The sequence below is a fragment of the Gambusia affinis genome, linkage group LG15, assembly GCF_019740435.1.
Source record: "Gambusia affinis linkage group LG15, SWU_Gaff_1.0, whole genome shotgun sequence".
NCBI classification, from domain to species: domain Eukaryota; kingdom Metazoa; phylum Chordata; class Actinopteri; order Cyprinodontiformes; family Poeciliidae; genus Gambusia; species Gambusia affinis.
The window spans coordinates 3204618-3435712 of NC_057882.1; the positions used below are offsets into that span (position 1 = coordinate 3204618).

Consider the following 231095-nt stretch of genomic DNA (forward strand, 5'->3'; position numbering starts at 1 on the left):
TTTTTTTTACCTTTATTTAAGTTGTACAAGAGTGATTTCTTATTTACGAGATGTGCAAACCATTCACACACTCTGATATGAACAGTGGACCAATGAACTCTGTGAAACAGAATACCCTGAACACATTTACTAAATTTTCTAAAGCAGCACCTTGGTTTAGTTCTTGTCCACGTTAAATATTTTTGCTGAACTGATATTTTTGCCTATTTCAGTCACAGACAAACTAAACTAAACTCTTGCTGCCTTCACATGAATAAGACATAAAAGTGTCACTGCTCCCAACACACTCAATAATTCTTTACATCCCTTTTGACATTTTCAATTGTTTCCTCATTTCTTTTAAATAATCTGTTGTTTTTATGATCAAATATACTGCAAGAGCATATTGTGACTTTTTTTAATTATCCCTTTCAGTGGCCACGTTTCTGTGAAACTGAGTATGCTATTTTTAATCATGTGACAGTATTTTTCTTTTCTTATAAGAAAAGTTTCTTTTCTTGTAAGTTTGTCCTTGGTGTGTTTTGAAATTCATTGCTGCTGCTACACCAACATTTCTCAACAAACAGGGAAAAATAGTTACTTATAATCTATTCTCCTTATTGTGCTTAGACAAATTCTACCTTACTGACCCGAATCTGACTGTATGGAGATGCACCTTTGCTTTGTGTTGCATTGTGTTGAATAAAATTAATCTGTTGTTTCTGAATCAATTAAATGAGTGATGATGGGATGAATTAGATTTGTTTTAACTACCCTGGAATAAAAATTGTCAGGTGGTTTTGCCATAAAACAAACTCATCTCAACCTGTATGTGTTTTGTATAACTCAGGACTAACGATTTTATAAGTTCATGTATGAAAATGATAAAAAAATCTGGAATGCAAAAAAGTAACAAAAAAATGCATAAAATAAAAAATGCATCATGTTCTTGGCCTGGAGCATTTCATCCTTTAATACACTTGTTGTGACTGATACTGTAGTCTTGATTACATCAGATTTCTTTTATTCACACAATGTTTTCCCCTGATAGACAATAAATATTTTACTTTAATGCTGTTTTCATTTATATTTTATGATCAAATGTTAAGAAATGAGTATCACTTCCACTTTGATATCTACAGGGTAAACTATATCATGTCAGTTGCAGATCAAAGCCAAAAACAAAACATAGGTAATAAATTCAAATGAGCAAAATATTAAAGATTAAAAAAATGCTTTTGTGACTAAAGAAACAACATAATCTGAAACTGGTACTGGGATTGAAACAGAGCCAGAAGTTCACCAGCACAGAAACAGCCAGAGGATTTTTGAAGTGTAAAAAGATAAACACAGAAACAGCAAAAAACTGGGTCATTTTTACAGCAAGGAAGTCCAATCAGCTTTGCTTTGGTTCCTGAGAGCAAAACTAAAAATAAATGAGATTGAGTCACTTACAATTCACCATACATAAAGTTGAAATAAGATTTTTCATAAATTGTGTAGAAAGATGCATAACCTGTTAATCAGGCTAATCAGAATCACCCAAATTATTTCTAGTTGCTAAATGCCAGAATTGAGAGAAAAATGTTGAGATGAATCTCCTTAGAGAGAGTCAGTAAGACCAGGCCTGGACAAACCTGAGCTGGACAGCAACTCGAAGAGGAAGAAGCCATTTCCCTAAATGCAAGATAAAAATCCATTATACAAACCAAAGTGTTTGGCTACATTTGGAAGGAAAGGATGGAGTCCATCCTAGTAGTGAAGTACGGAGGCAGAAGCATCATGTTGTGGGGGACCAGTGTCCTTTTATTTAATTGATAAATCATGAGGAAAAAAACCTCATGTGTTCAGACTCTAACTTACGCAGGGAACAATGTTCACATATGAAGTGCTTCACATATTTTGTTTGAATTTCATCTTTTGTTTTTTCCATTCAGCAAGCTAAGAGGTTCCAGTTTGGTTATATTTTATAAATATGTCTAGGTATGATAATATGAGAAAACCACAATTTTCTGTTTATTATCAGTATTTAATATTGCTGACACAAAGTTATGTTAAAATTTGTTGAGTTGTTTTTAATTCAGCATATTATGAAAAATGCAACACTTCATGTTATAAAGATGGTTGGTCAACCTTGTTGCTACTAGAGAAAACTCAGGTTTTTAAGAAAGTAGAAACTTACCAATTTGTCAATCAATAAAGTAGTTCTTGGTTAACTCCATAATCAATAACTTGCATTATTAAAAGCAGCATAAACCTAAATAAACTTGAAGAAAACAAATCAAATATCTTGAATAAAAATCTCTCCCACTATTCTGGCATTTAGCAAACAGACATAATTTAAGTGTCTCTTTTCTTCAGTATGTAAGAGTCTGAACTGTAAGGGATAAACTGAGCACATATATGGGAGATCAAATGAAACCAACGCTGAGGACTGGAGATTAAACCAACCGATACAAGTGGCTCGAAGTGTTTTCCTTCATGTGAAGTCATTCTCTCTGCCTACTGGGAGGCTCTGGTGGTATTCCAATACCTCTGAGAAAACCTCATCTATATTACATCATCTTTACCATGAGCTCTGATCGCCCTGCAGAGACGCAAAGGAACATCGAGACAAGAGCTGGACTCAAACGCAAGGAGGAGAGACGACAACAGAGGAAAACCATGGAACATAAAGGAATGGAAATAAATCAGAGTGAAAGCAAATATAAATAACTCTGGAGAGGGAGAAGAGAAGAAGACCGGGTCCTCCAGTGGAATCCGGGGACAAGTCATGAAAAAGAAACTATAAGAAAAGGAAACATAAAGAAAAAAACAGCAACATTGAAACAAGATGATGGGATGCTCAAAAATAGAAGAAAGTGAGATGCTTTTATGTTAAACGACACACCCAACTCTTGAGTCATCTCTGGCCCGCTCCACACTCACACACAAAGACTCACACAGAGAGACACACTCCCATCAGCCTCCTGTCCCTCTGCATTAGGAGCCGCCTCGGGGCATGCGAGGCTCAGACATACTGAGGCAGCCGGGCAGAGACAGCAGAGTGGAAGTAGGGGGAGATCAGTCTGCTAAGAGCTGTCGTTTAAATAAAAGTTAGCTCTGGGAGCGGGCGCTAGCACACACTGTGGGGGGCACAGTGGGTTGAGGGTCTACGGCTACGTTTCCATTACAACTTGATGCAAAACCTTGTAGATATTCAACAGAAAAAAATTATCATATTTGTAATGGAAATACAGCTAGTATTGTATTTCTATTAAATAAGAAACATCATTAAAATCACTAGAATACATTTGTCCACGTGATAAATCACTGAAAAACATGCTGCACAATCACCCTCTGACTACTTCCTGTTGTCTTGTTCTTCATGCTCTGCACCAGTCTCAACATCTGGTTGAGACTTTACTTGAAGGTGTTTGTCTAATGTGAAACACCTTCAAGTAAAGTGTTTCAATTACAGCTTTGAGAAAAAACCCATTTTGATATAGTAAAAAAAAATCACTTCATCCTAGCAGCAAAACATTTTATTTTCAAAGCGTAAAATTGTGCAATTAGAAGATCAATGGAAACACAGCTGATGGCTAGTGCTGGCTAAACATAGCAAAGATCATTTGTGTTTTGTGTGAAATCTAAAAGTATACCAGAGGAGTTTGAACTAAACTCCCCTGGAGAGGGAGAAGAGAAGAAGACGACCGGGTCAAATGAAGCTCAGAGGTCAAATGTAGCTCTCCTTCTCCAAGACACTTCAAAAACACAAAATGTTACCAAGTACTTTTGATCTAGATTCTAGTGAAAACATCCTAGTTCATCTGTCCTGAAAAAGTAAAGTACCTTGCTTTAGGTCCTTAATCTTAAAAGAGTCAATCATTTCTTAATATTGGTTTATAAAATATTAGTTCACTGGCAGGTTATTTCACTTATAAGATGAGAAAATGTTTTATACATGAAAACAAGCTTTTATATCTTTACTTTGGAGTCAGCTTAGTTTTATTTCAAGTGTACTAAAATATTGGCACCAGAAAGCAGACCAAAAATACCTGGTAAGATCTTGTGTTTTTGATTATTGGGGCATTTGTTTGACAATTTAACAACAACCATCTGAATGTGGTTTTTGTTAAATGAAAATGGAATCTTCCTTTTATTGCCGCTGTCACAACTTAAAATTGTACAAACAACCTACAGCACAGAGGAAGCCAACAGTGAACCTCCAAACACTGGAGAGCCCTCGTAAAAATATATATAATTTCCAATTTTGATTCTTCAAACACCAAATATTAATAAGCATACTGTCACAACCCGGGTCATGTGATCATGAAAAATAAGACACACCAATTTTAAAGCAGATTTATTCATGTTTATTCTACAACCTTCAGCTTTAAGAAATAAAAAACTAGCTAAATTAAAGATTATCTACTGCAGGTATGACAATAACTACTCATAAATGCATCAGAGAACCATGTTAAAAAAAATAAATTATTCCTTCATAATTATTGTTTTTTTATATTTTTTATGATTTTCTGAGTTATATTTGACTTTGGGATAGTTTTCTGGTTTATTGTTGTTTCAAATGCACAGCTCTGGTTCGAATATTTTAAATTTACACAATGAATTATTTCATTAAATAGACATAATTCAATTTATCAAGTAAAAGTGAAGATTTATGAAATTCAGGATTTTTTTTATTTGAAACATAAAATGAAGGGGGAAAAAAGTGCAGAAGAGATCAAAGAGGAAATTTTTGTTGCCTGCAACCATAAATGTGAAGAGACCAGATCTGATCATCTCAACAAAAACACACAAAGCAACTTTTCGTCCAGAGTTTGATCACTTTGATCACTAGCTCAGTCATTAGTACTGCAGATTTTAATCAAACTAAAGTTCTTCAAACTTGTATTGATATCAAACAAATGACTTTCTTGTTTCTGAAATTGAGCTGAATTTGCATGGGCGAGAGAATAAGAGTGAGGGAGGGGAAGTGGGAGGGATGATGGGTTCTTTAGTGGTTGTGTGATCGCAGCCACCAGTTCCACAGCTGGTGCACCAGCAGGCAGCCCAGCCTGGCCATATGTTGCCTGGGCTGTTCCCATTGCTCCCATTATCCTCGGAGTGTAGCCTCGACCCCCCCAACCTCCCCCCGTACCCTCACTCACAACTTCCCAATCCCAAACCACCAGCATTACAATGCTCTTACACTCCCCCTCCACCCTGACCCAGAGCCACTTTCAGCTCCCACCACAGATATTATGGCTTCAGAAAAGACTTCTACAGTATCCAATCTGAGGCTGGTTGGCCACAAAGCCATTTTTAAACTGGGATTACAGTGGACCTTTAGGGAACCTAATGCTACGGATAAATGATCATTTGCATCAAAGACAACGTTTTGTTGGTTTATTGTTGGTCTGTTTATGAACAGAAGCAGAGAGGATGATTATAGACTCTAAATAGCTTCACATTTCAATTCATCATGAGGTAAACAACAACTAAACTACAACAATTATTATATAGATCAATAGAAATAGCCCTTATTGTTCCTCAAAGGGGACAATAAGCAGCAACAAATATAAATGTTCATGCAAAAAGTTATTTGAAGTGTCAAAAACAACATATATACAAAAATAGGATTGAGAATAATAACATAGAAAAGTTCTGTACAAAACTACAACAGAAAATGCTGTGCCGTTATTAGAAATAGGCCTATGTGACTGACATCCAACTGAATCTAACAACATTTTACAAGATAAATAGACTAAGTTCATGATTGTGGGTCCAAAATATCAGATCCAGTAATAACAATTCACATTCAATCAATTCAATCAATCAAAATCAATCAATCAAATTTTATTTGTATAACACATTTCATCATCAAGGTATTTCAAAGTGCTTGACATCACATCAAACACAGAAACACAATGTGACATAGAATAATTCATTTCAAATTATTTCAGGACAATCATTTAGCCAGATTCAAATAATAGAATAGAATAAAAACTTCCTTCAGTTTCCCACACTGGGGAAATGTATATGTTAGATGTAATCATAATGATTGTTACATCTAACAGTCTTTATTTGTTACATGTAATAAATAATGACTGTGTATATTATTTGTGTCGATCAATATCTCAATGATGCTGTTACATCTACATTTTTCCATTATGGGAAAATGAAGGAAATTTCTTTTATTTTCCAATCAAACCTTTTACTGAAGAGAACAAGATTAACCATAATAAACCAAACTACATAGAACATACATGTACTATCTAACCTACAGTCTGATGTGATAATATTTATAGCGCAGTGCAATCAGTCGGTTGATCATTAATAGCACTCAGTAAAATGTTTCCCAACTAAAGAAACCCAATGATTATGTTGAGTTGAAATACAGAATTCAGGATGTATGTAAAAGAAAAGTGATTTAGAATACATTTAAGTTCAAAATTATTCATATCCCTGGCATATGTTCATTTAAAGTATTTTTTTGTTGTTGTTGTCAGGCCTTTCCGTCTCCCAGGCTTAGAGCTCATCTCCAAAGATAAATCATCAAAATACTAGTTTCATATTCAAATTCAAAAATACTTTATTGATCCCAAAGGGAAATTAAATGTTGTTGTAACTCATATTAATTCAAAATTTCAAAGAGTTATAGTAGATAGTGGTGGCTGTTGGCAGGAAAGATCACTTGTATTACAACAAATTTGAAGAAACTTCAAACTGAATACGTACACTCTGTTTTCCCAAGACTTTCTGGAAATTAATAAAGCCTGCAGAAATCTGATCAGCAATTGTAAGAGAGGTTTGATTTCTCTAATAAAAATACATTTTCCTAGAGAGGTTATACATATTGTCTAATATGCCATTTCTTAATGTACCAAGCCAATGCTGCTTTTATGTTTTTTAATTATCATTAACTGCATATTTTCCATCTCCCTTCCCGTCATAAACAAATTACTGTCTGTTAAATTTGAATCCAACTGTAGGTCCAAATTTAACAGATGTACAATTTACATTCAGACAGTCTTAGACTAAATCAATCTTTGTGACTCAGTGAGTTTGAATGAGCCTGTGGTCTTCAGTGTGACAGGTTCACTGACAGCCACTTCTGAGTTCTCACAAGCACCTACTGTACACCTACACCTTAAGTGTGAATATTGATACCTTAAAAACTTCTAACATCAATACTTGGGTACTCTTCAAATCTTTGTTAGATGTTTGTGATTTTTAAGTCTCAATCAGAGGGCTCTGTGCCATTACCTAGCAACCCCAGTGAAGCCCAGCCCCGTTGCTTAGCAACCCAACAGCAGCTCCAGCACATTTGGTCAGCTGATTTTACTGCTGTATGTGCTGTACAATGGCTACTGAAAGGGAAGTGTTTTGTTGTTGACTTACCATCCGGGACGCTACATGCTGCATTCTTGTTGGCTGTGCAGGAGGCTCCACCTCTGCTTTTCAAAAAAAGAAATTGCATATCTATTTGCAGCCATTTTTGCATGCAAGTGTAATCAGCAGCTTATTTGCATTTAAATCAGTGTTTCTCAACCATTTTGGCCCAGGTCCCTCACCGCCCCCATCAAAGAATTTGTAAACTACTTTGCACTGAATATTATTGTATTATCAATATTATTATCACTATTGTGGATGTTTTTATTTTTATGGTTGTTTCTGTATTTATCACCAAAAATAATTTCCCAGAGAACAAAAAAGCCATGTGAATAGAAACTATTTTTACAGGCGTCTACGAAAAATGCAATGAATGAACATTCAAGTTAAAATTAGTAGGGCTACCAACAGCCAATCAGAGAGAACAAAAAAATTCTTGGTCTGTGCAATTTTCTGATGTTAGTTGCTAAATATTGCACAAAATGACGAGATAAAAGATCTACAACACTACCAGTTTAAACTCTTATCTATTTGCAAAATGACAGTAAATCAACAATGTTATATGAATCATAACTCTTCTTCTCTTCAGTGTTTCTGTCCGTTTCTGGTGGTGCAGCTCTGTGAGGCCTTCAGGAGACTGGGACATTTAAATTTTATCATTCATAAAATTTCACCCTCATGGCATTTACTGTTCAAATCAGAGCATTCAGTGGAAAACCAAAACTTCCAGATCCTTAATGACATACAAATATGGGGCAGAAAGGTGGATTATATCTTTATATAGACCTCACTATTGATTTATAGATTAATAGTTTTACTGGACAGAAATTACAGAGAACACCTTTAGAGTTAGTATACAGAGTATAACATTACGGTTGTTACTCTCTTAAACTGAAACAGTCTGAAACATTAAAATCAAATATTTAGCAGTAAACATGCAAGATAAGCTCAATTTCTTTCAGTTATTTACTTTTTGGATTATTCTCTGCAAGGATAGAAAAAACTCCTCCATCATGGTTTCCTCACCACCCGGGCCCTCGTCCTGTGTGGGCCCCTGGCAGAGATTCAGGGTCATCTACAGTTTCACAAGTCCTGCTCTCACTGCTGTCACTTAGCCGCCCCCCTGCTTACACACACCAAGCCACATAATCACATCATCAGTGCTGGCTTTTAATCTGCTCCACCACCCCTGCCTTTTTTTCCATTAATCAGTTCTTAATAGCTTATTACATATTTATAATATGCATTATGACTTTATTTAATAGAAATATAAGCACAATTAGAAATTTTGGGATTTATGAATTATTTAGTATTTTAGATGCAACAGCTGATCAAAACTCCTGATGGCTTCAAGGGTCAAAGGTGAGCTTCATTTGAAGTAAATCTTATTAATATTAGTCAGTTATGCTTCTGATTAACTGAATTATTTTACTATCAAGGCAAATTATAGTGTATAATGTAATCCAAAATAAAAATTCAAATTTAAACAAATTCGTTCCTTTTTTTCATAATTTTTTTATTGTTTCCTCTTAAAAACAAAAAGAAAAGTCTTGGTAGGAAACACCCCATCCCCAGGAATGTTTGAAAATAATGAATTTATAAGATTAAAACTCATCAATGGAAAGTTAAAATCAACTAACATTTTTATTCAATTAAAAAAAAAAGGAAAAAAGATCCAACTGAAGCCCAGGAATATAGACAAATGTGATGGACGGATGAGCTGTTTTCTCCTTGCAAAGCCTGCAAACAGCAGAAAAAATGTAGCAACGGACTCGCAGTTAATCTTCATTATATATTGATACAACAGATCATACAGTAAAGTGTGTATTTAATATTAAGCACATTAAAACCCCCACTTCTTCTCCAAAATTTGTGAGCCAAATCTGTGAAGCTTTAATGTTTTATTTACTGTGAGTTGGTGAGCAGCAGTATGATAATTATTTGCCTCTGCTGTGGGGTTTGGAGGATTCCTGAGTCACATTCCTCACTGTGACAGTTTGATGTTATGGCACTCCCATGCACTCACACACACACACGCCTACGCACGCACACACACAAACTGAAAAACAAATTATAAACATGGTCTTAGACACACATAAAATGCAGTGCATCTATAAAGTTTTACATGTGAGTGTGTTTGAGCTATTTGGGGTCCAAAAGCAGAAATATTGTGGAAGAGACAAGATCCTGCAGTGTAACAAAATATCTGTTTTTCTCAGGCTCAGCCATGATGAACAAATTTTTAAAGCACTGGGGAATTTCCAGAATTTTACAGTGAGTGACAAACTTCTCCGTCACTGACTGGCTCTTGATAGTTTGGATTTGGCCCTGGCTATTAATATAAAGAAGACTTGTGTCATTTTTCATGTCCTTTAAATCCCACATTAAACTTAGAATATATCTGCCACAATATAGCCAGAATTATAAACATCCTGCCCCAGAAACATACATGTCCACAATGCGAAAACACAAAATCTTATCAAGTATTTTTGGTCGAGTTTCTAGTGCAAATATCTCAGCTCACTTAGAAGACGATAAAACTAACTTGCAAGCATCTCTGCAGTAAGATGTAAGAGCTTGTCAAGTCAATAATTCCTCAATATAAATTTTTTAAGAAGTGTCAGATTGTGTCACTTACAACAACACATTTTTCCACAAGTTAGAAGTGAAATGATCTAGTATTTTTTTCATCAATAATAAGAAGTTTTTGACTAAAAACAAGTTTATGTGCCTTGCTCAACAGTTAGTTTTAGGTTTCAGGTTCCCCAGACCTTTTGGAAAGGATCCACCATTCAACTTCATTTAGCAACGACCTTTTGAAGCATATCGTCCTTCCAGAGGGGACCAGTGACTGTCTCCATGATTGTGTCGGCCATTACATAACATTTCTGTGTTATAAAGGATTTATATTATATAATAGTGTAGTTGTTCTGATGTGATTCCAACATTAATTGATTCAGCTGTGTTTACTTCCTAGACAAAGCCAAAGCTTCCATTAAATGTGTGTAAACTGTTTATGTTTCCTATAGAATGTACTCCTGTCCTAATGCATTGGGGTTTTTTTGTGTGTGTGTCTGTTTTGTCGTCTCAGCTTCCAATCGGCTCCTATACCAATTAGCTTTAAATGTTTGCATTGATTTTATTATTAACTATATATTAACAGATCAGGCTGGTTTTGTATGGAGCACTCTAAGTTTATTTTCTTTTTTGTTACCTTGCAAAAGCATTACATTCTCTTATAATAAATTTGCAAAGACACCCTGGTCTATTTTGAGCGCAGTCACAATGATATCAAATGCCAATTCAAAATAGCACATATGTACATTGTTAGAAATTGTGTTTATAACTTTTAACTTAACTCTTTGGTCCAGAAAACCGGTTGAAAAATAATCTAATAACTGCATGTTATTGTTTGGGTCTTTTGTTGCAGTCTTCATAGAGACTGTCTTCTATTCACCATTCAGATCAACAGACACACAAAAAACTGTTAAAACTTGTTATTTACCCAACAAAAACAATCCAAAAAGACTGCAAATAGTTTGGATGTATTTTCTCTGTCTTTCTGTCCTTCTTTCAGGAAGTTTCTGCCATGTTCATGCTTTAGAAAGGCACGTTAGGCCAATGAAATAGAAAAAAGGAGTAAATTTCCACAATGAATTGAGAACATTTTAGATTAACTTCAGACATTTTCTAGAAAAAAAAAAACAAGAAATTTGTGAGTTCGAAAAGTCCAAAACGTTCAACTTTCTAAACCCAGAAAATTTTCAAAAGTCAAAAATTTCCAAATTTATATCAATGCTTCAAAATTTCTGAGATTTTTGGCAGAAATTTATTTTTTTCCTTCTAAAACAATAACCCTAATATGCCATCATAGCATAAAAGCCCATGTTTGAACTATTTTACTTTGACATTTTGCACATAGGTTTTGAGTGAATTTATTCCAAATAAAATATACATCACATTAACATACATGGAATTACAACTTTTGTTTTGAACAATGACATAATAACTCTAATGGCATAAGTTGTGAAATCATATTAAACAGAATCAGATGTTCCTTGTCTGTAATCTATTTGTTTCTTCTTTCCTCCAGCATCTACATCCTCAGAGGAAACAGCTGAACTCGTCATCAGGACTCCTCCCACTGTCTGTGGGTCCATCATCATCTTGACCAGGAACTTTCTGCAGGAGTCAAACAAGAAAATTGTAATGTGCTGATCGTTTTAAAACAGCTGGTACTCCAACTTGTTGAGCGTTCAACAAGATTCTGAAACAAAAATAAATAGAGTTTCTACATACAGTATGTGCCAAGGTAACACCTGATCCTGGATCTGCATGAAGCCAGTATTATTAGTTGATCAGCCGATTAGTTCCCTCAGTCCTTGACTTGAACACTGAGCACCAACTTAACTCTCACGTCGTCCTCATCATCACGACACCTGTCCTTTTTATGGATGTTTTAAAAACAGGATCATCAGAAAACATATTTTGGAAGTTTTACACTTAATTTATTTAAAGATTGTTTGTGGTGTAATACTTCATCTGTTGTCTTGATTTATGCTCTGAAGCCTCCTTATGAAATCAGAATAAAACAATAACAGGGTAAAAAAAAGAAAGAAAAAAAGGTATTCACAAATGTTATTTATGTTCACATTTTTATGACCAGAGAGAATGCTTTAGAGCTTAAGGACCAAATTTCTTCAACAGTTATGCTCATCTTTATTTCAACACAGACACTGCACATGTCCTGGATTTTTTTTTTCACAAGATCACACACACAAACAGCCAACTGAACACCATCAATGTGTCTGTGTGCACCTGATATTGCAGGCTGCGGTTTGTGGGCCCGCTCTCCCTTCTCCTCTCGGCTTGACACAGGATGCAGCAGTGGTCAACGTCTGTTTGGTCAAAGCTGCAGAACCGCAAGGTCAAATTTCAGAGACGGGAGAAAAAAAGCTGGACATGGAAGACACAGAAGAAGACAAAGAAAGCTGAGAAGGGAAGAAACCCCCATGCGACACCTTTTTTCAGCATCCCTCAGAATCTGAGATCCAGCACGCACACACGATAACACACACACCTTTGTTTACTAAACTTTCCGCCTTTGAAATATTTATTAGCGTAGGGAGTCTCAGCGAACCTGCGTGTGTTCGGGTGTCTGCGTGTGTGTGTGTGTGTAAAGCAGTTGGATGTTGCCCATGAGACAGACATCTATCAGGGGAAGAGGTGATAAGTGTGTGTGAGTGGAGAGAGCAAGAGATTGGGTCATACTCATGTGACTGAGAATATAAATGAGCATCAGTTTACACACACACACACACGCACACACGTGAGGTTTAACAAACTGTCCGAACTGATGGAAAACAAGGCCTCAGGCTTCTGACCACCTGAAAACATACAGACCTGTCAACATTTTCTCAAGGCTCTTTATTTAATGTCCTCTTTGTCTCTCATAGTGTACCGACTTAGAATATATAAATATTTCAACTTCAGAGGAAAATGAATAATGATAAAAGAACAATATGCACAACCAGTATTATAATACAGAAACATAGACTTTATAATATAGAAAAATTTACTTTTGGATTAACAAAAACGTTGGTAAATTTAACATGAAAAACTGCAAAATTATGTAAAAATTAGTCTTATTTTAATGTTGACAGAAATGTTCATACAGTTAGGGGGGGGGGGGGGGGATGCCCTGGTACAAAATTACCAGAATGTTTTTGAGGGTTTTTTCACATAAGGTTTTTATGCAGTGTCTTAATATTGTTATTTATTTTCTTGTCTTTTATGTATTTTTTTAAATAGCAGGTTGTAATAGAGTAGAGATCAACTCTCAGCCTGTCAGTTGTTCATTGTGTTCATCATAGGAACAGCCTGAGGGAAGAAACTGCCTCTATGGCGACTGATCTCTGCAAATAACGCTCTGTAGCGCCAACCACAGGTAAAAGTTTAAACAGGTTCTGGTTCAAGCTCTGCAGAGATGCCAGCTGCCTTTTCCCTGACCCTAGACCTGTCCAGGTCCTGGACGGAGGGAAGGTCAGCCCTGGCCGTCCTTTCTGTGGACCTGATTGTTTGTTACGGTTTGGACCTGTCCTGTTCTGTGGTTGAGCCAAACCACAGGGCGATGGACAAGCATGGGGCAACCTGAAGCCTAGAGGTAGAAGATGACCAGCAGGTTGTACTTCTTTTGCTATGACACATCTGCCGGGCTTTCTTCAGTTTCTTATTTCAGAAACTCACTGTTACCTCAAATGACTGCAGTGGCTCAGTTAAAGTTAAAGTGAGTTTGGTTTGTCGAGAAACTGAACACACGAAAAGTTTTGACACGAGAGCGACTTTAATAGCTCTTAATCCAATTAGATCACAAGTCCAACATGAGTAGAAGCTAGTGAAAAATTTAATCTCAATATTATTACTTAGGTTTTGACAGCCAGTTTGTTGTTAGACAGCAGCATTCATCCTTTCCAGCAGCCTGGATGCAGCTGCCTGACTCTGAAAAACACTCCCTCCCTCTTTAATCGCATTTTGTTTCATTGTTTTAATTTGCCAGCCCTTCCATTTCCCTTCTCTCTCCTGATTCTCATTGGACAATGAAATCTGGAGTAAAGTGGGACCGATCCTCATAAATCATTAAGCAAGGTTTGTTTTGCCTGGTGAATGTAATTAATACATAATTAATATTTAAAGATTGACTCATTTATCAAATTTAATTTCTCCACCGCAACACATACTGAACCGAAGAAAACAAACAAACAGAAGAAAGTGTTATTTGTGTTGTGTTTTTTTTTTCTGACGGGATGCAGAGAGCAAAGAAAGGGAAGCAAACAAAAGGCTGAGGGAGGAGAAGACAAATGAGGGCTAATGAGGAAGCTTCTTAATTAGACAGGTAGCAGTTCAGTCCCAGAGGTGGGAGGAGTTAACTCGGCATATTTGCTTCCATAAATCTGTCTCCTTTTCTCCCCTTCTCTGTTTTTTTTATTTATTTAATATCTTCAATGTAATCCTCAGTTGTAAACACAGAATTAAATAAATAAAACAGAAACTTTTCATATTCTGTTGTCACCTTTTCCAAAACTGACATGTAACCATACTGTTGATTATTTGCCAGTAACCCTCATGATTTTAGGTTTTAGTGATCTAATTATGGATATTTTATTTGTCCTTTGGGGTTCCATTTTAACATGTAATTATGATCTTCAAAAAAATAGAAGTAAACATTTTGTGCAAAAAAAATTTCTAATTTATTAACCATTCATTTTAACTTCATACAAAAGGAAAATAGTAAACTAGTAAATTAGAAACTATTGTACATGTTGTTTTTCTAAGACTTGTTTTGTTCATTTCATCTTTAGTTTACGAAGATGCAGATAAAACAGATGAAGGGCAAAATATTTTCCGTATCAATGTTTTAAATAAAAAAAGTTTCTCTTCCACTGATGTTCACAAGTCATTTCTTCAAGTTTCATGTATTTCAGAAGCAGGTCCTGGTCTTGTGAATAAAGATTTTCTTATAATTCTTTCTCAGGCAACGCAGTTTCACCTGCTGCATTGCTATTGGTCAGGAGTTTAAATCTTTGGATGTATTTTGCTCTAATTTAACACATTACCATTTAACAAGTACCTTTAAATGTTTTCAGCTTTATCACCAATTAACGTTTAATGTTTTTTAATGTAATTTAACATGCAGAACTGTTAAGAGCAAAGTAGAGTTTCCCTCTATGTTGGGCTGCAGAGTGCTGTATTTTATGTAATACGGATGAGTTCACAGTATTTCAACTTTTATATCTTTTTTATTGGCGAAACCTTAGTAAGGCAGCAACCTTGAAAGAAACAGAGCATTAGTAAATTTTCATTTAAATAAAAAAATAATTATTTTCAAATGAAGCATTAAATAATCCATCAAAACTCTGTGCAGCCTGCTTTGATTCCTCTTTTGTTGGCTGTTTCTGGCTCATGCTCTCCTCCTCTTCGTCCTCCTCTCCCCGTCTCGTCCTTTTCCCCTGGAGGCTGCCATGAGAGCGGGATGCTCTGCCCGTTAAGTAGGACCACTTTATGTTGTCAATACCTTCAACAGAGCACTATTGACTTCAGCTTTGAGGGCAAGTCGCCCTGTGACAAAGGAGGAAGATGTGAAAACTGCTCACTAATCCAGCAGAAAATAATCATTCTAACTCGTTTCTGCCTTTCAAGGACAAGTTCTATATTCTGATGAATATTATGCTGTAGATAATACTAACTAATGTGTACTGCTGCATGCAAACTCTGACATGTCCCTGTTTTTTATTATTTATTTAGCCCCTTTAAGCCTTTTCATTTAAAATCAGCTTTAATTGTAAAGAACCCATAAAGTACTAAACACATTTCAGTTATTGGAGGGCCAGTGGACATTATCTGCAAACACTGAACATCTATAAACATCTACAAACATTTCTTTAATTAGTCAGGAGACAAAATAAAATTGAAAAAACTTATTGAGACACTTTTAAATAAATTCTTCCCACATGAAACCATCATACATCCCATATACATATTTTCCTTTTATAGTTGACATCTAAGAATATAAAATGGAACTAATATAGATATTAGTATGATCATACATAAAACACAACATTTAGAAGAGTTTAGGGGGGTGAATCCTTCAGCAACATTAGTTATTTTTTTGGAACGAATGCAAAGCTCTTGTTTTTAAAGCTTCATAAATATTCCTATTATGTTCATGGTCTGAAATGTACATGATTCTAGACTGATTAATAGAGTAAGACTCTCCTGAACACACAAAAACGTCTGAGAGGATAAATATGGGTTTGGATTTTATTTCTGTTTTGGTCTGAGACAAATTCAATTTTGAAACATTTTGTCCTTCTCACCACATCTTTGCACATTCTTAATTTTTGAGGCAAAATCATTTTCAGCAATTAAAATATTTAACGAATCATAAGAGAATTTTTTTTATTGTATCGTAACTAGAAGGATAGTGTTTGATAAGATCATCTTATATAATATATAGTTATTTTTACTCTGCTGTTGGTAACAAAACATCAACGTATCGGAGTTCTTTCCTGACAAATGTCATCTGTGTCCAGCAGTGGGCCCAGAGTTTGATTAAATTATTATTTAGTTCATTCAAATCTTTTGTAAAAATGTGTTTTCTTTGTGGAGCAAAACTATTAAATGCCAGCAGCATGCATTTTTAAAACTAACAGACACTTGCTAACAATGAGGCAAAGGAAAACTCAGATCAGACTCAAAAACGTGAGAGAAATAACACAGGAGCAAACATTTGAGTCCAATCATCCACCCAGGTCCCTGAATAATGACATCTGCATGTGATGATGGGACAGTGCGCCTGCCTGAGTGAATGTCAGAAGAGAGAGAGCATTTTACACACACACGCACACACACACCCCCGTCCGCACACACACACTTCCTGAGTCCGCCGTTCTGATGAAAGCAATTCCAAGCTAATGGGTTAATTTCATTCCGCTGCTTTCTGCCATGTTGAGGACAATTAGCTTGAAATGGAGCTGTGAATATTTAATGACCGCCATTGCAAGGTAAGATGGGAAGTGGAGGGGGGGGGGGGGGGGCAGGAAAAGAGAGAGGGAAACCTGGGAGGAAGGAGTGAGAGAAAAAAAGGACAAAATGAAGGATGTCAGCAGCTGAGAGAGAAAGGATGAAGGATTTCTCAGAGAAAACCGTTTGCAACACCATGATGATTTTAAAGGGACACAAAGTTTGAACTGATTGTCTTTATAACAGTCATGATCATTTTTAAATGCTCATGTAGCAAACAACGAGGACTCAAAGATGATGAATCATTGTACGATGCAGCTGATGGGGATTTATACTTATATTTACGTATCAAAACTGTGAACCTTTCCAGATTGTTTAATCTAATTTCTATTAAAACTCAATCTGGAGCTTTAGAATTTCACTTAATCCGTGCTTACTTTATGAAAAGGAATGCAATAAATGTGTATTATAAGCAGATCTGCATTAGATCTGAGGAAAAGTTTAGAGGCAAGCATAAGAAAGAAGAACCCAAAGAGATGAAAGCCTCTGAGGTTCTGCTGCAAGAGAGAAGCCTTCATGATTTAATGGGATGATAATCAGGAAGTAAAACTTTATTCACAGAAACCTTCTCAACATAAAGGTGTATAAGACCTCTTGTTTGTACACATGCTGTCTTGTTGTATTGTTATTTTCTATCAGCTGAGGCATTTGGAGGTCCACTGAATACACAGTAACCAGTAACATAACTGTTGAAACACTAACATAAGCACTGGTTTCATAACACTTATGTTTAAAACAATTATTTGGAAAAATATTTATCCTGCCTGAATTTGTTCAATGTTATTTAATTGCACATAAATTAAAAGTTTCTGTCTGTCCGATGAAATTATTTTTAAATGTTAAATCAGATGATCTTGAGTTACTTGAGTAACCATTTTACCAAACTTTTTTTTTACTCTTACTTGACTAATTAAATTCATTTTTCAAGATAAATTCTAATGTGCTAACTTGGCTGTTTAAAGTTGGACATGTGTGTTAAAGTTTTGGTCATCGACTAAAGAAATCTTAAAGTAGATTGAAGTTGATATCAATGCTTTTATTTTGAAGTGGTTGAAGACCATTTATATAACAGTTCCACTTCCTCTCCTCTTTTTTTTCCTAAGAACATTAGAACAAGAAATGTAAAAGAACAAAATAAACCTGAACATTAGGAAAAGAGATAAACAAGAATACAAAATCTTTATTATGCAACATGTAAATTATGTCAAAATGAAATTGGTGCATGAGTATTGTAGTTTTCAAGGACAGGTAGAATTTTAGCACTTTAGTATTAACTTCTACTAACATTAATGGAATCTACAGTTCCATTAGTGTTAGTGGAACTAATGTTTAGGATTAGTGCTTTAAGGTTATCACAACCAAATTTTAGTTAGCTGTGGCCACTACTGATTACATTAACCAGGAACTGACAATACACAGGCATGGAGAGCATCGGGTCTTTATCATACAATGTTTTGTCAAAGTGGCTGCTTCTGATTCTTCTTAATTATTTTTTGAAAACTTCTTAACTTCAACTTGAATAATCATAAATCCATTCAGAAACTTTGCAAGTCCTTTAGACCTTGGATTAACATTGGTGTGAAAGGGTTTTACACTGGCTAGACAGATATTTCTTGTAAGTTATTCTTGCTCCAATAAAAACTTGCAACTTGTAGCATTATAACTTGAGCTGAACTTTCAGCCTTTGTAGCAAAGGAGCAGAAGAGAATGAAGAAACTGAGTTGTTTACCTATTGGCCACCATTGGCCTCCATGCTCCTTTTTGTTTTGTTTTTTTTGTTTTTTAACAAATGTAACTTTTGTCACTTGAGGATTCAGCTGAAGCAAATTCACAATTACTGTGAATACCAGAGATGATGTTCGCGCAGGCCTCCCATCAGATGGGCCGATATGCTTTTTTGCCCTGAGGTGACAAACCGTGATGGCTGCGCTGTGGTCTGTCAGTCAAAATCCCCTCCAGTATCTCAGGGTTCACAAAGAACAACTGCAATCAGTGGAGAAGACCAGCAGTGAGAGTGTGGCTGAGAGGAGGAGGAACAAGCAGAAGGTTACAGGCATGAAGACATGACGATTCATTTGGGGTCAGTGATAGTGTCTCCCTGTGAAGGAATCTGTTTTTGCAATTTGTAACTTTTATAAACAAGTTTGTACATTTGTTTTTACATAATTTCAGAAATTGAAAGCTTTCTGTTCTATTAAGTCTTCTTTTATTGACCTGACAGAAAACAAATAAACTGCAAAAAAGAAAAATCAATTTGATCCTTTCATGCTTTGCCACTTATCTGATCTCAGGTCACTGAGTCTTTTAAAGGAACTCCAGTATGTTTGTCTGGAAAGTCTGCTTCATTTGGAGAGATGTGAATGCGTATCCAAACTCTGATGCTGAGCAATAAAGTGAACTCTGCTCCGCCTGCAAACCTAGGTCACAGTTTGGTTGAAGTTGTGGGGTCTTCCGTCAGTCTTCTCTTGATGTTGATGTGGTGATGTTGCAGAAAAAAGACTCTCGATGCTTCAGACTTTGGTTGAAAAGCAATGTTTTACTACAATACTGCAGCCTAAGTCAGCATGACCGAATTGTGAGGAAATTCTGACACAATTGTAGTGAAATTCCCTCAATCATTGGACAGCAACCTGTTAAAAGGGTTCTGATCAACACATCCTCTCCTCAAAGTTTTCATGATATGGTCTTCCTGATATGGGCGTGTTCAGGTCACAGTGGCGGTAAGTCTGCAAAAGTCCACAAAAGTCCTCATGTGTGATCAGACACTACAAAGTGAACTTGGATGCATATGTGAACGCCAACCGGACCAGAGACCACTCCAAAAGCAGGAAGCAAACTACAGTACAGGGCATTCTGGGTAAATTTAATCAAACCAAAATTGTGAATTTGGCATTAGCAGGAGAAATGGCATCAAAAAGACAAAAGAGAAATCCTACAACCTCTTAGTTTACATTTTGCAAAGAAGGAAGTTGTGCTCATGTCTCCTCCATAGTTTGTCATGTTGTTTCCTTCAGTGGTCCTTGGTACAGCACCACCACAAGCAAGTGGGGGAACAGGTTTTTTTAAAGGGTTTGGTTCGATTGACACAGTGCAGTGTGAAAGAGAACCATACCAGCTGAAAATGTAACAAATGTATCATGAATAAAATATCTTCAGGAATTACTACATGCACATAGCCCAGTGCATCAGTTCCATGTGTCAAAATTAACTAGAAGTCAAACCAAAGTAGCGCTGGAGACTCTACAGATGTGAATCAGTGTAAGAAACTTATTATTTAATCTGTGACATAAACATAACATGATGTAGATTTACAGATTCTTCAAAATGGGACTAGAGAACAATCTTATGATTCAGGAAAAGGCCACAAGAAATGTTTACTCAACTGAACAGTGACTCTGAAAAGTATGCAGTGTTTGATACTACATCCCCATACTGTCATGATCCTGAGTTATTCTGTGTGTGTCTTGGTTTAGTTATTCTCCATGTCTCTTGTCTTGCCCCATTATTGGTTTCAGCTGTCCCTGGTTCCTGATTGTTCCCCGTGTGTATTGAAGTTCACCTGTGTGTTTTATTGGTTGATGGACTCTCTGTTTGGACTCCTGTTCTCTACCCTGTTGAGCTTCACTTGCATTTTGTCTCAGTTGCTGTGTTCCTGAGGTTTTTGCACCTCTTTTGATCCCATTAAACTTTTTTTACCTCTCCGCTGTTGTCTTCTCGTAATTATCCTCATCATCAAACCACCGACTCTGTTTTACAGTGAACTTGTATACATTTTTAAAAAGTTGTTCAAATCATTGTGGGTGGTGTAAAATTCAAATAAGTGACCTAATTAACAATGACTTAAGTTACGAGGTGTTACAGCTGGCTTAATCCAATATCATCTTTATTTTCCCTAATTAAAACATTTTTGGCCATCTTTTGCTCAACTCTGATCATCTTAAATACAAAGCCTAGAAATAAGGATCTCCACATAGAGCAGCTTTTCTAGTTAAGCTCAACCTGGAGCTGGGATAACATATGGCACATGGGCCAAAGGATCAGCTTTGCAGAGCGCTAAATGCTATCCTGTTTCTCTGTGGTGACATACAGTTGGTTGTTGTTCCCCGACAGCTGCAGTTCATGAATGCTCCCCCTTGTGCCACGGCTGGCCTCTGAAGCAGGAGCAACATGTACATTTTAAATAAAAAGACCCCAGGATGTGTTCAATGTGACTGAGCAAAGACAAAGACAAAACTTCTCAAAGTTAAAGTTGCATAGAAGGAAGGTAAAATGAATAGCATCTACTGTATGTCACAACCAAACAATCAATTTTGTTTCCCATTTATATTACAAGATAATGTGATGCTTGTGATTCAAGCTCATTGTTATCCTCTACACTGTGTTACTCCATCACATAAATTCTGAATAAGTATGTCAAAGTTTTGCAGTTTTAAAGTGACAAAGTGTTAAAACATTCATGGTGTGCACAGAATTCTGTAAGGCTAAAATCTATCCATCTAATTCCTGTTTGTCTTTACAGGGCTGCAGGAGGCTAGTGCCCATCACAGCTCTGCAGACATTAATGGAAAAAAATAACGACTTTCTGAAATCTCAGAAATATTTCTAAATAATTGATTAAGTTTAAGTTTGTATTAAGTAAATTATTTCTTGAATTTTTTTTTTTTTTTAAACTAGTATTTCCACTGGCAGACTATTTTAATTATGAGAAGAATTTCCCCATGTTATAAGTGAAATAATCTGCTAGTGTTACTAGTACTTTCATCAATATTAAGGAATTATTGGTTTAAAACTAGCTTCTGTGTCTTGCTAAAACGTACAGATGAAGAAATAATGAGGAAGGTTTCTGTTAGACAAATTTATGGGATTAAGAGAGCAGCCTCTGGAGCCTCAAGGTGGAGGATCCTCCAGAGGCTTGTGGTGCATCAACCTACTATTGGGCCCCTAACCAGAGCTCACAAGCAGAAAGTCTCTGACCTCTGACCTCAACCCTATTGAGAAACTTTAGAGTTTCCTCAACCAAAAGATCTCTGGGTCTAATGCAGTTCATATCAAACCAGAAGCTCTGGGAAGATTTTCTGACATCCTGCAAAGAAATTCCAGCAGAAACTTTCCACAAGTTCAATGGATCAAGAATTGTGCTGTGATATCAAAGAAGGTTCTATGTTAACATGGAACTCTTAACATCTGTTAAGATGTTTTTGATTGAAATAGCCTTTTGATTTTAATACATGAGAATACTTAATGCTGCAAATTCAAAGAATGACTGTTTGCAGTTCTTTATAATCCATAAAACGTTTAGAAAATCTGCTCTGCATAATAATTTGGAACAGTGCATTTTGAGATTTTTTATTTTTGAAAAAAATCTTGTTCTCTTTGGGAGCTTCGTTCAGTAAAATTTGATTTGTACTGTAATAGTTCATGACTTGAAAATTATCCTGACCATCATTTGCATTGACCATTTAAGAAAATCTGAGAAAATATCACTTGCATAATAATTTGGAACATGGAGGATTGGAACATAGAGGAACAGTACTTGGTAAAATGTTGTGTTTCTTGTAGCGTTCTTACTGTTCTTGAATCAATATAGATTCCTTTTTCACAAGCCAGAGTCCGAAACTGTTTTGGTCAGTTTTCTATCATGCACTCAAGCAATTTTCTTTACTAATTCCCACATGCATCTCGATAAAATTAAGTGCAAGAGCATAATGCACCATATTGATATCTGACTTGTCAAAACACAGCAAATTACCATCTCATCTTAGACAACCTGAACTCAGCTAGATAACATCCTCCCATCAGTTCCTGTCAGTCACCTGTCCATGACGGTGCGTTCAAGTGCTCGATTCTCTAATCTTTCATCTACATCCACGTCTCCTCTTCCCAACAGTCATGAGGTCATCAGGACTAATCATGATTGATTAATCATGATCAATGAATGGATGGATGCATTAATGGAAAGCGGAACACTTGGCTTAATTTATTATATTAATCAATCATCCATCAATCAGTCATCCATCCATCCATGATCGATCAATCATCCATCCATATATTCATTAAAATATTAATTGATATTTGATTATGTTGTTCGTAGATTTTAGATGAGATTTTTACTACAGTCTGTTAGTTATTATGTCTTAGTCTATAATTTGTACTAATAATAAAACATTTTAATGTGTAAGATCATTCATAAAACCGTTACATATAACAATTACTTCTCAATGAACAATCTTACCCACCAAATACAAGCATTTGACTTTGTAGTTTTCTACATTTTTTCAGCGTGAGCTGATGTTGCAGCAAAATAAAAAAATAAATAAATAAAAATAATAAATCATTTTAAGCCTTTTGGCTTTCAGCAGCCAGTATGTGTGAAGGTTGAAGGTTTTTCCAATGTCAGTCTTATATTTATTTCCTCCATCATCACTCAGTCCGGTCCTGTTGGCCTTTCTTTTCTCTCTTTTGCCTCTGAATCTGCACTCATTCTGCACAGATATTCCCCGGTGTGTGCGCTGAAATTAACAGCACAGACATAATGTACTGTATTGACATCTGCACATGTCAAAGCACAACAAATTATCTTCCCATTGTCTTGCCGAGAGACTCGCTTAGATTTGATCCATAGATCATCTGCACTCGGTGCTCATCAAGCTGTCTCACTCATGGGGGCATTAATGCATTTTGATGATATCAGCGTTTCAGGAGCCATTAGGAGGAGCAGAGAGCACTGATAGAAAAACAACAGAAAGCACAGAAAGATACAGACCTACCTGATGGGGAGTCCTTCGTATTTTGATTGATTGTGTTTTCCATAAGGGTTTGTTTATCTCTCATATTTTCAATAAAAGCCGCGCAATAACTTAATGGAACATTTGCTCTGAGAGAAATGGAATCATAACGGAGAATGCCAGTGCATCTCTTCAGGTTTATTGTTCTAATTCATGGGAATCCTTTGGGCCAAACCTGCCCGTCACTCTCTTTGGCAGGAAGTCTCGTTCTGATGCAACAAGTGAACAGAAACACACACTGGAACTCAGACAGCTACTGGAGCAATCACACGGAGAATCTGTGGACAACAGGCATGTTTACAGACAGACAAACACAGCAGACAGATTAATAAATGATGTCTGTGATGTATTATGAATGCCTCTTGTTCATTAGACATTCCCACGTTCAACAGGCCACTCCGCAGGCCACAGCGCTGTCCTCACGTCCAGCCCTTTATGTGGCAGATCAGAGTTACTCAAATATTGATTAAGACTAATCTGAGCGGTAGAAGCACATGACCGCAAATTTTGTTTGATGGGAGCTAAAAGAACGTTGCAAAAGATCTTCCCCCAATAAACGGTTCAGGATTAACTTTAATTTTTATCAGACATTATGCAACAAAAATGATATTACAATTATTAGGAAACATTAGCACAAAGTCTCTAAGGAGCTTTTTATGTTTGTGTCATGGATTCACTTTCTTGTAAATTAGTTTTCTTTTCTTATTTCAAGTGTACTAAGATATTTGCACTAGAAAGATCAAAACTACTTCGCAAGATTTTGTGTGTTTGCAGTTTTGGACATGGATGTTAATTTACATTTATTAGTAGAAAGAAATTCAGAAAGAAAATCAGAAACAAAGAAAGGAAAAGAAAAAGAAAAGAAGAAAAGAAGAAAATGAAGGCTCTACATTACACTCATGTAACATTTTGTTTGCCCACAAAGTGATTGGTGCTAAAATGATTTCATAGTGTTATTAAGGTCAACCCAAGTACAACCTATGGCACTGATACCACTATTCAAGAACCTTAGGTTTGAACTATTAGTTTTTTTCTGTTAACTCATCATCACCATCCACATTACTACCATGTTGCATTTCCTTTCTGCTCCTATTGGCTGATTTCCATCTTGCCTCTCAGCAGACACTCCGACCTAAAAGAGCAGCAGACTGAGGATTAAACAGCAGCTCAAAGATCACTGAGAGGATTAAAGGGAAGAATGAGGATGGGGCAGTCACAAGACACCCTGAGAGATGAGAGGGGAGGAGCAGGAAAGGGGCTGATAACTACTTTGGTTTTTAGGCTCCACCATGGATACATCTGGGTTCTGCCCCTGCTGCTTCAGCCTCTCTGGGATTTCCTTCAGGCACAAACAGATGCGGGCAAGCTTGTCGGCACCTATGATAAGATAGATGTGTAAAAAAAACCTTTGACATAAAGATTTCTTCAGCTACAGAAACAAAATCTGACATTGAAATTTTTATACATTTTCGACCTTTAATTTGTGACAGAGTTGTTGCTCTTGTTGTCCCGCTAAATGTAGGGGACAGCATTTAGTGGGACAGCATCCAAAATTTACTTCTAGTTATTTTTGGATGCACTGATCCACTTTTTCACTTCCAATACCGATACAGATATCTGAGGTTTGGTAGTGGCTGATACTGATACGATCAAGAAAAAACAGCTGAATTGACTTAAAACTCTTCGTTTTTAATCACAGACATAAATGAAGTGAATTACAGCACACAGTACAGCACAATATCGTCACAAGCTTGATCAAACGTAAAAATGACACAACTTTAATTTTTAACAGTAAGTGTAAAATAAATGATACAGAAAATAAAATAAAACTCCTTTCAAATGGTTCAGAAAGTGAAATTATGCATTTTAAATATAGTGTAAAATAAATAAGAAAGCACTCAGAGCTCAAACATAGATTTGGACTGAATAGATCGGACGACATCCACCCACAAACAGCAGAAATCTGCAAATACTCGAGCTTCTCTCTGGAAATGCTTATCACCACCTAGTTCAAATGTTCCCAGATATGCATTAATAAACAGAACAGAAACCATCTTGGCGCTACCATAAAATCTAACTTATATCTGCGCTTTCACAAAAAATCCTTGTTTTTTTACTGTCTGCTTTAACCATTTCAAAGCTCAGTCTGTGTAACATTCTACTCATTTTAGAAAACTCATAAAACTCTTACCATCATAACTTACCTTTTCCTGGTCTCACAGTCCAGACCACATTTCCATCAGGTCACCAGGAGCAGGACATTTAAAGGCAGGGGGTATTTAATTGCGGTCATTTAGAAAACAAGGTCCTTTTTTGTTTTTAAAGGTCCCATTGACCTTTGACCTCCACAGCCTGGCCTCTCCGTTGGAGCTGATGGCTGCCAAACAAAAGGACCTGCAGGCCATCATGTCGCTCGACAAGTGTCGGAGCGCCAGGGGTCGACCGTGTCGCCATCCGTCCACGTCTAGACCCGTTAGCACCGGCTCCACTGCACACACACAATGGCAAAATCATTTCAGGAGCTAATTGGGGGGAATAATTGGATTTTTATTGCATTTGCTGAACCAGTTTTCACTTAACAGCTGTTTAATTGATTGCAATGAAAAGACTTGAAAGGCGACATAGTTTGTGTTTTGTTATAAAGGGAAATGTAGTTCTTTTGAATCAATCAAGGCAGAAATGGCAGCTTGAATGGAAACTTTTTATTTACTTCTAATTGAAATTGACTCAATCTGTGTTCAACAGAAACATTCCAAATGTCTGAATATATTTACACAACCTTTCTAGAAGCTTTACATACAATCATAAACTCACCGTTGTTCTGCTTGATTACTGGAAAACACTCTTTTTTCGAGGTTTTCCGTTAACCCCTCATCTCCCACCTGCAGCTTTTCTATCAGCTCAAATCATCTCTCAGAATCCAAACAACAGCTTTTATTTTGCTTTCAAGAGACTTTTTAAACAATCCTTTATTCTTCTCCTTGTCTATTATTGTTTCCAAGACAACAGCTGTCACGGTGACTCAAACTGACACTTATCTCTGATGTCCACTCAGTGTTTTGTGAGGTGAGGTGGTCCTCTTTGTTAGACAGTCAGTGTTTTGTTTCTGAGAGTGCGTGTATCACTTCAGGCCCCTGTATTAGGTGACCTGCTGGCGGGATATTCAAAAGTCTTACAGCTCATCCACTGTGATTGTGCACTGGCAGATTTATTTGATTTAATTCTTGTTCAAAATCACAGATTTTAATAAGACGCGGTAAAAGTAAAGTCAAAATAATGTTCCTATAAGCTTCAGCTGTCGGTAAAGAATCACGCTGGTTCTGACTGACAAATGGTCTTAAACAAAAAATAAAATATATTTCTTTAAAAGCTGAAAGGGTTCAAGTACTCTCATACACCAGCATGTGAAAACTTGAGTACTAACAACTCATGTGGCAACTCCTATAAAAGCTACAATAAATAAAAAATACAAACACAAAACAAGACCAAAACACAAGATAATCCCCTTGTTGGATTGTCACAGCTGTAGCTTCTTAAGGTCTTTCTTTTAGTTCCCACTAAACCCATCACTCCTCATCTCTCCTACATATCTGAGAATTATGTGTGTCTCAATACCTTTTATATCCTGCATGGTGGACGTTTGGCCTGAGGCCTGTTAGAAAACACAGTGTGAGCCTATAACATCTGTCTCTGACAAACGTCCAGCTGCTGCCGTTATCACCACTGCTCTCTGCTTGGTGTCTGTCGCCGTCTGGAGTCCAGCTGACCAACAGAGGCAGAGCAGCAGTTAAACACACAGGATGTTCTTCCTAACAGCCTGATGCTCACTGGATAACAATCAAGTTCCAGTTTAGAAACCAGCAAAGTTGTTAAAGAAATATCCCTCAGCCATTAAACTAAACTGTAACGATTTGGGAAAAAAAATTTGTCCTATGGCCTAGTTAAATAAAATCTTTGCTCTTCATGCTCTGAATTTGCAGTTTAATTGTAAGTAAGTCTGTTGTGTCTACCACTAGGTGGTGTACAAGAATAGATGAGAGAGGAGAAGGAAAGGAGAAGAAGAGATAAGATGGAGGAAAGGAATGCTGATGTTACTGTACTGCTGAGCAAGTTATGAATAAAAGCTGTTAAGAGTTCTTTGTCTACTTGAGCTTCTACCTCGTCCTGGCTTCCAAACATAACAATTGGCGACGATGACGTCTGTACCCATGCCTGCACCGTTCCTGCCCTGCAGTGGAGAATCTACGATTCCGTTTTCCACGTGGCGTAAGATGTTCGAGAACTACTTAACGGCTATTCATGCTACTGGAAATTCCTGGTCCGATGCTAGACGTCGTGCTCTTCTAATTCATGCACTTGGCTTCGAGGGACAACGTTTATTTTACACCTTGCCTAACGTCGGGACTTCATATAATGAGGCAATGACGGCGTTGGAACTACAGTTTGCACCGAAGGTGAACGTTGTTGTGGCAAGACATCAATTCCGACAGAGGACGCAGATGGCGGATGAGACTGTGCCTCAATACATGGCTGCTTTACGTGAGTTGGCTATCACATGTGCTTATGGAACCATGGAAGATGAGATGCTACGGGATCAGCTTATTGAAAAGGCTTATGCACCGGAGGTGAGAAACAGACTTTTATTGGAATTTTCACTTACATTGGATACTGCTATCACGCTGGCGTGTCAAGTGGAACATTCTCTTAAGTCGTCCAAACTCCTCAGTGGAGCTACTGCTGTCCACACGGTTGCCCAGCGCGGACTTACTCAACGCAAAGATAGGGGCCAGAAAGCCGTTTCTAAAAATAGCCACACCCGCACTTTGCGGCAGACAGCGAGAGCCTGTTATCGCTGTGGATCTACAAATCACCTGGCGAATGCACGAGACTGCCCTGCAGCCGCAGCGAAATGCAACAGCTGTGGTAAGACTGGACATTTTTCTAAAGTTTGCCGCTCCGCTAAACAAGTTAGGGAAGTAATGCCTGAAGTGGTTGTGCTCATGTTGACCGCAAAAGAAGTTAACGCTGCTGATAGGCTACTTTGCAAAGTGAACATTAAAGCTGCGTCAGGAGAGTCTACTGATTGTGAATTACTGATTGATACGGGATCATCAGTTTCTATCATACCAGAGACCTTGTACAACAGACATTTTTCTGAGAGCACACTAACTGCACCTCATGTGAAACTAGTAACTTACTTGAAAGAGGACATCCCTGTAATAGGATGTTTGGAAGCCACAGTTACCCTTGACAACAACACTGCTCCTGCTTCCTTGTATGTGGTTCAAGGAGGATCTGCATTACTCGGAATGGACCTAATAAAAGCACTGAAATGGACATTTAGCCATGATTCAATCAATGTCCCATCTCCTGAACATGCTTCTTCTGCTGCACCTGTGTTGCTAACAAAAACAGATGCTGCTTCTATTGGCTGTGTTGCTGGGTTTGTGCACAAAGTTAAAGTTCGTGAGGATGCAGTCCCAGTTCAGCAAAAACTCAGACGCCTTCCATTTGCAGTACGAGAAGCTGTGTCAGAGGAACTGGATCTGCTTCTGAAGGAGGGCATTATCGAACACATTGATGCTTCTCCCTGGATTTCTCCAATTGTGGTCACAACAAGAAAAGAAGGCAGACCAAGACTATGTGTTGACTTGAGAGAACCTAATAAAGCTATTGTTGCCGACAGTCATCCTTTGCCCCACATGGATGAGCTTTTAAGCGAGCTTAGAGGTGCCTGTGTTTTCTCCACCATAGATTTGGCATCTGCATACCACCAACTTCTACTACATGAGAGCAGTCGGGACCTCACGGCTTTTATCACACACAAAGGACTTTTCCGTTACTGCCGTGTCCCCTACGGGTTGGCCTCTGCTCCATCTGCATTCCAAAAGATGATGGAAACTGTGCTTAAAGGGCTACCTGGTGTGCACAATTACTTGGATGATGTAATTGTTGCAGGATCTTCTCTACAGGAACATGACAGACGCCTACGTGCTGTGCTCCAGCGTCTTACAGATGCAGGTCTGACACTCAACATGCAAAAATGTACATTTAGACAGTCCAGCCTCAGATTTCTTGGCCACATCATTTCCAAAGATGGCATCCTTCCTGATCCAGACCATAGTGCAGCTGTCCGTGATGCCCCACCACCACATGATGTACCATCTTTGCGCTCCTTCCTGGGTTTAATCTCCTGGTACAGTAAATTCCTTCCCAATTTTGCAACAGTAGTGGAACCAATGCGGGCTGTACTGAGAGACACTGTTGACTCTGGTTTCATATGGACTGAAGGGGCTGATCAAAGCTTTAAGAAACTAAAAGAGCTTTTACTGAACAGTCCTGTTCTGGCTCTTTTTGACCCATCTCTCCCAACCATTGTCACCACAGACGCTTCAGACTACGGACTGGGTGGTGTGTTGACCCAGATACACCCAGATAATACTGAACGTACTGTGGCATTTGCATCTCGCACGCTGACCCCTACAGAACGAAAATACTCTACAGTGGAAAAGGAGGCTCTTGCTTGTGTTTGGGCCGTGGAAAAATGGAGGTCTTATGTCTGGGGCCGACGTTTCACACTAAGAACTGATCATCAGGCACTGACGACACTACTTGCTACCAAAGGCATTGGGCGTGCTGGAATGAGAGTCGCACGCTGGTCTGCACGTTTACTATGCTTCACCTATGATTTGGAATACAGACCTGGATCACAAAACCAGGCTGCAGACTGTTTGTCACGGTTGCCACTCCCCATAGATTCTACTTCCGTAGATGAACCTGACATGGTTGCATCGATTGTGTCAGCTCTTTCTGTCGCTGAGTTCACTTCTGCTTCCTCTCAATGCCATGAACTCGCACTCCTCCGTGGACAAATGGAGAAGGGCTGGCCGAAGTGCAAGAAGGATGTGGACCCTGTCTTAATGCCATACTTCCACATCAGGAATGAACTTTCTGCATCTCAGGATCTGGTAATGAGAGGTGAACATCGATACATCGTTCCTGTTGCTTTACGTGGTACTGTCATTCATCTGGCACATGAAACACATCAAGGTGTTGTTCGCACAAAACAGAGACTTCGTGACCTCTACTGGTGGCCTCAGATGGACAAAATGGTTCAGTCTGTTATTTCTTCATGTACGACCTGCCAAATGAACGACAAATCTGCTAAAACTGCTCCTGCTCCTCTCCAACCCATTGAACTGCCGAACAGACCGTGGGAGAAAGTAGCTCTGGACATTGTGGGTCCCTTTGAAACTGCTGCTTCTTCATGTAGATTCGCTATAACATTAGTGGACTATTACAGTAAATGGCCAGAGGTGGCATTTTCTCACACTGTAACTACTGATGTTGTTCTCACATTTCTGCGCTCTATTTTCAGCAGAGAGGGGAACCCTGACTACATAGTCACTGATAATGGGCCACAGTTTCTTTCCAGCTCTTTTGCAGATTTTCTCAGAGAAAGGGGAATATCTCACCTGCGTACAAGTGTATACCATCCACAGTGCAATGGTGCTGTTGAAAGATGGAATAGAGTTCTTAAGGAGACAATCCTAACTGCTGAACACATGCAGAAAGACTGGAAAACTACAGTGACTGATTTCCTACAAAATTACAGAGCAACACCACATAACACAACTGGAGTATCTCCATCAGAATTACTGCACAACAGGAGGATGAAAACAAAAGTGAACATCTTTCCAAGTTCAGAGAAAAGCAGAAAATGCACTACAGTCAAAGAAACAGTTAGAGAGAAACAAGAGAAGTCGAAACAGTATACTGACAAGCGCCGGGGAGCAAAGACACCAACATTCAAACCTGGAGACATGGTGAGGGTAAAAAGACCTGATCATGTTCACAAAGGCTCATCAAGATTTACTCCACCATTGTCTGTTGAAAAGCAGATTGGAGGAAGTACTTACGTACTCAGTGACAATAAAAGGTGGAATGCTGCTAGACTTTCACGCTATTCTGCAGGTTTTCCATGTAAAACAACAAAACCAGAAAAGCATGACCCTGTGATTCAAAGGAAAAGTGCTAGAACAACTGCTAGACCTGTGTGGTTCAAAGACTTTCAACCAGGTTAAAAAAAAAAAAAAAAAAGATTAATAATGAATACATAAAGGATTTGTGTTACATGTTTAGAGTTCAAGTGAACTAATTCGCATGGTACAAATTGGTTACACATACCTGGATTTTATGTTTACAGTAGTTACATTTGGTAATTATGTTCCATAGTAATTTCAAGTGCTTGAGTGTTAAAAGTACAGGGTTGCTGAATATATTTGTTTGGTTTTGTGTACTTAAGTAACTACCTACTTTGATTACAGCTAACGTTATATTGTGACATACAAACCGTTAAATGAGGTTGATGTTCAGTCATATGCTAAATGGATACATGCAATCTTTTCAAGTAAGGGGGGAATGTTGTGTCTACCACTAGGTGGTGTACAAGAATAGATGAGAGAGGAGAAGGAAAGGAGAAGAAGAGATAAGATGGAGGAAAGGAATGCTGATGTTACTGTACTGCTGAGCAAGTTATGAATAAAAGCTGTTAAGAGTTCTTTGTCTACTTGAGCTTCTACCTCGTCCTGGCTTCCAAACATAACAAAGTCCAAATGCAAAGTTGGATGAAAAGAGGACAAGAAGACACGTTGTTTCCCCTCACTTTGGTATTTTGCAGTTGACTGGATTCAAAAGTGCAGGGCCATTATTCTTCCAATCTGCTGGACTTTTCAGTGGCTTCAGGACACAATCACTGCAGACATTTTTCTACTGGTCAATCGATAGTGGTCGCAAGTAATCTGCACCCCACATTTTAGCATGCAGCTCCCTTATTGGCATCCATTTCAAAAGCAGCATTTGATTATGGGTGTTGACATTCAGAGCGATCAGCCTGGAACCTGATAATTAGTAACACTGTGTTGATTCAAATGATCCATCATGGCAGTGTCTCAGAGATAAAGCCAGTGATTTATCATCATGTGGAATAACACATTTAGAGACAGAAACCTGCAGATGTTGCTGTGCTTTAATCAATGATTTCAATTTACATCAAACTTAGGACATTTTAGCTCTAAAAATGAGGAATTTTTGCCACCAATTTGATCAATTTCCCAGTAATTTCTCTGAAGAAACTATTTTGACACTATTTTTGGTGCTATTTTCCCCACTACCTCTCAACAGATACCATCACCATCTTCTACATATATGGGCTTATTGGTAAAAATATGTAAAAAGCTCTAAGCTAAATCCATCTTCAATCACGGCAGCATGATCTCACTTTGTGCCACGGTTCTCCAGCAGTGAGTTTCTGAAAGCTTGTTTTTATCTCTCCTCCTCACTGTGAGTGGTATTAGGCTAAATATGACTGTAGAAATGGACAAGTTTAGATGAATTGCTATTTTCTTGAAGCCATTTAATAATTTAAGAAGTTCAACAATCCTGGCTTACTTAGACTGCCATGCAAAAATGGGGATACAGCTAGTATTTTTATCAAATTTTGGGATGCACAATTAATTGTAATGGACTTTAATAAAGGAATATTTATTTCCAATGTAAAATTAACACAGTAAAAATAATGTTGGCTGCTTAGTTTTCATACATTTCCATAAAATATTGTCACATGGATGTCATTATGTTTTTTTGTGATGCAATGCATTCTAGGTAGGTAACCTATGCTTGGCGCTACAGCATGTAACAATCAAGGCTTTTAATTGAACTGGAGACTATTGAAGTAAAAGGCAATGCAGAAACGACAGGAAGGACTGAAGATGAGGAGAACTGGACAGATGAAGAGTTGAGTTGAAAAAGATGGTGCTTGGAAATGCTAACCTTAAAGGAGAGTGTGTGCAAAGAGCTCCAGTCTCTAATTGAAGATGTTTACAGTTTGCATCAGGATCAAAACGTTTTCTCCAGTATATTAGAGTGGTGTGTTACAAAGACCTAAAGATGATTCATTGTCACTTTAAACAGCCATTCTTTCATTGAGCTAACTCCTGCTAATGGTGTAAGCTCCTGCTAATTGTGTTAGCTCTAGCTACAATAGTAAACAGTAGATCAATAGTGGATAACATTTGTTTGATTCAACAGACATCTCATGTGAAAACTCTGACGCAGTCTTCCTCAATCCAGACATTTTATGAGCTGCTCATGCTAGCCTCCATGACTTTGTGTTTTGTTTATAGGCTCAAATATTCTTCAAACAACCAACGTAATCCGCCCGGCATGAATTAAGCAGGTAAAAAAAAATTTACAACCTCTGATGTGGAAAAATAATTTCAGTTTTTGAGTATCACGAGCAAGTTTTAAATGAACATGAAAATTACAACATATTTATGCCACATTGCTCAACTAATTGTGGATCCCTTCAAGGTTTTAGTTTTATCCCAGATAAACAGAATCTAGCTCCTCATAAATTTTAATCTCTACATCTGTTACTGCATCCTGAGAATCAGCATTTTTCCTCCTGTTTCTGTCTGTCTGTGCTCGCCGTGGGAGGCTTGTCACCCGGTTGTAGCGACCAGCCTGCAAACACAACGCAGAGCGTCGTCCGGCCGATCAATAAACAGGAGACAGGACGAACGAGTTCACGGAGAGGGAGAAGATGGATAGAGAGCGTTTGCTCTAGTTTCTTCACTCTCTGCTCTGCATTACCTGGATCACAGAGCACACACTCCCTGTGGGGGAACACTCACACAAACAGCACAGGGACAGAGACAGGGAGGCGCACACGTTCACGTTTACATATACAGAGGCACAGCCAGGGCAATCAATTTACACCACTTAGCTGCTCGTTTGGAGATCATAACTTGTTTTCGTCATTAGCCTGCATTGATCCAAAACCAGGAGAGGCAGAGAGAGACACCAGAAAAGAAAGAACCCAGCAGAGTTCAGATCAGCTGTTCATTACTCCCAATTCCAGTTTAGTCAGCACAAGCATCACTCCTCTCAGTTTGGATTTGAATGAGTTACAAAAAGTTTCTGTTCAGCTCATTAAGCTATTTTTTTAATACACATCTATGATCAAAAGTGTGTATAACAGTTTGTACATGAATTGGTTTGATCATTTATTCCAAAACCTTTAATGTGATTTATATCTTGTACAACTTTCCTCAAAAATGCAAAAAGTAAAAAGAGTGCACTGACCTGTTCTTATAAGTTTGTACAGAATTATTTCAGAATGTCTTTATTTCATAGCACCCTTGCTGGAAAGCTTTTTAAATTTAAAATTTTTGCCAATTAAAACATTACAGGGTAACAGTTTATTTATTTACTTATTCATAAGTAAATACATACTTATGAATATTTATTCATAAGTATTTATGAATACTTATGAATAAGTATTCATAAATACTTATTTATGAATATAAATAAGTATTTATGAATACTTATTTCATAAATACATTTCTGCTAGAAGTTTAAAATTAACTTCTAGCAGAAATGCTGTTGCTTCTACTGAAACCAAGCTGGGACTTTTGTGACAAAATCAAGGTATGTTTGGCACTAAAATACTCCAAATTTCCAAAACAAACAAACAAACAAATAAAAACACACCTTCAGTCAAGCATAGCAGCAGCAGCATCATGCTGTTAGATTTTTGATTAGGTATGAGGGAGTTGAAATTATGAATCGTTCAGAACAGTTTTAGCTTCTTCAAACATCTGCTGAAAGGCTAAAGTTGACAATTAATTTTATTATTTGTCAGCTTCAAAGTGAGTGGGTGCAGACATATCTTTAAATCACCCAAACAACAATGGCCTAGCTAAAGTCCAGACAACCTGTAGGGTCTAAAAATGGTTGTGGGTCAGAGAATTCCTCAGAAGCAGATCTGGAGAACCTTTGCAGCATAAAGTATGTGAAGTTTGTCAAGTAAAGATTTTTTTCAATCACTAAAACCTGCCATGGTAACGGGTGTGTGTAGAATTTTATATCACTTCTACAGACCTTGTAGAGGTTTTATCAGACATCCTGCTGCTTTCATAAAATGGGCTGCAGTTGTAGCCATGCAGCTTCCCAGAACCAAAACAGATGAAATCTATTGTGACTCCCACATTCCCAGTAATTTCCAGGTAAGATGTTTATACTGTACATGATGGTGCTTCATATTACCCAGCGAGGTGTTTTCATTAGGGATGTGTTTCTGTTTGTTCTTATCTCGGCTGGGTCCGGTCTGCTGTGCTTACGTCAGAACTGCACCTTGCAGAAAAAACCTGGCGCCACATGAGCGGAGAAAAGAGGAACTGATGGAAAGTTGGCAGGACTGGGACAGCTGCAGAGCTTTTGGGGTAGATGCTCCAGATGACTCACTGAATTTGTTTGCAATGGCAGTAAATAACCTGTCCCTGCATCTGTATTTGCTTTTATTTCTCTTTCAAGGACACGTTTTATACATTGTTTTAAATCCCACCCAGATAGAGCTTAAACATTATTATTTTGATGGTTCTGGTTGTACAACTGACCCTCTGACATGTTAGTTCATGTGAAATAAAGCTGTCACACGTATGGAAACTTCTCAGGAAACTGGCCACCACTGATGTTGTTCACATTTCCAGGTCACCATGTCAAAATGCTGATATAATCTCATAGCAGTTGGTATGTAAATGTAAATTCCCCCAAGTTAAAAGATGACAATCTTTAAACTAAGAGGGCGTCTTATCTGTCCATGTATTTCTTGGGTAGCACCAACGTATTTTGGATGGCAGCAGGTTGCTTTATGTAACAGTTTGTCCGTACAAACCTCAGAGGAATAATAACCAGAAACTACTCTGGACTGAAAACACTTAAACGTTTTGATGCCCATCATTCTATCAAGTGAGAGCAAGTCGTGATGATTGGTGGCATTTAACAATTTTAGTTCATATCTCAAACGCTGTGAAACTCTTAGTCATTAGCATGTGAAAAAAAAACTTAAAAGAAAAACTCGCCTAGTATAATTTGTGTGTGAGGGTTCTTATTACATTTTACTTTTCGCAAAATGTCTTGTAAACAAACCAAAAACCTGACCAAACTCACCAACACTTGAATAAGACACAGAGAGGTCTCCTCTGATAGCTGAAATATAAATATGTATCATGTAACTGTTGCATTTGATTTTTTAATGACTTATTGCATGAACAATCTTATTCATGTGTAATTTTAATGTCAAGCCTTATTTAATGGCAACAGCGCAATTGTGAAACAGTCCTTACAACTATGCCCTGGATTATTATGTTCTGTCACAAAAAATAGGATTTAAACTTGCAGAAGTTTGTAGTTGTGACCAAACAGAAACTTTAGCTTGATGCTGGATAGTCAAAGGCTCCTCTGGTTTTCAGTCACAGTTAGCAGCATCGACCATCAGGGATGTTTTTGGGAGAACACATTATAAGTACTGCAGTTCCCCGAGTGTAAACTGTGCTCCTCACAGTGATTGTTTCACAAAAAGAAACTTTGAACTGCTGATCAGACGTTTTCAAACAACCCCAGTTTGTTAATCCTGTTTTATGTGTGAGTTAAAGGTGAATGAATTGGGCGTTGAGCCGTCTGTCCATCAGCCTCTCTCTTTCATTCCTCAGCAGCGCTGCAGACCTCATCATGTCTGTGTGTATTTCTGCCCTGCACCTCCTGTGTGTGCCAGTGTTTGTAGTCTGTAACAGTACGATGCATCATTCATCAGCATCATCTTTCTTTCATGCCAGAGGGGAGTTTGAGCGGTCCGCTTGCTCCTGCTCGTATTTGTTTGTTCATACGTGTGGACGGAACGCAGGTCCGGGGTTGAAACATCTGGACAGAGGGAGATCCCCAGAAGGCCTCAGCTCAACTTGTTCCCACTTTAATCTCCGGTGAGTGACACCTCTTTTGATTATGACATCTCCCGCCTTGAGAGCGCTGCTGGCCCAAGGTCCGGGGTTCAGTTGGCTGAAACGGCAGCAGCGAATTGCCTCGAGGCTGCAGGCCTGAGGATGGAGACAAGGGAGGACCACGGCTCCCTCAGCTCCACTTCCTCCTCTGTTCCCTCCTTCTAATCTCTGACCTACGACCTTAAAGGGCCCGACCTCTCTCATATCGGTCTGCTGCATATTTTCAGGTGGGTCAGAGCGGTGCAACTTTAATATTTAATCCCTTTTTTCCCACTTTGAGTAATCCAGCTGCAATTCTATCTGCTCTGTTGCCCCTAAGCAATGCCTGACAGGTACACAGCGAAAACGTACCAGTGACGGTTCTTGCACCGACTCACATACATACAATACATGCTCAGCAGTGACTTCACAATGCAAAGCGTCTGTCTCCACAAAAAAATTAAATAACCAGAGTTGGGTAGCTACATTTACCTGAGTAACAAAAAACTTTGCTGAATAAATTAAGAACAAGCTTGTTTTAACCAAAGATTCACCAGACGGAGACAAAGTGAAAGTTTTACAGTGAAAGAGATTGATCTGGTAAAACGTTTCTTTTGTCTAACAAGTTGAATTATCTTTGGTCTAACCAAAATACCAAAATTTCCACTTAACTTTATGTTTTGGTCTGTCTGATGATGTAATTTTTAACTATTAAATAATTGAAGTTTTGATCAGTTACTTGAGTAGCCTTCTTACTAAATACTTTTTTACTCTTAGTTAAGTAATTTCTTATGTTTTATCTTTACTTGTTGTAGTAGTGCTGTTGTTGTTGTTTGAGTAAGAATTTTGGAAATAATTACACTAAAGTCACACATTTTTGTTCCTAGATGTGTTTTCCATCCCACTCCTTCCACTAACATGCAAGGATTTGATTGAATTCAGGGTTAATTTCGAAAATACGTTGAGTCTGTTTACAGTAACATCAGTTCAGGCTCTTCATGATGTGACACAAAGCAACAGAGCAAAAGTAAAAAAAAAACAATGAATAAAAAAAATCATCCATGTATCACAAAGGATTACAGAGTGGCATGATGTCACCATGTTATTTCTAGGAGAGAAAAATCCCAGTTGGAAACAAAATGAAACAGAAATTTTAGAAAGTTGCAAAATATCTATATTTTTTTACTTCCTGGTATTTTTTTTCCTTTTCATCTCTGTCTGCTGATTCACAGCAAAGCTGATGTTATTTTTCATGTGTTTATTTGTAGACAGATGTTCAGCGTTTCCATTGCACATGTGTGTGAAAAAGGAAGCTTTTTGGCATTTTTGATCTAATTAAAAGCAACAATATGTTTTTATAATGGTGTGGTAAATGGTTTCTTTGAGCCAACAAGAACAGATTCTATATGAAGAAATATCACATCGTATTACAATCACAGCCTTTAACATTTTCCACTGGAGTTTTTATGTGTTTAAGTCTCATATACCAACAACTAGTGCACTCATAGAAGTAACCTTTTTACAGAAATACGTTGGAACAGAGTGCTGTGTGTTTACATTAAGCCCCTGTCAGTCTTCACTTTACAGGACTGTTTTTCTGAGGTTCTCTATCAGCTGTGCACATCTGGAGTCTAAAGCATCTTCATAGTCTACAAACATTATTTTCTACATTTCTCAATTGAACTTAAGTTTGGACTTTGACTAGGCTATGTATCTCTGGATTCATGTTCAGATTTGTTGCTCTGCTGGAAGGTGAATCTCTCCTCCAGTCGCAAACCAAGACGGTCCTGTATTTAACTGCACACATGGTCCAATAAACCCCGACCAAACACATCCTCACTGTATGATGCTGCCACCGCCATGACGGTGTGCCTAGGATGAGGTACAATGTTACTTTTCCTTAACCTGGTGATTTGCATGTCATCTGCACTAGATTTTATTTAGAAATATTAGAGTAAATGGGGCTGAATATGTATGTGTGACGCTTTTTGTGTTTTATTTGTCAATAAATGCTCAATCCTAAAACCCAAGTCATATTTTCCTTCCAGTTCACACTTTTGTGCCAATTTGTGTTCATCTGTCATGATGAAATCTTACTGAAGATTGTAGTTTTATCATAAGAAAAATGCAGAAATGTTAAGTGGTATGAATACTTCTTCAAGGCACTGCTGAAAAAATGAAATCAGGGTGATGATATTTTGCATTAGATGCATCTGTAGAAGTCTGTTATGCCTTGCCTTGAAGCATGTGTGGAAGTGTCTCAGTGGTGTTGTAAAGACAAGGAGTGTTAGTCTGAGGGCAGAAAAAAAGCAGACTAATGGATATTATACTAATGGAAACAGTATTACTATTCAAGCAATTAGAACAGGAAAGCGAGTCAGAGAAGATTGGTGATGATGGAGGTGGAGTGACTCCTTCCACTCAGACCTCAGGCAACTAATCATCAGCTGGGCATTAAAAAGTAGATTTCACTCCACCTTAACACAGAAGTTACAATAAACAGAAAATCTGGAAACAGTTAGAGTACTCGTCTGTTGCTGTTTTTGTGTTCCATTGTGGGCGAATCTTTGGTGCAGTTGTGCATAAACATTCAATTTGTTTCCATTATTTTCACTGCACTGAAAAAAATAACTCTTTGGATGAACATGAAAAAATCATGGAAAGGATTTCCACCTGATTACTTTTCTTTATTTCAGCACCATGTAATTCTGTTACTTCTATATAAAGCAAATGTGTTGGGTCAACTTAATATATTATGGTTATTCCAATTTAAAACAAAAGTGTTGGCTCAATTTAATTTATTAAGGTTGATTCAACTAATTTACTATAGTTGGACCCAATGTAATTTAAAAGAGCCAGCCCAAACAATTTATGCAAATTTAGTTGAAACCAATGTTTGTTTGTTTTTTTTTTTTCTCCACACAGTTTTTGCAGCACTAGTGGCTAATAATTTTTTGAGACAGTAGGCAGACAGGAAAGACGGCGAGGACATGCGGCAAAGGTCGCCGAGACCAGGAGTCGAACCAACGACATCCACGTCAAGGACTCAGGCCTCCAAACATGCAGTGTGCTGAACCCCTGCGCCACCACAGCACACCTGAGAAACTAACTCAGGTTACAGTGACACCTTCACACTACTTATTAAGTTGATCCAACTCATGAAAATTAAGTTAGCTCAACAAACATGTTTCATGCTGAAAGAAAACTTTTTAATCGTGTGAAAATCCTTTCCATGATTTAATTATGTTAATTCAAAGACATTTTTTCAAGTTACATCACATTAAGTGTTTAAAGAAAGGACTGGGTGAAAGGGTAGAAAGAACACTCAACTAGTAGAAAAGGTACAACAGAACTGTATTTTCAAAACCCAGCCACCTTACTGTATTTTCATGCTGTGGTTTTTACAGCCATTTGTTACAGTGCAGTTCTTAAATGCCAATAGTCCCCTGCAGAGAAAAACAAATATCTATAGTTTAATGTGTAACAAAACCGCTTTGAAGTTTTCCCAGGCGCAAAACAAATACATAAATAGATACATAAACAATAGATCTATTCTCTAACAAGATTTTTTTACAAATACATGTCATCCATTTAAAAAGGAAAAAGAAGAAAAATGTTTTTCTTGAAATGTTTACATGCTCAACTGATTTATCAAAAAAAATAAAAAATAAAATATATAAAGCCTCCGAGGAGGCTGGAAAGTGAGCTGGCTTTGCTGTTGCCTAGCAACATTGCATACTTAGATTATTGTAAAAAAAATTCTCAGGCGCAAAACAGTTATGTCACGTGATCTTCCATAATCTCGTGTGATCCCCTGATCTCGCTAGATATATCAGATGAACCTGACTAAATTGAATCACGTCATCGCAAAACGATTGTCTCGCGTGAACCCGCGTGATATCCCGTGATCTCACTCGTCGTCTTCAGCACAAGATCTGTCTGACTATAAAGAATCATGTTATCTCAATATGATTAAATTTCATAAACGTTAAGTTGTTGAATTTCTTGTTTATCCAACATGATTGTATCACGTTTTGAAACAAGAAATCATTTAGTTAAAAGTATATGATATTCTTTTGTAACCCCCTGAGTTCATTTTTTTGTTGTGTAAGAAAAATAGCAAAGACAGCACAGTTAGAGTTTATAGCTAGAATGTTTTCTTTCAGCTTCTCTTTCAGTTATACCAGTGTTTTGTTTGCCTTGGAAGAATGAATTTAGATATGGAGAATCCATCAAACTAAATTAAAACTTCAAGGCAGAAAACACTTACAGAAGCACAGGGCCAGGCATACTTTCTATGGAGAGAAACTGCAGGAAAACACAATTTTAAGAGTTGTATTCAGTAAAGTCCCACTGTCCCAGGCATACCGTCTACAAGAAGATAAGATGGAGAGAGAAAGTGGGCTTGCAGGCAGCAACACTGCAAATATTGCATAAATGTTGACTAGTAGCACAAGTTAGCTAAATGTTTTGGATATTTGTATGGAAATTAACCAACTCAGATTTATAAAAGAAAAAGCCTGAAGAACAATTAATGGAGACAACTTTATAAGATTACTAAAGAGTGACATCTTGTATTCAGACTGCAAAAAAGGAAAAAGAAATGTAGTTGAACAGTTTTGCACATAACTCAGTATTATAAGATTTTAAAGTCATAAATGACTTCTGTGCCTCTGCTCTGCTTTACTTTTGCTAGTCCAGGACACATTAGCTACTTCTAACCTGATATAAACCTCAGCAGCATTACAAAAAAAACAAAAACAGACTAACAAAAAAATAAACATTATCTGCATTTTCTGTTGAAGCTCCAACAGTGAAAGACTGCAACAGTATTGCTGTGGTGGACTTTCTGCTAGTACAGCTTCACTTGTTTCTGATTACCTACAGAGTTCTGGTGATGAAATAGTAAAAGTATCGTTGATGAAACATCTAAAGTTGTTGAACAATAAGATATTCACAGCTGATCCTGTTAAAAGTATATAAAAAAGACTCATCTTTGAGCTGAGAGCTCACAATTTGAACCACATGCAGCTCCAGAAGTGCAACACTAGCTTAGTTTAGGTTTTGAAACCCACACTAACTTTCATTACAGGCACTGAAAGGCTGAATGCAATTTTAATGAAGCCTTTTCATAAATCTTTCTCTTAATAAACCACAGAGTAAGTTAGGTTAACATTGCATATTCACACTGCAGGGCTGAAACACGAACAGAAGAAATTTGGGAGTGTTGTGTTCAGGGGCAATCAGAGCAGAAAGTAGGTGGTAGACTGTGGTGTTATTACATTTTGCCAAAACTATTTCAGTGTTTTGTATTTATAGAACAACTTATGTATGGATCAATAAAAAAACATACCTGTTACTAAGCCTGTCACAATAAGCAATAAATCAATTAATTGCATAATAAATTAAAATGAACTCAGTCTTTTCCATTCTGATGATTAAGACCTTTTGGGGGGAAATATTTGTTCTCTTTATTTTTGGTTTCTGTGGTTTGTGTTTTGATTTCCATTTTATTTTTTTTTCCTTTTTTGTTATGGTTGTTTTATTTTGGATACTTAAAATGTATTCCAGTTTCAGTGTTCTTTACAAAATTAAACAACATTGGTCTTCAATAGGGTGAATTTGCATTACTTTGCCATTATCAACATTAATGGTTTCACAACATCAATAATATTGATGTTATTACGGTAAATGACAATATTGACTCAATATTGTCATTTACCGTGATAATTACTGGGACTATTTATTGCCCAACAATAAATGTGTTATTGTGACATGCCTACTTTTTTTGTTTGTTTGTTTTTATTTTTTATTTTTTATTTTTTTGTCATAGTTTCTCTAAGGAATCTTTGTTATTAATTAAGTTGCTATAAAAATACTCTTTTACACTTTATCCCCTGTAACGATTGCAAATAAAGACACTGAACTCTATTAAAATAAAACTTTTTAGAAGTTGTTCACAGGCATTTTAAAACTCCGACTTTCCACCAGTAGTACAAAGATCCTCCACCAGAGGGCAAGTACAGGATTTGATCCAGCAGGTGACTCAGAAAAGCACAAAGTCTCAAAAATTATACATTTGATAATTTAGGATCAGATATGCATTATCCTCCCAAATGTGCAGCCTTCACACATGTATGAATTTCAGTGACATCAAATTCTTAATCTATATAATAATATCAGTCCATTCTCTACATATCCAAAAAAAACTTTAAAGTGACTTTAATTTCACTTTTTAAATTTGACATAACTTGTATGCTCCTTAAGACTCTGGAATATTATCTACTACAGTAACTCTGAAAATTGTAATTTTGAACTTGTATGTAAATTTTTAATTTTTTATTCAGAAACAAAAGTTTGACAACCCAATTATATTAGTCATTTCCTGTCTGACTGAATCCCTTAAATTGAATAATAATAAAAATAGCAACATGGGTTCTTTCTAATTACAAATACATGTCCCTGAAACCCGGTTGGTTTAAGGATTTGCATGTTTATGCTGCCACATTTTGTTCGTTGCTTGTTTTTCATTTGCTGTGCATTGTGTAAATCTGGAAAACTTTTGAAATTATGGATCGTAAGCTGAAGATCAGCAATTGTTGGCCAAACAAATGAAACTGTGCAAGACTTAGAATGAATTTAGCACTACACCCAAATAAAAAAATAAAAGATGATTTCTTTAATGTGACAGAGAAGACGGTCACATTTTAACAAGCTATGCTCATTTTAAGCTTTAAAGAGAAGTAATCAAAAGTAAGTAATCACTATCGGTGAGGGAGTATTAATTAGACCTCCAGGCCTCTGAGTGACAGACCCTCAAGTTAATTTGCTGACGGATGTTTTGATTAGAACAGGTTGTTGAGCTCATTAGCGTTTTGTGTGTTTTTCTGTGCGCTGCTTAAATGCTCTAGTCTTAATTACCGGGAGGTTTCCCTGCTACATCATGTCAAGAGATTTGCCTCGTCCTCCCTGATTCCCCTCTGCCCCTCCTCCGTCTGTTTCTGTCTTCATTAAGTGAACATCAGGTGCAAATTAGCCGAGAATAACTTGTGCTTAATATAAATGTGGCTCTCTGCCAAGAAGAGGAAACTGTTGACAAGGGGATGAGCAGAAAAATCTGACATCTGTCGCCCCCTGCTGTCGGGTTTGGATGCTTTCACCTTCAGAGCGGCATCCGACAGGGAGCAGCCCACCTCTGCTCTCTGCTGGCAGCTGATCTACATTGAAGCTGATGGTTGCCTAAGGTAACGTTGAGGCTGATCACATCCGGATTGCGAGAGCGTGAAACACATCTGAAAGGCCTTGTTAGAAACAGACTCAGGTTTTCGGTTTGTTTTAACATTTTAGTCGAGGTGTACTGCCACAGGGTGGAAAACCAGAGTACAATCGTAATGCCTGTTGTCAGAATCACCTGTCAGGTGTGCAGCTTCATGTCTTAAACCCAAACCTCTGCCTTTCATCTGCTCCATCAGAGAGCCGCTGAAGATGTAAAGCTCACTTCAAAGCATTTGACTGGATTTACAAGGTTTGTTTCTTTCATCAGAGCTGCAGCTTATCTTTGCTTCTGACATTTAACAAACACAAGAAATAAATCCAGACTTCCATGTCTACATGGGATTTGTCAAAGTTGATAGATCAATCAACTGCTATATATGAAACCAAATATAAGGTCCTCCATCCTTCGGTTTCATCATATGTGTGTGTAGCTTCTCAGATCCCTTTGTCATACCATTATATAAAAGCATTCATCACTGGTTTAAACCAATTGTTTTGAATAATTTGAAACATTTTTCAACTTTTTTTCAGCACTCTCCATAACCACATTGGTAAAAAGTTGTAAAAACCCTCAAAGTAAATGTACATTTTATTCCAAGTTGTGTAATTTCACAATGGAAAACGTTGAAAATTCAGCTTTTATTCTGACAACATTTCTGCACTGAAAAGCTTTTTATTTTTACAACATGAAAGTCAGCAACTCTGTCGACAACGCATGAAGAAAAACAGATCCAGTTAATAATAATAAGAGCACTGAATCAGAAATACTTATCACGACACAGAAGGACAATAAGAATGCACAAAGTTGGAGTCAGCAATAATTAAAGATTACATCTGAGAAAGAGACACAAGATTTCAGACACTTACTTTCTACTAGAGAAAGAGGAAAAAACACAAAGAGTGCAGGAACACACTTTGGAGAAACTGGCCAGGAGAACTTTCAATGGAAAGAAAAACAAACTGAAACACTTCTACATTTGTTTCCCTATAGAAATAGTTTCTACATCCATGAATGTTTACACGGGAGTTTGTCTTTCATAGCTTCAAAATTTCAGTGTATTCTGAAGATATTTTGTCTTAATGGACCCGGCGTGTTTTTTGTAGTTTGCATCCTACAACCTTTTAGAACTAATTGTCTATTTTGCAGGACCAGTCACTATCAAACTCATAGAATGGAAATCAATTGGACTTGTCTGAATTCAGACACACAAACACACACGCACCTATACACACACACACGTCTGTTATCAAGCTTCCTTTGACCCCACAGTCCACGTCAGACCAGAACCAAGTGAACCCCGGTGTGTGGGGGGTGTGTCAAGGGTTTTGGCAATAATCAGACCTGCGTAATGACATCTCAAGAGAGACTTCAGCTAATCCCATGCACCTTTGGGACACACACACGTAGACAAACAGAAACGCACACTCTCCTACATTGATCTTCTTCAGTCAGATCGCCTCTGTTTACTGGAGGACCCTGTTGCTAGAGGAAACCAGACACCTCCTCACCTTGACGTACGAACACAGCAGGCTCTTTGTTTGGAGATGTGCGTAAACATTTGCGTGTGGGCTGGCATTGCCATGAATCATCTTTAAAATCACAAAAGATTATAAAAGGATCAACCCACCGTGACGTAACGATGAGGTGGAACCAGTGCAGATCTGCCCGTTGGTGTGTGGGTTGTCAATTGTTGTCAAACTTCATCAGGGGTAAAAATAAGGTATTTTTGATTTTCATCCCAAATCATACCTATTGTAATTCATTTTATTAATTTAATTGATTTGATTTTACACCTACACCATAAAAAGTATATATGAATTGTACTGCAGTCTGAATTTTCTTTGCACAAATGCTACTTTAAACTGTTGAATGAACAGTGTCTGAAAGTCTCATCTTTAAGAAACATTAAAGACCTGATGGAAGACTTCATCCCTCAGTCCATCATCGACTGCAAGCTATAAAATGATATTTCGTATGATTCCAGTTTTTCTAATGTGTCTAATGTGTATTTTCCAAGTCACATGCTGAATAACAAAATAAAGAATGGAAAAATAGATGTAACATCCATCCATCTAGTTTGCTATGTGTCTTTACATCCATTTGTGGACAGATTCAGACATTCATCCATCAATCCATTCACGTTTCAGATTTTGTTTGTAAAACAAATATAGTATGTCATGGTCTATCTGAAAGAATCTCAAATGGGATTTCTTGTGTGTTTTTGGTTTTGATACTTTCCTTACTCAGTTTATTTCATAGTTTTAAAATTCCAAGTTCTTCTGTTCTTTGCTTTAAATAATTTAATTGTTTGAGATTCTGCTGCATGTTGTCTCTTTTTCTTCAGTTCTCCACAACAAAAAAAGCTTGTATTTTAAGCTGAGTTAAAATTTTTTGCAGGATTTATCTTAATTACTTCATATGAAAATTTCTTGACTAAATTTATATTTAAAAAATGATCTCACACTTATTTCTGAATAAAGCTGTTTAGGTCCGTCTTCTGCCTGTAAATAGTACATTTTATCCAGCAGAGGGCGCTCTGACTCATCCTTAAAGGATGACAGGGCTACTGTTTCCTCCACGGTTAAATACCGAACATTGCGGTGATATTCCACTCATAAGTAGATTTTGTAATCTGCTCTCATAGATTTTGTGATCTGCACTGATTACACACATACAATCAGTGTGTTCACTGGTTAAATATTTTAGGCATTTTAGGCATGAATTAAGAAAAAAAACTTATTCATAAACTGAAGTAGAATCAATGAGGAAAATATCAAAATATAACTTAAAAAAAATTCATTTTACAATATTAGGTGTGTTTTGTTGATTCTAACTAGCTAGTTTCAGATTATGTCCTGCAATACTGGATCATGTATTACAGTATTGCATGTGTACATTTTTAGAAAGACAACTGTATGTCATCATGAATGACATAACATGAATAAATAAAATAAATTGCTAATCTTACTCAACCGATGGGCAGAGAGTTGTGAGTTTATGTGTAACCATGTCCTTCACACTGATTTCTAACATCATGAAGTGTATCATAGACAAGATCTGGCAGGAACAGTTACGGTCTGCAAACACAAACCGATGAGGAAAGTTTAAAACCAAAAATCCCTTTAATCCAGGTAACCTTTTCATCAGTCTGCTCCCATCAGTTGGCAGTTCTAGAAACTTCAGGAGGAATTACGCTGACTGAGACACTCAAGTCCTTTTATAAAGTCTACTGCTACCAAATTATGATCTACGTTTGTTCAGACATGTCTCATTCTGCTTTCTAAAGTTGTCCGATGAATCCAGTATGTGTTACACAAATCCAACTCTTTATGCTTGTGGTATTAGAGGTGAGGACGTTCCACGCAGGGATGCAGCTCAACAAGTTTTTGACAGAGGATAAACAACCAGCAACTTAAAATAAACGTTCTTCTTACTTAGCCAAAGACAGCAATGTAAAAATGAGGGAGCTGTCAAGGCTAAAGATTAGGTTTTTAGCATGGTGTGCTAATGAATATACCTAGCTAAAAATGATACATTCTAGCCTCAAAATATAAAACTCTTTCACTGATATTGTGAAGATGTCTGTATGAACTACATTGCCTAACACTCATGTATATATATGCACATGTTTCAAGTCATTTGCATATAATGTTGCTGAACTTTGACCTGATTAATTGCAGAAACCCCAGATCATAGCGCTGCCACAGCAGGGACTAGGAATGATGGGTGCATCACCCAATTGGCCTCTTCTGCCCTGAAGTGTCCATCGCTCTGAAAGAGGGTGAATCTAGACTCATCAGAATACATAACCTTCTACATCATCACACCTTTTATGCTCTCTTGTAGATTGAAACCTTCTTTACCCCCTTGACTAATGGTTTTCTTGTTGTTCAGTCCCAATTTCTTGACTTCTTATTTCCACTAATAAAGAGCATTCAGCTCTACTGCTATTTTTTTTTTTTTGCTTGTTTGCTTTTTTTTTATCTCACCTGCCGTTTCATTCATAATTTTCTTTTCTCAAATTTCTTCCTTGAAGATGAGTTTTTAATCATGTGTTGGACTTTTTCAATGCAATTTCAACATTTCTGCATGTCCTTAGATGTTTTCTCTACAAGTTAACTATCTGCACCAAGACAGATAGTTAACTTGCTAGCTAGCTAGCTAGCTAATGAGTCTTTGTAAGTTAAAAAAGCCCAGACTGCCTTTTGTTTCCTTTAGTCCTGATTTATTTAAAATATGACATCAATACAGACACATTAAAAAGCTGAGCTATGCCTCAGCTTTGACTTGAAGCACGTGGAAATCTCTGACTGTAATTGAAGCTGTTTGGAGAGTCACATGGTCAAAACATCAATCCTGTCAGTTACATGAGATATCACAATAAACCTGGTCAAAGGTCACAACAAATCAAAGGCTTTGTTGTTATAATCTGAGAGAAAACAAGCTAAACTTAGCAAAGACAAACCAAACATTCACACACCCATCTTTTACACCACATTGTTAAAAATACAGGAAAAAGAAAACAACTAAAACATTTCTCACGCTTATTCACTGGTCTTTTCATTATCTTGCTCATTAACTGCATTTTTACCCTTTTGGAGTAATCTGTAAACAATGGCAGTCCTAAAGCCGTCGGCAGAGGCGTGTCATCATGTCAATCCGGCTGCAATTTCACCATGACAGCTGGGACATGATTAATGTGAGAATCTATTGGTTGAAAACTAAAAGCATAAAAGCAAACGGTGTTTCTGTTAATTAAGATTAAGCATTTGATAACTGTTTCAAGATCAAATTCAAAAAGGTTTTGCTGGGAAATAATATCAGTGTTGGAGAAAGTCTTGAAAGTTCTAGCAATAGTAAGAATTTTGTCCAACACAACCGAAGCTGAGGGAGTTTATTCGGTCAGACGGCTGTGTTTGCAGAAAGGTGTCTCTGTAGAGACAGGGTGTGGCTAATCTTAAAGTAATTCATTTGATGTTGATTTGAATCTGGATTCCATCTTAGAAATTACTCTCAGAAGAGGTATGCAGTCTGTCACTTCACTGGCGATTTCATTTGAACGTGTGTTTGGATTTACACAGCACTGCTCTGCAAACACTGGAGTGAAAGATGTCTGCCCTGCCCTTTTCTCATACAATAGAATACCGACAAGTAAAACGTGACTGCAGCTGAAGGACTGTGACTAAATGTCTTCTTACATAAATGTTGAATAATATGACATTTGTGTAATGTCATAATATTTGACGCCGGAACTGAAACTCATAATGGAAGAGAATTTAATTAAATCTGATTAAATTAAATCAATTACATTGCATTACAATAGAGTAGATTAAAGTGAATTAAATTTAATTACTCTTCAATATTTTACAATAAACTGAACAACATTAATTTACACATGTCCCTTTATGACACTAAGTGTCAGATAAAAATTTAATTAATTAAACATTATGAAGTGGCATAAAATTAAGTTAATTCATTTTCAATCAAAATGAAGTCAATTAAGTTGCATATAAATACATTCACTTACACAATGTCAGATTTAATGAGCTGAAATAAATTTAAAAAGTATGATTTTTATAAATGCGAGGAATTTATCATTTTCTGTCGATGACTGATAATCATTTCAAGACGCAGTTGCAGCAAGTTTATTCTGACCCAACTTTCCACTTTACTCCTTAGATTTCTCTCAAGTTCTTTCCTAACTGAGAATACAGTGGCAGCTTTAACGTTAACTGTGTATATTACTGTGTGTGTTGCACCTCAATGGCTTTCAAAAGCTCTCAGTAGGAAGGATCATTGTGTTTGTAGAGCCATCCTCCTGCTGCCAGAGCGCTTCCAACCTCTCAGTTACGACTTAAGTTAATCTGCTGAGATTTCGTTTCGTTGTTCTTCCCAATGCGTGATTACAACTGATTTTTAAGGAGAGCATTGTCTAGAGGCGTGGGTGAGCACAAAGCTGTGCGTGAGTCAGTTCAGTTACGGAAGCCGGCACACGTCAGTGATGAGGTGTTAAGCAGCAGCCCAATGAACGGACGCAGAAATGTACTGACTGAGCCTGAACTAGTGTGAGTGGAAAACTCCTCGGGCATCCGGCAGCATATACTCTCTGGTTGCACAGCAGCGGAGGATGAAATACAAAAACATCAACCACGCCATCAATCCCTCACAATTAGTGGCTGACAGACAGCAGTTTCAACTGTTTCCGCTTTGGGAAGGAAGAAAAACTTGAACTTTTCCACTCAGCGCCTAGAAACACCATAAAATCTACAGAGGTTTTGTTCTATCACACTTTTAAAGAGAATGCATTTATGCTAATAAGCTTACATGAATTAAAATTTCTGTCAGTCATTGTGTTAGCATTTTTTCAAATCACAAACAATCCAAATGATTCTGGTCTAAAGTTTATGCAATATGGACTAATAGCATCAATGAGTTTAAAGGCCGGTAAAGGTGATCATCCTCACCTGTTTGTGTAAAGACTACAGAGTTTCATCTGCTGCTCTGCTGCTGCTACTAAATCTTGAGCCAAAGCAATTGTCAGAGAAGAATGTAGCTAACCTTTACGCATCAGGAAAAGAAATGTGAAAAGGTCATCTGTCTTCAAACTCTGATCAGGAAGTAGAAAATAGGATCAGCAGGAAGACATAGAACGAGATTAGTGACATCTGTTAGGAAACTTGTGGAGGATGCAAAGAAAAACCAACAAATAACTTTAACCAAAATAATTGACTCTGACAATAACAGTTTAGCAGGTGTGAATGTGCAATCAAACTCTGATGGGGACCAAAAAAGCGAACTCTGATCCACCATCACACTGAGGTTTGGGTTCTGTTGCAGTGAACTCTGATGTGATTCAAATGCATTCGTGAACGTCAAGTGAACCAGAGACCACTACAAAAGCAGAAAAAGAGAAACACTGAAACCACAAAATCTGACGGCAGGCTATTTTTGTTTGCATTTTGTGAAGAAGGAAGTGTACTCAATGTCTTTTTCTGATGTTTTCATGTCATTTCCTTCAATGGTTCTTAGTGCAGCGCCACCACAGGTGAGGAGGGGAATATGCTTTCAAGGTTTGAATCATTTGGATCGACAGTGCAGTGTGAAAGAAAACCGCACCAGTTTAAATTGTAACAAAGGTTACAATTTTTGTCCCTAATTCAACTGACTCAGCTGAACTACTGTGTGTCAAAACACCCTAAAAAAACTCAATTATCTGTCAACCTGATATGATTATTGTCATATTCCAAACAAATGGCAAAAAAAAGGAATCTCTGTTAGTGTGAGCAAATTTATGAGCAAAACTATAACATTCATCTAAGATAAGAAGGAATAGGATTTTTTTCCTATTATTTATTTGGAGGGTACAGTTGCTGCTTGTTCCAGAAAAGGGAGATTCAAACACAAATTCTCCAGTTGAAATACAGCAGAAACAAAATGATTCTTATCAAAAGCTCTGCAAGCAAACAATCCATTAACTTTCTTTGCTTTCATCCCATTGGATGTAGGATCTTAAATGAAATATTTCCATTTTCTATTAACTAACCTTGAATTGTTAAAAAAGGTGGGATTCAGATTATAGCTACAAGTTAAAGGACAAATTCACAAGTCAGAGTATGTAAGCATTGTGCAGATATTTGACAGAAAGGTCCGCCACTAACAAGCCTGCAGTCACACACACTGACACTTTATAGGACAGCCATGTTTCAATAAGTCTCCGCAATGTTACACTTTATTTCCTTCCAGAGTTGCCTTAAATATTTACCAAAATCTCATAGAAATAGTGGAAGAGTCAAACTGTTGCATAAATCCTTAATTTAAGCAACAGTTTGCATAAACTGTTGCAAACTCAAAAAAGATCGATCATGTTCCTTGAAGCACTCTTTCATAGCGTTGTCATTTTGGAAAAGGGGTGGAATATATTTCCTGGTGAAATGACTCAATCATTCATCATCTTCATGCATGCGCTGCTTGGCTCTACAAACTCACTTCCTGTCAGGGGATATGATGACTTGGTATTCATCTACTTGTGAAAGTTGATTTTGATGTCATAACACAATCCCTCAATTACATGGAGAAGTATTTGCTTAACTGATTTGTTGATTTTTCTGCATCCAAGATGAAATTAAGGTTGTTTTCCACTCCAAGAAATGTTATATGAACGGCCAAATAAACTGTTTGAAACTTCACTTTTTGCTGATTGGATTTCCTGCCAAACAGAAAATTTTATATAAATAAGGTTTATATACATTACACAATTAAAATAATTGTCAGCACTAATTCAGCCTAAATAATGTAGGCAGACCCCACTCTGCCTTCCTGCTCTGTAATTTACCATTTTTACCATTTATTTCAGTAAATGCTGCATTTATCTGGGAATCTCTAGTCATGACATGTGCTAAAAGATAAACCATGAAATACACCAATAAATGCTTCAAAGCACATGAAATAAATGTTGTTAGAAAAACTTTTCCTGAAGTTGTTTTGCAATCAACAGAGATGATTTCCATCATCAACTCACTTTCATTCTACTTGCCGAGTTTGCATAAGAACAGGCCGTATTATCTTCTCTGTTATCTCCTTAATGTCATGCCTGAACCCGCCTCAAAGCCTTAGAGGCTCTAACATTTTTTTTTCTGCCCTCCTTTCTCTCTGTCTTCCGACAGGAAGGAAGTTAGCTCCATAAAAGGATAACCTAACTTGGAGTAACGTATGAATGAACCGTTTCCTGTTCTGAGGAGATAATTCAGATCTGGAGCAGATTTTGATTTAAATGAGGACGTATCCTACTGGAATCTACAGTCTAGCCTGATGTCATTTAGCTTCTAACATAACGCATTTTACCAACAGTACAAGAACAGTTTGATTCAGTGAGTGGCTCGGAGGCCTGGAATGCCGCTTGTGACGCAACGCACACAGCATGTTGCGTGTCGACTATGAGGAATTGGATAAAAGACTCTTCGAGCCAAGCTCAAACATGTCGCTGTATTGTTATCAGGATAGGACTAATTGTTAGCTTTTTTTTGTCTGTTTGAAACAAACAGAAATGAAGCATGAAAGAAGACGTCCACGTCTGCAGGACTCAACACAACACCTGATGAAAAATTGTGCTAATTCTTTTTTAACAAATAGAATGAGAACACTGCGAATGGGGTTAATATAATCTATAATTAGTTAATCATGTTTTATTGAAAGCTGTATGTTGAAAAAATATGCAAAATTTTCAATTTTAAAACTCTTTTTGCTGCTAAATTATTGAAGAGACTTATGAGCTCAAAGAAAGTTTATTTATTGTTCTCATTCTGCCATTTAGGTTATTTAGCACAACTTGAACACAACAATAGTTTTTTTCCAGTGTACCATGTATTTGATTTTGGGAGAAAAAATGAACCTCCAGTGACTGTAGGTTGAGGTTATCACTTGTGCAGCAGATTTAAGCTCACGGAAGCTAACAGAAACATGTGAAATCAAAGATTCTGGCTTTGTTGAGACTAATTGTGCTAAAATTTCTATACTTTAGGGCATAAACATGTAGTTGATTAATCAAAATTAACCCAAAAGTAGTCCAAGTAGTCTTATTAAGTCCTTAATAATTGTCCTGTTATAAACAATAAACATTCAACAAGCTAACAGAAGAATGTTAGTTAAAATCAAATTTAAAAAAACAATATTAGTGAAAGAGTTTTATATTTTGAGGCTAGAATGTATCATTTTTAGCTAGGTATATTCATTAGCACACCATGTTAAAAACCTATTCTTTAGCCTTGACAGCTTTCTCATTTTTACATTGCTGTCTTTGGCTAAGTAAGGAGAGCATTTATTTTACATTCTTTTGGTCTGAGCATTGCACAGTCTGACCTGGGGTAAAGAAACCAGAGCCTTCGTTCCTCAGAATGAAGGCTCTGGTTTCTACTGGTAAGAAGAAAACACTTCTACTAACCAGTAGATACTCTACTGGTAAATACTCATCAAATGCACTTTTCCCAGACTGATATTGAGCGATTATTTTTTTGTTTTCAGTCACATAAATGACTCAGAAATATAAGCGCTCTCGCTAAACGACATGTTACTGTCAAAACTGTATATTTTATGTAAACACTTTCCATCAAGTTTAGGACGTACTAAAACAGTTTCTTGTCTCAACACTCTTCAACCATTTGTTTTAGAAAACTTGTGAAAATTTCCGAGGCTCATTGAAAATTATTGTTAACATTTTCTGTGTAAATAAGATGTTTGTAATTTTCCCTCATTTATTATCGGCAGTCTGAAGAGTCCTCCATTTTATCATGCAGGTCACAAGTTGTCGCTCATCTGTGGAGGGTGAAGTAAAAATGGAAAATTAAAATTGCAATTAAAATCAAATTTAAAAAAACAAATATCCAACTAACTACGCAGTTTTACAGTGTAACATGGCAATAAAGAGGCATAATGTACTAGAGCTACTGACACCACACACTACGTTACTTAAGGACAGTACCAGGAAATCTTGGCACATAATGTAGGTGAACTGAACCTACTCATTAAGTTTAAGAGTTTGACATACCTACGCTTGCAATTAGAAATTCTCAGAATGTATCTCAGATGAAAAGAGCTCCCAGATCTGTGACTGAGAAGATCTGCCAAATTAAATCAACGTCATTGTCAGCAGGTAGTTTGTAACAGAAAAGAGGTGCCATTATAACAGTGTAAAATGATTACGGCTTGAATGACAGCACAAGGAGGTTATTTTCTGACGGCACCTGACCTGAAATGACGCAGTGATGGACGGAACATCATAAAAACAGTTGGCAGCACTTTGTGCCTTTTTGGGGACTTGAGGCTGCATTCCTTTAATTGTTGACCTATTTTTTTAGTTGCCCCACTGATCCATGTCATGATGTCAGTGTATTAAATTCATTTTTGAAAAATAATGGATTTGAATATTAATGCTTAAAACTGAAAGAAGAAGATTCCAAGGTTTAAGGAGAGGCGATTTAATTTTAATTTTATGTGGATTAATTGTATTACAAACAGGCTGAATCCCAAGAATACATCCATCGACATCTTCTCAAAGGTAATGCTGCATGACTTTTAACCCAGCAAAACTAGAAGCCTTTGTGTTCTTATATGTGGTCATTTTTTGCCAAATTTAGTTTCAATCAGGCTTGAGTCAAATTTGCGACTGGGGAAGACAAATACCTTCTTTAGAGCACTTTATGCTCACACAAGACTAAAACTGAGATGTTTCCCACAGTTAAGTATGTTTAAATAAGTCAAGTTGAAGTTTTTAGACTTCAAGAGTTAGTAATTGTTGAGTAACTTTAGATCAGTTCTGCTGGTTAATTGCAGAAAGTAGTTGGAACAAAATGATCATAAGGTTCCAATTGAATCATGTTGCACATGGTGGAGCTGTGGAAGGTGGTGCAGGGTGTTATTTTCTCAGAGTACAAGGAGCATTTTAATAAAATGCAGCACCAGCTGTGATAAAAGGGCAGCTTTCATGAGGTATGGACATTTGTCTTTTCATTTTTCACTTCATTGTGTCTACCGTTCTCTAACGCTTGGCTGACTGTGACTCAGTGGGAAGAATTGTTCTTTTGCAATTGCGACATGGGTTTGATTCCTGCTTACTGTCACTAGGAGTTTAATCACACTCTGCTCACCAATCTGAGTATCAATGTGGGTCTGACTGAGTGAACGTCATTCTAGTGTGCAGCGCATATTGACATAAACTCTGGAGGTTGACAATGTTTTAGGGACATAACAGGACTACTTTTCCATTCATTTGAAAAAATTTCTGATCCAGTGAATAATTTTAGACAGACTTAATGTGATTTTGACTCTGCACAATAATGCATATTCAGGTATATTTGAACTATTAAAATAGACAGTTGTAAGGCTAAATCTCTGGCTAAATCTGGTTTATTTATATGATGAACTTATGTTACATAATGTGCATTGTTCATATTTTATATAAAAAAAGTAAAACAAGATAGAATCATCATCATCATCATCATCACCCAAAAAAGATTGAAACTATGGTTTCATGTTCTCATAAAATTCAATCCAAATCAATAAAAACATCTTAAAGCACATCCAGACATTTTAATATAAGTAGCAAAAGTAAATTCTGTTAAACGCTGCCCTTCCTTCTGAGTTTAGTGCTATGAGCTAGTGTAGCGCAATTCCACTGAATCACCGTTCAATGGTAATAAAAGGGATCTTGATTGGTAAATCTTATCATAATTGGATTGCTCAAGAAGATAAATGGGTTTTACAACAAGCAACAACTCAGGGAAGCAAATCAAGAGACAAAGGTGACATTTTAGATTGCTTTAAGGCTTAAAACGCATTTCAGGACATTTTACACTTTTTACACACCAACAATGAAGAGCTAATAATACCCCAGACCTCCACTTTCTGTCATTTCAACTAGCTGTTGTCTCTGTAAGGCCCTTCCACTCCACAGTTTACCTTTGAAACAGGATGAGGGGTAATCTGATATAGTGAGAATGTTCTTTCCTCATAGGTTAAAATCACCAATCACCCACTTAGAGGGTCAAATACCACAGCATAACATTTTGCAGTGAATTCAAACGTGGTGTGATAAAGGACTCTGGTATGGATGATATATGACTTTACTAGGCAAACCAGTCAGATAATCAGCAGAGTAGAACGTGTACGCTACTTCAAGATTGCAGCGACTGGCAGCTTTCCAGCATCCTGAATCCATCATTGAACGTCCTGCATGGTGATCACTAACTTACTCAGACTCCACCTGAAGGAATTCCAGGACTTCCTGAAAGCCAAATATGGTCAAGCATCCGAAAGAGCAGCAAAAACATTTCCTGTTGTTACGGGTACAAAGAAGAGAAACCAGAGTTTATTTAAATGTATTTACCTTAAAGGAAAATCAAAACTTTCTTTTTGTGGTGGTATAGTTAACTTTTAGAGTAAAAAGAAAGTCTTTTTGTTGTGAACAAGGACAAGCAATCTTTAAACCTTTAGCCTGTTGTGTAACTTACAACTGAGAATGTGTGTAGTTACACCAATTTCTGGCCATAAACCACTTGAGTTCCTGTCTGTCTTTATCAAAGAGTGCAACTAGTGTTTCTCTAGTAGCAGGTTTACAATTTGTGTGCTTAGAAATCATAAAAACAATGAACAAGAATATAGAAAATTCTCTTGTCGCAGCCAAACCTGATTTTTTCTGTGTAGAATCCAATACAGAAAACAAAGGGAACTGAATGAGGGAGATTTCAGTCTCTTTGAAGTGTGTCTCTTTGTTGGTCACGTACATCCTTCCAAAGGTTTTTTAATAATGACTAATGTGTAATTGCACATTATAGTATTCAGTGTGGAATTTAGCTAGATAGGGTCAAAGCTATAAACAGCATGACTTGTCTTAAAACTGTCACGCAAAAGAGAGATAAGGGCTCTAAAAAAGATGATTTCACGTCACAGGAAGTGAGGTTGAAAAGACATTTTATTTTGTTTGATCTTGTCAGGATTCAGGTTGGAGTGAGGGTTCTTTTCAGAGACGAGCTACGCGGAGGAGTTTGACAGCTTGACGCACCTGCTGGGGATTCCGGTAATCTGCGGCTGCCTTCTTAAGAAGCGGAGGAACCACCAGCCATCGCTCGATGGTTACCACTTGTTGGTCAGACTCAGCCTCAAGTATTGTCAGTTATTCATGTCCTTTATCTCTGTTACCTCACAGACCGCGATCACGTTCCGGGAGCCAAGCCTGGATCTTCACTGGTTGGGCGCGTCTCGCTGGTTGAATCCACCAAGCCGTTCCGAACCGCTGCTGTTTCGGACTCCGGACCTACCTGGACCCTCGTTCCCCTTCAGAAGCCCTTCCTTTTCCTGAACAGTCTTAACTGATTAAAGACTATCATTTTACAGAAAAGTCTAATCCTTTGTGCGCGCCTGCATGTGGGCAAGGAAACTAAAATCCAGCATGACAGATCTAGTCAAAACGATTACATCAATGTTTTAAATAAAATATATTTTTTCTGGTTATTTAGATGAGCAATAAGTTCTGAAGACCAGTGTTGCTCTGATCCACTGTGGTTACTGGCTAAAAGAGGTTAAAAGGGTTATAGAAGTGTGCCTTTGCATTTACAGTTATAAATTAATCTGGGAAATTTAGGAAATGCTGCAAATTATGGCGATGGGGAATAAAAATAATACATGAATTTCAGCATTTATCAATGTTCTTTCAAATAAATATCCAAAATGTTTGTACTTAGACCTTGTATTTATACCTCTGAGTCAATAGAGCCACACATTTTTGGTGGGGTTATGTCTGTATAACCTTCACCATCTGCAGACGGACAGTTCTTCCCGTTCTTCTTGACAAAACATCTTTCTGCAAACATCGGTTTCCAATGATTGCCACAGATTCTAAGGCTACAAACAGAGGAGGCAAACGAAGCCCAAACCTGATTTTCTTAGCAATATGCAACCCATATCTGACTTTTCCCCCACAATCTGAACAATTCCGATCTTTTCACCTCCCCCCCAAAAAATTATATTTGTCCATATATGGAACTAAATAGGACATGTATCCAATATTTTTCTAAGTGTTTCAGGTCTGGATGGTTATGTCTTATTTTTTCCAACTTTTACATCACTGATGTCATCATAATTATGCACCAGGAGAAGCTAGACACAGTAATTTAGGCCTGAACAATGGCAGAAAATTATAATTTTGGAAATTATGAAAGAAGTCTGTCAGTGAAGCACATCACATCACAATCCCACCACTCTTGGTTTCAACTACACATTTGTAAAAACTATAAAGGTCTTTGCTGTTAGTTGTACTGGTTTTTTATCGGCTTTTTGTTTCATCTTGTTATGATCTTGTCAGCTGCCGCTGATGGATAAGTTTGACGTCGATCCATAGACAGAGGAATTTACTGTTACTTCCATAAACAGTGCAGTGCTTTCTTTGTTCTAGTGTGATTGCAGTTGCATTTAATTAGTAGTATGAACAAATCTACAAAGAAAATCAGAATTGAGCATGAAGACCTGCTGTCTGAACGTAGCCTAATTTGGACTAAGTCTGCACTTTGACTAGATTATTCTAACTCATAACCATAGTTTGATTTTAATCACTCCACTGTATCTGACTGCATATTTATGGTCAAAGATGGTCCAATTTCTTTCAGAGATGATTTCTAAACTAAATCAGAGTTGGGAAATAAAGCTGACTGATGAACATCATAATCACCACCTATTTGGACATTTGGGTGGATAACACATCAGAGTTATTTGAAGGACCCTACCATTGACTAGTTCAGTGTTTCCCAACCCTGGTCCTCAAGGCACACTGCCCTGCATGTTTTAGGTATTTCCTTGCTTCAGTGCAGCTGATTTCAATTGATGACTGATTAACAGGCGTTTGTTGAACTGCAATCAGTTGAATCAGGCACATTAAAGCAGGGAAACCTCTAAAACATGTAGGACAGTGTGCCTTGAGGACCAGGGTTGGGAAACACTGGACTAGTTGGATCATTTGGGTCTTGTGTGCAAAGACTCATCCTATTTGGTATCTGCTTTTTCTTTCTCAACAGTTTTAGAAGTAAAATGGTAGAATATTGTTATGCAAGTGGATTAGAGCTTCTGCTCTACGAGTTCTGTTGCCACGTGGGTGTGCGCTTGGTCTTCTACAATCCTCAGGCCGGTCTAAGTGTCAAAGTAAGATGACATGAATAACAAGTCTGAATTTCTACTTTCTCTGAGAAGGTTGCACTCAATGAGAATCTATCTTCCTTTGCCTCCTTTTGTATGAACTCCTCTTCCCACCGACTTGAACTTGAAAAGGTCTGACCTTCGTACACACTGCTCATAACTGACATAATGAAGCACAGCAGCTCTGAGTTTGCTCAGATCAATTCCTGAGCTCTTACATTAAAGAAAGGTAAACACTCTTCTACTGAAGTCATCCTTCTTCAGAACAATCAGTGACTTGTTCCCAGGTTCCTCCTTCAGTCAATAGGAAGCCTCAAACATCCAATCAGAGGCTTTGTTTCATCACACCTTATTCACTGTGAGGGGTGAGGTAACTACTTGCTTCACTGCCATCCCCATCAATGTTCGTCATCGTTGTCATAACAACGGGATTGTTGTTGCTCTTTTTTCCAATTTTACACTTGAGGAAATGTACTGCTTAATAAAACATTTGCTAAACAATCAAAACTGGTTCAGAAAAAAAAAGTTAATGGTCTGTAATGTTGAAACTTTTGTACACAATTTCCTGACCAAAGTCAACATTAATTTTAACATATTCTAAATGTTTGTAGATGAAGACCTATCCTGTCCTCATCTACACTAGAGGACAGGATAGGTGATAAAGTAGAAAAGTAATCACACCTCTAATCTGAGCTGAAGAAAGAAAGTCGTTTTTCAAGGAAACAATATTGTAATGACAGTTCAGGACAAAAAAAATAAATTATATGACAAACAACAGTTTCCCTGTCGCAGGGAATTTCCCTCTCACAGAGTTTCCTGGTAGTGCACTACAACTAAGCTGAGATTTTATCTTTAAGAGCACAAAACCTATAAATATTGCCCATCAAATGGTAGAATATATCTTGAATAATTGGTTTTGGAATTAAGAAACTAACAAGAGCACAAACTACTTAAATACTGAAATGTATGAGTAAAAACTAAAAATTTACAGTTACAGTTAGCGTGCTAACATTCACACTGAACTGATATTAGCATGCTAACTAAAACCTATTACTGCTTTTTATTTACCTTGAAAGTAGGAACTTGGAGCTGTGAATAACATCACAATCAGCTAAACAGTTTCAATTAACATCTAAGAAAAGCTGAGATTCTAATATGGCAACACCAAAGCAGCCATTGCTCATAGTACCTCTGAGGAGCATTGTTTAAGCTATAGCTACGGTACTTTCCATAGTCAAACAGCATTTTTGTTTTCCAGTTTAAAATTGTATGCACTACATGCAACAGTGATGTTAGTTACATTATATCCTGTGTGTCCTGTAAAATAAACATGTTTTCACAGTAGCTTAACATTGTTGGAGCTACCATATCAAGTAAGTTAGGCAACTGCAGTTAGGCAACTGTGACTGTATGGTAGAGTAATCGTCTTGCAATCGGAAGGTTGTAGGTTTGATTCCAGCTTCCTCCTGCCACATGTCGATGTGCCTTTAGGCAAGGCACTTAACCCCAAATAGCCTACTGATCTGCATATTGGTGTGTGTTTGTGAGTGCGAATGGGTGAATGTGACTCTAGTGGTCAAAATGACTGGTTCAGTCCATTTACCATTTAAGTTCTGACAACAAATAGCATGCAGCATATGTATGCTAATATTAGCATTAGCGTGCTAACAGAGCTGATGTCATGTTGCATTATATCAGCTCAAGGTTTGAATATTTTTATTCCAGCAGTGAAAAACCACTTTGAAATGCAACATTTTTATCATACAGCCTTTTATGTGTTTCATGTACTACAGTTAATCAGGCATAACATTATAACCACCTCAGTAATAGTGTGTTGACTGTTATGACATACAGGAACCAACTCAATGTAGATTTAAAAAAGATTGAAACTAAACTCATGTAACATCTTTTAGATCCTGAATATTCAGTTTGAACTCCAATCTCACAAGATGGGAAACAATTTTTTTTTAAAGGAAACCACATTGTATTTATGCAGCATTTTAGCAAGTATGATTACACAGCATGAAGAACTGTAATAATTGGCTCCTTATGTTAATAGTTACCAATGAAGGCATTTCCCTGTTCCAACCCTCAAGCATGGCTTGACTATCCTAACCACTGTTTTTATCTTCATCTTAAACCCACTTTTACTGACATGCTTAGAGCTAGAGTATATAATCCAGGGTTTTCCAACATGATTTATGACTCGCCCCCGTCTCTGTCATAATATATTTGGGATGGCACTCATGAAGCTTTATGTGTCCACAGCACAATGGATTTATGACTCAGTTTAAACCCTCTAGAAGGAAATACTCAGCCTATAAAAGCCAAATGTCATAAATTTCAAAAGAGCTCCTATTCAAAAAGTCCCATTTACATCCTTGCTCAAATGTCCAGTAATGCAGCAGGAACTACCAGGGACCTGTCAGCAGTGGATGATAAATAGTAAATGTTTCACGTTGAGTGTGATGAGAGGAGTCTACAAGAAGAAAACTTGAATTTCGTAACAAAGGAGTCGCCTTTTCCTCAAACAGAAAGAGATCAAACGACAATAGTGTTTCTAGATTTAACTGTTTTATTTGGACACAGAAGAAATGGTCGAATTGCACTACGATAATTGGCACCTTGAAGTAAAATCTTTTGGACAAAACTTTTCAATAAATGCTTATTTTGTTCCCAGTTTTTTTTTTTTACAGCCATTCTAAGTTATTATTTTAAAACATTACTGAAATGTTTGTCCATTCTTCAGAGGAAAGTAACTCAAGAACAGTCAGATTGGCTGGAGACCATCTTTGAGCCCCAATTTTCAGATTCTTAACTGAATTTTGATCTGCACTTTGAGTAGGACATTAATACACTAATATTCTTTGATTTGAACCATTTCTTTTAGCTCTGGCTGTTTGTTTAGTATTTGAAGGCAGACCACGTCCCCAGGTCAAGTCTTTTGGAGCCTCACAGTTTTTTCCTCAAGCTTGTTCTATATTAATCTCCATCCTTACGCCCATCCAACTGTAACAGGCATTTCTCCCGCACTGTCCCATAGAATGATACTGCCACCGCCAAATGTCATGATGGGGAGTTTGAGTTTTCTGCCATATTGTGCTTTTCAAAAATCACAAAAATCTTCATCTGGAGTATTTTCTTTACAAATTTCATTTTGCATTGTCAGACTAATTTGGGCTGCAAAAACACACACACCACACATTTAAGATTTTTTTTATTAGTTCAGAGTTTTAAAGGCATGCTATTTTCATTTCACGTCACAATTACTAACTATCTGGAGTCCTTCAATCTTCAATACCACCTCTAAACATGCACACACACACTAGAAACATTTTGTTTTTAGTGTGGTGCAAAATATATAGATAAATAATCAATCTGTGAATTGTAAATCAAAATCCCAGAAAAGTTTTCAAAATGGTGTAAAGGTATATCATATTTGTCTTATTTTCAACATGTACACTGTCAGAAATCCTGTTTTACTACATGTTAGTATTACATTACTACACAGGGAGGACTGGAATAAATCAACGAGAAATGAAAGCAGTGAAGGGTGGATGCCTGAACTGTTGATTAATAAGTAAAGAAAATTATGGAAGATAATCATTGAGTTGTCAATCACAGAGAACCCATATTTAGATAAAGCTTGCAGAGTTCAACTAGAAGTTTTCAAGTTATGAATTAAGTGCACCGCACCTTTTCTTCCCTCAACCCTGAAAAAAAAATTTACGTTGTGTAAGAAGCTTGAATCGTGGCCAAAGGACAGCTGCCCACGCTATAGTTTGCACACAGTTAAGTTACACACAGAATTTCTTTTTAGCTTCCTCAGATTTCATTGTCATCTCTACTGGGAGACAGAAGGTGAGAGGTCAGCAGTTTCTGTTACTTTCTAAAATGTTTGTCAAAGCATCTGATTCCATCATGAATTAACGGGAAGAGAAATGTCCCCATCCATTTTTCTCTTTATTATCACAAGGAACAACTTCTGTTCTTGTCAGTTTACATCTGAACAGTGCATTGCTGAAATTTACCAACACTGTACACAAATTCCTATCACTCTCCCTGCTCACTCCCACTTAAGCTTTGCTGTTATCTTTTGGTAGTTTGGCAACAATTGTTAGTCCTCTTTTCTGAAAGATTTTCATTGTAAGTCATCCAAAACACAGCCAGCGGCTCTGCTTGTTGCAACTTCTAAAGAAAATGTTTGAAAATGTGCATGAATCTGTTTGTTCAGACAGAGTTAAAGAGGGATGCTCATGGATGTTCTTGACAGAAAAGCTCAGCATTTCCCCTGGATCTACAGAGAAGCTTGCTGTGACTTGAAGCGAACTCATAATTGAACTTAAGTGTTAAATTACATTCTCCCTTTGAAGGTAAATGGGAGTTAACCAACAAATGGATGCCGTGTCCTCCGATGCCCTTAACCTGCTGCTAAAGACAGAAAAGAAACAGGAAGGAATGCGGCGCGTCCAGTTTCTAATAATTGAAGGAGGTGTCGTTAGTGATTGGGCTGGTGAAGCAACAAGTGAATATATTAGGCATTACATCTTTCTTTGTTGTTTTTGGAGATGGATTAATCCTCAACATGAATGGGTTTTCATTTAAAGTAACTGAAAGTAAAACAAGACAGATTGATTTCATTTGAACCTCTGTTTAGTTTTTGTTCTGCCTTTTATGTTGCAGCTGCACAACTGAATGATTACCCAACCTATCAACCCACTGTTAGCAAAAAATCCTTTAAAAAACAAAGCAGATCTGATTTATTTAGCTTTTTTGAATGATTTTAAGTTCCAAGTGCATGTTTTACTTTAAGCGATGCTACTTGCTAGATGTTGTGCAACAGTAAGTTTGGTTTGGTAACGAATTTGATAATTCAGATCAAAACAACCAAAGAATTGACAAGTCGGTGAACCAACTGATTATTAGGAATTAATAGCCAAACAACTTGTCATTTTGCTGTTTTATATAAACCTGCCTGGTGAGGTGTGGTAACATTGAATAACAACATGAACAAAAAGTTCAGTCCTTTCTGTTCCTCCCGTTTTATTCACCTTCTATTGTCTTTTACATTCAAAGAGTGATACAAAAATATCAAATGAATGCATTGACAGGTTTTGTCACAGGATTCATACTGGCAGAGGGATTTGGCAGTTTTTCTTTGGACTATAAGTTATACAAGCACATCCGCACCGGCATGCTTCTCTTAGTCACAAAAGTAATATTTAAAGACATTATTTTAGTTAAATCGATGGGGGAAGAGCAAAGACACCAGCTTGACAGCCTAAGAATCAAAATGTAGTTATTTGCTGTAACGATGAACAACAAGTGGTGTGGATTCTTCACCACATGTGCGGACGAGAAGAATCTGCAAAAAGGTGTGAACTTTGTCACGGGTTGCCGTCACCCAGGCGCCTGTAATTTAAAGAGCAATAAACCTGCACAATAAGAAATTAAAAGCAGTTATGGTATGTTTCGACAGTTAACGTGAGAGAACATTCTAGTAACATTGCTGTGATGCATCACAACAGCAGTTTAGCTGGCTCATCACTTCTGAGGAAGAACAACTTGTTTTATGTTAATTTGTGATGTGATTCAGCCCCAGAGTGTGACGCTTAGCTCCTCCTCTGATAAACTCTCTCTCTACCCAACCTTTAAGGATGGAAAACCATGTCTTCATAGGATTGTTGTTGTGAAATACTCTTTCTATTTGAGGATGATGGATTGATCAGAGCTCTGCAAAATGTTCCAAGTTTATTCTCTCTCTGCTTTAAACTTCTCCTCAACTTCCTCCCTGACCGCTCTGCTGGGTTCCCTGGACTTAATGCTGATCATGACGTTCTCTAATGAACCACTGAGGCTTTTGAGAAAACTGTATTGAGATGGACTCTGTTAACCAATTAAGAGACTTCTAAAAGCAAATGACTGCATTTGATTTTTAAGTCTACTACTTGCATGCAATTTTGTACAGTTTCTTTGTGTCATTTTTAGAGATTTGAAGAAGAAGAAGATGAAGATGTAATGAGACCTCAGCAAATGCCAACGAGATTATTGTACACTTTACACAATTCATAAAAGCTAAGGACGATTCTTGCTGCCCTTGCTAACTGCCTTGCATTATTATGCAAACCCAAGAATATTTTTACATTTTGTCACTTTACCAAGACCAACTTCAATTTATTTTATTGGGACATTAGGTGATCAACACAAAGTGATGCATATAAGAGATAAATACAGAACAAAACAAAATAAGGTCAGTCAGATTGGACAGAGAGCATCTGTGATCTCCAATATTCAAGTTTTGCCACAAAGTTTCAATTGGATTTAGGTCTAGACTTTGACTAGAAAATTACAAGAAGTAATATAAAAATGTGTTGATCTGAATTCTTCCATTGTAGTTCAAGCTTTAGTCTCATTTGACTAAAGCATTTTTCCAGAATTTTGCAATTGTTTTCAAAATTGCAAAAATCTGTAATTTTTATTGTAAAAAATTTTCTCTTACAATAAAAATCACAAATTTTGTTATGCTACTTCTGAAATATTTGCGAGGAAATTTCCTCAGTGAGAAAAAAGATGATAAAAATGTAACAAGCAGGGAGATAATCTAAGAAAATTAAACAGATCAATTTTCATACTTGCCCTGCAGATTACAGAGTGTGACCTGACATCAATGAAGGTTGAGGTTGAAGTGTAGTATTAGTAAGAATCCTGCCAGTACAGGTGGGAGTTAGCAGTCTTAAACACAATATTCTTTTACCATCTGTATGGAAAATGTATAATAAACTTACAACTATGCTGGAATCTGTTGATTTTGCATGGACTTCCACAATCGCAGAATCACAAAACACTGGAGGGATTGTTATGTGCGGCCACTAATTGTACAGCTACAAAATCTGTATTTGCGAGCATAAATATGTAGACACCATAATGACATCCAGAAAATCACAAAAAATGTTTCATATTGTTTTTTATCGCATTTTTTAGTCATTTGATCTAGTTCAGGAATTTAAATAACTGGCTTAAGGCTGCAAGATATGAGAAAATTCTGCAATGGCAATATTATTGATATATGTATGGATGATGATACAATTTATGATACATGCATATTTTCTTTGCAACATCATTTGTGTCAGGTGTGAGCATCTGACACCTTGTAACATTTTTGTCATCTTTTTTCTCACTGAGGAAATTTCCTCGCAAATATTTCAGATGCTCATACCTGATCAGCAGAAAAAATGCAAGTTTGTAAGTCTTGGAATATTTTAGCCAACAATTAAAAGACTCCAACCAGGTATTTCTAATTGCTAGGCTTTTCTTTTCTCTCTTCTCTCTTCATTCTACGTTTCAACTTTTGAACAAGTGTGAGAAGAAGAGGAAAAGATTTTGAATATTGTTTGGTTATCACCGTAAGATTCCCAGGGACCCATGAATCAAAGTATCAACCACTTCAAAGTTCCCTCCGCATTCATGCGAATGCAGCTTTTCTCAGGGAAAACGCTAGACAAAACGCTGTCTGAGAACGCTAGACAAGTACTTCACATTGTTATTTCAAATAATGTGGCTCTTGAAGCTCCTTCATGTAAAAGAGGTTTTGATTTGATTTACTTTTCTGTGGCTACAGTATTGACTAAACAAGTCATAAAGGCAGAAACACACCTATAAAGCTGTTGCATTTGTGGTTCCCCTTTTGTTCTGCAGTGACGTCAAACCTCTGATATTCAAGGCAAATCACAAAACTGGATTTTTAGCTTTTTAACTACAGTTTAAAAAATACATACATTTCAAGGTGTGAACTTCTATGAGTCAGAGGGTCAACACTGACAAACTGAGATAAAGATGTAATTAAATAGTAAAATATCCAGTTTTGTCACTGTGTCAACATGTTTGGCTGACGTCAATGCAATATAAAATGGAAAAACTTCAACAGAAAGTCTTCTTTAGAATGAGTTTCTTTTGACATCTTGCCAAAGAAAATGAATGAGCAAAAATAAAAAAAATAAAATAAAAAAAACTTGAGCAAATAAAGATGTTTGGTATCGCCTATAGCATTAGGATAGAAAAGATAGAACATATAAAACCAAATCTTCTCTTGTTTTAATTTCTTATTTTTTTACGCATTCACACAGACTACAAACTATTAGTTGCTACAACATGTGTGAAAGGTTGTGTTTGTAAACTGCTAAAAGTCTTAGGAAATTTTAGCCTTTTGGAGTTTTTCAAAAGGACATTAAAAAAAGTTGAAACTGTTATTTGCTTGCTTCTTCTTACATATGACCTAGGGTTAGCACTAGCCACCACATGATACTTTTAACTGTATAGCAAAATTAATGAAATATTTTATGATCAGTTTATTTTCTTGATGGAGGAAAAAAATGTTTTCCTCAGTAGTTCATATAAAATCCAGTCTGCTATTGTCGCACAGTTAGCCCCTGCAAGATGTTTAATATTTTGCATATAATATCTCGCAGTTGTGAAAGTTTTTTTAGTGAAATACGTTTTTTTATGCCTGTAAAGGACAGAAATAAAAATAACAATTAAAAATGGATCTCAAGCCACCATTAATTGATCCTCATTAAGTTTTCCTTCAAAAATTATGCAATCATGTTAAATCCAGGTTGTCCAAACTGTTTTGTCACGTGCGCCAAAATTGTTAAGTCAAACATTCTTGCGGGTCCAGAAAAAAAAAAAAGGAAAATTGAGCAAATAAAGATATCGAATTTTTATTGCTGCACATTGTTGATCCAAAACATGAAAGGATTTTGCACTTTAGATTTTCAAATAGAAAGACATCTAGTTTTCAAATTCTTCTGGATTTAACTGAATAAATGTATTTCTATTTGTAAAAACAGGATTTGGATCATTTTCTTTCTAAACGCTTGCTATATTCATTGTTAAAAACATTTTTATAAAACTGATTTAGGTGCAGCAAAGTTGGCTTGTCAGCTGGATAAACATGGCTCTACACATTATTACAGCTTTGTTATAAAAAAAAAAACATGAATACTTTGTTTGGTGCTTAGCATTTCATATTGTAAGAAAATTGTGTCTGCAATAAATTGACCCTGATTTTAAAACAAAAAGTTTCCATCTGCATCAGCTGTCTGTGCTGGGCAGGCCAAAGTTGTATTATTCTTGAACTGTGGTTGGGGAGTCACAGAAAATCAGTCCAAAGACCACAAATGGGCTGCACTTTTAACTCCCATGTGTTAAATAAATTTGAATTCCTGAGAAAGAGATGGGTGGTTAATAAAGGTTTCTAAAAATATTTTTGGCAGTGTGCATCTGCTGATTGAAATTTCCAGCTTAGCCCTGTAAATTGTATCTAGCAGCAATACTTCACTGCCAGCTGCAACGGAATTTACTCAAAGTAAGGACACATTTTACACAGTTTAGAGGAAAACCCCTCTATCAACATATTTATTTGGAAACGTTTTTCCAGACAAGTTAAATTAATTTAGGAGACTCTCTCTCTCTTTCTTTCTTTATTTTTCTCTCCATCTCTCTCTTTCTCCCTCCTACAGTTCCTCATGTGAACCCCACCTTCTTCCGTTAAGCCAGCCGTACTCTGATTGGCTGAAATTTGTGACAGTCATGCCCTCCAGGTCTATACTTGAGCTCAGGTAAAGGCTACCTGAGACTTCACAATTATCAAGAGGACTGTGGATTACACCGTCTGTCTTCAGCCGCAGTTAAAGCCAGTAATCATAAAGGCCCTGGCGCAGACAAAACCCCAGTCTGTTAATACGAATAGGTTCCGGTTTTTATGGCAGCGGGAGTAGAATTGGCCATGAATCCGCCGCATATGACAGAGGAAAGGGCGGTTTTCACGCAGCTGAAGCCCGTGAGGATGTCGGGAGCGGACGGAGCTGAGGACACGTCCGTGTTTGAGGACGTCAAACCGCCGGTGAGAATCTCTGCCGACCCGCTGGACTCCAGTCTCGGCCTTTCTGTGTTTTTAATACCTTCTACTTATATTCTCAGGTCTTATAAACAGTCTGATGCTGTAAAGTGGTTCAACCTTCGATTCTTGTTTAATTATATTTTGTTTAACGGGCTGCACAAAACGCGGCTTACCTGTAAAGGCAGGTTAAAGTCCTAAACTGACACCTGACAGGGTAGAAACGCACTAATAAGCCTCAGCTATACGCAACACGATTTATATGATAATTCCACTGTTATGGAGATAGGTAGAGTTCTTTTAAACTTCATTTGCAAAAATGTAGATTAAAAATAGCCATGCAAAACACCACATTTAAAACAACTCTCTGGATTCATAGAGGCCCTTTTATGATAAACAGGGTTTTTAGAAATGTGATGATGTTAAAGTTGTTTCAACTTAAATATTTTGCAAACTATATACAAAGATCGGTCAGAGAGAAGCTGTTTGCACACCTTCAGGCCTGGTTTCCTCAAGTTCTCGTCACCACAAGAATCCCTTCATCCAGGAGGATGTTTGAGCTCATCCTGAGAGCAGCTTCAATTGAGCTACTATTTTTATCACATCCTATATAGTAATCTCATGCTTGCAGTGTGACATGTGTTCCTGAACATTTCAGGAAGTAACTCATTGGCTTATTGCTCACAGCCCATCACCGTGAGATTCAGAAGCCCCTTTTGGCCTGCGTCGTGTCGTAAACAAGGACAGCCGGTGACAGCACAAACATGCAGCTGCATTAAAGTTACATGGCTTTACAAAGGCCCTGCGTGATCGCAACACCGCACAAACTGAAACCGAACCCCTTTCGTTGTGCTGCAGAGTTTGGTCACCTGCCATTGGCTTTTGGTAAACAGGTGGGGAATCCGAACACCTAAGGCTAAAAAAAAACAAAACACTTCCCATGTGGGCAGCAGTACACAACTGGTGGTTGGCAATTACATTTTCAAAATGTAACATCCAGAGTGCATCTAGTACCCGCGAGGGTGTGCAAATCCTCAATTTCACGTGATTTCTTTTACCTTCATGCAGCACGTTCAGGTCTTAAGTATCATCGACAGAATGACCTAGATGGGCTTTTTTTGTAAACAGGGAACACGAGAAGCTGAACGCTGTAGCTGTTTATAAAAAGCAAGAGAGCATTTCCTGTCTTTTTTTTTTCTTTCTGTCACCGATAACGCAACTACGCAAACATTTCATCCGTCTTTAGGTATGTGGTTGTCTTCTTTAGGAAAGCTATCTTTTTGCAGATTACTGCGGGACTCTATGGGAGCCATAAACATGAACCACTTTACAGCCCTGACCTGTTTTTGTGCTCATAGGATTCCATGAATCATAATGTTGTACTGCTGAATACCTGAACCTTAGTGGCCCAATGCAGTATTTTTCCTGTCAATAATTGACTCAATTATCATAAGACATCATTTTGACTTGAAGGGCTCAAGGGGTTGTTGGCGCTACATAGTAGGTTGCAGCAAATGGTGTCTTTTGATACTTTTGAGGTCACTGTGGAGCGTTGTTTGGGCTGAAATAGCTTGGATACGTGTTTGTCTTTTCTTGTTTCATTGCTAGAACCTTCGACGGGCTTTATGCAAAAACATTACGTCAAGTACTCAGAAGTCTGGCTAGGTGAAATTGTAACCCCTCAGGCAAATTTTTGCAGGCGGCTGCTTTGAGGAGGTTTACCTTATATGCTCTTTGTTCACAAGAGGTTCATCCGGTTTGTTTCTCAAATTGGTCGCTTTCTGTAAGAGTTAAGGGAAAAAAAGCTCTTCCTTTCTTTTGTTTTGCTCATTTGACTCAAACGGTATAACAGTTAAGTTAATGGAGAGGGGGAAGGGGAAATAAAACGTCAAATCCCTCCCTTTTCTTGTTTTTCAACTTTCTTTTTCCCACTCTCAGACAGGTCTTTGTGTAATTGTGTCGATGTTTTTTAAACAGCGCTTAAGTCGGCTGTGTCGTGACAGCCGTATGTTGCTCAACCTGTCTGTGCAGCGCCCGCATCTCCGCCATCCTCCCTGAGGCCAGAGAGAGCACGAGGCAGGCCGACCTCATGAGACAGTCACAGTCATGATGAGACCCTCATGAGTCCAATTCCTGTCACAAACAGCACTTTGATCAGCTGCCAGGGTATCGTCTTCACAACTCCAATGAAATATTTAATCATAGTTGGGGTTTTTTGGGGGGGGGGGGTTTGCACAAATATTTATGTTTTGTTTAAATTCTTTATATATTCTATTTTAGTGTGCAGAGAGGCCTCAAATGATGAAATTTCCTAAAAGGAAAGTGGCCATAATCCACAGTTAATTGAATTTTTTTGCTCAGTGTAGCATTATGCCATGCTGAGAATCAAGGGAAATCATTAGCATGGTCCAAAGGAAACCCAACTCCTTCCTTTGTGTGGCCTCCCTCAATTACTGAAGCAAATATTTAGTAATGTCTAATTAGTGTCCAACATTAGTCACCAGCTTGTCATCAACCTCAACATCAGAATACCCTCAGATTCACATGCAAACACCAGCAGAACCAACTGGGAGCATTGGAAAATACAAAATGAAAGAACTTCAGGTTTTGTTCTGGTTCACTGCAACATGTCAAAGCTTGACACAGTTTTGCACCCAACGTATATAATTCTTGCTAATCATTGCCATCTCGAGTAACCTGTAAAGAAATATGAAGACAAACAGAATTCCAGTTATGATTGGAATATGTCAGATTCTGTCATTTGCTTTAGCTTTGGAGAAGCAAAGAGGGAAATAAAAAGTTCCAACAGTTTTTTTAATACCACTTTGGGCAATTTTGGATTTAGACATAATGGGAGTTGAAGGATTTTGTTGGATGTAAACCCATAAGTTGGCAGGTGTATTCATCAATATCACTATAAACGTATATTTTTACAGCTTTACCACTCTCTTAATTGACTAAACCTGGAAAAAGAGGGAAAAGTCCAATATTTATGGCTCATTCTCCTTTCAATGACTTAAAAACATATTTTTTATTTTTATTTTTCAAGGTTATAAGTGTAACAGTAACTTTGTCTTGTCTTGTAATTTTGTAGTGTGGCTTGAAATAAAAGAATAACTTGTAATGCACACGACTCTTTGTACTAGTGTAAATATAAATCTCTTTCTCAATGAAGCATATAGCTTCTTTTAAAACATTTGTCATTAGAAGAATGCAGAACGTAAAAGAAAAACAAACCACAATGCTCTATTATTTACGTCCTTCTTAACCTTGAGGCATTGTAAGTTATTTTCCCTGGGAGCCTTTTTTTAAAGTTTAGAGGAGTATTGTGCTACTCTGGTTCTGTTTAGGTCTGCTTGGATCGGTAAGAAATCCACTGTCTGAAACTTGAGAATATCAGAGCATATCATTGAGTTCAAGTCAAATTTGTTTTGGAAGCATGTTTGAAATGTAAAGTAAACCAGATAAAATGATCAAATGAAACAGTTTTGCATAAAATGAGAATAACCCAAGGATGAATGAATAAAAATGATTTTCTAAAACACACATCCAACCTTTTTTAAGGACCCTTGATCTGTTGCCCCTCAATACAGGGACGTGTTAGAAACCTCTCAGTCTTTTGTCTTTTATGTGTCTAAGTACATTAGTACTTAACAGATACTAATGTGTTAAGTATCTGTTAAGTAGAAACTTCCTGTTTCTACTTAAAAGAAAGTTATATAAACAACAATTGTAATATTAGTTTTTATAAACAGCTAAAAACAATGTCAGGTGTCAAACCCATCAGTATTATATAGTAATTGTAAAACCTAGTATCCTTTTTTTCCAACTGTTTATGTTCTTTGTACAAATTAACATTAGTGACACAAAACTGTTCTTTGTCGCTGTGGATGGTTCTTCTTTAATCTCTCTGCAGGTGTAGAAGCTGATTTCTAGGTTGTTCTCTTGTCTTCTTCTTATCCTTCTACCTCTCCTCTATTCTTAACTGCTTCTTTCCCTCTTAACCTTTTGCCCCACTGTTCTCCATTCTCTTTTCTCTTTTTCCCTTTCTTTTCCATCTCTGTGTCCATTGTATTTGAAATGAACCCAAAGCAATTTCTAATACATTTTTATGTCAAGTGGGGCATTATAGCAAAAGATTTTCTTACTAATGAAAGTAAATCTGTTGGGCTTGTCTAAGGCACTCAGACAGCAATTTTGATTGCTGCACTCCTGAATAGGATGTAAAAATGAAAAACACCACAAAACTGAAAAAAGTAGCACTTAAAATATTGCTAACATAGAGAAGGACAGAATATAAAAAATGTACACAGCTAAAATCAAATCTCTTCCTTTTCTGTTACTTCTGTACATCTACACACCAGCATTAGCTTTACAGCTAAGCTAGTTGATAAGAAAAAGTAAAATGTTTTTGGTTTTATTTATCAATACATTTTTGGATTATTTGAATTTATAAGTTGAAATCAAATCATTAGTTGACTCTGCTTTGGATCAAGCAATTGCTAGCATAGCACAGCTAGCTTCAACATGTGGTTTGAAAGTAGCAAATTAAAAAGAGGCATAAGCCATGGGTTTCAAAATGTTGTCAGTTTTGTTCTTTGCATATTTAAAGATAATCTCACCATGTACCGTACATGGTTACATTGTTTTCTTTACTTAGAAGTCAGAAACTGGATCTGAGAATGACGTCGTAGCCAGTTTAGCTAGTTGTTTGTCGGAAAAATTGAATGGTTGCTAAGTAAATACTACTTCTGACTTTGAACTCAGAAATTAACACAAATAGAATGGCTTTAATGTTACCGAAAAACAATATCATCCTAAAATAGATAAGGAACTACTGTCTTACTATCACTGAAGTAGAACCTAAGTTTCCAAATTATCTGCACTCCACACTGGAAAACCTTTCCTAACACTTTTTCTATTTAACGTGCCACAAATCCACCATGAACAAATACTTTCATTATATTAGTGTAAGACATTGATATGAAAAAGCCAGTAGGAATAAATAAAAATTTTTTTTAGATGTTTCTGCACAACAATATATAATGGCTGCCTTTATTTGAAAGAAGGCAATTATATGCTTTTGTGTGTATATATATATATATATATATATATATATATATATATATATATATATATATATATATATATATAATTTTTTTTTTGTTTGTTTTGTTTTGAAAGACTGCAAAGATTGCGTTCATGATGAGATTTACACGTTGCAAAAAAAAGTCCCAATTAAAAGTCGCGTCCAAATTACGCCAACCTGGTGGATTTGATGTTTACAGACTTCTAAATGGATAATCATTATCCATTTTCTTCAAAGCATGGTGCTTTAACTTCCCGTATTAGGAGCTCTTTACGGTCAGATCAATCCATTTTTCTTACCAGGATTATGGGAAATAAGTGAAGGGAATAAAACCTCTTCCTAGATTCTTGTGTCATTATGTCACCTGTGAGTTTCCTGTAAGACTGACTGCAGACGACAGGATAAGTTACAGAGTAACTTCATAGAGCACAGATCAAGAGCATGTTGCCAGTCACGCCCACTGATTCCTGAAGATCAATACTTCAGATAACATCCAAGTGTGTTTTAAAATTTTTTTATTACCCTGGATTTTTACCGGATATTTCTTTTGGTTCTGTCCTCCAAGGCCCATCCGTCTGTGTGTTATCAAACTGAACAGCCTGGTTTTCCACGCAACTTACTGCCAACAGACGTTCTCCCTGCAGCCGAGGTTTGACATGGTTGTGGTTTGACTAATGATTTGACTTTCAGGACAACACATGCAGGTGATTTGAATACAAGTGAGAGCCTCTGCCGTGTGCGTGTTGCAGCTCGTTGGTATCCTCGCAGCAGAGGTTGAGGTGGAAGCGTGTCTGAGGAAACATTTGTATTTTTTTTTTTTCAGTCATCTAGGTAGATTTTATTTTTTTTCCTTTCCATTTTTACGTGGATGTAAGGTCTTTTCTGTAGATTTTGGTATCGTCATGATCATCTCAATCAAACAGCAGACCTGTTTTAAAAATGTGAAATATTTTATTTCCAAGAAACATAAACGTGAGTTATCTCTAATCCCTTGGCACAGTATGTTCCTTCCACATGTTTCACTCGTGTGATTCATGGTGTGTTCGGTAATCTGTGTCCATCCTGCCCAGCCACGTCTCCCTCTGTCTTCAAACAGTCATATTCTGTTTTCTATTGGCTCGTCAAGAACAACAGTTGCTCCAAGGGCTGCAAACAAAAGTCTTGAAAGTCTGAACTTGTTATTGTATACAGATCCCTTCAGTTTCCTCAAACAGTAATGACCACTGCAGGCCTAAAGGAAGGGGAGCTTAATTATTTTTGTTTTCATTTAGAACAAAAACAGAAGAGGCACAATAAAGTATAGTTGAAATATTCAAAAAGGAGAAAATGTATGCAAAAAAGAGGAAGGCTTTCTAGGTACTTGAATATAATTCCCCAAATAACACAATTAAAAGCATTAAAGAGAAATAAATTAATAAATAGAAAACACACACAAAAAAAACAAATTATAAAAGGAAAAAGGATTAAATGTTACATTAATTATGACAAGAAAACAAATTGGGATGAAACCAAAATATAAATGGTGCAACCAAAAAAAAAAAATAACCATTTGAGGCAGAAATAATGAAAGATGAAGGTAATTCTATAATAATAAAAGGAAGAAAATAATTATGGTCCAAAAATGAGTGTAAATAATGCAAAAAAATAAAAATAATAATAATACAATGTTGCAATAAGCAGCACTATATATGCTACACTCAGCATATAAACCTTATGATAATAAAATGTGCCAGATGGTGTTTGCAGGGTCAGATGGAGGGTTTGAGTGATCATCAAACGTTTCATGATTCAAACGGTTTATTGTTGCTCTGGTGTGTCAAAGTGGTGGTAGAGTGATGTGCTAACACGGTGCTATCCTGTTAGCACGTGGCTGCATCCTGTTTAGAGAGGGAACAGGAGATGGAAGGATCGTCACCGGAACGGGTTGGACACACAGAGCTTTATGGTGATTAGGAAAAGAACATAAATTCTCTTTAGGCTCTGTTAACTGTCAGGTTTAATTTTTTTTATTTTTTTTTTTTATGTAGTAAAATCATTTTTACTTTCTTTGAAAGCTAAACAGATTTCTCCTAATTTTCTTTCCCATCAGAAACCATAAAACCACATCACAGTTTCAAAAGGTTTGATTTTTAGCTCCAATGACCTCAACACAGTTTCTCCTCTGAACAGACCTGCTGGCCCCAGTGCAAATATCTAATTTTTTTTCTTTTTCTGTTTTTATGACAATCCAAAGGCAAATAACCTTTTGCATTCCTGAAGGCCATAAAGCAGAAGTGGTGTGCAGCCAGTCATTCTGCAGTTTGCTTTACCCGGGGGGTTGCTTTTGGTAAATGGACAGAAAGTTGATTTTGGAATTTTCAAACAATATCAGTTGCATCCACCGACAGTAAGAAATCCACAACGAAATAAATAAGTTTAAAAAGTCTTCTCTGCGGTTGGTTTTTCAGCAGAAAGCTTTAGTGGAGACAGATGCAACAGAGCAAATCTAAAACTTCTGGAATAATCTTTCTGTTGCACTTGGAGCTAAATTCTGCAAAACTTCTTTAAGGATGGAGGTAAAGGTGGGTGGAAGTGGGAAACTCCCACTCCGTCCCATAAAGCAGCTGATAAGAGACTGTTGTTATCAGGCTGAAAGATTCATAGCGCGGCAGTTATACATTTCTCTAATTATTAACTGACTCACCGCCCAAAAATATTCTCCATGTTTAACGCATGAAACAATAGAGACGCATTCTGAACTGAAGTCCATCGACTAGTCCTGCTTCAGGCGTCCCTTTAGCTTAATGAATCAAAGACTTAAACCAAACAGCATGAAGAAATCTGGAGAAGTTTGTTAGCTTTGGGAAAAGTTATAGCAATCACCAACTAACCAAGACCAAGGTCACCTTAGGGTTACCGCTGCCAGCATCCACTGTAACAGAACCTGGTTCTGTGCAGTTCTGAGAAGGACACAAGCTCTCTCTCTTTTTGGAAAGAAACAAAGCGACTGCTTTTGTTTTCCACTCAGAAAATACAGAAGTCTTTTCTTCTCAGCGGCTTTCTCAGATTGCACTGATCACACAGCGGAGGGAGTTCACCTGTGACTAATGATGGACATCTGACCTGGCATGGCAGGGAAAAGGCTGCAGGATTCATGCATAGATTCATGTAAAAACAAGAAAACACACAAACAGCAGCGTGTAGAGAAGGGTTCAGGATGGGTGGATTTCTTTATTTGGGAAAACCAAGAACTTTCCATGATTTAGCAGCTTCTAGGGTAAATCTGACATTGTTGTGGAGGGATGCATTAGTTTGCTTCCAGAGTTTAATTTCTGCATTTAAGTTAGGTTAAGTTCTGGACTTTGACTGGGCCATTTGCAATACATTGAGTGCTTTCTTTTTCAGCCATTTTTATGGCTGTTGTAGCGTTGAGACTAATTGTTCTGTTGGTGAACTAGCTTGGGCATAGATTCAGCTGTCACAAAAGGTTTTTTCACATTTGACTTGATGAATAGTTTGAAACCAAGACCTGCAGGTCCTCTGGCTGCAGAACAAGCCCACATCATGACGTCTCCACCACTGTGCTTGACTATTGTTCTTCATTTCATCTGTCCTGTTTGACCCTTTTGCTGCATTCAGATGCAACTTTGCAGACCATTGCCAAAAATCATGCTACCATTTTGTTTTAGAGAGAACCACTGGCGATACTTTTCAAACAAGCCAGACTTTGTCTGTTGTCTTCTGTCACAAACTTTAATAGTTAGTGTGTGACATGAGGACTGAAGAGTCTAATGTTGTTCTCTGAATTGATCACCAACTGATTTTGGGGGGATGACAGTGTATTAGGGCTATTTTTGTTAGAAATTTACCCCTCTATTGTTTTTCTGCCTGAAAACAAATTTTGGACTTTTAAAGTTCAGAAATTTCCATGTTTTTAGTTAAAAAGAAAAAAAACTCTAGCAAATGTTTGACTTTTCAAGCTCAGAAATGTCCAGCAGACAGCTGAGCGCATACATGTGCAGTGCAGACATTTACCTTGACCTCCATCAGCATCATTGAAAGATGAGTTCATTAAGTCCATTTTCCCACTGATCAACGTTCTGCTTTGCAGAACTCAAATATGTGAAGTAATTGCATGTCCAAGAGCAACAGTTAGTTTGCGGTTTAAAGCTCTAATCTTCATATTTCTGATCAGCAGGTTTCTGTCATCACTTTCAGTTTATGCTGATGTCCCTGCCAGATTAGTTGTCCTCCTTTGTGCATCACACATATCACACATTTCTCTTGCTTATTTTAGCTCTCTGATGCTGTCTGTTGTGTGTCTCACTGGCGTGTTTTTGCACGCTGATCCCAGTCGTCCTCCTCCCCTCGTGTCCGTCGTCTTTTGTAAGGATGGGATTTGTCTGGCAGGTTTATTTTTACCCCTCAGTGTTTAGGTTTTGCACTGTCTTTCTCATGCGTTCAGCCTTTGTTTTGGTTTGTCTGAGAGCTTTTTTTTTTTTTTTTTTTTTTTAACACTGATTGTCTCCTTCATGCATCAACCCCCAGGCCACGCCCAGGGAGGGATCTCGCCCGTCTGAGTGTGCAGGTGTATTGTGTGTGTGAACAGTCTGGTCCTCTTAGAATCTGTGCATGTTTTTAAACTTTATGCGCGTGTGTGCATGTGAGTGTGTGTGGGGGTGTGTGTGGTCCTGTGCTGCACAGACTCTTTACTCAACAGCTCGTGCACTGCCTGCTTCATGGACTCTGAATGACACACACCAGTTAATTAGGGATGAAGATCAGATAATGGCTCCCAGTCAAACACAGGAAAATACCTGTCGTTTATTTTACTGAGCGCTGAGCATGTCCAGTCCTGCTGTGCAGAAAAATGCCTCTGTGTTTGCAGCAGATCCTCCAGCTTTAAGGCTGAAAGAAGAGTTACCAGAAATGGACAAAAGCAACATTTTGCAAAAGTCGTATAAAAAGCACAAACGTTTTTCATTTAGCGCTGTAGGAATTTTGCCTTCTCTGAAAACATTTACTGCACTTAGCTGGATGAATATTTTTAGATAAATACTAAAGCTCTAATTTGCTTGCCTGTTTTGAAAACGTCTGGTTGAATAATGTTTGACATCTGTGTTAAAGTTTTAATTGTTGACTGTTCGGAATTCAAGTAGTTATACGTTCATGTCCAGGCACTTCAGTAATTTTCCTTAGTGTTTATAAGTCGTTTCATAAAGTGTATGATAATCTTTTTGGCACTTGTTGTGGACTGATTGCATCTTTGTTGTCTTATCTTTAAAGAAACTGAAACTTAAATCATGTCACCACCTGCCTTCCTGTGATTTTTATTATTTTTTTTATTCTTATAATTTTTTTATTTATTTCCATTTTCCAAGGAAGCACCATGAACATGCACAGGAAAATACTTGCAGATGCTCAAAGTGTTACAGAACAGAAAACTTCCTGTTAAAAAGCAATGATTTAAAAAGCTCAAAGTTGCTCCCTAAAGTTTAACTTCTGCTATTTTCATTTCAGATTCAGCTAGAACTGGATAAGTACCTTCCGCAGGTCAACAGCCCCCTGCTGACCTCCTCCACAGACATCGAAAAGAAGTACAGACGAGAGAGCGCGTCCGTGGTCGACGAGTACTTCTCAGAAGACAAAACTCCCACCCCTTACAGCCTCAACATCAACCTCATCCTCCCCAGCACCACCCACCTCCGCACAGGCCTCTACAGGCCCAGTAACCCCAAAACGCTGACGCCGCAGCAGATCAAGACAGAACCGGGCCTGGAGGTTCCCTGCTCCCTCCCTGCCACCACCCAGGCGCTGCCAGACTTCACCTCGGTCTTCAGCGTGCCGCCGGTGGTCAACAACGTTTTCATCAAGCCGGATATGAGCTCCACCGGTGGGGTGACGGTGTCCACTGCAGCTCAGCAGCAGCAGCAGCAGCCGCATTTAGACACAGAGCTGCAGATCGGGCCGCCGCCGCCTCAGCCGCAGGTCTACCACCTGCCCATCGCCAGCTCAGACCTCAGCCTGCCACACAGCGGCGCGGCGGCGCAGGGCTCCGCCGGCGGCAGAACCATGCTGAACCTCAGCACCGCCGCTTTGCCAACAAACAACGGCGGCTACATGATGCACGCTGAGCACCAGCTGCAGCAGCAGCAGCATCACGGTTACTACCAGGTGTCAACCCAGCCCACGGCGCCACACAGCCTGCCGCCCTCACCACCGAACTCACAGCCAGGCAGTCCGGACGGCCAGCCAGAGCTGCTCAGCCTGGGGACGCCGCCTCCGTACCAGCACCGCCTGGGGGGCCTGAAGGTGACGGGACTCTCTGCCCACGCACTTCTAATGACGCACGGCCAGGGCGTTCTGACGGGGCCCAAATACAACCGACGGAACAATCCAGAACTGGAGAAGAGGCGAATCCACTTCTGTGACTATCAAGGTGTGTGTGGGTGTGTGTGTGTGAGTGTGTGAGAGAGAGAGAGAGAGCTAAACATAGACACAGCTGCATGATTGTGAAGTAGAATATCATCCATGATTTTTTATATCATTATTATTCTGGGCTCAATTGGAAAAAAAACCCAACAGATTTTGTCAATAAAACCATTACCCAGGTCAGTGTTCGATTGAAACCACCTGCTGTATTTAACCAAGTTTTAATGCAACAATTAGAAGCAGATTAGGATGCATCAAGGTGTAAATTAGAGTATAAGTCAATGAGTGTAGATGTGATTCTATTCACCATGGAAAGCTTTGTGTTGCATCTAACATTTTACTAATAGATTTTAACTTCAAAGTTTGAGTTATTTTCTAATTCATTTCATTTCTGTTTGCATTCTGGTCATAAAGCTGCTTGCAGGGCAGTTCTCCAGTCAGCATCCTGCATGCAACCAGATTTAACAGCTTGATAAACAAATTGTTGGCAACAGCAAGTTTCAGGTCAACCACTCCAACAAGTTTATCCAATTTGCAGCCAGTCGCTGCTGGGTAAACAAACTGAAATCCAAAAGCAAAAGCGTACAAACACGCAAGACCGTTCAGGAAGGATTTTCCCATCGCCAGCATCCTATTAATAACGCAACAGAAAAAGGAAGCATGCAGGCCAGCAGATTAGGGCTGATTTTAACTCGATAAGAAAGGTTTCTCAGCAGATTTTAAGAATTTAGTCTTGGTTTGCAACACTGCTTATTAGGGATCAAATGGAACAAGAAGTTTAAAGTATACAGCAGCTTGTTTGACCTCCTGAACAGGTTTTATCTTTTTGTTTTTCGCCTCGTAAGAAACTGAGAAAAATTAAGTTTTGCTGCAAGATTGTAGTTTTTCTGGATGTGGATCTTACACTGTTTGACCTTAGTGGATGTTATAGTTCTTCAGGAATACTTGTTGCTATGTGGCGTTTGTTGAGGACGTCTCTGCTTCCTGCCTTGCTCATCAGCTTCTCCATCGTTTCTTCACAGGTTGTACCAAAGTTTACACAAAGAGTTCCCATCTGAAGGCGCACCAGAGGACACACACAGGTGAGAAAACTAACCAACTGTCAGACTCGGACTCTGACATGGCAGGAAATAGGTGTATTTGTTTGCCATCACTTCCTCATTTCCTGTCTGGTCACCGTCCGTTTATAGAGGAACCTTTCATTTGTTAATTTATTAACCCAGAGTTCTCACACAATCTGCAAAATGTTCTTTCCAGCCTTGCTTCCTTTCCTTCTCCTTTTGTTTCATTTTATCCTTTCTTCTCATCTTCTTTCCTGCCTTCCTTCTTTCCTTCCCTCTGTTTGTCCCTTCTCACTTGCCTTCTTTTTATCCTTCCTTCCTCTTGTCTCCCCGTTGTTTCTTCTTCATCACTCTGTCTGCTCGCTATTCTCCTTGCTGCTTTCTGTGTTTCTTATTCAAACTTTTTTCTCTTTTTTCCATCAGTCTGTTTCAGTTTTTCACGGTTAAAATATCTATGACGATGATAATAATAATAATAATAATAATAATAATAATAATAATAATAATAATAATAATAATAATAATAATAATATTTTGTATTTGCTCTTAAATACCAAAAACTGACAGAAAACCCAAAAAAAGAAAGAATGTATTTTGGTGATGAGAAATTTATAGGAATACTGAAAGTCACTTTAAAAATGGATGATTTGAGCACCTTCTCCAAAAAGCAGTATTTGATTGTATCTTACTGATCTCATCAGTGCAAATCCATGACTACACTGATGGCTGCTGTGCATCACCATCTTCTTCCCTCATCAAAAGGTTTAGAGTAAAATAAAAAGTTTGGTTTGCATCCCTGTCTTTGTGCACCCTCTGACCACTTTTACAATGAATTCAACTAAATAAAAGTCAAGCTAGCAACTGTTTGATTTTTGACAAGCTGTACATGAGCTAACGCATGTTTAGGTTTTCCTGACGTCCATCATGGTGACGGGGTTGTTTTCTAAAGGCGTGTCACGTGCTGAGGGTCACTAGCGAAAGGGAAGTTTTAGGAGATGATAGGAAAACCTGCTGTGGTTTACAATTTGGAGATGGCAGCACTGACATTAAGACCACTTTAAAAAATCCAAGGACCTCTGGCTGCTTGGAAATGAAACCATGAGGCCTGGTTCAGGAGTGATTTATGGGCTCAGCGGCTGCAGATCACTGGATTTTCTGGTTTTATCAGTCACAAGATGTCTCTCAAAGCTGCAAAACAACTTGAAGATATGCTCCATGATAACGTTTTAAGACTCAACAGTCTTGTTTTTGCATTATGCGTCAACTTTAAGCATGCAATGTCAGCTTTTTGCAGACCTGCTTGTTCTTCTGTCCCAACTTTTTCCATGTCTACTTGCAAAATTGCAAACATCCACTCAGTCATACTGGAGCTGTTGTCCTTCTGATGGAGCCACTATAAGCTTATTTATTCAAATGTTGCATGTTTGTCACTTAGGCAGTTTCGATACGCCCTCAAACAATAATAGAGGTGAAGAACAAGAGGGTAATTAAAATGAAAATGACATTCAGGCGATTTTAGTGTTTGTTTTTTTGTTTTCTTTTTGTTTTTTGTCTTCAGCACATGTGTTCATGCTCATACTTGTCTGCTAAATTTCCCAAGAGAGAGAGAACAAAGAAGGGAGGGAGGAGATCAAAATGAAGAAAAGAGAGAAAAAAAAAGAGGGAAGACGTGCAATTAAATGAAGACCAAACCAGTTCCTCCTGCTTTTCAGTTCCTTTTCAGCGTAAGCAGATGTAGGAAGGTAAAAGGGGCTTCGCCTGCAGAATGGGGGCAGGCTGGTTTCGACGTTTCCCTTTGGTAAGGCGAAACCTGCCGAATCCCAGCGGCCTCGGCTCAACCTGTGTTTTAGAGATTTACTCATGCGATTAAAAAGCTGCGCGGCTCCTTCAGCGCAGAGCTTTGAACCCGCAGCGAATGCGACGAGCAAACAGAAACAGACCGTAAGCGGATGAGATGAGACTTTATGGATGTCAGCGGGAAAGTTTGGCTGTTAAAGCAGCAGGACATGGCAGCACAGTGTAAACAGACTATATGTAATATAGTAACATGTAATGAGAATAGTAAACAAATAACAGACAAATATATGAAAAGATTGACCTCTGTGTAGATCAGGCATCTGTAGCCTTTACAACCTAAATGAGACGTTTAGAGCTGCAAATGTTTGAATCTTTTGAAATAAAAAAAGAAATTGGGATGTTGAAATTTATTTTCTATGATTACAGAAATTATATCTTTAATTTTGTTAAAATAAATAAGAAAATTTACTGAAAATGCCCTCTTTCTAGCAGCACTATTCCCATTTTTCTGACTTTCATCAAAATCTATAAAGTGACCTTAATCCACACTTAACCAGATGTTTTGGATTATATGATCTGTTTACACCTCTGACCTGTGAATTATTCACACATAAAAAGGCTTCTAAACTAAAACTATCTATTACTCAAATGAATAAATTAAAGCATAAATCATGTGTTTATGAATAATGTTGCTTTGTTTGTTTGTTGCTACCACTGATGGTAATAAAGGCCACAATCCAGTACAATGACATGTTGAATTAATATTTATATACAGTAGACCCTCCATCTTTACGTCCCTGAATTTCATTACGTTTACTTCTCATGTATTTCCGCTCTGATTCATCCCATTGTTGTTGTTTCAACATTTTATCTCCGGATGTTTTAACAAGATTTTTCTAGTTTTTCATACCCGTTTATGTTTCCTGGTCAATTATCAATCGACTTCCTGATGAAGTTCTAGTTTAAACGAGTTACCCGGAGCATAAAACTTGTGTGACGTTTATGACGATGCTTTGCGATTTATTTATTTTTTTCTTGCTAACTAATTGCGGAGATCAGCAACTTTCACATCTGACCCATTTTCTAATCAGATTAGAAAATAATCTGCTTCTTTTTATTGCAGCTCTTTTAGGTCTGTTTCAAATTCCTGGAAGAAAAAGTTGATTCTTCCTTCCAGAGTTGATTTTGTGAAGTTGTGTGCTTGTGTATGTGTGTTTATATAAAAACAATATTGAAATTTTCTTACTCAAGTGCAATCCATTGTTTCAATGCTTGCTTGAGATTTCACCAACAAACCAGGCTGCATCACCTGCAGGTTGCCAGCCTGTGGAGGACAGGAGCAGATTATCTTTGTTCGATATTTGTCTCGTTTTAGTCTTCAAGTAGATAAAGGACGTCACCTGATGTAAGAGTACAGAGTGAAACTTCTTGATCGAGGCTTTTGTTAGAAGCTGAAAATCATTTTTGTACTTTGCTTGGAAACTTCAGGTTATTATCTTGGACTGATTGAGATTAAAAACAGCGTTCAGCAGTGAAAGTTGCCCCATATTCAGTTCCTGTATTAATGATAGTGAGGTGACCTGCATTAAAAATCCAGAAATCTGTCCGGTTTTTTTACATTCCCTTACCTTTAGAATTGAATATCATGCCACGTTATATCTTGTTACAAAGCTAGCAGCTGCTAACCAATCACAGGGAAGAAGCAGAATTCATGCTGGTGAATCCATGCAATTGTGATCTTATCATTACGCCTCAAAGAACATTTCAGATTTTTTTCTCCACTAGAAATAACAAGCAAAGAAGTCAGTGGAGGTGATTCAGAGATCTGATTGGGACTCCTGCTGGACGTCTCCCTCAGGAGATTTTTTTTTTTTTTTTTTACCCAGCATGCAACTGCTATGAAATATTTGTGTCTCTCGCCACTTCTTAAGTCATAAAATAGTCCAGGTTTAATAGCACTTTGTTTTTAGAGCTTTTGTTTTGACAGAATCATAGTTAATAATTACACTAGCAGCCATTTCACTCATGAGTCAGAGTTAGAATGTTAATAATGTCCGCCGTTAAGCATTGGATTCAGCAGTAAAAGTCTGTTTCTGTGGAAGTGAATCACCAGAGAAATTTACCGGAGAACTCGGCCCCTCCCAGGAGCTCCGAGAAGGGAGGGGGGTTTAAGGGCAGCCTTGGCCATGGCCGCCTCAACTCTTCACTTTGACTTTAAGTTGTGTGTCAATACCTGAAGAATGCAATCAGCCCGATTTGGTAACCCTCCAGCCCTCTTCACAAACACTAACCAAGCTGATAAAACTTGAGTTTATGGGCGTCCTGAAGAGCCTGAAAGTGTTTGCTCTTTGACTCCATTAAAAAAAAAAAACAGACAGAGACGTTGTAAAAAGAATTGATTGTACTTCATTCGTATTACACCAGACAGTGTGTACAAGTCTTTTACGGCAAAAAACTGAAAGCCTGTAATCTTAAATTCAGCAACTGACGAACTGTAAAGCCGACGAAGTGCAAGGAATGGTGAAAAGTTCCCAATAGAAACACTGAAAATATTTATTTCTAAATCTAAATGTAACTTTAGGCTTCAAATGTTGAAATACTTATAAAAACTCAAAAGTTGTAGAATTTTTCAAAAGCTCTAAGTTCTTAGTAAAGTCGTTTCTGTATGAGAGAAAAGTCTGACATTTGTGTGGAAACGTTTAAAATTTTTAATTCCTAGTTCTGTTGCCATGGTAATCCATAAGGTCTAAGCTGGCCAGTTTAAAAACTCATTTCAAATTTTTTGCTTCGCCTGCCGACAATTTTCATCCAATCAGAGATTTTGTGCAAGACACTGAGGATCACAAGCAGGTTTTTTTATTTTGCTAAAGTTAAAAATGTGGCAAATAGTTTAAAAACTGATGAATCTCCTCTTTCTTAAAATTCTGCTCACTTTTTTTTATATCGTTGTCAGTTCATGTGTTAATCTCCTGACTGAGGTTGTAGCTCTGATATAGTTGGTGGTGCTGCTTTAACACTGTCTCAAAGAGAACACATTTCTCTTTGGTTTGCTGTATAAGTTGTACACAAAGTCTGAGAAAGAAGACTTTATTTAGAAAGGTTTGGGTGAAAACTGGTTCACAACTACAGGGAGTGATGAAAGCCCACAGACTTCTGTACTAAAATTGGTAATTTGCAGAAAAAAAATACCTAAAACATAAACTGCAATTTTGAGTTCATAGAGCATAGCAAAAAAATATTTAAGAATAAATTTAAACAAAGAAAATTCACACAATTATTGTTTTTGATAAAACCTTAAAGGTTCTTTTTTTACTATTTAGTAATAAATAATAAAAGTACAAGAAATGTATTTAAATTTTTTTTAAAAAGAAGAGAAGAGCATTGTTTCTGATCCAAGTGCTTTCAACTATTTTAAGGGTATCTGTCATGTAAAGTCCCCGTCAGGCTGAATAAAAGCCTCTCTTTGTTTGGATTGATTGATGCACTCTCGCTGCTCGCAGTGTGTTTTGTTGTGATTGCGTGGGTGAGACTGTGCGTTCATCCATCATGGCTTATGATGTGGTCAGAGTTCGTGAACCCATTAACACACGTAAGCAGTACTGTAGTTTGACCGTTTTTCTAATCGGCCACCTGATCAAACAGCTGCTGGCTTCCATTTACCAACGTCTGCAAAGGCCTTTTAAGAGCTGATTCCCTTTGTCTTTATCGCCAATTTTCTTCTTTTTTTTTTTTTTTTTTTTTTATTTAGCTTGATGCAGTTTCCAGCTTTGAAATATCGTATAAATTGTGTTGCTAATCTGCAGGATTTTTCTTGGGGTTGAAGACAAATGCAGGCAGGTGTAGATGGATGACTTTTCACCTGCCCTTTTGGCAGCTTGTCGAAGAACATATAGCAGTCAAGTATGTTTGTTCTGCTCTCCTATGTGTCGTATTTCACCGGCTCTCAGGGATAATAGTCTTAGAGAGCCGACTGTGCTTCTTTTGACCTCGGCGGTGCAGCGAAAGAGCAAAACCAAACACACCTGTGGCATTGAGGGGCCTGAGCTTTTCATATTTGTATTTAAACTCCTCTTACATACACCAGGCATTACGATGTTCCCATATAAGGAGACCCTTGTGCCGTTCGAGAGTTTCGGTGAGAGATTTTAGGGGATTTTGGGAACAGACCAACATTATTGGTAAAACGTGATTACACCAAAATTCTTTAAAACCTTCTTTTGTTTTCCTCGCCGCCCACTGTTTGCTCTTTGGACTCATAATGGCTGTCACTTCGTTACTGATGGAGGCTATCTAATCAGAGCTAACAGAGTCCATGCTAATAACGAGAACATAAACGACCCACCAGACAAAACAGAGTCAACTCTTCACCTTTTTTGATAGAATAGGAAAAGTTTTTGTTTTTGGGGTTTGGTCATTTTAACTCTGTTCCCTCTGATTTATTTCCCAGACATTATTTTGCACCTCAGCGATCAACTGCTGCATGTTGTCCTCTCTGTCATGTACATAGCAGCTTTTTTTCTTCGTCTTCTCTTTGTTGATGATTAGCTCAGGTGTTTGGCTTTGGCACGTCGCGGCACAGCGGAGAAATGTCAGCCTTTGGGTGGGGTGGGATAACTGTCGAGTTAGATTTACTCGGCTTGTTTTTCCGCTCTGCTTTGAACCCATTTTTCACAGGTTCTTTGTCGTCAAACCTCCTTGCCCTTAATGGCCCTTTTATTGTAAAACCAGTGGAACGTGTCTTGTTTCATAGAATCAACATTACAGGTACAAAAAGATGTTGCAACAATATTGTTTCAAATGATCTCTGTGCTGCACGCTACACGTGATTTTTGGATTTTTTTTTCTTAAACAATAAGAAATTGTTTTTGGAATATTATTTATTATTGGCTGGATATTTGACCATCTCTTGTGAAATTGCATAGTTTGTCAATATTAAACAGGCTGAGGTTAATGTCAGCCTGCCTTATTTTCTTGGATGTTGTCGTCGTCATTTCTGGAAAGCCCGGTTCAGTCCAAACTTCATTGAGTTTTTTTGGCCAAATTGACAAGAAGTATTATGACAGAGTTGAGCTAAAACCACCAAGATGAAAATGTCACAGGTTTGTTGAACAAATTATTCAATCTCACCTCACATAGACGGATAGGTGGAATTTAGACTCTACTTCAGGAAGCTGATCTCCAACACAAATCAAAACGGTTAGTTTTTTTTTATGGATAAAACATTTTAAAATTGTAGATTGGTTTCCAAAAAACCCCAAACTCAAATGACAAATCTTTCAAACACGAACTACTTCGATATCTAAGTTTAAATGTTTTTTTTTGGGACAAACAATAAACTATACTCACAGTTTTACCAGCATTAAACACTGTGTTTTACTCTGGTAAATGCATTAAAACTATGGATTTAATGTAAATAAATCTTGGTTTTCTAAATATTATTTCACTTATTCAAATACTTACATGAACAAGTGCTTTCTGTAATGATAAAATATGTAAGTGTAAATAAAGGAGTGACTACAACTTTACCCTTTAAGAGCAAAAGTAAACTGCACTTACTCAAAAACACACATTCATTTTCAAGAAAACTAAACTTCAACTTAAAGGCAACATTTATTTGGCTCATGTTTGTGTTATTTTTTTAGAAATACTTCAGCAGCATCTTAATGTGATCTTCTGATATTTGATTATTTTTTTTACTTGCCATCCACAGCCCTGCTGTGGACAACAATTCTGTTAACCAAATGAAGCCTGGTGATGTTGGTGTGACTCATTTAGTGCAGTGTGCCACAGCAAAGGGAAACTGATGCAGTAAAACCATTAAATAAGACTCAAAACCACTCGCATGTTTCTTTTTTCTCACTCTCTGTGTGGGGTTTTTGCAACATGCAGGCCTGTGGGAAAGGTCCGCTATGGATATGAGCTTTGGTTTATTTGCAGGTCTATCACTGGTCTGTACGAGGTATAATCATGATGTCGAAGCATCCTGCAGTGTGCTAATGACAACATGTTGTCCTGTTTTCACCTCCAGGTGAGAAACCGTACCGCTGCACGTGGGAGAACTGCGACTGGCGCTTTGCCCGATCGGACGAGCTCACCCGGCACTACCGGAAGCACACCGGCGCCAAACCCTTCAAGTGCGTGGCCTGCAGCCGCTGCTTCTCCCGCTCGGACCACCTGGCTCTGCACATGAAACGCCACCAGAACTAGAGCCTGGCTGCCTGTGGAACCAAACCAAAACAGTCAAATAAAGAGAGCAGTATCCACATATCGCAGCCACTTGTCTGGACTCTGGTACCTCTTGACTCAAACACTCCAAAGAAAACCTAGGGGTGCACTAAAGGACCTGATTTGAACATGCAGGTTAATCACTTTGTAGGTAGATCTTTACTGCAGATCGCTTCCAGGTTTCAAGAAAGGACTCCAAAACTCCTGATTATCTTGGAAAACGTATTTTTCTTTCCTCTACAAAATGACTATTTTCATCTTCCAGCTCTCTGAGGTATGAACTTTGGACGAGACATGTCCTGCCTGTGTACATACATGCGCAGATGTGGGTGCGTGTATGTGTGTGTCTGTGTTTTTGAGAATACAGCGAATGTATTGAGCATTATACTTGATGCCTTTTCTTTTTCACTGAACGCGATCCTGAGTACTATTCTGTGTTTTGTGACTTCCTTGTGATAAAACTAAAAACCTCCAGCTGAGGGCCTGAATGGGGAAAAGAGGCAAAAAAAACCCAAACAAACCAGAACCAGCAGATGAGATGACGCAGCCCTCCATGGAGGGGTTAATCATGAGCTCGTTAGGCCTGTTCCAGCTCAGGTAGTACCTGTCGAACCCTTTGTTTGTATCTGTCTTCCCTGTTGCTATGGCGACCAGAATATCACTCGATTTTTTTTTTTTTTTTTTCCCAATGTTTTTTGCTCTGCAGTCTATTTTTGTGTGTTTTGCTTCAATTCTCGCCATATTTGTTTAACGCTTTAGCTGTGGAAAGGCAGACGCTGGTAATCAGGTTTGTCTTCCTGATTGTTTTAATGCATCACATAGCAGGAAAATGACTCTCAGGCAGGTTAGCATTCACTGCGTTGTGTAAGTGACTGACTGATGAGGGCTGTGCAGCGTCAGGGCCACACCTTTTACATTGTGGATTTGACTTTAGAGTTCCTGTGCTGTCTGGAGAAATACGGGAAAACCCGATTCCTCTAAGAAAAGAATTTATACTATTCATTTCAAATTCAGGTGAAAAGTGCTTTATTTATCCCAAATGAAAATTTGATGTTGCAACTCGTCTTCAAGTATCTCCAAAGTTTTGGATTGTGAAGGATCTCCAGTAGCAGCCAGTCTTACAACGAATCTGAAGATGTCTCTGACTGAAGACTGGTGCTGTATGATGGACTCATGACTGTCATTACAACTCAATATCTGGGCAGCAGAGACAGTTTTCCACTGTAAGACGTCCTGGATGATATTTTGGCAAGTTCTGCTAATCCACTTCATTTGCTTTTGCCTCACCTCTTTAAACCTCCATCTGGTTGTTTGCTTGGAATTCGACCAGAGAGACGTTGGACTTCATCCTTACCCGTTACACTGCAAAACCACCAAATCTTACCAAGTGTTTCTGGTGTTTTTAATGCAAATATCTTAGAATGCCTGAAATAAAGCAAAACTCACTGACAAGTAACTTTTCAGCAAGACATAGGAGCTTGTTTTAAATCCTTAGTTGATATTGATGAGAAAGAACTCATTCCATTGGTAGATTATTACACTTATAAAATCTTTCCCCTGGTTTAAGTGAAATAATTTTACTTGAGAACCAGTACTTTTGATGAATGTTAAGGAATTAATGACTCAAAACAAGATTTATATCTTGCTGAAAGTTACTTGTAAGTTCTGTTTTATGTCAAGTGTAGTAAAATAGTTGAGGTAAAAATACCTTCTAATAGTTTGTGTATGTATGATTGGTGGACGAGTTCATTGTATCTCCCTCCTTCTCTCTCTAATTTACTTTCTGTACCTAAAAGACAAACACTTTTGCTGTTTGGCTTCTGATCTTGACCCAAATTAAATTAGTGGCTCAAAACCTGAGTAGTTCTGGAAATGTTTGCGACTGCCCTGACTGATCTCAGTGAAAGATTTCACTCCATGGAGGCTGGCTCTATGATTTGTTGATTTAAGTGAAAACCTTCCTGTTATTTCAACAGTATGATTGTTCTACTTTTTTTTTTCTTATTTTGTCACCAAGGAAGAAAGTTCTCCTGTCTCTCTCTAAGAGGGAGTGCTGATCAACCCACTGTGTACATAACTGCAGTCTTAACCGAAGTCTCTGTAAATATTTGTTTTATTTACTATTATAATATTAATATTTTTTTTGTTTCCTTTTTTAAACTAATGGGATTTTAGATTGGTTGCTTGTGAGAGTTTGTTTAATTTTGTTTTGATACCTAATGTGTGTAAGAGAATTATCAAATTGTTGATGTACAAATTATAAAGAACAATGGTTTGTTTGTGTGTCTTTCTGTTTGTGCAGCAGTGATGTTGCAACAGAATAATAAAAGATTTTTGGAAAATATTTAAAATTCTTCGTGTTGCTTATTTTGAACTGTGTTCAAAATTTGATTGGTGAAGTAAAGTGGAAAAAAAAAAAAACACTAATTAAAATGTCCTGCGTGCCTCAGGCACACACTGAGTGCAGTTTAGCGAGACTAGCTAACCGGACAGTCCTGTCTCTAGAGATGAGATGGAGATTTCTGACATGGCTGATTTTGAACCATTTCTGTATTGACTTGGCGATGTGTTTTGAATCATTAGAAACCTAAAAATTCCATTGATGACCCCTTTCTTTTTTTTTTTCTTTTTTTTATTATCATTTTATTTTACTTTCCACATCGTGTCAACCACATTGTCTTCACAGGAAGATGTAAGTTTGATTCTGAGTTAATTACTCCTTTGTGTCAACTCCTCTGCTCCATTTCCGGCTCTTCAAGTCGCAGAGACTTTTTTGCAACTTGCATGATATGAAAGTTGATGTCACTAGCAAAGCGGCGGTGCAAGACATAAAGGTGCATGATGTTCCGACGGAACAATTAAATACAAAGACTAATTCAGTGCATGAAGATCTAAACGTACTCTGTCATTAGCTTTGTGCCAAGATAATTTCAGTCTGGAGCCTCAGAGACCAGACATCCAGATCATTTGGAATGTGTTTCTTATGCAGTGGAAAACAAATATTTACACACATGGAATAAAAAGACACAAACAGATTATTTTTTCTCACTGTCTGAAGTTAAATCACACCAAACGTTTCTTGTTTTAACTTTGTTAGAATTACTTAAAAATTTTTCTATTTGGTAAATTAGAAAAGCATTACAAGAACATTTTTTTTGTAACTCAAAATTGACTTGTGACGCCAACTAACTTAAATATATCACTTAATCTATCACACCCAAAAGTTTTGACCCAAGTCATATATTTTAAAAAACAGTCTTCCTTGATACTGGCTGGCTGTATGTAAAATTTTGAATTTGAGAAAGTTACAAAAAAATGTCTAAAAATTGTTCTTGCCAATTTTCTGGATATTTCCGAAATATAAATAATTTTGGTTAATCTCGCTGATCTAAACCAAGAAAAGTTTGGTATGACTAAACTCCAGACATTGAGAAAAAACATTGTTTGTGTCCTTTTATTCAGTGCATGTAAATATCGGGTTTCTACTGTACATGTACAAGACAAAATGGAGGGAAACCACGACTACCAGTATATTCAGCATTTTTAAACCATAAAGTTCATCCTGAGACTTCCTCAATCCTGCCTGAGTCTCCATCAAAAACCAAACAGGACACTTCTCAACTCTTACTGTGGAAGGTAAATTCTATTAGCTCAGGGGCCGGCTGAATACAAACACACATCACACTTTTCAGATTATTGTCAGTGAAACATTAAAAAACAACATGCATCATCCCTTTATACTCTGTAGACTTCACCTACTTCGTGTTGGTCTGTGGTTTGCTTCTCCACCTGCATCCAAAGTGCACAAAGGAGTGTTATCATAGATCTTTCCTCCTAAAAACTAGAAACTCTTAAGTGTTTTCATCACCGCTGGTATTTGTGCACTTTACTCTTTTTAAATAATATTTGTAGCTGGTATTTGCACATCTCGGTTTCTGCAGTTCTACTAGCACTTATAGTCAATAATGTGTTATTTTTTAAAACACAAATATGCACATTTTGTAAATTTTTTTATGTATTCTACTCAGTTGCACATTTCCTTGGATCAGCTATTTTCTTAACTGTGCAATGTTTTATGTTGTAACTTTGCTCTTGATGTACAGTAGTATGGTATTGTTAATTCTATTTTAGATATTTTATTTAGTTATTATTTGACTGTCATTTTGTGGTCGTTGCACTGGAATTGCTCCACTGTGGGACACCAAAAGGTTTTTAATCTTCTCATTTCTTCCAAATTATGATCAAATTTAAGGTTTATGAAGACTTTTTCAAACCATTGTACAGTTTTGACAGTGCTATCATTTAGTGTCATTATATATTCTAGTTTCAGTAAATGTTGTTTTTTTTATGTGTGTGTGTGTGTGTGTGTGTGTGTGTGTGTGTGTGTGTGTGTGTGGGCGTGTGTGTGTGTGTGTGTGTGTGTGTGTGTGTGTGTGTTTTTTTACTTTTTATTGCATATTTGCAAACCAGCAGATTGTTGGGGAGGACTGGCACCAGCAGAACTTTGGCTACAGTCACATGGATGACTCACCTGTTTATCTACAACCATCAGTCGCTCGTCCATTTTCTGCTCAGTTACTTTTTTTTTTTGTGGTGAAGCTGACAGCAGAGCACATGGCTCATTCCACAAAACGTTCCTGTTAAAACTTGTTCAACTGCTTGAAGTTAACTGTCTCTCAGAGGAACAGAAAGTACAGTATAAATACATTTTTTAAAACATGGAGGATATTTCCCACAGGCATTCACTACCTCCATCAGTCTGTCATGTTGTTGCTTTGGATGAGTACTGATAATTTATTATTACTATGTTTATTATTATTAAAACATAAGAATTTATTAAACTTGACCATGTTATTTTGAAACACTATTTCTTTGGGTTTATTTAGTAGTGACAGACACACTAAATACATCGGCTACTTAACAGTCCATCTATCTGTATCTAGCTGGTAGCTAGCAGTTTATTGAGCTATTTAGTGCTGAAAGGTTTTTATCAACTTTCCCCTAAAATTGATCTGAATTATTTTGTAAACATTCATAAGTAAGTTGAAGCTTTGGACTGTTAAGAACTCCTCAAGTACTTAGACGTTTATATTTACGTTAGCAGTTTAGCTTTTGCTAAATGCCACATTAGTGTAGTGCTTAAACATTGGCTCAAATAATGTTTATGATCAGTGCTTTAGGTTAGCTGCACTGCTAGCTCTCTTAAAGTCAAGGTTCAGAAGTTTTCATCCATCCATCCATCCATCCATCCATCCATCCATCCATCCATCCATCCATCCATCCATCCATCCATCCATCCATCCATCCATCCATCCATCCATCCATCCATCCATCCATCCATCCATCCATCCATCCATCCATCCATCCATTTTCTAACACCCTTGTCCCTAGCGGGGTCAGGAAGTGTTGCTGTTTCTCTCCAGCTAATGTTTCGGGCGAGAGGCAGGGTCACCCAGGACAGGCTGCCAGTCTGTCGCAGTGCAACACAGAAACAGACAGGACACACAACCATGGACACACACAAACTAAGGAGAAACCATTTAACCATTTAACCTAACAGTCATGTTTTTGGACCTAGGGATGAAGTCGGAGAAATTAATATTAAGTACTTAATACTAAATATTTGTTTCTTATTTTGATCGGCAATAATCCTTTTCCAGTTCATAAGTTTGACTTAATGATATCCTTAAATGTAATACAGTGGAAGTGTAGAACTGACAGGAGGGGTTTTTTGTGGCACTAGTGGCTCGTATTTTTTGCGGCAGTAGGCAGACAGGAAGGTGGGTGAGGAGAGGGGGGAAGACATGCAGCAAGGGTCGCTGGGACTGGGAGTCGAACCCGCGACGTCTGCGTCGAGGACCAAGGCCTCCAAGCGTGGAGCGTGTAAACCCCCTGCGCCACCACAGCACGCCACCACTGACAGGAGGTTTGATTAAACTTTTCCTCTCCGATTTTTTGCCACAATAACTGACAAAACACATCTGCTCAACAGTCCCAGACGTGAGTGACTTGTTCCAACAAAAGCCAGCACTGATCACTCAGGAAGTTCACAGTGAAATTCCCTGAATTGCTTTATCAGAAATCTGAGAGACGCTTCTCCTCTCTTCTCAGAACACTTGAAATGTTAGAGATGCTGAAGTGGGACACCCCGGCCAGTGGCCCTGCCTGCCAAACCTTCAGGGTTGAGGATGCCTCAACGGCCTGAGCATCTGTTCCACACAGGGACACAGCTCCTGCTTCTGCATCCCACTGTTTGTTTTAAACACTCTGACACTGTTTCATTTGGAAACTGCTCTCCAAGCCATGCCTGCATGACATGTGAGATGGTGGAAATAGGGAAAGCAGCCAAAAAAAAAAGATGTCAAAACAGCCCTCAGCGCCTGCAGAATGTGACTTCTCGCTCTGACACGCAGGGCTCAGCTGCATTGTTCACTTAAATCCACCGTTTGGCAAAGAACTGCCTTGTGCCTTGGAATAAAAGAGCCACCAAATTCACAGAGCGTTACATGATGTAATGGTCGACTAACTGGTCTGTTTGGCTGCGTTGCACCGACATGTTCCAGGACACCATCAATACGTTGGTTATGCTGCTGGGACAACAATTCCTTCTCAGGAAGCTTCAGGAATCAGATTGGACTGGTGGCCGATTGTAACGATGAGCTGTGGAAAAGCTGCTTCCAAGAAACCCTGTGATGTGAAGTTTTCAGATCTGAGGGTGGCTGCAAGCGAAATGCCTGCTGCCGGAAGATCTCTATCAGATATGGAAAATGGAAGGCCTCTGAAAAGCATCTTCTCATGAAGTTTGTTCTTATTTTGCTCAGGAAAGCGTTCATCAGAGGATCCCAACCCGAACGTTTTCAGAAACTTTAAAGTCCAAAAGTTTCCAAAACAACTTCATTGTCTTCCAAAAGGACAGAAAGAGTCACAAAAAAACTAAAAATCTGCTGAAACAATCAATGAATGTTACAAAAAGCATTTCATGCCATGTTCAGGACTTAGTGTTGAGGAGGTGTGATGCTGTGGGATCCGAGGTACTTGTTGTCTCATGAGCTCATTTTGGCACCAGGAGATTTTATTTCATTTATTCATTGATTTTTTTTTGTTGGAACTCTTTGTTTAGGTTTACACAATTCAAAAGAAAACATAACCAGAGACCAGATTGAACACAAAATAAATGAACAACAAACAAAGAAACATGTTCTTCTCTTGGAGCTTCTTTCCAAAACCATTTGGAAATACTTTAAAAACAAAGGTATACTTAAACTATCCAGTTGATTTTTTTTCCCCATCTTATAAACTTTTTTTTAGTCTATAAAGCTGCTTTACAGATTTTGAGATAATCAGAGAGATATGAAAACATTGAATTCTTTCCACTGCTGACTATTGGTTCATTTGTGACCACAAAGTTTAACCCACAGTTCTGCTATTGCATTAAAGTCTAATTCATGTTTGTTTGTTTTTTCCCGACTTTGATCATATCTGTTTAAAGTCGTTGGTAGAGACGAGAGGCGGGTTTCAGGACCTTTTAAATAGAAAATCTGATGAAGATAATGGATTATGGATCATAGCTAAAACAACAAGATCTCAGATACAAGGAGTAGAAATAAAATCACTTTACAAAGAAAATAATAAATATATATGCAAATATTTTCTTAATATTTTTAAAGAATGTATTAAATACTTATGAGAAAACTATCCACAAAATAATTTGACAAGTACATCATTTTAGATAAAGTATTTATCAATCTGATCCAAATAGTAACTCATCGCTCTCATCAGGCATTTTCCCCAGGCTTTGAAAACGGCAGTAATCAAACCACTGATAAAATAGACCAATCTAGACAAATCACTACTGCAGAATTACAGGCCGACCTCTGACCTCCCATTCATCAGTAAAGTTAGTGAAAAAGTTGTGTGTAAACAGTTAAATAGCTTCCTAATATAACCAACTGCTTTGACTCCTTCCAGTTTGGTTTCTGGTCTCACCATAGCACAGAGACTGGCCTAGTCAAAGTGTTCAATGACATCCATATAAATACGGACTGTGGGAGAACCACAGTGCTGGTTCTGTTGGACCTCAGTGCAGCTTTTGACACTGTTGACCATGAAATATTACTTTAAATCTTACATACAGAACAGGGATTTCTTTGTTTCAATTGAAAACTTCTCATCAAGGAGGTCAAAGGTCATATGTTGGGTACCCCAAGGTTCAATCCTAGGACCCCTCTTATTCAATATCTATATGCTCCCACTGGCTCAGGTTATAACAGGAAATAATATCAGCTACCAGAACTATGCAGATGACACACACAGCTCTATATTACGACGTCACCAGGTGACCTTTGACCCCATCCAATCACTGAACAGATGCTTAGAACAGATAAATGTGTGGATGTGCCAAAACTTTCTCCAGCTGAACAAAAACAAAACTGAAGTTATTATTTTTGGACCTAAAGAGGAACGATCTAGAGTTATAGATCCAGAGTTATAGATCTAGAGTTATAGATCTAGAGTCAGTGCACAGCTTCAGTTATTACAACTAAAAACAAGCAATCAGGACCGAAACCTGGGAGTAGTGATGGACTCTGACCTGAACATTCAGAGCCACAAAAAGACAGTTACAAAGTCGGCCTTCTATCGCCTGAAGAACATTTCCAGGATTAAAGGACTAATGTCTCAGCCAGATCTAGAGAAACTCATCCATGCGTTTATCTTCAGTCGTATTGATTATTGTAACGGCGTCTTCACAGGTCTGTCCAACAAATCAATCAAACAGCTGCAGCTGATCCAGAATGCTGCTGCTCGCGTTCTCACTAAAACCAGGAAGATGGAGCACATAACACCAGTTTTAAAGTCTCTCCACTGGCTCCCTGTAGCTCAAAGAATAGATTTTAAAATACTGTTGTTAGTTTATAAATCACTGAATGGTTTAGCACCACAATACATTAAAAACCTGCTGTTGTTGTATCAACCTTCCAGACCTCTCAGGTCTTCTGGTTCTGGTTCTGGTCTGCATCCCCACAACCAGAACCAAATAAGGAGAAGCAGCATTCAGCATCTATGCACCACAAATCTGGAACAAACTTCCAGAAAACTGTAAAACGGCTGAAACACTGACTTCCTTTAAATCTCAACTAAAAACCCACTTTGGTAGAGTTGTATTTGAAACGTAATCAATTACAAATTTATTGATGGTACTTGACTTGATGTTGTGTTTTGATTGTTGATTCTATGTTGTAATTGCTCAAAAAATCTGTGAGGGACGGTGGAGTCCCAGAGTGAAATTCTGTGAACGAGGTGTACGGATCCTCTTGTCGGAAGCCCGTTGAAAGGCTGCTTATATCGTTTTGAACTGCGTGATTGTGAGCGTGAGTGGGAATAAAGATAGCAACAGGTATTTTGTTCCATATAACACAGTAGGAGTGTAACAGTTAAACCTTTATGGATGCAAAAGCAAGAACCCCCTCTTGATGACTTTGTGTTTCTGTGTTTGATTTGATGTAAAGAACTTTGAAATGCCTGAACTGTGCTATACAAATACAATTTGATTGATTGATTGATTGATTGATTGATTGATTGATTGATTGATTGATTGATTGATTGATTGATTGATTGGTTGATTGATTGATTGATTGATTGATTGATTGATTGATTGATTGATTGATTGATTGATTGATTGTTTGATTGATTGATTGATTGATTGATTGATTGATTGATTGATTGATTGATTGATTGATTGATTGATTGATTGATTGATTGATTGATTGATTGATTGATTGATTGATTGATTGATTGATTGACATGTATGAATATTCATATATAGTTTTGCTATTATCTTTAGCATACGACACAAAATTAAACACAATTAAAGAAAAAAAATGTTTTGATTTTATCACAAAGTGAAATTATAATTACATTAATTTGATTTGCTATTTTATAAACAAATAATGGTATAAACTTTATTTATTTGAGTTTTATCTAAATCAGCAGTGGGTAACTCCAGGCCTCGAGGGCCGGTCTCCTGTAACTTTTAGATGTATCTCTACTTCAACACACCTGAGTCAAATAATGAGGTCATTAGCAGAACTCTGGAGAACCTGATTCAAGTAACTCAGTGACCTCAATCAGTTAGGAGGTAACAAGAGTTGCAGGACAGTGGCCCTCAAGGACCAGGATTGCCCACCCTTGAAATAATAAAAACCTGATGTATTTCTTTTATTCTATTCTAATGTGGGAGTTTTGTCTTTTGATTAAAAGTGCTCTTCAGTCAGAGACACACTGCAGTGACCTGACATTAGAATGCATGTCAACAAGCCTTCAAGCAGCAAAGATTTCTCTTTTTATTGTATTTATATGGCTCATAAATGTCTCACTTTCCATCTGCAAGAATCCAGTGACTGCCATTATGTGTGTGTGTGGGTGTGCGTGGGTGTGTGTGTGTGCGTGTGCGTGCGTGTGTGCGTGGGTTTGCGGGTGTGTGTGTGTGTTAATGAATGACCCGATCAGGACTAATTGGAGCCAATAAACCTGTTTGTGTTAGAAAATAAAGCGAGGAGCCTCTTCACTTCTTTTAGACAACTTTCTGTTGTTGTTGACATCCATTATGTCTTTCTGTCTTTTTGTATTTATTAGATTGTTGTGGTGGATATATTGTTTGCCCTGCTGCTAATGAACTAAATATATTATTTTTCAATTCTTTAAGTAAAGGTCAGGATGTTTTTTGAAAACACACATTATTTTTGTTTAACAACAAATCACAACACAGAAAGATTTGAAGACAGACAGGTGTTTGGTTCTTGGCTTTTCTACTCTTATGTTTTTACGTGGCGCCCTCTTGTGGACGCATTCTCAACATCTGATTGTTTTTGTGTCTTTCATAACTAATGATCTTCGGTCTCACGCTAACATGGCAGGAAAAACTGTCCTGCTTCACATTATTAATACTGTTCAAATGCCAAATTTAAATAAAATAAAATAAAATTCTGGGACTACGTATGAATTTACATAACCCCAAATCTGATACTTTTACTTGTTGGCCTTTTTGTACATTGTCACATTTTAGTGTATTGTACATGTCCCCTGGACACATTGGATACAAATCTGAAAAAAAATAGTATTTTTATAATAAATTTGTTATAATATGAGCATAAAGTAGCAATAATTCAAGAATAACATTATTATCAAGTAAGAATAAAGTCTTAATATTAGATGAATCATTTAGAGAAAAAATAACTCCTACATTAAAAATAATTTGGGCATCTTGTCAAGTAATAATTTAGGACTGTCTTTTTACAGATCAGAAAATACTTATTCCTTTATAGTAAATCTGTATCAAATTATGATCAGCAAGCAGAACTTGAAGCAATTGTGCAAACGATTGTGTTCATTTCAAAGAAAGAACTGCATAGACTAGTCAATTTGGTCACATCAGACCTAACTATGTCAAAGCTTTTTTTTCGGATATTTTACCTCTTCTAGTAATGTTGCATCTTAATTCTGATAAAATTATGACTTTATTCTTGTAATATATTTAAGATATCCTCTTTGTCTGGCCCTAATGCTTTGTTGTGGAATTGCATATTAGCAAGAAGTACTTTTATATTTCTTCAAAATGTCATCAGTGTACCATACTGTACATTTTAGGAATGAATTAACACTGTGCAATCTAAAAAATAACTTTAAAATTGTGCTGAGTAACAGTTCAAGGAAAACTTACTTCATTCATTACCAGTACAACCTGAAGCACCAGTAACTGGTGTTACCCTCTCAGCTGCTGGTTATGATAGAAATCCAGTTACTTAGTTAGTTGGGGATTTTTTTTTCCACTTGATTTTGACTCAATTGTTTTTCAATTGAGTCAAAATATGAGAAACAACACAGAGACAGCAGGCATGAAATCGCACCAAAAAACATTTTTTATTCTATAAAAGAAGAAGAAAGGGGAGAAAGGAGGTCAAAATAATCACAACTGTACAGGGAGAAAGCGACTTTTAAACACCATGAGTCACAGTATCAAAAAGCTCACGTTTTCCGCACTGATCTTTACACTTTTGTTCTGTACAAATAAAAAAAAGAAATCAAGAGAAACTAAGAGATAATTGTATTATTATGATAACTGCATTGCACTGAGTAAATACACTACTGGCCCATAAGTTACTGCATTCAAATAGAAAATACCTAAAAGTTCTGGGTTTTGCGGGAGAAGTGATTCACGGAGGGTCGAGGCACGCGCACACAGACGGACACGGGCAGTGACGTCTCAGCAGGGGTCAAACTCTTAAAATATGTTTCACAGATGAACATTCCCGTTTGTGTACATACAAAAATGACAAAAAAAATCCTCTGAAGGAATACTGAACAACAAAAGTTTTGATTAACAAAAAAAAAATAGTTAAGTATATAGAAACAGGATAAAGTATTTGCTCTCTTACAGTTTTATTTTGGTTTAGCTTTAAAGGTTTTATATCATTAAATGCATTTTAATATCCTGAAAGAAGTTGTTCCATACTTTTTGTAACAAGATAATCAGTAATTTTTGGAAAGGTCAATTTCAATTTTCAATTTGATGTGATCAAATCAGACCTGGAGAATCAAGGAATTACTTAAAAAGAACCCATCAGACAACATGAAGTAGGCTAAACGTTCTCAAAAAGCAACATGTCATGCACTAAATTATACTTAAAAGGACAACAATTTTCACAGTCTCATAAAAGGCTCATCGCCGAGTATTGCAAAAACAAGGAGACAATTATTTGATTTAGGGAGCGATTCCTTTCTCACACAGTGCCTATCTCAAATTAAGTCACCTAAAAACAGCATTTTAAATTTCCTGTGGTCATTTTTGTCTGATAATTAAACTGGTTTGCTGATGTGAAATATTTAGTTTGCCAAAACCCGACAAAATTTGCAAGGGAGCAAATACTCTTTCACATTGTTTCACACTAGACATTTTACCCTCCAAATCCCACACTAACACACTTTGTCCGAGTCGTTATGACCAGGTGTTTACATCCCGGCTGACTCTCCTCAGTGTGACTCTACAGGTGTAAAGTGTTTTTGCTCACAAAAGCTTCTGTGATTACTTGTGCTTGTTAAGTATTTTCCCAAAACTTGCTCCTAAAGTGCTACTCTCTAAAGTGAAGGGACTTAAGATCTGGGGTGACGGATAAAAACACATAAAAACAAGTTATAAACATAACTTCCTTGCTTTCTAACAGAATTTGGTTCTAGTTTGCTAAAAAGTTTTGTTTTATCTGACTGTGATACGTTTGCCTTAGCCAAAACATATTGGATTTAAAATGTTTCTACAAACATTTAATCTGGATGCTCTACGATGCTGCTGAAATAATAATCATAATAGTTTCAAGTATCCATTTTGGATGGCTTTACTAAGTAATAAACCAGATTTGGTGGGGTCACAACAGTATAAAATACATCTCCCTGGAGAGTCTATAAAATGCTTAAGTCATTATCCAAATTCTTAAAGAAATTTACAGTCTGAGGAAACCCTGGTGAAAACTCAAAAATTGTATTATTCTCTTAAAGAAAAGTCTATTTGTTTCTCAGAAGCTGGGAGTCAGAGCTAGAAATGACATATGCTTGTTGGAAGCATTCAGTTTGCAAAGTAATACGCCTCACTGGTACAGTACAGTACAATTTTATGCCTTGAAAACAGGACAACAGAACGTACTCTGATTAATTTAAGTGCTGCTGATTCAACCAGTTACAAAATAACTAAATTCACCTATGATCAGTCTGGAGCAATCAGGTTGCTTTATGTGGTTTGGCCTTTTGATGGTTCACCTCATTTTCCAAGTCCGGGTTCCAACTTTCAGATTATTTTACAGCTCTGTAGAAATGTTCAACAGAAAACAAGAAAAGTTTCAGCTTCTTGGCTCAGACATAAATCACTCACTAAGCTAAGTTTCACCTGTTCAGTTCAAGAAAATGTGAGTCTTCAGTAAACTTATGTCCAAACAAGATGTTGTATCATCAATTTGGGTTTTTAATATCTACCCCGGGAATGGTTTTGAAAACACTTAAAAAGAAAGAAAACAACTTTTAAATTGGCATAATTCATTCTTGCTAGTATGCTAACATTATGCAGCATCTTCAAAGAAGTTCAAAGACGTTGTTAACCTCAGGAAATCCACATCTCTCAAAAAATACAGATTGTTTTGTTTGACTTTTTGGTTTGTGAGGCAAATGTCTATTGACTTCTTTTGCTCCAATGAGATTTTTGTTTTTGTTTTTTTGTTTTTGATTAGGCAAGCAAGTGAAAAATGTTAAGCTATCTTGCTTTTAAGTATTTCCCATTTCTTTTAGATAATGAAAAATTAGGGTTTTTAAGCATCAATTCTATCTCTTCAGCATCATCCTCAATGTTAGGGTATTTCTTCATTAAAAAAGATTTAAATTCAAGTACAACAATTAAATATCAAGTGCTTGTAACTATCTGAAAATTAAGTAGCTTAGCTTTAGCAGTCAGTGCTGGGGATGTCTTCACATTCTTCTATAAATAATGCCCAAATTTAGAGGATTTTTCACTTTAACGTAGAAGGAAAACCCTCAAAAAATGTGAATTCAGAAGCCAAAATGTTAAAGCACCTCACATTTGTTCCATAAAAGCTAGCATTGCTAGCATTACTCCATTAGCTTCTAGAAATCTTTAGATGTGCTTTCTCATTACTTCTTTGAGTTTTAGCTCCATGACATCAAAAGAAATTGGTTGACAAATTTCATATAAAACCAGAAAAAAATAACGCTTGTTATCCTAACTCACTTATAACTGCAATTAGCTAGTATGTTTGTATATTATGTACCTTCTTAATGAATTAGCTCCATCCTAAGTTTGCTGGTCAGGGCTGGTAATATCCTTTAAACTTTCTCAAACAGATTTTCAGTTTATTTTCTTTTTTAAAAAGGTAATATTTGAATTTACAATCTGAAATGTTAAAGCACCATAAGTCTGTCCTGTACACGCTAGTTTTGCAACAACAGCTTCGGAGAATCTTTAGTAAATTTTGTTCTCATAGACATTGCTTCTTAGTCAAGAGTGTCTCTCACATTTAGATCATGGCATTTGTATCTCCAACTGTAGCTAATAAATTGAAAAAACTTCCAATAAAAAAGAAAATTAACATTTGATTTCTTATTTCACCATAAATGCTAGCATCTAGTACACTAAAGTTAGATAGCATTTGTGTTAACTAGCTAGTGGGTAGATTTATTGGTCAGGGATTGTAATAATTCTCCCACTTAAAACATAATTTATAATTTTAGAGGATTTGTATAGTTTAGCTTTATTTATTTATTAATGAATTGATAAAGCACTGAAAAAGTCAGCTTTTGTGCCTTTGTAAATCTGTTTCTTCAAGATTTAGCTTCTTTAGTTTGACTTTTCATTTTTTATGCATTTCAGCATTGGGATCAACAGCTACATGAAGTTTGAAAAACACCTCTAAAGCAAGAAAATTTGATATTTTTTTTTCAGGTCAACCTTTGATATTACCAACTAGTGTTGCATTTGAGTGAATTAGCTATAATTAGCATTTAGAGCTCTCTAAATGCTAATTATAGAACTAATCTCTTCAACGTCTCTAGATAAAACTATATGTTTAATGGTATTTTTTAAACTAAAAGAAAAATAAAATGTAAAAATGTGAAATTAAAAGCTGAATAGTTATAAGCATCACAAACTAGTGTCACTCCATTTGCCTCAACAGAATATTTAGCCATGATATGATTGATATTTCTCGTAAGAATTTTGTCTTTTGTTTGAGTTTTATGGTGACATTAATAACTAAAACTAGACTGAAAAAACATGTTCTAAAGAAAAATTGTTCACAATTGTTATTTCAACCCTCCTTAAACGCTAGTGAGCTAAGTTTATGTAGCATCTAAGTTAAAGATCGTTTTGCTTGTATGGCAGAAATCTTTTTGTGGTAATGTATTTTGTTTGCATAAAATTGAATGTATTAGTATGTTAGAATCTCTTATGTATTATTTTGGGAACTTAATTATTCAAACTTTCTACAGAGGTAAACATGTGAAGCTAGCTTCTGATTTAATTCCCAATAAGTCTGTTTCTTTTGACCACACCTGAATCTTAGCTGACCTTACCAACAACATCTGAGTGCTTTTTGTGTGAAAGAATTCAAATCAGGTCCACTGATAAAATATTAAGCTCTCTTACTATTTAAAAATAAAAACCCTGTTCGTCTTTTTTAATAAAAATCCTCACTCCGCCCAAACTGTCTCACACGCACTTACATGCTCACCAACGTCACTATAAGAAAAACAAAGCTATTCTCCATGCAACACAAGTGTTCACAACACAAGTGGGACCACTTTTTAAGAAACTACGAAACAAATGTATTAGATTTTGGGGGGACAACACACATGATGAAACACATTTTCATCAAACCAACAAAGGAAGAAAAAGAAAAAGTTTTTTTTTTCACATTATCTAGTCAGTGTTAAAAATAGAAATTCACCCGTTACATTTACTCTGCACTTTCTGATTATATACAGTTATGTACATGGATTTCTTTTAATTATTTGTCCTTAATGTCTTATCAACAGTTTACAAAAGAAAGAAAATTGCAATCAAATGCATAAACTCTTCTAAAAAGATGTGCTTAGTAACTTTTTCTTTTTTTTACTTGAAGCAAGGGGGGATAATAAGGAAACTGGGACTTTTGTGTTGGTCTGCTCAAGTAAAAAGAACAATGTCCCTCCAAACGAGTGACTGAACTGAGTTAGGATTTTAAACATTTGTTTGTATGTGAAGAATTTTTCATATTTCTTTTAACTAGCTTCCACTGATTTACAGAAAAACAAATTAAAATCCAGAATCAGACCCAGTGACTGTATTTGGATAGATCTTCTTTTGCAGTTTGCAGATCAAGCAACAACCCGCCCTCATCTCAGCATGCACTCAGCTCACAGGAAACCTGCATGTCCATTTCATTCTCACATTCAATTTTTTTTAAAATGATGACAAAAATCTGTATGGTCTATAAACAGAATGTCTTTTTTTTTTTTTTTTGCACATGAACAGACCAGAACTATAAAAGAGGTTCTTTCAATCGCCAACGAAGCCTCCATAAAAACGTAGAATCTGTTGGCTTTGCTCAACAACACGGGCTTCTATCGTGACGTTCCCCCATTTTTAAGGTTCTTGTGAGTTCAAACTACCAAGCTAGTGCTCTACTTACTGAGTTGAACAGAACAGCGCATGGAGCGAGGTCTGCGTTTTGTTGCATAATCAAGTTCAGCCCAGGTCAGGGGCTGGAAACCAGCCTGTTTAAGACATGTACACAGGATCAGTTCTGCTCCGAAACACCAACAGTTTGATTTATGTGCTGAACAGCACTAAAAAACAAAAACAAACCAACAAAAACCCCATCAGATCCAGATTTGCTCAGTATTTTATGGAGCGTACTGTGTATTTACTGAGAGGATTGACCCCCTTTGGGGTAGAAATGCTATGCTAGTGAGGAGAGCACTTTAGTTTCCCTGTTGTCTGAACCCAAAGGCGTGATGGACCCTGACAGCCCGGCACAGTGCCTGTAATTTCATTCAGGACCTCTGACAGACGACCTACAGCCAAAACCTGACGTACACCACTGGATGTTTCAACAAAGACGAACATGAGTCGCAAAATGGAGCGATTTCTGGTGCTACAAATTCATATAATTAATTTTGAGACTAATCTAGTGGAGATCCTCACATTTTCTCCCCTGTCTTTAAGGTCTTGAACACACGTAGCCGGGTCTTTATTAAAACAAGTATCTCTGCCACATTATTTGAAAAATTAACATTGTGTCCACGGTATCTGTTTAAGAAAGGTCTTCAACACGAACTCGCTAAATTACACCACTCACTGTTGTTTTAAACATGCCAAACCCATAGGGGGCAGTGTAGGGCAAAGCTGAAATCTATGTCAGCCAATTACATCCTTCGAAACAACCACGACTTCCTGTAAGGAATAAAACATGGCACTAGGATTTGTGTGGACGGAGAAGTTGAGCAGCTTTAAGAATTAATAAGCGAAAATAAATGTAACTTTATCTCATAAGCAGAGCCCTTTTTTATATTGTTTATTTTATTTTCATTGTAACAGACCCTTTATATGTATTTGATTTCTCTTACACATTTAAGAAAATAGTAGTATTTGTACAGACTAAAAGGTGCACACTATTTTATTTTACTCATTTATGTATCTATTGAACTTTTTTTGCTTGATTTATTTTACATGGTATATTTATAGACATTAACAGCAATGTTGCCAATGACTGTGGTTAATTTATAGTATTTATATGTCATTATTCCTCTTTATTGTGTTGAAAATCTTTCGATGTCATGTGTTTGGAATAAAAAATATTTATTGAAAAATAAAAGACAAAGGTTGAGCTACTTTTAGTAACTGCTAGAATATAGGGTCAATGAAACACAAATTGATTTTAGTGATATTAAACTGAGTTTATGTGTGGATGACATCCGGCTACGTGTGGAATAGGCCTAAGAAAACCTCCAAAAGCTGCAGGATTTATGATGTATTTGATTTATTACGTCACGGTTTGGACTGCGAACTTCGTCTCAGTGGTTCTGGTTTCGCCCTTACAGATTGACTTCAGTTATTAAGGCTCAACGGGCAAGAGGTAAAAGAACGTTGACAAATGCCCGCAAAAAACACTCGTAAAAATGTTCATTTCTGATTATTTCTAGTTTTTTGTTTTTTTCTTCTCAAAACTCACCCACAGTCACACAAACGCAGGCAACTAACACAATCTGAAAAGTCCCCCCATTAAATTTCCCTGCATGAAGAGTTTGTCTTATTAAACAACTTGTGTTGCTCCGTCTTTTTCACAGCCTCAGAAAATCAACAAAAAAAGATCTGACTTATTTACTTTTTTGTTGTCGTTACTGTTCAGATTGGTAAACCTGGAGGAAAAAGAAAACAAACTGTTCACCGAAGGCCTAGCTTTCCTTCTTGTTTTTTTTGTAAAACACCAACAAGAACGCATACAAAGCAAATACTGTTGCGAAGAAGGATTGGAAAGGTATGTGTGCACGCCCGAGGGAGAGGTGGAGGGAGGACATAAACAACGTGACTGATACACTGGAAAAAACAAATCAGTCTTTAAAAATTTCACAGTCTTGCAGCTCCATGTACCGAGGAGAGGCAGGAAGGTGGGTTGGTTTGAGGACCAGGACGCCGGAGATGTCACTTCAGCTGCTGCAGGTGGGTTTGCAACATGGAGTCGGGTAAAGTATTTTATCCATAAATATTGGTGGCTGTGTTTGCAAGGAACCCCAGGAGGTCAGTTAAATTTCCTCCATTCATTCAAAATCTTGAGTAAACATTTAGTATGATGTGATTTAAAACATGAGAGAAACCAGACCAATGAAGGCGAGCTAAAGGTCATTTATAAAGCACCTATGTGCCACGCTGCATTGATGCAGTAATCCATGTAAAACAACTCCCGACCAACAACTCTATAGTGCGTACTTTTCAATAAGCCCACATTTCTCTATTCAAATCATTTTTATTGGTCAGATGTAATAGTCATAATGCTGCTAATCATCAAAATAAATGCTAAAATTATGCTATTCTTATTTAAAAAAAATTCAATGCAGTACAGGAATTTTCCTTTTCAACTACAATAAATTCACATTTTTCTTGGTGCAGTTTATTGAGATGCACCAGCAGAAAGTCACTGGTATCCCTAATTTTTCAGCATTTGTGTTGCTTATTTGTATGAACAGAAGGAATTCAACTCAAACACTGCTTGCCCTGCTTCACGTCAGTAATAAATTTACTAGGATGTTAGATGGCATTCTTCATTGTGAATTGTTGTTTGACCACACAGCTAAATCTCATGTGATAGCACAGGGCTTAAACACAAAGTCAACATTCCTGAAAAGGTTCCTGGACTCTTTGAGGAGCGACAGAACAACTCTTCACCAACTCCAGAGTTAAACTGAATTCAGAATAAAAAAACGAAAGAAAGAAAGAAAAGAGCAACTGAAGTGACATCCAGGTTACATTAGGTTTTTAAAAACACTGAACAACCTCTTTGTATCCCCTACTCTTCCTCCTCTCCCTTGGATGGACTAAGGGATGGATGGATGGATGAATGAGTGAGTTTCAGTCCCATCTTCTTTTTCCAATTATTTCAAAACTGAGTTCTGGATTGTAGAGATAGGACTGAGCTGGGGTGCACAATGAAGATAATTAATAAATCCACCATGCATAAACACATATGCACAGACACACTCCCAGTTGTCCTGTAATTTCAACATGGAGAGAAGGAGGAAGTGTTCTTGATCCCCCTCTGCAGGTTGTGTTTAGAAATCCTGGACGCAAAACGTGGAACATCATGGAGGCTCTTGTCTACGCGGGTGGACTCTAGGAACCCAAGAGGGTCAGAGGTCGGTTCGATGGGCTGGTTTTGGATGGGAGTTCACATCATCACGTGGCGGCGGCGGTGAAGGGACAAATGGTCAGACCGGGAGAAGGAGCGGTCGCATTCCGTGCAGCGGAAAGGTTTGATTCCTGTGTGCTTGCGGAAGTGTCGGGTGAGCTCGTCGGAGCGGGCAAAGCGCCAGGTGCAGCCCTCCCAAGTACAGTGGTACGGCTTCTCTCCTAGAAATAAACACAAAAATCATTGTTACATAAGCAGGCGCATCAGGGATCTAAACTATGTATAGTTCATACATGGACATCACACCCCAGGGGAATGTGGTTAAGCATACAAATTTGCTTACTTTTTGTATTTCCTGTAGTTTTTCAACGAGTTACTATGCAACATATGAAAATATTTAATAGTTTTACATTTGATTTTTTTTCAGATAAATCCAGTCAAAGTAGCTCAACCACTTTTTCACTTGATTTAAATCATTCACACAGAAGTCTGATTGTGTCGCATTTAATTATTTGTGAGAACGAGCATGCAAAAAAAAAAAAAAAAAAACTTTTACCTGTGTGTATCCTCCTGTGGGCTTTGAGGTGAGAGCTCTTGGTATAAACTTTTTTACAGCCTTCATAGTCACACATGTGGATCCGCCGCCGCTTTAGGTCTAGTGTATCAGGATCGACAGGTTCCAAGTCTATAACTGACCTGGGACAGAAAGATGCAAATAGGAGTTAGTGATGCTGGACAGTACAATACAATACCTTTTTTTTTATGTCAGTTTGTCTAACCTCTTTTTAAAATAAAAAAATCATATCAATGGGTTTATGGAAGTCAAAACATCCCATAAACCCCGTCTTCTACCTTAGCAATACCACCACTTAGTGATTTTCTTCAAGTTAAAAAGAAAGCTAATCAAAACTGTCTGTGACTGGTTGACTTTAATAATGTCAGAAAGTGTAGGATGTATTGTTATTGTATTGGATTTTAGACCACAAATGAAAGGGAAAATCAATTTTAGCCCATTTCCCACCTTCACTTGTCTTTCACTGGAAAGTAGCCAGGGTATCCTTGGCTCAGCATTTTCTTTGTGAGACTTATCAGTTTAAACATGTAGCTTATTCACTGGAAGAATGTTGGAGTACCAGCACATCGGGACCAGATGGTACAACAGAACAGGAAAGATTGAGTTTGTTTATGCTAACATTTATATTTATATGCAAACACCATTGTATTTTATATATAAAGTTGTCTGTTGTGTTTATCCCAGTTACAATTGCAGTGCTATTTCTGAAACAGTAAAGTTCTTCAGTGACAGCAGTTTCCAAAGTTAAAACTAGTTTCATTAGTGGTCATAGAATAAACTACTGCTACAGCTTTGCCTGTGAAAATATAACATGAGCTAGAGCATCATTAAACAAGAACCTCTTCTGCTAATTGTGCTAATAATCCTTTAAATAATGATAGCATATACACTGTTGTCAACATAAGAGATTTGGCTGGCATAAGCTAACACTTTAGTGTTAGCTAACATGTTAATGTTTGTGTGTTAGTTAATGGTTGCACATGAACTGATTTGAACTTAACTAAATGTTAGCAACCATGATAGAGCTGCTCATTTTAGCATTTCAGCTAGTTATAATATATAAGCTGCTGTTAGCATGGTAAACAGTTAGCTAACAAGCATTCAGTTCAATTCAAAAATATTCTAATAATCCAAAAATGAAATTGTATGTTGTTATAACTCATATAATCCGAAATTAAGCACAGCTAAGCATAGGAAGCCAGTCTGAGTTGTCAGATATATAGTTTGACAACTAATCAATGTAGATAAGGAAAGAGTCGACTAAGGTACATTTAGGCATAAGTGCATGAAAGTAATAAATTTATTAACTGTTATAGGCCTGTGAACACAAGGGTCCTAAGAACAGTGAAAGTACAACCCTTTGACTATCAATGGATTTCACTTTGACTATCAATGGATTTCACTTTGAATATCAATGGATTTCACTTTGAATATCAATGGATTTCACTTTGATTTCATTCAGTTTTTCAGCCATCAGCTCTCATGTTAGTCTGCTGATCAGGTTCAGATATCCACTTTAGCTCAAGCTTTGATTGTTCAGTATATTTCTACGTCTCTGTGAAGGTTTTTCTTTGAATATTTATGGCAGTTTTGTTTTTTAACAAAACTACCATAAATGGATCTCCAAGTCCATTTTACAAAAAGGTGTGATGGCAAATTGCATTACATAACCCTTGAAGTTCTTTCTTCAGTTGAGCTCATAGTTTGACTTAGAAAATTCACTTTGAGCTTTCTCCAAAAATGCTGATTTTTCTAGTTAAGAGGAAAGTCCTGAAAAGATTTTTGTTGTTGTTTTTCTAAAATACATAGTTTCATCTCTGCCCAGCAGGTGGCGTCACACATTCACTCTCCAACAGCTTCTCAAGACAACCTACTGTATTTTACCATTAACCTTTCTCTCTTTGTCATGTATTCATATTATCCCGTTTATTCTTTTCTGTCTTCCTCAAATGAACAAGGCCGGTGCAGAAACAGAAACTATCTCCTCTTAATTTCACTCTGATCTACTTTTCTCTTTTCTGCTGAAGTATCGAATTTATAAAGCTTTCAGTAATTTAAAATGTCTCAGAAGATTTTTTGGGGGCGGTTAATGAATGGTATGGAGGAACAAAAAAAAATAAATCACTGATCTCCAAGTCCATTTTACAAAGACGTGTGACGGCAAACTGCTTACGTAACCCTTGTTTACACCCCAGTTCTGGGACAGCCCTGCCCAGCAACACACAGTCACACAAGCAATCTCTTTTTTTCCCTCTCACACAGACACACAAACGCACAACTGTCCAAATGATCTTCCTTATAAATATAAAATACCCCACAAATGTGCTGGGTTTTTACAAGACAGTCTCTCCGTCATGCACACACATGTAGATTACAGAACTTAACAAACCATCAGCGTCCGCACCCTGGAAATACAGTTAAGTAACAGCGCCGCGCCCATGAGGGTGTGGCAGAAACCCTGTGCTGATCTTCTAATGAACCCACTGGACACTAACACACACACACACACACACACAGAGAGAAGTGTTTCTGCAACATCTTAGACTTCTTTTTATGAAGCATACCGGCTGCACCTCCAGTCTCTCTGCACACTTTGTCTTCCTGTGTTGCAGCCTGGGCGTCTCCAGTGTGTTCAGCTGGATGGTGGGTTATATAAGGTTATATAAGCATCCAGTCATGGCTTCGCTGCAGTAATGTAATTAGTCAGGAACCTGCAGGCGAAGGAGGTGACCCACGCAAAGACCGAATTTCTCATAAACCCTGCTGCACATTGCACTCTCTTTCTGACCCTGCTGACTTGTAGTATGGCTTGTAGAGTCAGCTGACGTCGCATTAATGGCATATCAACAGCTTCAGCCACTTACAAAGACATACTGCACCTTGCACAGTTAATCATGTTGGAATGGTTATCTTCGTTGCTGATAATTAGGGGAAAAAATCATTAGTTGGTTAAGGAGTGCGGAAAAACTTACATTTGACCATTTGGTGTTTATTTCAGCACAGAGAATCAGGTTTGTTAAAGAAGTTATCTTGAAAATCAAGACGAAAGCAAAAAAATAAAATGGGCTTAAAGATCCTTTTGAGAATGATTTGCAAAAAGACAGTATTGTGAAAACTTCCACTTCTCATTAATGTTGCGAAAAAGCATTGTGAATATGTTAAGTGCAAAGCTAACCAGCAGGAAGCGACTCCAATAACTGCAAACCTATGCTAATTGATAGACTTGGACTTTATTTTTGTTTTTCTTTGTCTAAATCCTAGTTAAACACAGCCGTCAGGTGGGATGACCTGACATTTTTCTCAGTATATGATGGTCAACAGTAGAGCTTATGGTAGGCCCATAGCATGACCCCTCCACCACCATGCTTGACAGAATGACATGTTTCTGCTGATGTGCCTTGAGTGCGTTTCTTCAAACAAGGAGCAGTACATTATGATCAGACATTTCTGCTACGGTCTGATATAGCAGAAATGGAACTGGACACTGTTCTATTAGTCTCTTGATTCACTTAAATGCAACTTTGCAACTTTGCAAATCTTTTCAAACAAAATAAAACCAGAGTTCTATCATCTTCTAGTAATTGTAATGAACTTTAACATTTAACAGGATAAGTGGGACGAGAGAGAGATGTTGTTTTGCTTTCTATGTCTGATACTGAGGTAAGTTTGTTGAGGTTGGTTGGACAGATGGACGGACGGACTGATGCGCTTACCCTGCGTCGATGCTCTGGGCGCTGAGGGAGGCTGATCCAGACTCTGTACCGCTCTCTGCGTCGCTGTCACTCTGATACTCCACTGGAGACGTCGAACCCGGCTTGATGCGAACTGCAGGAGAGGAGAGGATGATAGAAAACATAAATCAGTTGTTTAAACAGATGAATGGAACCGAGGAGATGGTGGAAGGTGGAAAAGCAGTGGGGATGGTTGGAAAGCAGAGAATTGAACAGCAGGGGGTTAATTGGAGAATTACAATGTCAGGATTTAGGCAACTTGGCAATACAAAGACTGAGTCTGAGTGCGTATCAGAGGGTGTGGTCTGTTAAGCTGCAGCATTAATGCAAAACCTCATATTGGAATTCCCTGCATCTTACATTTTACAGTTTATTTTCAAATGCATTAGAGTTAAAGGGAACTCTTCCTGAAGCATCCTCTTTACTCCCAGAAGCTAATTAGTAATTGAGTGAACGATAAATCTCTGTGTTGGGTTTCCTGGAGCCTTGGCAAACTGCTAAACTCCTCACAGATGCCTGTTTATGGTGAAGTCAGGAGGCTGTTTGTTTTTCAGCTGTGATCTCCTGATAGTCCAGAGGCATGGCGAGACTTGTTCAGTTTCTCTGCATTCACGGACATGAAAATTATGTCAGAATCGGTTCTTCTGTGTGAAAATAATGGCCTCTCGTTTCTTAGGTTTTAAAGTTTTTTAAAGTTTTAAAGTGAAATGTTAGCGCGGTTAATGCTAAAGCACTAATCATAGACATTACTTCTGCTAAAACTAGATAACTACAGCAACACTATTCATTGGAAGCAATGCTGAACTGCTAACTTCCATTCACTTTAATTTGATCTTATAATTTACATGTTTTATAATACCCCTAGACACTTTATTTACATTTATGTCTTGATCTCTACCATCCATGCTTTATTTTTTTTATTTGTTTCAGTTATGAGAAATAAAGAGCAAGAACGCTGAGTGAACGCTCTTCAAACACTTCAAAATAAGAGCATGAATATAAACATTTAAGTAGTCGAAGAAATCTTAACAGGTGAAAAACACAGGTGTTGTACTTTATTCGGCTGAAAGTTCACAAACAGCCAAGTAAATCAGTGCATTAGAATATATCTGGGAAATCTAATTTAGGGGAAGCTAACTGTGCTAAATATTTTCAACATTAGCAAAGGGGCTAAACAAAACATAACTTGATAATTAGCCACTAGAAATATTCTTTTGTGGCTTATTGACCTTCAAACAAATGTCTGTGATTGTCTGCTGGAAAACGTTCAAGTCAGCAGCCTTCATCATGATTACGTAGGTTATAATTACTGTTTTAAAAACCAGTTATTTAGTGTTTTTTTGCAATATTAAAAAATTTTAGTTTCCAAGTTTCACTTTTCAACACTGACACTGAAAACACATTTTTAATGTGATTTTTAATATGATAATAATATTGCCATTTACTGAGACATTCTTGTTTGTGGGTCAGGCTTTTTGTCTGAGACTCCTTTGGAGGATTTAAAAACACCCAATCATCAGAAACAGTTGGACACATTGTTTGCAGGTTTCTGTCCAGTCGCAATCAGTTCAAATTAAATAAAACATCTAGTACCCATTAAGGTCCCATTAACTGCCCGGATTTGTCCTGAAATAATTATTTTTGCAATTACGTAACACGGAGACAATCCTATCTGGCGCCCATATGTAAATGTTGGCTGGTTTCTTATCCATCACACAATACCTTCATCTAGCTGTCTTATATGAGCATTTAGGAATGTGTTGTTGTGTTTTACTTTTATGGACCTTGTTGTGCAGAATTATCTGATGTATTTAACAGCTTCAAGAGCTGCATTGCTTTGCTTAGAGTTATTTGTTTTATTCAGTCTTAACACTTTTGAATAGATCAAGCAGCAACACCAGGAATGAGGAAAGTAAACACTTCTTTTTACGCAAGATTGTCACTTTATATCTGGTAATACAGTGAATGGAGACAGAAGTGACCTCCCCCTCGTCTGCTATCTGCAGGAATGTGGAACCCAACAGCTCAAAGTCCACCAGCCTGAAGAGAGCTGTAAGGGGTGGGGAGGTTTGAGGGGTGATGCAAGGAATTTGGGTGGAGTATATGCATAGGTGGGGAGGGTGACACACACCAAGAAAAGACTTGCTTTTTGTCTCTTGAGACCATCAGGCTCCCCACCCACCCACTCCTCTGGTTGCTTCAGCTTTTCTTTTTCAAAGGCAGAGAAAGAAACGACCCATCTTGTCTCCCGTCCAGCCCCCTGAGCCGCTCCCCTCTCCTTCACATCCTTCCTGCCGGACCCTCCCAACTCAAAGAGTCACGGAGCCCACTTTCTCTCTGCGCCCTTCCAGTCGGCTTTAAATCTCGTTTGCCTCCCACACACCACCGCGGCGCACGAAGCGTCATCTGCCTCCAGCTTGCTCGCCTTGCAGCCACACAAGGCTGAACAAAACGTCAAAAAGTTTTATCTGTGCGCTGCACATTTTACTTCCAGTGCTGCCAAAAAATGTGGACAGAAATAAAAATATGCAACACAAGGACTTCAGAATCCACCTTGCCTGATGAACCACACTAACGCTGGAAGGAAAAAATAAGCGGGGGCCTTTTAAAATTCTTAAAATCTACCTAAATGAATGGAGAATCAGGGGAAATCATCAAAAATTTAACTTGCGTTTGTCCTTACAGCAAAAACTGTAATTTTGAATAATGCTACAGGTATCTGGAAAGGTGCTTTTGTAGAGCATTATTAGGGTTTTCAAGTTGCTAATCTGATCTAATCTGGCACAAAGGGGATGAAGTCTTTAAGTCATCTGATTAGCTTCTACCGATGGTGTTAGCTCTAGCTAACATAGTAGTGGAACAAGCCGATAACGTTCATTGATTTCAACAGATATCAGGTATATCAAGGTTTATAGAGTGTATTCTTCCAAAACATGCCCACCTCATCATTACAGCACGCATTGCTCAGATGAAAAAATGTCAACCTCCATAGGCAAAAAATATAATAAAGTTGTAGGTTTTTTTTGGACTAACTTTGAGTTTTTACATTTCACAAAACAACTTTTAGTTGTTTAGTCTATTAGAAAAAGGACAACATATTTAAGCCAATAAATTCACATTGGCTTAAATATGGCTCTCATTAAAGACAATGTTTCCCCCTATCAATCAACCTGACTCTCTTCACTCTGAAATGTTTCTTTTTTTAGTAGATTAATTGATTAATTGTCAGAATTATAATAATTGATTGCTAAAATAATTATTAGTTATAGCCCTACTTTTGTATGAATGGTTCTGTATTAACAAGATTGCCTTCCCATAACGTCTACTAAACACAGAGCTTCAAACAGAAGCTCTGTTTCTCACAAGTGAAAAACAGTTTTAACCACTTGAGAAATCCTGACCTGACATTTTTAAAAGTCGCTGCTGGGAACTGGGGGGGAAGTAAGAGAGCTGGTTTGAGACGTGGATATAAAAAAATAGGAAGAACGAAAAAAGATGATAAATTCGAACGCTGCAGCTCCTGGCATGTACCGAACGTCACAAGCTGCTGAGGACAAACAGTCCGAGAGCATCTTCAGGCCAGTCAGAGCGCCGCAGAGTCTTGTGGAAATTTTCCAGAGTTATTGCCTCTGTCGTTTACATTCCTGAGTCAAGGCCATGCTGGTTTGAATTAGAAACCAAGGTGAAGCAAACAGGGACTTTAATAAGTTAGTCAAAGAGGTGAAGGCAGGTCTACGCCCAGAGTTTACCCAAGGATGGGCGACACGTCATTCAACCTCATCCTTGGTCCAGTTTGATGAAATCAGTGGCACATCAGCAGTGTGCACACATGACATCATTACAGTCCGACTACTTTGAAAGTGGTTATATCTTGAATTTCAGACAATGAAAGATTTGCAAAAAACAAAAACAAAACAACAACATAGGTTTAGTCATCCGTTACCAATGAAGATCTTAACGCCAGCTTTCAGGACATGTAAGGGAGGGTGAAGAACTATCTCTATATGCTTCATACCAGTGGTCCCCAACCACCGGTCCGTGGACCAATTGGTACCGAGCCGCGCAAGAAATAATTAAATATGTCCGTTCTATGTATTGAGTCTGGACGAGCTTTTATTTTGAAAATCCTAAACCGGATGCTGTCGGTTACGTCTTGCGCGCCAACATGTAGCAGAATGAGTAAGAAACAACGGCATCGGCCCCGGTCCTCACAGCGGGCGTGCACCCCCTCACCCCTGGTCCGCAGAAAATTTAGGAAGGGTTGACCGGTCCGCTGTACTAAAAAGGTTGGGGATCACTGCTTTATACAGCCAAATTCATGCAACTTCCTCTGGTATCTCAGTAAAATAACTTAAAGCATTGGAAAGGTAACAGCACTACATTTTCAGCCCATAGCTAGTAAGCATTACTCCATCTTTGCATCAGTAGTCCAGTCTTTTGGCACCCGAAGCAGGCATCCATCTACTATCAAGGGGTGCATTCACACCAGTTGTATTTAATCTAGTCTAACTGAACTCTCGTTCTTTGCCTAGAAAGTCTGGTTTGTTAGGGGAGGTGTGAATGAGCAATCAAACTCTGATGCGGACTAAAAACACAAACTCTGGTGCACCGCCAGACCTAGGTCTCAGCTCGGTTGAATTGAACTGTGGTGTGGTTGGAATGCATATGAGAATACCAATCGCATCAGAGACTGTTCCAAAAGCAGAAAGTGGACCAATCCACAGGGCATTCTGTAGCGCTAGTGGTAGAAATGGGTGTTTTTGCCAAGGGCAAAAGAGAAATCCTACAACCTCTAAAATCTGACGCCATTCCATTTTCGGTTACATTTCATAAAGAAGTGCCGTCTTCAGAGGTTTTCGTGTCGTTTCCTTCAATGGTTTTCGGTGCAGTGCCACTAAAGGCAGGTGGAGGGGGGGACATCTTTTCAAAGGGTTCAGTTTGTTTGCAGTTTTGGTCCGCAATCAATTCGAGTCAATCAGGTGTGAAACAAACAGCGTTTTATCAGCAGTCGCTAACAGTGTTTCAGACAGTCTTAGAAGAGAGAGATGAAGTCAAAACATCCCAGCTATTGCCACAAACCAGGACACTGTAATGTATTTATCTTCATGGATTTTTGTGGTTTAACCCAACCTTAAGACCAAGGTCAATTAAAACTTTGAGGTTTGGGAGGAGTCTCTAACAGCACAACACCCCGCTCACCTGATCCTTCTGAGCGCCCGTCGCTGCCTATCAGTGGCACTGTGATGGCTGCCGTTGCAACGCCGTCTGTGGGCATGGTGGTGTAAACTACAGGAAGCGACTGCACCACCACAGGGATGGTCTGGAGTTGGCCCACCTTGCTCGGCATGCTGACCGACGGGATTGTATGGATGACGTGGAGAATCTGCTGCCCCCCGGCTCCTTGTGTTGCTAGGATGGAACCTGGAGAGAGGACCTGGCAGGAGAACACGATGGAGTCAGAAACCATGCTGTGTGTCTTACTATGAATAAACGGAGGAGGAAGGAGTTTGTGTTTACCATGGAGCCTATGGATTGTACCGTGGAGGGAACGGGCGTGGCTGACAGGCCGGGCTGGGACATGGCGCTGCTGGGCGCCGGGTTGACCGTGGAGCTTGTTGTGGAAGCAGAGCGAGGCTTGTTGAGCGACAGGTCGACGGGTTCGGTCTGGTCCTCAGCGGGACTCGAGTGAGGCGAAGACGGCTCCACCTTGAACTCTGACTTCATCTTCAGGTCCGTGGGTTGGGAGCAGTCATCACCTACATCCGCCTGCCGGGGGAAAAAAGGAGGGGAAGAGCTACATTAGACTAAAACAAGACGCTGTTTACACATTACACATCTCATATGACATACAGCATTAAATAATAGATTATATTACTAATGTGAATCACGACAAATCAATACAATAATGACGACAGAAGTTTTCAAATAATCTTTTGTAGCTTTTTTTCCCCAAGAAAATGTGGGCTTTCTCTTACTGTAAAAGGTTTTTGTTTTCCTTTGTTTTAAAACCAGAAATGCTGAGAAATTAAAGCCTAGTTCTTAAATTTTCCATGAAATAACCAAGTTTTATACAGTAAGCCTTTACAAAACCTAAGTTTGTTATCCAGCGTCAAGTTCTGTCTTGATAAAAAGGCCTTTTACCTTAGAAAATAATCTTAACAGAAAGAAGCAAACATAACACATTGAACAAATAAACAAAACAGACAATAGAGCGGCAAAATAAGACAATTACATTTATAGTCCAGACTAGAATGTATACATTTTCCGATCATTAATTAAAAGCAACTCTAAACAATTTGGATTTTAGTCTTGATTTATAGAACTCATTGATTCAGCAATTTTGGAGTTTTCTGAAAAGTTTGTTCCAGAATTGTGAAGCATAGAAGCTGAATGCTGCTTTTCAATGTCTGGGTCTGGTTCTGGGGATGCAGAACAGACCAGAACCAGAAGACCTGGAGGTCTGGAAGGTTAATACAACAACAAACTATTTCCACTGGCAGATTTTTTCACTCATAGCAATACATTTCCCCTGTTCTAAGTGAAAAATCTACCAGGAGAACTTGTGCTTTTTTATCAATATCCAATAATTATTTTTGATGAAAAGTTTCTTGTTCAGTATTATTACATTGCATAGATATTTACACTACAGACTGGACAAAAAAATACTTGGTAAGATTTTGTGTTTTAGCAGTGAAACAGAATGAGATTCAGAATAAAGGAAATTTTACTAAAGCAGACTATTTAAACTGGAAAATGGTGTAGAAATTATGTCATCAGACGAGCGATATGCCTCCATAAACATGCGTCATTTAATATTCAGCCTTTTTCCAAGCAGTGGAAGTGGGAATGCCGGCGTTGGGGATCCAATAAGCCCTCGTTCTCTGAGCCTCCTTAGAGGAATGGAGCGCCGATTCTCCTCTCCAACCACCCAGGGCTCAGCTGCCATGCAGCCCCAAAGTACAGCGAACAATGGCTGCTGTGTGGAACGCTGGGAAGAGGGGGAGGTGGATGAGAAAGTGAGACGGACAGAGACAGAAGGCTGCATGGGTATGGAGAGAGACTGGTACAGGCTGAGAGAGAGAGAGAGAGAGAGACAGAGAAAGAGAGAGGAGAAGTGGAAGAGGGAACAGCAGTGAGCCTCCAGTCCAGGAATTGGCCTCCATCCAGTTGAGCTGAGCATAGTTTGGCTCTGGGCGAGGAGGAGAGGGTGGAGGCTCTGCTACACCCTTTTATCAGCTCATGCATTCAGCTGGAAGCTGGGTTTATAAAGGTGAACGGATTAACAAACACGTAAACATCAGCTATCCACCTGGATGTCTATGCAAATAACTAGAGTGTAATAAGAAAACTATTTGTTCTGCATGTTTGGTTGAATTTGTTATAGATTAACTTCTTTTAAAGGGATGAGTCGGTCTTCTCTTCCAGATCCAAAACTAAATTTACGAATGGAGATTTAAAAGAGCTAATGACCTGCTCTTTGTGTCGGATATATTATCTGTTTTCTCCGCGGATTAACTGAGCAGGAGAGAACAGAAAGGAACAGAGAAGAGGAAAGAAAAATAAAAGTAAAAGAGGAAAGGAAAGCAAAGCAGAGGCCAACAGGTATATCTGAAGTGAATTCAAAATCTAAAACTGTTCAAAACTTGGCAAAGGTCTCCTGAACAGAATAGAGAAAAAGAAAATAAGAAAAGGATGATCATAAGCCAAAGAAAAAGGAAAGCCATAACGCGATTATAGTGAGACGGTCAAAGGGAAGGAAGAACGGAAACAAAATCCTGAAAAGAAAATCAAGTGTGAAAGAAGTGAGTGAGGCAGGGAAGAGAGAACGAAACAAGAGAAAGAAAGACAGAAAGGAAGGAAGGAAGACGGAGTGGGTGGGAAAGGCCCTGCCGTTTCCATGGAAACTGAGAGCCATCAGCTGACTCCATGTTTTCCGCTCGTTCCACCCACCACCAACTCCCTTCCTTTTCCCTCCCAGCCCGTTCACCTTTCCATCTTTCATCCCTCCATCTCCCCCCCTTCACTCTCTCTTTCAGGACCACACCTCTGACACCTTTCTCTCCCACACCTCCGCCTCTCCCTCCTCAGCATCCCTCACTCTTTACACCAACCACACCCTCAGTGCCTCACCCTCTCATCCCCACGGCAGCTTTTCTTTCTACCCACTCGCTCATGTACTTTTTTTCTCCTGTTTTTCCCCTCTCCTCACGGCTGCTCAGATGATTCTGAGCAGAAATCCACAAACAAAGAGTCCGAAAGGATCCGTCTCTAACAAAGAGCAGAGGATCATTTCTGGACTCGAGACGAGATAGAAATTGGAAAAAGAAAAAGATTTTGTAGTTTTTACATGGGTTAGTTCAAGGGAATCATGTGGAGATATGAACTGAGTTTGTGCACTTCAAATAAATGACATCGCCTTGACAAAATATTTAAGCAACTTAAACTTTGTCACATTTTGTTATTCAATTCAGTTCAAAAATCCTTTTTTTATCCATAGATGGAAAGTAAATATAACTAATATCATCCAAGTATCTTCAAAGACCTCCTGCTGTGGGCAGGAAGAATGTCCTGTAGAAGACAGTCTTGCAACAATTCTGAAGACGCCTCTGACTGAAGACTGTTTCTATGACATTATAGTTTCATTTCCAGAGACATTATTCCACAGAAAGCGTGATGCTGCTCCCTCCTGGGTTTTTGCTGACCGACATTCTTCTTTTTTTGCTTTTCAATATTTGCCTAAATCCCATAATTACTGTGTGTTCTTCTCTCAGTGCATCTATAAGCCATCAGGTATGTCGCAATAAGCGATAAATCAATTCATTGCATGATAAATTTCTACCAAAAACTGGATGACAAAAGTCTTCATTCTGGCGCTTTGGTCAATTTTGTGTAAAGAGACTTCATAATTCATTTTATTTATTGTTTTGTTTATTTATTTTGGATATTTAAAATGTCTTCCAGTTCCAGTGTTAAATGTTCATTAGAATTTAAAGTTTATTGATCTTTGAGAATGTGTTTTGCCATTACCATTAGATCACTTGAATATTATTGTTTACTGCAATAACTTCTGGGACAATTTATCATCCAGCAAAATGTGTTATTGCAAGAGGTCGATAAGTCATAAATAAATGGGATTCCACCAGACAGCCTTTGGGCTTTTAACTGCAATTAAATAAACAAATTCAACTTTTGCTAAGAACTTACCAAAGTCAAAGAGACTCGAATCAAACTGACTTTGTTTAAGTCACAATAAACTTCCCACATCGGGATGCTCTGAGCTGAAACCCTTGACTGAGCGTGATGTGTTGCTCCTCTTCATCCGCCTGCATTCCTCAGTTCAACAGCTCCGCCGTAAAATGGGTCACCCGGTCCTCATCTTGCAATTAATTCATGCGATCCCGAACTCCGTCTGATGCGGCCGGCAGCTGTGACTGCGGCGGCGGAGGAACACACTCCCTCTTTAATCATCTTGTACTTGGGGCCGCACGTTTGGTACCGGTAATGAGTGATTTACGGGTGGGCAATAAAGCTCAGCTGTCAGCTGGCCCACAGAGGACGGCTGACACATGTAAGACGTATGACTGCGTTTAATGCATGTGAACAAGGATGAGGTATTCAGAGCTGGCAGTGGCTTTAAATGACGTTTTAACCGTGTGTGTGTGTGTGTGTGGGTGGGTGTGTGTGTGTGTGTGTGTGTGTGTGTGTGTGTGTGTGTGTTTAGTTTTAGTGATGTGACTGTAAGCATTTAACAGAGAGAAAGTGGTCGGGTTAGAGGAGGTCAACTAACAGATGGTGAACGGTTTGTGTAGCTTACTGGTATATCTGTGGGACTATTAAGTGTCATTTTAAGGTAACAAATGAATACATGATTATGTCATTTTGGAGCACTTGGGTAAACAGAAATAATTATTGAGCCAACTGACCACAGAATGATTCCCACAAACCAGATAAAGGCAGCTTGATTATTTATACGACTAAACTTCTGATGCTGCTGCTGTTGTTGTTGTTGTTGTGCTCTTTGTTGGACGACATGGAATCAAGATGACGGTCCAGCAGAGACCCATCCATAAATACATCCATCCAAACCGGCCAGGTCAAGCGCCCATCCATCAATCAATCAATTTATCCATCTCTCCATCCGGCTGTCGCCCACTTTTCTGGGATCATGTCTAGCAGGTAAACAAAGCTTTCCTCCTCACCAGTGAGATTCCAACATCCTGCTGTCCCAGTGAGACAGGGCAGAAAAACCTCCAAACGGAGGCATTCAGGAGGAATCCTCAAGACAGATTCCCCCTGAATGCCTCCATGTGTAGGTGCACTGGTTTTACCGCTGCTTTTACATTTGATCCTGAGGCCAGAGAGGGACAGACCAATACAGACATGAAGAAGGAGAGAAAAGAAACAACAGCTGACAACATTCACACATTTGAAGCTCCATCTAATCCAACACCAATTAACTACAACCAGTGTTTAGGTGAGAGCATTGTGCTCTCATTTCCTGCCCAGCTGGATCCACCTATTCGCAGACTGATCCCAGCCACCAGGCCAGACTTTTTCCTGTTGCTCACTAGACACAAAAAATGGAGGTTCGCTTCGGTCTGGAGTGATTTGACAGGAAAACTCTGGCAGTGGGCAGGAAAAACTGGCTGCCAACGAATGGATTTTTAGACAGTTAATGTAGTGTGGTAGACTCTGTTTGACTGGGAACCAAGGTTGCAACATTTGTTATATTTTCAGCTGCTGCGGTTCGTTGCACTGTGTCAAACAAACCAAACCCTTTGAAAAACCTGCTCCCCTCCTCACCTGCTGCACCAAGAACTACTGAAGAAACCGACACAAAAATCCCTGAAGGAGACACTGAGCGCAAATTTCTTCTTCAGGAAATGTAAACAAAAAAGGAGCGGGAGTGGTCTACATCAGAACTCCTTTAGTCATTCACAGCTGACCAAATGAATCGGACTTTCTAGGTAAACTAACTAGTTTGATGAAAGTGGAGTAAACAGTTTCAATAGAACAATCTATTCAAAAGGCAGCAAAAGGCTGAAACTTTTGCTGTTCAATGAGTCATTTTTTAAATTTTTTAACATTTGCATAACTATATACAATTAGTATTGTGTAAAAATTGTTCCTGAATTGTTCGCACAAGCTTGCCACACTATGAGAGTGAAGAGGTCAACAGTGAGGCCTCACTCATCACTCGTCACTCCACTCCGTGTTTCACACCTCAGTGACGGGTAAAGTGTCACCAGAGGGTTTTTCAAGTTATAACTCACAGTCACAGCGTACCCTCTTCATAAACTGCAAAAATATTCCTGTTCTCTTTCTTCCTTGTTCCGAGGTAACAACTAACAGGAAAGACGAGTTCTGGGAGATACGTTACATCCACCTGCAGTAACAGACAGCAGAGCAGTTCCAGAGCCACAACAATCTGAGTTCAAACAGCAAACATGTAGCTTCTGCACAGCTGGAGAAGCAAGAACTCGTCTTTTCACTCTGATAAAAACCCAAAACAACTCTGCAACAAGCGCTTTCAGCCGCCTCCTGCTCTGTATTCATCACTTTCATGATTAAAATATCTTGATTCAATCATGGTGCACGGTAAATCTTTCAACACTTCATTAGAGGAGGAGCTGGCACAGACGAGTCCTCCGTTTAACCAGAGGAAACAGACTGTTTCTGTTGGATCACCACTGGTAGCTATTGTTCTCCTTCAGTTTATAGGCTAATATAGAAACAATAAAACTAGAATCCTGGTTTTATGGGTGGTCCTTGATGAAGACTCAGCATCACAGCAGCTTTTGTCCATCGCCGAACATCCCACTATAGATATATCTACAAAATAACTGCCTTATTAAAACATTAAGTCAAAAAGTGTCATGATTGGTTGTTGTGTTTGAGCTTAAATAACATTTTTCGTTCCATGTTTCCAGAAACATTTTATGCGTCTATATATTTGCCTTCAAATTGTAGCTCAGTTTAACTAAAGCAGAAAACTTTTCAAAATTAGTTTAATTTGGTAAATAGAGGAAAAAACATATACGATTATAATATATTCATATTATATCATGATGTATATTTTATTATTTAAATGTACCCTAAAATTTTTTGTATCAAAACTATACATACATTTCCTAAATTTGAGCTGTTAATAGTTGAAATTATTTATTTTGTGATTTCGAGAACAATTTATTAATCTACAATTTAATATTTTGTATTATTCTAAGTAACAGAAAAGAAGATAAATTCTATATCTTTGTTGTTATTCATTTTCCTATTGTTCTTATTGTTTTTAATACTCAAAATATACTTTACAAACTAAAAATGATATATATTCAGCATGCTGTTATTTTTTACAAAATATTTTATACTAAAGGAAAATTTTTAAAAGCGTCCTAATTGTGCCTTTTTTGCTAATTTATTTGTTTAAAAAATATATATTCATATTAAATTATTGAATAAATAAAAAAATCAATTACCTATCTGTTAATATAGTTAATTACACTTTTTTGAGATTTAAAAATCCATGTTTTATTTTTGGTTCAGTAGAACCAGTAGAAATTTGTCTTTCTGTGCAAAAATTAATATATTACAAAACTTTCAGTATAGAACATCCACATTTTCTCAACAATTTAGGTAATAATTTTTTTCTTATGTTCTGGATGTTACAAGCAATGCAAACGAGAAAACACAAAAACATGTAGCCTGAGTGGCTTGGTGCAACAAGCCCCACATTTATTGCGAGAGATATGAACCATTTTTGCCCCAAATTGCTTGAATTTCCTCAGCAGATGACAGTTGAAACCGGCAGCTCAGTTCCCCACAGCTGTCTGCCGGGGCAATTAAAGCAGCAGGGTGTGCGTTTGTCGCTGCTGCCAAGGATCAAAGGCGAACTGAGCATTTCTCAGCCTCTCCAGTTGTTCTGCACCGAACCCTCGCATTTCAGAAAACAAAACAGCACGTACAGTACGCAAACTGTTTCCTGTCTCAATCAGGGCTGCTGCTTCTACTTCCTGGAAGCTTCGTGGCGTAGGAAAAGCGAGCTGCCAGCAATGACATCATCATCACCATCATCATCCTCATCATCCTGCAGCAGCAGCAGGAGAAAAGCTGCATCCATCCAGTATCTGCACTGCAAAGCCCCAACTCCCCTGAAACGTCGCCGCTCTTTCAGAGTCTGGATGTGAAATCCTCTGAATGGGGTGAAAGCTCGGAAACAAGCACACACTAACTAACTCACACAGGGTAAACGCTCAGCAAATAGACCTCGAAGCTCTCACACATGCAAACACACACACACGCACAGGCCTTCACTGTTTGCTTGTGTGTATTTGTGCTTATGAGAACCACAGATTAGATCCATTCACTGTGTTTGGCTGGCAGGTATTCACTGTGACTGTGTGTGTTGGAAAAAGAGAGAGAAAAGGTGGAGGAGGAAGAGGAGGAGCGATGGGGTGGGTTTTGGGGGTGGGGATGTTGGTGGGATGGGGGGCTATGGTGGGGTCAGGCTATACAGTCTTTTGGCAACTCCCGCCAGAGCGGTGGTTGCCATGGTGACTGGGTGAGCGGAAGCAGAGCCTCCCCCGACATATCCTATTAGGGTGAGGTAGCGAGGCCGACCAAGAGAGAGAGAGAGGGGAGGAATAAAAGGGGGGAAAGAGAAGAAGAGGAGGACTTATGTGAGAAAGTTTGTGAGAGAAAGTAGAAGAAGAAGAATGATGGAGGGATAGGTGAAGGTGAGCTAAAGGTGTGTCCAAATAATTTTCTCTTTGCTACTGCAGTGCCACAGCTGATGAGCTGAACGACCCTTGACCCCGTTCCTTCGCACTGACGAACACTGATTAACCTGCATGAAACAGACTTGTTGTTTAATCATCAACACTTTCTCTGCTGGTGACCCAACGTCGCAATGTTTGTTTCATCAACATATCAACCAGAAACACCTGTTATCAATTTGTCATCTCTCCATCCATCCATCCATTTGTGACTCCATCATCCATCCATCCCTCCCTCTATGAATCATCAACGAATCCACCCTTCCCCTTTCCCTTTCCCTCTTAAGTGCTAAATTACCTAACTGTATGTAAACTTGCAGTTGAACAAAGTTTAGCATCTTTGTAGAAGTTTGGGTTATTGAATTTTTCAAGTACTTACAAGTTTATACTCGTGCTCTTATTTTGAAGTGGGTGAAGACTGTTCACACAGCAGTTCCATTTCCTCTCTTTGTTTTTAATCCTAATAAGGTTAGTTCAAACAAGGAACACGGAGGAACAAAATAAAACAAGGACAGCAGGGAACCGGATAGAATCATCTAATAGTCTTTCAAGGACAGATATAACTTCACTTAAAGTGAGTGTTTTAGTGTTAGCCTCAGCTAAATACCATGTTGGTGAAGTGCTTTAGCATTAGTGGAACAAATGTTTATAATTAGTGCTTTAGAGTTAGCACAATTAGCTTTTTTCTTAGTGATGTCTACCGCTGCATAATGCTGACCTGTGTTCAGATCTCTCCCATATAGCTACTAGTTGAGCCTCACCTGAGCTAATAATGCTAATAGGTCGATCATATGCCAAGTTTAGTGACATATTTTACTTCATTTCCTGATAAATTTTAAACAACAGTTTGAAATTACTTGAAAAAGTAAATGAGGTTACGGCATTTCCTTCATATATGTGAGAAATATCTGCTGAATAAAGTTGAGAATGTGTCAAAGCAGTCATTAAAACAGTTCAAAGTTCACCACAGCCGAGATGTTTTAGCTCTAATTTAGCTGCAAAGCAAATATAAGCAGATAACAGCAGGCCCGCTGGATGCATGATGGCATCTGAACGGCATTGTCTTTGAGTTAATGAATGTTATTTTTATAACTTTATGGCATTTTTAAATAAAATAATTAACCCAGTATTTATTGTATAGTTGAATAGAGCTAATCATTAATTGTTTTACAACTTTTTGCCATTTCTCTGGTGAGATCAGGACCCTGAGAGGAGCTCTCAACGTCTCCTGCTGAGAAGCAAAGTGGGACGCTTATTGTTTGCATGCCTCTGACATGTGGGAAGCCACTGGTGCATGTAGCAGCTGTATGGTGGTGTTATTCACTTTCAAGCAGTTACCCAAGGGCACAGACTTTCAGAGTAAACATATAACAGCGATAATAATGATGGTTCTGATGGTTTTTAGGTATTAAGTAGGATGTTTTTAGGTTTTGAACTCCAGGAGGGTCCACTTCCTGGAGACTTTATCTGCGGACAGGAAAGTCCACTCCCCTGTGTTAGAGTCAGCCGCAGAGGTGTGGTCAACACACACACACACACACACACCCTCTGCTTAATGATCCCTTACGCAATACTACTCCACCCAGCCCCCACCCATCACTAACCCAAACCACACCACAACACAAGGGGCTCCACCAGAACCCTCCCCCATTCCTCAACACTTTCAGCCTCATGTGAACAGAAATTGCTCAAAGTTTTTCCAATCAGAAATTTGCTTCCGATCCGTCGGACCTTCTGTCGTTTCTGAATGTCATCCTTATTGCTCTCGGTGGCCAGAAGATAACAGTTTGACAAAAATTCATGTAGTCAAATTCTAAGTTTGGATGCAACTATTTTAAGTCCATCTGCAGCTACAGTGGAATAACAGAGTTCATGAATGAATAACTCTGGTACTGTTGGCATGAACTTGGTATTTCATTGCTAGAAATTAGAGGATTTTGTGATAAAACGCCATGTTCTGAGTGTCTAGATATTAGGGTTACATTAACCCTACTAATAACAGGTTTCTTTAGGACACAAGTTACATAAAGTGGTGTGATATTTATCATTAAACTCCATAAAATAACTGGATTTACTAAGAAATTTGAATTTTTTGATATTGAAGTGGAGTGGAGAAAATATTAAAAGTAACAATCATGACAAAAATCAGTTTTTGAGGGTTTTCAGACAAAAAAAAAAAAAAAATGAGACAATAAAAGTACAGGATGGGCTAGATCTCAGTCCAAGCTTGTTTTGCACCAACATTACTAGAAGACATTGTAATCTCAAGGAGGAGCAGATTTACGACCTTCGTTTCGAACAGATCCTTGTCTATGATTAAGGGAAACTGTCATAAATGCTGAGAACCCTGACCTATGGTGCAGCTGATCCAGGTGTGACATTGCTTTATGTTGGTTTCATCAAAATTATAGTGGTCAGTAACTGGTAACACATAAGAAAGCAACACCAGCACAAAATAATGTGGAAGTAGAAAAAATGTACATCTTTCAGACTAATACATACAAACTATCCAGAAATATCAAAATGCAAACTGTTGCAAATTTAATCCCCCTTTATTGCTTCATTGCATGTTTTTTTAAAAAAATCAAACAGCTGCTAAAACAAATCCTTTAAAAACTCAGCTTCGTATCAGATGGAACATGCTGAAGGCATTTAAATGCATGCAATTTTCTGCATGTAGCAAATGTGCAGCACAAGGTCTCTATGTGTCAGCTTGAGTCTGGTCATTTAATACATTCAGGATTTTTCAGCTCGGGCTAAACGGAGACAAACCATGACATTTACAGAAGCAGTGCAACCAAACAGGAAATGATGCGTCACTGAAACTTTTTGTAAGTTGTTTATTTTATGATGGTAGAGTTAGTTAAAGCTCAGTCACCTTCAAATTTGCGATTTTTGCACAAAGCTGCTAGATTTATACACATAATTTCAAGAGTCATCCTGCAAATCATCACAACGGCAAGACAGAGAGACAAAAACCTTAGAGATGTAATTATTACCTCATATCAGCCTGGGAAGGCCCATAGCCACGTCCAAACTACTTGAAGTCCAAGAAAACATGTAAACATCAATCCCAACACATATACAGATTGTGCAACACAAAAAGCTCCATCCCAGACTCACATGAAAATTCAAGGTTACATCAGCCTAATTAGACAAAGACACGCTAGTGGTAGGGTGATGGTTACCACTATTGAGGCAGCATGAGCCTCTCCAAACACAAATGTACTCTAGAGTCAAACAATCATCCCAGACAAAGCAGCACATCTGCATCAGAATTTCCCAGGAAATAAAAGAACTGTCTTTCCATAATGCTGGACAAAAACTGGAAGAAGCTTCAATAACATAAAAGCTGAGCAACTTTTTAACAATAGGAACTTTTAAAGCTGTCTGAAACGTGCACACGCTTCAACTAAGATATATAATGTCATTTTTAATCTGTGTCTTTGGCTCAGTATTTTTTATACTGTTTATGACCTCAACTATGTTGTTAATGTTTGTTGTTTACTGAAAAAATGTGCATTTTGATCTTCCAACATGTTCTTCCCTCCCTGCCAGGTGGTTAGTGTTTGTTCTTAATCACTCACCTGGTTAAAAAAAAAAGGTTAAATAAAAAGGAAAACAATGACTGCTGTAGTCAAAGTTCAGACTTTCTTAAACTAATGAGTTATTGACAGGTTCACTGCCTCAACATTCAGGCCTTATTCTGATTAACAAAAGTAACAAAGCGTTACTTATTACCAGGTCACTCTGACAAGGTTTTCCAAAGATTATTGCGATATTTTCAACAAATATAATAGTAACAGTCACATGCCAATGAAAGTATGCAAACTCAAAGTTTGATTAAAAAATATTAATCATTTAGATTAGACAGAGAGAACAGGCAAAAGTAAAAGGTGGTGCAAACCAAAAATGTTGGCAGGATTTTTCAATGATATTCAAGGGGAACATCTCTTTAATGATTATTGTCCAACGGGAAATCAAGCTCATTTTAATTGATCAGGCAGTAAACTGATTTATGATATTATATGTTGTGCATTATACAACAGTAAGCATCTCTGGTGGATTCTCTTTTAAAAAACAAAGCATCTTCATCTTGCAACATGGAGGACAAAATGGACAGCAGCCTGCTCTTATCTGACTGTCCACACCCTCTCCACCTCCACCCTATCTCCTCTCTCCATCTGAAACCTATCCCCGTCTGTCTCCTGCTGCTCTTTTCCACTTCCTCCAACATATTCTGCGCTCATCCAGCCTTTCTCTGGACGGCGGGGCTGAGGTAATGGCTGCTGTTGCGTGCCTGCAACTGACAAACATCGCCTTATCATTAATCCTCACGCCCTGCATCATATATGCTCTGATAATAACAGGTTATGGTCCTAAAACCTATCAACTTCAAAATGCGGTTAGAAACGTTAATGTGCAGCAACTTGCCTGCGCCAGCTAAAAGACGTTCTCATGCAGGGTGATGTACAGACAGTACTTACGATTAGATTTAATTAGCACATGAGGGTGCAAGATGTTAACAGGCGAGCAGATAGAATGACAACAAGAAGGGGGAATTTTAAGATGGTGTAAGAAATAAAATGTTTCTGAGCTCTCCAGACAACTCAGTGGGACAACTCTCCACTGAGTTGTCCCAAAGTTGTTCCTTTGGGACAACTCAAATGTCTTTTAAAAGTGACCTATTACGCTTCCTTCAACAGGGAGGGTAGGTCTCGGGGCTACACAAAACATTATTGGTTATATTGTTTTGAGCAAAATCAATCTTAGCTGATGAGATTTTAGTCTGATCAGTTCTGCCGATTCTGAGCTCCTTTCAGATCGAGGTGTTTTGGGGCCTCTTGTCACTTTAAATCCAAAGGAGCTGCAGCTGGCCACGCCCTCCAACTCAACGTTTACACTCGCATGTAAAAATGGATGCAAACAGATGCGCAATTATGCAACCATACAAGTTTGAAAAGGAGAAGTAGAGCCTCCTGCACAACGAAGAAGAATGCAGAAAGTAGTTTCTGGATGGTAAGTCAACAACAAAACACTTGTCTGTTTCAGCAGCCATTGTACAGCGCATAGAGCAGTAAAACTAGCTGATTAAACACGCTGGAGTTCAGCTTGGGTTGCTAAGTAACGGGTTGGGCTTTGCTGATAATTTGTGAAGTATTTTTCCTTATGTTTTTGAAATGGTTCATTTTCCAGACACCAAAAAAAAACTTCTTTGCAAAAAATGTTTAAGTGTTTTTTTAAGAACTTGTGCTGGTTTTAGAAGCAGTAGAATCCAAATAGAAGTACAAATTAAAATGCAAAATCAAATAGTTTGTTTTATGTTTTCTATGTTCTGATCGAGGCTGAATGTTCCAGGTGGTTAAAACTCAAGTTAAAGGGGGGAAAACAAGTTACCATGGTGTTTTTAAACTTGTTGTGACTTAATGAGTTCATGAAAGTATTTGGGTCAATTTCTTTAGAGGTTTTCTGGGGTTTTTAGTGGGACTTTACAGAACATCTTTACCTGGTTTGACTCTCTGAGGGCAGAAAGCAGTTTGAAACTCAACATACTCTGTAGAGCTCTTACCACAGTTTACAGTGGTGAACTCTATCAAGTGTTAAAAAAAACTGACTCAAATTTTAAACTTTGCAAACAAATGATGTGGTTAGGGTGTGTTTCTTTCACACATGGCCCCTGGCCAAAGCCAAAATGTTTTTAAATTGTAATGATCTTGTAAAGGCTGTCCACACTTTTATAACTTTGAGACTGGGCTTAACACAATATCCTTTATTTTGGCATAAATTAGTCTCTACTAAGTCACCTCCAAACCGTACAGAATGCTACTAACAAACTCTAAGAAGCACAATCAGTTTAGCATTGATTTTAAACTTTAGACTCTGGAATAAACTTCCGCTAGAAATAAGACTGACCTCTGACCTAGGACTCTTCAAGACTCTGACATTTTTTTATTATTCGACTGTCACTTCTGTTTTATTTTACTGTACTTATTGTAAAGCTGTGTTTCAATTGGTGTTTATTGTAAAGAGTAATACAAATAAAAGCATTATTATTATTATGATTATTATTATTATTATTATTATTATTATTATTATTATTATTATTATTATTATTATTATTATTATTATGATTATTATGCATAAAATAGCAGCCCCTCTATGACTTAGTTGCGATTCAGTATTTGCAGATATTTCTGTGGAAGGTAACTCCAGATAATAAATTTGCCTGTTCACAGATTTTCTTTCCATTGAGCATATCTAAAATATTAAAAAGGAAAAAACTTCCTTCACTGCTATGAATACTTAATGTCTACTCTATTGATTTTTTGAGTTCATTTTTATTTTCTCTAATTTTTTTAAATTAATAGTAAAAAATAAGGAATTGTAACCCACATAATATCAGATAATTAGTGGGTCCAGGTCTGTATTGTGGTCACTGAGTTTAATTAATTACACAGATTGTAACACATTAAACATTCTATTTAATCACAATTTGTTTTTTTACATGCAAAAGTTCTTAGCAGAACCTTTTTATTACGTTTCTGGTGTGCCTATAAATCTGATGCACAAGAGACATTCTCTTGGCTCACTGGAGATTAACTTTGTTTCAAAAAACGATTTGAAGGGATGTTGGAAAGACTATCATTGTGTTGAAGTTGTGCTGAAAGGACTTATCCAATCAGCAACATTATCCATCCATCCTTCATCCTACACACTTATCCCTAGTCGGGTAGGAGGAGTGCTGGAGCCCATCTCCAGCGGCAGGGTACATCCTGGACAGGTTGACAGTTCAGCAAAGTTATTCAAGCCTAAAATAGCATCTCAATGCTAAACATGATGCAGCAGCACAGGCGTCCCCAATGCTGAAAACGATCAGGGGTTCCTGAAACACGGGAAAGCTGAATGGGCGTAATAGGACTTTGCAGCAATGTGATAGAGTAATAACCTAAATAACATGTTAAAAGCAATAAATATCTTTGTTGTTGAGCTCATTTGTCTATTTATTCAATAATTTAGCAGCAAAATGGGTTTTTAAATTGAAACCGTTGCTCATTCTGTCAAAAAATGAATTACAGACTCAGCAATTAACTCGATTTAGAATCTTAATGCCATCCCACCACTAATAATTATCACACCAAACGTATGCCCTACCGTCATCTTGATAATGACACCCTTCGATGTGGAAGTATGTAGTGCAGCAAGAAGACTCAAAAGAAGCAGAAATAAGAGTAAAACTCTAAAAGCTTCAAAGGATCAGAATAAAGGAGAATCTGGTCTATGATGAGGATTCACTATGTTGAATTTATGAGTAAATGGTCAGAAATCAACTGAGAAAAAATGGGGTACTGTTTCTCTGAACCTTCTGGTTTCGTATAAAAGCCACTCATGGAATAAACTTTCTGAATTTCTGAATGTTTTGCTAATTTAAATTTAGGCAAAAAGTAAACCTAACTGCTTTCACTCAGAGTTTTGTAGATCTGATAGATCTTTACGCTTTCTATTTGGACTTTTTATTTTTTGACTGATTTCTAAAGTCAGGAACTTCCAAAGATATATATATATATAAAAAATAAAAAAAATCACAAAATATTGCTAAACTGAGAGCAATAAACCAGAATCTTATCTTAAATCCTGTGAGGCCTCAACGGGTTCCAACGTGTCAGAACTTGCAGCCACACCCGCTGACGCCTACCTACACCCAACTGATTCTCCTCCATCACTTCTTCTATCCACCAATCATCTCCACCCAAAACACCACCTCTCCTTCCTCCCTCCTCCTCTTCCTCACCGTGCACTCCATCTCCTCTGGCTCTGGTTTGATCTGTACTGAGGGCATGTCTCTCCGGCCTTGGGCCTCCTTCTCCTCTTCCGTTTCCTCCTGCTTCACCCTGACGGTGAGCTTCCCCACCTCCTTCGGCTTCTCCTCTTCCTTGTGCGGCGGCCGAGGCCCAGTCGCCAGCTCCTCCTCCTCCTCCTGCTCTCGTCGGGCGGCGGGGGGCGGAGGTGAGGACGGTGGCTGCCGGGTCACGGCGCTCTGCTTGGCCGGGCTCCTCTGCTTCTTTCGGGCACCGGCGGCACTCTTCCTCTGCTTTGGAGTCGACTGGCACTGAGGAAGAGGAGGAGAGGCAGACAATTAGTTAGACAGAGGAAGGTACAAATCATGCAGAAGATACAGAGGACAGGAAGGTGGAGAGAGGGGAGGAGGCGATAAGGAGGAGGGGGAGGGGGGAGGGGTCAGAAGAAGGTAAAGAAAAAAGTTTGAAACCAGAGAAAGGGGGTGAAAAATGGGAGAAAACCAAGAAAAAGGGAAAAGGTAGAAAGGAATCTGTAAGCTGGAGTTTAAAGGCAAAAGAGTTGATAACAAGCTTTACCTCTTCTCTAAAAATCAGCCAGAAGAGGGCTCACACACACTCACAGTTTTTAAAAAAAGAGGGGAAATTTAAAGCTAGAGTAAAAGAAGAGAGCAGAGAAGAAGAGGCAGAGAAACAAAGGCCTAAATCCTGAGGCTGACACTGAGGGAATGAGAACGAAAGAGAAATAACAGGCAGAGCAGGGAGGAGTAGCCGTGAACTGACCCCTCCCTCCCTTTCAGTGGCAGGCAGGCAGACACACCCTTTTCTGGAAGCCGAGCTGCAACACACACACACACATACACACACATTCAGAGAGCGACTGGGGAGTGCCAAGGCAGAGGGACGCAAGCACACACACACATTCAGGAGGAGAAGCAACACACTCCATCTCCTCTAGCTTACTCTGCTGTCCATTTCCTCTTCCTTTATAGGTTAAACTATCAGACAATCATCAGCTCTCCCAGAAATTATCAGGGAACAGAAACTTTTGACGAGTAAAACCCAAAAAGATCAACTTCAAGGGTTTTGAGATGAATATGTCTACAGGTTTAGGAAATAGTTGGAGTTTAAACAGCTTGCTTTTACTTCTACTTCAATAAAGTAAAGTTTCCACTTTTATTCTGTATTTCTCAACTATATCACATGAGTACAGGACAAGATGCAGATAGTTGAAGTTTCTCCTGAACAGGCTGGGAAAATCGCAGCACGGAAAGGAGAAAAGGAAAGAACAAAAAAAACAAGAACAACCTTTTAAAGTCAGAAGACAATTTATGCCAAAAAAAACCAACTGTGATCTGAAAGAGTATTCATACCCTTTAAACTTTTCCTCTTACATCTAAAATCTTGTTGAAAGAAAGTCATAGGAAGGCCTGTTTGCCACAAGCTTTAGAGGAGAAACAGCAAACTTGTTAAAGGAGGACTTTTGATCAGATGAGAACAGAATGAAGCTTTTTTGGGGGGTCTACAAAATGCTGGCAAACGAACACTTCATCTGCTTTAATCTAAGTCCAGTTCATTTGTCTAGAAAGTCCGATTCGTTTGGGGAGTTGTGAATTTGTAATTGAACTCTGATGGGGACCAAAAAAGCGAAAGGAAGTCTTGATTCAGTTAAAGTGAACTCTGGTACGGTTTGAATTAAAATGTGAACTCCAAGTGGACTGGAGAGCGCTCCAAAAGCAGGAAATGGACTAAAGCACAGGGCGTTCTGGGTAAATAAAACCAAATCAAACACACAAACTTGGCACTAACAGAAGAAATGGCTCATGGTGTTAAATTATAACCAATAAATTCTGACGCTGCTCCATTTTTCTTTACATTTCGTGAAGGAGGAAGTGTTTATGTCGTGATTCTTGGTACAGAGAGGAACAGGTTTCTCAAAGGGTTTGGTTCGTTTGACACAGTGTGCTGTGAAAGTGAACAACAGCAGCTGAAAATATAACAAATGGTGCAATTTTGGTTCCCAATCGAACACTGAACATCATCACAGAGAAACACAATGTCGGCAGCATCATGCTATGGGGATGCTTTAGAGGGGCTGCAAAATACTCGAAACCTTAAACATACAGCTGGAGATCTAAAGTGATGTCTCAACAGCAGAAGGAGATGCTAGAAATTATTGACTGAGGTGGGAAAAATACAAAAGCACACCACACTTTTCAGAATTGTAATCATTTAAAAAATATAAACTAAATCAATCTTTTCCTTCCACTTCACAAATACACACAATTTTGTGCTGATTAATCAATTAAAAGGTCCAAGCAGTGTGAATACTAAAAGTACTGTAACAACATCCATTAGAATTGCTCACAGCTTTAATCAGTATTGTAAAAACATTGAGCCATTTTAGTTGGTGCTGCAGGTCACGACCCCTGCTTGGACTTTTAAAACATCCTGACTTGTCTACTTTCTGTTTCCCTTCCCTATAATTTCAGCTGATGCTGGTGTGAATACAGGCCTGGTTTCTGAGTATTAAATGAATAATCTAATGTTGTAAGGTCAGCATGTAAACACACATACGCTTTATACAAAAAACATTGCGTTGGTGCAGTCAGACCATCCGTACTATAAAGCATCTTTTGATTAAGCACAAGCAAGGCTAGGCTGGTTGCATCTAAAGCAAAAATGTTGATTCTGAGTGATTTGTAAAAGCCTCCTAACTGTATAAATAGATGCTTATTTGCAAACTAACTTTTCTGGTTGACCAGTTTGCTGTGTTTTTTCTTGTTCCTGTGAGCCTGAACCATGGTGCTGAGTTTATGCTGGTATGCTACCCAGCCCCAGCAGATTCTACAGTGAGGTGGGGCCTTAAGTTAATCAGGTTGGGTGTGGCTGTAAGCACCGCCCCTATCACACTCATGCAGAGGACACACACACACACACACCCACACACACAAGTACCCCTCCCCAGGTCCATTGTGACCAGACAGAGCCCCCTCTGTGTCTCTAAACAAAGGTAAATGCAGCTTGATGCTTCCCCTTCCCCCCCCAAACCAACAACACAACCCACAAATGGATAATGTCTGATATTTCACTGGACTCCCATAGATGAAAGCATGTTTTTGGTGTGAAAAACAAATAACTTCTGGGGCAAAATGTGTTGGCCTTTTGTCCTAGAATTAAACGTGACACAGAAAAAGTTATTTCTAAGAAAGTAAAGCAAGCTTCTACAGCAACACAACAACCATGATGTGCATATCACTGCACCACAATGACATGACTTCATCTATACTGGTATGTGTTTCAGTTCTGCTTTCAGGAAGTTTGAACATAAAGGCAAAAAAGGCTTTGATTATTTGTGATCAGATTTTTTTACCCTTTATAATTTGTTTGGAGCGTTTGAACCAATATTTTCTCAAAAATGACAAGATTTCCATTGTAATTTTTTAGTGACTGGTGACATCTCATCCACCATTCATCATGCCCCAGTATGTCCAGTCCTACCTGTGGCAGATGACAAGATAAAGCTCTAGCTAGATAATCAAACTAGACTCTATGAGATAAGATCATCAGCAGGTTGAAAAGTAAACTGTCTACTCCATTAAAACTACAGTATGTGAACTTTTTCCAGGCTAAACTGGATTTTTTTAAGCAGAAAATGTGTTTTAAAAAACTCTTCAATGTACTTTAAGTAAAGCAACACAAGTTACCTGTAAAGGCTCAGTATTTAGGTAAATTTTGTTTAAAGAAAGGATAAAACTTGTATCAGAAATTTGACAATATCTACTTTAAATGTTAAAATCTCATTATATTACCCTCATTTTATCCCAGAGAACTTATAGACTGTAGAATCCAGCAGGATTGTTTCTTCAGATGTAACTACATCTGAAGAAACAGATGTACTAAGAGTATTTGTCTCATGCTAATGCCTCCTGTCTGACTAATGTTAAACTGCTAACTGCTGCTTAAACGATCTGTGAAACAAGAGTCATTGTCTTTCAAACTAATGCTAAGGCTATGTGTTTAATGCCATCCCTTAAAATAATCTGCCTGGCATCAAAATTGGAAGAAAATATTGTAACTTGTCAAGTTTATTTTTGGATTTAAAAGGTTAGATTAGACATATACAAGTCATTACTGGTTATATCGCTTGCTGTGAAAGCTGTGTTGGTGAATATTAATCTACGAGAGGCCATTGCTATATTCGGTGCTGTTTTGTTATATTTCATTTCAATATGATTAAAAACATAATCTGTAAAAAATTAAATAATGAAGTAACTAATTTTACAAAACATCAAAAAGCACATGAAGTAGTGGAAGAGTAGAATGTGTGTATTTTGATTTTCATCACACTGTCATTTTGCTTTCTTAACAAGCAAATCTTTTTATTATTCCCCCCCCCCCCTCCCCTCCACCCACCCTCACACACACACACACACACACACACCCACATGTCCACGCACACACACAACTGAGCCTGCTTTGGCAAATAAAATTTAAAGACAGACAGGAGACTTGGATTGAGGTTTATCTGCAGTCATTTACAAGACACTGAGGGCAACACACAAGTGTCACTATTCATGTGTAATGAAAACAGTTTAGGGCTGATCAGGGCAACCCATGCACAATAAAAAGGATCAATTGAAAAGAAACAAGAGCACCTCTCAATATTAGTCATTTCAAAAAATATTTTGGATTTAAAATCTGCATAGTGTAAACATAACAGGATCAAATCTGATTAGCCAATAATTCTTGAGTGTTTAACTTAAGTCTGTCTGGCTTTCTAGATGGATGGGGTTAAGTGTTAAATGTGAACATTAAAAGACGAGATTTCAAGTCAGCTGGACGGCGTTTCAGCTTGTAGATCACACGCATGTTCTCACTGCAAACAGATCGAAGCAAACACTGGGAATCTTCAGCAAATCCAACTTGATCCACATCTGCCCTCCGACAAGGCAGTAGAGGGGTTGGAGCGCACCGAGGGGGGGCAAGAGCTGTGTGTGTGTGAGTGTGAAGAGCAGCACTAACAAGTAGCGATAGTGAGAGTCTGTAGTAAGCCTATGCGCATGTTGTGTGTATAAATGAGGACTGACAAGATGCTTGTGTGTGAAACCCCCACCCAGGAGAAGGGGGTCCCACTGTGGAGTTCCAGGAATAAAAAAGGGTGGGGTGGGTGTGACCCTGTCAGCCTCTGATCCCACCACAGGAAGTTGGGATGGGGGTAGCTGGGATGAGGAGGATTGTAAGAGAAAAACAGAGAAGGCTGCAGATTTTCTTCACTTCTTCATCTGCCACTTCTTGGCTAAAAAGGTTTTTGCCCACTTACAACTATCTTCTCACTGCATGAAAAAAGGGATTTCCAACAGCTATTGACCCCTAGAGCTGCCATACGCTTAGAGATTGAGGGCTATCGGCAAGAGTTTTTAGTCAGAATGGGAAATTGTAGGGAACTGCAAAGAATTGTCAAAAATTGTGTGTGTCTGTGTTGCCCTATCAGCCCTGTCTCCTTGGGCTTATAGGTGAGGCTTTCATATTTAAAAGAAGTTTCTGGGAGCCAGGCAAATGGAAATTATCTCTTGAGTACCGGCCTTTCTGACTCCCGTTTCTGTTGTAGTTCACCCATTTTACCTTCTGTGCACCACCCAGGTCTGTTAACCAGTTCCAGGGCCCGACCGAAACCCCTCAGTGTTATTACCATGAGAAATAATGAGATTTGTTTAAGTATAAAACAGGCATTAATGCCAAAAATGTTCTGATGTTACAAGTCATACAAATACAGAGTGACATTCACCAGCTCTTGGCCACACTTATCTCACCTTAGGGATGTAACCAAGTGTACATTGCTAAGTACAATTTTCAGGGTAAATCTGATCATGCATTGTCAACATTGCATGTCTGTCAAGCTCATCCAAGATTGTGTGGCCAGAGTCACCACTGTACACATTTCCAAGAGAAGTGTTTCTGCCGACATGAAAACACTGCGCTTTACATAACGCTCATCAATTATGTCATCATTTGACAAAGTTCCAATCATTTGCACATGTAAAATATGGGGTTTTATAGTACCATAGGTACATGCTCATGGCATGCTAAATTGTTGACTCTTTCTGTTTGCTGCAGCGAGGTGTACTTGGATTAAGCCGGTATCCATTATGTTCATTAAGCCTGGAATACAGCAGCCTTTCTTCTGCTGGAGCTGCTGCCTTGTGGCTGGATCAGACAGAACACAGTGGGCTGTGAGTTAGTGTAGCTAGACAAAAATACATTTCCCATCATTCTTGTCACAACAAACAGGGGGTGTTGCGCATCATGGCGGTACATATGTGTTTCTGTGTGTGATGATCCTTCATCACACACAGCCTGTCGCTAACTTGGGACACAAAAGCTATAAATGGCTGGACAAAGTGAGAGTCTATCTATTAAAGTAACTGAAGATGAATACATAAACTAAAACAGGAGTATAGACATTCTTTTCATAAGTGTCTTTGTGGACCTACTGCTTTATTATTAAATCGATTATAATTTCAGATTTTTGTACAATTGTTTTCCAGTTTGACTGTGAGCTATTATTGTTACTGGTTAGTTACAAGTACAGAAAAGTAAATGTTAGGGAAGCACAAATTTGAAAATTTGTGCCAATATTGATATATAGTATTAATACTTCTGTATTAACCAATATTTTGCCAAGATACTTATAAAATATTCCATAGGCCTGTTTTTAATTTATATTGTCATATTCAGTCAACTTAACAGATCGACTCTCACTTTGCCCAGGACTTTATAGCTTTTTGTCCATGTGATGACGGGATTTGGCTCCGACGTCATACACAGAAACACATCTGCCAGCCATGTACACTCCGGTCTGTTGTGAGCAGAATGGTAGTAAATTTATTTTCCAGTTTGTCCATAAAGTTACCTTTACGCTGAGCACAGCAGTCCACTGTGCTCTCTCTATCTGCTCCACGTTCACAAGTACAGATGGAGCCACCAGTTTGCTGCTGTTCGCTCTGGACGGCAGAACGAACACTAGGCAGTAGCTCAAGGAGGAAAAAGTTGTCGTAGTCTTTGTATCGCACATTTTTTAATCGTTCATTTTAATAATCCCTATTGATAAATTAAATCCCTATCTACACTACAGGAGAGACGTCGGAGCTTTCCTGAACGCAGCACAATGTTGGACATGTTTGGACAAAAAAAACCCGCAAATGGTCAAGAAGTGTACAAGCATTTATGTCTTATTTTGTGAAAAAATTAAATTAAATTAAATTTTAAAAAATTGTCTAATTTATGTTCCTCATATATGAACATATTGCATTTAAGCAATATCATATGAATATATTTTAATACAGCAATGACTGTATAAAAAAGGGCAAAAAGTATATATGTATTGTTTATATAGATTTTAATACAGCATTAAAAATATTGATTGGGGCGGGGTTTATATATAAAGACGTGTGCTGTCCAATTGGGACACGTCAACCAACCAATCACATGTCAGTGATGAATTGTGACGTTATTTGTTTTTAACCCAAGTTCAGCGGCTGCACAGTTCCACCCCAGTGCATACTAATTGCTGCTAGCTAGTCTGAAGGAGCTACTTAACATTTGCCAAAAAGAAAAGAAATTGTCTGGATGATCCCAAAGAACTTTGAGAAAAATATTTTTAGGTTAACAATATCAAAAGCAGATTTCTTTTGGAAGTGTGTGTCCCGTCACATCTGGCATAAAATTAGCAATGCATTTCAGAAAAGGGTTACAACAAACATGGTGAAGGTAGTCCAGCTGCTTTGCTTCATAAATGTCTGATTACCCAAAGAGAAGTTGGAATATACGTCAGAACAATGATCCAAAGCACACCAGCAGATTAGGTATTGAAATGGCCTACTCAAAGTCTAGACTTATACCCAGTTGATAAACTGGTCATTCCTGCTTCCACAAACATTTTATGACAGTCGTTTCCACAAAATGTGGCAGAGCCAGTTATTTAGGGGGGCAATTACTTTTTCACAGGTTGGTGTGAATAAACATATCCGTTAATAACCAACATCATCCTTTAAGAACCAGTTTTTGTTTTATTTAGATTATGTGTTTTTTGTTTGATGATCTGAAAGATAATCTGAAACATTTAAGTGGTACAGAAAAGCAAACACAGAACATTGCTAAAATTCAAACTCTTACCAAGTTTTAGTCTAGTTTCTAGTGCAATTATCTTAGAACAGTTTAAATAAGACAAAGCTAACCTACAAGAAAATTTTAAGCAAGATATTGGAGTTTAATCTAAATCAACAATTTCTTAATATTGATCAAAAAAGAACTGGCAGATTATTTCACTTGAAAAAATACATTTCCCATGCTAAGAATTTTAAGGAATTGTCAACTTAAGGTCTTTCATCTTGCTCAAAATTTATTTGTAAGTTAGTTTTGTCTTATTTCAAATGTATTAAGATATTTGCACTAGAAACTAAACCAAACATTTGGTTAAATTGTGCATTTTCAAGGAAGAAATAAATTAAAGAGCAAGTAAAGATTTAAATGAATTAGTAATTTAGTTCACAACATTCTCACTCAACAAATATTTGGTATTATTCCCACAAGTGTATGGGTATAGTTTTTTATGCCACCTATTGCGACATATAAACAATCCAGGTTCATTTTGCTTGTAGTAAAACTGTTTCCAATGGGTTAAATTGTTGAATATGGCCCCAGAGTTTTAGATTACAGTATCTAAAAACATCAAAAACAAGTCAAAGATGGTTAAAAACAAAAACATGTTCATTCAGTATTAAACATTTGCAGATGTCAACCAGATCCTGCATCTTAGATATGTCAAGAAACAAGCCTAATCCAGAGAGGCTCCTCAACCCGGACTTAAAGAGTCCTGACAACATCCTGGTGCCAGACACCACAGGACTTCCCCCGAGGTTCCAACTCCATGCCCCAATGGATCAGGGCTGATTTGGCAGCACAACGGGGGCACATATGTTAAAGACAATGCATGTTGACTCTGATCTTTGCAGCCTCAAGCAAATGCTGCTTTCTCATTCAGTTTTATGAATGGAGACTGATGAAAGACAGGCAAAAGCCAAAAACAAAATCACCACTCAAAGCTTCGGGGATTGAATTTTGTCAAAAAGTGGGAAATATAAATAGTGTAAAACCCTCCTGGTTTGATAATATAACACTACAACTCACACAGACAGGTTGTTATTAACCAGTACCAGTCTGTCAGAACTTTGGTCTGTGGCTAGCTAGCTACTACTTGCTCAACGGTAACATTAAGTAAGAACAGATAAAACCAACAGGCGGCCATTTTTTCTTTCATTTGCTATTGAGAAACATTAGAGAATCCATATGTAATGAGACTCAAGTCTCAGACCTCAAGTACAAGTCAAGTCTGGAGTCTTTAGAGTGTAAGGCAACTACAAGGTATTTGTGACTTAAGTGTGTCTCAAGTCTACAACTAACAGTAGATTAGCAAAGCAGATTGTCTGTATGAGTAACATACATACTGTATGTGACCCATTTTTCACCTCAGTCTGAACAGCCAACTTCTAAATCTTTCACTCACCCATAAATCTGATTTTCCATATGTGGTACTAACCAAATATCTAATAGTTTGTAAAGGTCATGTCACAGCCAACGTTTTTGTTATTGACATGAGACATGTTTTGTAATTCTGCTTCACAAAAACCCAGACGCAGTAAACTGGGAAGTAAACAATGGCTGAATATTATAATTAGGAAAATTATGAAAGAAGTGTGTGTCAATGAAGCGAATCACATCACAATCTCACCACTCTTGGTTCCGACTACGCATCCAAACAGACTTCTCTACAGAACTTGCATTATTAGCTTCGTTTGTCTTGTCATCATCTTGTGACAATTATGTTGACTCCTTTCCAGAATAACTTTAAAAATCAATCCACAGTCGGCAGAATCCATAGTTACTTCTGAAAGCAATGAACTGCTGTGTGGCGTCTACAGAATTAAGCATCAAGGCTTCTTGTGTGAACGTAGCCTAGGCTTAGACTGAATCCCAAACTCTGGGCTTGCATACATTTTATCGGATAAATAATTCCTACTCATGGGCAGAGTAAATATTACATATTGTATGGGGGATGAGCGTTTTAGTGCTTTCAGGTTGACATTAAACCTTTAAGTCCTTAAAGGAGTGCTGGCAATTCAACCAAATTAGCAGTACCATAATTCCGCCACACTTTGTGCTGTATGAAAATGTCCTAACGGTTTTTGATATCGGCTGGAAAGTGAAATTATCACGGTAATTTCCCCCACGGTGTAGCAAGAAGTGAAATGAATCTGACAGGCAATCTTTTAATAGATGGTAAATTGCGAAAACAATTTGCTAGATATTGAAAGTTCCAGTTGTAACGGATAAATGCCAAATATATTAACTCACAGGACATTTAAAGAACAGCATACAATTAAAATAAGCAAAAATATAAAATTTAGGACATAAAGGGTTAAATTAGCATGTTGAATATAAATAAAAACTGCAAAGAACATTTTTTCTAGAAATAGCTCCACCTGGTGGAAACCAAAAACACTACAACTTTTAATTTTTAACATCCGTTTTTGTTTTGTTTTTTTCTATAGTAACAAAAACAAACTTAATAGGGATGAAGTTACACTGACCCTGCAGCTGCAATAGCACAACCAAAATGGGCAAGACTAGCAGTTGTAAAATAAATTACATGCAATAATCATAGCAAATAATGAAGTGATTATAATAAACTACTCTTTAGCGACTAATTTTAGCTGTCACAACTCAATGTAAGTCGACAGTGTGTCAAAAATGACATGGAGCACTGGCTGTGTCTGGGCTTCATAACAGGCCAATCTCCACATTTTTTAAAACCTATTTTTATCCTCTGAAGGCTGGCTGAGCGTGAACTGAACGCTCTGCTTCATCCTCATACGATCCCACACATTCACACCCGCTCAGAACAACCAGTCTGTTGCTGCAAAGCTGCAAAGATCTGATGAGAGCCCAGAGTCATGCTGTAAGTTTGTGACAGAAGTTTTTTCCATTTCCGTTCTGTGCTCTGTAGTCTGGGTTTCAACCCTTTGTTCAACTCTGTTCTCGTGAATAATTTTTAGCGTCAGGCAGAGCAGTTGGTAATGAAATAAACTGCATGTTTAAGCCTCATTTGATGAATTTTGCAGATGAAGAGGAAGGATACTACTGCAAAAAGACACTTTTTTTTTTTGCAGTGCGCGAGCCAGAGAGGGTGGGACTGGGAGACTATCTGGGTCAGCGCTCCCTTCGTGTCGCTGCTGCCTCTCTACAAACCCCCTCCAGCTTTGTGTGTGTATGTGTGTGTGTGTGCATGCACGTGTGGGTTGGGAGGGGGGAGGGTGGGACTACCCCAGTCAGCCGCTGCGTTCATGCCCTCACTTCGTTCCCATGCATGCTCGCATATGCGCACATCTTTCACTTGTGGTTATGGGTTTCTTGAAGAAGTTCTCAAGAAGAAACCCATTCACAGGCACCTGGACAGAATATCTGCACAGAAAATAACTAGGTTTCCATTTTTCTTTCTGTATTCAACTGCTGCTGCGGATTCCTGTCATTTTACAATACTAAAAGAGGAAAATAAATAACCAAACGAGACAAAAGGATTTGCCCAAGCCTAATAACGGCTTTTTTTTCATTCCACTGGGGGTTCAATATAAGTTCACAGCACTGCTAAACATCCTGCAATACAATTCACAGATGAAACAATGTCACAGTTTATCATCAACCTAAACGTTTATGCAGCCAAATCTCATAGTCAGTAAGATTTTATCATCCTCTGGTTTGCTTATCCACAAATCAAAAGAGGCAGAAGTGAACAGGTGGAACTAGAGTTCCAGGTTGATTATTCATTGACTAGTAATGGGGAGTGTTGGTGTAAAAAAATGCTTCTCTTTCACAAATGCCCTTTGCTGGTTTGGTTGGCTTATATTTTTGTTCACGGTGCTCCAAGATAGTGTGACTTTAATTTGAATGAAAAGCCTCAGCACCTCTCAGTTTAAGAACAAAATTCAAACTGGAGACGGTGAAGCTGGCAATGTCGCAAGAGATGTTGGATTTCTTCAAGCTATTGGAGGTATGTTTGCTAGAAAATAATGAATAGGTCAGGTCTGGGCTATGATGAACAGAAATTAAGTCAAAACTTTCAGAAACATAACAAAAAACTACAGCGTGCTCAAATCCAGCTATTACCTATCCAGTCTGCCATTTTGTGGTGTTTATTAAAATTTCATTCTTCGAAAACTGTCCTGTGGTACAACAGGTCATTGTATCTGTAACTTTAACATAAAAAAACACAAACATTAAACAAATTTAAAAAATCTGACTTTTGGAACATCATTTCTGCAGATAAGTTCCAATCGACATGTTTCAGTTAAAATCCAATCATTTCATGCTAATTGTTATTTTCTCCCCATACTTGTTAAAAACTGCAGCAGTTGTTCTCCCGGCATCTCAGTTGTTAGAAAACAATTTTTGCATACATCAATGTTGGTATTCTAGAGCTCACTTCAGTTTCTAAAGTTAGCATGCTAACAGCAACAAAATGTTGTTGCTGCAAACACTGAAAAGCTAATTTTTATGTATATTTTGTACAGTCTAAACTTCCATAAGATATGGAAGTCTCATATCAGTCACTACTCAAACAGTAAAAAAACACCTTTAGGTGGTGATAATTGTATTCTAGGTAGTCCACATGTCAAACTGAACCAGATTTGATCAGAATTTCCGATAAAAGAAATTGTCTGGAAACAACATGGGCCTCCAGATATTTGGGATTACATACTGATATGTTTGTTGAACCTTATTTAAATTGAATAAAGTGTCGCATTTAAAGGATTGTTGTATTTGTTTATTCTTTAAAGTCACTATATAATTGTTGAGTTGTGACAACAAGGTTCAGTTTTCTGAACGGGCCGTACTTTGGATAGAAGAGGACGTGCACCAGATTAGTCTGCTGGGAGGACAGGGAGGTCAGTTTCCATTGGTTTCCAGCTGAGGGTCCAAACATTGCACAACTCCTGTAACTGGAGTCCCTAACACCCAGACACACACACACACCAATCACACACATCCATGCCCCTCCCTGCGTGGCCTCAGCCCTGAGACGCAAAAGGACAAACCTCTTCGTACAAGACCAAGGGTGTGAAGAAAAATCTAGCTAAACTCACAGCCTGTGCTAGCTATCATGGTCACAAGGTTTTGGCTTGAGAGACCTTCAACTGAAAAACTTAACATACAAATTTACAGAAGGTCATTACTTTAGCTCAGCAAATCCTTTCCCTCCCCGTCTCAATTTTCTTCCTCCTCTTGCCCTCCCTCACATTGTGCTGTGTGTGTGCGTGCGTGTGTGTGTGTGTGTTTGCCAGGGTGGGGTTTGGTTAATAAGTGACATGGAAGAGATGGGCAGATGGGTGGTGGCTGGTAGGCTGCAAAAGTACAAAAAATACCTCACAACAATACCAAAACCTCAATGTAGTCCCAAATATTTGATCTTTTTGGAAGCTAAGTCTCTTGGAATTTCCAAAAGATCTTGAAGACTTCATCTAGATTTATGTTGTTCTGTCAGGCATTCAGGGAAAAATTACAAGCATTTCAGCCTCTAACTCGCAGACTGAAGGTTGTTCATTACATGTGAGACGACTGGATACAGCAATCAAAGTAAATGAAGAATATAACCTACAGGTCAATATGCTCTAGAATTATATGCTTATGGGATATGCAAGGACTAAAAAATTATTCTTGGAATATTAACTTTAACCAGTTCTTCCCCAGCCAGATTTGCCTCCATGTGCAGTACTTCGTCTTTTGGTACAAGCCACACGTATCCAGGTATTGCGCGCAAAGGATTTGATTGACAACAGAGTTCATTTGTTGATCGGCCAATAGACTGTATGAGCAAAGGCAATACTTCCTTAAAAACATCTCAACCACCATTTTCAACCCAGATGAGGACATGATATGAGGTGCAAATAGATTAATTCCACAGTCAACTTTTAATCTATCAATTGTGGCAGAAGAGAGCATAGCATCAACTGGATGGGGCAACCCGCATCCAACAAGAGAAACTGGCTGCTGAAGGGTACACGCAAAATGACATCATCGGAGAATCAACCACAGTTCCTGCACGCTCATGGTCCACCCAAGTTCCCACATTCCCACCAACATAGTGAGGAACTCACTGCCAACGGAGACACACCCAACTCAGTTACAACCAAACCAGACATTAACCGGCTAGAGAGAGACGTGACAATGGAGAAGGGGCTTTGAAAAGTATGTGTATGCTGACCTCACAAGAGTTTGTTGGGATTGAAATCAGAACAACAGGCAGGTTGGGCATAGAATTGGTGTAAATTTTTTAGAAAAGCTTTAAAATAAAGAACTACAGGCACATTGTTCTACAGTCCTCTCCCAAACTCTGGAGGTAGTCTCTTTTGAACCCTGCTTGCTGTGAGTGAGCATCATCATCTTGGACGATGCTCACTCCTCCAATCTCTATCTTGGAGGATAAAGATTGGTCCCAAGTGGAGGGATGGAATTTCCACTGGTTGTTGGAGCTAATCTTGATTGGTAGAGAGGACGTTGTGATTTTATCATGCTGCTGTTCAACACAAAAATACATTTTCCTTATGAATGCCCACTAAACCATCACTGTATAATTGCAGGATTGTTGAGGGGGCTGGTCCCCATCTCCAGTGATCATTGGGCAAGAGACACAAACAAGACAAATAACCGTACACACACTCATACATAAGGTGAATTTAGAGACTAATTATGGTAACTTAACAATCATGTTTTTAGCTGTGGGAGGAAGCCAGAATACCTAGCGAGAACTCAAGCATGCACATTGGGAACAAACAAACTATATACCGTACAAATGTGACATCATTTAAAGTTTGTAAGTAGATTCTAATGCCAGGCCCCAGAAAGCTGGTTTAAGAATGGGATGAAGAGTGTGTGACCAGGCAAAGGAGAGAAGAAGCCAGGCTGTTGAAGCTGTGGACAGTTCTCCAACTTTTGAGAACCCTGTTTGTTGAATGAATTAACTGTTGAATCACCAATATGTGTTGTTTCTCCAACCGCAAGCATCCAATCCAATAAACAAGGTCAAACAAGCGTCAATAGTGAAATAAGTTATGATAAATACACATTGCAGCTGAAAAAATGCATCATTATGGTCTTTCACATTGTTTATGTTTTGGTGCTGTTGTAGTCAAACCACCAAAATATGGGATAGGTCATATGCCAGTTTTCACTTTCAGAATTTTAATAATGTGAAGCAGCAAGAATGTCTATAAAAAATACAACCAGTTTTTTTTTTTTTTTTTAAGTTTATTCACTTTTCAAGTGAAGTTTGCTTTCAGACGCAGAACTACAATAACCCAGAGATAAACAGGAAGGAAGTGGTTCCTTAATAATGCTGTATATCTAAAAAAAAAAGGCTTCAAACCAAACGATTGTCTTGTATTTTTATGCTCTTAATCTAACGCATATTCCACATTTCTGTTGTAGAAAACTCTTATTGGCAGGTTCTGAACAACATTGCTTCCATATTTTATTTTAGTAAGGTTTCTACTTTAATGTGGGTATCAGATCTTTCTGTATTTTTGTACATGTACACAATACAGAAATAAAAAAATAAACATGCCTAAGAATTGTTCTGTTAATTAAACATTTATTTTTACATTTTATTTATTATGTATTTCTACTCACACATTGCTTTGCTTCTTATACTCAGAAATTTTACTGCAAAGGGACAAATAAATGAATATTATATTTAATTCTGATCAGAACACATCATGATTAACCTTGTTTTCATAAGATTCTTGCAATTATGAAGTATTTTTAAAGTATAAGATTGCTGTGCTAGATTTATTCATTTATTTATTTATTTCACCAAAGGATCTAAAATTTAGAAAAATAGAGTTCAGAGATGTTTTTCTTGTAACTGAGCACTCGTCAACGTTGGTGTGAGACTAACAAATTCTGTAAATCTTTTGAAATTGACCTGCTGTAAATGGGCTAGTTGTTCTGCATGATGAATGCGAATTGATTTGGATTCCATTTCTTCAGTAGCGCACATGATTTTTTATTTGCAGGCACCTGTTACTGAAACTTTATCAATGTCTACTGCTAGAGTATGAATGTAAAAATCTCTAAGCAACTTCTTTGATTATGATTTTTTTTCTGTATAACTTCATACTTAATTTAGATGAGAAACAATTTCTAACATCAGCTCCTGCAATATGCAGCAGAAAAAAGGTGAGCAGACATTCATTCCGGTTACATCACCAGGCTGATAAAGTCCCAAATACCACAGGCGCAACAACAGGACTACTTCTGCTTCACATCGAGCCACACAGAACCAACTTATCTTGGTTCTTCAGCCACTCCCTGACAGTTTCACTCCCTCCACCCCTGCATCAGCTGAGAACAGCGCGACAACGCCCCTTAAAGGGCCACGGCCCCCTTCAGAGGGGGCTTACGTCCCAGGAAGCGAAAGGTTTGAGATGATCCGATGGTCTGAGAGGAAACAAGATACTTCTCTGCACCATGAGCATGAGGTGTTGAAACATGGAATATGTTATGACTTCAGCAAAATTTGCTTCACAGATTCACATGTAGAGGTACTTTGAGGTTAAAACTGTATTAAAAAGTTAGATTATGCATGTGACATAATTAAAAAGATGTCAGAAAGCGTGTGTATTTATTTTTGCCTTCAAAGTAGTCAGATGTTCTTGTAATTCTTAAAATCATCTTCGTCAAAAATTCTCTAAACTTTTTGAATGTTTTTTAGTGTTTTTCATTTGGATTTCAGCTGTGGTTTGTTTGGCTACCAAACTCTGACAACAAACTATTTGTCAGACAGAAAATTTAGCAACAATAAAATGTCAGACCTTTAGAGGAATGTTTTCAATCCCCGTTTCCTAAAATGACTTTAAAGTACTCTCTGTCAGCTTAAGGGTGTTGTTTTTTTCATGAAAGATGTTTCTTCTTTTGTTTAACATGTGTCCTGTTTTCTCTTTTCTAATCAAAGCCTATTGTGAGAATATTCTATCAAGGTCAGGAACACAGACTCACAATAAAACGAGTAAAGTTTGATAGATAAATTACTGCCTTGAAGGAGAATATCTATAAATAAGGATTAGTTTAAGACATACAGTTGGGCAAATGTTTACAACCATAAACACAAACTTTTAACTAACAGAACAAAAATAAAGACAGATTGATGGCCAACTAAATATTTATAGCAGGATAGCTGCATACTGCTAACTAGCTAGCTGAATGTATGTAGCTACCTAGAAAGCTAGATACAGTTGAGAGCATTATTATTTGATGTTTCCTCCCTGAGACTAACATAATAAAAATTCTTGTAAAACATACCAACATCCTAGAGCTAGAACTACTCTGTCAGGAGGAAATTTCTTAAAGTTTAAAGACTGACCAGTAGTTACTGGTAAAATATGGTGGTGAGAGTTTCATGCTCTTAGTAGAAAAATCTAGTTGGGATGTTTATCATATAAAGCTTAAGAAAAAATATTCAATCTGGAAATGTTGAGAAAAATATTTTTTTTAAAATATGTTCATTAAAACATTACCTTTTTATTTTGGGACTATCTATAAAATCTAGATTTCCTTCTAGCACTGAACATAAAGAAGTGCTCATTGCAGCGGAAACCAAATCACCACTGTTAGGCATTCACAGATCTATCCGCTGATTACATGATACCTCTGACTAAGATGTGTTTGACATTCCTCGGCAAGAACTGTCATGCATGTTCTTCGACGTCCTACAGGACAAAGAAAACATGCTTCAAGGGAAATTTCTCTGCAGTTGGGAATCTGATGAAAACAAGGTCAGAGTCACTGAGGGATCTTCACATGCAGACATGTAGGAACCGACAGCGACAAATAACCAGAAAGGACGCAGTGATGACATCACTAAATGCAAACAAGAGGGCACAGGGGCGTCATTTATTTTAGGTGTTTATTAAATTAGTGGCCAGAGGCAGTCTCATAGAGTAAAATGAGACTGTATGTAATTATTTTTTTTTTTCAATCTTTCCTTCCATTAACCTATCAGTCCATTTATTTGTCCATTTCATTCTTTCCATACATCCAACTATCACCCTATATCAATCTATCTATCCATCCATTACCTTCTGTCTATCTACATATCCATCTATTTCTATCCGGGCATCATTACTATTCATCCAACCATTACCTTCTTCCCATCTGTCCAACTATGGAACTTTCCATAGTTCCATTTCTTTATTCATCCATACATCTGTCCATCCACCCAACCATCAACCTTTCAGTACATCCGAAAGCTACGGACGTACCTTTCGGTACGTATGTACATACGTATATACCTGATTTTCTATTTTTAAAAAAGAGGAAATAAAACACCAGATTGTAGCTTGTAAATGATCTAAGGGACAATAACTTTTTTTTTTTTTTTTTTTATTTTACAGAATTTTATTTGTTCAATATCAGAAGCAAGGAAAGGAAAAACTGTAAATCCACCTTCAGCAGTGGTTGTATGCATGACTATCTGTCTAGCACATCATGGTCGAAAGCTTTTGGCCCTCTCTTTCTCTACGACATTGCTTCAGTTGATTGAGATTTTGCAATGCCTTGGAGAACTGCAGGGGTTCACCTCAAGATGAACCTGCTGAGACATCGACACCTGGGAGGAATTCTCTCTGTAAATTTACAGACTTGCAACACTTCTCTGTTTGACAAGCAGCTACTGTTGCTTCCATGGGATCATTTCCTAAAGACTTTTCTACTCGCAGGCGATCAGTTCATCAATACCCTTGATCAGCACCTGCTGCTACTTACCCTCTTAATTCTCCTCAATCAGGAAGGATGTGTTTTGATTTTCACACACAGTGCTGATGACTTTCTTAAAAAGACTGCAGGGTGTGTTTTTCTCCCTGAGACATTTAATACTAGGCTTAAAGTGACTGTGGCTTAGCTGCTATAGGCATAGTCTGATTAAAGACTAATAACCACATACTACCACTTTCCCATTTTCACCATAATCTCAATTTATGCATTATTTGCAATCATTGTAGGGACAAAATAAGTAACGAGCCTGAATCTGCTAAGGTTTCTATTGTTTAAGGTGAGTAGTTCCTTTCCACTCTCACCAAATGCTTGCTCAGAATGAGGGATTGCTTCAATGCCTCGTTGACTCCACTGACCCAGTGACTCAATGGAGTCTTCTTGGCTTCCCTCCATAAAGGGAATTTTTCACATTTGGCAATAAATTGTCAACGGAATTTGCTCAATTTAATTTAACGTTTAGATTAATTTAGCACAGAATCTGACTGATAACTGGTCTTTATTGCTAAAAAACTACATCTAAAAATTCTATTGATTTCAACTGAATTTAATTCCTGGATACGCAACCAGTGATCATTAAGATATTTCTGTCATTGCAGCTCAGATTATTTGGTCTCTTTCGGATATTTTGCTTCACTGACTGCTTTTTTTTTTATGACCAACAGATGCTGTAAATTGGAATTGAGCCAAACACGGCCCGTCTCCAGGGACCTCTCATCCTTTAAGTTGGTTTCTATAATTGAGTCGCCAGAAAAACAAAAGCTGTGCCATAGAGTAACATATTCATGCCTTGCGGTCGCCTGAATGTTGGGTCAGAAATAATAATACAAAAACAACAACAGAACCACAAACACAGACGGTGAATGTGAGGAGCTAAACTGGGTGTGTCTCCATCTGGCAGGCAAAAAGCTCTCAGAGAGAGAGAGAAGCTGTCTGTTATCTCACCACACCCTGCTGACGCAAAGCCGGCCACCAGTTCCCTATACACCCTCTTCCCATTACACACACACACACACACACGCACACACACACATCTTCAACAAAAAGTTAGTGCACATTTTTCCTGTCCAAGAGTCAAGGCTGTGTGGTCAATGTACCTCTCCAAATGTCACACCTAATTCAGAAAGACCAGCAGTGAGAATATATTTGTGTGTTCTCGCAAATATATTTATTCCAAGCCGTAAAACACTATCTACACTTGTAGCGCATGTTTCAATTCAAACACAAAGTGATTTTCATCTGCTGAAACCAGCAGACGAGAGGAGAAAAAGAGAGAACAAGCAGTAAAACTAAATACTAACCAATAATTATTGATATCGACTGAAATGAAATATTTATATCGTGATACATCTTTCAGCCATATTGTCCAGTTTTCCAGTCATTATACCCAGATCTCATGACCACAGATGAGAGTAGGATCAGTAGCTTAACCAGCAAATCGAGAACTTTCGTCTTTTGCCTCAGCTCTCTCTTCACTACAACAGATCGTTACAGCGCCTGCATCACTGCAGACGAACCACCACTCTGCCTATTAATGTCCTGCTCCATTTTTTTCCTCCTTTGTGAAGAAGACTCTGAGTTGACTCATCCACTCTTTTTTGGTTCAGGACCATGGTGTCAGATTTAGAGGCATTTAAAAAAAGAAAAAAAAAAAAAAAACACAAGAATGGATTTGGTGGCATTTCTTTAGACCAGCAGTAGAAAGGTGGCAGTATGTGCCACCTTTCAAAGAGAAACATTTCAATTTCTTATTTCAACAGCTGATTTCCCCCCAGCAGGTACACAGTGTGGTAAAGTAAATCATCATGGTTCAGTTTCACATTTGAAGTGCTCCATTAGGTTGATGCAAACCTCTCTTTCCTGATACTTTGTTTGTAGTTGTGACATTGTGAGCTCTACATCTGCTCTTTGACGGTCACTGAATTAAAAATTGGATGTTTTTGGTCAGGAATGGTGCGTTTCTTCAGACGACAATAGTAGCTCAGGGAGAAGGTGGAGGATCTCAATCTTTTCACAGATTTTCTGTCTCAAATTACACTGTCATAACGTAGTGACAGTTTAACAAATATGTAAAAAAAATATATATATATTTTGATCATGAAGATTTAAAGTATTCATTTTTCTTCACATTTCTTTTTCAAGAAGCAAGATTCTCTTGCAATATTTTTGAAGTAATATTGATAATGGCCATCAAGGCTTTCCAAAGGTATTCAAAAAGTCTTTCTATAGACTTTCGATGCTCTTTTGTCTCATAGGGATCAAAACCCCGTGAAACGATTACAAGAAAGTGTCTGCTTGGGATGAAGAAATGCTTCCTCTTAAAACTCTCACCGTTCTCAGTTCAAACCACAGCTGTTGTCAGTGAGGGAGAGAGAAAGTGTGCTCCTGTTTTATGACTCTTTTATTTACAGGAATCTAACGGTTGAAACAGACTTCAGAGTTTTATCAAGTCAAGTGGAGTAACGGTTTCAGACAACCACCAGCTGAGACTCCAGTTCAAAAGCCCGACCTCACAACGATGAAGTCACAGGGAAAAAGGTGAGGGGAAACCATGGCGTACAGATGACCTGGGTCTGATTTGGTTTCATTTCTATTTTCTGCTGAATCCCTTATCATTTTTATGAGAAAGCCTGCATGTGTGTAGCTTTTACCCAGAAGAAAAAACAAGCAAAAAAAAAAAACTGATTATCTTCCTCCTCTCTTGGAACTGACACACCCACCATCCTCTCTCCTCTTCCTCTCGCCCCTTTCTTTCCCCTCTTTTCACTTTTTCTTTGTGGCCGCCTTGGCAGCGCCGCCGCGGTTGCCACAGAGACAGGATTCTTCACCCCCCCGGTGAATGACTGTGCCGCGGTTGGTGGGCACGGGGGGAGTCGCTCTGCTCCACCACCAACATCATCACCATCACCAGCCCTGCATCCAGGCTTAATCTAAGGTGACACGGCCACTGTCCTCACGCAAACACACAAGGCACACACACACACACACACACACACACACACCCGCAAGCGTGACAACACCGGCATGCAGCAAACACTCGCAGCAAGAGGAAAGTGTGTCCCGTACATTTAACAAACCCCTTCTGTCCGCCACTACCGCGCTCATTCACGTAACTTACATCCCACGTCTCCACTGGAAGCGGATCACATTCAGACCTACTCAGGCCTCCGTAGTGAACACACTTACTCACTTCCTTTCCTTTGAACATCTAGTGCCAACGTGTCTCCGCTCCCTTTTCAAAACCAAACTTTAAAGTCAGAGCTCTAAATCCTTGTTCTCTTCGACTGTAAATCAGAAGTTATGTTTACTGACATCATTTCATTAAACAAATTAAAGAAGACAGTTAGGTGATTAAAGAGATTAGGAAAAGAAGCAAAATAGTTTAGAACCAAGACCTTAGTATGAAACCTGTAGTCTAACAATTTTAAACAATTTAATCAGAATTTATTTTCATTATTTCATTCATTTGAGGATTGTCTGCTGTGTTTTGGATCACTACTCTGCTGTGATTCAGTTCAGGTCAAGTTTCTTGTACAGAGGAGTCCGTGGTCAACTAATAGAGCTGCCATCTATATTTTTAATGTGTATTTTGAAGAATCACATTACAAAAGGTTGATGGGAGACAAAACATTTGAAATAAATTATTTAATTTTGCAAAATTAAAATAAAAAGAAAAGGCTTTGGCTCTCACTTCAGGTAGTTTTGGACTCGTTAATCATTTTCTGGTCTGGTCATGACCTTAAAAAGTTACCAGGAAAACCGAAAGCTGTAGAGTCTGACACGGTGTCCTTGTTTTGTTTAAAGGTAAATTTCCTGGGAAGTCCAATTATGAGAATATTGACAGTTTTTTAAAATATTTTTGACCTGCAAGAAAGTAACTCAGTTTTCACATATAGTTTTTCAGCTTTTGCTTTGTTTTTCTTTAATACCTGATTATGTTTTGAAATATTTAGTGGTCAATTTAAGATTTCATGGAAATGCTAAGTGTTGTACTGCAACCAAAATCTAGACATCCACTTTTAGAACAGCTTCATTAGAAACAAACAAATTAAAAGTCAAATCTTCTTTTATGATATTTTTGAACATAACACTGTTTGATCGGATTTTACGGCCACACATTTTGAGACAGTCTCATTCCCATAGATTTCCAATCCATCTTTACGCTGATATCATCTCCAGAGTCAGGATGTGAACGTGTGTGTGTGTTTATACACAAGTAAACACACACACTTCATCAGCCTTGTGATGCCTCTGAGTCCTCTGGAAGTACAACATGCTGGTAGTAAACCTCCAGCCTTCTGGCATGCGTTCACTTGCACTAAGTGGCATTTATGATTAAAATATTCTGTGTTTAGAGTTTATGATTTCAACTGAAAGGCAAAACAGAACAGAACAAGATATAATCAATGAAGAAAACGACGTGCTGCAATATTTTTAGCCAGACATTATACACAAAAGGATATAAGCCACTAAAATATTTGAATGACAGCTTATTAATTTGACCCCCAGTGAGACAGTGAACAGCAGCAAATAAAAAGATGGACGCAAAACTCATTAAGAAAAAAGATAAGAGTGGAAAATAAAAAGTAGAGCAATTCAAACATGAATAGGTGTATTATTACAGCTATGAGCTTTCAGGAGCAGAAGCCCACATGACAAATCCTCTTGACCTTTCATGAACTTCACACGAACTTCAACTCTACTTCCTGCGATTTGCTGACATCAGAAGAGACTGGGCGTGTTTTCCAAACGGCCACCACCACGCCTGCGTACACGAACAACGCTGACAGATGCCTCCATCAGGCACATGGGAAAAGTTTTCCAAGAGGTGCCGTGAGCAAATACAGATCTGATCTTCTCTCTAAATAGACCTGGAGTAAAAACATCCTTAATCAAAGCCTGGAGCATTTTTATTACTGTGGTTTGTTAGATAAATTCATGTTACAGTATAGATTTTACAACCCCAGTATAGAAGACTATTAAACACACAAACTACGATAGTTATCTCTCTAAGTGATCCGTAAATGGCAAAAAAATGTCCTTGTTTGAAGAAACACTTCATGGCAGTATAAACTTGTGCATTTCAAACTTCCTGTGTTGCAATGCGAACACTGGCTTGGACATAAACAGGAACAAGAGAGACTTAACTTCAACTATTATTGTTTTTCCTTATTTATAACAAAAAAAAAGCCAAATGGATCCTAAAGGGTCTCAAAACAAAAAAACAAAAAAAGTTTTGAACTGTTACTTTTTGAAATTCCTGTAGTAGAACAGTAGTCCTAATATTATGGCTTGGCCAATAGAGATTTAGTTTCTAGTAAGTATGTGTTTTTGGGGGTGCCTTTTTTATTACTGAAAAAAACAGATGGATCATTAAGTAATGTTTGGGAAACGACTCATTGGATCTTTAAACGAATGCTGTGGTAACTTTGAGTAGCAGGAGTGCTTACATTAGCTTGGAAATAAAACGAGAGATTTAGTTTCAAATTAGATTGTTGTTATTTTGGGCTTTCATTAATAGTAAAAAAAAAAAAAAAAAAAAAAATCAACAAATGAATAGTTATATAACCTTTTAAATAATGCCTTACCAAAGCTTTGAACTGATACTAGTCTGTGTATAGCAGCTAACTGCGCTGCAGCGCTAACGTTGACTTGTTCAAAAAGAAATTTGGTTATAGTTTGGACATTTTGGACATCTGTGATTCTATATTACGGCACTCCAAAAGCTGACACTTTTGTTCACAATATACCACTTACTATAGCAATAATCAATGTTAAGTTAGTAAGCTAACGACAAAAAAAATTCCTACAAAATTTCTACATTTTGTAAAGTCCTGTAAAAATAATTTTTCTTTTCAATCCACAACAAACGATTTGTAAAACAAGGATTTAAATGACAGTTAAAGGAAAACTTGAAGTCTCATTTTGTTTACACCATCTCATAAGACAATGAACAATAACCTAGGTAGACTTTCTGTCATCTCATCGTCTGGCTAATACTTCTTTCACAACCACAATTGCTTTGCTTTTTTTTATTGCTACCAGAATGGACGTCAGTAACTTTAATTAAATATCATTGTCTGCTACTGTTTTTCAGACTGGAGCTTTTCCATTACCTTTTTTGGCTCTTTTAAACCATTATATGTTTTATCAAAACATTAAAACAGATTTACAGATACAACTGTTGACATTTTGTATTCATATGCACGCTTATATTGATTTTTTGAAACCTCATAAACATAACTTTTTTATTTCTATGTTTAACATGCATAGGATGGATGGAATGGCACATAGTTCAGATTGTTTCGCAATATTTGCCCTCAGGGTATAAAGCTGCTCCAACGCAACCAATTCCAGGGAATAAATTGTCTCGGTAGTTTCTGCGGAAGCCTGTTAAAAGCCTATAAAAGTTTAAACTAAGTGCTGGTTTTACTGCAAGGTACCACAACTAAAAAAAAAGTATATTCATGATGAGACCAATTTTTATGCAATATGATTCATAGTGCGACTCCGGCGGGGTCTTAAGATCTTGTTTGTGTTTTGTTTCTTTTCCTGCTGGTTGGAGAGAGTGGCTTTATGGACTACTCATTCCCCCCAGAAACCCAGAAATGGAGGGAATTGCTATAGCAACCACTAATGCAACATCTGTCATCAAGTAAGTTCTAACTTCTTTAAAAGGGCGAACTGAAGAAATATCCAAAATGTTTTCCAAATAACACTTTAAAAATGTGACACCACCTATTATTTTCTATGCATTTTTTATGTAAACACACATTATATCAGGTAGCTCCACTGGGAAGTTTGCATCTTTTCTGTAGAATCAACAGACTGTAAATGTTATGATGCCAAAATCATAAAATATACAAGGATGATTAGCACATCAAGGCAGACTGAGTTAAACTGTCACTTAAACATGCAGTCAACACAGATGGCCACTGGGCAGGCCAAGCTGTTCCCAGGGAAATTGGTTAGGTGTGTGTTGGTGTGTGTATGGGTTCTTACACACACACGCTTCAGGGTTTTTTGTTTTTTTCCTAATTTCTGTTCCTCCAATTCTCCAGATTTCTACCATTGACTACTTCTTCAATTGTTTATTGTGGACAGAGCAGTTAAAGATGAAGAAAAGAAAGGAAAGTTTTTGACTCAACATCTGTGAAAATTTACCACCAAGATAGAACAGAGTTATTATTGAGATGAAATCAGAGAAAATTAACTAATGTTCTTAATATGTTGGGGGGATTCAGCAAATGGCCATTCTTAGAGTTTGTAACGATTAGAAAAACTAAACTAAATTAGCTGCTGACTATTTCAATCTGATCATCATGATTAATCATTTGACAAGCATCTACAATTTCCACAAACTCAGATAAGACAGGTGGCTGAAGGTTTACTCACACTTTACCTTAATTATGTACAGATCATATGAGATTTTATAAGATCGCATAATCAAACTACTTTGTCTTATGAAGTACTTTGTTAGTACCTTTAAATCGAATGGGGGGTGTTATGTTTTGACCTGACAACGAAGACTTCAAGAAGTCATTTTCTAACATTACTTGCCAAGGTCACTTTGACAATTATGTAACAGATCTATTCCAAAGTCAGAGTGATACAAAACTTAACCAATGAGTGTTAAATCAGCCGTTCTGCAACAACTATGCAAACCAATTCTCCTCCAACACCTAATTTTTTTTATTTTATTTTATTTTTTTTCTGCAGGATATTTTGGCTAACATTGTCATCTTTTGTACCTTGATTAATGATTAGTCAACCAATGAAAGCAAGCTTGCATTTAGTGGAAATTCGATTCATCTCAGTGTCACCTCCAGATGGTGTGAATGTGGAGAATGTACTAGTGGTGGAAAACATGGAGGAGGAGGAGGAGGAGGAGGAGGTGAAGGAAAAAGAAGAGGAGGAATGACAAAGCTGCAGTAAGCTCCTCATCCTTGTACTGCGGCAGCCTGAGCCTCCTGTAACAGAGTCAGATCACGACATAAAGGGGAGTCCCTGATCCCTTCATAACTGGTTACAAGTCCAACCAGTGTGAAACCAGTTTCTCTGCCAGATCATGACTTTAAATCTACCTTTAAGTCTCTCTTCCACTCTCCATCCCAGGCTCAAATCTACTTTAAGTTGGTATAGAGTTTGGAAATCTCTGCAGATCAGCAGCTCTGTGTGAATCTTGGGTCTACAGCAGCTCTGCTGGTGTCTCAAACATTTCAATCCTGAGCCTGGACCTGGTGAGTGAGCTTCAATTTTTGGTATCATGACGAAAGAATTGGTCTCCTCTGCTCTGCTCTGCCTTCGTCATATAAACAGAGATGTGTCTCTATAAATAGAGCTAAAGCCCCGAAGCAGTCCGGCCTGAGCAAGACAACCCAGTGAACAGAGGGGAAAAAAGCAATAGAGAGAAACCAACAACTCTACTTTGCTTTACCGACTGAGTCTAAGGCAAAACAAAAAGGTAAAGTTTCTACCTGAATTCTGCACGTTTTGACATTTTTTTCTTTATGATATAGAGAAGTCCCTTCTACCTTTCTCAGGAACTCACACTAGAAACCACAATCATAGCAGTCTGTTTTCAAAATAATACATCACGGCTGGGTGAACGGAGATAGAATCAGAGGTAACAGATTCAGCTACAGGTTTTTTGTAGATGGGGGGTGTTATGTTTTGACCTGACACCCCCCCATGTTGACGTCTTGTTCAAACGTCAACACACAAAAAACTTGAAATTATCGGTAGACTGTTTGAAAAATTACAAAAAACAAAAACTATTAAACAGAGCTGAAATTTGGATCACAGATAGCTCCAACTGTCACATTTTCAGTCATTTTTTTGAGTCAGTAGCATTTTTAACGTCCATTAGGGAACTTGAGATGAGCGTGTAAAACCAACTCATGTCCATGTTCTCTGGGATTTTCAGAAAGCTCTGTTGCGAATGCAAAAGAACACAAAGGTATTTTTTGAATTAGGAGAGAAAATTTTAAATAAAACCAGAACCCTGAATAATTTCTGCTTTTTTTTTTTTTTTGCTTATTTTGATGTTTAAATAAAAGTAAAAAACTTTTTAGAATAACCTCGAGTTATTCCCAACTCCAGCAGTCAATAGCTACTATCCTTCATTTTTTCAAATGCATCTTTGCTCTAACACACCTGAATTACCTCTTCAGCATGTCATCAAACTCTGCAGAGGCCTCGTAACGAGCCATTCATTTGATCCCTGCTTCAGCCTTCCTTGACACAGAAAACAATAAATCAACAAATCCAAGTTCAGTGTTTTCAAGTATTAACCGATTTCAAACCCCATGTCACTATGGGCCAGTCTTCTTTGATTTAAAGTAGTAACATGTTGGGTGCATCTCCATCCAGTTTTGTTTATCCCTGCTGACATTTCCCATGTTTCCTCCTCAGACCTGCTCTGCATCACTTCTGTGATTCAGCCACCAAACGGCACAACCAAAAAAACAACAACAACAACAACATCTACCGAGGCGATTGCTCAGATGCAAACACTCTGTTTCCCACATCATTTTTCTCTTCTTTTTTTTTTTTTTTTTTTTTTTTAACTCACTCTCATTTATCTCCTCTGACCCCCAAACGCAACCAGACAAGCAGCCATCTGGCCAAAAGACCAGTCATCCACTCACTCATCTGGGTTGGTTCACCATCAGATGTGATTCGAGCAATGAAACAAGTCTGTGCACGAGGACGCCGAGCAGGAACCGGAGAGAACTTGAAGCACATTGCTCCGAACTGCTGCTCATGCTGATGATTAAGGAACTGAAACTGGCTGTACACGACAGCACCACTGGAAACAGAAAAATCCAACAAGCCCAAATATTCCCTCACCACCTGGAGAACATATACATTTTTTTTAGGGAACTCCGACATCCTACATTCATTCAGATTAAAATGTGAATCATCAAGCGTCTCTTCAAGTAACGCCATCTTTAAAAGTATTTAAAAATTCACTAACCAAACCAGCTAAGCATGCCAGTTTGGCTGCAATTTGATCCAAATGCCGACCAGCAGTGGGTCCATCCAGGATTTGATCAATTACATCAAAGACCTGGCATGCCTAGAGTAGCTGCAGCATCTGATAGGCAGTCAAAAAAAATATCAGCAGATTTATAAGCACCATCAGCAGCAGTGTTTAAAAGCTGAAAATAGCAACTTTGAACACAGCCATGAGCTACATCTACCACATGGTGAGCAGAAACAACAAAACCTTAGTGAAAAATAATAAAAAAGTTACTGATAACCTTTATATTAAATAAAAACTCCTTTGAAAAAGCCTTTTGCAGTTTATTAAGGACAATAAAAGGAAAATCATGCCAGGTTTTCCTCCCAGTTTGGACAAAAGTATTTCTTCTTGGCACCAAAATGAACATTTTGTTTTGAAGCAAGATCTTTGACAGTTTAAGCAGAACCAACAGAGTTCCTATCTGACTCCAGATGGAGGCGCTTGCACTGCAGACGTCGCTGCAATGCTTGAAAACAGCAGACAAGTTTATGGATTTGAAGTTAAAATACATTAAAACTAACTCAATCTGTGTATAAGGACAAAAGTTTTGATATCTCAGAGATCAATTTTGGCTCAGCAGGTTAGTGAATCATTACCTACTGCGCAGCATCGCTTCCCTCCCATTCACACATAGCTGGACTTTGCACCACTGCAACCTTTGCTGTGGATGTCCTGCTGATGTCGTACGACTGACGTGTCAACGTCTCAGCTGATCCACTGAATGAAAAGCACAGACCATGCTTAGATAGGTCTTACTGGTAAATGGACTGAACTTATATAGAGCTTTTCCAATCATTTTCCATCACTTTACACTAGCGTCGCAGTTTTACACTAGAGCACTACATTAACATGTGACAGGAGGAAACTGAAATCGAACCTACAACCTTCTGATCACAGGACGATTACTCTACCCACAGAGCCACAGCTATGTTATCAGTTACCTGCTGTGGTGGCCACTTCCCCTAATCTAATTTTTCTTTATTAGTGCTTAGCATACTTAGCTCTGTGTTACCCTGTGACAGACTGGCGGCCTGTCCAGGGTGATCCCGCCTCTCGCCCAGAACGTTAGCTGGAGGTAGACACCAGCACCTCCTGACCCCACTAGGGACAATGTGTTAGACAATGGATGGATGGATATCATACTTAGCTTCCCTTAAGTTAATTTTAACAGATAAATTCTAAATTGCTAATTTTCTTGGCTACTTTGTAATCAGATGTTGAATAAAGTTTAACATCTGTGTAGAAGTTTTGATTATCGACTGTTAAGAATTCTTCAATAACAAATTTGACCCTGTTGAAGAAATGGTAGATATTAACATGGTTGTATTTAGCGCTTTAGCATTAGCTGCTACTAAATAGCATTAGCTCCCGCTAACTCTGATGTTAGCTTAGCGCTTTAGCATCAACAAAATGACTGATCATTACCAGTGCTTATCAAGATAGACAGAGGTGGAAACATGAGGAGATGGTAAAGAGTGAAGTTAGAGCTGAGGTCCACATTATTATTTTGATTTAGTTGTAGCCCCTCTGCGTGCAAAACAATAATTTGGAAGACAATATTTCATCATAAAGAAATGTTTGAAACGGGTTTTCTCTAAAATTAAATAAAAAGACTCAACAAAACCTTTCTTACAAACCAAACTGACATTTCTGACAAATTATTTTCACTGACTGGCTGTGACAGACCAGCCATTAGGGACACAGGAAAGAATATATGAGGCCTACTTTTGTCCAAAAGCTACTGGTATGATTGTCACTGTAAAAGCTTTGTGTAAAAAACTTAAGACACACTTGCTGCTTCCCTGGGCAGGTGCTGCTGATCAGATGCACTTGATTAATTGATCATCAATGTGGCCACCTCCATGAAAGCAGGAGTTTTCATAGTTTGATGCTCTGCAGCACACATGCCAAGACAGAACGACATCAGTCGTAATCAATGTGGTAGAGGAGCTACAGTTGCTGCACATCAATCTGGAAAAAGCAAACATTCTGAAGAGAATGATAAAATCGTACAGAAACGGCTCCTAAAGGTTATTGCAAGTTCGAGAAACAATAAGTAATCTGATGCATTTCTGCAAAGTTAATCTAGAAAATCCGGCAAAAAACTGAGGATTTTTCATTTGTCACAACATATAAAAGCAGGGCACAGGAATCAAAAGTTGGTGCAATTTCACTTGCATATTTCAACCAACAACTATGTAAACAAGTGGCTGCGTTGCTGCCAAGTGACAGGTGTCTTCCAGTGCAACTACAGTTCACAACAGCCTGAACCGCAGCAGCTGAACCGCAGCAGCTGTACTTCTGCAGCGCTCAATAAGAGGAAACCGTCTGCCATGCAGGATGTGGGACAATATTTATTTTTGCAGTTTGTTCAGAAAAAAAAAGTGACAAGTCTACAATAAGCATTCTGTCAGACCAAGAAGACCTTTGTGTTACAAAGCAACAAAAGGGGTAACGTCATAGGGCACATGAGTAAAACAGCTGCAGTTACGCTGCATTTTTGCTCTCAGTGCACAATTTAAAAATGCACAAAAAAAAAACTGCTGATGCGGTTCAACGGCGGTTATTGTAAATAAAGCAGATTTACAATATTTGCATGCATGTCCACAGGCTGAGTTTAGGTGCAAGTAATAAAAGTCGGGTTAATTTCTATAAAGCAGAATTAACTTTGCTTTTCGCAGGTTCAGAGTTTCAGCCTTGTGATCTTCAATCACCAAGCTGCAGGCAGATCTATCGGTTTCCACTTTGTGCTACAAAACTTTCATTCACCGAAGCAGTCTCATGTTTACCCCGGAGTCCAGAGTTTCTTTCTCAATTCACACAGATTTTACATAAAAGAAACTCGAGCCACACTTAATCTGACGCAGAGAATGCTAAAACGTTCAAAAGCAGTCATTTGTCATGGAAAAAAATTACTTTAAGAAGAGTCTGGATGAGAAGAAATAAGAAATGTATTAAAACCTTGCAAGGTGAGAACAGAAATGCAGAGTCAAAGGAGTCTGTCAAGTCTGCTCTGACTAACAGCGGATTCTGGCTTCCTTTTATATTTGCTGGTCAGCAGATCACACAGTAGCAGGGTGTCACCGTCTCTGGGTGTTTCCCAACAGAGAGAAGAGAGACTTGATTGGATTATAGGTGTGACTCCTTGATTGTTATGCGCCAAGGATTCTGTGGAGCCAACACCGATGGTCTTGCCATTTGTCTATGGGGCTGTTGAAATGGGGATTGTTACTTAATGCATAAAATGCAGTCTCAATTTTGGGTTGGGGAAATAACACCTAGATGGTCTCCTGGATCACAGACATCTCCTGCTGCTACATGACACTGTAGAAGTCTATAGGAGAGCAGATCTTATCAATCTCTTGATAAGATTATGCAGAGACAATCTAAAGCACAATAGGGGTGATGGGCACATTAAAAAAATTTCCATTACACATTGCTTTAAAAAAAAAAGTTTATATTTGATCATTGAAACGTGTTGCTATTTAAAGCAATGTGCCAGATACTGAAACTTCCTTTCTCTCCCCCCACCACCACTTGCGTTTTCAGCCAACAGAGAGCAACACTGCTGGGAACGTTTCAGCTCTGACTCGCAGAAATGTTTGTAAAACTACACTTCCCCCTAGCTGCCTCATCCCTCTCAGCCCAGCAGCTTTTTTACAGGCTTGAGTCCAGCAGATGAAAGGTCTGAGAGATCAGAATATCAGTGAGATCAATGACATTATGACCAATATGCAGTCATGAACTGTAATGGGATGGTACTTAAACTGTGCTGAAGAAGTTAAATGGGAATTTGACATGAAGTAAAAACAATTCTACCTGATGTGCAGGTTTGATTTTAAAATAATTACTAACTTAGATGACAAAAAAAAAATTACAACTACGCTCCATAGTACATGATTTAAATAATTTTGCAAAGAGAATTTGTAAATTGTGTCATGCACTTACGTTGCCCCGAAAACCCGAAATTAAATCCAATGCAATTGTGTGCAATCATGAAACCACCTGTGGGTAATTTTACCTCATCATGAACGCAGCTGTTCCATAAAAAGCATCAGAAGTTTGTTAGGGAGCAATAGTGAACAAACAGCATCACAGTGACCACAGCAGAGAGGTCAGGAAGAACAATGAGAAGTTTATCAAACAATGTGCCAAGCTTTGAACGCTCACAGAGCCATCCATCATCTGAAAGTGGAAAGACGTTGAAGCTTAGTCTGTAAACTATTCCAGGAGTAAAATGTCCAAAACCTACAATGAACCGGATATGAAGTAAAACTATAAATGATTATTTTACTAATCGATTATTCTGAAGAGTAATCAATTTGAATACAAAAATCGGGATGTTCTGTTCACCTTACGTTAGACAATATTAACAATATGTAAAAAAAATTGCAAAAGATATATTTTAATTTCCTATTTCTAAAAAACAATTCACTGCCTTAAAGTAAATAAATGCTTAAATAAGCACTTTCTCCACTACTCATCAATACAGTGTCTGGCTGATCTGTTGACTCTATTTTTATTAATAATTGATTTAAAAAAGTGCTTAATGAGTTTTTGGGTTTTTTACAGAATTTGAACCAAGTGATAAATCTGTAGTACTTGAGTTCTGGGTTGAACAAATTCACAGACAAAAAAGTTTTTTTTTTTTTTTTTTTATCTTATTGTATATATTGTCGAATAGTTTTGATTTAGTCACTGCTCTGACTGTATTGTTTTTTCTGAAAGTTGCATGTTTTAGTTTGTATACTTCAGTTAATTATTAATCAGTGACTAAATTAGTTGGCGATTATTTCAATAATCGATTCATCGTAATTGATCCGATTAAATGTCTCAACCCAGTATGAATAAAAAAATAAATCAATTAATTAAAAACAGACAAAAGGCCTGAATGGGAACTCAGAGATCCACAATCAGGTGGAGAGAATCTGCTGTGAGGACATCCAGCCGTCATGCACTAAACAAATCTGGCTTTTATTTATTTATTTATATTTTTTTTTTAAAGTAGTAAGAAGAAGACTAAAAAAAAAAACAACAAAGGGTCCTGAGGAGACATGTTTGTAGTTTCCCACAAGCCACATTGAGAAAACTGGAAGCATGTAGTAGAACGTCCTCTAGTCAGATGACAACAAAACAGACTTTTTTGGCCTACATGCAAAAACATCAACAAAAAAAACACCATCTGTAAAGTGACAATCAGTGGCAGCATCATGCAGTGGGGCGGTTGTCTACAGCGGGATATCTACAAGCAATTTAGAGAGACCAACTAACCTAACACTCATAACAATAATGCTGCTTCACCATGCAGCCTTTTTGCTGGTCTAATGCATGTAAATCAAACAAACAACTCATTAGTAGAATTCTAATTCAACCGTCTGAATCAGCTGTGTTGGAGAAAGAAAATTATCTATAAACATAAGTGTCTACTCCACTCCTCGGTGGAGTAAAATTTTAGATGCTTTTTAGAGTCTCTGCTTCAACACAAAATCAAAGCAGATTTATTTTTTTAGAATGGCCCAGTCAACATTTAGAGCCAAATCCAGTTGTGGTGAGACCAGAAAGCTGATGTTACCCATCCAATCTGATTGAGACAGAGTTATGTTGCAAAGGAGAACGGACAAAAACGTGCAAAAATGCTCCAATTTCTGACATAAATTCCTAATATCACCCTTTCAGAAAATGTAATCAAGAAATCAATTAACTGAGTTTTTGGCTGTTAACTTAATTTTTTGTAAAATCTGGATTATTTTTTCACCAATGTTTTCATAGAGAGATGTCAGCGCCCCAGCGCCGCCATCTTGTATGATAAGTGTGTTTTACAGCTTCTATTTATCTGGACTTTAAATGTTAAGACCAGGTTATTTTTTTTTTTATTGCAAGAATAAAGTTGCAATATTAGGAGAATAAAATAGTAATGTTATGAGAACTCCAACATGAAAAATAGCAAATAAATTTAAAGTTATACTTTGGAATAGGTTTTACATATGAGAAAATGCTTCATATTTTAAAACATCAGCATCAAATTATTATTAGTAGCAGGACTTTGAAACGATTGAGTTAAGGATTAAGTCTATTTTGAAGATTTTATTTTTAAACAACGTTGCCCAGCCCTACTTTTTAGCAAGGTGCTACAAAACTGATGGTACAGAGAGTACCTGGAGGCAGTGCACCTGGGTGCTTCCCATGGACGTTTGCAAAAGAGGATACTGGCCCTTTAAAAGCTAAGATGGTGTCCTGCAAGCTGCAGAAGCTGTCTTCCGTTTCCTCCCTGCTTCCCTGGGATCTCGGAGCATTTAAAATCGAACCTGAACTACCACCACACATACATACAGAGAGAGAGACACACACACACAGAGAGAGAGAGAGGGGTGCAGAAGCTTCCGTGTTTTAGCGTGGAAACGACAGGACTCCCCTGTATGATGCACTTGCAAATGCAATGAGGTTACAAAACTCCTCCGCTGATTGCAGAATAAAAAGGATGCGCGTGGCTGCAGCAGACACAGCTTACTGACATTTAAATGATCAGACACATGTTAGGCTGACATGTCAACTCTGCTTGTGTACAGGCAGATCATCCACAAAGGCAGATGTCACTGTTTGTTCCTCTGACCAGGAATAAGGTGCACTTACTTTCTTGTTACGGGTCTCCGTGTGCATCTCGGTTGCCGGAGCGGTGCAGCGGCGGAGGGGTGGAGCAGCGAGCAGGAGGGGGTCGATCGGGGCTTTGGGTGTAGCACTATCTGAACAAGAACTGTCAGAGGGGAGACAGGAGGTTCGCTCTTTTGGGGGGGCGGTGCTATTTTTTCCCACCTTTACAGTGAATGTTCGGGATATATAGGAACACCGATCCCCGCCTCTTCCAGTGTGTCTTTTCAGTTCATGTCCGCAGCAGCGTCGACGGCTCCCTGAGCTTCATCGCCCCCAAAACAAATCAGAAATACGGCCGGGGCTTTCTGCGTCTCTCCCTCTCTCTGAGTCGGCTTGTTGTTGCCGTGTATTCAAGGGCTGGGCTCTCTCTCTCTGCCTTTTCCTCCTCCGCCTCTCCCTGCTTGTGACCCCACCCTGCGTCCCCACCCCTCATCTCTCTGTCAGTCAGCAGAGCTGCAGCCCTGCAGAGGAGCGGAGCCGAGCCCGACCGAGCCGGACCGGGCGGACCAGGGCCCGCTGCACAATCCTCTTCAAATGCGAAGAGGGAAGGGGGATAATGCATGCAATGTGCAGCTCATGCAGCGCCTTAATAGCATGCAGCGCCCATGTCACCTTACTGACGTCATGCCGAGAGCTAATTGAGGCCGCTCGTGGGTGCGGAGGGTGTGGACACATCCGACAAAAGCTTCACCTTTGACAGATAAACACTCATATAGACGACAGAATAGTGACAAGAGGCAAATATTCTTAAATATAAAAGTTACGAGATGAATAAATAAAATGATCAAATTGGAAATACATAAGTCACATTATATATCTGTTTGAAAATTTAGATTGCGATTATTTTACATATTTTGTTTCTGTTTTTATGTGTAAATGTATTTAGGATAACTAATTAATGTCATTAATGTTAAAAGTTAGGATAAAATTAATAGGACATTTAGAAAAAAATTTAAACAACATTTATTTAGAAGAAAAAAATTTTTAGAACACACAAATTACTATATATTATACGCTGCCTATAAAAAAATTACAGGCAGAGTAGAAGAGTATGTTGTTGAAACAGTAATGTTTAAAGGGCTATAAAGAAAAATATCTGTTTAACACATTAATTAGTTGCTATTTTAAGCCTTTTGGTCCTCGAAAGAAAACAGCCATTACTAATGAAAGACAGGTTTATAGGCACACCCCTAGTAAAGCAAGGTGTGGCGCATAGATTTTATCTTCTTTATTTCCTCGAACGTATTTTGACGCAACAGAAAAGAAAATATGCAGGCTTGTTAGGACTTATTTTGATTTCTTGGCTAAATGTTATTGGAAACAATGAAGCTTTTTAAGAAATTCGTTTAAATTGTTGTCATGTATTATTTCATAAAAAAAAAAACTGTTTCATTTTGTCTTCTAAATCCATCCATCCATCCATCCATCCATCCATCCATCCATCCATCCATCCATCCATCCATTTTCTGTTCACCCTTGTCCCCATTGGGGGTCGGGAGGGTTGCTGGTGCTTATCCCCAGCGACGGCGAGAGACGGGGTACACCCTGGACAGGTCACCAGTCTGTCGCAGGGTGTCTTCTAAATCCCTCTCACCGAAGTTATGCGTTGAACACGTTGAAATTCAACTCCATTTCCCATAATTCCGTGTTTCCGGATGCGGAAATCTGAAACGGGAAATATGCAAAGGTAAACAACACTTTCTGCGTGAGATACAATTGTTTTTTTAAAGCATTTCCTTTAGCTTGACTAAAAAACATTTGGCTTTAGTCTCACTTTAATTTCGAAATTGTGTGAAAATGCAGACCCAGAGCTGTTGTTTTAGCTTTTGCGTCGCTTATTTCCTCATGTTCCTCTTGTTGTCATGGAGATAGCTCCACCGTCCAAGCTAGCAGTTATGTGTCTAAATGTTTATAACGGTTTTATCTGAGCATACGTTACGTTTTATCGTGTACTGTTGTGTTTAGTGCTCACACAGACTTTTTGCTGCACAGCTTGTTTCTCTCCAGACCCCGGAGGTTGTTTATTTCGCATAAAATGGGAAACGTAACAGAAAGTGAAGCCGAAGTTACCATCTCTCCACCACTGTGCTTCACTGTTAGGAGGTTTTTTACACATCCACATTTTTGGGTGCTTTTCAGTCTCATAAGAACTGAAATTTCATTGTGAATAAGTTTTCTAACTGTAGAATGAATAAAAATAATATTGTATTGGTAATAGCCTTATAACTCTTCCCAGATTTATAGGCATTGACCTTTGCTTTTAAATGGCAGTTGGTGGTCTCTTTTTGTCCTGGAATTTCAACACAGTTGCTCCAGACTAATAAACTGACTAAGTCCCTGTTTTCGTAGAGTTAGTCAAACTTCATGTTAATCAATGGCATTTCATTAGCATCACCTGACTGCTCCTTTCCCTTATACTTGACAATGGTTGTTTCCCCAAGGTCATCTGTGTTGTCTTTTCTTCTTTCCCCTGTTAAATACTAACAAGCTACTTTGATTTTCCCAAAGCTGCACTTACATTGAAACCAGCAGCTCTGTTTCTTTAGTTCTGATTTGTAAGATTTTATTCATAATATTATTTGTTTGAATTATTTTTTGTATAATTTTTCCCTCTGGTTTTGGATGGTATTCAGCTGAGGAGACGTTTTCCTCTTACTAGGACATTTGTTATGTTGCATAACAGTGGTTGTAAAGAAAACAAGGTGTTTTGTTTCTAATTTTTTACATTGAAGTAAACAATTCAAAAGAATATTTGCTTCCTGGACTTTTAACTTTAATGATAATCATGTCATATACTCAGGACACTTTAATGGGCAGTGGGAGTTAGTTATATGAGCTTTAAAAAAATTGTATCATAATAGTTTGTGGTATTTGTCCTAATAAAGACATTAGAGGCGATGGAGTAGTTATGCACAATTTTTATTACTTTAAATCAGATATAAAATGCAAATATGATAAACCTACCCACTTTAATAGCAAGTTTAATTTATGTTACCTATTTAAGAAATACGAAAACTGTTCTAAAAACATATTGATAATAATTTCAGAGTCCTCCATGTTACTCAAGTGTCCGATTGCAGAAAGAAATGTATACTAATGTTGCTACAAATAGTTCTAGTTGTAAATATATTATATTTTATCTCTGTCTTCATGATGGAGATAAACAAATAAACACATCAAAACGTTTCTGAGTGGCATCAAACCTCAAAGGGTCAACCAGTGTTGTTCTGTTTCACCTTTATTTCTGTTGGTTTTGCAGCAATTCATAAATTATGAAACCTAATGAATGTTTTTTGTTGTTTTTTTTACTCAAAAAAGGAATTTGGGCATCTCCTTATATATTTAATAAATCAGTTTGAACAATTTACACTTTCCTTAGGAAGTAATTCTTCTTGCTCATGAAAAATATAATATATAAAACGCATAACCAAAACAAATGGTTGTTCTTCTTCTAAGCCTTGTGTAGTTGCACATTTTCCAACCACGTGTGACGTGAGAGACGATTGCAACACCATGGTGTTATGATTCAGTGCCAATGTCATCAGAGCCCTGAGTATTGACGTGTCTCCTCAGAGTGAGCCGGAGAGCCTGCGAGGAGGGCCCCCTGCTGGAGGAGCAGGAGACAGAGGGCCAAAGGCAGCTGCACAGCCTGCTGCTGCAGCAGCTCCACACCGGCGTCGACGTTGACCGGTCAGAAACTGCCTGTTTGTGTTTGTTTACTAAAACATTTGGATCAAGGCTGTAGGTTAGCTGAGGCTTTCCCTTCACTGTACAGTTTATTAATAAGTCATATTTTCTCCCTAGTTTAAACATTGACAGGTTTTTCTTAAATAAGGCAAGCTTTTGCATTTTGATGAGTCCAAAATTAGCATTTCTTTTTTTTTATTGTTGCTGTCAGGATGACACTTTAGAGTGATTGTTAACAGTAGTGCTGGTGTTAGTGTTGGTGAACTCGAACAAACTGCTAGACATCATAGTGTGGATTAATATATAAATCATTCATCTTCGGTTCGAGCTATGAAATATTGAGATAATAAAATATTAAAGCTCTTATGTGAATGTTATCTGGAGTAATTGTGAGAAACCATTATCACAAACAAAGATGTACATAATAACATTTTCTTAAATTTTTACAAAAAACAAGATTAATTTATTGTTTTCTCAAAAATAATTATGACAAATTTGCTATCTTAATATTACAAGTAAATTGGTCAGTTATCTTAGGCAATAAACATTGAGATCTCAATACCTTGAGATAATGAGATAATAAAGCTGTTTTCTGAACAAAACAATCTTGCCAGCTTGTTATTTTAAGATAACGACATAAATGCAGCTGTCATTGTGAAAAGAACAAGTTTGATTTCTTATTATGTTCAGATAATAAATACAACTATTTGTATGGCAAATATTAGGTTAACTTATTATTAACTGATCTTGCTAAGTTATTTTTGCGTATGTACATAATATATAGTTTTATTAACTTACGTCATAACAGTCCTTAAAAGGTCCTAAACTGTCCCTAATTTATCTTCCTCAAACTAGTAGACTGTCGGTATGTAGATGTATGTTTTGACTTTTCGTATTTACAAGGTCATCAGTTCAGTCTGTTTTGTTGGAAGTCTTTACAATGAGTTAAATTTTGGCACTCTTTTTTTCTTTAAAAGAGTTGATGTGTTACAGTGTGAATTTAGCCTAGCGTTTCTCAACGGGGGCATTCAGAGGACAGCAGGGGGCGCTGGCGGAAATTTTTACAAAAGGGGGCTGCGATTCCTTTGGGGGTCGTTTGCTCCAAGGTAAACTCTACACCACAAAGCTCTCTGTGGCAGGAAGCCGGAGTACCCGGAGAGAAACCTGCAAACAGGAAACCTGTCAAATCTTTTTACCTTTCAATCCCATAATTTCATTTAACTGAACAAATCAGGACACATGTTCGGTCCCAGTCAGATTTCTCCAGCCTCGAAATGGTCAATAATTATCTGTTCTGTGATTTTTTTTCATCTTCCAAATTCGTTATTTTTAGCTCCTCTCCAAAAGCTGCTTGGTCATGTTCAAGAGGAGGGGCTGGAGAAACTGTAACGTCAGGTGGGACTTCATTTCTGACCTTTTCCCTCAGACATCCGTCAGTTGTTCCTTGCCATCAGTTGAAACACCTTTCCAAAACCAGTCGCTCTCATCTTCCTGATAGACCTGAGACACACTTCCGTCCGACTATTACTTTCCTGGGACTGTTACTTCCCAGGAAAGTAATAGTCCCCTATCTTCTCCGTACCCGTTGTCGCCATGTATTAAAGGCCCCAATGAAGCGGGACGGGAACAAGGGGTACCCTTAGCGTCAATATGTGACGCATGGTCAGAAGGCGTCCCAACTCGTCAGTATATGACGAGTCGGGAGTGAGAATGTGTTGAATATTGACAGTTATTGTTAATGATTTGAATAAAGTCTGACCTATGCGACTATTTTGTTTCATTTATGCGCCTTTTAATCCGGTGCATCTTATATATGAAAATAGATCCGTTCACTGACACTGCGTCTTATTATCCAGTAAAGTCCGAATAATACGGTAATATTAATAATACAATACTATTCAGTGCAAAGTAGCCAACAAATTCTTTGATGGGGGGCGGTGAGGGACCTGGATAACGGATAGGGGGGCGCTGGGCCAAAAAAGGTTGAGAAACACTGATTTAGACCCACATTTGGATAAACACTCCAATCAAACGCTCTGCTATGTGTCCCACAGAGCAACATGGAGAACCTAATTACTCTTAGCCTTCAGGGCTACAGGATCTTACAGAGTTATCTCTCCTTGTAAAACATATGGGGAACACATTCAGTCCGTTCGGCTGTGAAGCCAAATGTTTTTGAGTTTCCCTGCAGCTGCAGGTAACGTCACTTTGAAACCAGCTCCGTCTTCCAGATGTGTAGCAAAGAGGCAGTGCTTCGCCCCGGCGTCGCTCTATCGGCCGTTTGGGGAGCAGGCAGCAGGAGTGAGGAGCCTCTCCCAGTTTCAGGCCCTGCAGGATGGGGAGAAGGAAGTGGTCGGCCTGCAGGAACTGGGACTCACTGAAGCTGAGATCCAGCTGTGGCAGAACAGAGAGGCACCAGACATGTCAGGAGACAAGGTTGCCACTCAGAAATTCAAAAACCTTTAGGTAATTTTCTGAAACCAAACCAGCTGAATCTCGTCATGTCTCACAGTCCAACGGTGTGTGTGCGGCTCCGGACGCAAGGCGGCAGCGTCTGCAAGCGATCAGGGACAAGATCGAAGCTAGGGCAGAGCTGCTGTCCCGACCGCAGCGCTTCTCCGCCAGCCGACCGCTCTCACGCCGGGAGATGGAAATCGAACAAGCGCTGTTCCAGGGGAACGACCGGCTGGGTTTCCTCACAGCTCTCTACCACCGAGGTACTGTTCAGCAATATAAATCAATTAATCGCAAGATAAACTGAAATAAGTGCGATCATTTTCATTTCAAAGAGATGCTTCCCTTTCATATAGTTGGAAACCGCCATTTTGAGAAACGCTGCAAATATTTGGCACCAAGTATGAAATGGTTAGTTTGCACTACCTGTCATTTTTGCCTGTTTTCTCTGTCTAAGCCGAATAATTATTGTTTTTTGATTTGCAGTTTTGGTAAGAGAGAGACTTCGTAATCCATTTTTATTATTGTTGGTAGGCCTGTCACAATAAGCAATAAATCAATTAATCACATTAGAAATTAAAGCAAGCTTAATCATTTCTTTTGGCGTGATTTATCATTTTTCTTGTGTCTCTCCCTTTCTATCAATAACTGGATGACAAAATTCTTATGTGGTGTTTTTGGTTTCAACCAGGCCTTTTTTTGAAGGGCAGTTTTGTTTACAGACTTCATAATTCATTTTATTTGTTTTTCTTGTTTTCTTTATTTATTTTGGATGTTTAAAGTGTCTTCTTGTTCCAGTGAAAAAGGGTCATTACAACTTAAAGTTTACTAATATTTTACAATGTGTTCACGCATTAAAATGTCATTACATTTACAACACTAAATATTCTCAAAAAAACAATGTTGTTGTTGATCAGAATAACTTCTGGGAATTTATTGTCCAACCAAATTTGTTACTGTGACAGATCTATTTGTTTGCTAAAATGTAAGTACTCTTTAGAAATTAAATTTCTTTTCTTTATTGTTTATTTGAAAATGTGTCATTGTGACAGGCCTAAGCAAATGTCAGCCGAGCTGTCAGAGAAAACAGGTGAAATTACCGTAGATTTCACAGAAGACCTTTTGTCCCAAACTAAGCTCAAACAGTAACATTGAATTCATGATTTTCTGTTTTAAAATGAAGTTTCTGAAAAGGTGGAATTATGTTTTCTCCCTTTCAGGCTTTAAATTACACCCTTCACACGTCTTCAGTGCATTTATAGAAGTCACATGTAGAGATTTTCTTTGTCTAACTTCTTGCTGGGAACTGCTCTTTGTTTCCCTGTCAATTCCCTTCATTCTTCAGCTTTTTCAGTTATTCTGCAGATCTGGTTATTCTAAAATAGACTCTATAGGGTTTTAAATACAAGTAAAGAAAAAGAAGAAAACTAGATTATATGTTCTCTTTTACATTAACACAACTAACATCGGGGTATTGTATTAGGATGTTAAGTGATAGGCCAACGACAAGTAATGGGGGAGTATAAATGTGTTTGTTTTTTTTTTGTTTTTTTTTTTAACTGAAACAATGAGGTTTGCATTTGTATTTGGTCTCATGGAGTAAAGACAGTTGAAATATCAGTTAAATGTCACAATAACAAGGAAAATATGTCGGCGATTTATTTATCACTGCCTTAAAAATCTGATTTTTACATAGAGAATTGATTAATGTCTCTTTAAGCAATGAGGTAAAGCTCTGATGATGATGTCATGGCTTCGGAAAGATATAATACTCCGGTTCTGACTGGAGGAATTGGGCCAGAACTCCAGAAAACTATGGTGAGAAGCATGAGAGAAACCCAAAACACTTGACCCAATCATACAGTTCAAGCACACCGCTACCAAATACTAAGGAAACGTACGTAAACGTCTGATTTAGAAGATGTTGATAGATAAATCTTTCTAACATATTATTTTGCTCATTAATGTGGCATTTAGCAACTAGAAGTTTGGTTAGAAGAAAAGATGGGGCAAATTGATTTGATTCCTGGAGAACAATTAGTGTAGAATGAATCAGTAACACTAATACTCATACCTGTAACTTTTTCTACCTTAATAATGGAATATGAATTTCCACACATATTTCCATTGTTCTGCTTGGTAAATGGAAAGGAGTCAATAAAGACTGAATTTAGAAAAAAAATAAACAAAGTAATTTTGGTAATTCTAACCTAAAGCAAGAAAGATTTGGTTTGATTTGACTTCAGACAGAGAGGAACATTAATCCATCTTCCAATCCACTCTGACCCCAGTACTTCAGGGGGAAAACGTCTTAATAGCATCATGCTGCCAACACCGTGCTTTTCCACAGGGGTGGAGTGTTCAGGGTAATGCCCATTGTTATTTTCCCTCAGCCAAAGTATTCTATTTTGAAGAATGTTTTGGCTTCTTCTGTAGGGTTTTGGTTGCACAGGGGGTTATTTTGAGATATTCTGTATTATCCAGTAGTTTGTGGTTGTAAAATGTCAGAACTGTCTTTGATGTGTGTTGCTTCCAATCCAGACGGCAACACAGAGGAGAGCCAGCAGGGGGCATCATCCTCTGACCCATTGGACTCGCTCTACAGAGATGTTCTGAGGTGTCAGAAACACCTTTCACCAGAGGACTCTGAGGGTCAACAAGCAGTGGGATCAACATCTGGCGGTACATCTGACCAATCACAAAGTTCTCAGAGCCATTCACCTCACCACGGGTCAGATCTGCAGAGCGAAGACACATCAGAGCATCAGCAGGACAGAGCAGACGCAAAACCGCAAGCTCCTCCTGAACGGATAGATCTCAACCAGCCAATCGGCAGACTCGGCGGCGCATCGGGAGCGAAGTCAGGAAAACCGTTAACCGTCAGCGGGGAGATCAAGACGCTTCCAGACGAAGAAATCCTGAACAACCGTGAATCTGTGGAGGGGATCCGGCGCATGGCACGCTTCCAAAACTACCAGCCGGGAAAACCTTCCAAGGCACTTTAACCCTAGTCTTATATGAAATGTTTAGAGAAACTTCCTGAACAACATGCTCATCAGCTCCTGTAACCCTGCATGTTTTGTCTCGCTGTAGGTTCTGTGTGTGAAGAACCTGAGTGCGCAGGCATCCATCGCACAGCTGGTGGCGCTGTTCTCCAGATTTGAGCAGAAGGACGGGCCTCCAGTTGTTTACCGAGTGCTGACAGGAAGGATGAAGGGTCAGGCCTTCATCACGCTGCCAGGTGAGAACCAGTCTTACTTCCACAGAGGTGGGATCGATGGAGTGTTCACATGTTGAACTCTGAAGTACCAAAGTTCACAAAAATCCTGAAAAAGTAGAGTTTGTGGCCAAATCTTAAATGGTATCAGAATACATGTGTCATACACTAACTGAGCCAAAACAGGAAATGTTTAGTCAGATGTGAGGAAAGCTAAAATCTTTCATCTTTTTTCACAGTACATTTAACAGAATATAAATGGTGTTACTGTACAGGTAGTAGAACAAGGTCCTGCAGAAAATAGTAAGGGGAGCTGACTGGGATTAAATAAAATATGTTTCAGGGGTTTGCAAACTTATACAATCAGGTGACTGATTTTACTTTTTGCATTTCCCCCTAAGAAATTTGTTAGCCTAAGTAGTTAAACTCAATTTAAAGTACCTTGTAAAATAATGTCTCTTATTTATAGTAAAATACCAGCAGCTGTAATTCTGGCAACCACAGAATTTTACAGTGAAAATATAGATTCTACCATATTTATATTATAAAATTCTGGTAACCAAAGCTGACGTTTTTTTAAGGTGTATCTAGAGGTTAATAAAGTGGGACCAAGGACTTAGCTTTGTGGAACCCCACATAGTGAAAAATCTGATGATGCATTTAAGAATCTTTCAACAACTAAAGACTTGTTTTAATTTGTATATTGCTTATTGATTATCACCTCCATTTTTTACAGAAGTCATTATTTGACATTTCCTCAATGAATGTTTTCCTTTGGCACCAGAAATTTAGCAATATTTCTTTGAAATTATTGATTTTGATGTTGCTTGTATGAACGTGAATTGACAACTCCCAACAATAATAGTTTTATTTGTTCATTAGTAACTCTATTATTAGGTTTTGGTACAGATTATCAGAGCCAGGCATGAGAAGAAAACAGGTTGAAAATGTCATTAGATTCAAATATTAGGCTTCAGTATTTTAATGTTAGCATGTTATGCATTCCAAAGACATAATAAACCAACCATACTAGTTATGATGCCCCAAGTATGATGGATGGACGAACGGATGGACGGACGTCATGCATATGTATGGATATGCATGAAAGAATATCCATGGTTCCTTGTGTGTTTATTTTTCTGTGCCAGACACGGAAACGGCCCAAAATGCCCTGCGGTTGGTCCATGGATACCGGTTGCTCGGGAAACCTTTGGTGGTTGAGTTTGGCCGCGAGCGACAGGAAGAGGAGAAACAGATTGTGCAGGAAGGAGAGAAGGAGATGAAAATAAAAGAGCAAAGAAACAGCAGAAATCCATCAGACTTGTAAATAACAGCCTGTAAAACTGCACATGAAATTTATGTCTCCCTGGAACAAACAGAGTGTTGTATGTTGTATTAATAAATTTTTGTTTTTTTAACCCATTGCCTCTTTTTATTCTTGGAGCATTTTCTTGGCTATAATGTTTAGAGAATTATTTTATTGTCTTATGTAAACGTGGCTAATACAAATAATCTGAAATCATTAAGAAGTGCAGAGAAGTTTATTTCTGATGTATTCCAAATGAATTTTATTCAAACAATTGTAGAAGATATTTTGTTTCCTAGTGCCTCTTTTATTTTAGCTATTCCATTTATATTTTTCAGTCTTTTTAGCAACTTTGTTATAAGATATAAAATATTTTTAAACCCAAGAGAGTTTTTAAGGCCTTCTTGACCTCTAGGTCTCATAAAAAGAAACTTTTTATGCAATTAGCTTAAAACACATTACAATTCAGCTGTTTACTGATGTTTATGTTATAAGTGGTGTAAAAACGCATCATTTCTCAGATTTATAGTTCTCATTTGCAGCTCTGCAGACATGTGACGAATGTGTGCTCACAAGCCTCTGTGAAGTGTTTTCAGGTCGAGTTTATCTTTCCCACAGTTGCATATGAGCATAGTCCACTGATGTTCTCTCTGTTAGTTTCTGCTAAATGGGAGGGGCTGCATTCAGGGCTCAGAATCAGGCTTGTTCATTTCTCCCATCGATCAAATTGTCCATTGAGAATAAATTGAATCCTTGCATAATGAAAGATTTGCAGACTGGAGTTTTGGAAATGTCGTTACAAATTTTCCTTGTAAAGAAATTAAGCAACTTAGCCAGTTTTCTCTAAATGAAGTAGAGTCTACACCACAAACGATCACCTAAAGTGTCAGGAAATAAGCTGTATTTTTTAAGAAAAGCCTTTAAAACTACATTTTTGAAGCATTGTGGCTAAATTGAATTCATAACCTGTTTGGCGAACTCAAACCACTCATTGATTGGAGTGAAGCGCGTCCTTTGTTTGTTTAAGTCTGTGTGCCGTTTGCCTTCAGTTCAAGGTTGTGATCTTTTTCTCATTCCACTCAAAAGTCGAAACTCACCTACAAACACAAAAACTCGATGTTCAAACAAGATCGTCACACCAACCGCTCAGGAAACAATTTTCAGCTAAAACACGTCTGTAAATTACTTTCTTCTATTTTTTTCAGTATGACACATTTTAGTTTTGTAAAACACTTTGAACTACCTTGTTGCTGAAATGTGATATAGAAATAAACTTGATGTAGTATTTTGTTTGGATATGAGCATGTTGGCAATTCCTCTAATTGGCTCCCACTTCTACACTTTTATCTGCACATGGGCTGCAAGAACTTCTCTTCTGAAGGCCTCAGTTCTCTGTTTGGTAAGTTGCAAGTTAAAATACATGCAGCTGTGGCTGCATGTGCAAAGCAAAATATGAGAGAAAAAATAAAGCAAGAATGTAAGAAGGATGTTGAATGCAATTTACCTTTATTTGCAAATAAAAAAAGACTTGAATATTTTTGTTACATGTGTAAATATAGCAAACAAAGTGAATATAGTGAAAAGAGGAAAATGCAATTAACAATGCACATATTCCCTAAAATGTTATACAGATACTTAAAAAAACAAGCACTTTTACACATTTTCCTTTCTATTAAGGCCCACTAGTATTTTGGCATTTTCTCTGATTTCATATCAAAATGACTCCTAACTGTGACAGAGGACTAAAGGGAAAGATTTTAAGGAGTTGAGATTAGTTGACGTACTGAAAACCCATAAAAATCATAATTACAGCAAACATAAAATACTCATCAGCATTCATTTGGTGGTTGTTTGGTTTCAGCATCCACCAAACTGGACCCAAACTCGTCACTTATAACTTGCTCTTGTGAAGGATTTACATACTAATGTGATACATTTTATTTTGGCTTACTTTACTGCTTTAAACTGTTCTAACTAGAGTTTTTTTGAAAAGCAAGGCACGATAAGACTTTACTTTAATCTATTACCAAGAAATGTGCAGAAAATATTCAAGCTTCATGAGGGAGGACATAACTTGAGAGGCAGGTTAAATTTAAAAGCGTCACCAGCACATACAACAAGGTGCAGCTAAAACAGTGTGATAGCTTAAAACTGTTCAAGTTATACACGGATGATTTTTGTTTAATGGAGGAATGAGGACAGGAACTGAATGTTAAATAGAATTATTGTATTACTATACATTTTTATTTAATTTGTAATGTAAGTCATTAGTTGTTTATTGTTATTGTTTTAACGGATGTTAAGTAGAGGAAAGATGTTTAAAGACAAAGTGAGTGGGATTATATAAGTATTTGCTTCTATCTACAACTTTTCCAACAAGACACTGATGAATAAGGATAAATGACTTATCATATCATTAATTATTTATTGTGAAAAGCTTCTTATAAGAATTTTTGATTTATCATTGTCTCAATGAATTTCAATTAACGAGAAATAAAGAACAAAGCTAACAGTATTACTGGAAATTTAATTTTTACTATCTTCTCTATAGTTTGTTCCACCAGGCCATCAATGTCAGTAAATTCAGCTACTGGGTGCGGTTATATGATATAAATCACAATTTCCATATTTCCAATGGGAATGTTTTTTTTAAGATCAGTATTTGTGTTGAATTCTATGCCGTGCAGTTACCTAAAAAAGGTATTAAGTGGGAATTTTAAAGCGTACATTTTAATGTTATCACAATAATACCACAAATTACTGAGATAAAATTCTAAGTCCACATCGCCCATCTCTACTGATGAATCACAGGCAGAGGGGAAGGCTTGAACATTTATTAATCTGCTATTTATTTTAGCTGACTCTGCTTCGTTGTATTCCATCTGATTGCTTTGTTCTTGTAAAAAGTCTGAAATAAACCTAAAAAAAAACACCTTGGAGGATTTGACAGTATGAAATATTCCCAATGATCCAGGAAGTCTGACTTAAATCCAACAGAAGTTTTGTTCTATGGTGGCCCTGAAGTGCAAACCACTTCAGCAAATCTAAAAATTTAAAAACATAACAACGTTAACTAAATACAATAATATAATTAAAAAAAAAAAAAAAAAAAAAAAAAACACATAGCATTAACTCAGCACAATTACAAATTAGAAAACACAATGACTTTAACAAAACAGAAGCGGGAAGGTCAGAGTGATTTGTTGATGAGGTTTGAACTTCAGGGCCTTTTACTTTTCCTTTTCCTTTAAAGAAACCACTTTTATCACAATGAAAATAACTTCATGGATACGATGAAAATAGCCTGAAAAGTCCCTCCATATTCACTATACATTTACATAATCTGAAGTTGTGTTTGGCATTTAGTTCACGGAGTGCTGGAACCGTATTACACATATCCTGTAATGTCATATCCTGCTGCAGTGGGCTTCTTAGCTCCTGGGGGTCCCTGAGCGCTGGACTCTGAGGTATTAGTACTTCGGACCATTGTCTGCCCCCTGCTGGCTGTGTTGACGGCCCCCATTTGCAGGGTGGGGTGGCGGTAGGTCTGTGAAGCTGTCCGAGCGCCTGTGCCAGACATCCCAACTCCTAATGGGTACGGATATCCTAACCCATGCCGCCTCCCCCGGCCGCCCTCCTCCTCCACACAGCAGGAGACGCTCAGCAGTCCGCCACCCAGCATGGAGATGAGCGCGGAGGCCAGGCCGAGGTACAGGCACTCGCCGAGCTCGTACTTCATGCCGGCTGGTATGTTTGGGCTGTAGAAGCTCTGGACGACCTCATGTGTGGTCCATGACACGGGTACCAGAGACAGGAAACCTGCAGCGAGAAACAAAACCCCACCAGCTCCAGCCACACGACTCTTAACTGTCCCCGCATTCTCCAGGCAAAGAGTGCACTGCATCCCTAGAGACGTCATGCCACTCGCAATGACGGACAACACGACGGAGATGACCATGAGGGCGCGGGAGGCCTGGAGGTCTGCCGGCAGCGCCAGCATGGAGTTGTAGGTCTCACACTGGAAGGCCCCTGTGCTCTGATAGACGCACTCCATCCACAGGCCCCTCATGTTTGCCACAACTGTGACGATGTTAGAGCCGATGTGAGCAGAAATTTGCCAGTAGGGCAGCACCGTGGCAACCAGGGTTCCCAGCATGCCAAGGAGGCCCAAGAAGAAGCCCATCAGCTCCAGAGCGAGTGACGCCATGTCAACAGCAGCAAAGATGGAGATCTGACAGGAAGCACACAGAAGAAGTTCAAGTAGATTAAACCAAAACAAAATATGTCTTATAATTTGTTCTTCACCAGAACAAATTATAAGTTACAAGTTTGTGGATGCTGACACCAAAAAACCACCAAGTGAATATTGATGACTTCTTTATTTTTGCTGTCATTAGGATTTTTTAGAGTTTTCTTCATGGTAGCTTTGATAGCATTGAGTTCTGTAAACTGATTTGCCAAACTCTGTTTTATGGAAATAGAGAAATTGACAAAACATCAGCTGGCCTTATTGCAGACATTGTGTAAAAGTGCTTATTTTTTGAGTATTTGTACCTTTGGGAATATGTGCATTGCAAATGACTTCTTTCCACTTTTCATTATTTTCACTTTGTTTGCCAAATATACACACATAACAAAAATATTTACATCTTTTTTTTTTTTTTAAATTAAGGTGAAGTACATCCGACATCCTTCTTATGTTCTTGCTTTACTTTTCCTCTGATATTTTGTTTTGTATATACAGTTACGGGAATAACTTACTGATGCAGATGTAAAATAAGTAATTCCATCTTTTAGAAAGCAACACCTAACAGAGCTGTCTGAGGCTTTCAAAAAAGGATTGCTGTGACTTTTGTGCAGATAAAAGTCTAAAAGTGGCTTAGGTCTTGGCAAAACCTTAAGTCAAGGTTATTTGTATAGAACATTTCAGCAACAAGGAATGTCAAAGTGCGTTACATCATAAAAACATCATAAAGTCACCCATTATGAAAGCCAGCAATAAACATTATGTTTTATCAAATAAATGCCACCAACAACATCAACCATACCCATCAAACATAATGATCAATATTCCAGTTAGTAATCAAAAGCAACTCTAAACAGGTGGGGTTTAGCCTTGTTTTAAAGGAACTCAGTGTTTCAACTGCCTTGCAGTTTTCTGGAAGTTTGTCCAGATTTGTGCACTGCCTGGAAACTATTTTAGGAAAAACATTAAAATGTTTTCTTTATTTCAGTATAAAACATATCAGGTCCTAGGCACATTCATGACTTTGCTTTTGTTTTTATTTCATTGCATTATTGTCTTTGTGATAAATAAATGTAAACAGCTGGTGAAGTACGGATTCAGATGGCAAGAAAGTTGATATGCTGTTTACATTATGTGTACAGTTAAGCTGAAAATCATTTAAACCTCTGCCACATTTAAATTTAGAATTGTTTTCATTCAGTGGAGAAGTTTGTCAAATAAAATATTCCAGTTTTTTACATTTTAATAAAAAAAAAAATAGAGATGTCAAAAATGATCTATAACCTGCATAAAAAATTTTAAAAATCTTTACTGCCATAACGTAATTAATTAAGTAATAATTATAGATAAATATTCATGACTGACATCAGAATGGAAACAGAAACATTTTATAAAGAAGTAATTGTATGTCAAGAATTACTTCCATCCATTCATCCATGTTTTGTCCCACCCACTAACTTAAATGCTTAAGGCAAATGTAAAAGGAAATGAATTAATAATATCTTTCAACATACCATTATTAAATAAAGTATATTCTCTTAGAAATTAAAAGATATTTTTAAAAGTAATAACATAGTTAATTCTATTTTTATTGATATTTTTTTCAATCACGGATAATTTATGACATTACATTTGTGTTAAATAATTGAAGTATTCTAATACTGTGGCACTGTTAGACCTCCGTACATTTAAATCTGTGACCGTTACTTTCTTTAGGGCAGATTATGTTTGTAGAAGTCTAAACTTTTTGCCAAATCATCTTTTTGTTTCTTCTGAGCAGCATGCAGTATGCCGACATGTTGACGTTCAAATCATATTTCATGTCAACGCTTTCAGAGTTCAAAGTCCTGTGAGGTATATATATATATATATATATATATATTGTTTCGTTAAGAAATAAAACACTGTTTCGCCTGAAAATAGACCAATATGTTCCACACGCATCCATATTTCATGCATTACCTGAGATTTCTGCAGGTTAGGGGAGAGCCGGACTCTGAATTTGTTGAAGATTTAATTCTGCTCCTTTGCTGCAGGTGGTGAAGTTGCAGCTGCAGACGATGAGGAGGCAGAAGGAGAAGATGTAGCCTGCAGCCAGTGCAGATTGTGTCCACCACTGGTATTTCTGTGTAACCTGCTGCTACTGCTACTCCAGTTGTGAAATATATTTTCTGCTTGCTGGATCAGACTCTGACTGCTTCCTCAGTCCTTAACATAGTGGCAGCTGTCGTGTTGCAGATGAATGGCACAGCCTGGATCAGACTAACGGAGTCAGAAAAACACTTTTAGGACTAACTCTGTTGAAGAATGTATCCAAATCTCTGCATTTTACAAATGATCCTCTTAAGAAAACAAGAACGTGGGACAAGAAATCTTCCACATTGTTCTGTTGCTGTCTCTCATCTCTGTGTTGGTCAGATGCTCTGGTGTCTTTATTTAAAATTTGGGTCAGTGTCCCTCATTTAGACCTTCACCTAATGTCATGTACACACACACACTGAAACTGTTGAACCTGATAGCGACTCGCATTCCTGCTGGCAGCCGGTTTAATCATTTTCTCATTTGTCATCTCTCCAAAACAAACCTTTGTTACAACGTCAGCAGTATTTTTGAACCAAAGAAAAAGCCTCAGCAACTTCCTGGGGGGAGGGGGGGAAGAAAAAAGACAATTATAGTTCATTAGTGATGTTGACAATAACCCGTCATATTTTAACTTTACCAGAAAAAATATATACATTTACATGTGTATTATGTAAAAACATTTGGGTAAATTTGACATATGCTAACAATATCAGCTAAATATTACAAGAAATGTGTTTTTGCTAGAATATCCTCACCTGCAGCATGGCTAAACCTAAAGAAGATATAGTTAGCTTGCCAGCTATATGTCTGAGAAACTTATTGAAACAGGTGCTGTGATAAAAACAACTACGCTAACAATAACTGAATACACCTTACAGTAAAAACAAATAATCTTTATTTTTACTTGCTAGCTCAAATTTTATTTTATGAGTAATTTATTGTTTTGCCCAGTATAGTTTTATGTCTACCAATACCCCTGATGTTTTGTTAGTTTTAAAGGTGACAATTAAAATTCTTTGACTTTATTGGAGGCTAAAAAGAGCATAACAACAAATAATGTCCTTATTTAAGGGTTTATAATAAATTAAACAGGAATGTTTTAAATAGTCACATTTTAAAGTCATATCTGAATTTCTCTGTTTTAGTTAAATTTAGGAAAATTAATTAAGTTACTGTACAACTGGCTTTATCTATTTTTAAAGAATATTGAAGAGTTAACAAATATTAAATAGAAATAAATCAGCAATTTATTTTTTAATGAAGATATATCTATACATATAACTACCAAAGTCAAGTCAAAATTATTCATTGTAATAATGCATATTGACCATAAATATGTATAGATTTGTAAACATACAAACACAATTTAGCCTCCTTCATTGTTTTATTGTTTATTTGGTAATTAAACTGTTAATAAGATAAATAGAGTAAATCTGAAGTGAACATTCTACAGGTCAGTATAATCTACTAAAAATTCAAAAACAAACTTGTAAAACAAAAAAGTAAGTCATATTAAACAATACATTTCTCCAGAAACACTGAGAATAATTAAAATCTCATGAATGTAAAATAGTTGTTCTTTTGTATATTTTGTAAAAGTTTCATTTTTCAGCTGAAATGTAATTTCTCTTTTTTGGCACATTCAACATTCCATATCCAAACTGCTGGCAGGCTGCAATAATAAGATGTGAATTTACAACTCAGGCTGACAACAGACTTGGCAGCCTCCTGTACCTAATCAATTAAAATATGTTTGTTGGCTTGTCGGTTTCTAGAGGATGATAAAGGTGGAGAGAAATTCCATAAATAAACATTACATACCATGCTGGTGTATCCCAAGATGAGAGCAAGTGAAACTTCTCAGGTTTTTTTAATTTATTTATTCTTTTTTTTATTTAAGCTTTTCCAATTCACAAATTCATTATTAGTCACTGGGTTTGCTTCTGATTAAGTTCCCAAACTTGAGTCTTCAGTTTCTGAGCCTTCCATCCAGGCCTCACATGGCCACATCATCATAATGGGATTAGGTTGTAATCCAGCCACTTCCCGTACAAAGCAGACTGAGAGGCCAACGTCCACACTCTCTGAAACACTGAGCCATTATTATGAACCACAGAGAGGCATTATATAGACACACTGCATATCAATGAGCCTGCTCAGGTCAGCTTGTGACCCTTTGTTATTATGTTGAAGCTGACTGCTGGTCAGTTGCTGTAAATCAGAGAAACAGACATATTTGAATTTGTTTGGTCTTGTACAAATAGTCTACAACATCATCGGCAAGAAGCTTGATGACATGAAGCTTGGTCCAATTGTAATGTAAATATATTGTATATGAGTAGTTAAGATAATTTAATTGAGTGAGGTTACTAATACATTTTTCTTCTTTTAGCGACTAGATCTAATAGTCATTTGAGTTTCTGTTAACTTCTGATATAAATGTTGTGATTCTAACATGAAAAATATTTCATAATCTACTCTTTCCTTTCTTTTCTGTGATGTATGCAATTATTGTTCCCTGACAAATTTTCAGAACTGACTTGAGACTGGTCAGAAAATGGTATATTTTATTTAATATGAGTTATAAGATTTTTCATACATAAAGCTTATGAACTGCTATAATAAACAACTGAAGGACACTGCCTTAGGATGCAAAATGTGTAATATTTACACCATAGATTTTGTGCACCCCAAAATATACATATTCCAAAGTACCTGGAGTGCTTTCTGAAGCATTTGGCCCAATAAAGGTTCAGTATCTCTGGCTGTCCACGTTCAGCTTTGGTTTTCCTAAATGCATGTTGAATGTATTTAGTTTTTAACTGGTCTTTAGTTCCCTCTAGTGGCCATCATAAAAGTTACAGCCTAAAATTTCTTGAGACAAAAACCATTGCACAATTTGTTTGTTTTAAAGGAAAGTGGCTGATTGGTGGCTTTTTTTTAGAAGACAATGCAGTGATTAACAGATATAGTCTCTAAACTAGTTGTTTTAAACAATTTTTCTTTCGAAATGGTTTATTAATACTTAAACATTTAAAACATGGTATTGCGAAATAATAGAGAAGATTTTTTCTTTTAAATTTTCACTTTTTCCCAATAAACACAATAAAAACAATTTGTCAGCTAAATTAAACTAAATATAAGAAAAGGACATTTAAAAAGTTTCTGTATGTTAAAAAGTTCTTTTAGACAATATTTCTTTCTAATATTATGTTGTGAAAGACATTTACACCAATTTCTAACTTGGAATAAGCAAGTAAGTTAAACTTTATTTATATCCCATTGTCATGGAAAATAGAAATGACAAAGTGCTTATTTGTGCTACTAATGCTTGAGAGTATCAGCCCAGACCAAACAGTCACATTGCTTGGGCTACAATAGTTGAAAACAGAAATGATTTGCTTAATAGTTTTTGTGAAATGCCTATCACAATATGGGTGCCGCATTAGCATACTGTCCTAATGCGCATGGGCATTATTGGTACGTGGGATTTTTTTCTGGGGCTCTATCCAGCAGTAAATCAGTGCAGCAGTGGAGGTCTTCGCGGTAAGGACTGTCAAACTGGCCACGCCTTTGAAAAACAAAAATACCCAATCAGGGAGCTCTTAAAATGATTATGGATCCACCGTCCAATCACAGCATTAAGAAAAAAGTGTCCCCGCCCCTACCACTATAAATGATGTTGAAAATCCCAAAATTCCATGCGCTAGCTGTGTCAAATGATTTGAAATGTGTGAAAATATACAAAAATAATTGATTGAGGTTATAAACACATAAAACATGATTGAACGACTTTTTGTGTTATTTTAGTTTATTTACATAAAAGATTCAGTATTTTTAAAATATTAAAAATGAGAAGAATAAGCGGATTATCATGTCTATGTTTGAAAAACGTCCTTTTCTCGGATTTGTTCAATGCGATTAAAAAAGTAGTACCAATGAGGGACAAAGGGAATGCGAATATAAATTTATTTCGGTTTATAACTCCATACTTTTAAGTTGAAAACAACAGGAAAATGAGCCAGACTGTGTGTAGTCTAGTCTCATTTTTTCTCCCTCTCAGGAGGCTCTTCTTCCCAGCCCCTTTGTTCGATCTAGTCGGTGGGTTGAGTCAGACACGGGAGGCCGAGCTGGACCCAATAAACCACTAGTACCGGCGAAACCAGAGCGGAGGAGATACCGAATCGGATAACCAGGAATAACAAATAAACGGAAAAAAACTTTGACTGAAAGTATTTCTGAAACGGTTCGGCTTCTTTAAGAGTCGTTTTTTTCTTCGACATCCTTTCCTAGCCGTCTTAGCTATCACCCTGGAGCATGAACCGGCAGGCTGACGGCTGCTAACCCCACACCGGTCTGTCTCCATCACCCACGCTGATCCACGTTGATTCTCCCCTTTCAGTTTTTTCCTTGGCTCAGCATCCATATTTGCATCCCAGGGAGTGGCAGGCACTAATCCGCCCTGTCTCTCCCCCTCCTCCGCCGGTGAGGACCTAGAAGTTAGCCGCTTCTCGGAAACCCCTCGGACTCTGCATTTCCACACAGGAAGGTGAGGATTTTCCTGCATGTTTTGAGTCATTTCAGACATTTAAAAAAATTCTGTCTGTTATTTTTGTTTTCGGGTGGAATTGAAGGGCAGAGTGAACCACGCTGCCTGCCGCAGTAGCTACAACAATAGATCAAACTGCTGGCGTTGTGTTACATTATCATCCCGACGCTTCCATCCTGTCCCTAAAGAAATAATAATATTTTAAGGCCTTATTGCTTATTCCATATGTAAAGCATTGCTTCAAACCACCAGCATCGCAATTTTGGCCAGTTTGATTTGATTGACCTGATTTAAAGCGTAAAAGGCCAATTTTTCTGAATAAAAATGTGTGTAAATAAGATGTAAAATCCACGGCTATGCATGAAAATCGCTTAATTTAATTCCTAACCAAATCTTAAACAAAATGAACATCCCTTATTTGAGGCCATAGCAGCGTTATGTCTTCCTAATAGGCTCTGGGCCATGATTTGTAGGACATGCTCCACTTGGGCACCGGCCTACATTGGACATTCATCAACCTGCTGAGACTATTACTTCACAATAAAAAAAATATGAAGAAAATTACTGTTATTCTTATTATTGCTTTTGAGAAATAGATTTCATGATAGGGCATTACCTTCCTTATTGATCAAAGTCAGCTAATGGTGTGGTTGTCACAGATTAAATGTGTGTAATAGCTAACTTGGAATATATTTGAGATACTTAAGCAGCAAACTTACTTAGATTAACATTTTTCTATAATTCAGCCGTATTAGAGGGTGTTTCAAGCATAAACGGCCTGCTTAAAGTTCCGCCACAAGTCCTGACTTGGACTAGGCCGCATCAGAACTTCCATTTTGTTTTGTTTAAGCCATTCATTAAGTTGTAAACTTGCAGGTGTGCTTGAGGTCATGCTGATTGTTGTCCAGGATTTTATTGCTGAGATCCAAATTCACAGTTTTCTCAGTTGCAACAAGTTGTCTTGAGCACCAGTGTTTTTATCTTGAAGCTCTCTTTCTTATGGTTTGAATCGTGAACTCTGACCTTAACTGAGGTAAGTGAAGTCTACAGCGCTTTAGATGTTGCTCTGTCTTCTTCTGCAATGAGTCTTTGATGCGTTCTTGTATTAATTTTGGTCGGTCATCCATTACTGGGAACGTTCAGAACTATGTTGTGTTTTATCCATGATTTATCACTACAAGACTTTAACTGGGCCATTCTAGCACTCCAACTCCATTCCTCCAGGGCTTCTATCCTGAAAACCTTTAGATGCATCTCTGCTCCACCGTGTTTCCCACTGAGCTCACAGTAAAGTTGAAAGTTTTCTGTCGCACAAATTGAAAACAACTGAATTTTAGATCTTGTACACATGTATCTCTATTTTCTTTATCAAAACAAATATCTCTGCCACAACGGAAATATTTTAAAATTTTTTACTTAATAGAACAATAATATTGTACACACAGGATTGGTTTCTGAAACGTTTTCATCAACATAAACTCACACAAACACGACCATAGCGTTATTTTAAACAAATTCCAAACCCCTAGGGGGCAGTGTAACGCAAAGCTAAAACCTGTCAGCCAATCAGATTGCTTCAAAAGAATCATGATTTCCTGTTACAAATTAAACATGGCACCTGGCGGTTCATTTTTGGGGACAGATATAATTGTTGAACTACTTTTAATTAGCATATTAATTACACTAATTAAAAATAGAATATAAAGTTATTAAAACACAAGATAATGTCTAATTACAGAAAATATTTTCCAGAAACCTCATTTAGTTTTTTTATTTTTGTGTGTGTGTGTGTAGATGCTTTTTCTTCTTTCTTTTCCTTATTTTTATTGTATACTTTCCTTAAAATACGTGTTTATGTGTTTGTTTTTGGTCTAGTTTCTAGTGAACCCATTGTGAGACAATCAATCACAACGGGTTCTTCATACACTATATCTTGCCTTTTCTTCTGATGTTCTATTCTTTAAGGTAAAACCTGTTTTGTTTTTGCACATTTTTGTTCAATATAGATTAAAGAAGTCACAGAACAGCTGGATTTAAACACACAGTTGGTTGCACTAGGGTTTAATTTAAAGGTATGAAAATAAATGGAGCTTGGATAACGCTATACTTTTTAGATTTTTATTAGTGGAAAAGGATCCACTTCCCGGTTATGCAATGCTTAGACATAAAAAATACAATAAAGTTTGTAGTTGAGTGTAACATAGTTTGAAAAGGTTGAAGTTGTAATAGACCATCCTCCTGCAGCTGTTTTCTGTTTGGTCTTATCTGAGACGATACAGTCAGGTTTTGTCTGGAATTTGGTTTGTTTCTTCTTGTTTGGAGCTCATAGATAAAACAGCCAGGCCACTGTACAAACTTTACTGTCAGTCTGACTCAGTTTGTTCTTCAAATGGATCGAAATATGAAATTTGGAAAAATATCTTTGTGTTTATAATGAAGGTTTTCATTACTTGGTTTGAAACAAGTAAAATGTAGATTAATTATCTTAAATGAAACCATTACAAGTACAAGCCGATTGAAGTATTTTATTGATAGTTTGTGGTATTTTCCTGGATTCTGTCTAAGCAGCTACAAATCTCTCCCATTCCTGTTCCACTCCTCATTTCAGTTTTGTCAGAGTTGAGGCTGTGGAGACTTGACAAGGTCCCTCCTTTTTATTTTACCTTTGTATTTTGTATTGTTTGTGTACTAACTTTCCCTTCTATTTCATTCCTTCAGCTAAACATGGAGAACAACAGCCTCCGCTCTTTGATCTAGTACCGGATCCGTACGCCTCCAAAAGATCGCTCCAGATCCCCGCCGCCTCCCTGCTCCTGTAAAATGAACATGCTGAAATCCAGTGGACTGAAGATTCCCGGCCGTGGGGCCAAGCATTCCAGCCCGGTGGGAAGGAGCTCTGTGGGTGGAACGTCCAGCCCCGTCGCCACTAAAGACAGTAAGTCACTTCCTTCTCCAAACTCCAAGAATATTTCTTCTCATCAGCAGGAAGTGGCTTGGAGCATTTATTTGTGTTTCTGACTCAGTCAGCCTAACACAGCTGTTGTAGGAAACACACTCAAGAACTTCAGAGCGTCTCTCTGGTCCCAGGGCACTTCTCTCTTTTCCCACTGGATTGATTTCTGACCTTTGTATTTGTTCTATCATGCAAAAACATAAAATCTTACCAAGTATTTTCGGTCTAGTTTCTAGTGCAAATATCATAGTACATGTGAAATAAGACAAAACTAACTTGCAAGTAACTTTTCAGTGAAATATAGGAGCTTGTTTTAAAACAGCTATTCCTTAATTATGATTTAAAAATGTACAAGTTCTATTATTTAACTTATCACAAGAGAAATAATTATGTTATATGTGAAATAATCTGTTAGTGGAACTAGTTAACCTATCAGAAGCTTCCAAACCAATGACATCATCATCTGGGTTTTCCTTCATTGTTTAAAGAAACAATAATTATTCTGTTAATGTCTTCTTATTTGGAAGACATTAATAAATAATCCCTGACATATTCTTATTCTCGTTATTTAGAAAGAATTAGGTCATTCTAAACTTATGAGAAGTTTGGTCTGATGTAACTTCAGACAGCAGCTGTATTTCCGTTATTAATGTTGTTAAAAAACAACATTTCTCAATTCCATTAAATATGAAACACAACTAAAGTCACAGGTGAATAACTTTGTTCATAGAACGCGATAAGTGACTAAAAACATCCCACATCATCATCCTCCTACAACTTCCTGTTGTCTTATTCATCATTTCCACCAGTGGCAACATCCGGTTGTTAATCTTCTGACTCGTATGATGCAAAACAGATGTTTCCTTTTCAATTTCTCGCAAAATATATAAATTTTGATACAGCTGGAAAAAACACTATATTGTAGATAAAAGCCTTTTAGCAAAAAAGGTAAGTTTTTTTTCAAAATTGGAGTGTTTGCATTAAGCAGATTTATTTTGTAATTCCAATTTGCACAGTTTCATGGTGAATTGAAGTGCATCTATTTGTCATAAATGTCAAAAAAATTTTAAAGATTTTTGATGTTTATACATAAAATGATTACGTTAAGCAGAAAGTGGACTGCAAAGCTGCTGAGTAAATCTTTCACTATCGCTCAGTTACACCAAATTACCGCCCTGTCTAAAGTAATCCTAGCTGTTCAGAGCCACACTGTTTACACCGTTCAGTTGTAGCTCACATGACAGGCTTGTTCTCACCGCTCCACACGCATGTCTGTGCTAAATTACAGCCTGACGATGGGAACAGGAGAATGGCCGCCCTTTTTCTACAAGTGCTGATTGCAGGTTTTCATTAGAGCGCTCTTAAAACCCCGACTGAACACCGTCAGACGATGTTCTGCAGATACATTCTCAGATTCATTGGTTTTAAGTTGCTGTCTTACTGTTTCAGTTCTGGGGTGAAAAATAAGATAGTTTGGCTTCAGGCCGCACGACCTCTAAATATGTGAGCAATCAGAGCGCAGAAAGTGCATTCTTTCCCCGGTTCATTAGAGCCACTTGAAAGCAGAAAAAACAAACATTCCTCTCAGTTATCCGTCCAAGTCTTTTGGCCTGATGGTGATTTTTGGGGGGAAGCTGTAGCAGCTGACTGTTTGGCTAAAATCTCCACTCTGATTCTATCAAACTCAAACTTCACTCTCTTCTGTCCATAGATTCTCTCAGTGTTTTAGGTTTTTTTGTGAATGAACTTTGACTAATTACAAACTAACACCTGTTAGTTTGTAATTAACTGGCGTTACACACACAGCTTTAGGCAGGGCCGATGAACCACCTGGTGTTCTGAACAAAACCGATGTTAATGAACGGAGCCACAAGCAGCATTTTATTACTACGGCTGAAAATCGTGCTTGTGAACACATTCTGATTTGAAGTTGTTGGGTCACAACCCAGCTACTCAACTCTGCTGCTCAACCCACAAATGCAGTTCTGTTAACTGTGGTGCAGTTAATTAACAGGTTCAGTGGCATAAAATTCATTGCTAACTTCTGGTGCTGAGGTTACTTTAAACGCTGGTAAAAATGAAGCTTATTTAGTTATAATTTCCTATTCCTGTTATTTTAAATGTTTATATAGATAGATAGTCTTTTATGTTTTCTTTTGATTAAAACGAATGTCCTTATTTAATTTGTTATCTTATCCTTACCCTAACCCCCAAAAAAACCTTTTCAATAGAAATCTGCTCCTTCTTCCTACAAGTCTGCTACATAAACACTAGAGTCTGATCAAGTGGGACAACTAAGACTTTCCTACAGCCATGCATGCAGCTGTAAATACCACTTTTGGTATTTACAGCTGCACACCCTTCATTATTTCAATCTTGAATATGAAGCTGATTCACTTTTGGTTGCTGAGAACAGAGATGGAGACACAAAATCACCTGCTGTGTGTTAGTCTGACTATTTTTTTTTTTGTCTGGGAGCTGACAGTAAATATTTGGGTGTATTAGAGATAGATATTTGCTTGTGTCGCAGCTGTAGATAGTTATGAGAAAATGTTCAGAATGTGGTGGGAAAGGGTTGTAGGTTAAATCATCAAGTAGGTCTTAATTAGTCATGTAAACAAATCACAGCTCAGATTGTAAGAATCGCTGTATGTTTAGTAGTTTAATGAGCAATGAGATGAGGCATTGTAGCTTTTATTCTATCCTTTCTACCTGAATGTGGCTAAAAACACACAGACAGATCTGTTTTCTGCAGCAGATGATCTTCACAGTGACCCGGCCTCGTGCTCTGAATCCCAACCCACAGTTTGTTAGTTTTAGCTGCTGCGACTGTCAGAGAGAGGGGCCACTGTGTCGGAAGACTTGGCTCGGCGACTAGAGGAAGCTTTAGGTTTTCCTTCAGCTGCTTTTGAGGTGAAAATAACAGAGCCGTGCCACCTCTCCTGGTTCTACTTCTCCTGAAACTCTGGAAAATCTATTTGCAGCAGCAAGGATCTTGGCTGTAGATGTGCTTCCCTGACAAATACATGTGAAAAAACTTGTAAAATAAATTCCTCTTCCTGTAGTAGTGTGATGTCACTCTGAAAATATTAGACAAATTAACCATTTTAATTTGAGGATGTCTTTTCAGTATAGTGACAGAAAAGAATAGCATAACTAAATACATGTAATGGTCTAGGGTTAGCAGAACTAGATATTATGTTGGTATAGCTCTTTAGCATTAGCTCCCATTAATAACAGGTGGGTTTAGCATTAAAGTAAGTAACTACCATGTTGCTATAGTGCCTTAGCATTAGCAGACCTAAATACCATGTTTGTATAGTGCTTTAGTGTTAGCTAAGCTATTGTCTATGATTAGTGATTTAGCGTTAGCGCAATTATCTTTTTAGTTAGTGTTGCCCAGAAATGCTAGAAACTGATCATGGAAAGCTTGCCTTTGAAATGTTTTGTAGAAGGAGTCTTGTTCAATAGACAGTGTAAGAAACCATGTGAGCTCATGTGATGCAACAATTAAAAACATCATAGCCTGTAGCATTGGGCAGAATAAACCAAATACTACCATCTAACAAGAGCAATGCTACCCCTGAGCTTAGCATTATTACATATTATCCCTCCAGTTATTTCCTCTCACATCAAAATGATCCACAACAAGATAAACATCACATTTTTAAGTAAATTAAAGCCTGTTTGTATTTACAGAAAAGACCTTGAATATCCAACTTTGTCCTTTAAATCTTGGTCATGACTCTCACTATTGTGCTAAATGATACAGGACCACGATGCGAGGCATTTAAAAGCAACAAATTGATCAAAAGTCAAAAACGTTTAGGCTCAGCCACCCAACACCCCGTCCATCTGTCGTCCACAGCTGTCACAACCTCTGCTGAAGGCAAAAACACAATGTCAGGCCTTCCCGACAGATAAATCCGACCAAACATTAAACGACTGAGGGCGGTGGTTACTGTTGAAAATGATCATAAAAAGTGGATTTAGAGAAAGAGGAGGGTGTGTGTGTGTGTGTGAAAGAGAGACCAAAGCAGTGAGAGATAGGGGGATAATTAGAGGGAGGAGGAGAGGGTCCGGGAGGAAGCTGTGGAGGTTTCATTGTGCACAGTCGATGAATAGTGGGATTCAGATGGTGGTGGGAGGTGGCCAAGCACAATGGTGAAAGTAAAGGCTGTGTTTCCAGTCTTTCCTCTGCCAAGGATCCTTTTGCCCCTGCCTCCGTGTTGCCTAAGAAACCCGGATCATGGTGTTAGCTCAGGTTTTAAACGCCACACTGAGCCTTTTAACCTACAAACCTGCTTGACAAAAATAATTTTGCAAGCATTTATAAAGTAGCATATCCAGAAAGTACTAGTGGTTTGAGTCTAAAAGCATCCCTGTTATCCAGAGCATACCTCCACCTCTTTAGACTCTCCTCCACCTGCTCCCCCATCTCACTACGAAGCACAGTGTCGTCCGTGGGGATTGCTGCGTGACCTCCTCTGTCAACCTGTCCATCAACACTGCAAACATGAAGGTGCCCAAAGCTCATTCCTGATGTAATCCCGCCCCTCTTATTGAACCGATTTGTCCCTTCTGGCGTACACTCCACACACACTTCTATGCCACACCTTTCTGCCAGCGTCTCACAGTTTAGCTCCGCTGATGGCGATCACAGAAATGAAATGCGAACTAACGGGATAAATGTTTGTTCGGTTCAAGTTAGAGCATTTCATATGCAGAAATAATAAATAAATAAATAAATCAAATCAAATCAAAAATAAAACTCTTGGTTTTGTAGAAATCCATAAAAACACAGAAGTGGCTGGCATTGTTTCTTGTAGTTGTTTTCTTACATATTGTATCAGTTCCACAGGTAAAACAAGTTGTTATTAATAACCAATGACCTATTTCCATCTGGTTGTCATGTATATTTCTGGTGTGGGTTCGGCCTTGTGGTATTTGCTTAGTCATGTGACAATGTTAGCGATGCAGTTGAAAATGTAGGGAGGTATACTGTACACCAGGGCTCTCCGACATCTAGGCTATGATTGCTGATTTGTACCACTTTGATACGTGTTCCTAAATCGGATACAACGGTTTTGAACAGTCAAGTCGCATTTTATTTGACTTTTACGTCACTGACACGAGATGTGCATCATAATGCTGCACCAGAAGACGCCAGACTCCATAAATCTGGATGTAAACAATGGCTGAAAAAAAGCTACGATTGTGACATTGTTGAAGAAACATCACAGTCCCACCACTGTTGGTTCTCACTACACGTCCAGACACACTTCTTTACAGAAGCTGCAGTTAATGCTCCACAAAACTCTGTCGCTATTGGTTGTTTTCTTTTTATTAGCTTCCTTCATCTTGTTATGTTCTTGTGACATAAGTGGCCAATGAGGATCATTAATTAACAGAGAATAAAATAAAATCTTTTGATATCCCAGCAGCATAATGGGACAAAAACAGAGCGACCCACTTTGAAAGGCATCTGCCTAACGAGGAACCTCTGTGACCCCGTGTTTTCTCCAGATTCCGGCACCATTTCGAAGCTATTCCCACCACATCGTCACTTTTCGTCTTTAATAGTTTTTTTTCCGTCTCACTTACATCTCTCAGAACTCTATGTGAGCAACTGAGGCATAAGCTACATAAAGCACAACAATTTTAGGCCCGAAAAGCCTCTGGGTTCTTGGTGCTATAGAAAGTAGACTGGCACCCACCACTACTGCAGTACACATACAGGCAGTGCTGGTCACCAGACTGCATGCTAATGGTACCCTTACAGACTGCTGAGATGCAGCTTGTCTATGTGTCAAACAGGCAACATCCCAGGCAGGATGGCAGGGTTAATCACCGGCATGTCACTGATACCGTGTCTCTGACCCACTTTTCACAAAGAATTAGAGTATCGTCTAATCTGCCTTCTGAATGTTGCCGCATAGGCATTTTTTCCCCTACAGGAATGTCACTATTAAGTGGGAGGAGGTAATTTAGTAGAACAATGCAAGAAACTGCCAAAATTCACAGATGAAATTTGATGTCTGTGTTTTTTAGGCACTCCACCGAAGGCTGTCGCTCCGGCTAAAATCTCGGAGGAAGGCGATGATGTTGTAGGAGACTACACTGTTGGCGAACAGGTGTGGGTCAATGGCGTCAAACCCGGAGTCATCTCCTATCTGGGGGAGACCCAGTTTGCCCCCGGACAGTGGGCCGGAGTCATACTGAACGACCTAGTTGGCAAGAACGACGGGTCGGTGGGCGGCGTGCGCTACTTCGAGTGCCAGCCCCTCCAGGGCATCTTCACGCGGCCCTCCAAGCTCACCCGACAGCCGGTCGGAGAGGGGAGCGACAGCCACTCCACCGACTCGGCCCAGAATAACCAAGGCGGCAGTGGTGCTCCTGCTGGTCAGAGGGTGGTGGTGCCGCTCAGAGAAGGGCTCCTCAACAGCGCAGTGAAAACAGGAAATGAGTCGGGCTCCAACATGTCGGACAGCGGCTCGGTAAAGAAAGGTGGAGATAAAGACCTGAGAGTTGGAGATCGAGTTCTGGTGAGTAATCACTAGTTGTAGATTGGATGGATGTGATTGGAAAAGGCAGGCAAATATTTAAACTCTGAATGGGGAGAGAGGGTCATATTTGTTGCCTTGTTGGCCAAATAAAATTAAATCCAGAAGGCAAAAAAAGTATCAAAAGTACAAGGATTTTTTTCTTTCTGCTGAAGGCATAATAAGATTTTAATTTATCAGCAATGAATTTGCCCTAATTAAAAATATAAAGTCTGCATCAGCCACCTGTGATGGAGGGCCACATTTGTATCATTCAGGTGCCAAACATAATCAGTGCTGGGGCCACAAATGGCCCGCGAGCCGCACTTTGGTCACCCCTGGGTCTAAACAATCTATTGATTGATACTTCCATCCATCCATCCATAAAAACTTGAGTCTGGAAAAGTAGGGAGTTGTGATGTAGAAGCATCTTGGGCGACTCTGGCTGTAAGTTCAGCTCCTTCAGTCATGTCAATGTGCCCCTGGGCAAGGCACTTAAGGCCAGTTTGCCTACTGATCTGTGAACCGGGGTATAAATGTGCACACTCATGGGTGAAACTGGGTGAACATGCCTGAAGTGTAAAACACTTTCTAGTGGTCAGTATTGCTAAAAGTTTAGTTCCAAACAATCTCAATGAACTCAAGCAGTAGAGGGGTTGACTATCCACCAGACTTATACCAGAAGCTTCTTGATGGCTACAGAAATGAATGTTTGTGGTGTTACTCGCTAAAGGATATTGGCAAGTCCTTTAGCAATACATACATTATCAGATGTATGTATATATTTGAACCTGTACATCACATTTTCACCACATTCCAGTTGCAGAAAATGAACCCGTGGAGAAGAGAAATAGGTAGATGTTAGAAGCCCCCTTAACGTCGTCTTCTAACCCTCCCCAACAGTGAGGAGGGACGTTGGACGGCTACTGGCGTACACAGCGTTCCCTCTCTGATAAATTTGACCCCGGGCCCCTTTGCTTTCCATTTACTGATGGGCCAGGGGGATGACTAGGATCTCCACGCCACTCAATATTATAAATCACTCTGGATTACTTTCAGCACTTAAGGAGAGGAGCGTCTGCTGCTGACACATTGATCACTGAATCCATCTATTTCCTAAGCCTCTCCCAGTGAAATCCATCTGGCTGCGGTGGCGCGGACGTGCTGCTATCCAGTCGTCTCGGCCTCTGATATTTTGTGAAATTAGCACAAACTCGGATTACACGCTGTGGACACAAAGTGGGTGGTTGTTTCTCTGTATTTGGTGTCAAATTCCAAAGCGGTGGCAGTAGAGGGGACACCCTGAAGAAAAGTTTATCATCACTGACTGGGAACCTTTCTGATAATTTTGTCAAATTCAAGCGCTTTTGGTAAACGGATAATTATACGTGTCGAGGATTAGACGTTGTGAAAGGAAGGAGTAGTTTTATCTCTGCAGACGACACCCTGGTAACGTTTTAACCCTGATTCGCTGAGACGTCTGCCGGCCACGCTGACAGACAGTCTGCGCCTAACGTCTTGTGACATCGCACGCCTCTCTGGATTCACAGAAGGACAACGGTGCCTGATAACATCCCCCAATGCAAGGCTTTCTCTTATATGTCAGCTTTATTGGCTATTAATTAATCTTAACATTTTCTCCTAAATTAATAACATTTCAACAGTTTATTTGGAATATATATTTTCTGCCCTATCACCGATGTTTAAAAAGCCTGACCTGCCGATTCCAATATAGCCAATACTGATTTTTTATTTTATTTTTTTAATAACTGACACTGTCAGGTTTTATAAGATGACCGAACACAAGGCTGGGTTTGCTGTTAGACAGGCCCTGTAAGTTTCTCACAGGTGGGAGGGGCTCACAGCAACTCTCTTTGAAAAAAAGTAACTGTTGGCGTCTGAAAAGTCACTAAACTCAGCGATAAATGTTTTCCACCAGTTTTGAGGAAGATGTACTGTAAACTTACCACTATGCATTAGTGAGAACAAATGCGTGGATCAGTTGATTTTATGTGAATTTCTGTGGAAAACTGTGGAAGGGCTGATTTTTAAGACCTGTGTAGAGGTAAATAAGCAGATTATTTCACTTATAGAAAAATTGTCTTGATATAAGTGAAATATTCTGTCAGATGATCTAGTATGAGCATTGACTTGAAATAAGCTTCTGTATCTATCTGAAAAGTTACTTCTAAATTAGCTTTTTTTTCTTTCTATAAACTAAGACATAAATAAAATACTTGGTAAGACTTTGTGTTTTTACAGTGTACACCGCCTCTCACCCAATGAGCGCCTTAAAATAAGTACCAGCACCACAATGACTGAGAAAATATCAACACATGAATACAATGGATGGGCGTCACCTAGCAACCAAGATCTCGCTAACATTAGCTGGCAAAAATGGAGCTCAAAATCTTGAACAGTTTTTGTATGACTTATTTAATCATTTTTTAGTTAATTAATTTTATGAATGAAATACATTTTATGTATTATAATGCTATATATTTTTATAAAGATTTGATTAAAAAGTATTAAAAGAACACTAAGCTTTTAAGTTTTTGTCCCAGCAGATGTTATTGTACTCATATTTCAAACTGTAATCCTCTCACACTTTTGTTAGAAAAGCAAAATTCTCCCGTTCGGCCAGGAATAAATCTCGTAAATACCATAGGGAGATATTACAACTGTTAAATATGGCAACACGTTCTCATATTTAAAATAGTTTTCTGCACTTAACCAAGTTTACTGCAAACACAAAGTTTTGCAGTACAACATTAAATGATTAATTTAACGTTTGAAACGTAGTGACGTCGCAAGGTGCTTCCAGAAAAACACAGTCATTTAGCTGGAAGATCCCGCTTTCATGAAGTCACTTCCTGAGGAAATGGGATGTCAGGAGTGTTTTCATGTGTGTCAAGCATGTGCTCGCCATGTGTGAGAGACATTCAGCAGCTGCAGTGCGTGCAGCTTAGACTGTCCTCCCAACAGGAAACCATTATTTTCACCCAGTGATGTGACGTTGCTGGATGGATTATTTCTGACTGGTGATTCCTTTTCCCCATAAATTTATAAAAGCTGCAGCTGCCTTGTTGGAATACCGTTGCCCTGAATAAATGCACTAAAGGAGATGAAACAGATGAGTGACACTATAAGGGCTAAAAGTTGAAATTTTCATATTTTTATTATTTTCTTCTCTGAGCTTCTTCTTTTCACTTCAGTAGTTTCACTCAGCTAGCTCCAAAGCAGCATGTGAGTTAGCAGAAAAGCATCAGTTTGTGAATGGGTCCATTGTTCAGCAGTGCAAAACGCTCCTTTTGTGACCGCTCTTCATCACTTTATTGGCCACATCTGAAACCGGTTGTTCGGAGCAATAAAAGAATATCTCTGCTGCAGTTTTTTTTTCTACAACCCTGCATTAATCATTCTTCTGTTTTCTGCAAAATGATGTGGAGTGTGACATTATCGGGACCTACTTACACATTAACGGGAATGGCCTCACCAATGGATGCAACATTGTACCGTGTTTCATATGTCATACTGGTAAAACACTAGGATATTTGGATTCACTGTAACTTTGTGTGTCTTTTTAGTTCTTGAGATACTGAGTCTGTGGAGGGGACAATGTCTAATGGTAAACAAAGAAAAGAGTCAGAGAAATGTGGATCTTTTTCTGTAGGCATTGCAATTTTCAATAATAGAATCACAAATACCAGCAGTGGACAAACTTCCACTAGTTCGCTAATGTGAAGCGCAGCTAATGTTTAGCTTGGTGCTTTAGCTAAAACTGTTTATGCAGCAGTTCCATTTCCTCTCCTCATATTCCCTCTCTTTTGTTCCCCAATAACTTTATTTCAGGTATTAAACATACAGGAATAAAGTTAAGCACAGACAAGAAACATAAATTATGTAATGGCAAATCCATAATATGCTCCATAATATCTAATGGCATTATGGAGCATGTCAATTATAATGTAAAAATGAAATTAGTGCTAGAGCGTTGTATTCTCTCAAGGACAGATGTAAATGGTTTTGAAGCTAGGACTTTAGCATTAGCTTCTTCTAAATACACGTTTGTGTAGTGTGTTAGCATTAGAAGAACTTATCTATGATTAGTGCCTTAGGGTTAGCACAACTAACTTTATTCTGAAATCCTGCAGCCCTAATGAAAGCTAAAGAAGGCAGCAGATAGGCAATGGAGAAAGTTGCCTGTCTTTCTCCAGTTTCTTCCAGTTGCCTGGAGAAGTTTAAAGTAGGTCTAGGTTCTAAAACAATATCAAAAACTATGAGTGTTTCAGTCAGATCTGTTCTGTCTCCTGTCTGAAAATGAAAAGAACCTGCCAAGTCATGGCCATCCAGTTAAAACAACTCAAAAACCAGAAAGGTATATTACATCCTCTTCAGATTTCCGTCAAGTGCTTCAGCTTTTTGTCATTGAAAACGTTTTATAGTTTGTCTCATTGTGAAATGGGACGCCTCCATTTTATAAATAACTATCTCTCTGCTACGTTTAAAATTAGAAGTGACGCCTGATATCCCACCACCATGGTACAACATCTCTCTGTCAATAATCTCCAAGTCAGTGTAAACGTTTATTGACTCCATGTCGATTTTATCAGTCTGACAGCCATCTTTGTTTTCAGGTAGGAGGCTCTAAGATGGGAGTAATACGTTACATGGGGGAAACGGACTTCGCCAAGGGTGAATGGTGCGGGGTAGAACTGGATGAGCCCCTGGGGAAGAACGACGGTGCAGTCGCTGGTACAAGGTGCGCACTCACATTTACACACACACCGTAAATTCCCAGCTCCTGAAATTCCTCTGCTGTGTTTCCCCTAAAAGGAAATCAAGGGGAAGGATGTGGATCCATGTGTTCAGATGCATGACTTCCACCATATAGTCCTTGAAAATGGCTGTGGCTGACCCCAGATCAGATTTGCTCCATTTATCAGGCTTAAGTTTTTGAGAATGCTATAGACGTATTTATGCAGTTATAAGGACATTTATTTATTAAATGCCAGTTACATAACCCTCTAATTATTATTTTTACATTTTTATTAAATCTTTACACTTTTGCTACTTTAACAAAAAGAAACTTACAGCAGAACCAGAACCTCAGTGTGAGCGGCCATCTTCCATAACCGACACACAGACAGAAAAACACACGAGTACTGGTTCTGGAGTACTTTCTATGAAAGAGGTAATGGCAGACGTAATTGGAATGTGTTACTTTTAAACAGAAACTTAGAGTTGATAGAAGACCTTTGTGTTGTATTTTACAGCAGCCTGCCTGTAGGGCACAACACACTTCTTCTGGTGCTGCATGGTTGAAGTGCAGACATGCTGAAAAAATTGTGAAATACATTACAAACATTTCAAAACACAAACACACACACACACAAAACAAATACAACAGTAAAACAATGCAAATGCAATTACTGTATAGACAATAGAAGCAAAAAGAAAACAGGACAGGAACACGATCATTACGTTTTGTAACGGAATGACGGTGACTTAGCAACGCTGCTAGCAGCTCGTTTCTCTGAGGAACTGAGAGAAGCTGGTCAGAGTTCTGAGCTGCCGTTCTGCGCCGACAGTGTGAAACACCAGAACTACATTATATCATCTTGGTGTGATGTGAATTTTATTTTTTGTTAGCATTTAAAAAATAATAAGGTTCATGGTCATTTTTTATAAGACAAAATAAAACATCACAACCAGAATCTCCAGGTTCTCCGTTGCTGAGTTACATTGCAAATCAGAGGAGATATATCTGCAGCTGCTGCGCTCCAGACCGTAATATGGAGAATCTCCTCACAGGACTAGAAACGAACCGAATCACACATTAACCTGTTATATAGAGCAACTTGCCACTGAAAAGTGTCTGTCCTTGCATAGCTCGGGTAACTGTTGTGCAGTTTGTGGCTGTATTGTAATAATCAAACCAAGTTTAATTTATGTCAGCAACAAGTGTGTCTTGAACATGCTCCAAAAACAAAAGCGGCAGTTTTCATTGCCTACCGACAGCAAAACAAAAGAATTTGGCTAAAAATTCTAAACTTGAAGAGAAAACCCAAAATGTTTTATGTGTGCTCAGGTCATTGTGTGGATAGAAAGCCAAGGGAAGAAAACCTGCATCTGCATCCGAAGCAACTGAGTCAGTGAAGTGGCGAACTATGCTAATGTGGGTTATTTGCTGCCATTTCTTCAAGTCACCATCCCTCCCCGCATTAGCTGTAGGTAGCGGTAAAACAATATTGCTGTGATAGCTGGAGTTCCCACATATTTTATTGCCTTAAACCTCTGTGGAAAACAAGTTACCGGGTTGCTAACATGTAAACAAATGGCGGTTCCAGGTAGCTGCGGAAGTCACGCCCATAAATCATGCATTCCTGTTATAAGGTGGATAAGGACAGCTTTTTTCCAATCCCCATGAAATCAGCCCATTCTTGACACAAAAAGCATTTCTTCTTGTGCTCTTTTGGAGAAAAGTTGCACTAATAAGAAATGTGTTGACAACTGTGTTCCTCTTGCAGTCCAAAAGAAAAATGAAGAAAAGTGGTTCAAAAAAATACCTCGTTTAAGAGGTTGAATTATTAAATTGTTTAAACTCAAGCATTTCAATATGAAGCACAAACTTGTATAATATTTAACTTTTTCCCAGTAGTCTCCATAGTAATCAAAGTACCAACCATCCCATTCCCCTCTCTTTTTTCCAGATACTTCCAGTGCCTTCCAAAGTTTGGCCTGTTTGCTCCCATCCACAAGGTGATCCGCATTGGTTTCCCCTCCACCAGCCCGGCCAAGGCCAAGAAGAGCAAGAGGGTGGCCATGGGGGTCTCCTCTCTGGCCCACAGCCCCAGCAGCTCCTCCATCAGTTCAGTCAGCTCGGTGGCCTCCTCTGTGGGTGGACGCCCGAGCCGAGCTGGACTGGTAAGACGGCTGCAGTTCGCTCCAGGCTCACGCTGATGGCAGACGGGCTGTTTCAGCATGAGTGTGACGAGCAGTTTAAAGGATCTGGTTGGCAGTCAGTGGTGTGTGTGTTTGTTTGCTCTCTTGTGGAGGGTTGGATGAGCAGATCACATCTCTCATGTCTTGGTCGGTCATACTTTCATACAAACCAGTGCACCGCTGTGAGACGTCGGTGTTATTCTGGACATACGGGTCACTTGTTCAAACAGAAGTCTATTTTCAGATACTTTTGCGTTTAATTAGCAGTATGAACCATCACACACAAAAATCTGATTTCAGCCAAATATCAGAAATTGAGCATGAAGACTTGCTGTGTGAACGTAGCCAGAGTTGGAGCATAACTCACTACAGGGTTGCCTTTCTCTAGTGGTTATTGGGTAAGTGAAACACCATTGACAGGTTTATCACAAGGTTTGTCATGAAATTGGATTTAAACTGTGTTCTACTCATGGTTTCATCTCTAAATATGGATGTTATACATTAAGAAGTAGGCATTTTTCTCTACTTTCACCCGGTTTTTATTTTTTTGTGAATTCTCTGGAGAGGAGAAATCCAATCTGGAATTCATTCCCATTACATGTAAACTTTCAATCTGCTCTATAAACTGTATATCTCCAATATAAAGCACTGTAAAAATACCCAATAATATAAACATATGGCTTCCTGAATGTTCTGTCACTCAGGATTTAATTACTTCTTTCACAGTTTGTTTATAGTTTTCTGTAATTTCCTGTTTATATGAGCCTTAAATGCTTATTTGTGTTGAAAAGAGTGATGATATGGCCCTTCCTCCCTTTTGCCCAGAAAAGGCAGACATCAGTGACATAGCAATAGCAAAATTTTTGGTTTATTATTGAGCATTTCTTGTTAAGTGTTTTTTGTTTTTTTCAGACGTGACTTGTTGGGGTCTTCTCTTCTAACTGCAGAGATAGCGAGTAAACATGGTTAACCAGGCTGGTTTAAACATTCTGCAAATTGAAAGACGTTAAGGAACTGGTTTAGCCGCAGCCTAAAAGAGAGCTTCATCCCATTTCAGACATATTGTCTCTTTAAGGCTAAGACTCAGAGTGGTCCTTGGCAGCAGACTGAAGTAGATGGGGCATCAGAGTATCTCACATTGATTTGTAGCTTCTGGTTACAAGCCAGCTCTTGGACGGAGAACACTCCCCTCTACTTTCCTTAATTGTTGGCAGCGGCGTCAGACAGCACTGAGAGCAAGCTTTGTGAATTATCTGGCGGATCACGCTGACTGAGCACCAGATATTCAAAAATATTTGCCCCGTCACTTTCATTTAGCAGAGCGCTAAAGAACAGAGGATTTTCTAGAATCTTTATGGCTAGTGTGTTGGTAGAGATGTACATTTAATGTGTGTAAGAAAAGAAGTATCTCCAAAAATATGTTTATTTTTTGTTCTCTCATTTGGTTGCTGAAGCAAAATCCTAATTTCTCTGGTTAATTCTGGTTGAAAACAAACGGCCTTACCAAAATAAAACCCTCCTGGAAATCTTTGAAAAGAGGTCCCTCTAGTGGACAAATAATATGTTACATTGTGAAATGTTTTAAGTAGGAAATACATGGTTTAAATGCTATTTTGGAGCTTTTGTTTATGTAGTATGCTCAAGAAAAAAAACTAAATAAAAATAATACATTTGCTAGGTTTGAAAGGTTTTTATTGAAGAGAGATGCTGGCTGCAAAGTGATAGATGATATCCTGACTTGTTAATGTTGTGATCTCTGAGACACTTTGTTGTCACTTTTGCCTTGAGATATCATACTGAAATAATTCCTGGATTTTTTAAGAAGAAGAAGATGAGGATTTTTTGATCCGACTCTTTATTATTTTTGGACAGAATGGGAACTTTTTTTAAGTACTAGTTCCACTGGCAGATTATTTCACTTATAACAAGACATGTTTCCCATGTTATGAGATAGTCTTCCAGTGGAACTAGTACTTTCTATTCAATATTCCAGAATTATAAGAAGCTCCTATATCTTGCTGAAAAGTTGCTTGTAAGTTAATTTTGTCTTATTTCAAGTGTACTCTACAATAGATAGATAGAAAAAAGGAGTACATTTTTGAGAAAAAAAACTCAGAAATTTGCCTGTTTGTTTTAGCAAAGTCCTGAGATCAATCCCAGAATATTTATTTCCTTGCAAATGTTCAACTTTTCCAACTCAGAAATTTTGAAGTTTTTTTTCTTGTAAATCTACTCCTTTTTAAATGTTTCTATCTACAATAGCCCTAATACACTCTTTTATGGAACACTTGAAACAATTCAAATTTAAGAATGAAGATATTTGCACTCAAAACTCGACCGAAAACACTTGGTAATATTTTGTGTTTTTGCAGTGTTTAATTTTTGACCTATGTTTCTGTCACAATACTGTGATGTTTAGGGTAACATGGTGCGCAGCGGGTTGGCAACAGACGTCCAGGCAGCTCATTCAACACTCGTCTCTTAATGCTTCATCTTCCTTCTCGCTTTAAGCTGACGGAGACGTCGTCGCGCTACGCCCGGAAGATCTCGGGCACCACGGCGCTCCAGGAGGCCCTGAAGGAGAAGCAGCAGCACATCGAGCAGCTGCTGGCCGAGAGGGACCTGGAGCGCGCCGAGGTTGCCAAGGCAACCAGCCACATCTGCGAGGTGGAGAAGGAGCTGAACGTCCTCAAGACTCAGCATGTGCAGGTACAGAGGCAGTCTGGGCATCCGGTGCATTTTTAACGCAACAAACCAGAATCGGTCGTCTTCTTTTGTGTTCTCAGTACGTGACGGAGAACGAGAGCGCCCTCCAGCAGGTCCAGAGCATGTTGGCCAGTACACAGAAAGACAAGCTGGAACTGGCCAATCAGCTCGAAGAGGAGAAGAGGTGATGTCACTCACTCGCATCCCTGTGACAAAACATGGAATGTTTAGTTGAATGTTGCCTGTAAATCATTTTAGATCGGAAACATACAGTGCCTGTAAAAAGTATTCAGCCCCTTGGATGCTTTACCCTTTTTATTGCTTTCAGAAATCAATTATGATCCTCAAAATCTGGCCTTTTTTGACAAAACCGATACAAAAAACCTTTTAAAGGGGTCTTATTATGTAAAATTTAAATTTGCAAGTTTTTGTGCATCCATCTTGGATCTCAACAACCCAAGTGTTTCTTTGGCAATAAGTTAATGTTTTCAGTGTCTGGAAAATTAACTTTCAAAAACTTTTGGAGTGTAACGTAACAAATCAACTGGCACTGCCCCTCACTTAGCAACCCCAGCGAAGCTGAGCCTGTTACCTAGCAACTCCATCACATTTAGTCAGCTGATTTTACTGCTGTATGTGCTGCACAATGGCTGCTGAAAAAGACAAGTGTTTTGTTGTTGACTTACCATCCAGAAAGCACTTCCTGCATTCTTCTTGATTGCGCAGGAGGCTTCACTTTTGCTTTTCAAGGATATACGGGTGTAAAATCGCACAACTGTTTGCAGCCATTTTTACATGTTAATGTAAATGTTGAGTTGGGTGGCGTGGCCAGCAGCAGCTTCTTCGGATTTAAAGCTCATTCTGAAAACCAGAGAAATTGCAAAAATAAATTCCCAGTGAGCGGGTAAATTGGTTTCCTGTCTGTTCGCATGATTGCTCCGAGTCATTTGACCAAACTTTGTCCTTGGCTTCCCTCATAATAATCAACATGTTTAAATGTTAACAGGAAAGTGGAGGACCTCCAGTTCAGGGTGGAAGAAGAGTCCATCACCAAAGGAGACCTGGAGGTAATTATCAGCATAAAATATCTGTCCAACTCGCTAACACTCAGTGTAGACTGTGGACAAGATAAACATAGTCTTTCAGAACAATTTTCAGGGGTTTCATGAGGGTCAGATTAGTTCAGTGATGAGTCTCAGACAGAAAAATGCTCTAGATTAGATTTCTGCAACCAAACAGCCATTTTTTTGCTTTAGTCAAACTAAATAAGGCTCACTTATTGACACTGATATTACATAACCTTTTGACAATTTTTTATATGAAATATTCACTAAAATAAATATTATTATCAAAGAGTGAACCTTTTTGTATTTCTTTTTTTAAGGTTTTCTAAAAGGGAATAAAAAAATTTATCAAGTATGTTACTGGTAGTTTCGCTGTCAATGTTCAATGCAATAATTCCATGAAAAACTGTTCAAACTTGAATTTGTTTTTATTTTCTCAAAAGAAACAAACCATTAGCCGAGCTGTCCAAAAGCACAGAAAGCCACTAGATTTACAACTGACAGCTTTAAGTCAGTTCAGTTTTCAATTCAATTTATTTAGCCAGCTGCAATTCCCAACAAATGTCTTCTCAAGGCACTTTACAATTCAACCGTACATGCATCAAATTGATCCTTTAAAATCTTGCTTTTGTCTGTCCCTGAGTTTGTTTTACTGCATGGAGGTTGGGATTATTAGTGCCAGTAATTAATGATCACTGTTGACTGACTCGTTTATGTTTTGAGTGAGTGATGAGACGTTCAGAAGAAACTAACAGGACGTCATTCATGTTAACATGTTGGTGTAAATCCAGTTCATCCAGGACATGGCAACCCAAAACATTTGTCAGTTTTCCTTCTCGAGACGTTTCTCGCAATTTTTCCGTGGCTCAGCTAAGGACCGACATCTAAAAATCCATTTCACAGATTCTTAAAAACTGTCAAATATTAATGGCAAAGTTCTCACATCACTGAAGCCTTCAATTCATATTTTATTGTACTTTGTCAATAAAATCCTCAAACATTGAATTGTTAAAGGACTGGCATGTCTTTTGCAATAATCGGCTATAAAACAGAACGGGATCTGCAAAATGCCGACTTGATGAACTCCGACCTGGAACGATCTTCAGCTTCACTCTGATCATCTGTTGCCACTCCGTTCAGTTATTCCTCTTTGATCTGCATTCGTCTTTTTTTCCCCTTTCAGCCTTTCCTTTTCTCTTTCCTTTTTCTGTCTGTGTCTTTCTGTTTTTCCGTAGACTCAGACGAAATTGGAACATGCCCACATTCGTCAGCTCGAGCAGAGTCTGCTGCTCGAAAAATCAAGAGCAGCGGCGCTCCAGAAAGAATTAGAGAGGCGAAGGGTAAAAAGCATGAGCCCGCTGCCTGTGCTTACTGTCCTGTGGTGTTCTGCCTCTCTGTCAACAGCATTTAAAATAAGCTGCACTGGTTGAAGTCATGTCCTGTCTGCCTTTGGTTTCCACTTTTTAATTTAACCCTGAGGAATGCTGATTATAAACTTACAGAATATTAATTTAGACCGAATTACCTGTGTAATATAGATACAATTGAAACATAATTTGTATTTTTTTTGTCAACTCTACCTGTGTTGATCTTTGCCTGAAAATATCTTAATAACTGATCACTCCTACAATTGATTTAGAGTGACCGGTCATAATTATGTTTTTAGACTGTAGGAGGAAGCTGGAGTGTCACGAGAAAACCTATTCATGCTTAAGGAGAGCATGGAAATGACCAACAATATGTTTCCAGATTTGCACCTCTGTGCAGCCTAATAAAGTATTAACTTAGCTTAGCTTATTTTGTCAGATTTAAGTTAAGTTTTGCCTTAGCTTTGCTTATTTTAGCTTATTTAAGTTTATTTTTTTGCCTTAGCCCATTCAACATTTACATTAGATTACTTTACCTTATCTTTATTTTTGTCTTAGCTTATTTTTGTCTTACCTTATTTTAGCTTAGTTTAATCTTTCCATTGCTTAGCTTATTTTAATTTATAGGGTAGGGTTGGTGACACATAACCAGCAGGCGGACAGCTTCTGTGTTTACTTTTTGCGCACTCTCCAGGATGGATATCCTTTAGCTCCATATCCATTTTTGTGTGGTTATGTAATTTTTAAAGCTTGAAATGTTTGTGGATGATTGTGGGATAAATCATAGAGATCATGTCCATGATGTCCTGTGTAGTGCCTTAAAATGCTGCGCTGCACCTCCTAGTGAGAGTCTCATCAATAATAAATAGGGTGCCACTCTTTTTTTTTTTTCTTTCTTCAAGATTTTGAAGATAACTAATCATTTTGAAACACTTGATTACTGCTTCTTTCAACAGGGAAGACGCAGTCATGTTGCAGAATCCTTGAGGTTGGGCAACAGAACCAAGGTGAAAACAAAGATGCCATCTTGTTTTGGCTTTGATCCGCTGCTGAGCTGTCTCAACTCTCGACTTCAAATTGACTTCAGATGCTCTCGGAGACATTAACCTTGCATAGACTCTTCCGTTTTCTGGTTTCAATCCTGTGTTTCTGCATCTGGATGCAGTTCAGGAGAATGTGTTTGAAAACTCTGCAGCCGATTGGTTTTCCATACAGTTTTGTGTCGTGCAGCAGGTCTTTCTCCTCGGTCTTCTCTTTGAACGGGTGTGTGTGTGCGTGCGTGCGCGTGTGTGTGTGTGTGTGTGTGTGGAATGTTTACAGAACTCACACTTTTTTCAGGTTTGTTGTTGGCTTCCTCACATTCGCTTGGCTGCTTTTAGATGATCAAACAGAAAATGGCCTTCTCTCATCTTCTGCTTCTTTGGACAGTGACACATTGATCATTTGGCTCTTTTAAACATTTTGGAAACAGTGCATTGACTTTAACTTTAATATCCTTCAGCTTTTATTATCCTGCTGGTACCATTACTTTAATGGTAGTCTCCAGAAATAAAGACAAAATTCATTAATGGCTATCAGGATAGAAACTATTGGACGCATCAGCAAGATTTAGCTCCAATAATGAAAAGGACTTAAATCTCACTTAACTATTGCTTTTACATTAATAGAGAGGAAATCTAGCTGCATAAATTGTTGCTTAGGATTATAAACCTACAGACGATAATCACTTGGTCTGCTTTTAAGTGCCTCCTTATTCGTAGTTTTGGATCCCAGCCCATAAATTGAGTCTTTATTAACCTTGTGAAGAACAGAACAATGTTACACAGCAGGGCGGCAAAGTCAGCAACAATCTTCTTCAGGAGACGAATAAATCGACAGGGTTAAATGTTGGTTGAATATTGATTATTGACCTTTCACTTAGTTGTAATGGCTTTGTCAGCTCGCAGATTTGTACCTTTGTGTTTCATCCAACCTGCTTCAGTTTCATGCCTGTAAACAAACAGTGTCGTAACAATCAACTTAACTGTTTTACGTATGTTTATACTCCACTTGGTAGAAGGGTATTTGATTAATTTTGGAATAAAATCTATTAAGTCTTATAAAATATGTGGTAGAGCCACATAAGAATTGCTTCATGACAGTTCGCTCTTTTTCATATCCAAGTCCTTGGGTGTAATATGGAGCTCTAGGGAGTTAGTGTCAACTTAATCCTAAGTGGCCAAAGTGGCGTCAACATCAGCAAGACCATTGTGGATGATAACGATGTCCAGATCCTCTGAGACTAAGGAGACGTTGGTCTGACCTTCAGAGACTATGAAAGACTTGGCATCAGCTGGACCATCAAATACTGTAGAGGGATTGGTCTTACTTGGACTGAAAACATGGTGTCTGGAGCCTTAGAGACTCAAGATGTGACCTCTGGAACCTTGGAGACTGAAAACTTAATGCCTGAAGCCTTGGAAACTGAAGACATGATGCCTTTAACTTTGGAGACTGAAGACATAATATCTAGAGTCCTGGAGAATGAAGACACAAGGTCTTAAGTCTTGGAAGATTGAAGAGATGATGTCTGGAACTTTGGGGACTGAAGACATGTGGAGGCTTGGAGACTGAATTGGTGTCAGCACTCACAAGTGTTTGCATGAGCAAAACTATTGGAAACTGAAGACGCGCTGGTGTCACTCAGATATCCAGAGACTGAAGTTGGCTGAACCTTCGGACCCTGAAAGATTGTCGACTGGACCCACTGAGTCTGAAGAAGCAAATGCTCCCTGACCCTTAGAGACTGAAGAGGTGTCAGCTAGATCCTAGGAGACTCAAGAGCCATCTCCATTCACCTGAACCATCAACAGGGCTGTGGTGGTGGCTCTGGTTGCAATATGGAGGATAAATCAGGGAGCTGAACATACAGAGGGAGGGTGGCTTAAAAGAGGGATTGCTCTTCTATGTATTTAGTTTGAGAAAAACATCAGGTCAGGGGTGCACCAGCACTTACGACCTACCATCCTATAACTTTTAGTTGCGTCTCTTCTCCAACTCCAACATGCCTGAATCAATTGATATGTTGTAACGACAAAAAGCTACACAGTGTTTTTAATTAATGGATGTGTTTAAATATGAGAGGGAGTCAAACGTTGACCAATCTGTTGCTGTCCACATATTTTATTTGTCATTTATATCCACTGCAATGCACTTTACTGCCTCAAGTCTTCAGCAGTTTCTCTTTTGATTTCCGTTGTCCTGAAGCCTGATCTCTGCTTGTTTCCTGGCTTAGATTTTCTTTGTTCTGCGGGTCGCAGTTTAAAGTTCTTCATCTTCAACCTCTAAACGGAAACGTGTCAGAATCAGTGATGGAAGTTGCTTTGTGTCTCATCAGCAAACCACCGTAGAAGAGCAGAGTCGCATCATGCAGCTGGAGGAGGAGCTCGCCCTCCGAAGGGCTGAGATCAAAGACCTCCAGGGTCAGCTCAGACGGGTCGACGTGAGCTCCCAGCAGGAGGCCCCGGGGACCGACGCCAAGCCGGAGACCGTCCTGCTGCGTGAGCAGCTGCTGACGGTGGGCCGCGAGCACCACAAGGAGAGCAGCGAGCTCAAAGAAAAATACGAGACGGCGTTGGCGGCAAGCCAGCAGGAGGTGGAGTCGCTGAGGATGGTTGTGGAGAAACAGAGCGCTGAGATCGGCGAGATGAAGCAGAAAGTCCAACAAGCCACCAGGGAGAACGTGGAAATGATGGACTCCTGGAAGGTACTCTCTTACTGCTTGGTCTTCAGATTGTAGAGCTTAAGGTAGAACAACAGCGACACTTTTTATTGCTTTAATGGTACTTTCTTGATTTCAGCCTAAATGTGACTTGTTTTGTTTTTTGCACAGGCTAAGTTCGACATGTTAGTGACTGACCATCAGCGATCCTTGGAGGAGCTGAAGGCAACGCTGAGCAGAGGTCAGTCTGCTCCACAAGGCCAGGAGCAGGACGCCCAGGAGCTGAGGACCACTCTGGAGAGCCTAAAGATGGAGCACCAGCTGGAGGTGGAGAACTTGAAGGCCAAACACAAGATCAAAGCCGCCATTCTGATCAAGGAGCGCGAGGATCTCTGCAATCGCCTTCAGGAGGCCAGAGACCAGCTGAACGGAGGCAGGTCTGACATGGAGACTCAGAGCAGCAAGGCGGCGCTGAGCGAGGCCTGCCAGAAGCTGCAGAGGGCAGAGGTCAGGCTGGCAGAGATGGAGGTACTCCAAGTGGAGCGGGACAAAACAACGACAGAACTTCGAGACAGACTGGAGCTGTCAGAGAAGAAGATGACGGACTACCAGGCCCTGCAGAAGGCCCAGGCTGAGAGCCAGGAGGAGATCCAGAAACTGGAGGAGAAGCTGAGGGTGACGGCAAACCAGCTGCAGGCCGTGCAGGCAGACCACTTTAAACCTCACGATGCAAACGTAAGCAGCTGAGGAGAAGCTCTGAGCTCAACATTACTCTGCTTTACCCTCATGCCGAATGTTTTTACAGCTCTTTGTTCTGTTTCAGATGATAGAAGATAATGAAATTTCAGAGGAGAAGAAGAAGCTGAAACAGAATATTGAAGGTATTTATATCCATTTAGTGGTGGGTTATCTTTTGCAACATAGCAAGCATTTGCTTGATAGCGTTTGTTAGATTGGGAATGATCTTTTAAAGTACTGCATGTATGAAAACAGATGCAATTTTGGTAGAACAGACAAAACTGATTTGCAGTGCAGGCGCAATTAATTTTGCATGTCTGCCTTTATGAATATGCAAAACATATGCTGATAATCAGTAGGTGCAAAAATCTGGTAGGAGTATATACAGATGGGATGACTGCAGTGCGATTTATTAAAGCTGAACCAGGCTGCAGGAGCTGCGTTTGCATCGACGTTCAGCACGTCTAAAAAGCAGGCGCAAACTGACACGCAGCAATTTCTGCCGCCGCTGTGGCAAGACTGAGGCATGGATGTAATGACAGAAGATGTTTTTGTCAAAATATTTGGAAGATTTAAAAAATAGAAACTAAAAATATTTTTAATATATGTGCCAATTTTGAATTGGCCCAGGAAAAAAATGCTGCAGTTTGTATTTGTCTGCTGCACATTCAACAAATCTTGAGGCCAAAGATGATTGCTTAAGACATATTAATGCAGGTGGACTACTAACAGGATTTATGCAATTTAAGGTTTTTTTTTCCTTCAGAAACAATGGAGAAGTTGATGAAACGGGAAAAAGAGGTCTTCACACTCTCTTCCCAGGTCGAAGCTCTGAAAACACAGAGTGGAGGTAAATGTTGTTGAGCTCCGATGGTTTTCATTCTTATGCACATCATGCACAGGCACAGATGCTATATTTCAATTAAAATAAGAACTTTAGTATATTTTGCAAAAAACAGTCAGCAGTTTCCTCCATGACTGAAGAAAGCTCTGCTGGTGTTTGGAGTTAGCTAAGGATTTTAATATTTCTTTTTTTTCACAATATTCTATCTCTGTGAGACTCAAAATTTTGGGTTTGCATAATCTGTTAGCTATAATAATCAAAATTGCAAGAAATAAAGGCTTGGAATATTTGACTTGATGTGTAATGATGAATCTATATAAGATGAGCTTCATCTCCTGAAAATATTTGACTCTTTCACAATATTCTGATTTGTCATATGTGCATGTACATGTTTTGAACCACTGACAGAGTTCACGCTGCGGCGCGTTGCTTCTTTGCCGTTTCTTTCTTTTGATCTTTTCAGAATAATCTTTTGAACAGCTCTGTGACATCAAACTGACGCCCTCTGAAGAATGGATCATAAATCATTTACAGAGGGAAAAAAAAAGTTTAAAGGGCTGTCTCTTAAAGCATAAAACTCATTTTTAATATTTATTTTACAGTCTTTAGTTCACAGTGGGACAAACGGGAGGAAATCTCATTATTTCTGACTTTGGGTTAGAGGTCAGAAGTAATGGAAATAACGGTGAAAAATAGCTTTTTGATTGAGTTTTTGAGATGGATTTAAACATAAGCCAACATATTATTTCTCTTTGGAAAGCATTGTCATCAAGAGGTAAAGGTAAAGGGATAATTATCCTAAGGAAAAAAAGATATATTCAACTTTGCCTGTTCTATTTTAGTGGCTGGTTAACAGATATACCACATTGCATCAAGTTCTCTTTAAGTATAACTTTATTTTCCTTCTGCATTAGCTCTGGAAAGTAAAGTTCGCTCTGGGGAAAAGAAATTCGAAGCTTTAGCCAAGGAGAAGATGCGTGTGGAGGCGGAGCTAGAGGCCATGACCAAGAAGTCCCATGATGCATCAGGGCAGCTGGTCAGCATAAGCCAGGAGCTGCTGAAGAAAGAAGGGTAGCTGCTGAATTGACTTTTCAATCTCCTCCAGGACTCACTGGACAACTGATGAGAAAAATTAGCAGTTTGATAGAGATGACTCACTCAACAGACCATTTATTGATTTTATTGTGTTTATTGTGACCCAGTGACAGGTCTTCTGATTTAAAGCAACATTTTCTCATGAAGAAAATGAACTCTGTAGACAGTAAAACACACCGAAATGGTTTTAAAAGACTGATGGCCCGTAATAATCTTTAAAGCAACTGAAAGAAGCTGCTGGTTTGGTTTTTTTAACCATATTTTTTATAGTTTTTTAAGCTGCAGTATAGAAACTGCAATTATATATTGTTTTGAATAACAATATTATTCCAGTAATCTTTTAATTCCATATGTATTAACTTTTCAGATCTTTATTTCTGTTAATTATAGTGATTTTCTTCTTATACCTAATAAAAACGGTATAATTAAGATCAGAATATTACATCAGACCTGTAAAAAAAAACATTTTTAATACAGAATTGTGGACTTCCCTGCTGAACGGTTGTTATTTTCAATTCATACTTTTAATCAGACAAACGAGCCTCATCGAAATGCATATTTTAATTTATTGAATATGACTGCTTAGTTCATCAGTTGTCTGGATTTATTTTATTTGAAATTGATTTGTTTTGTTTGCTCTCTTTTGCCTCCAAAGTGAAATGGAGACAGACCACATGTAGAAAATCATGATATTCGTACATTAATACTAATAATTTTATCCTGAAGTGGTTTTAAATTGCAGAAATATGTGGATGTGTTGACTGAATATAAGGACTTTTATCATCGTTGGCGTTAAAAAGAGTTTTAGATCTAATTACTAATGATGTTTTTGTTATCCAGTTGCTGTTTTGTGAAATGTAATGTTTTTCTCGTTGCTCCAGGAGTCTGAACGAACTGCGGGTGTTACTCCTGGAGTCCCACCGCCACTCTCGGGACGTGGAGAAAGACCTGAGCCGAGAGGTGCACAAGGCTGAGTGGAAGGTCAAGGAGCAGAAACTTCAGGACGACATAAAAACCCTGAGAGAAAAACTGCTTCTGCTGGTGAGAACAAACAATGGCTTTGATCTAATATTAAACTAATTGAATTGAATCGGAATGACTCCAAAAGCACCAGGAGTATTTTTATTTTTATCTGCTGTTCTTGTCAATCTGTTGGAAACTGTTTTTGTCGTGAATTGATTTTTCAGAAACATAAATATCCCAAAGAAGAAAATGTGTCCATCCTCTTTTTTCAAAACTTCATTTCTTTCTTAATTTAAAATAAGAAAAGAATGCATGCTGTATTAAATATTAAATAAATAGAAGATAGCTGTTAAGAAATATTAAACGCCTGTGAGATGATTAATAAATGTTATTTGTTGTACTTTAGAGCAAACACAAAGAAAAAACACAAAATCTATTTTTTATAGTCTAATTTCTAGTGCAAGTATCTTTACACACTTAAAAAAGGACAAAACTAAATTAAAAGTAATTTTCCAACAAGTTTAACCTTTCAGCAATATTAATAATTTCTTAATATTTTCGATTCCCACAGGCAAGTTATTTTACTTTTAACAAGACTTTCTCTCCTATTACTAATGAAATAATCTTCCGGTGGAATGACTTGTTCATCAATATTAAAGAATTATTGACTGAAATCAAGCTCCTATAGTTTATGTAAAAGCTACTTGTAAGTTAGTTCTGTCTTAGTTCAAGTGTGCTAAGATATTTGCACTAGAAGTTTGACTAAAAAACTTTTTTTTTTTTTTTCTCTGTGAACCTGTACTGTTTGCCCTAAATTACCACAGGGACATTTAATAATCATCTTTCAGACTTTTATTATTTATTAACAGCTATATTTCAGTCAGTTATTATTCATTGTGGATTCCTAACCTACAGAGATGGAGGTTTAGAGCTGAGCTAGATGTCAAAGTGTTTATTTTGCTTGTTAAAGACTCAAACACTCATAAGACATGTACTTGGTCAGTTTAGGGTTGTGTTGTTTGAGGCTGCTCAGTGTTTCTGTTTGATGAAATATTGTTACTGTGAGCTTACCCTGTTTCCTGCTCCATGAAAACCATAGCAACCACTAACTCAGTTTTTATATTTCTCACGTGCTTCTCCATTTTTCACTGGATTCCTAACTCTTCTAAAAGAGCAACAAGTGAATGTTTTTACCACAGTAATGACTATGTCTCCTACCACGATATAGTTTGAATTTAAAAAGATCTTGAAAAATATCAAAATTAGTAACTAGAAAACAGAAATGATCTCTGACACTTTGTATCCAGGAGTTTTACTGCTGCTGGGTTATATTAATACTTCGTCTCATCTGCGTTTGTTTTTCAGGGAAGGGAGCGGTCCTCTCCTGACCACCGGCGGTACTCCATGCTCGACCCGTCGGCTCCGGACTCGGAGGTTAGCCGCCTGCGCCAGCGGCTGCTCAACACCGAGGACGCCCTGAGGAACGCCTTGGAGCACAACCAGCAAGTCGACAAGCTTGTCCAGGCCATGCGAAGACATCCAGATAAGAGCCAGGTGAAAGTGGTTCTGAAAGGAGTACGCATGTTCTTCGAAGAAGCTTCGTCGGTATTAAAAGCTGGAGAGTGGATTGCTAGTTGTCAGTTGGGGGAATTTGAATGGGAAGCAAAGCTAGTTAAATGATCTGCAAAAATCATCCACATTCTGACTGTTTTTTTTTTAGCTTTCTTTAAATAAATAGAAAGGTAGACCAGAACATGTGCATTAACGTCTTGTGGAAGAAGACACTTTTGTCAGGAAAAAACAGGACTGTAAAATGAACCGGCACATCATTCTGACCACAACATGTTGTGGTCAGACATCTGTCTACATGCATCATTTCTGTTTTTCTTTGTTTTTTTCAGGTTCTAGGTGCAAATTCGGCGAATGGAATTCATCACCAGGAATCAGACAGCACTCAAGAGGTTTGTTGTTATTGTTTTCTACTGAAATGTTCTTAATTCTTAATTTGTATCACAGATAAATTAAATAAAAATCAAAAAGAAACAGGACAGGGCAGTATACATACATGAAGGGAACCATTGACAAACCCAGGATTATTTTGTCTGTTACTTAATGCCCACCCACCTCTACATATCAGAAAGTAGAAGTGGTTTTGCTCTCTTGCTGAAGCCAAATGCTTTCAACCTTCTTTTCTAGGAACAACACTGATGGGGGCAGCAGCGGTGATGGGGCAGGCGACTCCAACGTGAACCCAGACTGATGTGGGACCTTCAGTCGGGAGCAGAGCGTCTCCCGATGCCTGAAAAACATTTCCGTTTACAGTCAATGAATACCAAAACAGTGAATTTATATGTTGTTGCAGAAAGCACCTAATAGCCAATCACGGAGATCACTTAAAGTACTATAAAGTATGGGACATGAAGAGATATTATCAGTGAAATAACTGCTGAGAACTCGAGAGAATGGCAGCTTTGGATGCTTTACAGTAGTTAGGAAGCTTCAGTCAACAAGTCAGTGGGAACTCCTATTTTGAAGGAAGAGCTATTGGACTGACTCTTGGTCGCTTTCTTTGTTTTATTTATTGCTGTTATTTTTGACATTTTGCTTTCTAATAATCCTCTGTACTGCTCGAAGAAACACCCGAATTCTGACGTTTCTATTAGATTCTGACTCAATCTGATGTCACCGAACTGTAAAGGTCAAAACTCCCTCTGTAACGCACACAAGCAACAGAAATGTTACCTCTTTTTAATCCCTTCATGATTGTAGTTCAGGTTGTATGCATTGTATGAATTTAGATTTCCCTTTTCTTACATCCCTATGACTGAACCAAGTGTGGCCCAAATAGAACAGAGCAGAGTTTGCAGCGTATCCTTTTTAAATTCAGTCGCAACAAAAGTACAGAAACCAACCAACAAGTCACTCTAAACTAAATAAACAGAGTTACCAGGAGCAACTATGTGTCTTAATATAAACATTATATGCCTTTTCGATCCTTTCAGTGCATTATTATGAAACGATAAGACAGCAGTGGAAAGCGTCAATATGCTGGCAGTTTTCTGATGTAAACCCACTGGCAACCGTAGTGAAACCCCACAGTGGAGTGATCTGATGTGGACATGATTTAAAGCACAGCGGTGGGAGAACCAGTAGAACCAGCACCGGGGGGCAGACGTTTCCATCTGGACTGAAGGAGTTGTGTAAAATCAGGCACATAGTGACAGTAAGACACTGTGACTACATTCACACATAAACAAGCCATGTCTGACTTTTTCACTGCAGTCTGAACGGCCCAGTTCCAATCCTTTCACCCCCCAAAAATATCAGATTTGTGCCACTTCCATGTGTGGTACTATATCGGGTACGTGTCTGATTGTTTTCAAAGCGTCTGCAATCTGAACTCTCATGTTCATTTCATCCAACTTTCACGTCATTGACACCCGTCGTAATTCTGCACCAGATGATGATGAAGGCACCGGGCTTTTATTTTAGTAGTCCACTTCCAGCTGTCAGCAAATGCATTTGGATATTTGCTAACTATTTTTGGTCTGTACTAAATATTTAGTTTTAAGCTAAATATTTAGCTCACTAACTAAATATTTAGGTTCAAGCAAAACATTTAGATCACAATGTAAATATTGAGGTTATTGTTAATGAGCTTAATATTTAGCTCATTAACTAAATATTTAACTCACTAAGTAATATTTAGCTTGCTAAATAAATATTTAGCTTAAAACTAAATATTTAGCTCACTATGTAGATATTTAAAGTGAAGCTAAATTTGTAGCTTAAGAAGCAAATATAAATATTTACTTAAATTGTTTAAATATTTAAATATTGCCTAAATATTTAGCTCACTAACTGAATATTTAGTTTTGGAAACTAAATATTTAGCTTGCTAACAACATTTTGAAATTAGCATTTATACATGAGTAAATAACTTGGTGTAAATTTGACTGAAAAATGAACTTTGATTGTTTTTCCCCTCTACGCCAGGCTAAATGACCTACGTTGTTGCTGTTTAATTTTGACTGTGACTTTCCAAACATCACATCCATAGGAGTCCACTGGCCCATGAACAAGTTTCCAATAAAACCACAGCAGAAGCAGCTCACTAACCCCAACCCTGAATCCCTGGACTGGTCACCTCTACTGCCATCGTATCTTCAGAGATAAATGTTGGCTGTATGTTTGCATTGAATGGCACTCGGTACTACCTACCTACTAACATTGTAAAGAGAGACGTCGACATGATTCTTGGTATTATGGTCTGGGAAGCCACAAGGAGCCAGGTTCTTCTATGTTTCTTCTCAGCTTCAGATCCAGTGAGGATTTTCTGGATCTTCAGGGTCCAGCTACATGAGCTGGAGCAGTAGCAATGTCTGTATGACTCCGATTTGTGTCGAATAATTTCTTAAATTAGCCCCACTCACATGTGTGAGCTCGTGCTGCCAACTCTGTTATCCATGTGGTCAGATATTGTAATCATTGCATTATGGTCACACATGAGTTTTCCACTGGTTCATTTCCCACCACTCTCTATGGTTACCTAGCTCTTTTTGTCATTGGCTGTACAAAGTTAGAGAAACTACAACTTGACTGAAATGCAGTGACGATTGTGAAAAAGTATTCTGGCTTTGCTTCTTTTGTCATATTTGAATGTTTCAGACCATCAAACTAATTTTAATATCAGACGGAGATAACCTCAGGTGTAGCAGGTCTTTCGCCCACAAAGCTGATATAGGTGGAATTTTTGAAAGTGTGTGCTGTTTTACATCTTACTGATGCAGTATTTCAGAAAAAGATGATTATGCTAACTTGGTGTTGGAAGTAGTTTGATGGTCTGGAACCGTCAAACTGGACAGCCAACTGTAATTGATTAACTGCATAAAAGAAAATCACAAAGGAAAATGTCCAGGCATGGGTTACCCATACAAGGATCCAAAGTACACCAGCAAGTCCACATCTGAAGGTCTTAAAAAACCTTTGGAGTGGGATAGTAAAAGTCTAGACTTTTAAGTCCAGTTTAGATGATGTGCCAAGACCTCAAACAAGTTGTCGATGCTCTAAAATTGTCCATTGTGGCTAACTTTAAACAATAAAGGACCAACAGTTTGGCAGTTGTATCAACCAAGGGTGGTGCAATCAATTAGGCACCAGTTACATTTTCATGGAGGCCAGGTTGGTTTGGACAGATATTTTTCCATGTCGTTATTTGAAAACTGATTTTCAAAGACTGACCACTGCCTATTCACAGTTTAACATTCACAGCTTTACTATGGAACATAGCTGAAAATTATTTGCAAAATATTTGCCTGTTCTCTTAAGTGTCTTGTAGAGCATGTCTAAAATATTTAACAGAAATAGAAACTCTGGAAGTTGGAATACCTCAGCACAATGCTACTAGACTTGCTTTCAGCTGCCGTTTGCAGAACAGCCAATCCAGGAGCACCATTAACTTCCCTTGGCGCTGATTGCCTGTACCGCCATGAACTGAGATAAGGAAATCATTTAATGTTAGATCCTGCTGAAGTGCTATGACGGCTTCCATTGTGTGTATTGATACACATTTAAGTATATTTAGTGTCCAAACTTAAAATAAGCAGTTGAAAATATTTTTAGAGGGGATTTGCAAATTGCAGCCATAATGTTCATACCATAATTTAGTAGTTTATAGATTACATTATAAACTACTAACATCTTGACGTTTTCTTTGTCCGCCTTTGGAAATATTTTTTTTTTTTAAAAAGATCCGCCTCTGTTGGATCTTTAAACTCAAAAATATTTTGGTGTGACCAAAAAAGCAAAAACTGAAAACATTTCTAACTTCTGGAAAAAATTTTACAGCTATGTACCTCTGCAGCATTGATAGTGTTTAATAACTACTCTATATCTTCCTTAGTTATACTATTTTCAGGTGGTTTCTAAAGGATGCTTTTGAGTTCGTCCTTAAAATCTAAATTGCTTGGACTTGGGATGCAAACAATTAATTGACTTATGATCAATTGTCAAATCTAATAAACCATTGATTGTTGATTAATGGTTTATTAGATTAAGATTAGTTCCACCCAATTAACTAATAACGTCCACTCACACCTTTTTTCACTGTTACAGTGTGGCCGCCATTCAGAAGAGGGCGCCGCTGGCCGTTCTTTAAACTGAATTAAAGATGGCGCAGTATTCCACTACAAGAAAAAGAAACGGCTCAGACGGTGTCTGGTGTGAGATTGAAAGATTATGCGGTTCTTTTTTGTTACAAGACAAAACTCGGGTTTTTAAGAAAGTGCCCGCTTATCAAGTAATTGTTAATTGATCGATAAGAACAATTAGCTTTAGTTTAACTCTTTAATTGATAACTTGCATCCCTAGCTTGGACAGAAGGTGGGTGATTATTATCATGGAAAGCCTACAGAAAAGGGCCGTCCTTCAAAACACACAACTTATTGCAGTTATGCTTCATTTACTGTGGACTCTATCAACACAGATCTCATCCATTTGGTAATTCATGATGTTTTGTTAAAAAACGGCAACCAACATGAGCCCATTCTTTTGCTGCATTATTAGAAGTATACCTGCAGTGCTTTACTGACCCCCGAAGGGTTGTCACACAAGTTGAAGACCAAACATACAAACAAACAGATGTGGGATGCTGAAATTCACCCAGCCTCTGATTAACAACACAAGACTCTTGTTTTGTGTTTACGCTGTAAAGTCTTCCACAAATTGATTTATCCATGTCTCAACTGAAGCAGAAGTTTGTTTTGTGGGTTTGCTGGAGACATGAACACATCATGCAAGGCAGGATAAAGTTGTATTTATGCTACCTTGCATAAATACAACTGGATGTATTTGTATTTGGCCTCCTCTGCTTGGACCCTTTGGATTATTGCTGAAACGGTTTTGGGGATTCAGTCATTAAATATTAAAGATGTGGCTGAGAGTCTGTTTGTTTTGTGTGCTTGTTTTTGAGCTCTAGGTTATTACTTACACAGTTCAATCTGTTTTTTCTGAATTTGAGCAACTGAAACAATATACACAGAAATCACAGTCATTTATTCCTTCCACCGCCACAGCAAAACACTTCCTATGAAAGTGAACTTGTGCTGCAGATCTTTAATCCAAAGTTTATTAATATTATCTTCAAATGTTTTCCTGGTGGTAAAGTTAAAGCACCCAGTAAGAGGATGTTTATTTTATAGCTTATGTTTTAACCAAAGAAACAAGCAGCAGGCCAGGTGAACGTCCCAAAACAGTATGTCAAGAAATACTGTCAACATGTAGTAAATATGGAAACAACAACTCTAAAATTCATAGTAACTCCATCCTGATTAATTTCAAATAGTTGTTAGAAATAGATTAGTGGGACAAGGAGGCCTTCCAGCATTCAAAACTTATCACAGAGGAGAAATTGTCATTAAGATGTGCAGATATTTTGAATGTTCAAAAATACATTTATTTTCATTACAACACGAGTTCTAGCCTATTGTAAACTGTTAATGCATATTTTATAAATGCAGTATTGTAAATAATTTTACTTTGCACAATTTGTAAACTATTGTAAACATTTAGATTAGAATATGACAGCCGATGATAACTGAGCTAAAATGACTTGGAGTAGGAGTGGGAAGAAGATAATAATGGATTAATGATACAGAAGGATCAGATAACAGTGATAAAATAATAACTGGAGAAAAGTGTGAAACATCAAACCTGAAAATCAAAATTGATGGAGTAGTGCATAAACATGCTATGGATGAGTTGAATTTGAAATTTATGGGAGGCATTGATCTTGACAAATTGTCAGTGCTTTCAGGATTG

General features: G+C 38.1%; 5 protein-coding genes and 2 long non-coding RNA genes across 12 annotated transcripts; 4 read left to right on the top strand and 3 right to left on the bottom strand.

The window, feature by feature from the left end:
• Positions 1 to 24783: 24783 nt before the first annotated feature.
• On the bottom strand, positions 24784 to 26604 carry LOC122844989. The gene is made up of 4 exons (XR_006372960.1): positions 26532 to 26604; positions 25922 to 26205; positions 24987 to 25094; positions 24784 to 24849 (listed from the first exon to the last, which is right to left on the bottom strand). It is a non-coding gene; the product is annotated as an uncharacterized LOC122844989 (long non-coding RNA).
• A 43474-nt stretch (positions 26605 to 70078) lies between these two features.
• On the top strand, positions 70079 to 93307 carry klf5l (Kruppel-like factor 5 like). Its single transcript, XM_044140686.1, has 4 exons — positions 70079 to 70386; positions 80969 to 81887; positions 82903 to 82962; positions 90767 to 93307. The coding sequence occupies exons 1-4, from the start codon at positions 70246 to 70248 to the stop codon at positions 90943 to 90945; spliced, it is 1299 nt and encodes a 432-aa protein (XP_043996621.1). The 5' UTR covers positions 70079 to 70245; the 3' UTR covers positions 90946 to 93307.
• A 9548-nt stretch (positions 93308 to 102855) lies between these two features.
• klf8 (Kruppel-like factor 8) lies at positions 102856 to 173393 on the bottom strand. The gene is made up of 7 exons (XM_044141651.1): positions 172802 to 173393; positions 137262 to 137579; positions 121218 to 121466; positions 120900 to 121134; positions 115683 to 115794; positions 111952 to 112091; positions 102856 to 111616 (listed from the first exon to the last, which is right to left on the bottom strand). Exons 1-7 carry the CDS (start codon positions 172826 to 172828, stop codon positions 111435 to 111437), a joined length of 1263 nt encoding a protein of 420 aa, XP_043997586.1. The 5' UTR covers positions 172829 to 173393; the 3' UTR covers positions 102856 to 111434.
• On the top strand, positions 148104 to 170102 carry LOC122845394. 4 transcript variants are annotated; one of them, XR_006373030.1, is made up of 4 exons: positions 148104 to 149371; positions 158556 to 159079; positions 160871 to 164608; positions 165559 to 170102. It is a non-coding gene; the product is annotated as an uncharacterized LOC122845394 (long non-coding RNA). The 4 variants fall into 4 exon arrangements; XR_006373028.1 differs by having other exon boundaries at positions 158556 to 158682; positions 158937 to 164608; XR_006373029.1 differs by having other exon boundaries at positions 148104 to 148282; positions 148494 to 149371; positions 158556 to 164608.
• Positions 173394 to 174352: 959 nt separating the features above from the next.
• Positions 174353 to 183523, top strand: rbm41 (RNA binding motif protein 41). The gene is given in 8 exon segments (XM_044141650.1): positions 174353 to 174506; positions 176393 to 176509; positions 178738 to 178942; positions 179019 to 179223; positions 181502 to 181956; positions 182054 to 182201; positions 183326 to 183482; positions 183484 to 183523. Coding segments are annotated over 8 exon segments (1344 nt in total). The 5' UTR covers positions 174353 to 174474; the 3' UTR covers positions 183509 to 183523.
• Positions 183524 to 184970: 1447 nt separating this feature from the next.
• On the bottom strand, positions 184971 to 190196 carry cldn2 (claudin 2). Its single transcript, XM_044141652.1, has 2 exons — positions 189692 to 190196; positions 184971 to 187714 (listed from the first exon to the last, which is right to left on the bottom strand). Exon 2 carries the CDS (start codon positions 187688 to 187690, stop codon positions 186872 to 186874), a length of 819 nt encoding a protein of 272 aa, XP_043997587.1. The 5' UTR covers positions 187691 to 187714; positions 189692 to 190196; the 3' UTR covers positions 184971 to 186871.
• Positions 190197 to 193851: 3655 nt separating this feature from the next.
• Positions 193852 to 226229, top strand: clip2 (CAP-GLY domain containing linker protein 2). 3 transcript variants are annotated; one of them, XM_044140796.1, is made up of 18 exons: positions 193852 to 194360; positions 197079 to 197295; positions 203365 to 203858; positions 208493 to 208617; positions 210569 to 210782; positions 213312 to 213509; positions 213587 to 213690; positions 214513 to 214573; positions 215806 to 215910; positions 219314 to 219682; positions 219809 to 220372; positions 220461 to 220518; positions 221142 to 221225; positions 222134 to 222290; positions 223196 to 223355; positions 224643 to 224831; positions 225179 to 225238; positions 225474 to 226229. In XM_044140796.1, exons 2-18 carry the CDS (start codon positions 197181 to 197183, stop codon positions 225483 to 225485), a joined length of 3069 nt encoding a protein of 1022 aa, XP_043996731.1. In that variant the 5' UTR covers positions 193852 to 194360; positions 197079 to 197180; the 3' UTR covers positions 225486 to 226229. The 3 variants fall into 3 exon arrangements, with proteins under 3 accessions (XP_043996731.1, XP_043996732.1, XP_043996733.1); XM_044140797.1 differs by lacking the exon at positions 215806 to 215910 and adding an exon at positions 216894 to 216944 and having other exon boundaries at positions 193853 to 194360; XM_044140798.1 differs by lacking the exon at positions 215806 to 215910 and having other exon boundaries at positions 193855 to 194360.
• Positions 226230 to 231095: the final 4866 nt, after the last annotated feature.

Bases quoted from the DNA above. Each gene is read 5' to 3' on its own strand.
- klf5l (XM_044140686.1), top strand. From the start codon at position 70,246: ATGGCAGCGGGAGTAGAATTGGCCATGAATCCGCCGCATATGACAGAG. The intron at 70,387-80,968 runs GTGAGAATCTCT...TTTTCATTTCAG, and splicing joins TTGAGGACGTCAAACCGCCG to ATTCAGCTAGAACTGGATAA. The intron at 81,888-82,902 runs GTGTGTGTGGGT...GTTTCTTCACAG, and splicing joins CCACTTCTGTGACTATCAAG to GTTGTACCAAAGTTTACACA.
- cldn2 (XM_044141652.1), bottom strand. From the start codon at position 187,690: ATGGCGTCACTCGCTCTGGAGCTGATGGGCTTCTTCTTGGGCCTCCTT.
- clip2 (XM_044140796.1), top strand. From the start codon at position 197,181: ATGAACATGCTGAAATCCAGTGGACTGAAGATTCCCGGCCGTGGGGCC. The intron at 215,911-219,313 runs GTAAAAAGCATG...GTGTCTCATCAG, and splicing joins AAGAATTAGAGAGGCGAAGG to CAAACCACCGTAGAAGAGCA. The intron at 219,683-219,808 runs GTACTCTCTTAC...TTTTTTGCACAG, and splicing joins AAATGATGGACTCCTGGAAG to GCTAAGTTCGACATGTTAGT.
- klf8 (XM_044141651.1), bottom strand. From the start codon at position 172,828: ATGCACACGGAGACCCGTAACAAGAAA. The intron at 121,467-137,261 runs GTGAGGAAGAGG...TTCCCCCGGCAG, and splicing joins CAGAGGAGATGGAGTGCACG to GCGGATGTAGGTGATGACTG. The intron at 111,617-111,951 runs GTAAAAGTTTTT...GTTTATTTCTAG, and splicing joins CCACAGGAGGATACACACAG to GAGAGAAGCCGTACCACTGT.